We start from the raw sequence: 288,358 nt of genomic DNA, 5'->3' as shown, positions 1-288,358 counted from the left end.
GTCTGACTCTTTGTGACCCCACAGACTGTAACTGCCAGGCCCCTCTGTCTGTGGAATTTTCCAAGTAAGAACACTGGAATGGGTTGCCATTTCCTTCTCCAGGGGATCTTCCCAATCCAGGGATCGAACCTGTGTCTCCTGCGTCTCTTGCATTGGCAGGTAGAGTCTTTACCACTGAGACACCTGGGAAACAATATCAATATTAATGCATCAGAAACTCTGACCCAAGAATTCCACATTAAGGAATCTATTTAAAATATATACAAAAAGTTGTGCACACAGATATTAAGCATAACATTTTATATAATAGTGAAAATTTTTGAACTCTAATCAACAATAGGGAGCCAGTAAAGTTGAAGTGGTTGAATATTATGCTGCCATTAAAAGTGATAGCAATAAAGAGTTTGTCATGAAATGAGAACATGTTTTTGATAAAAATATTATAGAAAAATAACATTTAATTATTTTCTTCAATTTCAATGCATGTGTGCTAAGTCACTTCAGTCCTGATAGACTCTGTGTCACGCTATGGACTGCAGCCTTCCAGGTTCCTCTGTACATGGGATTCTCCAGGCAAGAATACTGGAGTGGGTTGCCATGCCCTCCACCAGCGTATCTCCCCGACCCAGGGATCAAACTCATGTCTCTTACATCTACCTGCATTGGCAGGTGGATTCTTTCCACTAGTGCCACCTGGGAAGCCCCTTTATCCTTATACATTCATTCAAAAAGGATTTGCTGATGGCATGGTATGTGTTGGGCACTCTGCTAAGATCTGGATGCAGTGTCATCCATTTACTTATCCATTCATTGAAAATTGAAAATATGTTTTTTGAAAGTCTCCTAGTCAGGTAATCTGGTAGGAACTAGGAAGCAAAATTGCCTGTAGGTGTGTAAGTAATACCAATGTGGAAAAAAAGGCTGGAAGGAAATTACACCAAGATGTTTATAGTGATTAACTCTTGGAGTGGGATTCTGGGTAATTCTTACTTTATTGTTTACATTGTCCCAATTTTATGCAATGGACATTTGTTGCTCTTGAAATTAAAAAAAAAATGATGAACAGATGAAAATTTAAAATCAGAAGCCAGGCATAGTTATGAACATGAGTTTGCAGAGAACCTAGCATAGGAAAAACTGAGCTCAGAGGCCAACATTGACCTCTGGCTCCAAAACAAGCCCCTGCCCATCTCTACTTCCTTCTGATGTCAATGGTGTTTGCTTTTTCAGTGAAAGGGGTTTACCTGTCCTTCTGTGCCATAACCAGTTTTCTCTTTGAAACATAAAGATCATGTAACTTTTAAACAGATCTGAATTAGGGCCCTAGCTCTGTCACCTAATCATCAGGGGACCTGGAAAAAAATAGTGTTTAAGCTCTCCAGGCCCCTACTTCTTGATCTATAAAATGGGATGATAATAGTTCCTCCTTAGCGGCCCCTGCTGGGTAAGTATGTAAGGCTCCTGGTTCATAATTAAAAGAGAAGTGTAGCATGTGTTTTTTAACCTCCCTTAAGTATCCCCCATCCTCCATCTACTCTGGGAAATGCTAGGAATTCTGAGAAGGTATTCTAAAATGTCTTCAAGAATGATCGACGTGAGAAATATCACAGGAGTTCAGAGAGAGGGCTCAGAGAGGATATACCACGTTCTCTTCAGAGCCAGTGTCCTTCTCCCTGCCTGCCCAGCCAGCTTAACGATGGCTTCCATCTTCCTGGTCTCAAAATCAATCCTTTTGAAACCAGAAAGCAATAGTTTCCCCAGTAATCTGAAGTTACAAGCTGCTGTTTTCTCCTCATTGAGTCAAAGGGCAATGCCAGTGACAAGGGAGTCTGGGAAAGTCATTTTAAACTGAAAACATTGTTACCCTGAACAGAACCCCAGGTTCTGTTTACAAGGAAGAAGCGAAGAGGGTTTTGAGTTGGCAACTGTGTCTGCTGTGATTTAATATCCTTTAACAGGAAAATGGCTGCAGGACTCTGTTCTCAAGAAATAATCCAGAAAGACTTGATGTATAAAAATGTTTATCACTGAATTATTTTTAATAGTAAAAAGTTAAAAAGCAACTTAGTATCCAAACAGAAGAGACTGGTTAATCAAGTTGTAAGGTACATTCACTCAATAAAATATTATGCAGCCACTAAAATTATTCTTAAGAAGACTAGGAGGCAACATGGAAAAATGCTTATGCTCTCATGTTAAGTGAAAAAGCAGAATATCAAGTCACCACATACTTGTGGCTAAAACTATGTAAAATATGTACACACAAGGGAAAACAGTGAAAGGAACTACAAAAAAAATGATAGCCGCCCAAACCAGGTGATGGTGTTGCGTATGGACAATTATTTTCCCTTATTTCAAAATTTTCTGCAATGTTACTCAATTATTTTTTCCAATAAAAAAGTTACCCATCAAAAGTCAAATTATCCAAAAAGCCTAGCAGAGAACAGAATGACATATTTGTCAGACTCTTGAAAGTGTGGTTATTTTCTAAGCTTTGAAGCCAAATAGAAAATTTGCAAAGGAAAAGACACACAAGTCTGATGAAACAAAACATAAACATTCAGCCAAATGCAAGATTTAACCAACACACTTTATTTAGCAAAAGAAAGCATTTTAACAGGACACGCACTATTGGCAATGTTTTGTTGTAACCCAGTGCTAGCTGGCAGGGGAAATTGGCATGACCTTTTGGGAAAAAAACTTGGCAACATATCTTAAGAGCTGTAAATATAAACCACAGGTTTTGGCCTGGCATGACCACCCTGGAGACAGCATGCTGAAGAGACAGTTCTGTAGAAGATAAAGCTACGTGCAGGTAGATGTTCCTTGCCATGTTGTTCATAAATGCAACTCTTGTAAAGCTTCTTGTCAGTGGCTTAGAAGAACATAAGTGATATTTCCTGCAATGTTCTTTAGCCTTATGATATGAAGACAATGCTATAAACTGGAAATATGTTTTGCTATAATGATAGATGTTAAAAAGCAGAGTAGACAGGGCTGTGTGTGTGTGCATCCTTGGTCACTCAGCCCTGTCCGACCCTTTTGTGACCCCATGGACCATGGTCCGCCAGGCTCCCCCATCCATGGACTTTCCCAGGCAAGAATACTGGAGTGGGATGCCATTTCCTCCTCCAGAGGATCTTCTTGACCCAGGGATTGAACTTGAGTCTCCAGTGTCTCCTGCATTGGCAGGTAGATTCTTTACCACTGGGAAGACAGGGCTGCAGAGCCATTTATTCAAGAGGCATCTATTGAGCACCGACTGTGCACTAGATGCTGGGGCCAAGTGCCCAGCTTTGGGAGGGTGAGCGGAAGGGGGAAGTGCGGGGCTTGAGCTAGTCTGGTGTCCAGTCATGCGACTGAGTGCAGGTCAGTATATGTATATGAGGTATGAGGCACTAAGTGCCCAGCTTTGGGAGGGTGAGCGGAATGGGAAAGTGCGGGGCTTGAGCTAGTCTGATGTCCAGTCATGGGACTGAGTGCAGGTCAGTATATGTAATATGAGGTATGAGGCACTAAGTGCCCAGCTTTGGGAGGGTGAGCGGAAGGGGAAAGTGCGGGGCTTGAGCTAGTCGGTGTCCGGTCATGGGACGAGTGCAGATCAGTATATGTATATGAGGTATGAGGCACTGGAATGTGGAGGGTGTGTACGGGGCTGCCTGAGAATGTGCAAGGAAAGATTATGGATGGCTTGTTCTCTCTGGTCAGGTCTTTCTTACAGCTGTTACACTGCTTTTAAAATAGACATTTTAACTTCTGAAATAAAATAATTTTGCTCTTGTACTCCAAGCCCAGAAGACTAAGGGCATGTGTCAGAGTCATTCAAAAGTGTAATTTTCGTCCACAAAGTTGGACATCTAGACAACTAATAGCAAATGTTCCACCACTAACATGTAATCAACCAAAAAAAGACCTGCTGTATGGCATTGGAAACTATACTCAATATCTTGTAATAACCTTTAAGGGGAAAATGTGAAATATATATATATGTATAACTGAATCATTTTGCTGTACAGCTACAATTAACACAAGCTTGTAAATAAAATACTTCAATTCTTAAAAAATTTTTACAAAATAAATGTAGTTAGTGCTGATTAGGATCTATATTTCATATTTTATTTAATTAAATTTTAAGATTGAAACAATATAAAATATTTTCTGATAAAAGCTTTGCTATACTCACTGCATATCATTAACATTAATTAAAACTAATTTTACCTGTTTCCCTTTCCTTTTTTATTATGGCTTCCAAAAGTTGTAAAACTCATACATACTTTTCATTATCTTTCTACTGGGCTGTGCTGTTATTTTGCTAATTATGTTTTATAAGAATCAGTTCTAGTTTGAAGCTTGTCTTTTCTTGTTTCCTGATATCTTTGGATAATCAGAACTTCTCTATCTTTATGGTTTTTAGGTAGGGAGAGCTTTCTTTAAAATGATCCCCAGAATCATAAGCCTTAAAAGAAAAGATTGATAACTGATTTTTATCAAAATTTTACCTTAAATTTTATTCCAAAACTTCCGAATATTTGCCTGTCATGTTGAAGTTCTTAATCTACCTGGGATTCCTTTTATCATGATGTGAGGTAGGGATTCGTTTCTTTATTCCAATATAAATTACCATTTGTTTTAGTCCCATCGATTGACCAGTCCAACTTTTCTTTCACTCAACCTGTCAACCTATTCAGTACCAGGTCTGCTCAATGTGCTAATCTGTTTCTGGTCATCTCTTCTGTTTCTTTGTTCTGTTTGTCTATTCTTGTTCATTCACACCATTGTTTCATTACAGTCATTTAATACTTATAACATCCTCCAAGGTAAATTACCCTGACTTCTAATTCTTCTCCAGGAGGATTTTGCTATTCTTGGCCTTTGTAGCTTTTGTATAAATTTTGAAAATCAACTGTCAAATTTGTTTTTACATAAATAGCAGGGAAAGTCTCTGGAAATTTGATAGAAATGACATTAGATCAATCAGTTTGGAAAGAACTGATGTCTATCAAATATTAAGTCTTCAATGGACATGAATTTGAGCAAACTCCAGGAGATAGTGAAGGACAGGGAGGCCTGACCTGCTGCAGTCCATGGGGTCGCAAAGTGTCAGACACGACTGAGCAACTGAGCAATAACTGCCTCGAAACATACTGTTATGATTTCTGACTTTGTCTTGATCTATTTGGCTTGCCCTGATAGCTAAATTTTTATTGCTGCTGCAAATGATAACCTTTTACTACATTTTCTATTGGCTCATTGTTAATATGTAAATAGAAATGCTATCAAAATATGCATATATTGCTTTTAGATCTAGTTTATTATTCTGCTCAGGTCACAGACTATGTAACTTAAACAAGAGAAATTTATTTTTTCACAGTTCTGGAATCTGAAATCAAAGATCAAAGTACTGCCAGAGATAGTTTCTACAATCCTCTCTCCTTGGATTGTAGACAACTGCCTTCTCACCATGTCCTCAAATTGCCTTTCTTCTGAGCACACATGGAGAAAAATCCCTGGTGCTTTTTTCCCGTCTTAGAAAGACACCAGATTAGTTCTCCACCCTCACGACTTCATTTAACCTTAATTACCTCCTTAAATGATCTAACCCCAAACACTGAGGGTTAGGGCTTCAACTTACGAATGGGGAAGGTGTGATTCAGACTATAACATCTAGAAAACTTGTTAAATCCCCTTATTTGGTCAGATAAATTTGTCCATAGTTTCTTTTAGATTTAGGACAAGAATGTCATCTCTGAATAAGGATACTTCTGTTTCTTCCTTTCCACTGTTTACATTCTTTATTTCTTTTCTTTCTGTTTTGACCAGGACCACCAGCAAAGTATTAAACAGAAACAATGATGGAAAATTTTGTTTTTCTATTGATTATAAAGGGAATGATTTTTAAATTTTACTATTGAGTTTGGTATCGGTTTTGGTAGATACTTTTTTCCAACTTAAGGACATTCCTTTCATAACTGCTAAGAGTTTCTACCATAAATTGAATTTAATCAAGTGCTTTTTCTGGAAATATTGAGGTAATCCCATGGTTTGTTTCCTTCAAGCTGTTAGCATAGTGAATTTTCCTAAGATACTTTCTAATGTTGATTCAGGCTTGCCTATCTGGAAGACATCTGATTTCATCATGATTTGTTTTCTTTCCTTCAACATTTCTGGATCCAATTCATTAATATTTTGTTTAGGATATTTGCATTTCTATTCATGGACGATATTGACCCGTCCCTTTCCAAAACTTAGCAGCTTAAAACAATAAACATTCATTATCTCACAGTTTTTGGAGGTCAGGAATCTGAGCATGGCTGTGGCTTCAGTCTTATCTGAAGGCTCAAGTGAGGAAAATGTGCTTCCAAAGAGATCCTAGTGAACTGGATCCGGAAATTACACTGACCACAAGGAGTGAAAGACCAGGATCAACGGCCCCTCCCTCCACAGAGCGAGTTCACCACCAGCAGGTCCTTCCTTTCCCTCCTCTGCTGCCAGCCACAAAGCAGGGAACCTGGGCTTTAGTGTCCCAGCAGCAACCACTAACTGTATGATTTGGGGGAAATCATTCAAATTCCCTCTCTTTTCTGGGTAGAAAATACCTTTGCCTTTTGAAGAAGCCCTCACTTATGACAGATCAGCCTCAGATCAGGTCTGAAAAGAAAAGGCAGAAGAAAAAGATAACAAAATGACTCTGTCCAAAGAAATGGGCTGGGGGTTTTGTCCCTGAGAAGCAGAGGAGAGAAAGAAGAGGGCTCTTTTAAACGAGAACGATAGTATTCAGGGAACTTCCCTGGTGGTCCGGGGAAGACTTCACACTCCCGATGCAGGAGCCTGGGCTTGATCCCCAGGGAACTAGATCATACATACTGCAACGAAGAGTTTCCATGCTGCAACTAAGACCCTGCATGCCACAGCCAAGACCCAGTGCAGCTGAATAAATAAACAGTTGTTTGTTTGTTTGTTTTTAAGAATAATAGGGTTTAATTTTAAGCTCCTTAGTATATAAACAAATCTGACATTAAAATCTGGCACATACTCAAAAGACCTAGGACTTTGGGTGTATGTGTCTGTGTGTGTGTGTGTCTGTTTGTGTGAGTGTAAACCAAGGAAAGGCCCAGAGGCTCACAAGGGAGCCAGGCACACATACAGAAGAGGAGCAATCTCTAAACTGGGTCACATCAGTCAAGGCAGCAGCTCTGGGCTTGAAGGCAACATGGAAGCATAACCCCCTGAGACCCCCAGAAACCTCGACTCCACACAACATGGAGGGAAGCTTCGAGCCCATTGTTGTGGTTCTTCGGAGGCATGGAGTCCAAGCTGATGTAGCCATCTGGGGGACCTGACAAGGCTTCCTGAAAAAGATGGCTTTCTGATAGCTCTTGTAGCTGGTTCCCTGTTCAGCAGCCTTTCTGCAGTGAAAAGGGAAAGATGCATATCTCTCCACATGTGTGAAGAAGTCCTCTTCTCCCTGAGAAGCAGGACTCGGGACTAGAAACACCCTCGGGAAGAAAGCACAGAGTCTGGAGGGTGAAAAAGCCTTCTAGAAAGTGAAAGTCGCCAGGGAGAAACCAGGTTCCCAACAGCTTTGCACAGCCTGATTCTGGAGTCTTCTCTCCTCTCTTTTGGCTTTGGCAGTCAAGCTGTCCTGGAGTCCCATCTCTCCCATCCTCTGGACAGAGGGAGCCTGGACTGGCAGCCACTGAGTGGGATCAGGATTTCAACGTAAGGCCCATAACAGCCCTGGAAATCCTAGGCTGCTGTCTACAGCAAGGGCAGCCGCGCCATGGTCGAAAGCCTGGGTCTGGCCTCCTCGAGAAGGGCTGATGCAATCGTGGTGGCTGTGAACATTCTTGGAACGTTCTCTGTCAGAGACCTCAATTATGGCTGCTGGGGCTTCGTCTGAAGCCGTTCCAGGAGATGGCCTGCCTCAGTAATTGTCCCCGTTTTATCTCAAGATGCAGATCTGGAGGCTGATCTCCCAGACTTATGAAGTTACAACCAACGCAATGCTTTTTCCATTTGCATAAAGCAAATCTGAAACATATACGTACGGATGTTTTTGTCTTGAACCTGTGAACGTGTACAGATCCCAGCAACTCCAGGAGGACTAAACTCCTGACCATTTTATTAATCCAGTTGGTGCATCCCAGATCATCTGGGGTGGAGGTAGACCTGTTTTGGTGTCTGGCAATTTCATGGGAATGTCTTTCACGGATCATGGTGTGTTTCCCCTGCTCCAGCTTCACACGTTGGTGGATGGTGGCCATCATGGGGGAACAGCCAAATTGTGCCCAAATCATGCCATTACTATGCCTCAGAGTCCTGTGAGCTGGCTTGTCACGTTCACAGTGCTCCCATCCCTGAGACCTCAGTATTTCATCTTCCTGCTGCACAAACTTAAGACAAAAACATGAACACATGCTGCCTGGAAGCAGTGTCATGCAGCCCAGCACTTCCCAATCCTATTCCAAAATTGTGGTTCAGGGGAGGCTGATTAGTGGGCTTCCAAGCAAAATAAAAGGAAAGTATTTATTAAATGCTGGGTTAAAAAATTTTAAGAGTTTGAATCGTTGTTCTGCAGGACGTCTCAGAGCCTTTACTATGCCAAGATGCCGTGTGCGTTTCTAGGAGGGAGATTCAGTGCACAGCGTTTGTCAAACTAAGGACCACAAAGCCCTTTGGTTTCAGGTGTGATGGGCATCGGTTGTTTTTGCTTGCCCAGCATCCTTTCCCTCTTTAAGCAACTGACTTTTGTTTCCATAGTGGTTTGAAGGGGCTGAATCTGAACTTCTGCCATTTCCCTCATCAAAAAAGCAAACAGCTCATTCAGGGCTGGCCCAAAAGAGTCCTTCTTGGAAAGTCTTGCTGGCCCTACTTGTGAAGAAGTCCTCTCTAGTCGGGATTACAGACTTGATAGAATCAGCTAACAATGAGCCTTAAAGCCGAGAGGTACAACATGGTCAGGGTTTTTGGATCAAGCCATGCCTGAAGCCACCTCTTCCACAGACTCAGGATTGGGCTTTGCCCCAAGGAGCAGGAAAAGCCCCGGCTGGTACAGAGAATAACCTACGGGACAGTAGTAATACATATTTCACTTCAGAGAATGTTTATGACATTTCCAGCTACAAGGAACATTGGCCCCCCACTCAAAATGGCTTCACCAATAAAAAACATAGATTTTCTATCCAAACAGAAGCCCCTGTAGGTGGCTCCTGGATTGGTGAATTCAGATGCTTAATGTTGCATCAAGGAACTGATTCATTCTGTTTCCACCCAAGATGGGAGTCCCTTTAGAAGTACACCTTATGCCGGTGCCTAATCTTTCCAAGCCTCAGTTTCCTTGTTTTTTCAGGCCCAAACCTCAAAGTTACCCTTGATTTCCACCCCCTTTCCTTTCCCATCTGCCTCCAACACATCGGTAAACCATTGGAAATATCTGTCTACACTGTCTTCTTCTCACAACTTGTCCAAACCACCCTCATCTCTGCCCTGGAATTTTTTTTTAACAGTTTAAATGAGATGTAATTCACATGTGGGCTTCCCTGGTGGCTCAGACAGTAAAGAATATGCTTACAATGAAGGAGATCCAGGCTCAGTCCCTGGGTCAGGAAGATCCCCTGGAGAAGGGAATGGCTACTCACTCCAATATTCTTGCCTGGAGAATTCCATGGACAGGATTTCTTCTCTTTAAAGCGTATCTTTCAGCAACTTTAGTGCACAAGCATCATCACAATCTAATTTTAGAACATTCTTATCACTCAAAAAAGAAACAGCCGCTCCCCATTCTCCACCACCAGCTTCATGCAACCATTGTTTTCTGTCCCTATAGAGTCCCCTATTCAGAACATTTCATATAAATGGAACCACACAATACAAGGTCTTTTGTGACTGGCTTCTTTCACGGGTTTATCTATATTGTAGCACGTGTCAGCACTTTATTCCTTTTTATTGCCAAATAGTATTCCACTATGTGGATAGACCACAGTTAGTTTATTTATTCATCAGTTGATGGACATTTGGGTTGTTTCTGCTTGTTGACTTATGGAATAAAGCTGCTATGAACATTCATGTACAGGTCTTTGTTTGGATTTATGTTTTTGTTCTCTTGAGTATATACCTAGGAGTGGAACTGCTGGGTTTCATAGTAACTCTTGTTTCACCACTAGAGGAATATCAGATTGTTTTTCAAAGCGGCTGCCCCATTACACAGGCTTCTTAGCAATGCACGAGTGTTTCATTCTAGTGAACGTGAGGAAGTATCCTCACGATGGTTTTGATTCGCATTTCCTAGAGGATTAATGGTGTTGAGCATGTTTTAGTGTGCTTACTGGCTATTTGCATACCTTCTTTGGAGGCATGTCTATGTAAATTCTTGGCCTACTTTTTAATTGAGTTCTTTTTTAATTATTGAGTTATGAGAATTCCTTATATATTCTAGATACAAGACTCTTGCCAAATCTGATTTGCAAATATTGTCTCCCATTCTGTGGGTTGCCTCTTTATTTTCTTATCTTTTGAAGCACAGGTTACTTTAATTTTGATGAGGTTCAATTTATCTGGCTTTTTTCCTTAGGTTGCTTCTGACTTTGACATCATATCTAAGAAAGCTTTGCTTAATCCTAGGTCACAATGATTTATTCTTGTATTTTCTTCTCAAGTTTTATAGTTTTAGCTCTTGCATTTAAGTCTTCAATCTATTTTCAGTTAACTTTTGTATATGGCGTGAGGTGTGGGGCTGACTTTGTGCTTTTGCATGTGGATTTCATGTTGTCCCAGTACTTTTCATTGAAGACACTATTCTTTCCCTCATTGAATTGTTTTGACGTCTTAGTGGACAATCAATTGACTATATATTTGAGAGTTCATTTCTGGACTCTCAATTCTATTCTATTGTTCAATATATCTGCTTTTATGTCAATGCCATACTATAGCTTTGTAATAAGTTTTGAAATTGAGAGGTGTGAGTTTTCCAACTTTGTACTTCTTTTTCAAGATTGTTTTGGCTAATCTGGGTCCCTTAAATTTCAATATGGATTTTAGGATCAACTTACCAATTTGTGAAAAAACACTAGCTGGAATTTTGATAGGATTTGTATGGAATAAATTGATTTATGTAGTGTTGCTATCTTAAGTCTTCTGATCCATGAACGCAGGATGTTTCCCCATTTGTTTGAGTCTTCTTTAATTTTTTAAACAATGCTTTGTGACTTTCAGTGTGTATATTTTACACTTTATATTAGCTTCTCCCTAAGTATTTTCTTCTTTTCGATGCTATTATAAATGGAAAAGTTTTATTAATTTCATTTTTCATGTTATTCACTGCTACCTTGTAGAATTACAGTTGAATTTGTTTATTGATCTTTTATCCTAAAATGTGATTAAATTTGTCAAAGGGTCTTAATGAATTTTCAGAGATTTTCATATACAAGATCATGTCATTTGTAAATACAGATGATTGAATTCTTTCTTTCTAATCTGGATGACTTTTCTTTAACTTTCTTGCATAAATGCCCTGGCTGAATGGTTGATGGGCTTCCCAAGTGATAAAGAATCCACCTGCCAGTGCAGAAGACATGGGCTCAGTGATAAAGAATCCACCTGCCAGTGCAGGAGACGTGTTCATTCCCTGGTCTGGGAAGATCCCCTGGCGAAGGAAATGGCAACCCACTCCAGTAATCTTGTCTGGGAAATCCCACAGACAGAGAAACCTGGCAGGCTACAGTCCATGGGGTTTCAAAAGAGTCAGATACAACTTAGCAACAGAACAACAACAGAAATGATAAACAGAATTGGCAAGAGCAGATATTCTTGTCATATTCCTGATCTTAGGGATGAAATATTTAGTCTTTCACTTATTAAGTATGATATTCGTGATGGGATTTTCATAGATGTTCTTTGTCAGGTTAAGGAAGTCCCTTTCTACTCCTAGTTTGTCGAGAGTTTTTATCATGAGAGAGTATTAGGTTTTGTCCATGTTTTTTCTGTACTTACTGAGATATTTATGTAGGTTTTGTCCTTCATTCTATTGATAAGACAGATTTTGAATGTTGAACCAACCTTGCATTCCTAGGATAAATCCCACAAGGTCATAGTATATAAAACTTTTTATATATTGCTAGATGTGGTTAGCTATTATTTTGTTGAGCATTTTGCATCCATATTTATAAGGGATATTGATCTATAGTTTTCTTGTAATAGCTGTGTTTAGTTTCGTATTAGGCTAATACTGCCCTCCTAGTATTAGTTGGGAAATGTTCACTCCTTTTTTAGAACACTTTGTGAAGAATTGATATCAATTCTTCTTCAAGTGTTTGGTAGAATTCACCAGGTAAACTGATGTTTTCGTTTGTGAGAAGTTTTAAAATTACTGATTCAATCTCATTACCTATTATAGGTCTATTCAGATTTTCTATTTCTTCTTGACTCAGTTTTGATAGAGTGTTTCTTGCAACCTGTCCATTTCACCTAAGCTATCTAGCTTGTTGGCATAGTTATTTATAGAATCCCTTTGTAATTCTTTTTATTTCTGTAAAGGTGGCTGCCATGTCCCTCTTACATTCCTGATTTTAGTAACTATAATCTTTTTTCTTTTTTCTTGATCAGTCTAGCTAAACATTTGTCAGCTTTGTTGATCATTTCAAAGACCCAAGATTTGACTGCATTGATGTTTCTCTGTTCTCTATTTCACTTATTTCCTTTCTACTATTTATTATTTTCTTCCATCTTCTTGTTTTAGGTTTAGTTTGCCTTTTTTCCAGTATCTTAAGATAGAAGTTTAATTTATTGATTTTTAGATCTTTTTTAATATAGACACTTACACCTATACATCTCCATCTAAGAACTATTTTAGCTGCATTCCTATGTTTTAGTATTTTGTATCATTTTCACTAGTCTCAAGGTATTTTCTAGTTTTCCTTGTGATATAGTCTTTGACCCCCTGGTTATTTAGGAATATGTTGTTTAATTTCCACATGTTTATTAATTCCCCTGTTTTCCTTCTGTTATTGATTCTAATGTCATTCCACTGTGGTTGGAGAAGATACTTTGTATTATCCTAACCATTTAAAAAGTTATTGAAGCATGTTTTATGACCTAGCGTATGGTCTAATCTAGAGAATATTCCATGTGCACTGAGAAGAATATATTCTTCTGTTGTTGGGCTTTATGGAAATTTGTTAGATATAGGGATGGGGGAGCCTGGTGGGCTGCCATCTATGGGGTTGCACAGAGTCGGACACAACTGAAGCGATTTAGTAGCAGCAGCAGCAATTGATTTATAATGTTGTTCAAGCCTTTTACTTTCTTGTTGGTCTTTGCTAATGTAGCTTCCACCTTATGAGCAAACTGGTGACTGGGGCCCCAATAATTTTGTCTTACCTCACCTGGGATAGAGCTTCTGCCCTGCAAATGCAGCTAAGTAGAGGAGGAAACCCCCAGAACTCTTAGCCGCTCCTGCCTGGACTAGAACCTTTGCAGCACAGAGCTGGGGAGATGAGAAATGCTAGTGGTCTGTACCTCCTGAGGATATACTGTAGCCTCAACTGAGAGCTAGGGCAAGAAGGATCGATCCTGTGTTCTTGGCTGCACTCACCTAATATAGAGATTCTGTCATTCTAAGCTGGGGAATAGGGAGCTTAGAAATTAATTAATTAGTTAATTAAACTGAGTCAAGAAAAATTAAATGTGCATTAATTTTTTTTAAACACCATCCTTGTAAGAGAAGGGGGACAAAAAGAAGCAAATGTAGAAAAATATGGAAAGCCTGCTGAAAATGTGTTCATTTCCCCAGTACCCCTAGGGAGGAGGGAGTGGATTGTACATCCATTGTGGCAATTTAATAGACTTTCTGAAATAAATGTTTCTTTATTTTTTGTATGCCTTAGAACAATTTGCAGAGATTTTCATGGTTGTGTTTTGTTTTGTTTTTAATTTTCAACAGTTACTGTTATTTCACTAGGGAGAGGATTTGCAGAGCTCTTCACACTACCATTCAAGAAGCCATGTTCTCTCCCATGAATTTTTGCAACCATCTCAAAACTGAGCTCCCCATTTGCACCCCTATTCCCCTACATCTATTTCTACCAACAGCCAGAGAGACTCTCAGAAAGGATAAATTCCTTGCTTATCACTTTCCAAAGCCTTCCCGTCAATTTTAGAATATCGATGACTTCCCAGTTCCAGAATGTTTCAACTACTGTCTATCCTTCCAACCCACAACACATCATCTCTCTCCTCATTCTTGCCATATGAGCTTTCTTTCAGACCTCAGACTATGAAAGACTGTTTCCCACCTCGGGGCTTTGCACTTGCTATTCCTTCTGCCAGGAACATGCTTCCTTCCAATTGTCATATCCTTGGCTGCTTCTTGGTATTCAGTCTCAGCTGAGATGTCATCTCCCCAAAGAAGTGACCATCCATTCTATCAAAATTGCTCTCCATCCACCCAAATCTTCATGTCACTTCTCTCCATCATACTGCCTTGGCCCATTTTCTCCATGGCTCCTCCCGCTCCCCAAACTTGTCTCATTCATATATCTGTCCACTCTCGCATCCCCAGGTTTCCACCAGTAGAGAATCTGAAGCCCTGTCAGCCTGTTTCCCACATTTTCTTCAGTTCTTGGAACAACGCTGGGTACATTGGAGAGGTTTGGCAACCTGGCAAACTTAGCACTGGATTTTATACTCCTTTCAGGTCATTTGACAAATGTGATAGTCAATTATATGCATCAACTTGGCCAAGACATGGTGCCAATTGCTTAGTCAAATATCAGTCTTGATGTTGCTGTGAGGGTATTTTTAAGATGTGATTAATCCTTAAATAAGAAGATTTTGAGTAAAGATTAACTTTTAAATCAGCAGACCTTGAGTATAGCAGATTACCCTCCATAATGTGGGTGGGCCTCATCCAGTCAGCTGAAGACATTAACTACAAAGACAGGTTTCCCGAGGAGGAAGAAGTCTGCTTCTAGTCTGCCTGTGGACTTAAGAATGGCAATATTAACACATGCTGGAATTTCCAGCTTGCTGGCCTGACTTGCAAATTTTGGACTATCAATCACAAGACAATTTCTTAAAATAAATCTCTCAAAAGATATATATATATAAAATACACACACATATAATATATGCATACGATTACATATATTCTATTGCTCTGGAGAATTCGGACTAATATGATAAGAGTCAGTCCTACTTGAGGAAAGGGACTAAAATTCCTTGAAGGCAGGAACCATGACATACCACTTTCTCCATTTCTACATGTCTCCCCAGCACCCAGCATGACACCAAGTGTATAAGCGCTCTTCCATGAGACCTTGATGACTTGACTAATAAATCAACAAATATCTCTGGGTCGCCTTACATTGTAGACCTTTCACAGCTGCACACGAACAGGAAAAAGAAAATCTATCTGTGAACCAGGTTTCCAATCTGTTTCCTTTAAAACCAATGAAGTTTATATTATACAGGAGCCCCTTAAAAAGAGGAGGCTTTATCCCACTGAAATTGAGTCTGTAAACGCAAAACATTAAAAAAAATAATGAATTGGTATTTGATATTCCTATATTTCAATATTGCTTTGATATTCCAATATGAAATTTAAACTGCTGGGGTTTTATGCATTCTTTGTCTTTCCTTTGATTTGGCACAACTTGTTGCTTTGAATATGTTTGCTTTAATCACTGGACCATGGAGCAGGAGGGATGTGTGTCTTGTTTGGGGAGGGGCTGGAGTGGGGGTTGGTGCAGCCATCTGGGCGCAGAAAATGACTGCCTTCTGCAAATCACTGCATCTTCCTGCTGGAACGCGGCTGGTGGGGATTGCCAGGCCCACAGGGAGGGGTGGGCTTCCCTGGCCTTGATCCAAGGGGGACACTTGAACCTCTACCCTACAGTTCAAAGGGAGAACAGCAGAAAGAGCAGCTGCGGCAGGGTCCCTGGCAGGTGTTAAGACCGGGGACAAGATCCTGGGCCATCTGACTGATGGCTGATCTGGAGCACGAGTACGTCCAGTGCCCACTCTCACATTCTCTGTAGGGGGGTGGGGGGAGGTGGGAAGATGGGGGAATTAATCAGGCAGGCTTCGTCTAAAGAGGAGACATGATTTTGATGATTGCGGGATGGCGATGGTGACAGTGTTGATGACGTAAGGATAGCGATGTAGCTACAATGGCCCACAGTTATGAAGCCTTAACTACATGCCAGAGACGGTGCTAAGCTCGTGAGAAGGACCGTCTCATTTTACCTTCAAAACGGTTGTCTCTCTCTGCATTCCCCAAAGCAGACCCTGAGACCAGGACTTGGGCACAGTTGTTTCATTTGGAGGTTGTCCCAGGAAGAGTGAAAAGGAGACAGAGGAGCCGAGCAGGGCAGGAAGGACGTGCTAAAGCATTAGTCACCTTACAGGTACTGGGGCTCCACCTGCATGGGGACGCACCTCTAGGAAATTATGGGACCACCTCAGAATCGTCCCATAGGAGGAAGTGGAGGCTGCTGCATTCATCCCCGGACCCCCACCCCCATTGGCAAAGGGTTTCTCCCAAGGTGAGAACTCCCCTGCAATTCTGAGTTGCAGGAGCCAGCTGGGGACAACCCTCAAGGTGATCTGGAGCCAGAAAAGGCCCTCAAGCAGAACAGCAGAGTGACTGCACCTCTTGAGAAGGAGAACCATCCTCCGGCCGGACGCGGTCCAGCACAGCTCAGGTGAACTTGGAGATGGGCCGAGAAGATCCAGGACTCAGCATCAAAGGATCTGTCACAGCATTTCTTGGAGAAGAATTTTATTAACCACATTTGCCACAGATAAAACTGAGCTTTAAAAAGCGACCAGCTCAGGTCCAAGTTTGTCTGGCTAGAAAAAGTACAGAAAGGGAAATGTATTAGTTGCTCAGTTGTGTCCAACTCTTTGCAACCCCATGGACTGTAGCCCTCCAGGCTCCTCTGTCCTTGCAATTCTCCAGGCAAAAATACTGGAGTGGGTTGCCATTCCCTTCTCCAGGGGATCTTCCCTCATGCCAGTCTGTCAAGCTGCTTGGGGTCCCTCTGAGAGTAACCGGTGCTTAGAAAAGGGGCAGCCAGGCTGTCAGGGTGGCAGGCCTCCAGCCATCTTCTCCCCTTCTAAGATGGGGATAGGGTTCAAACCTTTATTCACCCAGGGATCAAACCTTTATTCACCACCTACTGTGTGTCTGATGTAAAGCTGGCAAACAGATAGGATGAAGACAGTCCGCGTCCCCAAGAGTCTTATGCTGGATGCAAGCAAGCCACCCCCAGTCCTGAGTGACATGGGTCACCTGAAGGTGAGTACAGAAGGAACATGGGGGAGTCCTAACTTGGCAGGTGGGAGCAGGAAGTCCCTGGAAGAGGTGACATATGTGTTAGGGGTGGATTTTGCTGTATACAGTTTATTTATATGTCAAACAGTCTTGTTTATTAAAGAACAATTGAACAAATTTAGAAAATATGGAGCCGCCCTTCCCACCCTCAGTAACCCTACCCCCATCTTAGAAGGGGCGAAGATGGCTGGGGGCCTGCCACCCTGACAGCCTGGCTGCTCCTTTTCTAAGCACCGCTTACTCTCAGAGGGACCCCAAGCAGCTTGACAGACTGGCATGAGGGCAGCTGGCCTGAAGTTGCCCCGAAGAGGGACAGACAAAGGAAGAGTAAGGATTCAGAGCTGGAAGTCCTGATCCCCAAGCCTGGCACCATCGTGTAACCAACCACGTGACCTACTTTTCTTCCCATCAAACCTGACTGCCCAGCAGATCCAGGGCTCTGCAGAAAAGAGCCCTGTGGCCAGGCACCATTCCAAGTCCCCACTGTACCACTCAGGATGCTTCTGGGTGCAGAGGATAGACCTCAACCCAGACTCATTTGGGCAAAAAGAGAGTTGATGGGTGCCTCTAAGGGAGTTCAAGGGTGGTTCCAGTTCTGGGCATAGGCTGCCTGGGAGCCTCATGGTGTCAGAGGAACACAGTCCTCGGTCTGGACTCTGCCCCGCCTCCCCATGTGAGTTCACCCCACACAGCTCTGGATCCTCAGTCTACCAGTGCAGCCAAGGGACAGCCACCTTCTGGAAGGTTCCAGTCCAGGGTTCCCGTTGGCCAAGCTGGGTCCTGTGCCAGAGGGAGGCTGGCCTCTGCTCTGCCTGGCCTGGCTCGCTGGTGGGCTCAGCCTCAGCTGAACCCTGTGCACTGAGATCAGAGAGGAGCAGGTCCCCAGAGAACTTGGGCAGCTGATGCCAACAGGACATACGTGTACAGGGCAGAGAGGGGAAGTGGACGCACAGGCAAAATGCCAGGTGCTGCCCCCCTCACCCTTCCTCAGAGAGGAAAAGAGCAAGAGGTGTCTTCATGGTCTGTGCGTGCGTTTGAAAGGACATGTGTGGGCTTAGTGTGGGGTGGGAGTGAACACCTGGGTAGGGGGCTGCAGACCAGTGATGACGGGTATTTCAGGGCACAGGAGTGGAGAATGAAAGGGGGGAATGGATCTGAGTGTGGCTGCAAGTGCCGGTGGTGGGAGGGGTCTGGCCAGCCAGGAGGACACAGGCAGGTAGTCCTGCCACTCTGCCGCCTTTCCCTAAGGCTTCCAGGTGGCCCCAGGAATGTAGAGCAGTAAGTGGACACCCCAGGCCACCCACATGCCCCCCCATCAGACAATCGGGATGGGCCACGCCACCCAAGGCTGCATCTGGGAAAGACCTGCACCTTGGCCAGCCAAGGGGCTCAAGGACCCCATGCCACCCTGTGTCCTGTGCCCTCATCTCCAGGACAGCGCAGCAGGGAGGGGGCCAGGCCATCACACAACCCATCCCAGAAGAGGGCCCCTGAGAGCAGGCGGCAGAGCGGGATCTCAGCGTCCCCCGCCCAGGACCCCTGGTCCGTCAGTACTGCCACCTTCCTAAGACCAGACCCCTCGCTTTTTCCACTGAGGGTTTCAGCCTCTGCGGGAAAGATCAGCTGAGTCTAGATCCACCCCCAGACTGGAGACTCATCCTTTGCTTTTCTTTAAAGAGCGCCTACCATGCCCTCAAAGTGAAAGTCGCTCAGTCATGTCTGACTCTTTGAGATCCCATGGACCCTCTGTCCATGGAAATCTTCAGGCAATAATACTGGAGTGAGTCACCATCCCTTTCTCCTGGGTGTCTTCCTGACCCAGGAATCGAACCTGGGTCTCCTGCAGTGCAGGCAGATTCTTAACCACTGAGCCAGCAGGGAAGCCGTGTGTGTGTGTGTGTGTGTGTGTGTGTGTGTGTGTGCATGTGCTCAGTCATGTCCAACTTTTTGTGACCCACAAGCCTCCTCTGTCCATGGGATTTTCCTGGCAGCAATACTGGAGTGGGTTGCCATTTCCTTTTCCACATTGGCACAGCAGTAAAGAATCTCCCTGCAATGCAGGGGACCCAGGTTCGATCCCTGGGTCAGAAAGATACCCTGGAGAAGGAAATGGCTATCCACTCCAGTATTCTTGCCAGTAAAATTCCACGGACAGAGGAGCCTGGCGGGCTACATTCCATGGGGTCACAAAGAGTTGGACATGACTGAGCACGCCCACACGCACACCATGCCCTCAGGCTCCCCAAGTGTTTACAGGGCAGAAGAAAAGCCAAACAAACATTCTATAAAAGGAATGTGGCCTGGGCTGGGGCAGGAGTCCCCAAGATGGCTTGGGACAAGTAGTGGGCACTGGTGGGGGGAACGTTCATGCACCCAGGGAGGTGTCTTCGTGTGTGTGTGTGTGTGTGTGTGTGTGTGTGTGTGAGGATGTGCAACAGCAGACGGGGAGTAGGGGGATGCCGGGGTAGTGGTCTCAGGATCATTCCACACCCTCTGCCCCGCTGACCAAGGCTTGGCTTTGACCTTGGCCTTGATCCTAAAGACAAAGAGGAACACAGAGGACAGAGGGGCAAACCTTGTGACTCAGTCAGTTTGTCCTGCCTGGCTCGGCACCAAGTAGGATCTAGAGCACATAAAAAGATGCATAAACTGTAATAGAAAGGCGACGTGAAGAAATCAGCCAAAGGGAAACAGAGCAGGAAGAAGAAGATGAAGCCCAGAGTCAGATCAGAAAAGAACGAGGAGGCTGAGGTCCCTGAGCACTTGGGCTGCGGTGGCTGGCAAGCTGGACCCGCATCTTCCACAGAGCCAAGCTCCGTCAGAAGTCGTGTCACCAGGAACCGCGATATTCAAAACAGATGGAAAGGGGGCTGCTCCGTGTGGGGGAGGGGAGCACTCCGGGGCCGAGCTCCGCCGTCTCCATTCCCACCATCCTCACAGCTGCCCTGAGCCACCCCCTCAGGCCCCCAGGCTCCGGGCCCTACCATCTAGAAACCTCTGCACTGATTGGTTCTGTCTCCTTCGCACTCACAGCAAATCCCCAGGGCTGGAGAAGCCCAAGGTCTGCCTGAGACTGAAGGAAGAGAGAAATGTCTACAGTGGGTGCTCACAGGACATGCTGCCCCAGGCTGATCACAGCATCCTGAGAACACAGAATGGGCTTCTAGGGCTATGTCCCTGTCCTGTGAGGTCTCTGCAGAGCCAGGCACCTCCCCATCCCATGAGAGGGACCTTGTTCTCCACCCATCGAACAGGAACACATAGAGTGACAGCCCAGGACCCAGACCCATGCCGGGCACCGCCACCTCTCTGAGGGCTGTCCTTTGGAAAAGACGAGTGTGTTCAAACCACAGAACTGAGAGCGGGAGGGCCAGCCCACAGCCAGCCACGTTCACAATCAGAACCTCTCATACTGGGTTGTCCAACGCTGCTGAACAAGAGTAGCCCTGGGGACCAGAGACCACCAGGTCACGGGCTTCCACCCACCCTGAAACCCAATGCACGTGGACTAAGAGGGTTTCTCCCTCCAGCATCACTCAGCCTCCCCTTCCACTCTTCATACCCCGTCACCCACGCAAGAGCTCGTGTGCTTGCTGGCCTGGGTGCTGACCTCTCTCTGAGGTCATCTGGACCCCCTGCCCTGTTCACCAAAGCTCAGACATGACTGTCCACTCTCAGGGGCAGGGTGCAAGGGAGTTAGTTCCCTTGGACGGCTCACCCAGCACCAGGCACCTCACTGTTAACACCCACCCTGCAGTGCGCACACACCATTGATGGGAATTCCTCTCCTTGAATGGTTTGCGTTGTCAGAGGGTAAAATCTGATGCGTAGCAAATGACTCTGAGTTCACCAGTAATAACCCCCAGGAGACCACACTGAGGAAGTTATCTGCTACCAAATAATAAAATATCTCCATCTACTCTCAGAAGCTTTGGACGGCCAAGAGAGACCGCCACCGCCGAGGGACTCTGAAAACCTTCAGACAGGATCTGTCTGGCTCGCTGGCCTAATTCACAGTGACTTAATACATCACGGGGAAGGGGGGTGGGGCGGGTCCAGGAAGCCAAGCACAGCCAGATTTCCTCCATATAAAATACCATCAACTGAAAGATTTAACAACAGTTCAGCTGGGGGGGGAGGGGAGGGTGTGAGCATGCACACAGATGCAGGATGTACCTTGACTCCAAAACATGCTGGAAAGTACGAGGGAGGAGAAAGATCACCCACTTCAAATGAAGGCGATACGGTAGATCGCTGCCCCTTAGGACTGCAAAGTCTTTGTTGCCAACCCCTTTCCCTGGGGCATGCTTTTTAGAGCCCGGAAGGCCAGTGGGTAGTATGAATCACACACTCTAAAAGGGAAAGAGAAAATGTTCCAGTATCAATGCCTCCAAGTGTCCCAGGCAGTCCAGTCTGTCCCCCAAGTCCTCTGCACTGCCACTCCCATGCCCCACAGCCACCCAGCGCTGACCACGTGTCCCCAGACAGAAAGACGCTCAAGGAAATTCAAGGAAAGGGAAGAAATTAACAAGACTTTATGGAGCACCTGTCTCACGTCAGGCCCTTGCTGGATGCTGGCGAGACCAGGCTCAACAAGACCCAACCTGTGTCCTCAATGAGGGGAGATGATTATCACTCACTGAGAGGCTGCTGCGTTAGCCACTGGGCCGGGTACTATGCACAGAGCATCCCACTTGGTCTTTGAAACCACTTGGTCCTGCAGATAATGATTATACCCATTTTACTGTTGAGAAAATAAAGGCTGGGTGACACTAAGTCACTTCAAGCCCAGGAAGCCAAAAGAAGATGGAGACAGATGCTGAACTGAGCCACTCTCCCCAGAACTTGTCTGTGCTTTCTACCACCTCAAGCAGCCCTTTTCCATAATCACAAACCCAGAGCTACATTGCTGAGCCCCAGATCATATCAGGCCCCAAGGTACCACCACACATGGATCACATCTCTTCCACCTCCTGACTATCAACCTTCCAATCTCTCCACTCTTAATTTCCACTGCCAAAGGCATAGACCAGGCCACCATGACCTCCCAATAAGTCTCTTGGCTTCTGTGCTCACTGGTCCAGTATGCACACCCCAGCCAGCATGGTCTCTGTGAAACAGCCCATACAACATGTGTCTTCTGTTTAAATGCTCTGCAGGCTTCCCATTGCCATGGAAATAGAATGTCCCACCTTCAAGGACCCACATGATCCAGCCCAACCTGACCTCCACCCCCTGAATCATTCCATCCATTCTTCCAAAATATGCACTTCCTTCCAGCCTCTGAGCCCTGGCACATGCTGTTCCTGGGCCTGGAATGCTATTCCCCTCCATGAACTAACACTTCTTCATCTTGCTGGGAAAGGACTGAAGCATCCATACTGAAGTTCTCTTCTCTCCTAGAACCTGGCTCTTTTCTTTAAAGCCCTCATCAGAAGATATAAGTATCTATTTTCCTGTTTATGTATTAAATATGGTCCCCTCCACTGAGACTCTGAATTGGTTCTCTCTTTCACCATTGAGTTCTTTACATTACACAGAGTCCGTGACAAATAAGTGTGCTGAGTAAATGTGCAAATTCGTCAAAAGGAATAATAATGCCCATCTCCAAGGCACATCCTCCATGGACTGCAACAAAGGAGTGGTGTCATTCCTTGTCACCATGTCTGAAGCAGCCACCACCCACTGGGCAGACTCGACAATCCCGATGGGATTCCGATGAAACAAACCATGCTACATCTATCCCACGGACTACTCCTCCATCATAAAAAAGAACCAGCTTGGATGAATCTCAAGGGCATTGTGCTGAGTGAAGAAAAGCCCATCTCAAAAGGTTACATACCCCATGGCTCCTTGAGTTGACCAAATCATAGAGATGCAGAGTGAGGAGGGGGGAGCATCAGGCATGAGAAAGGTGGGTGTCATTCTCGCAGGGAAGCAGGAGAGAGTTCCTGGAGATGCATCATCTCAATCCTGACCATGGTGGTAGTTACACGAATCTACACATGGGATAAAATGTCATGGAAGATACACAAAAATACATGAAAATAAAGCCACATGAACATGTGTTAAAATGGCAAATAAAAAAAAAAGGGAAATCCAAGCAAAGCCTGGAGTCCACCTCCCTGCATTGCACCAAATCACGTGCTGGCTTTTATAACACATGTGAGTTGTCACCATTGACAGAAGTTGGGAGAAGAGGGTCCACAGGACCTTTTGGGCCTATTTTTGAAACTTCTTGTGAGTCTATAATTATTTCGAAATAAAGAGTGAGAAAAATTTAAATTAAAATTATATAATTTATGGGCCACCCAAGGCTCAGACTCTCCATACCCACCTTCTCCCCCTCCTTCCTTGGGACACCGGTGACATCTGCCTTGGGGGCTACCTCCCAGCCGGGAACATGCAGACAGCCCAGAGCCATGGACCAGGCTCTCACAGGAGGAAAAGACTGGAACCCTGAAGCCTACCCCTCAACGTGGTTGTATAACAAACACGTAAGTCAGGCATCCCAGCCGGTGTCTCCCTTTCGCATCATATTCTGAGGGAGGATCCCAAACTTTTCTGGTGATCTGAGGTCCAGTAAGAGAAAACGCTCTTCTGAGAAGCCCTACCTCTCCCGTCTTGGAAGGAGCTTTTTAGGAGATGGCCACATGCAAACCTCACACTGGAAGCCTCTCTCGTAGACCCATCCTGACAATCGAGGAATGAAAAATCTAACTGAACCATTTTGTCCCAAAGCGTCTATCTGTCAACTGTGTCATAGACCACAGGCAGAAAAGCCACTGGTTTTTGCTAAGGGTGAACCTTTGCCCATGCTGGCTGTGTTAGACCATAAGATAGATGCATATGGAGGCCTACTTGGGTTTGTGACTCAGGGATGAGATGGCGAGTCTGGTTTGAATTTGGTCCAGATTCTGGTGGGGGAAAGTGAAAACACACGTTCCCAGCTTGTGGCCACACAGTAAGCAGAGGCTGTGTCTACGCTAACACAGGGCCGCAGACACAGTGTTGCCTTAACCCTTAGCTAGACTGAGCACTGATGTCTCTACGTCAAATGCTGGCAAAAACCAGGGTCTCTGGGGTGAACCAGCTGCTGAGGTGGCTTGGAATAGAGTGGGCACTGAATGAGGTCTCAGTCATGTCCTAGCCTCCGCTCTGCCCCTAATTTACCATGGGACCCTCTGTGAACCCCTTCCCCTCCCTGGGCCTCAGTTTCCCCATCTTCCAAGTGCCCCAACTTTTCTGAGGCCCTCCTTAGAGCTAAATATTTATCTGCCCCAAGGTTTTTTCAATCTCAGCCCTATGGACACTTTGAGCCAGAACATTCTTTGTTGGGGAAGAAGGGGTTATGGTGAGCATAGGAAGACATTTAGCAGCATCTCTGGCTAGTACCTACTAGATCCCAGGAACACTGCCTCACCTCGCTGCCCCCGCCATGGTGGGATGATCCCAAAACATCCCCAGACATTGTCAAAAGTCCCCTGGGGGTAAAATTGCCATGGGTGGAGAACCACTGCCCTGGACTCACAGACACTCAAATCAAGAAGGAGCAGGGAATCCAGACCCTCACCTGATGGCAGAGGCCATGCAGCTCCTCCATCAGACAGTCTTCCTTCCCACTCAACTCCAACATCCTCTGCACTGGGAGCTCTGAAGCAGGGTGCTTCCCTCCAGGACAACATTCTTCGTTTAAAAGGGCTCTTTGAATTGAACTGCAGCATTCATCGCTATTTAGAACCATCCAGAACCAGTCTGCACCCTCCCTTGTGTTCCAGGCCACTGTCTATTTGAAGAAAACCATAATTTCCCTTCTCGTGTCCAATGCCACACTTGCAGGAGAGCAGGCACATGCAGTGGGAGGACTGAAGTGGAGGAGAATAAGAGGTGAGCCACATCTGGCTCTGGGAAGAAGAACCCCTCCTACCCCCCAGTCTAGAGCCTGACAACCAGCAACAGCAGCTAATAAAGGTCCGTCTAGTCAAGGCTATGGTTTTCCCAGTGGTCATGTATGGATGTGAGAGTTGGACTGTAAAGAAAGCTGAGCACCGAAGAATTGATGCTTTTGAACTGTGGAGTTGGAGAAGACTCTTGAGAGTCCCTTAGACTGCAAGGAGATCCAGCCAGTCCATCCTAAAGGAGATCAGTCCTGGGTGTTCACTGGAAGGACTGATGTTGAAGCTGAAACTCCAATACTTTGGCCACCTGATGCAAAGAGCTGACTCATTGGAAAAGACCCTGATCCTGGGAAAGATTGAAGGCAGGAGGAGAAGGAGACGACAGAGGATGAGATGGTTGGATGGCATCACCAACTTGATGGACATGAGTTTGGGTAAACTCCAGGAGTTGGTAATGGACAGGGAGGCCTGGCATTCTACAGTCCATGGGGTTGCAAAGAGTCAGACATAACTGAGTGACTGAACTGAACTGAATGTGATGGATTTGCTAGGTTAACACCTGACCCCGGCAGGCCACTAACAGCCTCCCTGGGTACAGTGTCCATCATTTCCCCTGCCCTCCACATGGGCCCATGTGAAGCCCTAGAAATGAGAATAAACCAAAATCAGTGTATAAATAGGTACAGTTCTTTCAGGGCTCTCCTCTCTCCCCACAGACCTTTTACTGCATCTAAAATGCCCTGATTTGGGATAGAAATAGTCACAAGCTACCTAGTATGGGTGGCTCGGAAAGTCTTCTACATCGGCAGGAACAAAGCCTTGTTAGCAGGGTTCTCCTTGAGCACTCCCAGCCTGAACTCCGTCCTCTCACCCTGCTCCACCTCTCCCCTTGGCACTCACTGTTTCCTGGCAGGTGGAGCAGGTCATATTTCTGTATCTCATTCCCCCTTCAATGTCAGCTGCATGAGGTGGAGTCTCTGCCTTGTTCACAGCCATCTCCCCAGTAACACAAGCAGACGTGTCATACACTCTTGCTACGTGAATGCAGAGACACGGGGCAAGTCTTCATTGAGAGAAAGGCCAGTGAAGGCGGCCAAGTGAAGATGAAGGATGTAGCCTGAAGCTTAAAGAGCCCAGTGGCTGGCATAGTGTGGACTGGGGTGAGTAGGGTGACATTTAGAACATTAGTGCTTGGGACTTGAGACATGCAGAGGTGGAAGGAGAAGGCACAGAATGCCAGTGTTGGCAGCAAATTTAGAGGCTCCTTATGCAGAGGGGATAATATGTTTGTTAACTACTATGGCAACACAAATCAGGACATGAATTGATGTATAAATACAACTTTGAAAAGCATTTAATATATTTTAATAAATGTATGTGTATATAAAAAACAGATGATATTAATTATAGTAAGAATGGCTCAAAAAATCATTCTAACAATTATTCAATTGATAGTTGATTCTTTTAATTCTTTTATTGAAATATAGTTGATTTATAATGTTGTATTAATTTCTGCTATACAGAAAAGTGATTCAGATATATATATAGTTGGCCATAAAATTTATTTGGGTTTTTCTATAACATCTTGTTGAACTTTTGGGCCAACCCAATAGATTCCATTCTAATATTATTTTCTATTATGATTTCTCATAAAAATGGACACTTGATTTTAACAATTGTTGGGCAATCCCTTGATCTGGCTGTTACGAACTAAATTGTCGACAGGCCCATCCAAGCCATGATTTGACACAGGGAATGCTCCCCTCTTAGTGAGCCCTGGCTACTCTCATGAAATACCCAGGACTGGCTGGTATAAACAACAGACATTTATTTCACACAGCTCTGGAGGCTAGAAGTCCAAGATGCTGGCAGACTTCATTCCTGGTGAGGCCTGTCTTCCTGGCTTGGATGCCCGTGTACATTGTGTGTAGACAGGACCTCTTGGCGTGTGAGCAGAGACAGAGCTCTGGTAACTCTTCTTAAAAGGGCACTAATCCCACCATGGGGGCTCCAACCTCATGAGTACATCTAAACCTGATCACCCCTGAAAGGCCCCACCTCCTAATACCATCACACTGGGGGTTAGAGCTTCAATATACCAATTTGGGAGGACACATTCAGTTTATAACACCCCCAAACTCTCCCAGTGGCCTGTAACATTGAGAGACACTGGGACCCTGGTATCCAGCGGGTGGACACCCATTTGCGTGACAAGATCTGGACATCTGGCCCCATGTGACCCCACCATGTCCCTAACCTCATCCCCATCCTTGTCCCTCATCCCACCTCTGTCTGCATCTGCTGCTCCCCCTGCCCGGGGTCCTCTTCTCCCGAGTGTGTATGTGCATCTTTACACGGGAAACTCATTGAGTTTTCACTCAAGGTTAACTTCCCAGTTAAACTTTCTCTTCCAGTGAGTCAGCTCTTCGCATCAGGTGGACACAAGTTTGAGCCAACTCCAGGAGATAGTGAAGGACAGGGAAGCCCAGTGTTCTGCAGTCCTTAGGGTTGCGAAGAGTCAGACACGACTGAGCAACTGAACGACAACAACAAACTTCCTTTGGCCGCACGTCCTGACACTTTCACATCCTCTGCCTTGCTTTCTCCCTGCACGTGTCCCCAGCTGGCCTTCCACACGATGAGTCAAGAAGGAATGAACCGAGGCTGAGGTCATTCTTTGGGGAGCCAAGTGAGTGCCAGAATGCGGCCCAGGGCCACCACGAGAAAACCACTCACCGAGGACGACTGGGTCCTCCCTCACCAACGTAGAACAGGATTTTAAAAGGGAAGAGGAGGGCAAAGGAAAGGAACTTTCCTGAAGGCCCGGCCTTCCATCATGTCCTTTTCGTTCCTTGTGGAATATTACACAGCTATTAAAAAAGAATGAAATAATGCTATTTGCAGCAACATGGACAGGTCTAGATATTGAGTGAAGTAAGTCAGACAGAGAAGAAGAACTATCCTATGACATCCCTTACAGGCAGAATCTAAAAAGAAGTGATACAAATGAACTTATTTACAAAACAGAAACAGACCCACAGACTTAGAGAGCAAAGTTTGGGGTGGACATGTACATACTGCTATACTTAAAATGCATAACCAGCAGAGTCCAGTTACATAACACAGGGAACTCTGCTCAATGTTATGTGGCAGCCTGGATAGGAGGGCAGTTTGGGGGAGAAGGGATCCGTGTGTATGTATTACTGTACACGGAAAACTGTCACAACATTGTTAATGGGCTATACTCTGATATAAAATTAAAATTTTTTTTAAAAAATTACCTGTGACACAGGTATTTTCAGTCCCACAGTTCGCAGGTGAAATCCCAGACTGGGAGAGTTAAAGCTCAAGGTCACAGTATCATTAAACATAGAGTCTGGACCAAGCCCAGGTCAGCCCAGCTCTGAAACCCAGGTCCTGCCTCTGCACAGCCTCTGCATCGGGGAAGCGATGAACGTGGAGAAGAGAAACCAAAGCTTCTCGATCGCGAAGCCTTCTTCCATCCACGTCCAACCCGGAGATCCAAACAGTCGGTATCACAGAGCCTTCAGAGAGAAGTCTGCGGCAAAGCCCTGGCAGTCTGGAGCCACGAGCTTGCATCCTCCCGTGGAAAGGAGCCCAGGGCCGGCGCCCTGCTCTGTGTTCCTGCCCGTCAAAGCTGTCGACTCCCATCAGGACCGGGCCCCGGACGAACAAAACCCAGGCCCTGCCGTGGGCTGGTTTCAGGTTTCCACAACACAGTAAATCGGAGTGTTTTTATTTCTCCATCTGTAAACATCTCTCCATCTAATACGGTAACTGCTGTTTATACAGAGCTATAAAAACAGAGGTCAGAGCACAATAAGATTATAGTCTTACTTCAATACATCCAATCCATAATAAAATAAAATCTTACAAACGATCCAGAGGACCCGTCGAGGAGTCCTTGAAGAATTAACGTCTGTTGTATGGAAGGGTTCGACTTGGGCATGATATTTTCCACAGCTGTCAGGACCGATTTAAAAGGCAATATCCTTTCTCTGGCATTTGATTTAGACTCTGTTTATACCATGTGGAGGATTGTTAATTCCGCAACATCTGACTCAGGGCTGTTTGATTACCCCGCGCCCACAGCCAAGGAGACGATGCCTGATGCAGTGTGAGGTTGTGCGGCAAGACCAGGGCCCCACTCTCGCCAGGACCCCGATGCTGATGAGGTGTGCCTGGTTGACGGGGGAGGGGTGGGTGGAATCCTGCAGTGCGGAAAATGAGACAGTCTGCTTTCCAGGCCGAGTGACTGGCGGCGAGGGGAGCTTTGGCCTGAGATGGACAGGACACGGCCCCACCATGTGCCGGCCACAAGCTGGGGCCAGGGCATTTGTCACTTGCAGAGTCAGCTTCCCAGGTAGTAAGCGGGGAAACCAGCCTGTACCTTACAAGGCGTGTGCTCAGCCACTAGTCGTGTCCGACTCTTGGAGACCCCACGGACTGCAGCCTGCCAGCTTCCTCTGTCCGTGGCATTTTCCAGGCAAGAATATTGGAGTGGGTTGCCATTTCCTTCTCCAGCATGGTGTGATCGACTGAATTATGTCCCCCAAATTCATATGCTGAAGCCCCAACCACCAGCCCCTCTGAAGGGGGCTGTGTTTGAAGACAGGGCCTTGAAGAGGTGGTTAAGTTAAAATGAGGTCATCCCCGTGGGCCTTCATCCAGTCTGACTGGTGTCTTAAAAGTAGACGACACAGGAAATTCCCTGCTGTTCCAGTGGTTAAGACTCCACGCTTCCATGGCAGGGGCCATGTGTTCGATCCCTGGTCAGGGAACTGAGACCTCACTTGCCACATGACTAGGCCAATAAAAAAAAAAAAGAAAGAAAAGAAGACACAGACATGCATAGGGGAAAGAGCAGGTGAGGACCCAGGAAGACAGGCATCCACAAGCCAAGGAGGCCTCAGAGGAAACCAATCAGCTGCTCTAACAAGTTAGGGCTTTAAAACAGCACACATTTATCATCTTACAATCCTGGAGGTCAGAAGTCCATGATGGGTCTTACAGGGCTCCGACCCAGGAATAAGCAGGGCTGGCTTGTACCCGAGGGTGGGGTTGGGGAGCAGGGAATCCACTGTCTGCCTTTTCCAGCTTCCAGGGACTGCTGATTTCCTTGTCTTTCAGCACCATCCTCCATCTTCAAGACCCGGAAAGGGTAGGTTCTAATCTCTCTCTCTTTCCCTGACTCTACCTCCTTAGGCTAGCATGTGGCTTTCCAGGGACTTTGCTTCTATTTTTGCCCCCTTCACAGTATCTGTCTCCCACTGAGCAGCCCGCACATCACACTTGTGCTATGTAAATTGGATCCTAACAATCAGTACCTGGGGGTCGGGGAGTCTGACTCCGGGACACTGAGATGGCCTCAAGGTGGACAGACAGCCCCTCAGGCTCCAGGTCCTCTGGCCTCCTCTCCTGCCAGTCACCCCTTCTGCCTGTTCCCCTCACACTGGCCCACTCTGTTCCTAGCCCCCCATCCCCCGGAACCTTCTCACCACTCACAGATCCCTGGCTGGATCTCCTTCCTGGGCCATGCTGGATTCCAGGACGCCTCCATGAGAGTCAATTTCAGGTGGCCCAGTCCTAGGCTCTTACTCCTACTGTGACTTCCACTCTTGGGAAGGTGCCTTAGGATTTTTTTAGACAAAAAGAGCCAGTAAGATACACACACGTATTATGTGTATATGTATGTGTGTGTTTAGGTGTTTAGTCGTGTCCAGCTCTTTTGTGACCTTATGGACTGTAGCCCGCCAGGTTCCTCTGTCCATGAGATTTTTCAGGCAAGAATACTGGAGTCGGTTACCATTTCTTTCTCAAGGGTATCTTCCCCATCCAGGGATCGAACCTGCGTCTCTTGCATCTCCTGCAATGGTAGGTGAATTCTTTACCTGTATAGGCTTTTCTGCTGGCGTCCTGGTAAAGAATCCGCCTACTAAATTCAGGAGACGAGAGTTCAATTCCTAGGTTGAGAAGATCCCCTGGAAGAGGAAATGGCAACCCACTCCAATATTCTTGCCTGAAAAATGTCATGGACAGAGGAGCCTGGCAGGCTACAGTCCATGGGGTCACAAAAGAGTCAGACTTGACTTAGTAACTAACAACAAAATACACACATAATTGCAGCTTGCATGATTATGGAGACGAGCAAATCGAGCACATGGAAGATGGGCTAGCAAATTGGAGAATCCAGGAGGATGACGATGCTGTGACTCAAGTCCAGTGGCAGTCTTGTACAGAGTTCCCTCTTCCTGGGGGAAGTCAGTATTCAGTTCTAAGCAGGACTTCAACTGATCGGATGAGTCCCACCCACATTAGGAAGGACAACCTGTTTTACTCAAAGTTCGGCAATTTAAATGTTAATCTCATCCCCGAACACCCTCACAGAAGCATCTAGAATAACGTTTAGCCACATATCTAGACATACAGCCAAGCTGACACGTGGAGTAAGCATCACAGCAGGTAAAAACATCCCTGCAACAAGCAGCTGATCCTCACACAATGCAGCAACTTGAGCTCAGAGTCTGCCCCCAGCATCACCACTCACCAGCTGTGGGACCTTGAACAAGTCAGCTTGTGTGTCTGGGTCATGCCCTGCACTGATGATGGATGAAGGGTGCTGCGCCTTTAATGATGGGTGCAAGAGCCCTGCACCTTGAGGCTGGGACATGGATTGCAGGGGAAGGTGTTAGTAAGGGCTTGTCAGGGTGGCCAGCACACGGGATGCCCAGGAAACACCAGCGCTCAGCAGAAGCAGCACGACCTTATTGGCTGCTGAGCCAAGGGCCTGCCCTCCACCCTCCACTCCCCTGTTCCTCATTTACTGGTCCTCTCTGCATCTGTCTCACTCCTGACCTTTGCTGAGTCATTAGCTCAATCCCCAGCCCTCCTCCTTGGGGGCAGATCCATCACTGTGGCCCATTTGCTTCATCAATCACTAGCTTCTGCTTCAGCCAAGCCCTTTGGACCCCTCCCTGATATCCGACCAAGTGGCCACCAGCACCACCCACCTTGGAGCTGACCCTGTTTCCCCACCACACACATGAACCCAACACATACACACATATAATGCAGACACAGAGGCATGCAAACACACGCATGCGCACATAACCCAACACACACACACATATACATGAATACCCCAGCACACTCACACATGCACACACACACTCACACATGCACACACACATTCCAGGATTGGACAGCTGTCCTGATTTTTGAAAGAAAGCGCTTGGTGTATAAAGTCCCCTTTTATCTCCAGGCTATCATGAGAGTCAGTCACATCCAGCCCTCTTAGAGGGCTGTCATTCTGGACTAAGCAGTTTTAAATATTGTACAGTGTTCAAAAATGTTTACAGAGGCCTCCTCTGTGTCCGGGCCAGTGTGGCATTCTGGGTGTACAGACACAACAGTGAGAGAAGGTGACGTAATTTCTTGGCATTGTGATGTTACTTTCAGGGACAATGTGGCCCAGGGGCAGACAGATGCTTGGCACAGAAAAGGGACCGACGGCCAAGGTACTTTCCTCCACCACAGTGACTGAGTGTAACACGTGTCTCGGGGGCTTGACTGACCCCTCTGAAAGCTTCCACCAGAAGATGTCATGGTCCTGGCCATGAGCTAACCCTTGGACAGGCCCCAGGGCTGTGCCTCCCTCCTTGTTGCCGGAGTGTGGGCTCCACAGCTGGTCTTTGACTGCCCCCGCCCCCAGAGGTGCCTCTCAGCAGAGCCAGAGGTGGGGGCCATCGCTCAGAGGCAGCAGGACCCTAACTCCGCATCATCTATGACCCAGCATCCCTGAGCAGTGAATCTGTACCAGGCCCAGGGACATTGGGATGGATCACGGTGGCCCTGTCCTCAGGGAGGAGATTAGTCAACAAACTCCCTCGGGTTATAGGATGTGATCTTCAAAGCCTCTGTGGCTCTAATAGTCCTGAACACAGGCAATGTTCTGAGCTCTCTCTAGGCTGGCAGCAAGTTGGCATTCATGAAGCTTTTACAGATAATTTCCCTGGTGGCTCAGATGGTAAAGCATCTGCCTACAATGCAGGAGACCCGGGTTCAATCCCTGGGTCGGGAAGATCCCCTGGAGAAGGAAATGGCACCCCACTCCCGTATTCTTGCCTGGAAAGTCCCATGGACGGAGGAACCTGGTAGGCTATAGTCCATGGGGTCGCAAAGAGTTGGAGACGACTAACTTCACTTTCACTTTCATCCTAGAAAACTGCTGGAAACACTAGTGACACAAAGTGTATTGATGGAAGAATCCAGTGTTTGTCCCAGGCATGAATCAGGGCCTCAGGAGTGCACTGTGGTGAGTAAGAACCCAGCCTCTGAGGTCAGACAGGCCTGGAGTCTAATCCTGCTTCTGCTCCTTGCAGGCTGTGTGACCTTAGAGAAGTCACCCAACCTCGCTGGGCTCATGTCCTTCACCTGTGACATGAAACTGATGGCAATCACACTGACCACAGAAAGAGAGGTGAGGATAAAAGCATCACACAAGCACTTACTGGCAAACTAACAGATAAATAGTAAGTGTTTGTTGTTATTATTATTATTGAAATGTGGTCTCAGACACATTTCGCATACGAAGCCCAATCCACTGCAGCCAGCCAGACAAGAGGGCCAAGCAGCACACAGCAGCGTTTTGCCTGTAAAAACATTTTGGTGCAATTTTCTGACCCGCAAAAATATTTTTACAGTGAAAACGCACGTCTGGCGTGGACTGCTTAGTCTCACTGGCTTGTGTAGCTTCTCAGGAAAATAAACAAAAGTGAATTCGCCAACACCAGGGGATGGACTCAAGTCAAACAAACGTGGCCCTCACTGCCCCGGCGAGGCCCCCGCCTGGCCCGGCGGAGCAGCGGAGTCTCAGACCAAATCACCTGACCCAAGAGGCCCCAGACACGGAGCCTCACAGACTGAGGGCGGTTGGGACCTGGGGCAGAGCCCACCTCCGGCTTCTTGGAGGAGGTGACCAGAGAGGCCAGAGAAGGAAGGGGACCGCCCGAGATCACACAGCAAGACGGCATATTTGTTCACTTGTTTGGAGATTTGATGTTACTGAAGACACACAGATTCTTTTCTGTTAATTAATTTATTTTGATTGGCATATAGTTGATTTATAATGTTTTAAGTGTATAGCAAAGTGATTCGGATATATATATATATCTCTTTTCAGATTCTTTTCCATTACAGTTTATAACAGGATATTGAATACAGTTTCCTGTACTATACAGAAGGACCTTGTTATTTATCTATTTTATATATAAAGTAGTGTGTATCTGCTAATCCTGGCTTCCCAGGTGGCACAATGCTAAAGAATCAGCCTGCTAATGCAGGAGATACAAGAGATGCAGGTTTGATCCCTGGGTAGGGAAGATCCCCTGAAGGAGGAAATGGCAACCCAGTCCAGCATCCTTGCTTGGAAAATTCCATGGACAGAGGAGCCTGGCGGGGCCATGAGGTCACAAAGAGTCAGACATGACTGAACACACACACACACACACACACACACACACACACACACACATCTGCTAATCTCCTACTCCCAATTTACCCCTCCCCTTCCATTTCCCCTTTGGTTAACCATAAGTTCGTTTTCTATATTGCTGAGTTCATTTCTGTTTTGCAAATAAGTTCATTTGTACTATTTCTTAGATTCCACATATATGTGATATCATATGGCATTTGTCTCTGTCTTACTTACTTTACTTTGTATGATCATCTCTAGGTCCATCCATGTTGCTGCAAATGGCGTGACTTTTTCTTTTTTATGGCTAAGTAATATTCCATTGTGTATATATACCACATCTTCTTTATCCATTCATCTGTTGATGGGCATTTAGGTTGCTTCTAATGTCCTGGCTATTGAGAATAGAGTTGCTATGAACATAGAAGGCTTCCCTGGTAGCTCAGCTGGTAAAGAATCTGCCTGCAATGCAGGAAATATGGGGTCAGTCCCTGGGTTGGGAAGATCCCCTGGAGGAGGGCATGGCAACCCATTCCAGTATTCTTGCTGGAGAATCCCCAAGGACAGACAAGCCTGGTGGGCTACAGTCCATGGAATTGCAAAGAGTTGGACATGACTGAGCGTCTAAGCAACAGCACAGCACATTAACATAAAGGAGTATGTATGTTTTTGAATTAGTTTTTCACACACCGATTTTTTTTTTAAGGAGGCCATTCCCAGCAGTGTAGGGAAGGGGATGCAGTTTGGGGGAGATGGTCTGATGTGGCCAAGGTCATCATGTCCAGGGCTCACGCTTCCTTCCTTCTCTCTGCTCCTGGGAAGCCTCTGCCCTGCCCTGCCCTGGCTAACTGCTTCCCAATCAACCTACTTTGTCCAGAAAGATGGTGGGAAGGTCAAGAATAAGCACAAGTCTTGACAGAAAACAGAATTTACTAAATGTGTGAGCACAGACATGCTAGCAAACGCCCCATATGCTCCACTTTTGTCCCTTGTAAGATGCCAGGAGAGCAGCACAATGTGAGGCAGGGCCAACATGGGCCAGATCACTGCACAGATCTGTGCAGTGGAATACTACACAGCAAGGAACAAGAGTGAAACACACACACACACACAACTTGCTAAATCTCACAGAAGTCATTGGACTAAAAAAAGGCCAGGCATAAAAGATTGCTCCACTGATGTAAAGTTCAAGAACAGACAAAACTCCTGAGGTGATAGGGGCCAAAACAGTGGTTGCCTCTGGGCTGGGGCAGGCCCTGGGAGGGGACCCTCAGGGGGCCGGAAACATCCTGCATCTGAGTTTGAGTGCTGGTTACCTGGTGGATACAGGTGTAACATGCATCCAATTCAGCCCTGATGGTTCCTGCACTTTAACATGAGTAAATCAGGCCTCAACACAAACAGCTAGAATAAATTGATGGTGACACACCTCTTGCACAGACGTCAGTGGCACGGCTGATGCGCTGAGGGGGAGGAGGCAAACACTACTCCTCTTTTACTTACTGTCTTGATCACTATTTGGAAATCGCATGCTTTTTTCCCATGTAGATTCCTTCATGATTCAGTCATTCATTCATCCACTCAATGACCCTTGGGCTCTGCCAGGGAATGTCATGCCAGCACAGTACAATAGAGCTGGCACTTCTTCCAAATCACTCCAGTGCCAGTGGAGAGGGGTTGCCAGAGGGGAGCCTGCAGTGCTGATGGTACCAGGCAGGGGATGCAGGAGGAAGGCACTCCTGGTACTCACCAGCCCCCAGCAGGTGCACACAGCACGACCCCAGAATCAGCACCGTGACAAGTGCCCAGGGGCAAAGCATGGGGTGCAGGATGCAAAGGTCAGGAAGTCCTAGTATTATCTGGGGCACAGGAAGGCCTGCCAGAGGAAATGGCAACTCAAGGGTGAGATAGCAATTGACCAGAGGAAAAGGGGTGAGGGGAAGGTGCACCAGGCCAAGGACCCAAGTGGACAAAGGCCACATGTGGCAAAGGGGCGAGCTTGGAGCATCGGCAGGTGAGAGGAGACTGATACCTGCCAAGCAAGAAGTGGGAGGAGAGCAGCACAATGTGAGGCAGGGCCAACACGGGCCAGAAGCCCAGGCCCTGTCAAGAATTTGGGTCTTTCTGTGAAGATGGGCCAATAGGCTGGGGTTTTGAGGTTTAAGCAAGAGCCTGACGTGGTAAGAGTTGGAGTTTTTCATCATTCTGCATGCTAGGTGGAAACTGGCTCAGAGGCAGGTCTGCAGGAGACACAAGAACTTTAGGGCCGATAAGAGTCATCCAGGCAAGAAGGAGAGACTGACCATGAGTATGGACAGAGGACAGACCTCCTCCCTTCCTATGAGGTACAGCCCAGGGCTCAGTGACCAGACAGGGTGAAACTCAAGAGAAGGAAGGCTTCTGGGTGATGGACAGGTTTCTACCTGAAGCACTGGGTGGAAACAGTGGAGGAAGACAAGTTTGGGGTCCCCGAAGTCCAGAATGTTCTCATCTCTTCTCAACATCAACCCTTGTGTATCCCAGTTTGGACCAGTCACCCCAGTTGCTGTGGAAAAACGCAGCTGAGCCAAAGGTGCTGGAGAAGCAAGTCCAGCCACCCTAGTACCCTCCCAGCCCCAGACCTGGAGCTTCTGCAACATCATGTGCCTGCGAGTCACTGGGCATTTTGGTCAAATGCAGGTTCTCATTAGGTAGATCTGGGCTGAGCCCAAGAACCTGCAGTCCAGCAGGCCGCTGCTATTGGCCGGTGACCACGCCTAGTGGCAAGGGGTTTGCAGGCCCTGCCCAGCAGAGTGTCAGGCTTGCCGATTCTGCCTGGGAAGACCAGGAGCACAGGAACCACCACCAAAGAGTTTTCCTCTCACCTGTCCCCACCCCCACCGAGACAGACCTTCCCCCTTCTCTCCCCACAACCCCATCCTCAGCTGTCCCCAGGAGTTCCAGCGGGTTGGCACTGACGGGCTCAGGACCGCAGCCTCTTGGCCCCCGGGTGGTACCTGCTGAGTTCCTGCTCAGCTGCTCTGGGAGCCCACGGCCACCACGGGAGTGGACCTGGCCCTGCGGCGGGAAGCCGCGGGCCCTGAGGAGCATCCAGGTAGAGCCAGCTGAGCGGCTCTAAGGTAGAAGGGGAGTGAGCCACGAAGGGACTCAAGCGTCAGTTTCCTAGGGCGGCCGTGACAACGAACCACACACTGGGAGACTTCACTTCGCCGAAATGTCTTCTCTCTCGGTTCTGGAGGCCAGAAGCTTGACACTGAGGTGTGGGCCTTGCCACGCTCTCTCTGAAGCCTCGAGGGAGAAGTCTTTCCTCGCCTCCCCCATCTCCTGGTGGCTCCTGGAAGCCCGTAGTCGTCCTCGGCTTGTGGGAGCTCAACTCCAACGTCGGCTGCCACCTCCACACGGCTCTCTCCTCTCTGTGTCTGTGTGTTTCAGCCCAGCCGTCTCATCAGGACGTCAGTCACAGGACTTAAGGCAGTGTGACCTTGTTCTAACTCAGCTACATCTGCACAGATCCCATCTCCAATGCAGACGTAGAGAACGGACCTGTAGGCACAGCAGGGGAAGGAGAGGATGAGATGAACTGAGAAAGCAGCACTGACTTTCATATACTACTGTCTGCAAAATCGACAGCTGGCGAGAAGCTGCTGGATAACACAGGGAGCCCAGCCTGGTGCTCTGTGACGATCTAGAGGGATGCAATGGGGAGACAGGAGGGAGGGGATACACACACACACACACACACACACACATATACACACACACACATATACACACACACACATATATATACACACACATATATACACACATACACATATACACACACACACACATATATATATATACACACACATATATAACTATGACTGATCTATGCTGTTGTACAGCAGAAACCAACACAACATTGTAAAGCAATTACCTTCCAATTAAAAAAACTAAAATATGCTTGGAAAGGAAAAAAACAAAATCCTATCCCCGAATAATGTCACACTGAGGTCACAGTATCAATACCTGATGGAAGGACTTGCATGCATTTTTGAAGGATCACCATTCAGCCCACATCGGGGGGGACACCCAGAGTGTGTGAGGCCAGGCGGGGGCCAGGGCCCTCCTGGTGCCGCCCAGCCCAGAGGCCCTACCAGCAAGCACATACCCAGCGTGTGAGCACCAGCCTGATGTCTGCCTTCTCTGCAGCCCCTCAGGGCCGCCGCACAGGGAAGTCCTGGCCTGTGAACTCTGCCCCACTGGCTATAAACTGTCTGCTGCTGCTGCTGCTGCTGCTAAGTCGCTTCAGTCATGTCTGCAAGGCTTTAAATAAACAGCCACAGTCCCCAAAGTCTGGTGGCTCGTTGTTCATCGGGGCTTTGGCAGTTGTCAGCAAACTCCACCGCCCCAGACCCTGAAAACTAACCGATGTGCAGAGCCACCCGCAGAGGCCAGTGAGGGGTCGCCCACAGCGGCTGCCCAAACCCAAGCACCTCCCATGGCCCTGCCGGAGCCAAACCAGCCATGGAGACACCACCAAGGAGAGCAGGGACAGCAGATTCTCCTCTAACTCAGCTGACGGTGGCAGGATGAGAACTCTGCACCTCCTTGCCCTGCCGGCCTTGGCTTCCCGGGCAACTCGGGGAGGTCTGGTTACACCCACATGGGGTACCAGCAAAAGGCTTCATCCCTTGGATGGCTAGCGCAGGAATGGGTCCCTCCCTTCTCTGTGACAGAAGGGAGGGGCCTCGGTTTGCCATAGGTAACACAGATTCCCATTACCCTTGTATGCCCGGGCTAGTGGCAGGTCTCAGCAAGGGTCACTCACTGGTGGGCCCTGGGCAAAATTCAGCCCCCCACGTGGGATTAATTGGGACACTGAAGAGTGATTTTTAAGTGTCTTTAGATAGTGGCCAACATTTTAAAGGGGGGAAATTTCATATGGAAATCTGGAATTTTGAGTTTTCCAAAAAAGATCCCACCTGGCCAATTGGAGCCAACATCACCTCCTGGAAAGTCGCTAGCATCCTTCCAGGGCTTCTGCTGGGGTTTCCTTCCAGCAAGCTGAGAAGACAGTGAGATGGATCTTGTGCCTCTATCAAGTGGGAAAGGGAGAGATCAGTCAGAAAGGCAATGTTTCTGCCTGGGCATACAATCCAGAAAGAAAGAAAGCTCTAAGTAGAAAATATATGTGCCCCTCTGTGTTCATAGAAACACTAGTTCAAATAGCCAAGACATGGAAGCAACCTAAATGTCCATCAACAGATGAATGGATAAAGAAGATGTGGTATATGTATCCAATGGACTGCCACTCAGCCGTAAAAAGGAATGAAATAATGCCATTTGCAGTGATATGGATGAACCTAGAGATGGTCACTCTAAGTGAAGTAAGTCAGGCAGAGAAAGACAAATACCATGTGATATCACTTATCTGTGGAATCTAAAATATGATACAGATGAACTTATTTACCAAAGAGAAACAGACTCACAGACATAGAAACAAACTTGCTGTTACTAAAGGGGAAAGTGGGAGGGGCACAGACTACTGTATATAAAATAAACAACAAGGACCTAATGTACAGGGAACTATATTTAATATCTTGTAATAACAATTGCACTCATCTCACACACTAGTAAAGTAATGCTCAAAATTCTCCAAGCCAGGCTTCAGCAATACGTGAACCGTGAACTTCCAGATGTTCAAGTTGGTTTTAGAAAAGGCAGAGGAACCAGAGATCAAATTGCCAATATCTGCTGGATCATCGAAAAAGCAAGGGAGTTCCAGAAAAACATCTATTTCTGCTTTATTGACTATGCCAAAGCCTTTGACTGTGTGGATCACAATAAACTGTGGAAAATTATGAAAGAGATGGGAATACCAGACCACCTGACCTGCCTCTTGAGAAACCTGTATGCAGGTCAAGAAGCAACAGTTAGAACTGGACATGGAACAACAGACTGGTTCCAAATAGGAAAAGGAGTACGTCAAGGCTGTATATTGTCACCCTGCTTATTTAACTTATATGCAGAGTACATCATGAGAAATGCTGGGTTGGAGGAAGCACAAGCTGGAATCAAGATTTCTGGGAGAAATATCAATAACCTCAGATAGGCAGATGACACCACCCTTATGGCAGAAAGTGAAGAGGAACTAAAAAGCCTCTTGATGAAAGTGAAAGAGGAAAGTGAAAAAGTTGGCTTAAAGCTCAACACTCAGAAAACAAAGATCATGGCATCTGGTCCCATCACTTCATGGGAAATAAATGGGGAAACAATGGAAACAGTGTCAGACTTTATTTTGGGGGGCTCCAAAATCACTGCAGATGGTGATTGCAGCCATGAAATTAAAAGACGCTTACTCCTTGGAAGGAAAGCTATGACCAACCTAGATAGCATATTAAAAAGCAGAGACATTACTTTGCCAACAAAGGTCTATCTAGTCAAGGCTATGGTTTTTCCAGTGGTCATGTATGTATGTGAGAGTGGGACTGTGAAGAAAGCTGAGCGCCAAATAATTGATGCTTTTGAACTGTGGCATTGGAGAAGACTCTTGAGAGTCCCTTGGACTGCAAGGAGATCCAACCAGTCCATTCTAAAGGACATCAGTCCTGGGTGTTCATTGGAAGGACTGATGCTGAAGCTGAAACTCCAATACTTTGGCCACCTCATGCGAAGAGTTGACTCATTGGAAAAGACCCTGATGCTGGGAGGGATTGGGGCAGGAGGAGAAGGGGATGACAGAGGATGAGATGGCTGGATGGCATCACCGACTCGATGGACATGAGTTGGATAAACTCCGGGAGTTGGTGATGGACAGGGAGGCCTGGCGTGCTGCGATTCATGGGGTTGCAAAGAGTCGGACACGACTGAGCGACTGAACTGAACTGAGTAATCTATAATGGCAAGGAATTCAAAAAAGAGTATAGAGACATACAAATATGTGTGTACCTGAATCCCTTTGCTGTACACCTAAAACTAACACCATATTGTAAATCAACTATACTTTAATAAGAAAAAAAAAATGCAGTGTTTCCAAGAGTGGTGGGATGGGATGATCGGCAGAGAGGTTTCCTGGACTCGCAGGACCCCTTCTCAGCAGCTGTGGGCACACCCTGAATCCATGTAGAGACCTCCTGGATTACAGCTCACCAGTGCTCTCCCTGACAACAAACTTCCAGATGATTCCACCAAGGGCTCTGGTCAAAGTGGCTGTTTGCCTCCAGGACAGAACATGGGCTCCTGACTCTGTGAAAACCAGAATCCCAGCTCTGCTCTCAGGGACTGTGAGGCCTCTGGTAAGCATGTGAGCTAAGTCTCAGCACTGTTATCTGTAAATAGTACCTACTGTAGGGAAACAGGAGATTGCCAGTGTTTGTCTGTCGCTCAGTCATGTCCAAGTCTTTGCGACACCTTGGACTATATAGCCTGCCAGGCTCCTCTGTCCATGGAATTCTCCAGGCAAGAATACTGGAGTGGGTTACCATGCCCTTCTCCAGGGGATCTTCCCGACCCAGGGATCAAACCCAGCTCTCCTGCATGGCAGGCAGATTCTTTACCATCTGAGCCACCAAGGAAGCCTTTAAATGGGAGATTAAGTGAAGACCACGCATGGAAAACTGGGAGCATGCTAATCGGCAGCTGCATTTATTGTTGTCACAGTGATTTTCTCAATGGTGCTGTTGGTAGGAATAGCTTTGGGGGCGCTGAGGAGATGGCTGGTTCTTCCTGAGTTGACACTGAGGGCCATCCAAGGAGGGCGTCCAGGAGATGGACAGAGAGATGGGTCTGGAAGTGGGAAGGATGCTGGGACTGGGAACGCAGACTTGGGGGAGCCCCTGCCACTGAGAGTAATTACACCCATGAGAGTAGAGACCAGAGAGGGGGCGAGCAGAGCCCAGAGCAGAGGAGCCCCCACATCCAAGGTCAAGCACAGGATGAGCCAGTGTATAGTGTGAATCACACACTCTAAAAGGGAAAGAGAGAATGTTCCAGTATCAATGCCTCCAAGTGTCCCAGGCAGTCCAGTCTGTCCCCCAAGTCAAAAAGGACAGGTGCTAGTTCCTGCTGTACAACAATATGAATCAGCTCTATGTATACATATATCCCCTCCCTCTTGAGCCTCTCACCCAATATCCAATTAAACTATAAATTTTTTAAAAGATAGGATGAAGTGGCTGAGGGCAAAATGTTAGGGTCCCAGAGGCTCCCTGGGGCTGGCATGCATTCTTGCTCTAAGATGACTTATTTTTTTTTATGAAAAATTGTTTAAATTCTGTAGTGCTTTACAGTCTTCAAGAGCTTCACACATATGGTTTCATATATTCCATGTGCTGTGTGTGCTCCGTCACTTAGTCGTGTCCCACTCTTTGCAACCTCATGGCCTGTAGCCTGCCAGGCTCCTCCATCCATGGGATTCTCCCAGCAAGAATACTGGAGTGGGTTGCCATGCCCTCTTCCAGGGGATCTTCCCAACCCAGGGATGGAACCCAGGTCTCCTGCATCGCAGCTGGACTCTTAATAACCCTTTTATTCCCTTACCTCTATTGTGCCCTCCCCCATTCCCTCTCCACTGGTAACCACTAGTTTGCTGTCTGTATTCTAGAGTCTGCTTTTCTGTTTTATTCACTAGTTTGTTATATTTTTTGGATTCCACGTGCAAGTGATCTCATACAGTATTTGTCTTTGTAAGATGACTTTTTTGATTGAAAAGGCGCACAAACAAATTGCATTTCCTTAGTGCTTTGTGGCTCGCAAAGTCCTGCCATAGCCCTGGGCCCATGTGACCCTTGGGCAGGGGCATGCAAGACTGACCCCGAGGCTTCAAAACCTTCCGCAGTTGATGGAGAAACGAACTTGGAGGCACTTCACAGCCTAATTTCTCCTGCCTTCATCCTGGGGGACACTTGGGCCCTTCCCTGGCTCCCTGTGGCTCTGTCTGGCCCTGAGGGCAGCTAATTGGTGCCCTGGGGTTAAGCGCTTTCCCAGAGCCTCTGTCTGCCCCACCTCCCGCCACCTCTCACACCCCTAAACACCAAGCCGGTTGCTTGCACCAAGTGGGGATATTTGTGTGCGTGAGAGCTGATTGGTTTTTGACAAATCCAGCTTGGCCTCTTTTTAGCACCTACTCATCCCCCAGGGGCGGGAAACCTGATATTTTAATGATTTGCTCCAGACCCTTTGAGGGGGTGGGGCAGTGATGGTGGAGGCAGCCCTGGTAGATGTAATTAGCAGGTGAGGACTCGCTGGGCTGGGAAATCAGGTTCTGGCGGCACGCGGTGGCCTGTGCCGCTAACCCAGGTCCCTTCCAGCTGGAACAACTCTCCATCTCCCAGAAGCGCGGTACCCCCTTCCCCATCCAGGGATGGGAGAGACGTTCAGGAGAGGGGACTCTTCTGTGTCAGGACTGCATAAATGTTTCCCCCTCTGTATCTTATTGTTTGGCCCCCACTTGCCTGCTTTCCCTCAACCCTTTTCTTTCTTTCCTAAATGATTGTCCTATATTTGCTGATCCTTTCTTTGGATCACGGAATCCCAGAAGAAGAAAAAGGTGTAAGTTCAACCCCTCTGTTTTATAAATGGAGAAACCGAGTCCCAGTGAGGATAAAGGGCTGACCAAGGCCATACAGAGACTTAATACAATCATTATCGTCACCACTACCATCACCACTACCATCATCCTCACCATTGTCCTCAGCATCACCACCATCATCAACATCATCTTATCATCCATATCACCACCATCAGCAGCTCTTGCAACGCCTCCACCAGCATCACCATGATTCAACATCACCACCACCATCTTCCTCTTCACCTCCGCCACCACCACCACGTCATCTTATCACAGTTTCACCACCATCATCACCATCACTGTCTTTTATTTGTTTATACCCAACATTATTTCAAAAACAATCTAGGGCACTTTAGCTACCACAGTCTTGGGTTTGCAAACTCCTTCCTCGGGGGTCCTCCTTCCCCCATCTTAGCCCCCTCTCTTTCTGCAGGTCTCACACCACCTCTTCCCTCCCCAGCCTCCCTTCCCCACACCAGGAGACGGCTTCTGTCATCCGGGGGCTTCTCTCCTGTTCCCCTGCCTCTTTCCAGTTGTTCCTCATGCAGGCACTTCTTTTCAAATCCCCGTCTGTCTCCACTTCCTTTTGTTTCAGAGATGCTAAAACAGAAGGGTCCTGGAAAAGAAACATATAAAACATGCAGGATGGGGGCTGGGAGTAGAAATGAAGAAAGTGGCCTATGATGTAAAGTGAAAGGGGCCTGGGCAAGCTGCTGCTTCAGCTCTACAGCCAGGTAGGTGGGGATACAGGACGAAATACTTCCCTTCTCTGCACCTTGGGCTCCTCGTTTAGAGAGCGGTCCAAGGGGAGAAAAGGAAGGATTATGCTGGAAGATATGAAAGCCCCATACAGTTCTCACATTGCACTATTCCAAGAGCATGAGAAGGAGGGAGGCGGGAGGGGGGCCCCTAGTCTGGGTGTTCCTTGAAGAGGGCAGAGGAAACGGTCACACAGCCCCCCAGCCTCTAAAATCCAGGCTGCATCTCCACACCCCACTGGGGGATTAGGGTTTCAGCTGCCAGTTCTCCTGACAGGCCATTTTCCTTTTTCTGGATGCCTCTCACTGGGGCCTCCTTACACGGGCCCCAGGGGGCTCATGTACGGAACCGTCAGTGCCCTGGTCTCTGAAGGGACGGGACACCGGCAGGGCCACCCTCCAGGTTGTGCCCTCCTGGGCAAGCTCCTGAGTGCAGACATCTCCAGCTTGCCCTCTTCCTGCCCCCGTTCCTGCCACGTCCTCTTCCCCACCCTCCACCCTCCCTGCCTTGCTCTTTGCAGCCTGACACTTCAAAATGCAAGGTCCAACTTCAGCTGGATTTGGCCAGAAAATACGCATCCATCACAGCCGCGACTTTGGAAGGAGAATGAAACTCACAAACCCTCCTCCAGGAGGCTCCCAGCCGGGAGGAGGGCGGCTCCGCTCCCCTCCCCAGAGTGATGAGCGAAGGGACAGATGACTTCGAGCTGCCCAGGGGCCCCCTTGAGCCCAGGGCAAGGGGCCCAGCCAAGGCCTGAGTTATGCTGGGCAGATCAAGTCTGACAGGCCGGCGCAGCCGCCTTCCCCGAAGCTGCCTAATGAGGCGCTTCCAGTGAACGGCTGCAAGGAGAGGAGGCCAAGGGCATGAGGACATCAGGGGACCAGCTCAGTCCTGGAGCAGTTGACCTCGCCATGCCTCAGTCCGGCAATCCATTGCAGATCAGCCTGGCAGCTCTGAACTGCTCCAGTGTTCATGGCTCCCAAGAGCTGTGCCCTTTCAGAAAAAGGAATGTCAGGTGGCCCCCAAATAAAAGGGGTGCAGTTAAGAGCACCTTGGGGGTGACAGAAAGGGAGGCACAGTCATCCTGCAGATAGAGATGGGATTTCAATAAAAACAGGCACATTTATCGCATACACGCTGTTTCAGGCTCTGTCCTGGGCCCTAGCGGTTCTGTTATGGTACAATCATGGTCACTTTCACGCGGGGAGGTCAGACAGCTGCTAAGTGGCACAATCTGGGTTCGCACCCAACCCTGCCCGAGTCCAAAACTATGCTTCTCCCTGTAATGTCATGTCACTCGCATCTCCGACCACCTGCTCCAACCAACCCACGCATCCCAGCAACATGAGGACCAAGGTCGGGTGGGGCTAAATTCCTTCCCCAGATCATTCAGCAAATGGATGGAGCCAAGTCCCTGCACAGCCCACATGAAAGTGGGTGAAGGAAGAGGAGGGGAAGGAGTAAGGCTGGATCCAGATGGCAGTGGAGATGACCCTGCTGAGGCGCAGGGATGGAGTGGGCGGGGTGGGCAGGGATGGAGCAGGAAGAAGGGAAATGAGGGGGGAACTGTTTGAGGAGAGTTGGACATGATCTGAGCTGTTTTTGTGCAATAATTCTGCCAGTTGCATAGGACAGGGCCAGCAGGAGAGGAAGGCTGAGGATGGGGCTGAGGCTTGGGAATGGTGAGGAAGGTCCAGGTGGGCTCCGGAGGAGGGCTGAGCCTGGAATGGTGGTGGAGGGATGGCAAGGGGAGGCATTTCTCAGGCAGAAGTGAGGACAGGCACAGGGGAAGGTGGCCTGGTGTTTCTGGAGGTGGAGAAAAGCAGGCCCATCAACCCAGCAAAGAAAAGCAGGGGAAAAATGGGTCATCCAGGCAGGGGCTGGGTTCAAAGAAAGCTGGGTAGACATTGGGCGAACCAACCTGGGGCTAAATGTTAGGGCTGGAATGTGGATTTAGGATCCACTCTGCATATTCCACATTCATTCCTCCATTCAGGAAATATGTACTGAAAGCCTCCTGTTTCAGGCTCTGGACTAGACGCAGAGGGAGACAAAGATGACTTTTGGTCGTTACACTGATGAGCTCAGACTCCCCATCACCAGGGATGATGGCTGAGAGTCCTTACTCCCTCCTTCCTCTGAGACAAGCCCCAGGATGCCCTCATCTCAACCCTCTGGCCTCAGTCCAGCTCCAGCACCCCATCCATGCCCTTCATATCCATTATCCCATCTCCATCCTCCCCCATCTCCACCCACCCCCAGCTCTATTCACACTTCATCACCCCCACCTTCATCTACATCCCCCCCTCCATCACCCCCTTCTCCAGCCATCCCTGTCTCCAACACCCCACTTCTCACTACCTCCATCTCCATTTCCCATCTCTAGACACCCTGGTCTCCATCCACCTCCATCTCCCTCATCCTCATCTCCATCCATCCCCCATCCCTACCCACTCCCATCTCTGGCCGCCTCCATCTGCCCCATCACCCTCCACCCCATCTCCATCACCCTGTCCCCAGTCATCCCCCATCTCCAACATCCTCCTCTCTGTTCCAACTCCATCTCCACCCACCTCCATCTCCATACACTTCCATCCTTCAGGTCTGGGTGTGGATTTCTCTTTGCTGGATCTCTATCTGGTTGCCTCTGTGCATCACCTCCCCACCTGGACTGGTGTGACAGAAGCCACCCCCACCACACACACACACACATACACAGGGCCCATTATGCAATAGATGCTCAGCAACCAAATAAAATAATCTTGATTACTATGCTTCTTTGTTAGCTAATAAAGGTCCCCATTGACAAATAACCATTGAACTGTTTCAAGTTGGTTGTTTTTTTTTTTTAAGCAACCTAACTCCCCACATTTGTGGCTGAAGGTAACTCTTTGGGATCAGCTTCTCCATTTTGTTTTCACATTCATTCAACAACAGCAGCCCCCCTGGGTACAGATACAGAGATGAATCTGCCCCCAAGTGGCTCACAGGGGGATCCAGGAATGCAAAGAGTAAGACTGATAACATGTGATAGATGTGTGTGGCAGGCGTACCTAAGGAATGGTTCTACCAAGAGGAGGAATCCAGGAAACCTTCCCGGTGGTGGGCCAGAAAGGGGCTTCCTTGAGAGCTGGGTGGGGCCGGCCAAGTGGAGAGAGGTTTGTTCTGCAGAACAGAAGCTGGGAGATTGAGGCCATAACCCTGGGTATGTATGGGGAGGCTGAAGTGTATGGATTTGCTTGTTTCGGAGGTTTGGAGTATCTGCCAACCTGTTCCTAACGTAAGGACCAAGCTACACAATCAGTCTTATTGGATTCCGGAGCCTTCTAATCACATCATCATTACAAATCAGTTCTTGTGGGCAACATTCCCAGCCCTTAAACTGTCTGGCACTGGTGCCCAATTGACTTCCGGAGTCTGAGCTCTGCCTGGAAAACCTGCTCCCTACCACGACCCCAGAGTCCTGCCAGCGTCCATCCCCCTTCCCAGGAACCACCCCCTGCACTGATTCCACCTCCATCCACCTTCCCCAAAGTCCACCACGCTCTTCTAACTTTGGGACTCCTTTGGTACCTCCCTTGGGGTGTGAATTGTGTTCTGGCTGGTCAGTAGAATATTCAAATATTTCTTCGCCCCTTTGTAGGAGGGAGCACGGCATAATGGATGAAAGGGCAGTCTCTGGAGTCAGAGTACTCCAGCAGGAGGGCAAGAAAGGAGCTGGAAAGCTTCCTGGAGGAGGTGACCAAACTATGTCTTGAAGGGGGAATAGGAGTTTGCAAGACGAAGACAGAGGGAGGAGGAAAGGAAATTCAGTAAGAGAAAGTAGCACAAGCAAAGGGTGGAGGCTGGAGAATTCTAGGCGTATTCGGATACAGGTAAAAGGCTGGATCAGATGAACTGCCCACATAGTATCCAAGAAGGCAGCCGCATCAGAGGCCCCCCCAGCAGATGCTGGCCCTGCGATCACCCCAGTGATCCGGTATCTTTAGCTGTCTCAACCCTCCAAAACACCAAGGCATCTCTTAAGGCGTTTTCTAACTGACCTTACCAGGGAGGAGAGTTCTGGCTGGACCCTCCTTAGCCTCCTCCTCCCCTCCTTTCCCGGGGCTCCAAGTCTGGGATTCTATCAGCCCTCTTTTTTTTTTTTTTTTTTTCATTCATTCACTGATCATTATCCTCCACCCTTCCGACGCTTCAGACAGGCCGTCCATTTAATTTTGTAAAACTAAACAGCATGCTGAGTTCTTTCAGGACGCAATCGGAGTGTGATAGGTTCTGGGGAATGTTTTTCCTGAGCGGTGAAAAATTTAATTTTTTCCCCCAGCATCGAGATGTGTCAAACATAATTTATGCCTGGACATAATTCATCCCTAAAGATAAATATTGAAACCCAAGAGAGGAGAGACGGCTGCAGAATTTCCAGGGGCCGGGGGTAGGCGAGGGGGTCTCCCTTCCTGATCCCACCAGTGGAGGGGTGAAAAAATTGTAAACCAAACGCAAGCAAGTAGCTAACTCCAGGTCTGGTCCTGGTCTCCTTGCACAACTGCTGCAGACTATTTTTTTTTTTTTTACAGGCCTCTTTTGTGTCTGTTGAACTGTTGCTCTGTCTTGCATAAAATCTCTGGCCATAGAAGTCTTCAATTAAAGTCACCTGCTGGTCTTTGTCAGCTGAGCTTGATGCTGTCAAATCAGGCAGAGCTCCTTAAGCCAATACAAGTCATTAAGGAGGAGGTGAATTAGAGATCCGACATGGCGGACAGGAGCCATCCATAATCAATTGATATCTTCCTCCGCTGGAGGCGGGGTCTCGAGGAGCCCCCTCCCCACTGGCCTCATCCGCCGGGGCCTCTACCCCTGGATCTAATTAGGCTGAGGTTCAGCAGGTCCGAGGCTGTGCTGAAAGGCCGTCAGTAGGCGAGCCCATTAATAACTCGCCGGTGCCCTGCCTATTGTAATTGTCAGGCTGCAATTTACAGTAATCCTCCGATGCAAAAGCCTACATCGCCGCAGCTGATTGGAAATTCATACAGCCATTTGAACGAGAAAAACACGAGATGCATGGGTTAAAAGGCCAAAGCATGCAAGTGTGTGTGTTGAGTGACAGACATTTTAGTACTAGCCTGGGACCATATTTTAAAAGGTCACTGAAAACTCTTGGCTTGGGCCCTCTGACAAACAATGTACGTTCCATATATTTATTTGCCATCTCTTTGTTTTTACAGCAAGCAGAATAAATGAGTTAAATGACGTTGTGCGGGCCTGCATATTGTCAGCACAGGTTATAAGTCATTATTAAACTCCATCAAATCAAACCAAACCCGGTCAAGGCAATGAGACTAAAAGTTATTTGCATTCCTTCTGTCATAAAAAATCATATCCCCTTACTCAAGACTTTCGTTTCTTTATTAAATGCAGCCACAAGAGTATTTCAGGTCTGGCAATATAAGCTCAGGGAAGCCTTCTCCGTATAACTCAGTGTAACTGCCTAGACCCGATTCCACTAAAAAGTCCCAGTTGAGCGTATCTGGGCACTCAATCAAGACATACATATTACTTTTAAATAAGATTAGCCTTTATATTTTGCTGCTTAAGTTAAAACTTTTCATGTCATTCTCTACTTTTATGTAAACTCCAACATAATTCTGTTTTAGCAAAATACTTCAAACAAATTAAAAACCTCAAGTCGAGCGTGTCCTTAACAAAAACTTTCTTAATGGCATCGCAGTGTGTTTGCTGACACTAAAACACTTTTAAATAAGATGGATTTTCCCTCCATTTCCCTGCGTTTGTAATTACGGCCGTGCGGAGCTGGGTTGAGATGGCAAAAGCAGCTATCTGGACGCCAAATATGATTTGACCAATAACTTAACCAGTGACCCGCAGCAATTGTGTAGAAATTCGTTTGTCCCTGTCTCCAATTGGGTTCTGCATTAGTTATGAAATAGAAAGTGATGGACTGGGACTATTGGCGGGAGGAGTATTGGGAAGCCAGAGGGTAGGTGGGGGGACATGGGGGGCAAACGTGTCCCATCGAATGCCCCTCGTTTGGCAGATCACAAAGGTTGTTGATCATGGTATCTTTCCAGACTTGATGAATGGCTGAAAGGAGATTAGGGAGTCAAAGTAAAGAACTGGACACTGCAACCATTCCTAATCCAGAAAAGAGGTCATGGTCATTATTATGGGAGTATGAGGATTAGAAAAGCAACTATGCTGAGAAGTGAACTGCAAGCCTTTCAGTGCTCAGTCCAGGCCACTGACCAAACAGAAGGGAACTGAAGATGTGTCCGTGGTGTCTGCATTTTCACATCCATTCAGTGTATTCAGTGGCACCTGCAGCCCAAAGCAGGTAATACTCCTTACCTCTTAACTCTCCCACTAGGCACATCCACTTGCCAAAGGCATGTGGCAAACTGCCTGGGCGCTGCCCACCTTGCCCCCAGATTTCCTACACATTATCTCATTGAGGCCACCAACGATCGTCCAAGACAGGTAGAATTACCATTCCTCTGTGACAGTGATCTAAAGGAAAGGTGTGGGGTCACACCTATGGGGTGGCAGTCAGAATTCTAAGATGCCCGCAGGATTCCCACCCCTTGGTAGGAATACCTTGTGTATTTCTCGTCTTGAGTGTGGACAAGACCAGGGAACACGATGAGACGTCGCTGTTGTGGTCAGGTTATGTTACATGGCAAACGTGCAAGGATTTTGCAGATGTAATTAAGGTCCCTAATCAGTTCACTCTAAGTCAGGTGGATTATCCTAGGTGGGTCACAGCCTTCCCTGAAAAGAAGGACCTAAGTGGGAGAGTTCTGCTGGCCTTGAATATGCAAGCTGCCAGGAACTTGGCATCAGCAAAAAAATGAATGTTGCCAACAACCATGTGAGCCTGGGAGCATCCTGAGCCCAGATAACACCTCGACTGTAGCCTTATGAGACCTGAGCAGAGGACCCACCTAAGCTAGTGCCCAGACTTCTGACCCATGGAAACTGATAACAAATTCATGTTGTCTTGACCCATCAAAGGCATGGTTATTTGCAGCAGTAGAAACCAACATGCCTGGCTAGTAATGAACTCAGGTTCTCCTGTCCACCAACCTGGTAAACTTGCCCCAAGATTCACACTGCGGTCATATTTCAACCCCATATATGTACCCCTTCCTCATATTCACAGTCTATACATCAAATATAAGCTTATTTTGCTCTTATTCAATCATTTTCTCACCCTAAAATATACTCTGAAATATACTAAAATCCACTTCTTGATTTGGCTACTGCTGTGAATATTATCAGGGCTTCCCCAGTGGTTCAGTTCAGTTCAGTTCAGTTCAGTCGCTCAGTCGTGTCTGACTCTTTGCAACCCCATGAACCGCAGCATGCCAGGCCTCCCTGTCCATCACCAACTCCCGGAGTCCACCTAAACCCATGTCCATTGAGTCGATGATGCCATCCAACCACCTCATCCTCTGTCATCCCCTTCTCCTCTGTGGCTCAGATGGTAAAGCATCTGCCTGCAATGCAGGAGACCTAGGTTTGATCCCTGGGTTGGGAAGATCCCCTAGAGAAGGAAATGACAACCCACTCCAGTATTCTTGCCTGGGGAATTCCATGAACAGAGAAGATTAGAGGGCTACAAACTATAGGGTTGCCAAGAGAATATTATCTAAGAGCTTTCTTATAATAAAAAAAAAAAAAGACTACAATGCCTTCTCTTTTTTTCATTTCAAAGGCCTGTGAACAGCAGCATATTTGACACCAATATGAAATTTGCTTGTTAAGCCCATAAAAATTAGTACCTTATGAGAAAAATCATACCTTTAAAAACACCTGACTAAATATTTCATAAATGCAATGCACACCAAATTCCTACCGTAGATTCACTGGATTTACAACCATCAAACTATATTAAACTTACAATATCAAGATTTATCACCTATTAAATGGAGTCTCGTTTTAGTAATATCTCGCATTTGATCCCAAAGGATCTCAAATACCTTCGACCCTTCACCAGGGCACTGTGCCGTAATTCATAACAAGGTAATCAAAACCCTCATTGTAAGGCTGCCGCCGTCACATTCGGGGATTAGCTCACCTATCAAGGAAAAGTAGCCAGAGCTGGGAGAGAAGGCAGCTGCTTTACAGAGCGCAGAAGTGGTACCAAGATGCAGGCCTCAGGGAAAAACCCCGCAGAGAACCACAGATGTAAAGTCAGAGGGTCCAAGCCAGCTTCTGGCTCATTGGTTTTCAAACATTAGTTTTGGCAGTAGGGCCCTTTCTTCCCACGCCCCATTGTAAGAAAGCTCAGTAAACAGACCAGATACTATTGCAACGGGTCCGCCTTCTGCAGGGCACAGGGGAGACCCTGTTTCTACTCCTGTGGCCCCTCACCTTGGCTACGCTTTGCAATCATCTGGGCAACATGTTTTTTAAAACACAGATGCCTGGGCCTCACCACAGACATTCTGATTTCAGTGATGCTAACTCAGATTCACTGGTGTGGCTGAACCCCCCCAGTGTGTGAGGAACCCGAGGAACCCAAGACTCTGTGAGATTTGCTTAAGGAAACACAGGTTTAAAGCTACAAGGCAGAAAAATATAGCCTGCTCTCAGTATGTTTGCAAGGATGTCATTATCTACATTGACACTGTAAATCTAGGTTAAAATGTGTGAGTTAATTTTGAAGATTTATAGTGATCTCTTCCCTGAAATGGCCATATAACATGACCCACGTCTCAGGAGGCTCCCTGGATCAATCATGCAGAAGAATTACATGGTCTGTTAAGGAGCCTCGAAGGTCAGTGGAACCATGTCAGTAGACAGTGAGACACTCTGTGAGAAACTTCTGCTCATCCCTCAAAACTCAGCTCAAGTGTCATCCCCTTCCATAAATGTTCCATTAATTCTCCAGTTTTCTTCCTTGGTGTCCTGGCCAGCCCTTTATCGCAGGCATCACTGGATTGAAACTCTTTGGTTATACACAATTTTCCCCACCATAATTTGAGCCCTGAATGTAGGGTCTGTGTTTTATTTTCAAGGACGGCAGCAGCATTTCTGCACACCCTTGTGTTGTGTGTGTGAGTCATTCGGTCGTGTCCAGCTCTTTGCGACCCCAGGGACTGTAGCCCGCCAGGCTCCCCTGTCCATCGGATTCTCCAGGCAAGAATACTGGAGTGGATAGCCATTCCCTTCTCCAGGGGACCTTCCCAATCCAGGGATTGAACCTGAGTCTCTTGTGCTGCAGGTATATTCTCTACCATCTGAGTCACCAGGGAAGCCCCTCTGTGTATCTTTACCCATCTGGAAATCTTTACCTACCCTTGTTTGAAACACAGGGACAGTGCTTAGAACAGTAAGCACTCACTAAACGTTATTGATCATTGTAATCTGTGGCCACACCACTCCACCTGTTTCCAAAACTATCAGGTTGCTTTAAGATCTGTTTCCCCTCCCACTCCCATTACATTCCACTGGAATGTAAGCTTCTGTGAATGTGAGACCTAAATGACTCCCAATCCCACTGACTCTAGGAGCCCAGACAGGGTTGACCATAGTGGATGGTGAAGTGACATTTGTGGATGAATGCGTAGCTGATGAGTCCAGTGAAAGAACAAGATCATGACCCTGGCTTCTAGGAATCCATGGTCTTGACCAGCCATGACTCAGATCTCTATGACTTCTGCATTCACAAGTTCAAGTTCTGTGGCTTTGACTATTATCAGCCGCTAGACCCTCTGCCAACTCCTTTAGCGTATAGAGAGGAGGGAGAGGCTGTGGGAGGTTAATGACTTGGCCGAGGTGCAGGCTCCCTGGTATAGGCTGACTGGCTTCTTGCAGCATCCTTGGTACAGGAGGGTTAAAGCTACATTGCCCTGGGGGCGTGTCTGGGACTCAGGAATTCCAGATGCCTCGAAACACTCAGACCACTAGCTTACAGGACCTCCTCTTTGTCAACAAACTTGGTTTTAGTGAGCTTTAGTTCTGGAAAGCCTCGATTTTCTATTTATAAACATAACCTCAAGTTGGAATTCTAGCTTGTTAAGAGAACTGATTCAGCCCTTTATTCCAAAATAGGTAAATACAAGTAAAAATAACTAACCACTAAACAAAAGCCAAAGTGGCCTCACGGCTCTTTAAAGAACATAAAGCTCAAACACACTTTCCCATAAAAGCAACTTGTGTCCCACTGTGTCTGCCCACATTCGAGCCTGGGCTCGGGATGGGGGGGCCCCAGAGAGCATGATGCCTGTTTGGGGGAGAGCACGGCTGGCTGTCGCCTTGCTTGTCTTCATGGAACAGCGTGTGGATTGTGGCTGGACCCATTTAACAGGCCGGCCCACTGGGACCTTGCAGCCAAACCAGCACAAGGTTCAAAGCTGTGATTCAGTGGTGCTACCTGTCTTCTCAAGAACCACCTTCCCCACCTAGGTCAGCTCCTCATGGAATATTTAGTAGCTGCTTTAAGACGTATATTCTGGACCGAGGAGTATGGATATGCTTGTCACAACCCATCCTATTCCCAAGATCCATGGTAACGACTGTAGAGATGTCTTAACAGGACAGGATGGAGTGTGAGGGGAACCAGGGCAGAGGGAAATGAGAAACTGCTAATACAAACACAGGGTTTTATTCCCAGAAAGTTAACTACCCGTTGGTTTGGCTGCGGCCTGTCTTCCCCACTGGCATGAGACTGCCTATGAGAAGGACTTCGCATGCCTGCTGCTCTGCCCCAAGTGCCTAGAAAGTGCCATGAACAGATGGTGCCCCATGAATATTTCCGTGAACACGAGACCCTCAGATCAGATCAGTCGCTCAGTCGTGTCCGACCCTCAGGCCTGCTGCAAATCTGGCTCTTAGCTGCCAAACGGTCAACTCAATGGACATGATGAGTTTAAACAAACTCTGGGAGTTGATGATGGACAGGGAGGCCAGGCGTGCTGCAGTCCATGGGGTCACAAAGAGGCAGACATGACTGAGCAACTGAACAAAGCACAAAGGGAAGGAAAAGCAGTTGCAAGCCTGATCTTCAGGAAAAAGCATAGGCTCTCTCAGCCATTTCTAGACAGGGTTTTCAGGTCTACGTGAAGCAGCTGTGTCCCACTGGCCAGGAGACACACACTCCACCCAACGCGACGACACGATGTTCAGGAGGACCAGGTCCTGTTCCCCTCAGCAAGACGCGGGACAAGGCAGGGATCCTCCCCGCTCTCCACTCTGCTGCCCCGTCACCCCCAGCCCCTCCCGACCCTGCTCATCAGCTGTCTCCTGGAGAATCAGCACCTGCAAACAGAGGATACAGAGCACGGAGCTGAGATGAGCACTGAGGCTCTCCAGTGGCCAGTGTACCTAGGATTCAGTCCTTTCATTCCAGAGGCTCACAGATGGTGAGAGGTCGGGGGCGATGGGGTGAGCTGTGCTGTGAGAAGGGTAGGGGTCTGTGGTGGACACCCAGGCTGGGGAGGGGGGTGCTGGGTATGGGAAGTTATGTCACAGCGGGCTGGGGGCTAGCTCTGTCTGCAAGGAAGGGCAGCAGTGAATGAGGAAAGAGGTGGAGGAGGGCCAGAATTGGTCTTAGGCAGAGTCAGCAGCACACAAAGGTCCGTCTAGTCAAAGCTATGGTTTTTACAGTAATGTATGGATGTGAGGGTTGGACCATAATAAGGCTAAGCACTGAAGAACTGATGCTTATAAACTGGTGTTGGAGAAGACTCGAGAGTCCCTTGGACAGCAAGGAGATCAAGCCAGTGCATTCTAAAGGAAATCAGTCCTGAATATTCATTGGAAGGACTGATGCTGAAGCTCTAATAATTGGTCACCTGATACGAAGAACTGACTCACTAGAAAAGACCCTGATGCTGGGAAAGATTGAAGGCAGAGGAAGGGGACAACAGAGGATGAGATGGTTGGATGGCATCACCGACTCGATGGACATGAATTTGAGCAAACTCCAGGAGATGGTGAAGGACAGGAAAGCCTGGCGTGCTGCAGTCCATGGGGTCGCAAAGAGTCAGCCACGACTCAGCAACTGGACAACAGCAGAGCACACAGAACGGCCTCCCTGCGGATGGGATTATCGGGAAGTCAAGGTCTGTTGTGCTGGGACGGCCAAGGTGCAGACCTCGGGAGGAGGAGAACGTCCTGGAGTGTGTCCTGCTCTGGAACTGTCAGTAAACAAGCTCTGAACCAGAAAACACATCTAATGGGACTTGACTTTGTGACTGCAATAGCAAGTCACGTGTACCCAGGGCCACGGGACTCACCTATGACTGGGAGCCAAAGAGACCCAGCGATCAGAACTCTTAGTGTCCCTTCTGGTGCAGCAACCGCAGGGGCTGCTTGTCACCTTCATGTGACAGACCACAGGTGGGGCACCATCAGAGTGCCCTGGCACTCTGGGCACCCTCAGAGATGTGGTTCACCAAAGCTCACGGGTCCTTGGCAGGGCAAGTCTTCATGTGTGTTGCTCAGCATGCTGGCATCTAAGATTTACTGTGAAGGTTATCTGTGTGTGGTCTGATAAGTTTGGGAAACACAGCCCTCTCTAGGAGAGGCCAAAGGCACTTCAGCTTAATAAAGGACCTGAGAAGTCCTGCAAAGAACACTGTTTGTGTTTAACCCATACATCCCCAAACTTAATTATGGAACCTTTTTTTTTTTTTTTTGCCATATCATCCCTGGAATTTACTTTAAGTCTTGAACTCAAGGGTCGAGTCAGGCACTGAGTGGAATGCAGGGATGGTTGAAAGGCAATGCTCAGAAGAGCAACACCCAACATTAGTAAGCAACTCACCAAAAATTATCCTCCAAAATTGTTAGAAAAAAATTCTAATTCCCTGGTGGCTCAGTCAGTAAAGAATCCCCAGTGCGGGAGACCTGGGTTTGATCCCTGGGTTGGGAAGACCCCCTGGAGGCGGTCATGGCAACCCACTTCAGTATTCTTCCCTGGAGAATCCCCATGGACAGAGGAGCCTGGCGGGCTACAGTCCATGGGGTCGGAAAGAGTCGGACACGACAGTGACTAAGCACACACGGCTCAAGTACTGCTTCATCCTCTGAAAGCTTCTTAGCGAGCTCTGAGGTTATGCACACACCACCCACCACACCCAGTCCCCCAAGCACGGACAGCTGGGAGGAGGTCCCCAAGCTCGGGAAAGATCCTGTTCACTCTGCAGGGCACAAATCCCATCATGGGCCACGCTTCTGTTGCGAGGCTGTGTGTGTGTGTGTGTGTGTGTGTGTGTGCATGCACAGAGAACACACACTCTGGACTGAAGTCCAGCTTCAGTCACATTTTGGTTCTGTTATAAGGACACCTTACGGCATAACGGGAGAGCCTTTACTGAAGGAAAAGTGCTTTCTTTTCAAAATACAGTGAATGCAAAAGCAGGAGGGGAAAAAAGCAAGACGTTGAAATAAACGCCTGCTACTTGTTGGACCAGGAAGAGCGTTACTTAAAACTAGGAACCAACGGCTTCTCCTACCAAGACTACTGACTTTGTGCACAGACCCAGAATGGGCGCTGGGCATGTCCCTAGTCTTTCAGACTAAAGTGAGTTGGGTAATAGGGTAATGGTAGGTTTTAGCCCTGGCTCTCTAACAAAGACCATGAATCTTCTTCTCAGGAGCTACTAGGGTTACATACAAAACGAAGAAACAAATCCTGCAGTTGGCGCCCGTGCTGGTTATGAGTCACCAACCATGGTTATGGGTTTCTCCTCAAATGGGAAAACCCTGTGACATCCACATACATTCACGCATTTCCATCTTTATCTTAGAGGAGCCACATAAGTTAGAGAATTACTGAATGGTAGTTAAACACTCTTTTTTAAGTAAACAGGTGTTCAAGGTCTTACTGCGACCTCAGGCAAGTAATTTCCCTTCTCTGTGCCTCGTTCTTCCCATCTGCAAAATGAGGGTTACAGCAACAGTGAGCATCTGCGGCTTTAGGATGTGCGGGACACCGTGCCCAGCGTTCTACATCAACTCTCACTGAATCCCAATGTCCCTTCCTCATGGAAAAGGCTAGGACGTGAGGCTCAGAGTGCTTTAATAACTTGCCCGAAGTCACACAGTGCTGGAAACCAGACATTCTGACTCGTGTTCTCCACGTGAATGTCTATGCCCTACTTCTCTCCAGAAGCAGCCGTTTCTGTAATCATGGTGAGGAATAAACAGCATAAAATGTGTGCAACATTTAGTACGGATCAGGCACCTAGTACATGTTCAATAAATCTTAGCTAGTATAGGTCTGAGAGCCCTAATCTGAAATCCCGGAGGCCAATGTACCTTGCAATTTAGAATTTTTCAGGAGAATTTTCAAGGGAGCAAAAAGACAATGCACAGAATGCAAAGATGTATTTGTAAATTATAAACTTGATAGAGGTTTAATATCTAAAATACATAAAGAACTCCTTAAAACTCAACAACAAAAAACAACCCAATTCAAAAATGGGCAAAGGGCTTGAAGAGGCAGGCCTCCAAAGACACACACAAGGGCAAAAAGCTCAGAGCTACAGTAAGAAGCGCCTCACAGTCACCGGGCAACTATGACCGAAAACAGAAATAAAAGCCCGAGTTGGTGAGGATGTGAAGAAACTGGACCCTTGCATGCTGGTGGTGAGCACGCAACATGGTGCAGTGCTGTGGAAACAGGATGGCAGCTTCTCAGAAAAGCACACAGAATTAGCGTGAGCGAGCATTTCCACTCCTGGATACACACGCTAAGGCACTGAAAGGTGTTCAAAGAGGTATGTGTACACCAGTGTTCACGGCAGCAATGACCACGATAACCAAAAAGCGGAAGCAACCCAAACGCCCAGCGGCAGACAAACGGGTCAATGAAATCTGCTCTATTCTGCTGTTGTTCAGTCGTGAAGTGTGTCCAGCTCTTTGCGACCTGCAGGCCACCAGGCTCCTCTGTCCGTGGGACTTCCCAGGCAAGAACACTGGGGTAGGTGGCCATTTGCTTCTCCAAGGGGTCTTTCTAGGCCAAGGATCGAACCCACATCTCCTGCACTGGCAGGCGGATTCTTTACTCCTGAGCCACCTTGGAAGCCGTGCTCTACAAACATACAAAGAAATGGTACTCAGGCCTAAAAACAAGGAAATGCGACACACGTTACAACATAGCTGGCCCTTGATAAACAAGCCAGATGCTGCAGGACAAATGTTGCCTGGTTCCACCTATATGTAAGTACCTACAACAGCTGGACTCAGAGACAGCAAGTATTGATGTAATAGAACGGGTGGATACCAAGACTGGGGTAAGGAAGGGGTGGGAGTTAGTGTTTAATAGGGACAGGGTTCAGATTTGGGATGAAGAAAAGTTCTGGAACCAGGTTCTGATGGTTGCAGAACAATGTGAATGTGAATGTACTCAGTGTCAGTATATTCTAAACTTAATGGCTCTATGGTGAGTTTTATGTGTAATTTGCCACAGAAAGAAAAAAAGAAAACCAACAAGATCTACAAGTTGTTCCCACATGGCCTTACACACAGGTCAGGGATGCTCCTGGCTGCCTGTCTGCCGTGAAGGCACCCCTTGCTCCTGGTGTCTCTGCAGGGGTCACAACTCGGTCCCCACCCCAGGGGGCTATGACCAGCATCTGCCTTTCCACCCAACACCTATATTATACACTCATGGATCCACAAAAAGGAAAAGTTCACTTCTATCTGGATCCTTTCCACGCACACCACAACCTGTACCCTGACCTACCTGGCCTGCCCGTGTCCCCTCTTGCAGCCATGGGAGGGGCCGGCCAGGGGGAGGGAGAGGGCTGTGGTGTCAGGCGTGGTCTTCAACACACAGTGGATTCGGGGCAGGAAGACCGACGTGGGTAAGCACACAACGCTGAGCAAAAGTCCTCAAGAGGAAAACACATATTGGAAGACAGCACGGAGATTCCTTAAGAAACTAGGAATAAAACTACCATATGATCCACCAAGCCCACTACTAGGCAAAAACCCTGAGAAAACCAAAATTGAAAAAGACACAGGTACCCCAATGTTCACTGCAGCACTATTTACAACAGCTAGGACACGGAAGCAACCTAGCTGTCTATCGACAGACGAATGGATAAAGAAGCTGTGGTACATATGTACCATGGAATATTACTCAGCCATAAAAAGGAACACATTTGAGTCAGTTGTAATAAGGTGGATGAACCGAGAGCCTATTACACAGAAAAACAAATATCACATAGTAATGCATATTATTTGGAATCTAGAAAGATGGTACTGATGAACCGATTGGCAGGGCAGCAGTGGAGATGCAGACACAAAGAACAGACTTATGGACACAGGGGCGGGGGGAGGAAGGAGAGGGTGGGATGGATGGAGAGAGTACCATGGGACCATATACACTGCCATCTGTAAAACATGTCAATGGGAATTTGCTGTACGACTCGGGGAACTCAAACGGGGGCTCTGTGACACCCTAAGGGGGTGGGATGGGGTGGGCGGTAGGTTCAAGAGGGAGGGGACGCATACATACACCTACGGCTGATTCATGTGGATGTATGGCAGAAGCCAACACAGTATTATAAAGCCATCATCCTTCAATTAAAAATAAATAAAATTTTCAAAAAACACGTACTTTTTCTCCTTCAGTTTAGAGAAGTCAGAGGGAGAGAAAAGGAAGAGATTAATTTAAACCCTTGTAAAAGAAAATGGAATTTTTTTTTTTCTCATTTTAAGAAACTTCTACTTGTCATCTTGTTCCTCCAGCCAAGTCATTCCTTTTAGTGCTTGGTTTACTGAGTTACGAAAAGGTTAGGTCAAAGCCTGAAATAACAGAATTCTTTCTTAACCGATAATATACTGAAAGTGCCTCCTAAAAATCTAGAAGCTTGAACATTTTGTCCACTTTACTTCAGAATAACTAAATTTACTTAAGGAATGTGTCAAACGTGTCATAAATAATCCAGGACCTGGAACCCATCAGTCAATGTGGCAGAATTTCAGAAAATCACACTGGCATTATTTAAGTCTGAAAAGAACAAGGCAAAGTGTTAGCTGATAACGCTCCCAGCAGGTGACATAGAACTCTACCAGCCTATGAAGTAGAACTTGGTGAACAACATTTTATCCTTTTAAAGGACACATTTTCGGGTGACCATGGAATCAAAACATTTTAAAGATAATTTCTGCTACAACTATCTAGGTGCTATCATCCACTCAAAATGAATCAAAACAAGAAAATAAAAAGTCAAAAGGGCACAAAGCGAACAGACCATAACTTTATTGGAGATTTACTTGGCTACAATTACAAAAAAAAGAGACAAAAACAAAAACGACTAAAGGTAATCGTGACCCTTAAGGTGCAGACTGCGAACTTCTGCAGATGATTCCTGTATGAACGGATCACATCACGTTCCTTAAAAACAGCTGCAGCATGTGATGCTAAGTGTTTTATTGTCAATCAAATTATACATGTTAGTCTTACTTGATTTTAGTCATGTTTCTTTCGTTCTATTTACAGCAGAAAAGCCAGAAATTTCACTTTCTGTTCACCTTTGCATTTTTGCTACGTAACCTGCTGCTGCAGTGAATTCTGAGTGCATCTAGAAAATTTAAATGGTGGGTGATGTCCAAATAAAAATGGACTAGAGGGGGAAAAAAAACAAAAACACAATGATTAAAATATATTTACAAGTTAGTTTCAAAACATCATTTTCACCTCTAGTGGAAAATACAATAGTCTCAATGCAAATTCCCTAGGTATTGCTACTGGCAAATTCCAACAACTTTTAAAATCATTTCAATATTCTTGGTCTTAAACATATCTTAAAAACTTCTCATGTACAATATAAAATAAAGAAATTTATTTGGAAATAATTAAGTTCCTGAAAAGCAATCAGTGGTTGAAAAAATATACCTATTTAAATGTAATTAAAATAACCATATAGGTAATAAGCAAGACATGAGTTTCAGTTCCGTAGCGAACACAAACTGGTTCAGGGCGCTAACAGAACTTCAGATGCTGTTTCAAATGAAGATATCAAGGTCTCAGTTTGGTGGCTTAAATGTTGTGTAAAAGGATTAGATACCCTAACAGAGCAAGATAGAAAGTTTTAAATCAACGGGGCCTGAAGACTGATCTGAGGTGGGTCTGCATCTCGATCAGTCTCTGCACTCTGCAGTCACCGGCCAATGTCAGGTGATGACTCCAAGAGCCGACTGCTGTGTGAATAATTGTACTTATGAACTGAACCGACAGACCAGAGTAGCCTCCAGTCTCTTGCTATTTAGGCAGGGTAGTTTGAATCTTTCTGAGGGCAAGCTATTATTAAGAGAGGAAAAATACTAGCATTTTAAAAGATAATTTACAGGAGTGTTAGAGGTCGTTCTAAATTTAATCATTTCACATAACGTAAAAGAGAAAAGAAAAAGTTAACAAACATCTTTAAAACATAATTAAGAGTTCAGTTAACAAATCTTTGTCATACTTTCACAAACAGTAAAAATGCCACAGACAAAAATGACCTATTTAAGTTGTGCAAGTATATGACACATTGCAGGCATTATAATTATTTTTTTTTCAAATTCGGTTTATCAAAACAGCAGCGAGGCCAAACCACATTTTTTCCTCTCGGTTAAGCGTATTTTCCTTGAAATGAGGTAAAGCATGGTACCAAGTGCAATGCTTATCTGTGCTACATGAACAGAACAGAGGGGAAAAGCTATTACAAAACGCAGCATAGTCAGGACTGCTGAAAGTATTATTTAAAAAAAAAAATCAAAAACCATTTACAATGAAGGTTCATGCCAACTAACCTCCACACAATCATCGTAAGGAATTTCTGCAGTTGCTTTTCAAAACGTGCCTGCCCAGTCCTTCCCGCGTGTGCTGGCCGTACAACCACACCGCCCACCAGGGGGGCTTCCAGATCACACCGGGTCTCACGTGGCAATCACAGGAACAAAAGGATGACAGACAAGGTGGTCGAGTGGGGCGACAGAGAGCAATTTTTTTTTTTTTTGTCCCTTAATTAAATGGATGCAAAACATTTCAGTAAGCTAAACTGGGGGGAAGTTTACAGCATTAAAAAATCAGCAGCACAAAAGCATTCATAACCATTTCGTATGTCTACATCAGAGTTTTGACTTTTCAACTTGGGAACCAGGGGATCAGAGATTGGTTCAAAGTGTGAGTCACAAACTAAAATCAGCTACTGTCCTCCAACCAAAAGGAAAAAAAAAAAAAAAAGCAATAGCTAAAGTCTGCTGTTGATAAAACATTTTGAATGATAGCAGGAAATTTGAACCCCTGAGACTGTGTGACCTAATCTTATCCAAGTCTGAACTTTTTAGTATTAACAAAAAATACTCTTCTTAAGGTTACAAAATATATTGAGGCATTTTTCTCCCAACGGGGATTGTAACTGTGGAACAATCTGATTTTGGTGCCAGGAGCCAGAGGACGCCTCAACACTGGGATTAGTGCATTAGACACAGCGCAAGGCCCTGAGCTCCTGGCAGCAGGTAGTTTATAATTATCAAGAGATTTGTGATACAGCTTTATCACGAATCACCCTCACAAGGAAAATTCATATCCAGCCTGACACATTTACAGTTATGTAATTCAAGAAGCGCCTGGTTTTACATTGTCAGGAGATCTTACATGGAGGTGTCTTTAAAAAAAAAATCAAATAGAAATCAAAGGTTCCAAATCAGAATTAAATTTTTAAAAAACATGTCCATCCAAATAAATTTGCTCTAAAGCTCGTTTAGTAACTGAGATCTCAGTGGAAGTTTAAGGTTGGAGACGACAAATCACGTGGGAGAAGCTGAATGCTCCCTTCACTCGGGTCTCCTTAGAAAGCGGAGCGGACAGGTTTCTGGGTACACGCGTGCAGAGGTGTTTCTCTGGGGGTGGGTGGCGCAGATAAAGCGAGAAGTACAGTATTCGACTGCAATTCAAAATATCAATGCAGCATTATATGAGGCGTCACGTTCAGAATGATGTGCTGGAAATTACGAGACACCTCTGCTCAGCTTTCTTGAATTTCAAGCATAATTAAGGGGCAATTGCAGCAAAACTCTACTGGTACGTTGGTGGGAGTGCAAGACTGACCCACAGCTTTTAAAAAGGTAAATTAAGAGGTATTATAGTTACAGTGCAAAAAAAAAAAAATTAAAATTTCAAGCATAATACATAAACGTAGCACCAAATGGGGAGGGGAAACATGCATGCAAAAGAAAAGAACTGAGGTATTTAAGTGAAGAGTGCCTACAAGTCTAATTAAAGAAACTTAGGCAAACGCCTAAAAGTGTCTTTTTTTCTTCCTTTTCCAAAGATGGAAACAATGAGCTAGTTTACCTAAATTTTTAATGGCCTAAATCACAGACATATCAAAATTACGGCAGTTTATCGCAAACGTTAAACTTTGACGGCATGGACAGCACAGCTTTGGTAGGTGACGTCTGCATGCAGCACTGTGAAAAGCACAGTAGGAAACGTGTGAGAAGACTCAGGGTAAGGAGCTCTGCTCTGCTTCTTTAAGTAAGTGATCAATCCATTATAAGATCTGCAGCATATCTTAGGTGTGATATGTATAAAGTTTATTTTGTTAGAGCAACAGCCTACAGGGCAAGGTTTATTTGCCACAGACAATTTCCATCCGTGGAACTACCTAGCTGGAGGTTTCTAGTAAAAGTGGGGTATTTAGCCAAAGATGATTTTTATGATGTATCTTTTAAAAAATCCATAGGTTACACATTCTGGTTTTGAAAATGTCTTCAGTACACCTGACAGAAATTCTCATATAATCCTGTCATTAGTTAGGTTACAGCTATACTAGTGAGTCGTTAAGTATCACGCTGTCTCGAGGTCTAATGCGTAATAGACAGAATGAAGGGAATGTGAACAGTTTGTTCCAGAAAGATCAGAAGTGAAAGAATATCCACAAGGATTTTACTTTTAAGGCAAGAACCTCTTTTATGCAAGATAGCATGGCATGAGAAAACTTGGATGTGATCTGCCAACACGCCGGCCCATGCTGATCAACAGTCTGTCCCTTACTAGTAAGTGCAACAGCGACCGGGAAGCATCGTCTTATGCGACACAATGTGGAAAGGAGAGACAGCACCAGCACACTCCTCTCTCAAACTGCATCCCTCTGCTCGGCTTATCGACGCCGCGGGGCGGGCTCTGCCACGCACGCTGATGGCTGCCCAGAGCTCTCAACAGAACCCGTTGTGGGGTGGGGGGTGCTGTTTCAGGTTTAAGCTCCTTGGACTCCTAACTCTAAGCAAAACCGACAGAAATTAAACTAAAATGAAACAAGACAAAAACTGTCAAGAATCACTTTGAACACTTGCGAAAATGTCATCAGTAAAGCACTCTCGTGATTTAAACAAAGCAGAAGTGAGGAAAGAAGACAAGAAAGATTGTGTTTGCGCAAAAAACTAAAACTACGGTTAGTTCCAAAATTTTTATACATAGATTAAATGTTTTATTCTGTAATCTATCTTGTTATCAAACAAACTTTACGTTCTGCCTTCAACTCGTTCCACTCACTATCAGTTTTAAATCATCCTTTTCAACTTAAATATTTTCCACCTTAATTCTGCTTTCCTTTTTTTTTTTTTTTTTTTTTTTAATTTAAAAAGGGGTTTTCAGCTATTGGGAACCTGAGGTTGATTAGCTTTGAGGCTTCGCAGGGCTCTTCTTGCTGCTGCAGACTTGGCAATCCTGTAACTTCGGCCAACGCCTTTGAACTTCCCCTTCCCGACCACTTCCACGGTGACTCTGACCTTGCCATCGTAGGTTCTCTCAGCTGGGCTGCAAAAGAGCCAAGCAGCTCAAATGAGAAGTCAGACGTATTTATTGTTATTGTCAATCAGCACTGAGTACGTACTCTCAGGCTGACACCACACAGAGGAAATGAGCATTCTGACAGCCGCCCACTGCCAACAGATGGTGCTGCCACTTTCTTCTCACTTCCCAGGAGCAAAAAGAGCCAGTCAGGCTGCAAATGGCAACCGCAGGACAGCACGTCCCAGGGTGAGTATTTCTTCAAAACCGTGAGTTTATGGCATCTCTGAGGACTTTTCTCCTTGTTTTTCAGTGAGTTAACGCTCTTTCATGCACACTTACGCTTACCTGAATTTGGCAGTTTCTGGTTCCATTTCAAGCAATTCTCGCACAGGGGAACGGGGCACATTTGCAGAAAATTTTTCTGTAATCAAAATGAAAGAATAATGTGCTTAATATGCTTGTTTTGTTTTGTTTTGTTTTAAGTTGCTTTTAATTGTGATCCTGCTTCTTTCAAAGGGGAGCCAACCGTACCGATCAGCGGCCGCATCATGGGATAGTACACCTGCCAGACCGTCTCCAGCGACATCCCACTGTCCATGTAAATGGCGCCCGCGAGTGACTCGAAAATATCCCCCATGGCCTTTGGAACTTCAATATCCTCTTCCTTCTCTTCATCCTCCTCGGATCGCCTAAGCTATTATAGTGAGAAAAGAAAACTCGTAAGCAGAAAGGCCTCTTTGAAAGGCAGTCTACAGAGATGTCTTCTTTTCTCGGATGTGACTCCTACTATCTCTTTAACAAGGGTAACACCACCAAACATTTATGACAGGCCAACTACACATTATGTAATAGGCTCTTCATAAAAGTTGCTGTTGTGTCTGACTCAGAGACCCCATGGCCTATAGCACGCCAGGCTCCTCTGTCCTCCACTAGCTCCCAGAGTTTCCTCAAATTCATATCCATTGTGTCCGTTATGCCATCTAACCATCTCATCCTCTGCCACCCCTTCTCCTTTTGCCTTCAGTTTTTCCCAGCATCAGGGTTTCTCCCAATGAGTCCAAACATTACCTTATCTTAAAAAGTTTTTCACTTAAGAAAAAAAAAGCTCTTCTCTATTTAGTATTCTGTATTCAACAAGGGAAAAAAGATTACTTTCAAATAAGACCAAAGACAACACTAACACAAACTGTAATAGTCAACAGATTTATGAAAAAAAATTTCAAATTCACGCACAATCACAGAACTGAATGCTGAAACAGCTCTCCCCGCCGGCAGCTCAGCCAGGAGCCAGCAGAATCCTCATCCATGCAGTGTGAGCAAGGGTGCACACTGCTGCGGGGAGGGTAAACCGCCACTTTTTGACAGGGAAATTCTACTTGGAAGATATTTTCCTCCCAGCTCTCCTTTCATTAAACCGCTTAATAAATCATTCTGACAGAGAACCTGACACATAGTAGGTATTCAAATTAATAGAATAAAAATTTACATATGTAGCAAATGCCTTTTAAAAGTTCCTAATTCTTTGATGTGGCAATTCCATCTCCAGGAGTTCATCTTAAGAGGGCAGCTGGATATTTAAGTATATTTATCACATACATGTTTATTAAAACCCTACCTAAAAATACATTAACAATCCAGCAAGGAAGGAGCTGTTTGGACACATTACACTTCAGCCATATATTCGCTAGCATGTAGCCTACTAAAAGTCATAATCCCAATTAATAATGATTGGAGAAAGTCACCCACAGTATATTAAGTAAAAAACAGGGTATGCGTGATAGAATTTCTTTTCGTATGTTACCTAAGTTTATGTTTATATACGTTAGCAACAAAACATCACAAAATGATAATTTTGGTTATTTTATAAAATAAAAATTACTTGTGAAAGAGAAATAAAAAGAAGAGGGGAGAGCCATTTCTAAATGGATTGCTTAGCCACACAAAATTCTATACAGTGGATTTATAATGCCGACTACTGGAAAAACAAGACAACTTATTGTAGTGGATGGGAATTTTAAAACTTACCAAGTTTATAAGCATCTACTTGTGGTTCAGACGGAAAAGCATCTGCGTGCAACGTGGGAGACCCAGGTTCAATCCCTGGGTTGGGAAGATCCCCTGGAGAAGGAAACGGCAACCCACTCCAGTACTCTTGCCTGGAAAATCCCATGGACGAAGGAGCCTGGTAGGCTACAGTCCACGGGGTCGCAAAGAGTCGAACATGACTGAGCGACCTCACTTTCTTTTTTTCACTAAGTTTAATTCTCTTCTTTTACAAAGGAGGAAACTGAGGCCCAGAAAGGTGAAGAGACTTTCTTAAGATCAAACAGTAAGTTAGAGAAGCCAGACCATGACATTCCCCATCACTTTTTCGTAACTTCCATACATATGTTTAAACAAACAAAGGGCAGGAAAAGAATGAACAAAAACTAGCAAAAGCCAGTATGTCCAACTGTCATCGAAAGGTTTTTTTTTTACCAAGGACCTTAGTTCTCCAAGGAGGGAATTGAACCTGTGCCCCCTTCATTGGAAGCTCAGAGTCTTAACCACTGAATCACCAGAGAAGTCAAAAGATAACTTTAGTTTTAGCTAATTCCTCAACTTCTAAGCTTATGTATTTCTACAGGAGGAGACTAGAAGCAACCCTGAATGTATCTGAGGTGGCTGTGACTCCTGGTCTCGCTGCTGGCTGTACTCCGCCTCAGGCCCCTAATCTCGGAAGAGTGTGCCAGGAGGAAGAGGGCAGGAAGGGAGCCAGCTATGCCCCTCCTTCAGCACACCCGCCACCCCATTCACCGCCTGACCTCTGCCCTGTGGCTCCACCTCCAAACCCAGGCTCCCCACTTCTCTCATAGGACGCCAAGGAAGGGCACTCCTCCTTAACAAAGTCTGTGTAACTAACAACAGGGAGGTACATAGTCAAGAAAGAAGAATTACAGTGGCTACCCGAGTTACGAATGGATTCCCTGAGCTCTCGTAAGAAATCTATGGAAAGAACAAAGGAGTCGGAATGAGAAGAAGAAATGAGAGTACTCTCCTGGGTACCCAGGTATGTGGATGGATGTTAGTGAAGAATCAGAGGCTGGAAAGATCTCAGCAAAATCTTTTCTTACAAAACTTCAAAACAGGTCACACACACACACACACACACACACACACACACACACACGAGAATTAGCTCCATCACCAAAAGGACCTTTGGCTGAACCTACAATAGACGTCTCTCAGATTCCAATCCTTAGAATTTTAGAAGTTTGCTTTTTAAATGAGATTTCCCCATTTCAAGTGAAGCAGGATGTACATTCGTGATGCTTACCTGAGATAGAGCAAATATTTCTGATCTATTTTAAACAGAGAGAAAGGACAGAATCCCCCATGCCTAGCTCTCACTAAGGTTAAAGCTTTTTGGGGGACCGGTGGGGGGAAGGGTGGGCTGCACCTCTCTGGTGTACCTGAATACCGGAAGCCCACATTGGGGGGCAGGGGGCGCGGTGCACCTCTCTGGCGTGCCTGAATACCGGAAGCCCACACTGGGGGGCAGGGGGCGCGGTGCACCTCTCTGGCATGCCTGAATACAGGAAGCCCACACTGGGAGGCAGGGGGTGCGGTGCACCTCTCTGGCGTGCCTGAATACCGGAAGCCCACACTGGGGGGCAGGGGGCGCGGTGCACCTCTCTGGCGTGCCTGAATACCGGAAGCCCACATTGGGGGGCAGGGGGCGCAGTGCACCTCTCTGGCATGCCTGAATACCGGAAGCCCACATTGGGGGCAGGGGGCGCAGTGCACCTCTCTGGCATGCCTGAATACAGGAAGCCCACATTGGGGGGCAGGGGGTGCGGTGCACCTCTCTGGCGTGCCTGAATACCGGAAGCCCACATTGGGGGGCAGGGAGCGCGGTGCACCTCTCTGGCAAGCCTGAATAGTGGAAGCCCACACTGGGCAGCAGGGGGTGCGGTGCACCTCTCTGGCGTGCCTGAATACCGGAAGCCCACATTGGGGGGCAGGGGGCGCGGTGCACCTCTCTGGCGTGCCTGAATACCGGAGGCTCACATTGGGGGGCAGGGGGCGCGGTGCACCTCACTGGCGTGCCTGAATACCAGAAGCCCACATCAAGGACTGGGGATGAAGCTGCTGGAAGCCCTGGCTCCTTCTCCTCACCAGAATGACCACAGTACCTGTGGCCAAGTTTAAAAGGGCTGCCTGAAGACTATGACCCACGTAGGTTTCCTGGAGAATGCAGAGCGTGCTGAGGACCACAACCCTGGCCTTCAGCCAGCTCTTTGGATGGCTGTGTTGAGAAGCCTAGTTGGAAGGCTTATTTTAAACACTGAACTCAACGTATCTTAAAACAGCACTAACCTCAGAATCCATTCCTTGCATTTCGTTCTTCTCGAGCTGAAACTGCACGAAATCATCAATGACGTGGAAGAGCTCGGGAGAAACGGCCTTAAAGTACTTGTGGTAGTCATACTTCACAGCCAACGACGCGAAGATGGTGTTGTTGACCAGAGCAGAGCGCAGGTCAGTCAGGACCCCTGGGGAGTGCTGCCGTGGGTCTTCATAAAGGTGCTTAGTTATGAGGTAGTCCAAAATTGCATCTCCCAGGAATTCTAAGCGCTGGTAACAATCTGAAGGAAGATTCAAAGGGAAACCATGAGCACCAGCAAAACCACCGACATGATTCCAAATAATAACTCAGTTAAAGGATGGATTCCCCCAAGACCCACTGAAAAGACCTTTATTGAGGAGGGGGTTCCATTTACACATATATTCTTAAATGACAGAATTAGTGAATGACATCCTACTGAAGCTTCTGGAAATTAAATTCTAATGGCAAATTAAGCACATTTCTGATACATAAATTGGGGTCATAAAACCCTTAAGTTGCCAAAAGACTAACACTCTTTAAGAAAAAGGCATTTCCCAAGTGACATCATTTCACTGAGCCTTTTCCTATGGCTCTCTGCTGGCCAGGTAGGTGCTGGGGCATCATTCTAAAGCCTCCATCAAGATCGGCATCTCGCAACGGCAGACCTGCACAGGTCCCCTCCCCACGCTCCGCTACCACCACTGGGCACTGTGCACTCACACTCTGGAAAGTGTGGGAGTGGTACATGCCTCACCACTCCTGGGTTCCATTTGTTACATAAGATAACACTTGGTACAAGAAGACCTTCTGCTCAAACTGAATGAAAAATGGTGACTTTGACACAAATCAAGAAGGAGAATAGCAGGGGCAAGCAGAGACCTTAGGCTAAAAATGATCAATGTCAAAATGTGAGACCTTATCGACACTAACCAACACTTCTATTTTCTCACACTGATTTAAAAGGAGCCGTTCAACTGTAGAAACCCAGGTGGGAACAGATTAAGGGTGAGCGGCCCCCTCATCCCCAGTGAGCTCAGAAGCAAGGGCTGAGACAGAATAGAACCCAGGGCTCCTTCCAGTAGAGTGCGGTAGAAAACCAGGCCTCATTTCTTCTCCACAAAGAAAAACAGGTTTCAGTTTCACCAGTGTTTCTAGTCTAGAGCCAGATAATTTTTCACTTTTGGTTTTACATTCTTCTGATCATCTTAACCTACACTGTTTTTCTTATACAAATGTTATACTCAGCTTTGGTTTTCTGAATTCAAGAGCTTATGACTCTGACATAGAGAAAAAAAATAAAACACAACTACAGACTCTCGCTGTTTCACAACCTGAAGCTGGTTTTGGTTTTAGGCGCTTATTCTCTCTTCTAATCGAATGGACTGGGAGTCGATTAAATAAAGGAGAGAAAGAAACATGGAGCTTACTGCAAAGCAGGTGACGGGAAAAACAGAGCAAGGGCGATGAAACCTTCCTGTGATAAGAGTTTCTTTTAATCGATTCCTCTTTAGACTTTAAAAGACCCTAAGAGAGGGGCCTTTTTGTTCAGGAAGAACAATAAAAAGACATGGAGACACATCGAGGATATAGGAGTAAATTATTTAAGAACCTGAAGCAGCAGCGAGTGGACACCATAAAGGTGCTGCGGTGGATAAAACGGCAAAAACACATCACAACACTAAGGCTCGAATCTAATTATGCTGCACAGAAAATGACACGAGTTGCTAAGACAGCTCTGCTCCCAACTATCAAAGTTTAGGAACAGTGTAGCGCCCAGAAAGGTGAGGGGGAAAAAAAGGACCGCTTTCATTTGCCTGCGCTTCCTCCCCCCACCGTGCATATTAAGCTCTAAGTCTGTACATACACAGATTATTCTCTTTACATTATTTTACGGGTCGATCCAATTAACACCAGGTCTCATTTTCAGAGCAGCAAGCTGTGGTCTGGGGCTCCTTACCCGTGATCGTATTGTAGTGGTAGGAGGCGTGTGTAAAAGCCTGTAGAAGGTAAGCCTTATTCTTGAATCTGTAGTTGATTTTCTTTTCGAAATTTTCAAAACCCGAGATCAGGTGACGCAGTGTCCTGTCTGCGTCGGGGTGATCAAACATACACCTCGGGGGGATCTTCAAACACCCATACTCCAAGTCTTTCAACACAGAGGCTCGGTAGCCGGCTCCAGAGGCGGCCGCACGGCTCCCTGAAAGGTTCTTTTGTTGGCTGGTGAAATTCTCCCTGGTCGGGCACATGGCCTTTTCCCGATCAGTCCTTTTAATTACCGGGAGCACCTTCAGCCCCAGCGAACAGAGGAAAAGCTGAGCAGCCCTCTCACCACAGCTGGTTAAATAGCAGCCCAGCAGGGCTTCCACACAGTCGGCTATGCTTTTGTCAGCAATGCACTGCTCGGTGTGCAGGTCGTAAGAGATGGACTGCTTCCCTGTGTCCACACCACAGTTTTCTTCTGATGGATTCCAGAACCCCACCACAAAGTCATCCTCTTCAACGGCTTTGCTCGGATCCAGATAGCACATCGCATCCCACGAGCTGTAGTCGAAATCCTCAAAATCGGATGAGAATGGCAGACTACCAAGGGAGGACTTTTTGGGCATTTTCCACTCGTATGCAGAATCGGTGGCGGAAAAAGGAGAAAGTGAGATTTTCTTGACGAAAGCCCCTGACCCCATCAGCATGTTATCTATGAACTTGATGTGCTCCTGATCGTATTCCAGGAAGTCGTCCTCGTCGTCCGCATCCTCCTTGGGAGCTCTCCACATCAGGTCCTCCTCCTCCTCTTCCTCCTCCTCAAAGTCATCGTCCAGTTTGCCATTAGCCAACATGCAGTCTTTTGTCTGGAAGAGGGGGAATGGGGAAGGAGGGGAGACATAGCTGCTGTTTTTAAAAGGGTTTGAGACTCAATAAAAGCAAGGGTTATGGATAATTTCAAATGACAACCACAAATACTAAAAGGCAACTTTCAAATCACGGCCATTTGTTTTCAATTAACATAAAATAAGTTATTTAATCATATAAACAAAGTTAAACATGTTCTTTGAATGTTCGTTTTCTAAGTTATAAAATGACCTTAGATTTATCTAGTATGAAGCTTTAAGTTAAGGATTTTATACATGGATATGAAGTTTAAAATTAAGGCTCACAAGGCAAAACTTCAGCTAAGAATTATAACTCTGGCAAGATACACAATGAAAGCTCTCATATGCCGATCACAGAGCTCTTCGATTTTGTGTGACAGTTTTAAAAAAAATTTTTAAAGATTTTCAAATTAACAAAATTAAATTCCAGGTGTAGAAAAAGCATAACTTCTGCAATTCAGTAAGAGTATAATACATAAATAGATAAAATTATTTTCTTTATAACATTAAAATGTACAGTGGGGCTTCATGATGAAGGTTTTGTCCCTACTGCCACTTCAAATCCAAGCACATTTGCTACAATGTAAAACCAAACTGCCTTGCTTGGAAACTAAAAGTGATCACCATGAAGCTATGAATTTGAGAAATTATGCTTTTCCCTTCAGGGTAACAGATTATAGCATAACTGACAAAAATAGAAGACAATTTAGACTAACATGAAACACAACAATCCCATTTCTGTCAGAAGGTCTTTGCTAATTCCAGTTTCTCTGGCCAAAGCTTATTTGTGAGTGACAATCTTAATAATGGGCCAGGATTCAGTAACCATGGAACTTTTCTGCAATGCTAGAAAGATACCAAATTTCTGTTGTGCAATGAAAAAAAAAAATAAAATAAACAAGACTTTACTTGGGGAGAAAGGCAGGAGGGTGTGCTTCAATTCTGATAGTGACAACTTTGCAGAGTATTATGGCAAAAAGGTTTTTAAGCTTTCTGTGGAGCATTTTTTTCAAGAGAGATACAAACAGTGCATTTGTCTGAAAAGAAATAAGTGCAATGAACCAAGCCATGTATCTACAACTATCTCTTTATATTTTTTGATTAAAAAGTTTACGATTTCTTTTCAAGAATAAGGAAGAACACCAAAAAAAAAAAAAAAAAAGCTATAATGGTGGATACCTCTAGGGACTATTACCTAATAAAAACCTTATACTTTCCCAGAGTAACATGAGATGTTTTTGACTATCTGGTCCGTAAGGGGGTGGGGGGGGGGGGGAGGCTAAATTTTGATTTTAAAAAAAGACAATATTTTCATTTAAAAAAATATTTATGTATCTTTAGTAAAATGCTACCATAACCAAAAATTGGCAAAGTGCAAAAAAGGCTGGAGTTTTTATCAACAAATAAGCTGTGTGATCTTGTGCAAAGTTCTTTAATGCCTCTGGGTTTCAGTTTTTCTATCTGCAAAACAGTGGGATTCTACCTTACTAAATGGTTTCCAGGAGCACTTCCAGCTCCTTAAGAACAAACAAAAACAAAAAAACACTAGCAAGAAACTCTTTGCTCTCACAGTTCAAGTTCACTTTCCACCTAAACTATTCCCACCTCTGGCATCTGTACACAAAGCTTTCATGTAAACCTACTTGCTGAGCAGCGAAGCAGGCAGAATAGGAGTAGATTAAGCATAAGTTTCCCAATATCATCTAACAGTCTGTTTCGAGATGCAGAAATTATTAAATAAAAACATAAACAGTATTTTAATGCAATCTAAAAATCAAAGTACCAGGCCATTTGAAATGCTAAGGAAAATAAATAAGAACTTTATGTTGTATCTTTAAAAAAGAAATTTTTTTTAATTAAAAGGACATGCTAATATCACCTTTATGCTAAAAAAAAAGTTTTTAAAGCACCAATGATACTATGAAACTATTTATAAGGCAGGATAAGTGTTTCTGGAATTTTTGTCATAGACATGCAAGATTTTCTCTGAAGTTCTCAAAATCATACATACTTTCCTCTAAGCTTCTATTCCTAAATTAAATAACATATATAATTTTTCTAACCCAACTTGCATTAAAATACTCAATGCTCTGCCAGGTAGTCAAATACTGCACAAGTATAAAAACATTCTCAGTGAACAGGTTAAAAAATCAAAACAGGGTCACCAAGCATGCTACCTGGAAATACTTAAAAACAGATTATCTAGGGCATACATGTCAGAAAGAAGATGAGAGGAAAAAAAAACACATGTAGAAAACAAAACTTGTGAAAGAAACGGTATTCTCATTGCTGATCTGAAGTAGAGATGAAATAACAATTAACCAGTTCATCATTAATGCAAAATAAATGTCTGAAAAATGACACGGCTGGCAAGATGGCCTCCCAGCCAACCGCCCTGGACGGCGGGCTTCCACAGCTCCGGGCTCCCAGGCCCTGCGAGCTGCCCTCTGGTGGCCTTCCAGACGAGACGAAACACAGCAGCAGCAGCTAACGTTTGCAGGCTGCTTTTAAGTTGTTGGCAAGATTTAAACTATTTCCAGGAAACTACAACCTTTACGTATTTTTATTTTTTTAAGGTCACAAGAGGAGAAATAGTCCTGAGGAGGCCCTGAGCTGCAAAAGCAAGATTTTACTGAAATCATTTCACAGACAAATTGGAGATTATAGGCTACTGATTTCACTGAACAGAGCTAAGGATCTATGATAAATCGCAATATGTCATATTTAAGTGAAATGTCACAGAGTTAAGCCCTTTTTTTTTTTGAATCACAACACCAGATACTCTTTTGCCTTTGGCAAGCGAAGATAATAGAAACTGTTCTCTATCACAGTTACAACACTGTTCTAAATTCAATGAAAAGAAATTAATTTACTATATAGAATTTCTCCTCGATTATAAACACACTGGGGAAAAGAAACAAAAAATTAATAGAACAAGATTCTGCCCCTTCACCAGAAAATAAATCCACCCAGTTACAAAAAACTTACCATTTCATCTTTTTCCCATTTCTCTGTGTTACTTTTGTCTTGGTTTACTACGTAACCAGGAGGAAGCCAATTCACAGGGGGGTCAAATATGGACACCACCATGCGGCTGGGCAGCCCCTTCTTTTTTCCAAGCCGATACAGATTACAGTTGCTGACCTGCAGCAGAAAAAAATTTATGCAACACTTATCCATAAATGATCGCTGTGGAAACTCATATAAGACATGAATGTAATTTTTAGCTAAAGATTCTTCATATTCCATAACTAGTCATCAGTTACACAGACTGAACAGTTTTTCTACCTATTCATGATAGGAAATATTAAATTCTCATGTAATCTGAAGATATAAAATTCAAACTGCTGATTGGAGCTATCAAAATAGGAAATAATCAAAATCCACCAAGTCCAAAATGTCCCAATATTCTCAATGAAATAAAAGGCGAAGTACCATAAACTCTAGCTATAAAATAAAACCAGCACTGAACTGAACTAAAGTAATTTTTTAAGTTCCTTGAACCTAAACTATAAATATGATTTCAACTACAATGCTTTTCCAAATATCATTCTTTTGTTTTGGATGGCATTTCAAGATATTTCAACTATTTTAAAACAGAACAAAGGTAATAAAGAGAAATTCCATGTTTACTGACATCAATAAACCAGCTTTACTGTCTTCCCTCTGGTCCATTTTTTCTAAAGCCTTCATCTCCTCCATAATCTACTCAAATCGCTGTGTCTCTGCCTAGCTTTTACTTGAACACCAAGGTCTAGAACTGTCGATCTCATTTTCCAAAAACAGGGCTTTTTATTAAGCACTTCATGAGTCCCTTTCCCCCATGTAACTCAATACCCCTGAACAAGCACCCATGCTGGAAAGGCACTGGTTGGGATGTGAGACAGAGAAGTGGTCCCTGAAGCCTGCGGGATTGGGGGGGAAGCCCCCCACGAGGCTCACTCTGGGCCGAAGGGCTTTCCGACGCTGCCCGCATGGCGTAAGCAGACTCTGGTTTCCCTCTCCACTCCGTGGGACCACAGCATCGCAGATGCCAACGAGAGGATAAAGCGCAATAGGCACTTGGATGGAATTTACAAAGTCAGCGGAAATGGTCCTTAGAAAGGAGGAGGTACAAAGAGCTCAGAGAGGGCCCACGGGAGGTACAAGGTGGGGCGGGCCGAGTTCACATGGAGGCATGAGGCGAGCAGCAGAGTAGCAGCAGCAGGTGTATGCAGGCCCGGGAAAGACAGCTGGGGAGGCCGCCTGGCCGCGGCACAGCTGGGGCGGGCACGCCGAAAGGGCCTTCAGTACCCCACTGCACGAGTGACAATGATCTCTGCAGCAAGTAAGGAGTCGGAACTTTCTGAGCAGCAGGATGGAAGAACTTTCAAAACAGAAAATGACCTCTTTCCTACCTAAGAGGATGAAGTTACTTTCTACTCATTCTCAACCTCTGCAACCACCCCAGGGAAATCTCGTTTGCTCTCAATTAGCACTCTTACAAAGACGATTCCCCCAGACCACATCTAAGTCCTACATTCTTAATTACCTGAACATTCCACCGCCAAGTCTGTGAAATAGAAAGCCCTAAACTTCACTTTGATTCTGACACTCCTGCCTCCCCCAGCACTGGCCCCTTAGAGCCTGGCTGCCCTGGGGGTTACTCCTGCAGCAAGCACCCTCTTTACTTAAGGAGGCTGCAGGGAAGAGTGTGGAAGGCTTGGACTCCAGCCTCAGCCACGCTCCTGACCATCCCAGACCAGCCAGGTGAACTGCACCAGCCGACAAAACTCTCTAGGCAAGAGTCTGCTCATCTGCAGGATGGGGCCGTGTTACCATCGACCTCTCAGGGGTTCGCTGAGAAGACCGGATGGAGAACGTCTGCGGCCGCTCAGTGCAGTGCCAAGTGTCACGGACAACAGCAGGGGGAGGGCGGTGTAATGGTCAAGAGCAAGGTCTCTAAAGCTGGACTGTCTAGGCCATGCCACGTATTTCCACAGTTTTGACTGCTGCCATGGTTTATTCACCGAGTGCTGACACGCTCTGCCATCTGTTCCCTGTTTACACACTATTAACGCACGTCCTTCCATTAACGCCTTCCCTGATCACAAGTGATAGTCCTTCCTTCCAAGTGCTCAGCAGCTTTGTGTGTTATATGCCAAACAGGTACCTGGCGCCTTGTGATCCCTCTCTCATCATCATTTAAATGTTTATCCTCATTACTTTTCTTCTCTGAATCTTAATTCCACACTACATTTAGTGTCACTCCTGTGCGGGGTTTCCCTGGTGGCTCAGCTGGTAAACAATCTGCCTACAATGCAAGAGACCCAGGTTCGATTCCTGGGTCGGGAAGATCCCCTGGAGAAGGGAATGGCAACCCGCTCCAGTATTCTTTCCTGGAGAATCCCAGGGACAGAGGAGCCTGGCGGGCCACAGCCCGTGCGGTGGCACAGAGTGGGACACAGCTGGGGACTTGCACTTTCCTTTTCCCGTGCACGTGCTCGGAGGCCCCCCGCTGCCCAGTCGGCTGTGGCGGCCCCTGCAGCAGGACTCTGCTAGTCCTCTGGATCACAGATGCTGGAAGCCACCCTGAGTAATTCCTCTAACTGCGCAGGGGTTCGGAGAAGGCAATGGCACCCCACTCCAGTACTCTTGCCTGGAGAATCCCATGGACGGAGGAGCCTGGTAGGCTGCCATCCATGGGGTCGCTAAGAGTTGGACACAACTGAGCGACTTCACTTTCACTTTTCACTTTCATGGACTGGAGAAGGAAATGGCAACCCACTCCAGTGTTCTTGCCTGGAGAATCCCAGGGACGGGGGAGCCTGATGGGCTGCCGTCTATGGGGTTGCACAGAGTCGGACACAGCCAAAGCGACCTAGCAGCAGCAGCGCAAGGGTTAAAGGACAGTTCCTTACCTTTTTGCTTCTCATGTAGGAAAGGCGGCCCTCGTGCGCATCGGGGTAAGTGCAGAAGAGATACGTGGTGATGGCGTGCTTGAGGAAGGAGTCGCCAAGCATCTCGAGCCGCTCCAGGTTAAATCCATCGCTAGCGTTCGAAAGGGTCAAAGCCTGAAGAATGAGCCCAGGGTTGGGGCCAAGCGTCCTCGAGGAGTACCCAGGAGAAGGGCTCTGCTCAGAAGCCGTCCTGTCCGGGGGCGCCTCCCCAGTCTCTGTAGTACCAGGCACGGCGGCCGTCACGGGACTTCCATCTGAGGTAGATGTGTTAGCATTTCCATCAAGGTATTTATTACTCAGTAGAGTACATTCATCGCTGGGCTTGGGCTGGTTCTCGTAATTGTATAAATTCTGAATGGGATATGAGGTAGTTGGTTGTACAGGTATTTCCTGCTTATAGTAATTCAGATGGTTTCCTTGGCAAAAGTCTCTGTTAGCTAAATCGTAACTGCCATTGGCAAGACTTTTATTGTAAGAAAGACCATTAATTGCTGTCAGATCTGTTGAAACTTCAATTTGGAGCTTACCAGGTGACTCGCTGAACAACGTTCTGCAGTTCACAGACATTTGGTCATGATTTTCTAGAGGGGAGGTTCTATTAGCACCTTGATGTGCAGCATTTTCAGGGACGACAATTGTGCTGTGCTTACAGTAATTCTCATTTTCAGCTGAAGAGGAGTTAGCAATTGAGATGAAAGATTTGCTGTCGATAGATTTTTTCCACCCAAAGTCTAAGTTAGGGTATCTGCAAAGACATTTTTTATAACTTTTCATCAGACCCTTCAAAGAGGCTAGTGCAATCTGAGTAAAAGTTAAATAAACATCAGTATAAATATATTCCTACCTTAGAAGAGAAATAAGGTTCCGAGGCAGACATCAGCACTACTGGGAATTCTTCACAACATAAACCACACAGTGGGACATGGTTCCCAACCCTGCAGCTCTGGGTGGGGCGGAGTTCATGAAGCCTCGGGTCAGCCTAGCAGACCCAGGGCCACAGACTGCATGCGCTGGGACTCCAGGCCAGCGGGGTGACTAGCTGGGGAATTTCGAGTAATTGACTCAATGTCTCTGTACCTTAGCTACCATCCCTGGAAGAGGAACCAATAATTCCTACCTCATAGGACTGTCCTAAAGATGAAACCATCTAACATAAGCTATAGCGCTTAAACCAGTGTTTGACACTGTAGTAAGTGATTGGTACTATTTAACAAGTTCCTCAGTTCCTGAAGCAACTTGCTCTTGCCAACTGGATAAGCAAAATAAATCTGAGTCATTAAACCAGTAATTTCCTTAGAATGCAGAGACTTGACTAGTGAGAAGAGAACAACTGAAGACGCACACTGAGGCAACTGCTCTTTAACACATATTTGATTTATAAAAGAGGAAGAGCCTTAAAATGTCAGCCCTGGGACAAACAACTCTTTTCATTTTTACTTGAACTGCCACCACTGAAAAGGGAACCATTGGTTTTGACCTTAGGCTCTCCTCTCCCTCTGAGCATCAGCAAACGATGACTCAATATATAGACGTTCACTTAGGAGTCAAATGATGCAACTATTTCAGGTATTAAATAGATATCCACATTTTCTTTCCAATCTTTTAAAAAATTATTTTACATAAAATTAAAATGTGAACCAAAGTCAGTGCTTTTTGCAAACGGGATTTCATGAGCCGTGTTCTTTCTGACCCGCAGCACAGGCATACCTAAAATCCACAGGAAGTGATCTGACTCCCACACCAGCATCGCTGGCTGTCTGGGCTCTGAGCTCCTCTGCAGTCAGAAGGCAGTGAAGGCGGTAAAGTATGCTGGGGAGACAAACGGCTTTTCTCCACAGTGATGCTGGAATTGGATGTATAGCACAGAGTTCTGGAACCAGTATCTGTGAGTGAGCAAAACATGTGGATAAGTGTAAATTGTGGAGAGGTAAATATAAAGCAAGCACACAAGAGAATAAAAATAAAACTTAAAAATCAATTTCACTGATGAATAAAGACAAAAATCAGAAACACTAGCAAAATCTTATTTTAGAAATGTTTTAAAAACTAACCCTTTAAGGAAAACAGGATTTATCCTAGAATTTCATGACAGAATGGCTATCAGCGGACCAAGCATAAAGGCCAAACCGCTCATGCTTACCAAAAAGACATTCATCGTGCTGACGTTTGACAGAAACAACAAAATTCTGTAAAGCAACTACCGTTCAATAAAAAAATTAATTAATTAAAAAAAAAGACATTCAAATGAAGCCAATATGCCACATTAATTAAAGCAAAACAAAACCTAAGTGTCCGGCAACTTCCCAAAAACTCCTAAGTCACTCAATTCACTTGGTAACATAAAATTCAAGCGTCTTTCAAAACACTAAGCTATGCTGGTGACAGTGAACGCGCTACCTGTTTATTCTGCAGGCTTTCCCACTTGGCTTTCCTCTTCTCGGCACTGCTCAGAGGAAGAGCTTTCCCCTTCTGATTCAAATGACGAGGTGTCAAAAGATTAAGTCTAGAAAAATTTCAAAATAATCTTATCAAACAGACAAAAGCAAGTTCACTCTTGACAGTGGCTCTACGACTTCAGGGCAGCTCACTGGAAGAGCTCATTCAAACTGCAGACCCCTGGACCAGACTCTGGGCAACTGTGTGTGCCAAGGACCTCCTGAGTTCAGGGTCTACATACCGGTGGGCCGCGGGGACCACAAACCTCCACATCTGCCTACTGACCTGGGGAAACTGGCACAGGTACAATCCGAGTGCCGTCTCTGGAGTGCCTTACCGTGAAGACGTGTGGTCCACGTCCAGCAGCGGCTGGTTGAGATTGGTCAGGTCAAGGTTATACTTTGTTTTGTAATACTCCGCAAACGTTTCATACTCAGGGGAAGGAAATTTACTCAGGGGGGTAAGATCAGTGTACACGTCAGCGACATAAAATCGATGAGGCTGATCAAAATTGCGGTATCTAAAAAAGAAAAACAGTTTCAGTGACTTTATGGTTTAAATCAACTATTCTCAAAACACAAGCTGTTTGTAATACAGAAATGCAAATTATGATTTTAAAGTAAAAGTTCAAAAGGTTAAAAAAATATAACAGCAATGACACTTCAACTCTAACTAATACATTTCAAGTGAATTTAAGCCAAGAGAAACTACATTTACATCAAGTAAAAACCTGACTCTCCATTCTCTCCTATTCTAAATATCTCATCTTTATTCTAAATATCTATACTTTGATAACACATGAAAGCCAAGTGGCTCCTTTTGTCATTGTTCAGTTGCTAAGTCGTGTCTGATTCTTCGAGACCCCATGAGGTGCAGCACCTGTTCATCACTACCTCCCAGAATTTGCTCAGAATCATGTCCATTGAGTGGGTGATGCTATCTAACCATCTCATATTCTGCCATTCCCTTCTCCTGTCGCTTTCAGTCTTTCCCAGCATCAGGCACTTTTCCGAAGAGTGTGCTCTTCACATCAAATGGCCAAAATACTGGAGCTTAAATGGCTCCTTTAAATATCTCTAATTTAATCAATATAAACAGTATAGAAAACTTTCAATATCCAAGCAACCAAGTAAATAGTTTATATATTACTAACGCTAAACATGAAAGATTCTTGCCCCACAAAACGTATGTTACTGCACCATTTCTGATATTGATAGGCTGGTGTTAACTAACATTTAAAACATGGCACTGAGGTACAAAGTGAAAACAGAAAAAACAAAAACAGAACAAAATCCAAAGACAACTGCAGCCAGTATTTTAATTCTTTAAAAAGTGTGATATTTAATCTTAATGCTCAAAAACTTTATGCCCTAAATTTTTACCAAAAAGATGGCACTAGTGGTAAAGAACCTGCCTGCAAATGCAGGAGACATAAGAGGCTCGGGTTCAATCCCTGGGTCCGGAAGAGTCCCTGGAAAAGGGCATGGCAACCCACTCCAGTATTCTTGGCTAGAGAACCCCACTGACAGAGGAGCCTGACGGGCTACGGTCCATAGTGTCACAGAGCATCAGACACGACTAACGTGACTTAGCACACATACAACAAAGCATTGTAATTAACTATTTTCATTGTGCTAAATAACACTATGCCTTTCAACAACTTTAATAAACTGTTATTTATAATCAAATTCTTTAAGACTTTGGGGATTAAAAGGATGGAGGTTTTACAAAGAAAGCCTATCAACATCATTTAGATGAGCTGAGCTTCACAAAGTAGAATCCTTTCACCAACAGCACTTCAGGCTTTGTTTTTATGTAAGTAAACTGGGGAGCACAGGCCTGCCACTAAGAGATACCTAAATTTTCTACTGGCCATGGCGATGCCAGGGTCACAGCCCACCATGTGCCCCATGTGCCCAGAGGGAACCTTCAAAAGCAAAGTGTCACCTCCACTTTGATTTCCACTTAACACCTTACCTTGGAATGATAACTGCATCTTGGTAATCTTCTAATTTGAAAACAAAGGGAGTTTCTTTTGAATACTTTGTGCTGGGAATGCCTATGCGAGCTTCAGATTTCTCGATATCTTCCATGAATTTAAAGTCAATGTCCAAAGTGCTGGAGTCATTAACTTAGGGAAGAAAAAGATCTTTAAGCTTGTTAAAATGTCATAACACGGGTAAGACCCTCCCTCAAGCTCTACCTTCATTCCATGTGCCTAGTTCAGAGTTATCAAAGAGATTTCTGTACTATATTCAGTTAAGCTCATTGTTAAGCAACACTTTCGTTTTTTAGCTACTATACAGACAACGCTTTAGAGTCTGGGTCCTTCTTACCAACATTAAGAGGTAGAACGCAGTAGGCTGAGTCCGCGTCTGTGGGTTTAAATTCTAGTGCAGGTTTTTCAAGCCGAAGAATATGTGAGAATATATACTGGTGAAGCCTTGTGATCAACTCAAGCATTTGCAGAGATAACGTGAAGCCGGACTTCTTCAACTCAATAGATATGGTCACCTCTCCAGAGCGCGTATACACAGGAAAGTGTGGGATCTTCAGAGAAAGAAAAATAAAGCCCAAGGTTAGCCAAGATTTCAGTCCATTATAAATAGATAACTTCAGAAGAGGAATGATGCTTTCTATCAGGGGAACAGAAGAGACACTTCCAAGTGTAAAATAGTGACCATTTTGAGGTAACAAAAGACAGTTACTTTTAAAGTCACTTTTCCTTTTAAAAAAAAACAAAGACAGTCCAACATAAAAGGCCACTATGAAACGTCCACCTGAGGTATGGGCTTGGCTGTCAGTATTCCAAAGCATCTTGTGGTGTCCTCAGGGGGGTAGAGCTTCCGCCTTCTGAAGTTGAGCTCATCAGGTAAAGGTGTCGTCAGGACCATTCCGATCACGTACAGGTAACAGGGCTGACCGGGCCTGGGGTAGCTCTCCCTCAAACATTCTGGAATCTGGGAGTGGAAAGAAAAATGTAAGCAACAAGTGCCAGCGTATTCACCTCTTTTCCAGATGTTGGCAAGAAAATAAATTTATTTCCTGGCTTTACTAAAAGCTGATGAGAGAAAACTAAGACCCAAGGCAGGAGACCTCCTCATTTACTTAACCTCACTGGAGAAGTATACAAAACCATCAAACACCGCAGGGTCTTTTAACACAATACTATTCCTTTGATGTGGGCTTCCGTGATGGCTCAATAGTAAAGAATCCGCCTACCAATGCAGGAGACATAGGTTCAATCCCTGGGTCAGAAAGATCCCCTGAAGAAGGAAATGGCTACCCACTCCAGTATTCTTGCCTGGGAAATCCCACGGACAGAGGAGCCTGGTGGGTTAAAGTCCATGGGTTGCAAAAGAGTTGGAACACAACTTAGCAACTAAGCAGCAACATTTTATTTGATCTATTTCTTTTGACTAGAGAACAAAGGTTTTCTTCCCTGGGTTTCTGAGTCTTTACTCACTGTTGAATGTCAGAAAATAAAAGTAGCCAAGTTTTTTAAAATCCTACATAATCCTGAAGCTCAGATAACCTTTAGTAACACTGTCACATACCATATCATCTTCCAGACTTTTCTGGAATAAATGTATACATTCCAGAATAAATGCACATAAATATATACACATACATATTTTTCATTACAAATGGAACCACAAAACAAAGGTATCACTGATTTTTAGCTCCGGTTACTACAATGAGAATATCTTTCAGGGTCAATACAAGTTAGTATTATTTTTAATGGCTGTCTGATTAAAGGAGTAAACTATGATTTAAACTAAACTAAGTTTCTAAACTTCTAATATTCACACAACCCCACCCAATAGTCTACAGTTTCCAAGGCTCAATAATATAAACAATTACATCTATAGTTAAAAGGTGTGGAAATGCTGGCTAAGAGATATAGTTACTAGAATGCACCTAATAATTACACAGGATCCAAAGCAGTACTATGCTTCTCAAAACACTTATTAGTGGTAACATTTGTCACATGAAACTAGCCCAAGAACCTCTAGGGTAATGTTAGAATAGGAAAACTGGATATGAGAAAATAAGCAGTTCAGAAAATCGGATAACTTAATTCCTGATTTTTGAAAAAGTGACATGATTTTGAATCTTGAAAATGCTTAGCTGGGTGCAAACTTTTTCTAAAAAAAAGTAAAAACTCAATAAAACTGCAAAAAAATAAATAAAAAGAATCATATTTAAGCTAAGATCAAAGTACATAGCAAATTTCTGCTTTTGTCTGGGGGTTTAATAAGGTAAAAATATTGACTAATATTTTAAAAATAAGTACTCCAGCCCCGCATGGTTACAGCTAGAAAACCACAGATCCAGCTAGACAGGACATGTTGGAAAAGCTGACTATGACCCGTCAGGCCACACCCTGACTCCCGACAAGTCTCTGGGCTCACACCTGCCGTGCGCCCCTCACCCTGTACGGGCACATGCCTGTTTTAGCATACATACCCTTGAGGTCTTAGTCCCCAGTGTAAGGTAGACCGAGGACCTGGCCACTAAAGTGAATGAAACAAAGAATGTCTCTTTAAATGACATTAACTCATTCTGGATAGAATGTGACAAACACAAGAATCCTTTTGAGAAGAAAAACAAAAGTGATGTCTGAAGTGAGAAAGAGCACACTCTGTACATGTGACAGCGAAGGGGCTGCTGTGAGAGGAGCTGTGAACGAGGCCGGGAGACGAGCTGAGACCCACGGGGTGGGCTGCATTGCACAGGTTTGGGAAGCCAAGCAAAGGAATCTGGGCCTGGTACAGCAAGCAACAGAAAGTCAGAAAGGCTAGATTTGTATTTGGTTCTAACCAATACTAACTGCTTTTGGGTAGCACTGTCTTCGTTTTGTGGAACCTGGTCTTCCTGGAACACTGGTCTCTTCTTCATCGTGTAAATCCAGCTCTTCCTCGTATTTAACAGTCTCCTTCCCAACTGGCATCAAATGGTCATCCAGTTCGCCTAAGAAATGTAAAGAGAAGGAACGTGATTTTGTAGTAAAATGCTCAATCCTGATTCTGCCTAATTAATCAGTGGATCATCCAGAGCAGCTCTGTGCTGGGAAACAACTGGACAAATCACAAAAACTAAAGCATCTGTGCTTTTAACAACAGAAGAGTAATCACGTGTGATAACTGAAAGCAAAGTCGATTGTGAGGTTCATATATTCAGTATGATGAGGATTATAAATTCTGTTTTAAGACTCAAAAAACAAAAACATGTAAACAGGAAAACAGTATCAGATCATCCTTTTATGAATGCCACCGGAAAACAAGTCCACCCATTTTTAGAAAAACTTTCATCTGTACATAAATACAGACTAATTTGAGAAATCGATACATTACAACACAAAACATAAATGTTCACGATTCAACAGTCAGACGACCTTATTACATTTATATATTTAAAAGGAGTTAGAAATGAGAGCAAATAAATTATAGCTGCTCAGCTGTGAAAAACAGAGCTCCTCCATCTTACAGGGTCTTCAAGTTACATCACACTTACATCTATCCTCCCCGAAGCACACCAAAAGCAAGGCGTTCACAGCCCGCAAAGCCCTGGAGACCCATACAGCCCTTGAGGTGCTTTTGTTATACAATGTTTTTAACTTTATTTTTATTTACATGTGCTTTTCACACACTCTTACCAATTTTGTGCAGTTTTTCACAGCAAATGAGAGCCACGACTCTTTCAGCCAATCGAATGCAGCTCATTGGGGGACCCTGGAAGTAACAAAAAAAAAACATGTCCACAGTATATGCATGGAGCTGGAGTATCAGCGCATAAAACACAGATGAAACCTCTGCTCTAGTATCTTTAAAGCTGTAATTTACCAAAGTTCTTCATTATGAAAAACATCAGCCAGTTTTAAAAGATACTAGTGTCTATATTTGAAAGTCATCTGTCAAAATCCTGCCCAGTAAAACCTACACCAGTTATCATAAGTTTACAATCTTGATGAATTTAAATTTCAGTAAGAATTTAATATATCAGGATTGAGACCAAGGACAGCAATTGTATAAAGGTATATTTTTCTAATCAACAACAAAATCACTAGAACAGCCCAACTGTATTTAATGAATTCTCTGTCACTATAAGGATCTAAAGCCACAAGTGAATGATGCCGCCAGAAATGTTCATAGTAAAAGACTTTAGAGGAATCTTCAGAGGTCGTCTAGCCTAATTTGGAGAGTCTACAAATTACATATATATAGTCTATTGAAGACTCGAACACGTAGTTGACTACAAAAGAGATTTTAAAATGTACTTTTTAAAGGAGATTTAAAGCCAAATTTACCTATAACTTGCACAGCCTTAGAGAAGCTGAAAACAAATCCATAAATGACATTAACTTTAAGGCACAATCATTTCTTTTTCTAAACTTACAACAATGGAGGCTCGAAGAGGTGAGTTAATTGGCAGATAAAGAGTTGAATAAAATGTACCATCAGGCAACTCTCGGGTTCTACATTTAGGAGCCAGATGAGTAAATGGATCACTTGGTAATCTAGCACAGTATCTGTGGGGGGAAAAAAAAAAGAAATGGTAACACTGAGTCTACAACTAAGAAACAGAAGGAAAAAATCTGATATTCACATTCTACAGTTTGATTTTTTATGTTCCTCTTTCCCTCTACTGGATAGGTATTTATATGCATGGTTTCAGCATCACTGTTTCAAACTTTCAATAAGATGGACTAGTATGTTTATATATATATATATATATATATATATATATATAAAACTTTGAGATGACGTTCTGTATCTGTGCTGTTCAACAGAGAAGCCACTGAGCTCTTGAACTGTGGCAAGGGCAGCTAAGAAACTAAACTTTTTACTTTAATTTTTATTAAAATTGATACTTGAGCATCAATAGCCATATAGGTCTAGTGCTGTGACTGGACAGTGCAGAAAGTATTGCTCAGAATCCATTAAGGGAACAAACCGCCGTTTGTTCCTTAATGATCACCAACAATTACGGGGGCCTGTGCAAGGCAGGCATCAGCAGTGGGCTTGGTGTTCACCCAAGGAGGGCAGGAGAACAACTGGGCCGCCCCACAACAGCACAAGGAACGCGGGCAGGAAGCCGGCCCTGAGGGAGCTTAGCCCGAGCAGGGAGGGGGCCGGGACAGGAAGCCAACCTGGTGGGGAAGAGGATGCATACAAGGAGGGCAGTGGAATGGGCCGCGACGCTGCAAGGCCCGGACCTGCAAAACGAGGGCTCCTGAACACGGGGGCAGCCCCCGGAGGAGGGAGACCGCTACGTATGGGGAGCCTGAACAGTAATGTATCTGACGACAAGGGGAATTGAGATTTCTCACTATTAAACAAGCCAGCCAGGGAGAAAGATGGAAAAGGGGACAGCAAGAACAAACCCTCTGGAGTCACAGTCAAACTGGAGCTAACCACAGACAGGCAGTCAGATACAGGTATAACACACGTGAAAAGGCATGGACGTATTTTCTAGCTCCATTTGCCAAACAGCCTGGTAGCAATTATACTCCAGAGGCAATGAACATACCTTGGTTTCTAAACACAACTCAACCTCCACTAAAAGGAGCCAGGACCTTCTGGAGAAATAGCCAACATCTAGCCTGAGGGCAGGGAAACTGTGAGTCTAAAACATCTTGTGTGCCTTAAAATACAGAACTGTCCAAAGAATAGTGGTGACGTGTTAAAAAGACACTGAATTTACACCGAAGGGGTCCTCAGCAGCCAAATTTTACACAAGTTTCACATCAAAATAAACAAGAAACGAGAGTAAAAGACTAAAAATGACTGAACCAAACAGGAGTCCATTAGTTCACACTGGATAAAAAAATAAAAGGAACAAATAAACAGAGAAAAGAGAAAGCTCTTTCTCATGGTAAAATGACAACTAATAAACGCAGAAAGAATTCAGGAGTCAGAGAATCCCCATTTGGAAGACATCACAGAAATAATCAATCCAGGCAAGAAATATCAATGGGTGAAAACTGAGGAGAGGGATGAATTTTATATAATCTCAGAATGTCTCCCCATGAAATACTCACGAATTACGGAGGGGAAAAGGCAACCGTGCAGGAGAGAAAGCTGGCCGACTCGCGCAAGTGATGACAGTCGCCGCCGTCACCAGAGGACAAACCGACACGGGGTGACCCGGTCAGATGCAAGGAATCCAGCATCGCCTGGGTGACGTGCTGGCCAAAAACGCACAACCGGGGTCCAGTCATGAGAAAGTACCCAATAAACCCACACTGAGGGGCAGACGACACAGTGACTGGCCTGCCATCCTGAAAACGTTCAAGGCCATTCGAGCCCAAGAAGGACTGAAGAAAGCTGCCAGGATGAAGCAGACCAGACAGACGAGGAAAACAAGAGCGCCCCATGGCCCTGCGCTGGACCCGTGCCCTCCAGAAAACGTTCTTGGGAAACCTGAATGGTCTTCTCTGGGTGTTCTTTGCAGTATTCTTGAAACATTTTAAAGCATCCTTGCAATATTTTAAAGTTTAAAACTGTTCCCAAATAAACAGTTAAAAAGAAACACTTACATTTTCTGCTCCTCGATTTTGCCTCTGCATGAAATTTATCCTGATATGTAATCTAGCTATGCATCTGCTTTCCTTAGTTCTTAAAAATGTTATCACCAAATCAGGACAAAGTATGGATAAAATGGCATATACTTAAAAAAAAAAAAAAAAGTTAACGTATCAAGTCTCCGGTTTCTGCTAAAGGAAAATTCAATGGCCGCCAACGCTTGACACAAAATAAGTTTTAAGATTTAGAAAAGAACAGTGAGCGTTGCAAAATTAATTTCAATCCAATTAAAAGATGTATGCATTCATTAGGTCAGCCTTAACAATGAGAAGGGAAACATTTATTTCTGCACAATACTAGAAATATTTATTTCTGCACAATACTAGTTTTGCATTCTGACCAAAAAAACAATGAACAGAAAAAAGCAACTTCTTTTTCTGTCACTGAGGCATCACAGGCCATAAACGGCGAGATTGGTTATTGCTTGCAGATGGTGAACAACACAATCCTTATAGAGTCAGACCGAAATCTCACGTTTCTCACAGGTTGTCTACCACGTAGCCCGCGGCCGTACCTGTTGACATGCCCAATGGCTGTGTTGATCGTGACACGGGGACCGTCCTCAGGCCTCAGCACGTACGGTGGGAAAACATCGTCGTCATCCACCACGGGCTCCGTGTCGGCCTCCCCGGTATCAACCGACTTGGAACATTTGTTTCGCAAGATCTGAGCAGTTTCAGAACAGAATTTATGAGAACAAATGCCTTTCCTGCCACTAGCTGTCTGCCTCTGAACCTAAGAAAAAGCTCTCTTGACACGAAATCTCTCTCTCTCCTAAACACATACCTCAATACTCCAGAGCCACCTGCTGCAGACAGTTTTTCCCAACGCATCCTTCCCAGCTCCAGTCACACGGAGACGTTCCCATACAGGGAACAAGACACTGAACTGCACCTACCAGCAGCACACAAGTGATCACCAGCCTTACAGGAGTATCTGGGCTGTGTCATCACTCTCAAACCAGTCTCCAACTCAGTCAACGAGGACGACACCGTGCACGTGAACAGTGTACTTCCTAATCTTCCCCAGTAACCTATATGACCATTTTCACTGCCATTTTACTGTAAAATACTGCTGGCTCTGTGCAATTACTCTCAACTGTCTAATAATCTACCCACTGCACACCTCTGTTGAGACTATTCTCTGAAGATACAACTGTTTTTATTATTTCTATATGCACAGGAATAACTTATAGATAACATGTACATCTTACCTTTTCAATAGCTTTGTATGTTTTAAGGTCTTCTTCAAAACTCTTTATTTTATCTGTGTCTGCTAACATTACATAATTAGAGATGGGTGCCCTCGCTCTTCCCTTCGACTGAACGTAGGATCGATACTCTGTGGGCAGATCGAAACGAACCACCAAGTTGCATTTCGGTATGTCGACACCCTCCTCCACAATACTTGTTGCAATAAGCAGGTTGGTTTCATGTGCTCGAAATTTCCTAAGTACCTGAAAAAAATCCACCAAGAAAAGGAATTCTAACAAAGTTTCCAAAGAAAAGAGCACAGTTAAATGAAGGGACAGCTGTCATTTGTGACAGTACTCTGAGCACTCGTAATCCAGGCCAGGCTAAAAACAATGAGTATCACACAAAATTCGAGACGCCATGAACATCCGGGCCAAGAAACTCTGATTCAAAGACATTTTCAGCTGAACATGACTTGAAAAAATCAAAATGCCTTTCTACTGTAGAGAAGCACCCATGGACAAATCACAGTCTTCCGGCTAAAGACACTGGCTTCTTTAATAACCACCAGAGTGACCAAATGAATTCACTTCTGAAATCCTGTTGATATTCTGTGCCTCCCTATGGGACCTATGTCTGTGCACCTATGCCAACATCCCTCCAAAGATGTCAAAACTGTTGTCACTAAAATCCCTAAATCACTTGGAATTAAAAACTACAAGCAAAGCATCACTTATTTTCTGACATCTTGGGACATACTTAATTTAAGGGATCAGAAATGATTTTTTTTTTAAGTGAAAAGTTTTTTTCATAGTAGATTTAAGGTAACATCATTTCCCAATTCACCGTAAGTTAAATAAGAAATTAAGCTGGGTTTTAGACTGATCTGTCAAGACTCTGGCTACTGAACTCCCCAAACTTGGAGTATTATCAAAGAAAAATGACTTCAACATGAATTATTCTGCTACTTTTAACTTAAACAACAAATTTTACATAAAAAGTTTTTATTTGCAAGCCAGGAACACTATGTTAGGTTTTTATCATCTTTACAGTGCTACTTCCTATATCAAATCTTGAATAAAAAGCATGAAAAAAAATTAAAGCAAAAATCTTTAAAATATATTGTTGTTTTTAAAATAGTCAACCAAGGTAGGACTTTGAATAGCAAACAAAACACATTCTAGGAAAAAGATTTCAGTTTGTTGCTTCAGAATCGTAACAAGTCAGCAAGAGTTATATTTACATGAGCTGTCTTCTATGAAACGTAGCTGTGTATCCTCAGCCCCATAAAGGAAAATAAAATGGCCGATGGCAATTAAGACACAAAATTGATTTACCAGACAGGTATTCTAATTCTACACATGAGAATCATCGTTCGGCTACCTCAAGGGAAATGGTGAGTCTCTGTTTACGAGTACTCTATAGCACCAAAAAAATGCAGAGGAACTATAGAGAGAGGGGGTTCCTATGGGCAGAGTTTATATATGTTCTGAAAACTGTTACTGTAAAATTATTTTCACTTAGCTTACCTCTTCCTGCTTTCTGAATTCTGCTTCCATCTGTTTGTTCCGAGGCTGATTCTTTCCGATGCCATGTCCAGTTATAAAATTGCTGCTGATGTAAGCCAGCTCTGGATCTTGTTTGCCAGCTTCCTTTATCAATCTAAGAAAATTATACACATTTGGAAGTTAAGCACTGCTGAGGGAAAAAAAATTTAAACTTTTGTTTGTAAGGTCTCTCTTAAAATGGAAATACAGGAGTTTTTTTTGCCAACATACCTAACAAACTAGTCTTGGTATTTCTCCCCCCTCTAGCTTAAAAAGAAATCACCGTCGCTCTTCTCTGTGTCAATCTGTGCACCAAATACTCAGAACACCAAAGACAGGGTTGATTTACACGACACGGGTGAACAAAATGGTCACAGTCCCTCAAACTTTCTAATTTGGCAGTAATGACCGTCACAGAAACATGGCCTGGGAAGTGACAGCGCTCGGCAGAGAGAAACATGGACTCTTCATGTGTTCTGGCTTTAGGCCAAGCCTTATAATGAAAAAGCCACACACACTCTATCTCCAAAACATGCTTCCCTAAGCGCACGCACAACTTGCCGCAGTGGTCATGCCCCTGTCTCTATGACCAAGCTTACGGAGAGTTAAGTACCAAACACCCCAAGGGAAACTTCATTCTCCTCTCTTTCCGTGTAGTAAGAGTCCTAGCTGCACGTGCAAAGAAAGAAGCATGTCATTTCTGTTCAATTTACCCCAGTGCCCTGTCCCTCTGGAAGGAGGGCTCCAGGGCAAGGAAAGCCTCCATCCACTGATTAGCATCTCCATTCCCAACACTTCATGGCCCTGCGGATGGCCACTGACCACAGTTCTGCATGAAAGGCCACTGAGCTTCTGCCCTGCAAGGCTGACAGAGCTTGCCTCCCTGCAAGGCTGAGATAACTCCCCTCCCATCCGGGCAGGAACTAGGATAGGCTCTTGAGCTCGTTCCCCTTCCTACCTGCTCCTCTCTATCAACCCAGAAAGCTTGTCCCTGAAAGCGGGCCCTCGGCTACAAAATGAAAAAGAGCTACGGGACAGGCTCACGTTACATGGGTGCAGAAGGTTAACAGTTAGTGTTGCCATTACAGCTATTTTGGAAATACCCACATTGGAAAACTCAGCACACAGGATAAATGGTTCCACACCTGACCTAAGTGATCCCATATGGTTCCTCTGAAGTCATACAATGTAGCACAAATTCCTAATAGAAAATTGCATTTTTAAGTCAAACCATTCTTTTTTTTTTTTTTTTTTTTTTAATAAGTACATGAAACAGACTAATATCAAAGCCCTGGGAAAAACCTTGAATGGCCATCTAGAATATCTTCCTGCCTCCAAATCAGTAAAACACTGGCATGCCTAGGTTAGTTTGAGAATCTGCTCTACAGTTCAAGTACCTAAAATGTTCAAAGTCAGAAAGTTTTTTAATATGTTCAAAGATTTGTTATTATGAACTTATGATGTCAGTAACAGAAAACAGTGTTACACACAAACTGCATGCCCCAACATCTAAAATATGAAATCAATTATTGTAGAAATAATATGTACTTCCAAACTTCAGTTTATGTAAACAAGCAATTTGAACAAAACAGAGGTTTAAAAATGCGTTTCCAGTTACTCCTAATTAGGCAGAGAATGTATCTTCATTTGCCTAAAATAATAAATCTGGTAGACTTCAACTAGCTGAGAATTGGAAGCACCAAGAGTACTTTTATTTCTCCTTAATGAGACTCTCATCAGGACTGCAGGTAACGGAAGAAACAATGAGCACATTCAAAGACAAAGTCCCTTGTAAGCAGCAATTAAATGCTACATACCTATGCTCACAATGTTTAAAAAGCAAAAATTTCTCTATCAGATATGTTTAAGGAATCCCTACAGACAAGCTACGGGCTTCCAGAAAAACAAACCAAAGTCTACTGTTGTCAGGGCACTTGTATTAATAAGGACTACACTATCTGCCCTGAGATTTCACGGTACCACAGAACTGCCAGGATAGAATCTCGTTCTTTTAATTTTACACTGAGTTTATGTGAGTTGTTCCAAAAGCAAGCTGTCTGATAAAGAATGCTGTTCTCTAGTGCAGCAAACACTCACTGCTGCTGCTGCTGCTGCTGCTAAGTCGCTTCAGTCGTGTCCGACTCTGTGCGACCTCATGGACAGCAGCTCACTAGAGCTCCTCAAACAATCTCTAGCAAGGAAGTGATTTTTTTTTCCTGTTTTCAAATTCACCTGAAACCAGTATTTTTGTAAAATTCCATGAAAATTAACTACTAAGAAAACATAACTTAAAAAGTATTAAAATTCAATGGCCAACTGTATAATATTCAGCAGACATAAAAATGTACGAGTTTATAAATACAATCATATTCAGCAGACATAATTTACTCTAAAAACTAAAAGAGCTGGTGCTTACCCTCCACCCCTGTACCTTCCTCACCGTGGCCGGCACAGGCTCACCCTGTGCATGTACACAGCCTCCCCGAGCACAATGTCAGGTGGTAAGACTGCAGTGTTTGTATACAGTGTCTCTCACTAACGACTCAGTAAGAAAGGGAGGTATTATTATTATCTTATAGATGAAGATGTTGAGGCTCTAAAAAGTGAAATAACTTGCACAGAATATATACCTAAAAAGTAAGTGAAGATAAAAAGAACCAGGGCCCCTCGGAGAAATGGCTGATTCCATGGCTGAAGCATTCTTCTACCAGAAAGTCAGGCAGGGTTCAAAAATCAGAAGGATCGGGGCATGTCAAAAGGACACAGGCACTAACCTCCAACAGCCCCCAGTGGCCCAGGGTGGAATAACTTTTACAGAAAACTAACCCAGCATCAGATCATAACCAAGGTATAAAATAAACAAACACAAGTTCACAGTGATAAACGAACATGAGTCAACAAATATAAACAGATAAATAGGATAAAAGAGACATGTTTCCCTTACAGAAGAATTTCAGTAACACACATAGAGAAGCCCCTCTCCAGGCATGAAGCTGAATTCCTCTCTCCCCAAGATAAACTAGCTTCAGTGACCTGCTTCCAAAGAATCAAGTAAGAAATAAGAAAAATAATAACTTCACAGTGGAGGAAATGGGCAAGTGCAATCATAATCACGTGAAGAAGTTTAACATTACCCACGATGGTCTGTGTCGAGACCACGAATCCCCCTAAGATAAAGCAACGAGAAGGGCACCTCATATCCGCAGCCTTCTTTCAAATGCTAAAACCCAGTCTAATCCTGAGAAAAACATCAGACAAATTTAAACTGAGGGGCAGTCCACAAAATACCTGTCCTCCTCACATCAAGGTCATCGAAAACAAGGAAAGAACAAGAAGCCGTAAGAGACCAAAGGAGATTAGGGAAATAAAACTAAATGAACTCTGGTACACCTTGGATTAAAAAGAAGACATTAATGGGAAAACTGGGGAAATCCAATAGAGTCTAGAAGTTAGTTAATAGTAATACACCAACGTTAGTTTCTTGGTTGCAACAAACGTACCCTGATACGGTAAGATGTTACTGACATAAGACATGGGGGAAACCCAGAATGCGTAAGGGGAACTCAGTACATCCCTGCAACTTTTCTGTAAAGACAAAGCTACTGGAAAAACAAAGGGGTGGAGGGATGGGGGATAGAGAGAAGACATCAACCCAGGTTTGTTCAATGCCAAAGTCACACAATACTCATAAATCACACAGTGAAAAGAGCTCTAGACTTGGAGAGTGGAAGTCACTTTCTGCCACTTGATCCTTGAGTTATTTCAGGAGTTCTGCGAAATGCCAGGCTGGATAAAGCACAAGCTGGAATCCAGACTGCTGGGAGACATATCATCTATGATAGAGTAAAAACATCTATCTTCTTCCCTCATGGAGTGTTCTGAAATTTTAAAACTATATAAAAGTACCAGACATGAACAATGGACTGGTTCCAAACTGGGAAAGGAGTACATCAAGGCTCTACACTGTCACCCTGTTTATTTAACTTATATGCAGAGTACATCCGGAGAAGGCAATGGCACCCCACTCCAGTACTCTTGCCTGAAAAATCCCGTGGCGGAGGAGCCTGGTAGGCTGCAGTCCATGGCGTCGCTAAGAGTCAGACATGACTGACTGACTTCACTTTCACTTTCATCCATTGGAGAAGGAAATGGCAACCCACTCCAGTGTTCTTGCCTAGAGAATCCCAGGGACGGGGGAGCCTGGTGGGCTGCCGTCTATGGGGTCGCACAGAGTCAGACACAACTGAGGTGACTTAACAGTAGCAGCAGCAGCAAAGTACATCATGCGAAATGCCAGGCTGGTTAAAGCACAAGCTGGAATCCAGATTGCTGGGAGAAATATCAATAACCTCAGATACGCAGATGACACCACCCTTATGGCAGAAAGCAAAGAGGAACTAAAAAGCCTCCTGATGAAAGTGAAAGAGGAGACTGAAAAAGCTGGTTTAAAATTCAACATTCAAAAACTAAGACCATGGCATCTGGTCCCATCACTTCATGGCAAATAGGGAAAAAAGGAAACAGTGACAGACTTTATTTTCTTGGGCTCCAGAATCACTGAAAATGGTGACTGCAGCCATGAAATTTAAAAGATGCTTGTTCCTTGGAAGAAAAGCTATGACCAACCTAGATAGCATATTAAAAAGCAGAGACATCACTTTGCTGACAAGGTCTGTATAGTCAAAGCTGTGGTTTTTCCAGAAGTCAGGTATATGGATATGAGAGTTGGACCATAAAGAAAGCTGAGTGCCAAAGAACTGATGTTTTTGAACCACAATGTTGGAGAAGACTCTTGAGAGTCCCTTGGACTGCAAGGATATCAAACCTGTCAGGCCTAAAGGAAATCAGCCCTGAATATTCATTAGAAGGACTGATGCTGAAGCTGAAACTCCAATACTCTGGCTACCTGATACAAAGAACTGACTCCCTGGAAAAGACCCTGATGCTGGGAAAGATTGGAGGCAGGAGGAGAAGTGGATGACAGAGGATGAGATGGTTGGATGGCATCACCGACTCAATGGACATGAGTTTGAGCAAGCTCCGGGAGTTGGTGATGGACAGGGAGGCCTGGTATGCTGCAGTCCATGGGGTTGCAAAGAGTCAGACACGACTGAGCAACTGAACTGACTGACTGATACAAAAGGTAAATTATAGACGATAAAGCCTTAAGTATATAAGGCAAAAGAAAAACTGTAAACCCAAGACTGTACACATACAACAGAAGTAGCTATTTTTTATTTTTCTGATTAGGAGAGTAGAAAACCACCCATGTATTACAATAGCTTCTACTCCCGTGAAACTGTTTGCTGAAGAATGGTTTTTCCTCCCATTAAATTGATGGAAGGAAAGAATCTGGATTTCAGGAAGTTTTTCTAAGCTTATTAAAAAGCTTACTGGAACAAGACCTCTATTGTACATTTAATTAGCTGCCCATAAAGTAAACCCTCAAACCACTCCTGATTCATCATCCAACACTAAATTCCAGGCACACTTTATGAAAGTTGATCGCAATTAATCTGATCCTCAAAGTCAACAGGAAGTAACACTGATTTCTGATAAACCTTTTCAGGCTAATATTCCTTCAGTGAAAACTGGCACATCTTCATACTTACAAACACACGTACAAAAGAGGAAAAAAGGAAGAAAATGAACCCCCAGTCCTCTCCAAGCCCCAGAAAATGTACTTAATTCTTAACCTATCCTGTGTGGGGCAGGGAGTCCGTCTAGAACTCAGCTTAGAACTGTGCCAACATTAAACTTTTCTGACCCCAAAAATGCCTTTCCCCCATTCTAAAAAATAACCTGAGTAGTCCTGCACTCCCTGGACTGTCGCCTGGCAGTCTTCCCACTGTAAAGCTCTGGTTGTTAGCGTTCTGTGATACCCAAGGGCATGATGATTATACAAAGAAGTGGAAACGAGGAGGCAGAATATCAGGATTCTTGAATGGTCTCTGCCACTGGCTGGCAATTTAACTCAGAGCAAATCACTTATCCTCCAGACGCTTTCCTCCTTTTTTTTTTGCTTATAAGAGTAAGAGTAAGTGGGTTGGATTAGTCAGTGAAGTTCCTTTCCAATCTTAAACTTCTGATTTCAATGTAATTCACTACCTAAAATTATTCTACTTCATATCCATCATCAGGATCAGGCCCAATGACTATGAAAACTTCCAGACTGAAAACCGCCAGACGACGACCCCAGAGTCCAATTTCTCGTTACTCAAGTACATTCTCAAGTCAGAAGCAGTTCTTTTTTTTTTTTAAACCCCAAATTACCTCAGGAAACAAAGTTTAATTTCTCCTCAGAGATCAATACTTGCAGAAAAGGTTCTTAGGGATCAACTTTGGCCAATTAATAGATCTTGTAGAAACAAGTAGTTTGAAGTACTAAATAAGGACTCTTTTTGGCCCTTACAAATAATAGAGCAACCATCCACAAATCAAAAGAAATATACATTAAGTGACCACGTGACGCAAATTTGAAGTGAAGCTCCTTGGTTGGGTCTATATTCAGGAAAAATACACTTCTACTGAAGAAGGAGGTAGGGTGGAAATTTACAACCTAATTGGCATTCACTGCCACCTTTGCCAGTATTCTCTGAATTCCTCCCTAACATTTTTATTATCTTCTGATTCAGAAAATTTTAATATGTAGTCTATGAACCAATTCAAATTTCAAACCCAGCTGTTAATGCTTTTCACTGCAAATGTGCAAACTTGAATAGGCATTTGTTAAGAAAAAAAGCTAACACAGAAAAACTAGCCACAGCAATATCCTGATACAATTTATCCTAAGATCACCTGAAGGAGAAAGCGTGGTGTGAAATGCTCAAAACCACGCCTAACACATCATGTGTGTGCACTCAGTCATGTCCCACTGTTTGCAACCCTGTGGACTGTGGCCCACCAGGCTCCCCCGTCCCTGGGATTCTCCAGGCAAGAACACTGGAGTGGGTTGCCATTTCCTTCTCCAATGCATGAAAGTGAAAAGTCAAAGTGAAGTCGCTCAGTCGTGTCCTACCCTCAGCGACCCCATGGACTGCAGCCCACCAGGCTCCTCCATCCATGGGATTTTCCAGGCAAGAGTACTGGAGTGGGGTGCAATCGCTTTCTCCGAACACACCATAGTAACAGGTTAATAAATATCTGAACTAAATCTAACAACTGAATACTGAACAAGGAAGGTTTACTTTAATGTCAACTTAATTTTTCTGTACTTGCACTCGATTTCAGATGGATTAGAAAAGATTAGCATCCTTTAGGAACAAAACCTCAGTCAAGCGATTGTATATATAAACATCCTGCTGATCCCAGGATAGCGTTACATGTTGAGTTCTGACGATGGTGCCAAGTGAAGGACGCTTCCCTAAGCTTCTGCCCAGCTCTTCAAGCTATTACAAGGTCTCACTTCACAGAACAACAAAAAGCTGCCTGTTCTACTACAGGGGAAAAAATGTTAATCTCAGAGAGTTACCTGTTTAAGACCACGGCTGTGTATCTTCTTTCCACAAAAATAATTCCACACAAAATATTGGTAAATGGAGAAGGAAAATTTGTCTCTGGCTTTTCTTTCTCTTCAATCTCTTCATCTTCCTCGTCATCCTCAGAATCGCTCCAGGACACGTAATTATCCTGGTTCCTATTATTATACCACTCCACGCTTTCAAACTGCTGCCGCTCATACGGTTTGTATTTGCGTAAGATCTCGAGCAGCTTTATTACTTTAGGAGTGACAAACTTCAGGTCAAGCGAGGCAGGGGAGAAGTGCTCTTCACACAGGGCGTGGATTTTCCGTAGGAAAGTGTCTGTGAACAACAGAAACTTCCGGTGCAGCTCCTCTTGCTCATGTTTGATGTGTTTCTGCAGCTCTCTGACCATCATTCCAGCTACTTTATCGGCACACCAGGGTCCCAGGACAACCAGGACCGCACGGCAGTCTGAGAGTATCTACAAAAAAAGGTAAAGACTCCAATGCGAAACAATACTCCTGCAGTATCTTCACGGGGAGTCCAACTGGGATTTCAGTTGTCTTCAATCTGCCCCTTGAAAATAAACTTACCCCACTAATATCAACACTGGGGTTCATTCCTTAAAAGGTTAGGGAGAGGGGTCAGCAGTCTTTCCAAGCTCTACTTTTTCATACACATGCCCAGAACCACCCTTCTGTTTTCCCCAGTGAAAATAATCAAATGACAGAAATTAAAAGAGGCAACTGTATACAGTTAATAAAGCAACCTCAGAGCTGTGGTCAGAAGTACAACTAAGTCATTTACTTCCAGGTAAATACACAAGAACTACATAGCAGAATATATAAATGTGTGTGCATATGCGGCAGAGTATGTCATTTTATTTTAGGTATCAAAGAAAAGCAAGATGATTTTCCTTGAACTGTATCTGTGCCCCAGAGTGCCACAACTTACAACCCTAGCTCAGACTGGAATGTAAACCCACAGTGAGGCTGTAACTGCCAGTTCTGCAGGCAAATGAAAGACCCACTGGGTTGAACATGGACTTAATGAGAAGACAGTTGCTGAACAGAGTCTGGGCATTGCTGCTCCAGAGAAAATTAGCAAGAGAGAATTAAGGATTCGATTCAACACGGTAGTAACATTCACAGCTGGCTAGGACAACTGACAAATTGTCCTGGGACAATGGTTCTCAAATTTTAAAGGCAACAGGATTGACTGAAGGGCTTCCAATCTTAGACAGCTGGCTCCCACCCCAGAGCTTCAGATTCAGCAGGTCAAGGGTGGGGCCTCTCATGTGCATGTCAAGCAAGTTCCAGAGGGAAGCTGATGCTTCTCGTCCAGGGTCCACACTTTGAGGACCACTGTCCTAAGGAATCGCTTCTCAAAGCTACCCTACTCGGAGATGATGGGCTCCTGTCCAGTTACATACAAAGAAACAACAGAAGAATTCTTTCAGCTCAGGGTTTGATCAGGAACTAACTCATCTGACTAAGAAAAAAAAACTGGGACTCACTTCTTATATTCAAACAATCATGACACCTCCTTAAACCAGGGAGGTCTCCACTTAATAGAAATGTCGGTCAGGTAACACTAAACTCAACCCAATATGATACACTCAATGAAAAATGTCCAAAGATACAAGAAGGTAAGGCCTTAAACGAAAATGTATATAAAACAGCCTCATTAAAAGAAAATTCATTTCAACATTAAAAATGTATCAACGCCTTTTATTATACTCTCTGTACTTACTTCATATAGGCTTACCTGTTTAGAAATTAAAGTAGAATCTCTTTCTTTTGAATGTACAGATATGTTACAGTCATTGATAAAATTAAGTGCTTCTTCTAACTCCATCAGCAGTCTTTCATAAAGCCCACTTCTGTCAGTAAATGGTCCACAGTCTACCACAATCTCACATGGCTGAGAAGTATATCTTTAACATCAGAAACAGAAGTTGTCAAAACCACAATAAATTCACTACAGCATTACCATCCATTATATATCCAAGCCAAAAAAGAAACTCCCTCTTTTCAGCTGTGTAACTACTTGGAGGAACACGCAGGCTCACAACAAGCCTTCCTCAAGTTGTACCCACTTCTACCTGTACTATATTTGCCAGCTAAGTGTCAATAAATGCATAAGGCTAACAGTCAAAAGAATTCTGTTGTTTCATTGTTAATCACAGGTTTTTCATTTTGATTTTTAGGTTTAGACTTTCACCTTTTGCCCCCTAAGGCATCACCCAGAATGAGAAAATTTGTCAAAATAGACAAGAAACTCAACAATGATTACTTCTCAGACCCAGAAATAGGGAAGGCAGGAGGAGATCATAAGGAGGAAGTATTATCATTAAACGTATCCATTTCCAAACTACTTGAAACATTTAGCATTTGCAAATGTCAACCTTCTTGGTTTTTAAATAAATCTTTTAATTTATTTTTAACTGGAGGATAACTGCTCTACAATACTGTGTTGACCTCCGCCACACAGCAACAGGCATCAGACACAAGCACACTCGTGCCCTCCCTCCTGAGCCTGCCCGCCAGCCCCAGGCTGTCACAGAGCGGTGGGCGGAGCTCCGCGTGCCACAGCGCTGCGCCGCCGCCTCTGCGCGATGTGCGCCTCTGCGCGGCGATGTGCGCCTCTGCGCGGCGATGTGCGCCTCTGCGCGGCGATGTGCGCCTCTGCGCGGCGATGTGCGTGCTGCAGTGCTGCGCGCCCAGCTCCCACCCCCCTTCCCACACCGTACACGGTCTGCTCTCTCTATGTTCTCCGTCGGAGCCGCTATTCTTGCTCTGCAGACAGGTTCATCAGTAATCATTTTTCTAGATTCCATATGTATGTGTTAATATATGGTATTTGCTTTTCTCTTTCTGACTTACTTCACTCTGTATTATCAGGCTCTAGGTTCATCCACCTCACTAGAACTGACTCAAATGTGTTCCTTTTTAGGGTTGAGTCATATTTTAACATGCCCTCTTAAGGAAAACTCCCCCACATTTCAATCAATCACAACAGTATCATTCCTTGGATCTTTCATGCCTTTCATAATATGACAACAACACACACAATCCTAAAAGCATATATAATAATTAAGGAAAATAAATATATTTTAAAATGATAGTGTTCATTATTCCCAACTACAATTTATAAGTGAGATTTTGAGAGCTAAGTAATGCCAAACGCAATAGAATATCTATCAGTTTTTTACCTAAACACCTTAAAGGTCATCAGATTTGTATTTCATATCACATCTAACTTCCATGAATCTAAATGTTAACTTTTCTTCTCATTTAACAAAGAGAACTCTTTCCAAATTCCTACCAAGTGACAGGTGTTTTCATGTCAATGTAACTGATCACCCAAGAGTCCCCTGAAGCCACTGGTAATGCCATTTTTTAGGCTCAGGGACAATTAATGACACACTTGAAGTCACACATTAGTGGAGCCAGTCCTCAAAACCCATGTGTGATTTAACTTCACAATCTGAGAAATAAGTCTTCTCTAGTGTAACTGTTTCAAGAACCACTACTTGGTAATCATTAACCTTGTTAAAGGCTGTACCTAACAAGGATATAAGGATAATTTAATATGAACTGAATTAGTCATTGTAATTTAAAAACCTAACTTATAAAGGCTCCCTTCTAACAACTTAGATTACAAAGGCTGTGTTATATGTTTCAATGAAACTCAAAATAGCAACCTCCTCAAAGAGACAAACCTAGAAACAGGTCAGAAATTCACACCCATTTTCAAAATCAGAGGGTGCTTCCCATTATTTTCAATCAGACCGTAAAATACTGAATTCTGTAAATAAATTAATGTTCTTTCAAACCATCATGTGGGATGTTTGGGTCAGAACAAAAAAATGCACACACTGACAGAAAAGGACACAGATCTCCTACTGAGTTCCCAGCCCTCATCAACATGAGCAGACAGGCTGGGACCACGTGTATCCAACATTCCCTCTTAAGGGTGAAACACCACCATCTGTTACACTTTCTGGAAACAAGGCTCAATTCCTGCATCTGAAGATGACTGTCCTGATAAGGAATTCTTAGGTCTTCCAAGGGAGTATGGAACCAAAGGCCTAAAACCACCCTAGCAGGTTTCACTGAAGCCTAGTTAGTCCTAAGTGCTTACCTGTCTAAGACCACCAAGTCAGTTGCAGTTTCAGCATTACTCTTAAGAATTTTCTCCAGTTTCTGAATCTTTTCTTCCAATTCCTCTGGATCACATTTCCCATTTAAAATGGAAGCAGTTAGTCCCAAAATACGAGGACATGATGGACAATTTTCACAAAGCTAATGTAACAAAAGATACTGACAGTAAGGAATTCATTTTGCAAGGCCCCAACCAAAGAGACAGCATCCTGATTAAACATGTCAAAAAGACCTAACAAATACCAAAATGGTCACTTACGGAATTTACTGTAGCTTACTTAAAAGATCAATTTATCAAAAAGGAACATTTAAATATGCTATGATAAACTATGCAATACACTTATGATAGATCACATAATTTACTGATTTTTATTGTTTAAACTTTTATTATAGATTTAGAAGTTATAAATGTACTAATACTATAAATTACAGATTTAAATGAACATTAGTTTAATATTCAGTCACTCATTCCTACACTGAAACCAAGTTCCCAAAAGTGGTAACTAATATTGCTTTTGGTATATAAAAACATTGCTTTTACTCAGGAATCTGACCTGCATTATTAACACTGATAAAATCTAAAAACTTACCTTCATAATTTCTCGGTAGGGGTGGTCTAGGATTGCAAGATGACACTCATCAAACACCAAAAGGTTAATGTCTGACAGTGATAAGTAACCATTTTTCAAAACATTCAAGGCGACATAGCAAGTCATAACGAGAACCTAAAATAAAACTGCTATCAGTATACAAACAAGCCATTCACCTGCCTGGATATACTTCTATGAAATCAGATTAGGGAACTACTGTATTTTAGGTGAGGATTAAGAAAGTCATCATTAAAAATCACAACAACAAAAAAATTACAACAAAAATCTCAATGTATGGAAGCTCATACTTGAGAATCAAGATGTAAAACAAGGAAAACATGGAAAGAGACAAGAAAAAAAATACTGATAATGGAGACCAAGTTTTTATGATAAATCTACTCAATCCACTTCAGGTTTTCAGCTTCCTCATAATTTGATTGATGAGACCTGTCAGTTTTATCAGATCACAAAATAATTCACACAGTTTTTTCCTGTCAAATTTACAAGGTTTTCTGGAAGAAGACACGGACTCCTTAGTTTTTTTAATGGCTTATCATTCTGTGGATTTTAAATGAGTTATTAAGAGAGCTTAACTAAAAGACGCTTACTCCTTGGAAAAAAAGTTATGACCAATCTAGATAGCATATTCAAAAGCAGAGACATTATTTTGCCAACAAAGGTCCATCTAGTCAAGGCTATGGTTTTTCCAGTGGTCATGTATGGATGTGAGAGTTGGACTGTGAAGAAAGCTGAGCGCCAAAGAATTGATGCTTTTGAACTGTGGTGTTGGAGAAGACTCTTGAGAGTCCCTTGGACTGCAAGGAGATCCAACCAGTCCATTCTGAAGGAGATCAGCCCTGGGATTTCTTTGGAAGGAATGATGCTAAAGCTGAAACTCCAATACTTTGGCCACCTCATGTGAAGAGCTGACTCATTGGAAAAGACTCTGATGCTGGGAGGGATTGGGGGCAGGAGGAGAAGGGGACAACAGAGGATGAGATGGCTGGATGGCATCACTGACTCGATGGAAATGTGTCTGAGTGAACTCTGGGAGTTGGTGATGGACAGGGAAGCCTGGCGTGCTGCAATTCATGGGGTCGCAAAGAGTCAGACACGACTGAGCGACTGAACTGAACTGACTGAACCCAATATGTAAGACATACTAGCAGACCAGGGACTGCTTGAGGTCAGTTAGGAAACATCTCTTAACCATTTCAGATTCACCAACACGTGAAAGGCCCTCAGCACGAGCTGGTGACATGGAAACGTCTAGGTTACAGGAAGTGACAGTCACTCAGTCGCGTCTGACTCTCTGCGACCCCATGGACTATACACAGTCCGTGGCATTCTCCGGGCCAGAACACTGGAGTGGGTAACCTTTTCCTTCTCTACGGGATCTTCCCAACCGAGGGATCAAACCCAGGTCTCCCTCATTGCAGGCAGATTCTTTACCAGCTGAGCCACAAGGGAAGCTAAGTTACAGGAAGTCTCCATCAAAAATACTAAGATCTCAACCAAGAAATGTCAAGGCATTTAACTCAAGAGTAAACTTTCTGAAAGCAAGTTATCTGCAAGATGGAAACAGATCATAAGAATTTGCATTTTCAAACAAAAAATCATACTGTAAAGCTGTTTCTTTTCTATTCAGTAACAGCAACACAAAGGACTAGGTTATTTGGATTTAGGATGAGATTATAGTAAGAAAATGCATGAGGACTAGTTTCTAGGCTGACTAAGTACAGGAAAGTAGAGTCTTCAAACCTAATTCACGTAATGAGGGCTTCAGGTCATCTTATAAATCAAGGACTTGTACAGATTTATTAAGTGAAATTTCTTCATTTATGAGTCTTACCTGATGTTTAGTAAACTCTAGGTTCCATTTCTCTTTTGTCCAAGATGCACTTACTTCTAAGTTTGAGTATTCCCCGACCTTGAGATCTGAGTGAGTTCTGACAGCTGACACTTGTTGAGCAACCTGGTTTGCTGATTACAAATACAATATTCCATGTAAATGCAAGAACTCTTCCCTAAATGGCTCTCTGGACGACTACTGATTAAACAGCTAAGGGAAATCCTTATTATTATATATTATATCTAACCACCAATTTTTTACATAGCCAACTTAAAATCATACTTTCACAGTTATCTCCAAAATATGCTTCTTATACTCACCACCCTGCCTCTCTGTCACTCACTTTACAAAGTCTTAGATCACCTTCCTTCTTTAAGGTGCCTTTCCCCAATCTAAGAACACAATTTCTAGGCTAGAAAGGCAACTACTATCCACCCCTCCTGCTTTCTTCAATAAAATCAGATTGTATCACCAAGAAGTAACACAGACTGATATGCATTTAAAGCACATGAGAACATCACATGCTGAAACAATCTAAAAAGAAAAGAAAAAAAGGAGAGGAGTGACATGGTTATGTTAGTACTTGAGCTGTTTATATTCACATTTTATACTTTTTATTTTAATACATAACCCCAAACACATAAAAACCTATACTTTAAACTCTTACTGAATATCTAACTTTCAAAAAGCCTCTGACTTTCTTTCTACAACTGGTATAGCAAAATCATAAATCAAAAAGTTACCTATAATCAAGCTCCTTATGATACATTTTGTGAAACTGAAACATTAAAAACAAAATAACTAACTACTGAGATCAGATTATATTCCAAAAGGAATCCTTCAAAAGAAATGCAGAGCCAGAATTAAATGCAGTTCCATTTAAGAAGAAAGCTAACGTTTAACATCTATGAAATAGGATGACTATCATTTAAGAGAAATACTATTTAAAGTTAACAAGTAAGACAGAATGATATTCTGCTTCAACAAGCACATTATTCATCAACCTCTCTATACTTTCAAGACTTTAACTTTATACCCCAAGAGCAAATCTGCTTAACCATAAGATCTCATCCAATTTCCTCCATGCAATTTGATAAAATAGTGCTTTATTACCAGAGTTGACCAAGAACACCGTCCTTTTGCCATTTCTGTTGAAGTCTCCCCTGATCTGATAGGACAGCTCTTTAGTGAGTAGTACTGCAATAAACGTCTTCCCTGAGCCAGTGTTTAAACAGACTATGGTATTATGATCCAGAGCTGCTTCAAGCAGTTCAACCTAGAAATACAGTGGGGGAAAAAGATTACACACTTATCTAAGTACAGAATTTTAAAAACTGGATTTTGTTTCAATTCAGAAAATTCCACTGTTTTCTAAAATCTTCCTCCAATAAATTTGCCCTTTCAAAAAGCTTACCTTCTACATGTTTATTTAATAATAATAATCAGAGGCATTAAAATGCAGGTTACACATAGCCATGCTGTATAAATGTGCTGAAATGGCATTTACAATTTCTTTAAAAATCATTTTCACAGGAACAGAAACTTTTCTAGAATGATATGAACAACTGAAACACTATAACTTAATGGAAAATAAGTGGTTATTTAAAATTCATTTGCAAAGTCAAAGTAAAGAAGAAAATTAATGATTTTACTACTGCTTATTATACTGATCTACTCTTATTTACCACTTTAGACCAACTGTAATATACTGTTTCTTTAAAAAAAAAAAAAAAGACTATAACCATAGTTCTGACAGTCCATGTTTGTTCAAACCAATCTCGATTCCTACCCAGATCATGAGGACAGACACACCCAAATAGATACTCAGGAACAGTGAGGTTTTTACAGGGTAAAAAAGATAAGAAATTTCATCAATAAAACTATCAAATCAATTACCCAGCAGATGTTAGGAAAGAAAATGACTATTAAGAACAAAAGTATTTGGAATGAGAAAATTAATCAGAAGAGGAAAGCTTAAAAAGGTAAAGGAGTTTTATAGAAGTTGTGTCAACTGTATGCAAATTTATTCCATTTTAGTGAAAATGCTCCAGTATTAGTGTTCTCATTAGTACCTGATATTTTCTTGGCGTATAAATGTTATCATGAATTGCTTCTTGTTGCCATGGAAGTCCAAAGAAAGGACCCATTGGTGAGGAAGCAGGGGTCATGAGCTGCAGGCCTGCCATGCTGAGGGGTTGCAAAGCAGGGCTTTTCATTCATCCAGTGTCTCTTTCATTGCATTTTTGTTCTAGCACAGCTTACTACAAAAGGGAAAAAGAATACCATTACACAACCATGCAGGGTTAAAAACAAAAGAAAGCACAGAAACAAGAGAAACATCAGAATATCGTTCCTATAGGCCTTTTCAAATTCTTCCTGTAATTGTTTTAGCTTTTTCTTGATCTAAGAGGATCTGTTTTAAAAGTCAAGCATTCTACACTCGCCAACCCAGCAATTCTATACCCAGAAACCTGCCTGAAAGGATTAGGCAGATGCACAAAGATGTAAACACATGAATATTTATTGTCATATTATTACTTAAGAACAAGAAATAACCTTAAAATGAATTAATAAAAAATTATCTAAGTAAATTATGGTCTAGTCTTAAAGTGGAAAACTTTAAATCCATTAGGATAATACAGATCTATATTTACTGACATAGAACCATGTCCATAAAATACCTTTAAAAGAAAATTTGTATACTATGATGCTCTTTAAAATAAATATGTTTATATACAAAACATGTAAATATATATGTAAATATATTTCAAACATCTGTAAATTCTATGATGCTATTATTGATAAAATAATGAGAAAACTGTATGAAAGGCATTTCATACCACGTACACACAAGAAGGAGTCAAATGCCACCAACATTTGGTCATTTTATCAAAGGACCATAAACAGAGAAGAAGGTTATTTTTCTTAACTGACACCCTATCACAATTGCACAGCTGACTATTTACATAAGTATCTTTAAAATCATGCATATCCTAGATAAATTAAAACAAGGCAACACCATTTTGTGAAATAAGAGCTACTTCATGGTATCTAAGCACTCTTCTATATTTCACATATTCTTCCCCAAAGATAAATTTGATTATGTGAAAGGATAAAACAGAAATTCAGGCTTTGTAAAACTCCTAACCTGCAGATAAAGGGTTAGGGTTCAAATCTCTATGAGAAAGCCCACCGGCGCAGGACTGACTTGCCCGTAGAAGGGAATTTCCCCTTGTGCTGCTTTGCAGTGTTCACTGTTATTACTCTATGAAACTGGAAAGAAAGAATCCCCAGTCTTTGTTCCTTGACAACAAAAACTTTGAATCTCCTGACCTGTTAAATTTATAACCATGGCACAACACAGTGACTTAACTGTTGTGTCTAATCCACCAAGAAGCCTCGAGAGTACAGTCTCTTGTATGCATAGGCTTAACACCAAAATTTTGATTTCAGAGCTTAATTCAGCTGACAAGAATTCAACATCCAGTTAATACAAGTAGCACCTCCAGTAAATGGCCGCAGGGCCTCAGGCCTCAGCAAGGCGGTGTGTTCGTGGACCAGAGAGCACGACCATTCTCAGTATCCCTCTCAGAGGAAGAAGGCAAGCAGAGTGTTCCAGAGTACACTATGAAAAACTATCAAGTCCTTCTTTTGCCGGGGTCAAACAGAACTACATTTTCCACGAGAAATAATGTGCTCATTCTCTACTGAACCGAAGTCCCAACAGCCTTTCCTCCTACCTCTTCTATACTCAGCACTCACTTCTCTCAATTCTGCAGGCCTACAGGATAAACAGTCTCGGGTTGATCAGTCAAGCTTCCTACTCAAGCCGGGGGCAGAGAACCTGAAGTGGAAGGCTATTTTACCTAACAGCCTGAGACCCGGAAGGTCATGCTGAAGGCCCAAGGCTGAGACCTGCAGGCACTTCCCACATGGCTACCCATTCTTGGGGTATCTCCACACGGTGCTCCTTATCCGCAGGTTCCACTTCCACAGGTCAATCTATCCTTGGCTGGATGAATCCACGGATGCAGAGGCTCAACTGTACTATGCAAGGGACATGAGCACCCGGGGATTTGGGCATCAGAGGGTCCTGGAACCACTCACCACGGGCAGCGAGGGACAAGTGTACTTCTTCACTACTCTAGGCCGCTCACTGGTACGACTGTTTAAGCCTGATGCTTCACTTCCCACCCAGCCCAAATGTTAATCCAAGATCAAATAAATAAATGGTGGAGGGATCAGGAAAAAAGCCCAAATCCTGCTGGTGGATGGAAATTCTCAAAGGAGAAAAGAGGGCAACTATGTAAATCCTCAAACACACCTCCTCCACCTCCAGGAACCCTCCTTCTTACCACTCTCACCGTTTCTTCTGATGTAGACAACATTAGTGGTAATGATAGAGCCAGAAAAGTCTAAAACATAAATGAATGTTCTATTTTTAGAACAGTGTTAAAAAACCTATTTATAAATACTTAAAAATTTATTATAGACTATATAAAAGTTAGAGAAGGCAATGGCACCCCACTCCAGGACTCTTGCCTGGAAAATCCCATGGACAGAGGAGCCTGGTAGGCTGCAGTCCATGGGGTCGCTGAGAGTCGGACACAACTGAGAGACTTCACTTTGACTTTTCACTTTCATGCATTGGAGAAGGAAAAAGCAACCCACTCCAGTATTATTGCCTAGAGAATCCCAGGGATGGGGGAGCCTGGTGGGCTGCCGTCTACGGGGTCGCACAGGGTCGGACACGCTTCAGTCTAAAAAATAAAATCTATTTTTAGAATAGGCTTAGAATAGTCTAAAAAATACAACGATGCTCTATTTTTTTAAGGGCACATGATATTCTTCAAAATTATCAGTATCATAAAATACATAGAAAAACTAAAAATGTTCCCAATTAAAGAAGACTGTGGAAACATGACAACTACACGCAGTAACTGACCTCAAACTAGATCCTCTCCTGTTATAGAACAAAGGCTACAAGGGCCATTATCGAGTCCAGCGATAAGGCTGCAGACAACGCACCGTTACACTCACTGAGATGAGCACTGCGCCATGCGTGTGGAGGGGAGCACCCTTATTCTTGGCAAGTCCACAGTGACGTATTCAGGAGTAAAAGGGCCATAATGCAGGCAACTTATTCTCAAATGGCTCAGAACCAGAAACTACACATAGAAATAGAGAGTGGATGTGACTGATAAAGCAAATGCAGCAAAACAGGTAAAGCATGTAGTCTTTGTCCTAGTCTTATTCTTTTCTGTAAGTTTGAAATTTCTTCCAAATAAAGAGTTTTAAAAAGTAAATAGTTAAATATGACCCATGAGACCAGCATCTCCTTGAGTATAGGAGCTGTACCTCTCACATATACCACCTACCAAACCAAACCACGCCCCAGACGTAACAAACAAACAACACAGGCTTGTAGGGTGAAGACGCCACCTAGGTGCATGACAGACACCTTCACACGGCGTCTCTTTCCCCTTCATCGGTTATGTCACGTTGCACATATTCTAAGAGACACATACGGACACGGCTCATTCTTGACTGGCACACACGTTCCATGTGAACAGGACGTGTGTCTCATTCTCTGCAGCTCTTAAATTTCCGTACGTGTGTCATATATATACATCTAAATAAAAACGTGATGAACTCAATCAGAGATTCATGAATGTCCACACAATAGCATACACAAGGGAAGCACAGACAGCTTAAAAGAGATTCTACAGTACTTGGTTTGGAAATGCACACCCACCCGACTCCTACTCACCCTGAAGGGCAGATACAGGAGAGAAAATCTGCAAGGAAATGGAGAACAGGAATTGAACCCTCCCATTACATTCCCATTAGGTCACAATATTTAAACTAATTTTCATTCACTTCGCACAATGACTGGCCCCAGTAATATACTATCTATTTGGGGAAAGCAAACCCAACACTGAAAACTCAACAAGTAATCCAATAACGTGAAAACTCAAAAAGCCTATGATTTTGCCAATTTTTACTTTCTTTGGCATGTTTAAATAGATTTTTATTTTCCCTCTCTCTTAACTTGGCCTTAACGAAAAGCTCTGAATCCCTACTGGTAAGTAAAAGTTCTAGAGTTTCATAGATTAACTGCCTCAGCAGAGCCAACAGGATAATCCACGTGACTATTTTCCGATCACAGATTTTAACAATTAACACTCATCAAAGTGGTAAGCCTTTCATAGTTTTGGATGAGTCGTTTAGAAACAACTTAGTAAGACACATGAATAAACTCTCTTCCTTTTTCCACATAGGATAAAGCCCAGATTTACCGTCTTAATGTTTGAGATCTCTGTGTTGCTGTTGTCTGAACTGCATTTTGACATTGTGATAGCAGTTTATTGGAAAATCACAGCATACCCAAGCTTCTGCTCTAAAAATAAAGGCAAAAATAGCCAAGTTTAAGATTCTTGCACTTAAACTGAATATAAACACATCTACAAGAAAGTTCCATTGATATGAAAAGTTGAATAAAAGGCCATTATTTTGTATTAAACTTTAAAACAAAAGACATCTGGGTTATTTTAGGATACTAAGTCTTATTCTAAAACAAAGAACAAGAGAATGAGCTGTAACAACAGCATGCCTGATTTCCAGAGATCAGGGGCAGGGAGGAGGTGGGGTTATACAAAAGTTCAAGGAAAGATCTTAAAATGAATACAACGAAATCAAAGTACATAAAATTCTAAAGAGAATGACTAGGAAAATGGAATAAATAAATAAATAAATAAATGTGTGTGTGCGCGCGCGCGTGTGCACACAGCTGTTCAGTCATGTCTGACTCTCTGCAACCCCATGGACTGCAGCCCAGATGTGTTATTTCCTAAATTCATATACACAAGAGAAGTACAGAAGGTCACCAGAAGAGGTACTTGTCTGAGTAATCCAAATCAGCTGGTGGTAAGTCTTCAGCACATGTATGAAGTCTTATCAGCAATTTAAATTTCTCAAAGAAAATTTAAAACATGATCTTAAAGAGCAATTAATCTAACTATAAAGTTTCATTAAATTCATGTATGAATAAAAGAATTCAGGAAGACAGTTCAAGAATGTTAATACTGTGGAGAAATTTAAAGTTAAGGGTGGTCCCAAATAATCCTAAGAGACTAGATATCAAATAAGAAGCATAAAGCAATGACGTGAAAAGCTTAATTCAATTAACAAATGTTGATTTTCCTAGATCTGGTACCAGATTTAATTTATGCTCCTTAAGTTCAACGCCTCTATTACCACAGGGTCAGGAAAAAATGAATTGGCAGCGGTCTCTTCTCACTTATTTGCATCTGGTCTAGTCTATAGCAGTTTAAAGGACATTCACGTAGAGGTTAAACTTTCTCATTTCATACATAAATTGGTTTTGCTAATAAGTTAATAAAGCAGAATGGGGGAACCTTAACACTACTTTAGTATTTACATATTTACCTCAAAATGCTGATTCTAAGTTCTTTCAGTTTCCAAGTCTGTATTAATTCATACCCTAGGTAACCTAAAAGCAATCAGAGAGAATATTTTAGAACATACAACTCATTTTTAAAAAACAACTTTAAGAAATTTCCTACTTGACAAGATTTTCATAATTTACTTATCTGAATAAGATCTCTGATAAAAACATTTCTTGTATTTATTTATTGGGAGTCAAGAACACAGTATATGTATGAAAGAGTTGCCCTTTAAAATTAGTATTTATGATGTTCTATTACGATTGAAAAATTTTTAAAGCTGTTAGCACAATCCAATCAGATATATAAGGGAGAATTTCTGGAAGTAAATTACATTTTCCCCCAGTAAAATCTTGACTTTAAAAACATTTAAAGACTACGCTAAGTCCATATCGTGCTCTCATGAGCTTATAACCCCTCTTCTAAGGAGCCAGTTTATGTTTTCTAAAACTGCCTCATGCTTTGACTTTTAATTCCCTTCTACACTGCCACCTAATATGACGCAAATTCAAAACACCAACTTGGCCTGATATGTCGCACTAGACATCTTCTCAAGTGATATTCACCTCTATTCTAGAAACACCAAAATAATAAGCTGACAACCCTTGAAAATTCAATGCAACTACACTATTGCAAAATTACTGTTGAGTTATCCAAATTACTTCCCTAAACAATTCTGTATAAAGAGACATTAGGAAGTTAACATGCCAAGCACAGTGATAATTTATTTTATTTTCATACTACACAGCTAATAGGTCAAGTTTTCTAATTTTAATTGATGATCATGATTTAAATTACCGGAAAAAAAAAAAAAAAGTGTTTGATAGGGCTCTTTAAGATAACTCTGCAAAAGACACACCACAGACCACAGGCTCAGTCAAGTTCCAGTATAAACCAACAAATTTAATCTAATTAGCATCTAAATCCCGTATATGGCTGTATCCTTTCAGACAAAGGCTGTAACAATGGCTAAACCCTCCTAGTCTTAAATCAAAGGCATCTAGAGCTTCCTGCTGCATATTTTCAAAACTGGTAACAGAAAACCTCCAACTCATTCATTTTATTATGTATCAGAGTCTGATACTACTAACTTGACGAATATCAGTGTCCCAATTTCATCTCTATATGAAGTCCAAAACGCGCAACCACCATGAAGTCCCAGAGTGAACAAAAGAAAACACACACACAGTATCGATACTGTGACATTAAGACACTGTTGAAAGTGCTTCTGGAAGCTAACATATAAAACTAAAAATGTCTTGACGAGCTTTTAGTCCCTACTGACAACTATGCTATGGAGATCCAAGACATTAATTTTAACTCCAACCAAGCCTAAATGCTAAAAGCATCCCTGGCTATGAATATAAAATAACAGGTTTAGAATACAGGTTGATCATATAAGCACAGATTAAAAATAAGTGGCTTAATTTTCCCATTTCAAAACAAAGGGGAAGGCATCCCTCCCCCTTCCCTCTTTTTCAGAACTCTTTTCAGTCCTTGTCGGCTGTACTTGAATCTTTCTAAAAGCTAAGTAAGCCTCTAGCCAGTCTCACTTCTCAGGAATGTTTCCTTAAGATATGTAATCACCAAGAAAGATATGCCCCATCTCCCAGTTTCCCAGGATGGCCTAATTTGTCAACCGACTCCAAATTGCAAAACCTGCCTCCAGTCGTAAAGATACAAGAGAATTGGAAATTTTATCTTGAAAACACGAACGTAAAGTGTTGTAACCACTTAGCTATACAAGAGATTAAGACTTCTATCTTTGCGATCTCTTTAGTGGATAGCCTAGATACACATCACATTCTGGTTTAATGCTTACTCAATAAAATTGTTTCCTCCCCTTCTACGTTTTTGGAGAGATTTTCTGGTTGGGAAGAGGTCATTTTTAATTATATTTTCCCAGCATCAGCTTAAAAAAAAAAAAAAGTTCAACTCTCAAGCGGTATACATGATAAATAACAAAACCCCTTTCTTAAAATTTAAAACCGTAAAGAAATCCTAAACTATGCTGCCTTATGGCACTGGAGAGAACGGTTTTCAAAATGAAAAGTTGGCAAACACCTCCTCTTATCCCTAAAAAGGAATCTGCACACAGGGAGGATCCAAAGTGTTTACAAACAACTCCCACCAACCTCCCTTTTCGAAATTAAAGTTAGAGGAGAAAGAGAGTCAGCTGTTTTAAGCTAAGTCATAAGTAAAGGCAATGAGCTCCCCTCTTAATACTTTGGGGCATACAGTCACTCCCTCCTCACGGAGGCCCTCTGATAAGGCAGGACACTGGGTAAGGCCTCTGGGGATGTAGAAGGCAGTGTTTTCTAAGAATATTTTATTAAAATCATCTGAATGCTAGCAGATGACCATCTGTGTCAGGAAGACCAAGGCCCATCCAACTCCACCACCTCTCTCTAAGTTTGTTTCCCTCCTATAAAAGAGAACACTTGATTAGTATGAGGATTAAGAAATTGAATGCATATTAACCTTGGTAGAGAAAAAGTGCTTACCCAGAAATGCAGATGACACCACCCTTATGGCAGAAAGCAATGAGGAACTAAAGGGCCTCTTGATGAAAGTCAAAGAGGAGAGGGAAAAACTGACTTAAAACTCAACATTCGAAAAACAAAGATGATGGCATCTGGTCCCATCACTTCAGGGCAAATAGATGGGGAAACAGTGGAAACAGTGTCAGACTTTATTTTTTGGGGGCTCCAAAATCACTGCAGATGGTGACTGCAGACATGAAATTAAAAGACGCTTGCTCCTTGGAAGAAAAGCTATGACGAACCTAGACAGCATGTTAAAAAGCAGAGACGTTACTTTGCCAACAAAGGTCCATCTAAGTCAAGGCTGTGGTTTTTCCAGTAGTCATGTATGGATGTGCGAGTTGGACTATAAAGAACGGTGAGCGCCAAAGAATTGATGCTTTTGAACTGTGGTGTTGGAGAAGACTCTTGAGGGTCCCTTGGACTGGAAGGAGATCCAACCAGTCAATCCTAAAGGAAATCAGCCCTGAATATTTATTGGAAGGACTGATGCTGAGGCTGAAGCTCCAATACTTTGGCCACCTCATGAGAAGAGTTGACTCATTGGAAAAGACCCTGACGCTGGGAAAGATTGAAGGCAGGAGAAAAAGGGGACAACAGGATGCTACAGTTGGATGGCATCACCGACTCAATAGACATGAGTTTGAGCAAGCTCCAGGAGTTGGTGATGGACAAGGAGGCCTGGCATGCTGCAGTCCATGGGTTCACAAAGAGTCGGACACGACTGAGCGAATGAACTGAAAGAAGCCACACTCCCATCTCTTATCTATAACCATTGTTTTCATAGAACTCTTAAGACTTTAAGGAACTCCTTTAAGAACCTAAAATGTTTTATTAATCTTAAGATTCAATATAAAAACAGCATTCTCAAAGTTGAAGAACTATACAAGATTTTATACAGTATTTTTAATCAGATGAACTTGAAAAACCACTAACTCCAAACTACTAGTCACTATGAACTTACAATAAAATGAAAATCAATTTAAATCGCAAAGCATGGTATATAATGTAAAATAAAATTAAACAGCTTTCTGCCCGATCTCTTTAAAAGCAAAAACCAAAAAATACTATGTGCTCCTTCTGTTTGGCTCCCCAAACTTCACTGAAAACATTAGTTAACTGTTTTTGAGGCAATGAAATGGTTCACATGCTTGGGCAAGTAATCATTCTCACCATTACCATCCAGTAGACAAGCTTGGAAAATATAAAACGCAAGAAAAGAGAAAACAAAAAGATAGGAAATATCCAAAATACCCATGATACATGAAATAAAGATTTCAAGGATTTACCAACCATTATTTGGTGAATACAGATTATGAAAAGACTACGGTCAAATCAAAGACTGAGAGACCAAAGAGAAAAAAGGACAATAATTTCAAGAATTTAAACACTGTAATTTTTAGTCTTAGGTAAATACACAGCACAACAGGAATATTTCTATTTTCACTTTTGTCATAACTATCATTATTAATTAGAAAGCCTTGCATATTTAATCTAGCCTGCAACATTACACAAGCTACATTCAGATATGCTTCCTCGGCATTATCATTTATAAGAACAAAAAGTGCCCCTCCCACCTTTCCGAAAAACGACATGTCTAACAACAAATAAGGGAGTGCTCTGGTAAACCACAGATGGCTCACTTTACATGGTGCGCTTCAACTGAGCTATTAAAATGATGACAGTCTGTAATAAATAAAAATGCTTATGTTATGGGATTCAATGAAAAAAAAAATTTTTATTTACAGGAAGATCTGGTTGTGTCTTCAAGTTAAAAACTAAAGAAAAGAAGAAAGGGAAGAAGGGAGGAACAGAGGAAAAGAAAATTCCCCCCAAAACTGAGCATGGGATTACTAACGTAAGTCATTTCTTCTTCCTTAAGGCTCTTCTGTATTTTAAAATTCCCTACGATTCGGACACTTTATTACATTTAGAATTAAACAAAGTTTTAAAGTGAGAATGAAGACAATAAACATATATGACTCTGTCTTAAGTACTGGCGAGGAGGACTCCGTTCTTAAGCCACTGAATGTGGTTGAAGATTTACCCCCGTTTCTATAACTGACACCACAAATTCACCAGCTTTCCTTTCCTGCACTACTCGATGAACCAAACAAATTCCTGCATTTCTCTAAAATCTGTAACATAAACATATTATGTTTACATTTCAATGTAATTATGCCTAAAATTAAATTTGTCCAAAATTGAAGTTGAATACAGGTCAAATATCATTTTAACAAATTCCATCCACCAAAATCTCCATATAGAAAGTAACCCTAGGCTGCCAGCCAATGGCGCACTTACTTGGAATACGTCTTAAAAAGACAACATTCCAACACATCAAAAGGGCACAGATACCCACCTCTGCCCTTCAACTCACCTATAATGACCTTTCCTCTGCAATTTTGTTTTCAGAGAGGTGAACATTTAATACATCACTAACTTGCAAGGTGAGTTTTTAGGTTAATATTTGCTTTGAAGTTTCTGTACTTCACTCAATAAAAAACAAGTGCTAGAATGTTAGGCAATCTTTCCTCTTACCACGTTAGAATGTCCAGGAGGAAAAAAAGGGTCACAGTTCTGACAGGTTGCTTTAAGACACTACACAAAGCGAAGATTTCATTAGTAAAAGAGAGGTCAGTTCTGAGACAAAAGGAGCCTAAGAAACTGCTAAGGGTAACAAATGCTTACTCAGTGTTGAGTCAGGAAGCAAATGTGTTCAAGTTTCGGGTGAGAGGCAAAGCCCTCATCATAGCCATGTGCAACCACGCATGCGCTCTGCTTTCCCCGTGACTCCACCACGGGTGCACCACACTCCCCAAGGACGAGTCTCTATTTCCGGAGCCCCAAGCCCTCCGCCCCACCCCTAAACTTTCCCTAATAACCCCCATCATTCCGCTCTCCTCTTCCAGCACAGTGGGGGCTCCCTACAGCACCCAAATCAGGGCTTCATTACATATGCTCCACATTAGATGTTATTGCCATTGCTCCTTCCCCCCAAAATTCTAAGACCTTTGAAAGGAAAGATAATCTCATACTCGACTAACATAGAGGAAACCTGGCAATGTCCATAAAAATATTTTCATTCATTAATTCTATGTTGAAAATGAATCTTATTGATCTAAACCTAAATTAACCTGCATCTTTTTGTGACCAAATAGAAAATTCAGTTTAGACACTTCCTACTTTTAAAAGATTTTAAACAACCCAGATGATTCCAACAAGTTTAATACCCCTACTCTTGCCCCCTCCCCCAACAAAGAATACTTCAGGGCTGACCTGAAACTATCAAAGCAAGAGATGCATCAATTCATGCAATGATAATTTTGACATCATCCAACTATATCCATTCTCCCACCCTAGCCCTTTTCATGTAACTCCCAACCTATAAAATTCTCATGGATGTTTCATTTTAGAATTTATTTTATTAGGTTTAAAATTCAGACAAAACTATTTAATGTCAACCAATAAATGTAGGGAAAAAATGACAGAAAAATCACCACTTTTAACCATCACATTAGTAATTAAGACAAGAATCACTGTTGCTGTGCAGTCACTATGTCATGTCTGACTCTTTGAGACCCCATGGACTGCAGCAAGCCAGACTCTTGTGTCTTCCACTATCTCCTGGAGTTTGCTCAAATTTACAACCATTGAGTGAGTGATGCTAACTAACCATCTCAGCCTCTGCCACCCCCTTCTCATTTGCCTTCGATCTTTCCCAGTATCAGGGTCTTTTCCAATGAGTCAGCTCTTCATCTCAGGTGGCCAAGGTATTAGAGATTCAGCTTCACCAAGTTCTTCCAATGAATATTCAGGGTTGATTTCCTTTGGGATTGACCAGTTTGATCTCCTTGCAGTCCAAGGAACTCTCAAGAGTCTTCTCCAGCACCACAATTTGAAATCATCAATTCTTTGGCACTCAGCCTTCTTTATGGTCCAACTCTTACATCCGTACAAAGCTACTGCAAAAACCACTGCCTTCCACTTTTTCTCCTTCTATTTGCCATGAAGTAATGGAACCAAAGCCTCTTGATGAAAGTCAAAGAGGAGAGTGAAAAAGTTGGCTTAAAACTCAACATCCAAAAAACAAAGATCATGGCATCTGGGCCCATCATTTCATGGCAAATAGATGGGCAAGCAATGGAAACAGTGACAGACTTTATTTTCTTGGGCTCCAAAATCACTGAGGTGGTGACTGCAGCCACAAAGTTAAAAGACGCTTGCTCCTTGGAAGAAAAGTTATGACTAACCTAGACAGCATATTAAAAAGCAGAGACACTACTTTGCCAACAAAGCTCCGTCTAGTCAAAGCTATGGTTTTCCAGTAGTCATGCATGGATGTGAAAGTTGGACCATAAAGAAAGCTGAGTGCTCAAGAATTGATGCTTTTGAACTATAGTGTTGGAGAAGACTCTTGAGAGTCCCGTGGACTGTAAGAAGATCCAACCAGTCCATCCTAAAGGAAATCAGTCCTGAATATTCATTGGAAGGACCGATGCTGAAGCTGAAACTCCAATACTTTGGCCACCTGATGCAAAGAACTGACTCATCTGAAAAAAGACCCTGATGTTGGGAAAGACTGAAAGCTAGAGGAGAAGGGGACAACAGAGGATGAGATGGTTGGATGGCATCACCGACTCAATGGACATGAGTTTGAGTAAACTCCGGGAGGTGGTGATGGACAGGGAGGCCTGGTATGCTGCAGTCCATGGGGTTGCAAAGAGTCAGACTTGGTGACTGAACTGAACTGATGTGACCAGATGAGCTTATCTAAGTATTTTTATTGTTGAGTTTCAAGCCTGCTTTTTCCCTCTCCTCTTTCACCCTCATCAAGAGGTTCTTTAATTCCTCTTCACTTTCTGCCATTACAGTGGTATCATCTGCATATCTGAGGTTATTTATATTTTCCCTGGCAATCTTAATTCCAGCTTGTGATTCATCCAGCCTGGCATTCTGCATGATTACTCTGCATATAAGTTAAATAAGCAGGGTGACAACATACAGTCTTTTCATTAAGAATCATTAAAGGATGACAAATCTATTGGGTGAAAGTTTCAAAGTCTCTCTGTATATACTACCTACTAATTCAAATGAAAAAGCAAGAGAGTTCCAGAAAAACATCTATTTCTGCTTTATTGACTATGCCAAAGCCTTTGACTGTGTGGATCACAATAAACTGTGGAAAATTCTGAAAGAGATGGGAATACCAGACCACCTGATCTGCCTCTTGAGAAACCTATATGCAGGTCAGGAAGCAACAGTTAGAACTGGACATGGAACAACAGACTGGTTCCATTGGAAAAGGAGTACGTCAAGGCTGTATATTGTCACCCTGCTTATTTAACTTATATGCAGAGTACATCATGAGAAACGCTGGGCTGGAGGAAGCACAAGCTGGAATCAAGATTGCCAGGAGATATATCAATAACCTCAGATATGTAGATGACACCACCCTTATGGCAGAAAGTAAAGAAGAACTAAAGAGCCTCTTGATGAAAGTGAAAGTGGAGAGTGAAAACGTTGGCTTAAAGCTCAACATTCAGAAAACTAAGATCATAGCATCCAGTCCCATCACTTCATGGCAAATAGATGGGGAAACAGTGGACACAGTGTCAGACTTTATCTTTCTGGGCTCCAAAATCACTGCAGATGGTGACTGCAGCCATGAAATTAAAAGACTCTTGCTCCTTGGAAGGAAAGTTATGACCAACCTAGACAGCATATTAAAAAACAGAGACATTACTTTATCAACAAAGGTCCATCTAGTCAAAGCTATGGTTTTTCCAGTGGTCCTGTATGGATGTGAGAGTTGGACTATAAGGAAGGCTGAGCACCAAAGAACTGATGCTTTTGAACTGTGGTCTTGGAGAAGACTCTTGAGAGTCCCTTGGACTACAAGGAGATCCAACCAGTCCATCCTAAAGGAAATCAGTCCTGAATATTCATTGGAAGGACTGATGCTGAAGCTGAAACTCCAATACTTTGGCCACCTGATGCAAAGAGCTGACTCATTTGAAAAGACCCTGATGCTGGGAAAAATTGAGGGCAGGAGGAGAAGGGGACAACAGAGGATGAGATGGCTGCATGGCATCACCGACTCAATGGACATGGGTTTGGGTGGACCACAGGAGTTGGTGATGGACAGGGAGGTCTGGCGTGCTGTGGTTCATGGGGTCACAAAGAGTCGGACATGACTGAGCGACTGAACTGAACTGAATTCAAATGAAAAACTGTTATTTTTACACTGGAAAAGTGAAAGTGTTAGTCACTCAGTCATGTCTGAGTCTTTGTGATCCCACACACTATGGACCCCCAGGCCCCTCTGTCCATGGAATTCTCTAGCCATTCCCTTCTCCAGGGGATCTTCCTGACACAGGGATCAAATCCAGGTCTCCAGCACTGCAGGCAGATTCTTTACCATCTGAGCCACCAGGGAAGGTGGCTAGAAGACATGGTAAAAATGAGGGGGGTTTGTTCACTGCTGCTTGGATGCTTAAACCTGACAAATAATACCTCCTTAACTCAAGGGACAAAGTTAACACCACCAATATTGGGACAAGCTGACAATACGTGCCTCCTAATGTGACGAACTGAGAAAAGAAGTATCATTTGTCAGAAGTGCAAAACCTGAATGTAATCCTGAGGAAACATGAAAACAAAATCTGAGGCTCATTTTACATAGCAGCTGGCTTGTGCTCTTCAAAAATATCACTATCACACACACACACACACACAAAAAAAAAACTGAGAAACTATTCCAGATTAAAAGAGAAAAGAGACAGGACAACTGAACACAATGTACGTTCCTGTACCGGGTCTTGTTATCAGGGAAAGGAAACTGCTACAGCGGACGTTCGGGGGATGAAGGAGGATCAGAAGATGCCAGCTCTGAATGTGCCAATCTGGCACTAAGGCAACAGAGAGACGGCAGACACAAGTGGGACTCTCTGTCCCCTCCGCCCCCGCCTAAGATGATAGCTACTAGCAAACACAGGCAACAATAGGGTATTCTTTATACGACTCCTACAACTCATAGATTTGAAAACTATTTTAAAACATACAAAAACAAAACTCTGCTAAATACTGACCTGTATATTTGACTACTAGAAGAACACAGGAAAACAGAACACGTCTGATTTTATCTCAGAACAGTATAAAAAGTAGTATTCAGTCTTCCCCACTTAAGAACACAAGCAAAACTCTCATCGTACCTTCTGACCCTTAAATTATTTGTTCACTCATTCAACAAATATTTATTAAGCAAAACATCCCTAACGCAGACTTGTATCCTATAGGATATGAGAACCTGAGTTGAGTTTTGAAGAACGTGCGGGAAGGGCACTGCTCGGGGAGAAGCCCACACAGGCATCGTAGGGACCAGCGGACAGCATGCGTAGAAGCACCTGAACAGGCGAGGGGACGGGCGGAAGGACAAGCCGTGTGGCACAGTGTGCGGCCCACAGGGGAATGGCAAGACCATCACACGTGAGCAGGAGCGAGAGCAGGAAGGGCCTTATACGCAGCTCTACAGGGTCAGAAGCTCATCCCGTGAGCCTTTTGAGTCTCACTACACAGCAAGGGTTGTCACCGACTTAATCTCGGCCTGAGCCTCTATCAAGGCCCGCTGACAAGAACATCTAAACACAAGGCAAGAGACTCCTCGCTTGCCTCTTTCCTTTAGAGGGGACACTCCTTCTCCTGGCTGCAATCACTGCCTTTACACATACTGGTTTGCCTGGAACCATCCCTGCTGGAGCACTGCAATCCCTTATCCCAGGAACCACCCACCCACTCACTCTAAACACAGAAGAACCACGGCATCAGTCACCCCATCTCCAGCGCCAATTCACTATCCCTGCCTGCCTGCACTTGGAGATCCTCACTTGGCTCTCAATGGAGCCTTCCCCAAAATTCCTTAAGTACAATTGATCTAAAAAGAAAGCTGAAGATCTGCTACTGCTAAATACAATTTTTTAAAAAAACAAAACACCACCACCCAACAGACACACGCGATTTCCCTTACAGGAATTCCAGAGATGTTTCAAGAAAGAAACGCAGCATCAGAATAAATGCAGTCTCCTAAGGGGCTTCCCTGGTGGCTCAGTGGTAGAGTCCGCCTGCCAATGAAGGAGACGCAAGAGACGTGCGTTCGATCCCTGGGCTGCGATGATCCTCTGGAGAAGGGAATGGCAACCCACTCCAGGATTCTTGCCTGGGAAATATTAATACCGTGGACAGAGAGGCCTGGCGGGCTATAGTCCATGCGGCCACAGAGTCGGACATGACTGAGCACGCACACACACGCAAGGTAAGAACTTTTATTTCACCCAATTATGTTGCAATTAAACCCAATATACATCATATTACAGGAAAAATCCAGATAAGACAGGAAAGGAAGTAGGCTCCGAAGACAGGGTGGTGAATGAACCCATCTGTTAGCTCTAAGACTGCAGGTAAATAACTCCTGTCTCACTGAGTCTCATTTCTATAACAGGACCAACACAGATGGCAACCCCTTGGCTCACTCCTTCTCCCCTGCTTAATTCACAACACAAACATTTAATTATTAGCTAAGTCAACGATGCCAATTATATTTAAAAAAAAAAAACAGGTAAGATGTTTCGTGTGGAAAAACAAACTGCACATACTGGGAGAGGCGGTGAGAGACTGCAGGAGCCACACTAGAGAAGGCTCTCTGAGCCCTCTCACCCTCCCTGGAGGTCAATCAAGAGCAAGCTACAGGGTTTACAAATCTTGGGACTACAGAGAATGGGAAGAAGAGCAAGAACCGAAACTACAACTGCTCTCATCTTTCAGGATTTTTGTTCTCCTCTTTAAAAAAAAAACAGGCAGTTACCCACCCTGGACCAAAGGGCAAAACCAGCAGCTACCGTATCCACAAGCTCGTGTTTATAATCCTATACTGTTTGAACACGAGCAAAGCTGCGAGGACACCCAATAAGGACCTGCTTACATGCGACTGCAAAGATAAAAGTCCGGCATCTCCAAGGGATCCCCTCAGTAAACTGCCTGAATGGCAAGCAGACGATGTGACTGACACACGGTTATCCACCACTAAGAGCAGAAGATGGATCTGTCAGGTAGGGGAAACGTGATGAATCAAACCAGGACAGCGAGACAGCTCAAAGCCTTCAGTGGAGCCCCTCTGCGCTTAGGATAACATCTAAAACCCTTGCTGTGGCGACCTGCCCCTCCCTCTCCCCCACCGGGCCAGGCTAGCTCCCCCAGCTCCCGCTGGTCACAGACTCAGACCCTCCGTCAAGCTCCTTCCCAGCTCAGAGCCTTCACACACACCATCCCCTGCTATCCGCTCCCCAATCTTCAGTCTGGTGTCACAAAGTCAACAGCTTCAGTTAAAACACAGTTAAAAAACTTTTTCGGTACTCAGTATAGACAACACAGGTAAGCGTTTTGCTACAGCATTTGCTGCTAAGACAAGACAGACTTCATACATGCATACGTGTTTAAATGTGTGATGCTAAAGAGGCCTTAGGAAATGCAACACACATAATCCCTATATCCAGAACCAATCCAAGTTCCAGGCACAAGCACGATCTTCTTGAACAAATGAAGAAAGGCCAGCACAATGAGAAGCCCATGCACGTTAACTAGAGTAGCCCACACAGCAATGAAGACCCAGCACAGCCAAAAATTAATTAAATTTAAAAACAATAAAATAGACAATACTGACGTATCACATGATTAAATGCTGTAACTTGATGATGCAATAGAGAATGACTCACATTTAAACTCTTAAGTAAAAAAAAAAAAAACTGAACATATAAGTCTTACCATATAATTTCCATGATAGAAAGTTAAAAATAAGGAAAAATAATTAAGTCAGAATGATGTTTGCTCTTTTTTGGAAGAGGCTGGTGAGGGGAGAGGGAAGTGCCTGAGAGGGGGCATTTAGAAACCTTACAAAATAAAATATAAAACAAAACCTTATAAAATACGGGTCATACGTGTCTTCATCTGGGCACTGGTTACAAGCATGTTCACTTTGTGTGTCCTTGTGACTTATGTGCTTTCCTGTGTAGCAACTGAAAGTGATTTCACTTAAAGTTAATTTTAAAGGAGAAGTAAACAATCCTCAATACAATGTGTAAAAAATTCTTCATTTACCATGGTAAGTACAGTATCAGAGTAAAGAAGGAAAATGAGAAAATTCACTTTTATTAAGTATTTACAGTCTATCATCTGGTCTAACCCACAAAGCAACACTAAAACAAGAATTATCTCCACTTTACAAGGATTTGAAATAACTTGCCCAAGGCTATTTGACTAATAAATAGGAGAGGTGGGATTCTACTTAGAATTTGGTTGACTCCAAACTTTTATTTTCACAATATACAAAACACCATGGTCTCAAAGGAAGTGTCAGTTTACACTGACTTACCAATCAAAATATCTATGTGGATATGTTTCTTTTGATCTCTCCAGGGGGTTGAAAGAGAATGGACCCAATTTAAGATTAACAGATGCCCAATGAATATTTTATTTTTAACTGAATCTGCACAAACACAGATAAGTAAATATTGTTTTAATTGTAAAGCTGTAACAACTTAAATCAGCCCTGTCCTGTCGATGGATAGTTCTCCTGGCCTTTCTAGTCTAGGAACATAGGTACTCCATAAATACACACTAACAGACTGTATCTCACCATTTTTTTCAGTATCTTTATCACATTTAGCTGAAGACTAAACATGATTTACTCCTTGATACAAACACTACCTAATGACTTCTTTCTCCAGTGGAATAAATAAGTGCTACTTTAAGAGAGATGAGTAACATAAAGGGGGTTCAGACATAGTGAAATAATTAGACAAATAAATATTATGGAAACTGCAATGTACTATGTAACTTTTTCACCACTCAGGACAGACAACACAGGTAAGCATTTTGCCAGAGCATTTGCTGCTAAGGCAAGACAGATTTCACACATGCATATATGTGTTTAAGTGTATGCCTGCTAATGAGGCCTTAGGAAAATTATTTATTTCCCTACTCCTGGCCAAAATATGGACCCAACTCATATGTAAAAAGCTACCCCGAATTCTCCTAATGTTCAGCAACAAAAAAGGTAGAGATTTATAAAGATTGATTATAAATAATAATAGTATTCTTCATCAGAACTCCGTCATATGTCAATGAAAACTATTTTTTAACAAATTATCCCCAAAAGAAAGCACCCTCTAACAATGCTTCATTGCACATATTTTACTGAAGAAGAGCTGGAAACTGAAGTCCATATATTACATAAGCAATAAAGAATTACTCTTTTTAAGTACTAATAGCATTTGAAAATTATAGCTTGCCTTAACTCCAGTAGAATATACACACTGCATTTAAATGTCTAATTTAGATTATTCTATTATTTGTTCATATATCAACAAAATTATGCATTTTCCACCAAACACCAAAATTATGTTTGATCTAACACAAATAAATTACCTGAGTTTATTATATGTGATAGGTACATATAAAGATTTTTAAATTAGGGCTTCTTTTTTCTTTTTAATGTTCAGCTATACAATATACAAGTCTATGGACAAAGCCAGGTAATCCCAGTATTGTGTTATATGCAAAATTTAATAAGCTTTCAAAATTAAAATACAAGAGTGCCTATCAAATATTTTTCCTCATTCATAGTATCAGAGGCCTCTCAGTGGGCTGCTTGCTCTTCATCATAAGGATCAGATCAAAAGTTAAACAGCTCCTATCAGATTCTCATTCATTAATAATCATTTACTAAGCTGTACCTCTCATACAGTTCACGGCAAGAATGCTGGCAGGAGGAAAAGGGGATGACAGAGGATGAGATGGTTGGATGGCATCACCAAATCATGGATATGAGTTTAAGCAAGCTCCGGGAGATGGTGAAGGACAGGGAAGCCTGGTGGGCTACAGTCTATGGGGTCACAAAGAGTCGGACACGACTGAGCGACTGAACAACAACAAAGCTTTACTAGACGCAGAGATAAAAGATGTAAAGACTCAATTCTCTCTGAAAGATTTTGCCATCCTAAGGCAATATCCGATCTGATCTACTTTCCAAGCTTTACTTCCTGGGGTTTTAACCTTAAGTTTCCCGCTCAGAACATCTCATGATTCCACCACTACTTTCTTACGGTCGCTACATACGACCTCCACGCTTCTTAACAAATGCAGCCTCTCCTTTCCAGGTCTCACATTTAATCTAGATTCAGCTTGAAGCGGAGAAGTCTCTGAATTACATGAGTGCTTCAAAGATTACCAACCACAAGACTTTGGAGACTTACAAATGTTCTCAGTTTAAAAGTAAGAAAACAAAACTAAGTATAGAAAGGCCAGGGCGACCTGCCCTTAAAGACACATCTAGTTATTCAGAAGTAAAGCCAAACTAGAACACGGGTTTCCTAACCACTCATTATTTTACACTGTTCATTCATTCCACTGATCATGTCTGCCTCAGTTTTCTGGAATTGTGTTGTTCCTTGGTTAACCAACTACTTCTCTTTATTTGTGTAGATATAGTTTAAATCGGCATCCATGGATGGGGTCCCACAGGGGTCCCTGTACCTCCTATAAATGTACATAAAATTCTGAATATGCACATGTACACTTTTTCTGGGGATAAGATTCGTATCTTTTGTCAAATCAGGAATCTCCAAAGAATAAGACCCACAGGGCTATATCAAGTACATATGACATATATAAAAAGTTTATGCTGCTTCAAAATACAGATTCAAGGATAATGCACTTATTCGTACATAATAGAGGAATGATGGTTATATAGGAAAGTTAGCAATATTTAAGGCTCTGTTATGCTTGGTATCACTACTACAGGGACCCAACTAAGCTGAACCATCTGATCCACTACAGACAAGCCTCACATAGAATGAAGTGAAAGTCACTCAGTCTTATCCAACTCTTTGTGACCCCATGAACTACAGTCCATGGAATTCTCCAGGCCAGAATACTGGAGTGGGTAGCCTTTCCATTCTCCAGGGGATCTTCCCAACCCAGGGATCAAACCTAGGTCTCCCACATTGCAGGCAGACTCTTTACCAGCTGAGCCACAGGGAAGCCCTCACATAGAAGACTTACCTGTGAAATACTGCTCTCAAGCCCTTTTTCTTTTTCATCTTCCATTATAAAACTAAACATACATCTCAATATTCAAAAATTTGGGGAGAAATCACAACATAATCAAATCACATTAAGAACAGATTTCCTCTAATGTACATATTTGAAGCAATATCAGCTAAATTTTATGCTAGTTGTGGGCTAGAACTGGGCTAAAGGTTTAAGAAACTCAATTTTTCCTTACAACCTCAAGAAATAGGTACTACTATCAAGACCGGACTTCAGATGAGGGAGCTGACTCAGAAAGACCACCAGACACCCTGTGCTCCTCATGGATAAACTGAAGGAAGCAGAATTTGAACCCCTCTGACACCAAAGACTTGCTCTTAAACATTCTTATAATGCTTTGATAAAATATTAATATATTTAATTTTGCAAAAGGAAAATAGCTGAAAATACAACTAATAGGAGCTACTCTTGAGTGACGGCCAAGCAGCGGGACAGGCACGAGGAGATACCCCTTAAAACTCCAGCTCATCATGTTAAACTTACCCTCTCAAAAAAGTCTCTGCCACTGCCTTTCTCTTTCCCTTCAAACAGGATTACTGACCTAAGTCCTTAATCAAAGAACCTTTCTACATTATGTCAAAGATCAGCTCTTAAACTGAGATCCTTCTCTCATTATCTGAGCTCTTTAAACACTTTATTTTAAAATTCTGGTTCGCTGACATGTTCTAATCCTCAAGAGAATTTCCAAATGTGTTTTCTAAATTCCTACTTTATTGCACACATTGAGCTGTCACCTAAAACAGAACCACCACGACAACTATCAGGGTTAGCCAGCTTCAGCAATAAGAAAGCCTACAACACCAGGAAAACTCCCAATTTAATAGCGATTTTTTTCTATGAAATTCTTAATTCTCTCTGTCCATAATGCTTCCATACACCTAATCATGTGTCCTTACTTGAAGAACCAGGCAGCATGATCTGTCCAAAATCAGAACAGTAATGATATAAGCAATATTACTTTACATAGAACTGTTAGCTTCTAAGTCTTTTAAAAACTAATATAAAATAAACTAAGTTATTCACTCGGCAAATCTGAGCACCTTGTTTATGTCAGCACCGTTCTGTTCTACCCTTACTATCCTTACAATTCTATTTGTTTAAAAGGATAGTACATTTAACAGAGCATGACACTTAATGTTACCATGAGCTTGAAAAATCAGAATACTAAGGCCAAAATTCAAGTCTTCCATGTCTTGAATCTAGTAACACTTACTGACATCTTCAGACAAATTTTCTTGGGGCATCTTCTTAGTTATCTACTTAAAATGGATAGCAGCCTTGCATACTTAAAAAGAACCACCAATTCAGTGACGATTTTAGGGAAAATAGGAAACCAATTTGTACTCAAAATTTTTTTAAAAAATTAAAAAAAGTTTTCTTACATGACTGAAAATTTCAATTTCATCAGTTCAGTTCAGTCGCTCAGTCGTGTCTGACTCTTTGCGACCCCATGAATCGCAGCAGGCCAGGCCTCCCTGTCCATCACCAACTCCCGGAGTTCACCCAGACTCACGTCCATCGAGTCAGTGATGCCATCCAGCCATCTCATCCTCTGTCGTCCCCTTCTCCTCCTGCCCCCAATCCCTCCCAGCATCAGAGTCTTTTCCAATGAGTCAACTCTTCGCATGAGGTGGCCAAAGTACTGGAGTTTCAGCTTTAGCATCAGTCCTTCCAAAGAAATCCCAGGGCTTTATCTCCTTCAGAATGGACTGGTTGGATCTCCTTGCAGTCCAAGGGACTCTCAAGAGTCTTCTCCAACACCACAGTTCAAAAGCATCGATTCTTCAGCACTCAGCCTTCTTCACAGTCCAACTCTCACATCCATACGTGACCACAGGAAAAACCATAGCCTTGACTAGACAAACCTTTGTTGGCAAAGAAATGTCTCTGCTTTTGAATATGCTATCTAGGTTGGTCATAACTTTCCTTCCAAGAAGTAAGCTTCTTTTAATTTCATGGCTGCAGTCACCATCTGCAGTGATTTTGGAGCCCAAAAAAATAAAGTCTGACACTGTTTCCCCATCTATTTCCCATGAAGTGGTGGGACCAGATGCCATGATCTTCGTTTTCTGAATGTTGAGCTTTAAGCCAACTTTTTCGCTCTCCACTTTCACTTTCATCAAGAGGCTTTTGAGTTCCTCTTCACTTTCTGCCATAAGGGTGGTGTCATCTGCATAGCTGAAGTTACTGATATTTCTCCCAGCAATCTTGATTCCAGCTTGTGTTTCTTCCAGTCCAGCGTTTCTCATGATGTACTCTGCATATAAGTTAAATAAGCAGGGTGACAATAAACAGCCTTGACGTACTCCTTTTCCAATTTGGAACCAGTCTGTTGTTCCATGTCCAGTTCTAACTGTTGCTTCCTGACCTACATATAGATTTCTCAAAAGGCAGATCAGGTGGTCTGGTATTCCCACCTCTTTCAGAATTTTCCACAGTTTATTGTGATCCACATAGTCAAAGGCTCTGGCATAGTCAATAAAGCAGAAATAGATGTTTTTCTGGAACTCTCTTGCTTTTTCCATGATCCAGCAGATGTTGGCTATTTGATCTCTGGTTCCTCTGCCTTTTCTAAAACCAGCTTGAACATCAGAAGTTCACAGTTCACATATTGCTGAAGCCTGGCTTGGAGAATTTTGAGCATTATTTTACTAGCGTGTGAGATGAGTGCAATTGTGCGATAGTTTGAGCATTCTTTGGCATTGCCTTTCTTTGGGATTGGAATGAAAACTGACCTTTGCCAGTCCTGTGGCCACTGCTGAGTTTTCCAAATTTGCTGGCATATTGAGTGCAGCACTTTCACAGCATCATCTTTCAGGATTTGAAAGAGCTCAACTGGAACCTCAAAAATAAGGCTTTTCTCTCTGTATTCATTCAGAGAGTATATACCCCCACACAAGCAATCCTACTTTTTAGACCAACACACATTCCCAAAGACTGGCAGACAGAATCCTGAAAATCCTGACTGCTTATATGATCCGGAAAAGAGTACATTTGTGAATGAATTATTATTCAGCATTTGTCAAAAGCCTGAACGACACAACTGACATACTAGGGATATCGTCTGAAAGATAAATTAACTAAACTCTAGTGAATCAAATCACCAGAATGTCTATATCTACATTACTAAGGCTTTTCCATTATGCCTGAGGCCTTTATCCAGTTTCTCGAAAATGGCATGTGAGAAATATTTCTCCATCATTTGTAAAATGTAAAACGTTTTCTCTACATATTGTTAATGTCATTTTACATAAGAATTCAGATGCGTATTCATCATACAAGAGAAAAGTTTGCTTTTTCCTGCTTAACTCGTATACTTCCTTTCATTAATCAATATCAACTATAATTAGTCCTGCTTCCTCTTTTTCTTTGGTTAATATTTAAAAAACGAAAACCTTTAGTGACATGCAGACACTAATTATCCTTGTCCTAAGCTTCTCTTCTAATTCTCTCCAGCTCCCTCCACACCCTACCCCTCCTTCAACCTTCACCATTATTTTCACTGTCCTCTCAAACATCTATTATAAGACCACCTCAAATCCTTTCTCATAGTAGGCAAATAATAAAGCACATACACCCATCGGGCTTTGAAAATGAGCTGAAAACTGGAATATCCAAAATGCAGAGCACAAGGACAAGTCACTCAGCTCCAACTTAATATTTATGCAAGTTAAACATGGACCTGAGCAGTACCTTCCTTTGCCATCCAACAGAGCTCCATGATGGACCAACTGAATGAATGCAGTTACCTGCCAAATGCTGATAGGAACTGAGATCATAAAATTAGTAAATCCTGGGTTTCAAGAAAATTCAAGTCTTCTATTAATAAACAGTTCCTATTTGTAATACAGTATAACCATCTGAACAACCCTGAGAAAACTCGGCAGTAAGTTCTGAGTCAAACGTGTTGATGATCAAGAAACAACTGGACCGCTTCTGGGGAGATACTCCAAAGAAGTAGAAGCTGGGGTTCCAACAGGTATTTGTTCACCTTTGTACAAATATGTTTCGTTATTTTCGCTATTTGTTCATAGGAGCATTGCTCACAAGGCCAAAAGATACAAACACCCCAAGAGTCCATGGGGGGATTAATGGATAAGCAGACACATACCTACATATCCGTGAGCAGGAAATACATAGAGACATAAAAGAAAATGGTGGTTGCCTGGGCCTGGGAGGAGGGTGGAATGGGGAGTTAGTGTTTAATGGGTACAGAGTTTCAGTTGAGGAAGATGAGAAAGTTCTGGAGATGGACTGGTGGTGATGGGAGCAAAACAATGTGAATGTACTTAATGCCACAGATCTGTACCATCAAAAGTGGTTAAAACGGTATGTTTTGTTGTATTTTATGACAAAAAAAAAAGGGAAAGAATCTTACTCAGATAATCAAAGGCCCCATGAACATTTAAGACAAGAGTTTCATTCTTTTAACAAGTACTAATTAAGGGCTTACCTGCAACTTATGCAGGTTGTTCCCCTAAAATTCACTTGGAACAGCAATATAATGTTGGGAAAAGGGCCCATATGCAAAGATTCAGAAATCAAGCCATGACTCAGCGCTAGCCTTGCCACTTCCAGATTCACAGCTCTGAGTCTTAGCTTCCTTGCATGTACACACAATAAGACAATATTAAATCTGTCTCAGGGTCACAGTGTGGATTAAATAAGAACATAGATAAAAGAACCTGAAATATCTTGGCATATATTACCAGGAACTTCTTATTAATAAATGTTTCCCTTTGCTCTTTAGCCACAAGTAATGACCACAGGATGCTAAGGTCACAAGTGAGAGAATGTCAAAGAAATACCTACTTTCTCAAACGAAACAAGCATCTCATACATGAGACAGTGGCAGGGTATAAATCTCTCAAGGTCAAAAAGTTACCCTTCCTCAAAGGTAGCACTACACTAAAAGTACAACCCACCATACACTGCCACAAAATCACTATCAAATAAAAATCATTTGAGCCACATCAAAATCAAATGTTTTCTAAAACCAAGCCAATAAAATTCAGAAATGGCAAAACCACCACACTTGAGAACTCATTCCCAGTGCCACAGGTATAACACAGTAGACAGAACTTAACCTTTCATGATGAGATGACAGCATAGAAGGTAAAGCAAACCCTTATTATAATAATTGCAGGAAATGAAGGTCTCCCCAAATTAAATGTGTACATCTTTTCTTAAAACAGCATTTTGATGCCCTGAATAAATCCATACAATGTTCACAGTGATCATATTAAAAGCACTCTTTGTAGTGTTTCTAATCTATAGTATTACAAAATATGTCCCACAATGAAAATTTGAAAAATTATATGTAAGTATACACAGCATATATTACATGTAATATGATTTGCCACAGAGAGCTACTAACAAGTTTTGCAAAATAAACTGATTAGGCCCACCTAGTTCCCAAAGATATGAATACTAAAATTACTATTCACTAGCACCCTTATTCAGAATCTGTACCATCATCCATCCTCTAATAAATTATTGGAGCCCTTGGCTAAAATGGGTATTTTTATTTAGAAAATTTAATGTTTATACCAATATATTTTCAATGTAATTAACCTTTACTAAGACACATTCTATATATATTTTTTTCTTTTCTTTCCCCCCGAGTTACTTAATTTCTAATCTGTGCCCTTTTCCATTCACTGAGTCTGCTGCACTTGAAAACCAAGCAACAGGAAGAGAACTGAACATCAGGATTGTGAAGATTCAGAAAAATCCAAGGGGCTTCCCTGGTGGCTCAGAGATAAAGAATCTGCCTGCAATGCAGGAGACCAAGGTTCGCTCCCTGGGTTGGGAAGACACCCTGGAGGAGGGCATGGCAACCCGCTCCAGTACTCTTGCCTGGAGAATCCCATGGACAGAGAGAGAAGCCTGACAGGCTACATACAATCCATAGGGTCGCACAAGAGTTGGACGTGACTGTAGCGAGTAAGCAGCAGCAGCAGCAAAATCCAAAGCACCAAAAAAGCAAAGACTTCAAATTAAAACTCTTTCATCAGCTGAATATTTGTAAATATAGTCACCTCAATACTTAAATCTGATCATCTGGGTAAATAAGGTGTCCCTGTAAGCATGACTTTCTCCACAAAAGCATGGACTGAACACTCTATAGTAAATACTCCCTCACTCATCTGTCTTTGCAAATCTTCAGGCCATTAAAAAGACACATTAAATGGTCTGCTAGCTCTACACTGCGGGCAAAGCCCTGGAGGAACTCAGCTTTTCTGCAAAGTCTACCCCCACCCCACCCCACCCCCCAAAAAAATCTGCAGTGCTAACTTAAAACATACACTGATTTGCCAAGGATTGAAAAACCCTTTGCGAAAGCCTCGCTTTGCAAGGGTCCAGGGGCGTGCTGGCACCAAAAAAAAAAAAAAAAAATCGGAGAGGAGGGGCGAAAACATGGCCTCGGCCACCCGCCCCCTGGGGACCCAGAGAGCTGGTCACCTGCCAATAGACACGAACAATCCTCGCCCGGGCGCGCCCCCGAAGGCTCGCGCTTTCCTGCCAGCGCAGGAGGGCCCGGCCTGCCTTCCCTCCCGGCCCCCTCGAAGGTGTCCACCCAGGAGGCCAGCGCCGGCCACCGCGCAGCCTCCCGGGGATGCTCCCGAGACGCGGCGGCGGCGGACCCCACGCCACTCGGGTGCGCGCAGCCGGACCTGTCAAAGCCCAGCTCTCCGCGGGCCGGGGGTGGGTGGGTGGGTGAGCGGCGAGGACCCCCCCGCGCGCTCCACTCCGGGTGCGGAGGCGGCAGCGTGCCCACCCGGTGCTCAGGCGACCCCGCGCACAAAGTCCCCGGGAAGCGCCGAGTCAGGACGCACGCCAGCGAGTCGGGGCTGCGCCGAGCCCGGCGGCGCGGGGACCCGCCCCGCCCAGGACCTTGCGAGGAGGCCGCGCCATATGCCCCGCGCCGGTCTCCCCACCGGAGTCCGGAGCCCACGCGGGCCTCGGCGGCGCGCGGAGACGCTCCCCGCTCCGCCCCCCACTCCCGGGACACAAAAGCGGCTCCGCGGCGGGGGAAGCCCCCCTCACCTGCAGCACGGGGCGCCGCGGGCCTTCGAGAACCATCGGACCCCCGCTCCGGCGCGCGCGTCACAGCCCAGGCCTCCCGGTGCCGCCCGGCGCCGCCGCCGCCGCCGCCATGTCCTCCCGCTCGCCGTCGCCTCGTCCCCGCTGTCAGGTCACTCCATCCAACCTGGGGCCTGGAGCAGCCCGCGCCGCGCCGCGCCTCCGAGCCTCGACCCCTCCCGCCGGCGCCTGCGGAGACTGCGCAGCGCCCGGCTCGCTCGCGGCCCGCGCACGGCCCCGCGGCAACGGCGCACGGGGGCTTGGAGAATCTCCCCGGCGCCCGCGCCCCCGCTCTCCCCCGCTCGCCCCGCGCCGGCATGAGAGCGAGCCTGTGATTGGACAGCGCGCGGCGGTGAAAGGTTAATCCCGGCCCCCCAGCCACTCAGGAGCCGGGAGACAGTGGACGCGAGCGGCAGAGGCCACTGGCGGTGTTTGCGGCCCGGAGGAGCCGGGGTTGGACGCGGACGTTCAGCGGGCCCGCGCGGAGGCCAGGCACCTTCGCCGCCCGCCCGGTGCCTGCACGCCCGGCCTGCGGACGCTCGCTTGGCTCGGCGAGAATTCTGCTGGCGCTCAGAATTCGTCCGCCTTCATGGTTGCCCCTTCTGGCACGGACCGCCCCCTAAACGTGGCCCTTCGCCTTGGCCGTTAATTGTTCTCCCGAGAGCTCGGCGCTCTTTTTCACCGCCCCATCCCCTTTTTAAAGGACCGTCCCACTCGCCTGCATTTCCCCAGGGTTAGTGGTCCAGGGCCCTCCGTATTAGGGAAGACAATTAACCCCACCTCCTTCCCCCAACCCACTCCATCCCCAACCCGGAACTAGGATGACCAGAAAATGAGATGAGGGCAGCGGCCCCACTTATGTAAATAGTTTATTTGAATAGATCGGAAACTTGCACCTTATCTTGTAGCTGTGAATTAATATGGAGGTCCAGTAAGTGACTGGCTAAAAGAAAATCGCATTAGTTTATTCCAAAATATGCATGTCTTCCAGATGGCTCACCTGATAGACGAGTTTACTCCAAAAGAGGTAGCATAACCGCAACCATGCTTCTGCTAAGAGCACATAGCACCTACCGCGTGCTAGACATGTCTAGGGCTGCGCTGATGCAAAGAGGGCTGTCGACCATTTAAAATAAGGCTAGTGTTGATTGGGGGTTTCCCTGGTGGCTCAGACGGTAAACAATCTGCCTGCAATTTGGGAGACCGGGGTTCGATCCCTGAATTGGGAAGATCCCCCTGGAGAAGGGCATGGCAACCCGCTAGTATTCTTGCCTAGAGAATCCCCGTAGACAGAGGGGCCTGGCAGGCTACATACAGTCCATGGGGTCACAGGAGTCGAACACGGCTGAGCGACTAAGCACAGCACAGTCTTAACTAGATAGGAGACCTGAAAATCAGATGTATATTTTCCTTACCAAAAAATAATATGAAACCACACTATTATTTGTTATATTCATTACACGTTAAAGCGATAATGTTTTTGACATACTGGGATAAATAGTGGGTTTTTTTTTTTTTAATTTGAATTCTAGGAAGTATTTAATGTCTTTTGTGGCTAGCATTATGTTGCTATTGGACGGGCTGTTATAAGCTTTGATTTTCACGTGGATCCTGTAAAGCAGATGCTGTTGCTTGCCCTCCATTTTATAATAACAGAGGACAGAAATTCATAACCTCTAGCAAGTAAGCTGCTAATAAGTGAACAACTTAGATTTGAACCCTGGGGATCTGGCTTCAGGGCGGGTACTACAGTGCTCACATTTTGATCGTTATATATACTGTCAGTTGGCAAGATGTTTCACATAAACATAGAATGTTCATGGGCAAAATTAGGAAGTAGAACACTCTTTGTCAGGTCTCCATAGAAATAATTTTCTTATATGTATCAAGCATTTATATTGCACTATAGGCAGAAGGCCTCCCCAGGTTGCTCAGTAAAGCCTTTTTGGAGATGATCCTTTGTAAGAAGAATGGCATCTCTGGGTGGAGATAGGCACTGGGGTTCACTAACAGTGGAAATTTGTGGGCAGGTAAAATTTTCATTCTCTCCTATTGTCCTCTCAGTCTGTCAAGACTAGCTGAGCTTCTCCTTCACCAGGTTTGTCTGATTTTCATCAGGTTTTTTTTTTTTTTTTAACTTTTAAAAAGAGTATTACATATATGGTTCATTCATTAGAAAGCATAAACAGGTATACAGTAAAAAGACTCTCCCACACCTGTCCCCATGCTCCAGACAGGTAAGCACTGTTCCTTGCACATTCTCCCAGATTATTTTTTTTATACAGTAGAAGCCAAGACATTCCTCATTTACAAAAATGATAGTGTGCCATACACATTAACTCTACCTTGCTTTTTGTAACAATATATCAAGAATATATGTCTATAGCAATAGATACAGAACTCCTTGCTATTTTTTTCAAATCTCCATAACATTTTATTGCAGGGATGTGCACATAATTTAACCAGTTCTCTATTGATGGACATTTAGACTTCCAGTCTTTTGTAATTGAACACTGATCCATTTATAATTGATTGAGTATATGGGATAAGGTATGAAGGTTCAATGCACGATACTGGATGCTTGGGGCTAGTGCACTGGGACGACCCAGAGGGTTGGTATGGAGAGGGAGGAGGGTTCAGGATGGGGAACACATGTATACCTGTGGCGGATTCATTTTGATATTTGGCAAAACTAATACAATTTTGTAAAGTTTAAAAATAAAAAAAATTTTAAAAAAGAAAATATGATATAAAAAAAAATACTTTTTTTCCCAGATGGCTACAGAGTTTGCCATTTATCAGCCATTTGCTGAAGAGTTCACTTCTAGATTCTGTGTTCTGTTCCATTGGTCTATCTATTCATGCTCCAATTGCTGGTTTGTTTTAAATCTGGAGACATAAAATCTTACAAGGGATCGTGTTTCACACTTTGTTTGCATCACTAGAAATCTCAGAGCTAATATTTGAGCCCACAGTAAGCAATAGTATAGTACCATGTGGTATGCATTTTCTGTGGGCTAATTTTTTATTTTCCCTTTGCCCTGATTATTTCCACAATTTGTTTCATATTCTGTAGAACAAGCCAGGATATAAATATACCTTTGTTTAAGATTCTATGTTTGCATGTAAAGAAACCAACCTGTAATAGTTTAAAAGGGGGAGAATTTATCAGAAGGATACAGGAACTTGTCACAAAAGCCCAGAGCAGGCATTCAGCTATATCTTAGCAAAAGACTAGATCCAGGAGTTGGAAAGCTTTCAAGGACCCAGAAGTTACTCTCTGTGTGTTTATTCTGTGGTTAATTTTCTGTGTCTCTGTCTCATCTGTGCATCTCACTCTCCTGACTGATCTCCCTGCTTTTCCATCTTCATAGGAGAATATAGGCACCCCTATATTCAGCTAGGAAGTCAGCTCAGAGTCGGGATCAGAGCCCAGCAAGGAAGGTGGGTGAATCGGTCCTGCAAAGTCAGGTGACTTATCATGTACGAGAGGACTTCCCAAAGGAATACAATGTAAAGGATGAGGGGAGCCAGATTTCTCACTGTTGGAGAAGGGGATTAAGATACAGAAAGGGGAATAGCAAGAAAGCTTGACAGGTTGGATCGGAATTGGAAGTACTGATGTGAATTCAAAGTTTTCAATATATAGACATAAGTTCAGTTCAGTTTAGTCGCTCAGTCGTGTCTGACTCTTTGTGACCCCAAGGACTGCAGCACACCAGGCCTCCCTGGGAGATACTGGAAAGACAGGGAAGCCTGGCATGCTGCAGTTCGTGGGGTCACAAACAGTCAGTCATAACTTAGCTGACTGAACAACAAATGCTCAGCTCAGTCACTCAGTCATATCCTACTTTTTCAGACCCCACAGACTGCAGCACGCCAGGCTTCCTGGTCCATCACCAACTCCTGGAGCCTACTCAAACTCATGTCCATTGAGTCAGTGATGCCATCCAACCATTTCATTTTCTGTCGTCCCCTTCTCTTCCTGCCTTCAATCTTTCCCAGTAACAGAGTCTTTTCAAATGAGTCAGTTCTTCACATCAGGTGGCCCGAAGTATTGGAGCTTCAGCTTCAGCATCAGTCCTTCAAATGACTAGTCAGGACTGATTTCCTTTAGAATTGACTGATTTGATCTCCTTTTGCAGTCCAAGTGACTCTCAAAAGTCTTCTCCAACACCAGAGTTCAAGAGCATTACTTCTTCAGCACTCAGCTTTCTTTATAGTCCAACTCTCACATCCATACATGATACTGGAAAAACCATAGCTTTGGCTAGATGGACCTTTGTTGGCAAAGTAATGTCTCTGCTTTTGAATATGCTGTCTAGGTTGGTCATAACTTTCCTTCCAAGGAGTAAGCGTTTTTTAATTTCATGGCTGCAGTCACCATCTGCAGTGATAAAGTCTGCCACTGTTTCCACTGTTTCTCCATCTATTTGCCATGAAGTGATGGGACCGGATGCCATGATCTTAGTTTTCTGAATGTTGAGCATTAAGCTAACTTTTTCATTCTCCTCTTTCACTTTCATCAAGAGGCTCTTTAGTTCTTCACTTTCTGCCATAAGGGTGGTGTCATCTGCATATCTGAGGTTATTGATATTTCTCCCGGCAATCTTGATTCCAGCTTGTGCTTCTTCCAGCCCAGCATTTCTCATGATGTACTCTGCATATAAGTTAAATAAGCAGGATGACAATATGCAGCCTTGACATATTCCTTTTCCTATTTGGAACCAGTCAGTTGTTCCATATCCAGTTCTAACTGTTGCTTCCTGACCTGCATACAGATTTCTCGTGAGGCAGGTCAGGTGATCTGGTATTAACCCATCTCTTTCAGGATTTTCCACAGTTTATTGTGATCCACATAGTCAAAGGCTTAAGCAGAAATCAATATTTTTCTGGAGCTCTCTTGCTTTTTCGATGATCCAGCAGATGTTGGCAATTTGATCTCTGGTTCCTCTGCCTTTTCTAAAACCAGCATGGATATCTGGAAGTTCACGGTTCATGTATTGTTGAAGCCTGGCTTGGAGAATTTTGAGCATCACTTGACTAGCATGTGAGATGAGTGCAATTGTGCGGTAGTGTGAGCATTCTTTGGCATTGCCTTTCTTTGGGATTGGAATGAAAACTGACCTTTTCCAGTCCTGTGGCCACTGCTGAGTTTTCCAAATTTGCTGGCATATTGAGTGCAGCACTTTCACAGCATCCTTTTTTAGGATTTGAAATAGCTCAACTGGAATTCCATCACCTCCACTAGCTTTGTTCGTAGTGATGCTTTCTAAGGCCCACTTGACTTCACATTCCAGGATGTCTGGCTCTAGGTCAGTGATCACACCATCGTGATTATCTGAGTCATGAAGATCTTTTTTGTGTAGGTCTTCTGTGTATTCTTGCCACCTCTTCTTAATATCTTCTGCTTCTGTTAGGTCCATACAGTTTCTGTCCTTTATTGTGCCCACCTTTGCATAAAATGTTCCCTTGCTATCTCTAATTATCTTGAAGAGATTTCTAGTCTTTCCCATTGTACTGTTTTCTGTAGGAGAAGGAGGTATGCAAATATATCATCGACTTAAAACCTCAAAGTGTAAGATTTCTAGAACAAACCATGGGAGAAAATCTTTGTAACACTGGGTTAAGTCAAGGTTTGTTTGAGACGAAAAAAAAAAAAAACTATGAACCAGGAAATCTTTTAAATTGATAAATTAGACTCCCTAATTTAAAAATTGATCATTTAAATTTCTGCCCTTTGGAAGACATTGGTAAGAAAATGAAAGACAAGCACATCCTGGGAAAGATGTTTCTGAATATGTATCTGATAAATTATTTGCATGCAGCATATATAAAGAATTCTTACAACTCAATAATGAATACAACCCAACTAAAAAAATGGGCAAAATGTTTGAACATAAGCATTACCTGTGGAAATATACAGATAGCAAAAACATAAAAAGGGTCTCAACATCATTAGTCCTTAGAAAAATGCAGGTTAAAACTACACTGCATACCTACTAGAATGGCTTAAAAAAAAAAAATAGCCTTGTGGCTAAAAAGACTGACTAATGCGTAATATCCAACTGCTGGCTGACCGTGTGGACTGCAGCCTGCCAGGCTCCTCTGGTCATAGAATTTTCCAGGCAAAAACACTAGAGTAGGTTGCCATTTCCTCCTCCAGGGGTTCTTCCCAACCTACAGCTCGAACCCACATCTCCTGTGTCTATGAGAATACAGGACAATTATTAAAGGAAGTCTCATACACTACTGATGGAAATGCAAATAACCACTGTGGAAGACAGTATGGCAGTTTCTTATAAAGTTAAATATATGCTTTCCATATAACTTGGGAATCTCATTCCTAGCTGTTTACCTTAAAGAAATGAAAAACAAATGTCCACGTAAAGACTTCTGTGTGAATGTTTATAGCAACCTTTTTCACAGTAGCCAAAAACTGGAAATGACCCAAATGCCTCTCAGTTGGTGAATAAGGAAACAGATTGTGCTTCATCCAGAGAATGAAATACTATGCAACAATAAAAAGGGAAAGCGCTACTGATGCACGCAACAGCACTGTTCAATCTCAAAAGAATTACGCCAAGTAAAAGAAGCCAGACAAAAGGTTACATCCTGTAGAATCCCGTTTATGTGACATTCTGGAAAAGGCAAAACTAGAGGGAAAGAAATGAAATCTGTGGTTGATGGGGGCAAAAGATGAGGAGGAGGGAATTGACCACCAAAAGACACCAGGAAACTGGAATAGTGGTAGCCAGGTAAAGAATAGGGAGCAGTCCAGGTAGAAGGAACAGTATACCCGAAACCTAGAGGCAAAGAAGTATGGCCCATTCAAGGATCTGAAAGTCCAGTACTGACCCAAACAGAGAGCCAGAGATGAGAGAGAGAAAAATGGTGCCAGGACGCTAAAGGGTGTGTGTATTATTTAAGGATTTACTGCTTTATAGAAACTGTAGAAAAGTTTTTGAATCAAAGGTGATATGATCAGATTTAAATTTTTTTTAAAATGTTAATTGAAGGATAATTGTTCTACAATGTTACGTTGGTTTCTGCCGTACAACAACATGAATCAGCCATAACTATACACGTGTCCCCTCCCTCTTGAGCTTCCCTCCCGCCACCCCAGACTCACATTTTATAAGTTAATTTCCCCGAGTGTAGGAAATGTAGAAAAGCACAACTGAAGTGTTTGTTCACAATAGTGTAAGAGATGTGGTGGCTTTGACGAGGTTAGGCTTCGTGGGAGTGAGGTGAAGCTGAATTAGAGATATTTGGAAGGTAAAATGTGAGTGTTTTATTCTCCATTTTATTCTCCATTGTGGTTTCAAAGTAACCAAGACTCTATTGTCTAGAAAGTTGAAGGTGCAGTTAGGATAACACACTGCCAGGCAGCAGAGCTTTTCCGCCTCACCAGAGAGCTTTGTTAACTGTGATTAACAGTCTTTGTCACAGGGTTAAACTTTTATTGTTGTTATTTTGCTTTGTTTTTAACAAAATACTTAAAACAGCAAAACACAAATCTTAACCTACTCAAACAGCATCTTCAGCTAGAATAAAACAGAAAAAATATACTGGTTGGGCACCTTCAATATCTTTTTCATTGTCCCAGATCATAGTTATATCATGCCTCTCTTTTGACTTCAGTGAAATTAACTAAATATTTCTTGTCATCTTTTTTGTGGGGAGTTGGCATTTACTTCAGTGATGTCTTTTGCCTTCACATCAGTATTGAATCCCTGAGGACTGTTTTAATTTACAGCTAAAGAACGTTGACCTTCAGAGTATGCAATCTTTTACCAGAAGTTATCTACAACCACTTTCTGCTTTTCCCAGTACCCGGAATAATTCTCCTATAGAGTTTCAGTATCTTTTCAATCCCACAGGGAAAAATAAAACAACAGAAAGATTACAGCATGTGGTACTCATATCAGTGTCACAATATTGGGTTGACTTTCCCCACCAACTGGAATAAAACAGTTTTCCTATATCTCAGCTTCCGCTCTTTTTCATTTGGAAACATGTAATCTTAATTTATATTGAATTATTACTTAGTAAACCACATTCATGCAGTGTTAGTACTTCTGATAAATGATTTTCTAAAGGACCTTAGAATTACAAAACCAAGTTTGCCCAGATTTATTTTTAATGTGGTTAAACAGAACTACAGATTTTAAAATTGATTTTTAGTAACTTTATCATTCATCCTCTCTTCCAAACCATTTTCTTAGACAAATTAAATTTACTATGGTTTTTCCTCTTAGTTCTCATTCTCACAGATTTTCTTCCATGCAGTTCTCTGACATCTTCCCCATATGACATGAGCAAAGCAAATCAGAATAAAAATGCTACCAGGGTAGCTCCCTGCTGTGATCTGAACATTTGTGTCCCCCAAAATTTGTACGTTGAAATCCAAGTTGCTGGTATTTAGGAGGTGGACTTTTGGGGGTTATTAGGTCATGAGGGCGGAGTCCTCATGAACAATATTAGTGCCTTTATAAAAGGAGACCGGGGAAGCCTCCTCTAGCGGCTCAGTGGTAAAGAATCCACCTGCAAGGTAGTACACCAATTCAATCCCTGGGTCGGGAAGATCCCCTGGAGGAGTGTATGGCAACCCTCTCCAGTATTCTTGCCTGGAGAATCCCATGGACAGAGTTGCCTGGCACGCTACAGTCCATAGGGTCACAATGAGTCAGATGTGACTGAAGTGACTTGGCGTGCACACAGAGCACATGTAAACTGGAGTCAGAGAGATTCCCGGGATCCAAAAGACGTTGACAGGCCTGGGCTTGATCCAAGAGGACTTAATCAGTTACAGGATGGGGCCCAGTATCTGATGAGGTTCTCAGACAGCATCATGACCTCACATAATTTTCTAGATTGATTAGGATCTAACTGATAAGTGAGGATATTTGGATAATAGTTTGGGGCTCCAGGAAATGAGATAGAAAAGGCTGAGCAAAGTATTCAAGTTCTAGCCCAGTCGGCAGGATTCAGGGCTGTTTTTGAACCTTTGCTTAGAGAACCAGGAGACAAACCAAGAACTTGGGCAGAGGCCCAGAACCATAGACTGGGAGCAAACAAGGCTGGAATCTGGAGGAAATTTTCAAATTAGTGATCCAACAAGGACTGTTGACAAGCCATCCAGCTTAGAGCATCTCCAGTTACCCCAGGGCAGGCAGGTCTCCTAGCATCCAGTTCCCAGCTCCCCCAGGGCCCTGCCTTGCAGCTGTAGGGAAGGAAGAATAATGTTCTTTTTACTTTCTGAGTTCTTGGCTGACACCCTTGTACTAAAAGGCAGATTAGCAAGAGAAAAACAGTTAAAATGTGCAACACGCGTCATGTGGGAGACGATTAAACCAAAAGTAACTCAGACTGTGATTTAGAATTCCAGAGATTCGACAACTTCGATAAAAAATAATTTGTAGAGAAATGACTGGACAAAGGAGAGCAGCTTCAGGCTCCCAAGGAAGGCAAACTTGGAAGGTGGGAAAGTAAATACATGGGAGGAAAGAAGGGGACTGAGGTTCATTTGCAGATTCCTCTGGTGCTATCTCTGTGCTGATAAGAAGGTCTTCTTTCCTCCTCATCCGGGGAGGGTACCTTTCACACTGGAGATTTATCTCCTTTTAGGAAGCAAGAAGAGGGTCAAAGTGTCCTAGTTTTTGCTGTTTCTCACATGCCTTTAATTCAAAATAATCAATTTGCCAAAGTGGCCTATTTAGGGGGGACACATTCTGGTTTCCTTCTCAGTGTACGTGTCTTCCCCAGAGCCTGGCTTCTTCGGGACCCAGTGGTCAGCAGTCCCTGGCATCCTGCACCCACCATCTTCCACTGGGGGTTTTATAGTGCCTCCAGGAGGAGCCACTCCAACAGCAGCTTACCCAAGCATCTAGCAGATGAATTCCCAGCGTGACACCGCAGCAACTGCTCGGCCATTCAGGAAGCCTGCCCTGTCCTCTGACAATTTCCAGATATCAGCTCTCAGCCTTTTTTTTTTTTTTATCTGCAGTTCCTGTGTTCTTTAGCATCTCTTCTTACTCATCAATCTCTCATGACACCAAAGCCTGCTTCATTTAATAATTCTTTATATTAAAATTTCCCTTTCAGATTTCTCTGTGCTTTCTGTTTCTTCAGGCTTCCCTGGTGACTCACAGTAAAGAATCTGCCTGCAATGGGGGAGACCTGGGTTCTATCCTTGGGTTGGCAAGGTCCCCGGGAGAAGGGCACAGCAACCCACTCCAGTATTCTTGCCTGGAGAATCCCATGGACAGAGGAGCCTGGCGGGCTACAGTCCATGGGGTGGCAAAGAGTCTGTTTCTTCATTGAACCATAATTAACACAGAGTACCGATCACAAAGCCTGAGCATCTACTGCGATGGGGCATGTAACCGGCACTGTTAATGCTACTCAGTCTCCATTCTCTTCTTCTATTGGATGCGGGGGCAGTGTTTAAACTAGGCTCATAGACCCCCAAAAGGCTTTGAATAGAATTCAGGGTGTCCATGCATCAGGTTGAGGAAAAAAATCACATCTTTGTCTTGACTGCCCTCTAACTGAAATTCAGCATTTCCTTCAATCGTGAATGTAAGTGATGGTCATAGTAGGATTCATACTGTATGTAACTTTGTTACCAGAAGGAATCACAGATATTTTTATATCACATTATGATGGCAGAGACCTTGAAATTTTGCTTATGCTCATCTTAACTTTGGAGTTATAGTAGTGATTAGACCAGCTGCTATATTTGTTATTCTTGCAATAATAATCATGGTTGCAACTATTTTTACAATTATTTATTTAAGATTTATTTCCTTATTTTATTTTTGGCTCTGCTGGGTCTTCTTTGCTGCACGCGGACTTCCTCCAGTTGCAGAGAACAGGGGCTACTCTTGTTGTAGAGCACAGGTTCTAGGCACGTGGGCTTCTGCAGTTGTGATGCTTAGGCGTAGTTGTCCCACGGCATCTTCCTGGAGCGGGTACCAAACCCATGTCCCCTGCAATGGCAGGTGGATCTTAACCACTGGACCCACGAAGCCCCCACAATTATTTTTAATTATTTTAAACTTTTTAAATTAAAACTTTTGTTTGAGAATTCTGTGAAGCAGTTTCATCAGATGGACAAAGGTGTCGATTGCATGGGAAAGGTTAAGAACTCCTCCTCTAGACTGATAGAAATTTTAGGGAGGCTAAAATCTTCACTTCCCAGCATTGCTGGAAGCCACTTGTGGCCATGTGATCAGGTTTTGATTCATGAGATGTGAACAGAAATAATGTGTGCAACTTCTTGGTTATGCCTTAAGGCAGGGGTCCCCAGTCTCCAGGATCTAACGCCTGGTGATCTGAGAGGGAACTGATGTAATGATAATTTTAAAAAACTGCACAATAAATTGAATAGTCCCAAAGCCATCCCCCCTGCCCCAGTCTGTGGAAAAACTGTTTTCCAAGAAACCGGTCCATGGTGCCAAAAAGGTCAGGGACCACTGCCTTAAGGTTCAGACCTTAAGGCGTGAACCTTATACACACCTCCTCTTTTGTCCCTTTTTGGGACTGGAATCAGGTGGGGCATACAGTGGTGTGGGACCAGATCTGTCATTTTTTCAATGAGATGATAGAAGCTGAGCATTGACGGTGACAGAACTTCAAGATGGAAAAAACCTGGAATCTCAAAATACAGGATATTGGAGCCAGCAGTAAGAGCCTAAACATACCCTTGTGTACTGTTTGTATCACTGGCATTTCGGGTTTTGTTCTGGTAGAAGAATCAATATCCCAGTACAAAAAGTCTGTGAAGTCTGCAGAAAATCTGAGCAATATTGGGCAATGAATCCAAATTATTTGGGCTGAAACCTGCCCTCCTTGATGAATCTCACTATGGAGATGGGGTATGTGGGTGGCTTTACTTGAGCTACTTCTGGGTGGCCAGCTGACTGGCCTTTGTTCACTGTAGAGTCGAGTCCACCGTGTCTAAGCATCTGTCAAGGATTCATTCTACTCCTCCCTTTGGCTGGTCATTTGACCAATTTCAAAGATGATACACATTACACTTAATCCAAAAGAAGGGTTTTTTTTTAAGATTTAATTTTTTAAATTGTTCCAATCATCCATCCATACATTTATTTATTCCCTCTTCAACAAAGGTCTTTGGAGCGCTGGCCATATTCTAATGTTCTCCTAAAGACTGGGGACACAATGGCAAGTAAGTTCTAGGGTTTCACCTTGGGAAGTTCTCAGTCCAGTGTGAGGGCAGGAGATGAAGGCAGACTAGATGGAGTTAATTCCCCAATGCTTTGCAGTTGCTTTATGGGGCAACACTGAATAGACTAAGATACAAAAGCTCTGATTTAAGGTTTAATAATCTTACACACAATAAAACCAATGATCTCTGTGATTCTATGGGTTGTATTTTGTTCTATATTAGGAAGCCCAATTATGTAACTTTCCTACAGAATAGCTATGAAGATCAGTATCTGAAAAAAATCAACAAGAGATGACGTAGTATTTGAGATAAATAAGAATAGTAATAATAGTGGCAATAACCACAGATTTCACGCAGAGAACACTTTTTATGTGTCACTTACTGTTTCAACAGGGGGATCTTAATCAGATGCCTGGCCACTCTGCTGAATGTCCTGTCCTGTTTGTCACCCAAGTCCAGTCCATGGCCCAGTGCCACCCATTTCCGAGGTGAACTTGAACTCCCTCCAAGATTCTGTTTTGTCCTTCTCATACGCCCCTGCCCTGGTTCTGATTCTCTGTTTCTCTTCTGAACTCCTTACAGTAGCTTCCTAACCAGCATCTCTGACCTCTAGTCTTAACTGGCTACAATCTACCCTCTGCTTTGCGTCCAGATGACTGTTTCCTCGTCTCTGCCTTGTTCGACGCTCTCAATGCTCCCCAGTGTTTGTACACTTTTCAGCCTGGAGTTCAAGGTCCTGGAGAAGCTGGTCCCTACTTAAGTTCTCAGTCCTTCTTGCCCCACCGTCTTACTAAGTTTCAGCCAAGAAGCCGACCCTATTTCCTGTTTCAACGCACGATGAAATTTCACTCCTCTGTACAGTAGTTCATGCTGTTCCTCTTGCCCGAAATGCCCTTCCTCTCTTCCTGTGCACTTTGAAAGCCTCCTGTTCTTCAGTGTCTGTCTCAACTGTCTCCTCCTTTGTGAGGTCACCCCATTCTGAGACCTAAAGCCAACTCTGCTCAACCCCTATCCCTGAAACAGACTGAAGATCTTCCTTCTCCCTCCCTTTAAGGCACATCGAATATACTTTTATTCTAGCACTTATTACAGGTTACAGGGAATTTCTTCTTACTCTACTAGACAGTGGTTGCTTGGGTGTTCTCTCAGTTCAGAGCGTGCTGTCTGGTCCATGCTGGGCATAACTGCTGTGAATGAGTGACCTGACCCCACGTGCAACAATCACCTCTGACCATGTCCTTTTGTTACCCTCAAATGCTGGTCAGCCAGGGGTAAGTGAGAATATCATGACCTTACCTTACCCTCACCCCTGGACTGCCATTTCCCTCCCATCTCTCCAACACTTTCCAAAAATCCTTTCCCCTCTCAAGGGTCATTTTGTTTCATCCCATCCAGATGACTGTGGCTTGAGGGAAAGCAGTGTAGCTCCTTTTATATGCTCAAACCTCAGCCTTTCTTGGGTAGCACAGGCTCAATAGGTCACCAAATGTCAGCTGGGGCTGGAGGCTGCCTGAATGCTGTTCCACTGTTCAGTGTTCCTGAGGGCTGCATCCTCCTGTTCATTATATCACTCAGAGTCCTGCAAAATGCTCCGAGCATGACATCACTTACAAAACTCCTAAATCCATCATGAAAACAACCTAAGATCCATCAAGTACAAAACTCAGGGATATCCAATTCAAAGTATTTACAGTAGATGGAGCTATATATTTCCACTGTGATCTACTCTGTATTTCATATATCATGTGAAATTATTAACATTTCAGCAGCTGTCAGTTCTTTTTGATTAAGTAAATTAAAAGCCATGGGATTCACTTTGCCCTCTTTATCCTTGCTACCTAAAAACTGGTTTAAAATGTTATTCAAGAGTTTCCCTGAAAATGGTACTATGATTTAAAGTAATCGGAACAAGTAATAGACATTATTAAATGCCAGAGATAAACCTTAATTCCTAAGCTATGGACTTGGGTAATCATAATGTGTCAGTGTAGGTTCATTAGCTGTAGCAAATGCACCACTGGTAAAGGATGCATGCAGTAGCAAGGAAGGCTGGGAAATCATCTTTGCTAGGAGGCGACATGCTGAGCTAAATATCTGCAACAGATAGTAAGGTACTGCTAGTATCCTGCCACAATATGATGCTTTAGAACTTTTTATTATGGAAATTTTCAAGCATATATAATTGTATAATGAATTTCAATGTACCCATCAAACATCTCCAACCATTAGCAACATTAGCCGTCCTTGCTTCATACTGCTCACTTCCCCACAGCCTGCACTTCCCGCCACCCCTCGCTGGTTTAAAAACAAACAAAAAAAAAATTGTGGTAAAATACAGTCTGTGGTATCTGCCGGGGATTGGTTCTAGGACGCCCATGGATACAAAAATTCACTGGTATAAATTCCCTGGTATAAATGGTGTAGTGCAGTGGTCCTTTGTATCCATGGATTCTGCATCTGTGGATTCAACCAACCCCAGATGGAATTCAGCCTACATTTGGTTCCGTCTGCAGATACAGAAGGCCAACTGTGCACATACATAAAAGCTGGGTTATTTTTAGCATGACATCTTATCCATAAATACTTCACAATGCTCTCTGATGCTGACTTTTTAAAATCTAATTATCTGCCATTTTTATACAGAACAATACTAATAGTTTGTAAATATCACCTAATTTCCAGTCGATAGTAAAATTTCCCCTGTGGCTCAGTGGTAAAGAATCCACCTGAAATGTAGGAGACAAGGAGAGGTGGGTTCTATCCTGGGTCGGGAAGATCTCCTGGAGGAGGAAATGGCAACCCACTCCAGTAATCTTTCCCACAAAATCCCATGGATAGGTCCTACTATAGGACCCTGTAGTCTGGCAGACTACAGTCCATGGCGTTGCAAAGAGCCAGACACAAATGAGAAACTAAATAACAATAACAACAACAATATCCAAAAAATACCCACAGGCTTTTTATAGTTGTTCATTCAAATAGAGTCCAAACTCCATACACTGCATTTGGGTGTTATATCTTATGTCTCCTTTATTCTGTAACTTCTCTCCAAAACCTGCTTTTTTAAATGCCATCAATTTTTTAAAGAGACTAGGTCATTTCTCCTGAGTAGTAATATGCCACAATAGATTTTTAACTTCTGTTGAAATAGGTCCTCAGGAATCATTCTTTAAAATAAACTTCTAGAATTTTCTGGTTAAAGGGCATGAGTGTCTATCTGTATGGCCTTTGCTCACTACTGACAAGTAGAAGTGTTTCTCCAGTACCCACCTAACCACCACTGGTTAGGTATTATCCTGGCACATTCCTCAGAGCCTGGTGAGCACCAGGGCATATTGGAAGTTGTATGCTAGTTTAGCAAGTGTGAAAAAGTACCTTTATTTACATTCTGTTCATTTACTGTGCTTAAAGTAGTATTAAATACTTGTAACTTACATCTCTTTGGTTGCCATTTCCACCCGGATATTTATTTACAATTCATGCTTTCTCCTATGTGGCTCCATCGTTTAGATTGTCTAAGCCTCTAATGCTGAACCCCTCTAACCTCTCTAGGTAATTCTGTAATAACTCCTGTTAGAATCATGGCCGTCCCTTGTCTTTTTTGTAATTAAACTTTTTTAAAAATTAGTAAACTTTATTTTGTAGTGCAGGTCTTGGGTTAAGGAAATACTGAGGGACAAGTACAAAGAGTTCCCATATACCCTACTTTCTTCCACAGTTTCCCCTGTTATTGACATCTTGCTTCCATTTGTTACAGTCCAGGAACCATAGTTTATATTAGGTTCGCTCTTTGTGTTGTATAATTCAGAGGGTCTTGATAAATGTATGTTGTCAGATATTCACCATTACAGTATTGTGCAGAATAATTTCACTGCCCTAAAAATCCCATATTCCCTCTATTCATCCCTCCCACCCTTCCCCATGAACCCTAGCAACCACTGATATTTTTACTGTCTCCGTAGTTTTGCCTTTTTCAGAATGTCAAATAGTAGTTGGAATCATACAGTGTGTGGCCTATTTACTCTGGCATCTTTCACTTAGCAATATGCATTTAAGAATCCTCCCTATATTTTCATGACTTGATAGCTCATTTCTTCCCTATTTGGTCATACCTCTTGGTTTGTGGGATCTTGGAATCTTAGTTCCTCAACTGGTGATTGAACTCAGGCTCTCAGCAGTGAAAGTGCAGAGTCCTAACTACTGGACCACCAGGGAATTCCCACTCATGTCTATATATTGCTAAATAATATTCCATTGACTAGATGTGCCACAGTTCCTTCATCCATTCACCTCTCGAAGGACATCTTGGTTGCTTCCAAGTTTTGGCAATTATGAATAAGGCTGCTATAAGCATTCATGAACAGGTGCTTTTTTTTTTTTTTTTTTTGGTGAACATGAGTTTTCAGCTCACTTGGGTAAGTACCAAGAAGCATGATTTTGGGATCTTATGGTAAGACTATGTTTAATTTTGTAAGAGACTGCCACACAGTCTTTCAAAGTGGCTGCACTATTTTGCATTCCCACCAGAACAAATGAGCATTCCCGTTGCTCCACATCCTTGCCAGCGTTTGGTGATGTCAGCATTCTGGATCTCAACCACTCTAAAAGGTATATATGGTATCTCATGTTGTTCTAATTTGCAATTCACTATGACATATGATGTTGAGCATCTTTTCATGTGCTTATTTGCCATCTATACATCTTCATTTGTGGGGTCCATTCTGATCTTTTTTTTTTTAGTTTCAATTGAGTTTTTTTCTTACTAAATATGAAAAGTTCTTTGTATATTTTGCATACAAATCCTTTATCAGATATGTTTTTCAAACATTTCCCCCCCGGTCTATGGCTTGTCTTCATTCTCTTAATGTCTTTTACAGTTAAACTTTTATTTTGAGATAATTATAGGTTCACATGCAGTTGTAAGATGTAATACAGAGAGGTCCCTTGTACCCTTAACTCAGTTTCTCCCAATGGTAACATCCTGCACACCTGTGGTGCAGGATCACAACCAGGATATTAGCATTGACATGTTAAGATACAAAAAATTTCAGTCACTGCAAGGGTCCCTTATGTTACGGATCCATCATCTTTTGAATGGTCTTTCTACACCTAGGGAAATTCCTGCCTTTGGAGTCCTGCCTCCCACTATAAAAATGAGAACTCAAATTGAAGCTAGTACATGGGCACATCCATGTAAAATTGACTTGGAAATGGGCAAAGTGAGAAAACAGGCTCTTGTGTTGCTGGCTTGGTGGTGATGGGGCTATCTGGCTTTGAGAGAGGCAGCTGTGGTGGGGGCTTGCAAAGCTGAGGTCTTGGTGTTGAACAGGCAGTGAGGGAGATGAGGAGAGGGAAGAGAAAGGAGAGGAGAGAAGAGGGACAAGGTGGGCCCTTGTGCCTTTCCCCAGGACTTGGTGGGACAGGACCCCCATAGGATTTTCTCATCGGATTTGGGTATTGTTCACCAAGCTTTAGCCTCCCGAATCTGGTTCTCTACCTTTCCCAACAATTCTATGAACAAGTCCATGTCCTTTTATTTACTTATTTAGTTTACTTTGGAAGAGTTTATAGCTAATTATACAAATGGAATAAACAAACAGCACCGTTTCTGCCCCCTACCCAGCATTATTAACTACTCTGTCCCTATCATCTTCATTAACTTATTTCTTCTTAATCATCCAGAATAAATCTCTCTTGCTTTGAACTAAGACTCTTGACTGATCAATTTACTTAAGACTCAGGTTTCCTTGGACTCCAAGAGACAGGTGAACTTTTTAGCACTTGTATTTATAGGAGTTTTGCTACAAAAATGTCTGTGGAAACCAAAATAATGCAAGTGTCCATCTGAGACTGGGTACCAGATTATTTATATTAATATTAGTGAGGTTAACCAATGAGACAGGCAGCAGAGGAAAATAGCCAGGATACAAAAGATGCTGAATTTAGAATAAGCTTCAACAAGAAAATCTCTCAGCCCCAGCCCTTCCTCTGAGACAACCATTAAGATGTATGTTGAGCTATAGTGGAAAGTTAGATTTTAGGGACAGAGACATGAGGATTAAAATTTAGATTTTGTTAGCAGTTTCCTGTGTGCCACCTTGGATGAGGTACTTGATATTTCTCAGCCTCCATTTGTTTCTTTGTCTATAAAATGGAAATGATAATAAGTTACCTCCCAGGTTATTATTGTGAAGGTTGAAGGAGAAAATGAACATAAAGGATCTGACAAACTTTCTGGTTTATAATAGATACTTAGGGACTTTCTTGGTGAGCCAGTGGTTAAGACTTTGCCTTCCAATGCAGGCGACATGGGTTCAATTCCTCCTTGGGGAACTAGGGTTCCACAATACTGTGGGATGAGGTAAAAAAAAAAAAATTTTTTTTAATTGAGCAGCAGAAGACCAAAAATTCTAAAGAAAAATCAGACATAAACAGACAAAAGTTTTTTTTTTCCCCTGAAAGATATATATATGTATGTATATATATAATAGATATTTAACTAATGGTCATTTTTATCAGCTGTTCCATTGGGAAAATAACAAGCTAAATCCACTTCCCAAGATGCAGAAGAAGAGGCTGGAAAAGATAGGACTGGCTGCCTCCCCAGGATTCATTCTTCCCTTTTTAACAACAGATTTTTCTTTCTCATGGGGCAGCAAAATTCCTAGCTACAGAACTACATTTCCCAACCTCCCTTGCAGCACGGGGCTTCCTGTTTCACAGTGTTGGTCAATGGTTCTTACATGAACGTCTATGGAACTATTTTATATCCTCTGTGTAGTTTTCTTCTACCTTCCTAGCACAGGAATGTGAGGCTAGGGCTGCAGAGGCCATCTCATGACCTCTGCTAAGAGACCTTAGAGACCATGCTAAGACGACAGAACAGAAGATGGGAAAAATCTGAGCCTTTGGTGGCATCATGGAGCCACTATACCTTGGGACCACCTGCTTCAATGTCCGGTGTGAAAAACGAGCCCTGGAAGGTGAAAGCATCAGAGTTCTGTAACATGCAGCTGAATGTAATCCCTAACTGATGTGAAGACCACACCTATCGGGCCGTGGACCCAATGAATTAGCTCCTAGTATTCAAGAAGGCAATGGCAAGCCACTCCAGTACTCTTGCCTGGAAAGTCCCATGGATGGAGGAGCCTGGTGGGCTGCAGTCCATGGGGTCGCTACGGGTCGGGCGCGACTGAGCGACTTCACTTTCACTTTTCACTTTCACACAATGGAGAAGGCAATGGCAACCCACTCCCGTGTTCTTGCCTGGAGAGTCCCGGGGACGGCAGAGCCTGGTGGGCTGCCATCTATGGGGTCGCACAGAGTCGGACACGACTGAAGCGACTTAGCAGCAGCAGTCATCTTGAAGAAGAGCTTCCCTGTAACTCAAATGGTAAAGAATCTACCTGTGATGCAGGAGACCCAGGTTCAATCCCCTGGAGAAGGGAATGGCAACCCACTCCAGTATTCTTGCCTGGAGAATTCCACGGACAGAGGAACCCTGCAGGCTGCAGTCCATGGGGTCACAAAGAGTCGGACATGACCGAGCAACTAACACTACTACTACTAATGACCTTGAAACATGAGTGACAGAATGTACTAGGGGAGGGCAGCCTAGATTTTTATCCTACTTATCACATAGATGGTAAAAGTGAAAGATACCATTTTTGGATAGATTTAGAAAAACTAAATATTTTCCCATAGCGTCTATGAAATGGTCTGTCTCTGGTTACAGATTTCATTGGTCCCTGGAGTGCAATGCCAGCTACCGTTTCACCTGCTGTACACAGGACGTATTGGAATTTGACTCCCTTCCCAACTGGTGTCCAGGGAATCCCTGAGTGTTTAAGAGGAGGGGAGAAACCTGATTTGGTCGTGTCTGGTGCGTTGACGATGCTGGAGGATGCAGGCTTACTGAAGCCAGGCATTCACCTGGGTCCCAAGGGTGACAGTTGGGACAAAATCTCCCACATCTCTGATAACCACAGGCCCTGGACAGTGTCTTGCCCTGGCAGGTGTAATTCTTCTAGTGGTGGACAAGCCTGCTTGCCAGACCTGAATTCAGTGGAGGCTCAGAACCAAACCCAGTAAGGCTTGTTGGGATGAAACTGCCATGAGTCTTTCGTCATCCATTTCCGGCAGTGGATGGGCAGCTCTGGGCAGCCCTGCTGGGGCTGGGCTGGTTCTGACGGCCACTTCAAGTGTGTGATCCAGTGGGGCTGCCTCTCCTCCCACCTCCTCATCAACTCAGATGACCTTTCTCAGTCCAGCTGTATCAGTCAAATAAGAAATACCACATACCTTTATGAAACTTGGTGAGATACCCGCAAAACAAAATTAGACCACATATCTGTGAGGACGTTATACTCCTTGCAAGGAAATGGAAAATTATTAGAAAATAAACCAGTCAGCTGTGACCCAGAAGTTTAGATAAGCAGTGCCTATTAATGAAAAATTACTGTGGTTGCCTTAAGACAAGGATGATCATTTCCTTTTAGAAAGTTGGAGCTGCAGTTGGGTTCAGGCAATGCTGCTCAGGGGTTCGTCTCTGGCTTCTTGTAGGTCCCTGAGCCTCAAAGAAGTAAATTCATCTTTGAGGGATGTTACAGGACAATTTTATGTCTATTACATTTGATTATAAAAAATTAGGGGAAATCCCCTGGTGGTCCAATGGTTAAGACTCTGGGCTTTCACTGCCAAGAGCCCGAGTTCAATCCCTGGTGGGGAACTAAGACCCCAAAAGCCACATGGCTCGGCAAAAAAAAAAAAAAAATCATGACTTGTATTATTCATGTCATTTTTAATATCATTTCTGAGGTACTTAATGTGTAATGTATTTTACAAAACTCGGTCTATGAGAAACTAGAAATAAATACATTTTTTTAAAAAGGTCCTTCATCCAGATAGCTTGGGAAAGCCTAGAGTTTCTCCCCATAGATTCTGATTTAGGGAACTCTGCTCAGATGGGCAGGGCTCCTGTCCACACTCCTACCCAATCTCCATCTGCAAGTGCACATTCCTACAAGGGGTGTCATCTGGGACCCTCCCAGAGTCTCCAGAGACTGAGCTAATACTTCGTAGTGAGTAATTTCCCATAAAATGGCACCTATGTGATCAAACCAGTCAATCCTAAAGGAAGTCAACCCTGAATGGTCATTGGAAGGACTGATGCTGAAGCTGAAGCTCTAATACTTTGGCCACCTGATGCAAAGAGCCAACTCATTGGAAAAGACCCTTATGCTGGGAAAGAATAAAGGCAGGAGGAGAAGGGGACAACAGAGGATGAGATGGTTAGATAGCATCACCCACTCAATGGACATGAGTTTGAGCAAACCCTGGAAGATGGTGAAGGACAGAGGAGCCTGGTGTGCTGCAGTCCACGGCATCGCAGAGTTGGACACAACTTAGTGACTGCACAGCAACGTGATTTGATCTTTTGGTGACACTTGGCCCAGGCTTGGTTGTCAGGTTGGGCTGGATATGGGCAGTTTCTTCATTGAACAGTCTTGTACAGAAGGCCTATCTCCCCACCCCTGAATAGACAATCAATCAACAGGAATGAGATTAAATACTACACTCAGACTTTAGGTTTGTGTGTGTGTGTGTGTGTGTGTGGTTACTACAGATGGGCTGCTATAACCCCGTAGGACTGACCTAACACAAGGATTTTGTCGGCAGAGGCGCATGAAGGGTAATTAATTCTGCCCCTTCATGCCAAATCTCAGTGGTTGGGACATCGCTGCCCAGGGCCAGAGAGAGCTGTAGTCTAGAAATGCTGCTCCATTTAGAACATTCGAGGCTGTCGGAACATCACGAGGATTACGGCAATGGCACCAAAGAGTCTGCTGATGATAAATACTGGGTAGGAGCGGGCCGAATTCTAAAAGAAATCAATAATTGAACCTTTAGGATTCTGTTGTTTAAGAGAGGAAGGAAGGAGGATGCTCTCCTGATAAAACAATGAACATTTATTTAGGGTTATTTCTTGGGTATTTTCACAGACAGTAGGTCATCTCAGGCCTCACATTGGGGTAGTTATTATTTCTATTTCACATTTGAAGGAACTGAGGCCTGGGAGAGTTGAGACTTGCTTAGGGTCCCTGGGAGAGGTGACCCCTGATTCAGCGTGCCCAGGGAAGCTCCCCTATTGTTTTCTTCCCCACGGCAGGCAGGACGTGGGTCTCAGATCAGAATGGGTGATTGCTCTCTCCCCCTGAGCCTCTGTGAGCTCTGTCTGGGAGCAGCCGTGGACCCTGTGCCCCAGTCCACGTTCTCTTGGGGGGGGGGGGCGCGTCACTTTCTCTCAAGGGTCCCTTTCAGGGCCACAGAAGGCAGGCTGATATGATGGGGAAAGTCTGGTGGCCCCAGGTTCTTATTCTAACTCTGCTGGGCAGCACGTGAAGGAACTCATTTTCCCCACATTCATTTTTTCCTGCCTCCTCTTACGTGGCCACCTCCCCATGGGATGTTTTGAGAGTTTTATGATCATTCAGTGAGGCCCTAGTCCAGCACCTGGGCGAGAGCTCAAGAAATGGTAGCTGGACTCCATAAGCATTGCTCGCCTCTCCAGCTCCTCCGCGAGCCGTTTCCGAGGATGGATTTGATCTCAATCCTGTCTTTAGCAGTGATGCTGAGCCCCCATGAAACCCAGTCGGCCCTCTGTACAAGACTGTTTAATGAAGAAACTGCCCACATCTGGCCCAATCTGACCACCAGGACTGGGCCAGGTGTCACCGACGCTGCTAGTTGCCCGTTCCAACCTACAGTCTCTTCCTGTTGGCAATTAACTGAGCAGAGCATTCAGCCGAAGGACCCGCTTCCTGCCTCCCTGGCAGCTGAACAATGGGATGAAAGCTGACGTGCTGTGTGATTCTTCCGGGAAGTCTTATAGGAGGGGGCAGCCCAGTTCTCCTCTCCTTCCATTCTGCCACAGAGGACACGGATGCATGCTCTGGATGGACAGATGCCATCGTGGACCATGCAGACGAGTTCAGTGGTTTGGGTACGACGCAGCTAAAAGAACACTCGGGGCAGCAGGAGCAGCTGAAGCTGCAAAACCAACCCGGATCAATGGCCTCTCTCAAGAGAGACAAGACTAAAACCCTCCATCGTGTTTAAGCCATTGTTTTTTGTGGGTTTTCTGTCAGAGGCAGCTGAAACCCAAGCTAAATGTTAAGGCAATCCTGGAAAGAAAAATGTCACCCCCATCTTTCTTTGAGTGCTAAATGGTATCACCACCTTGTCCAAATGAAAACGCAAGCCCCCAGGTTCAAAAGTGATTGCACGCAGCTGGTTTTAGGCTTCAGCGATCCAAGTGCCTGGTCTCCCTTGCTATCATGTTACCCCCCCGCCCCCTTTTTAATGTGGTTCAGATAGTTTGATGTGTTTCCACCCTGTTTCTCCATTCAAGCAGGAGCAGCCTCCACACATGTCAAGGAAGGTTTCTTCTGTGTTGAAAAGATTAAACACATGAAGAAACAGGGGGAGAGGAGGGAAGGGAAGGACAGAGGGACCGGCTTGAGGGAGCAGCCTCCTGATGCACTGGGGACCTGGGCTCCCAAAACCCATCAGAGATTCCCAAGCCTCCAATGTGATGCAGCAGCAGAGCAGCTAAGGGCTATGGGGGCTGGGCCATCCCAGGGTTGGCACACTTGGGCAAGGAGAGGGCAAGGAGACATGTACCCACCATCTCAGCTTAGTGTGCTCATTCCACTCCAAACCTCCTCCCCCCACGACTCCCCCATCTCAGCCCAGAGCGCCTCCACCCTTCCCGCTGCTCGGATCAAAACTTAGAGCCTTTCTTTTTTACCAAAAAGAAAAATATATATATTATTTGGCTGTGCAGGGTCTTAGCTGTGGCATATGGGATCTAGTTCCCCAACCAGGGATAGAACCCAGGCCCCTGCATTGGGAGCGCAGAGTCTTAGCCACTGAACCACCAGGGAAGTCCCCTAGAGCTTTTCTAGATCCCCTCTTTCTCTCACACCCTATATCCAATCCATAAGCAAACCCAGGGAGTCTGCTCTGATAATACAGACAGAGCTCATCACCGCTCATCACTCCCAGGGCCCGCATCTCGGTCTGCACCATCATCCTCTTTCCTGCATTGTCGCAATGGCCTCCTAGCTGGCCTCTGGGTTCTCCCCTTGCTCCCAAGTCTATTCCCATCATGGCGGCCAGGGTGAGTCTGGCTCAACATGTGCTCAGAATCCTCCAGGAAGTCCAGGTCACTCAGGGTGAAGGCCAAAGTCCTTAAACACCCAGCACGGCCCTACCAGCCCCGCCCCGGTGAACTCCTCTCCTGCTTCTCTCCCACCTCCATCACCTGTGCTTAGCCACGCCAGGCTCTTGGGTGTCCCCTGAAAACACCAGCCATGACCCACCACGGTGCCTTAGCACCTGCTTTTCCCTTCGCTTGGAAAGCTCTTTCCGTTATTCAAGCAAGTTGTCCTTGCATCTTCTGCAAGTCTTTGGTCTAATGTCTCCCTCTCAACGAGGCTTCCCTGACTATTAACACTGTATCACCTCCCCATCTACCTCCAAACCGATGCTCCTGACCTGATCTTTCTTGCATCACATCTTGATAGGTATCTGACATGCTATATACTTTACCTATTTTGTTTATGTCTGTCTCCCCTGCTAGAACATAAGCTCTGTGAGTACGACAACTTTGGTTTCATTTATTACTCTATTCTCAGCGACCACAATAGTGCCTGATGCTAGGTAGGTGTGTGATAGATACCTGCTGTATCACCTCTGATTTGCTTTTCCTCCTTCCTTGCTTCACTCTTGCTGTCCTGGGATCGCACCACTCCCCAGTGATACATAAGCACGTGAGGTTTAACTCGGGCTCTGTTTTCTGAGGGACCTAGGCTATTACTACAGTAACTTGGTACAGATGACACGGTTGGTAAGAGACAGACCCAGGATTCAAGCCTAGGCAACCAGCCTGACTCCAGAATCACAGGGCCACCACCGCTCCCACAGGAAGTACCATCACCACTACGGCTGTAGTTCCTTCTTAGAGCTGCACCTGCAAAGGCGCAAGGCAAGTTAATGGTTTAAAAAAAAAGATGGATTTCTTACAATCTCTATGGTTCTATAGTCAGTTGGCTTCATTTTTACCCTGGCAACAGCTCTCTCTGTCGGGATGAAGGAAAGACAGTGTCATTTCTCGTTGGGAAAGGCACGGATACACATGGAAATGAGAATGATCAATGAGCTGGTTGATTCATGAGATTTATACTCAAAATTTTTCTTAAGAATACATGGAATTTTACAAGACCATTCATCATAGCACCAAGCCTAATACTCCTTAATAGAAAACAGTCAAATAACAAATACTCCAGTTAATTTCCCACAGGTATAAATTATGCAAATAATCATTTATATCTTCATTTACAATAATTAATAAATAAGAGTGCACGTTCATACAATTTTTTTACAAAGATACCTTTTTTTTTACAAAGCTACAGCTATGTATAGACTAAATAGACAAAATAATTCTTGTACTACAAAATAACATTTCACTTTTTTCCAATAGTTCTTAGACCTCTCAGTAAAAATATTCAGACATTATCAATTAAGTCCTGCCATGATATTAAAAGAAACAGTAGCAGTGAATCTATTAAACATACTACAGACCTTGAAAAAATAAACCTATCATCACTCAATACTATACACTTTCAACAACTCCTGTGTCCAGGTTTACTAATTGGTCCCGACCTTGCACCTGCTCCACGGCAGGGACCGACCATCTTTCTGTATTTACTCTTTGTCTTTGGCTGATGTTACCAGCATCAATGTAAGTGACGCCAGCAGCTAATTTAGGGTGCAATTCAAGGGCAAAGGGTCTCTGTTTCATGCTACCCGTTCCCCGAGTGCCACACCCACCCCAGGGACATTCTACACAAACGTGCCAGTCTTTGGCTTCAAGGATCCAATGCTAGAATGCAACCAGCCTCTGATTCAAGTGGAATTTCTGTGCCTGGACAGAGGAGCCTGGTGGGCCACCATCCACGGGGTTGCAGAGAGTCGGACACAACCGAGTGGCTAACACTATGCGTGTCGATGCTCAGAGGGGCTGGGGGAATAGAGGAGAATAGAAAGGTCCAGGTGTTTACATCTGTGTATTCCTGCGGCTGAACTTGTGAATTGCAACGAATCTGAGAAAACTGCTGCATCAGATGCTGATTTAATTTAAGGAGACCAGTTTAGTTCTGGGAGCCCAGGAAGCAGATCTCTCACGTTCTACAAGCTTCCACCCCCACACCTTCCACAGACAGACTACCTTTTATTCCACCAAACCCTTTCCGAAGGCACCTTTCTAAATACTGAAGCCGGAAGCCCTGCTCTAAGCTTTGGAATTCACTTACAAATGCAGAGGCACATTTATTCTAAGCAAATAGGCTACTTACTGAGATGTTTAAAAAAAAACGAACTTGCTAACCTTTGGATTTTTAAACCTAGGATGAACTTCTAAAAAGAGGTCTTCAAACTTCCAACCCAGAAAGGTAAATGAATTATTCAAGGTGCCACAACAGGCGGGCCCGAGCTAGGACCTGCGTTCCTAACAGCCAGGCCAGTGCCGTCCTACTCTGGAACGCTGTCAACTCTCTAGGTTACAGACACTCTTAAGAGTTTCCTTTTAAAAAGTGTTTCAACCAGGCGTGTTGTGGCTATCCTCACAGCAAAGTCTACTGACTTCTGGTGGGGCTAAGAGAAGTGGGAACTATCGCAAATGGTGGTAAAACAAAAAAAAAACAACCTATCAAAAGACACTTTTCTATTTGTTTTTGCAACAATGCAAAACCCACAACTTTTTAAAGGCAGAACAAAGGGGGAAAATGGTGATTCCTATCTCACAGACCAACCTGTTGTCTTCCTCCCAGGAATTCAAGTTCTCCTTCTTATTTTAATTGTGTTCTGCCCAGGACAATGAAATTTGCTTTTCAAAGGAGGGGGCCTCTCTTCCACTCTGAAAAGCATGTTAGAAGAACTGAGTGAAGAGCTGGGGGTGGTTAATTAAAGTCTCTCACTCTCGAATGTTAAGACACTGAGTTTATGCTGCTGATGGGAAGCGTATGTATACCTGTGGCGGATTCGTTTTGATGTTTGGCAAAACTAATACAGTGTTTCAGGTTTAAAAATAAAATAAAATTAAAAAAATATATATCTTTTCTAATGAAATTTACCAAAGTCCCAGAAGAAAAATAAATAAATAAAAGCAGTCATTTTAGTTATAAATTTGCAACCTGAGGGTAAAACTTGAATTTGGGGTGTCCTCAGTTATTAAAATTTTTTTAAACTTATTTTTAATTGAAGTATAATTGATGTACAATGTTACTCAGCCACTTTTACAAACTGAGGATGAAGGAAATATTTAAGCAGTGTTGATGTGGAAAGTGAAAGTGTTAATCACTCAGTTGTGTCCAGCACTTGGCAACCCCATGGACTGTAGCCCACCAGGCTCCTCTGTCCATGGGACTCTCCAGGCAAGAATACTGGAGTGGGTTGCCATGCCCTCCTCCAGGGGATCTTCCTGACCCAGGGACAGAACCTGGGTCTCCCGCATTGCAGGTGGATTCTTTACCACCAAGTCACCAAGGAAGGGTCAAAGTGTGCAGAAACCTAGAAAGGGGAAGAACACAAGGTGGGGGGTTACAAGTGACAGATAAAGTTCACCACCTGCCCAGCTCTGAGGTCCTCACCCACTCTTGCCAACTAGACTGAAGTCAGTAACAATCAGAATCACCTTGGGGCAAAGCTTATTTTCTAAGCAGTGAAGTCTAGGGTGGAAATCAGCATTTGGAAGGAAGTCCCATATTTGCGGTTCTGCCACCTGCCAGCTCTATGATCTTGTTATTTTTCCTTCTTGTGTTTTAGCTTCCTCTAAAGCTAAAAGCACCACCTCCTGGGGTGAAAGAACCACCTCCTGTGATTGTTAAGGGTCCAGTGAGTTCATGGGTAGACTTCCTCTTATAAAAGGTATGAGTTAGGTTTGAGACAGAGCAGCTGGCAAGAGGGAGGTGGGTTGGAAAGAAGCTGGGAAAAGCTATGGTAACTGAATATAATGAAAGGAGGTCTAGTCAAAGCTTGAGGGACAGGCAGGCAAGGAGCTGCTGAGCAGCATACAATGTTGTAATGAGCTCATGAGGAAGCTATTAATATTTTTGGCCGCACGTGGAACTTTCCCAAGACTCGAACCTGTGTCCCCTGCGGTGGAAGCATGGAGTCTTAACTACTAGACCACTGCGCAAGTCCACAAGGAAACTATCATTCACTCAACAAACACGTGCTGAGTATCTACTCTGCACAGAAGATGGTCAGAGAGGTTATTTGCCCAAGGTCATCCAGGTACCTAGAGACAGAGCTGGAACTGGAACCTAAATCTGGGTGATTCCCAAACCTGCCCTCCTCCCCATCCCATAAAACCTCCTTGGGAAGGAAGTGACTATAAAATGAGTGGGCGGGCGGCTTCAGTTAGAGAGATTTCTGCCAAATGAAAGTTGGCCTTGACATCTAAGTGTCAGGGATTTTAAAGTTACCGGTGGGATCAGGGCCAGACTGTTGTGTATTTAACACCATGTGGTCAAACAGCATAAAACACTGGCTGTCTTCTTCCCACAGATGAGGATGCTTTTTGGCTTGTTGGTGCTATAGCCCTGGGCTAGAGGTGACTGCTTGTCGGATGGGTTTTCATCAAGTTTCTCAGAACAAATTATAAACATCTAAGTTGATCTTCCCTGTGCAGGAGGACTTGGCCATTTCAGAAAAATCAGAGGGGTTCCGGAACTCTGCTGACCCTTGGGAAGTAGGGGCTCAGAGTCTCCAGGCCTTTGCCCCTTCCCAAGCTGGCAGAGCCCACGAGAGTGGAGGACGGTGAAGACCTGCGGGTCACGTTGGAGCTCTCACATATCAGAGAACGGAAGGCTAGGGCTCACCTGGAGCCTGGGGCCACAGCATCTGCATGCTCGCCATGGAAATGGAAAATTCTGGATGCAAAACAGTCCCGGCTCTGCCTGCATCAGGTTCACTTCCCTTGGCTGACTGTTTTTCCTCAACGAGATGCCCGACAAGAGACAGCGCAAAAAGAGATCCGTGGGATTTCATGTCCAGCAAAGAAGCCACATCTCATTTCTTGGCTCCCTGACGCTGGCTAACCGTTAAGGCAAACTCTGCAGCCATTTCCAGCAAATGAGCGTGTTATCACTCATGCTGGCTCTCAGCCTTCAGCCGCTCAGCCCAGGTCCTGGCCCTCATCCTGAGCTCAGCCCCGCTCAGCAGCTGGACGGACCGGATGAAGAGTCAGCCGTTCAGTGGGGGCTCCGGGCACTAAATCTGCCCCCAAAGGTGGGTTCAGCAGAGATGATGCAATGTCGGGGCGAGAGAAATAACACCTCTGGACTCGAAGGGCATCACAGGCTCTTGTTTCCTGGCCAAGGCATCACCAAGAAGGTTCTGAAGAGCCATGCTGGCTTGAAACTTGCACACAGCCCACCTCGGGGACTTCAGGACGTCAATGGAGATGGCTGGGGAGGTCTCCAAGCAGAAAGGAGAGAGAGGCCACATCTGCGAGCTGCAGTGGCATTCTGAAGAGTTAAGAAAAGCCAAGGTCACGTGAAAGAGAGTGCGTCACAGGACTGCCCTTCAATGACATGACCATGGAGACAGAAGAGTTCTTAACAAGGAAGCCACCATGAATTCTGGTATTCAGGAGATACAGTCTTTCCTTGTTTCCTCGGGCTTGTGTCTGAGATCAGCTCCTGGATGTTCTGAGTCCTCGATGGGAAAGGAGGTGCAAGTGGGCTTCAGGGACTGGAGGCTGGAGGTTTGCAGAAAACTCATTTGGGTGTCAAGATGTCCCTCCTGAGGGCACTAAGCAACATTGGGACTAGTCATTTCTCCTTCCTGATCCTCACCTTTCTCATTTCTTAAATGAGGCACTGTGATCCCTACGTGATCCCTAAGGCTAGCAAACAATCTACAATTTATGGAGATCGGCTATACAGGGAGACAGCCTCCAAATCTTCTGCCTTCTATGAGATCAACCCTCACACAGAGCATGTTAGCACTGCACAGGGATGAGAGGAAAGCTGGGGAGAATTCTGCTGAATCCCAAGAAGGGAGAAGCAGCCTGTGTCCGGAGTGGTTGTCTAAGGGGCAGGGAAGATAGTACTCCATTCTCAGTCCTGGTGGGAACCCATCTCCCCACAGAGTCCTGGCTTGACCAGGAAAAACTGCCCACCCAGTTCCAAACAGCCACCCAGTAGAGGGGGCAGCCGTATTGTTCACTGGCCGACACCAGTGTGGGCTACTGGTTTTCCAATGAAGCAAGGCAAGGGAAACGTAAAAAGTGCATGACTCCATGGAGCTTGGGGGCAGCGGGAGCTCTAAGATGGTTGTGTGGGGGCAGGAGGTGAAAGAGGCAGGAAGGAGAACCCCTATCTGCACTGTGGCATCGAGGGGAGCACGGTGTGTTCCCTCCCCAACACCCCCAACCTGGCCCAGTGCAAACTGAAGGCGCTTGAAGACCACTGGCTCAGCAGGACTCAGGGCAAGTTCACAAGCGTGTCCACATAGCAGCGAGCTTGCCTAACCAGCAGGGAGAGAGCACACGGGGGACTGCATAGAGAGGGCCCATGTGTTCGAGATGGTGACCTGAGCACGTGGGCTCATGTCTTCCCTGGTGAGAGCCCACAGAAACAAGAGCAAAGGAATGGAAGTGATGGCATCATGAAGACAGAATGATAGAGAGGAGGTGACAGCAGGTGAGAGATGCCAACCCATTTATGGCAGGGGCCGAGTGGAGGCAGACGGGCAGAGTCAAGGAATCCCAATACCTCGTATGTGCAGAGGAGAGGTGCGGTACTGAGCTGCAGCCGCTCCTTGGGGGAAGCAGAGGAGGTCCAACCTGGGGACACCAGGCACAGTGCGGCGGGACCGATTCACTGTGTCTACATACTGATGGTGATGAGATGCCTGCTCAGAGGTCAGGATGCGGGCACTCAGGTGTGCGCCGGCATGTCTGGGTACGGCCCTACAGTCTGTGCATTGCACAAAGAGGCAAGGCTAAGGGGAAACTGGGAATTAACTCTAGCCCTAGCTCTGTTCCTCAAGCCTTTCCCTGGAGAAAGAGGCAAACGATGTGCCTGCCAGTTTGGCCACATGCCCACAGGTGGCTTCTGCCCCAGAGGGGCACCTATCTTGAAGTTATCCACTCAGAGGGAATGCCCTTTTGAAACTGCACGAGGGCTCTGCATAGGCTAGTAGCAGCCCTGTGTATGCTCAGAGAGAAGTGGAAATATCTCTAAAGAAACACAATGAGAAAAGACCTGCATAAGACCTCCTGATATGTGTGGTCCTCCCCTGAAGAGTTCAGGTGCCCACCTGGTGACCCTACAGGAAAATCCACGAGTTGACAGAGTTTCCAATCCATTTTTTGAAATATCACTCTTACACAAGAACAGATCCACAGGATCACTAGATATCACAAGAAAATGTGTAACATGAAAGCCAGAGACTGAGACTAACCAAAAGAAAGGGAACTTAGAGGAAATAAAAGCAAAACAGCAGAAAAGAAGTACCTCAAAACCCCACTATCATGAACATCCAGAGAGATAAGTTCTGCAGCCAAGAAACAAGAACAGGACCCTATAAAACAGAAACAAGAGAAGAGCCACAAAATGTCTTGGAAGTTAAAAACCATTCACCAGGAACACTGAGAAGATAAAGTTAACTGTCTTTGCAAGCAGATAAAAAATTAAGACATGAGAAATAGAAAAAACAATATTAGAGGATTAGCCTGGGAGGTCCAACATTGGAACAACAGGTGGTCCAGAAAGAAAAAATGTGAACAATTACAAGAAAACTTAAGAAATTTCCCATGAGAGCCCAGAATGAGGTACACCATCAAGGGCACACCATCACTGGGACTGTTCAGAACACCAAGAATGAAGGGATCTGAAATGTTTCCTGGGAAGGTGGAGAAACCCAGATCACAGCTAAAGGCCTGGGAATCAGAATGACATTAAGAATCTCAACAACCACGTTGGAGGTGGGAGTGGTGGGAGGGTATTATTTTCCACCCACAATTCTATATCCAGCTACCCCTGGGTAAGGGCAGAATAAGGACGTTTTAAGTTATGCAAAATCTCAAAATATTTACTTCCCATGTTCTTTTCTCAGGAAGTTACTAAGGAAGGTATCACACCAAAATCATCATCATCATCATCATCAAGGAGAAAAAATTTGACGAGAAAAGACAAGCAACTATAGTACACCACTTGGTTCAGAAGTAAACAGACCTCATAGGCTCACGATGAAGAGAGATGTACCAAACAACAAAATCTAACCATGCTGGAAAAACAAAGTGGGGTTAGGCTAAGAGCAAGATCCTTCTCGACCATAGTAGCAAGCCAGTAGGTATCTTGCTATTCTAAAAATAAAAAGAAATATAAACATGTTATATAGAAATGCAAAGGTAAATATTAGAAGAAATAGGAAGAGTTGAAAGGGTTACTTTCAGGAAGCAAGACACAGGAGATTGCTAGTTTCCATTAAAAGCCTTCTTGTATTTGTTTCTTTTAAAACTATGAATATGTATTACTTGGATAAGAATTAAAAATAAATTCTTAAAAAAAACAAAAACCATGGGGTGGTTTGTCCTGCTGGCTTCTTACTCACCTTCTATAACTGACTTCATTCACACAAGCCTATCCTCAAGTGAGAATCTTTGTTCTTAAAAAAAAAAAAAATCAGTTTGCTGCCAACTTGAACTAAAGACTTTCAGGCATCTTGCCAGTAGATGGTTTTAAACAATATTACACTTTGTAATGGGTGAGAGAGAAAACCTGCAGACTTTTCTGAACAAGGTCTAGATCCTTAAAATGAAACGATTAATGCTTGGGTCTGCTCTTCCTTGGCTCTTCAAGCATCTAATTTAGGTGAGGACTGCTTGATGTCCAGAGTTATAAAATATTACACACATAATCTTTAGTATCTGTACCTTTGAGCGTTCATTGATGCTAGGGAGCTCATTAATTAGCTCATTTTCCATGGGACACTTGGCCCTCTAGATGGAATTGCTCCAAGCTCCCAACAGCTTTCAGCTTGGACGGCTTAGATTCGTTCATGGAGAGAAGGCAGGCTATAACTAGAGTGGGATAGAAGTCAGGTTTTGGCTGTCATCAACTCAAATGTGCTAGGTAAATTCTTTTGGCCATGCTGGAATTCTGTAAACTGGAGACCCACTGCTTGAAATAAGCAAGCCCTTGGCTTGCAGAGAGAGAAGCATGATTCTTGGAGTAAGAACAACACTGGTGTGTCAGCTGACAGGCTGTTAGAGCCGTGAAGGATATTCCAGAAGGAACGGGTGACAAGCCTGGAAGTGAACAAAACTTTGTGGGAAAAATACGAGAAAAAAACAAAGGTTGGTCGTTGACCTAAGAATTTTGGTTTTGTTTTAAATGAGGACATTCTTATCTATTCATTTTATTATTTTATTTTTTTCAGGACATCCTTGGGCCCAAGAGAAGTTCCCTAAGAGAGGGGACAGCTCCGGGGAGGACATCGGGTGGCCTGGGTACACTTGCAAGTCTGCTACTGGTTGGCTGTGCGATCTTGGTCAAACGGCTCTGCCTCTCCAGGTTCAGCAGCGAAGATGCTGTCTGAACGGCCCTCTAGACCTCGTAGTCTGTGGGTTTATAAGTCTCACTCGATATGCTTTCTGAGCAGGGGCGGACAAGGGGAGGAGGAAGCGATACCCAGGGAGGCAGGGCCTGTGTCTTGAAAGGAAGCAGGGAGCCCAGGGTAGAAGGAAGACAGAAGACCAAAGGGCGGCTGGATGCCCTTCCTCTATCACCTGCCAGTTCTGGCTACTTCTCAAGATGCCTTCTGGAAACCTTCCTCCTTTTCAAGAAACCCATTATAACGGACCACAAAGGACGGCGGTGCAGAGACTCGCACTGTGCGGCAGTGTGCACACAGGTGCTCTTGGAGCAGGAACCTGCTGGGCTACTACCTGCTCTACCACCAACCAGAGCTCATTCTCAGCCAGGTCACCTCTGCCCTCCTCCTGGGGCTCTGGGAGGTTCTTGGTGTTTACAGTGCTCTGCAGGGCCTTGGGTACCAGCCTTGGGTACCGGCCTTAGGAGCCACGGATGGAAGCTGGAGGTGGGGGGGTGCGGGTGCGGGACTGCCCAGACAAAGCAAGAGGGATCCCAGGCCTTGCCCGAGTCAGCCAAAGCTCTGCTTTTCATGTTTCGACTAGACCACCCCCTGAGAATCCTCTTGAAAAGAGGATTCCATGGGTGGAAAAGGTTTGAAAAATCACAGCTTTATCTCAATTCAGTCAGTGCAAAAGCAAAATGAAAATGCATCCCCTCCCTAGAAAAACACCCTAGTGTGAACAAGTGTGCACTGCAGCTCACAACTCAGCCTTTACTTTCTGTGAATTTTGCTGACTGTGGACGCACTTTCCTGGGGCCGGCAGTTTTGTGCTGTTCTTTGGATAACCCCTCTCCCGCCCCGCAAAGACCACGACCAACCACCAGACCACCACAGGGCCCCCAGCGCCTTCACCCAAATGCCCTTCTTGGAGGAAAGTGGGGCAGTTTTCTTCCCATAGGGGCTCTCCCTGGGGTATCCATCCCTTTTTTCATCAGGAGGTAACAAACTCAAGTCCATCTGGGACCTTAAAAGCCGAGCAAGCTAAGAATCAGTGCTTGTGCTCAGTCGATGAGTTGTGTCCAGCTCTTTGCGACCCCAGGGACTGTAGCCCGCCAGGCCCCTCTGTCCATGGGATTCTCCGGGCAAGAATACTGGAGTGGGCTGCCATTTCCTTCTCCAGGGGATCTTCCCGACTCAGGGATCAAACCCGCATCTCTTGTGTCTCCGGCACTGGCAGGCAGATTCTTTACCACTGAGCCACCTGGGAAGCCCCATAAGTCTCAGCCATGAAGCTTAATAGTATTACCTGGCAGAACAAGGCACACAAACAAACCCCACCCAAGGATCCGGCCACACACCTGAGTGTTATGTTCACAGCCTAAGAGAAAAGCATGCTTAGGACTTACAATAAAAGAAAACGAAAGGAAACATGAAAAAAAAATAGTGGGGAAGGGTTGGGGGGGGTCTAAGTTTTCCTTGGAGGTCTTCCACTATCTGCAGAAGCGCCCCGTCCAGAATAGGCAAGAAGAGGAAGGAAGGAGAATGCCCACCCCACGGCCAGGGTCCTGTCTCTTTTATTACGCAGACGCACGCATCAGAGTCTGTTGACGTCCAGCTGGGGGAAGAGCAGCAGGCAGTAAACCAGGAGCCAGAGGAAGAGGATAAAGTACATCACGTCCGGCTGCTGGACCAGCTGTGTCAGCGAGTCGCTCTGGGCGCTGTGGATCTCCTGCAGCCTGGCTTTGCCCGAGTGGTTGGCCTTCCTGCAGGACGGAGACACATCAAAGCAGTCACAAGTGGGGTTCCATCACCCAGGGGACCCCCGCTCCCTCCCTGTCCTCCAGCCTCACTGCCCAACTGGAGAGCCAAGGGCTTCCCAGCGAGGGGCAGACCCAGGTGGAGGGTGGGGTCCTGGGACGCTCTGAGCTTTCAGACCCTCTCAGTTCATCTCCACGACACCAAGACAAAAGAGCTGTTAGCCCCATTCTGCAGATGGGCCTGCTGAACCTCGTGGGGTGGGTGGAGGGTGGCTTTCTCCAGCCCACACAATGACTTTTGTGACAGAGCCGGGACCCGGGCCAGCTCTGCCCCCTCCTCCAGGATGTGTCCCGTTATACAGCAGTGCCCTGAACGCAGAGTTAGAGGCTGACAGCTCTCTTTTATGCTCCCAGGAACAGAGGGGCTTCCTAAGGAATCTAAGGAGAGAAATGAGGCGTTCCCTGCCAACCAATCATTTAAAAACAGCCATTAGCAACAAAAAGATACATTTCTCTACCATCTAGTTTTTATTCTTGGCTTCGGAATCTAACCTTGAAAATGATTACCAGGTTCCATATTGGTGAGAGGTATCTTTCTTATTTTCTTTTTTAAGAGAAGAGAGTAGATATATAATTTTAAGAGAGTATATATATATATATATTTAATATCTATTTTTATTTATCTGGCTGCACCAGGTCTTCGTTGCAGCATGTGGAATCTCTGTTGTGGCAAGCGGGATCTAGTCCCCTGACCAGGGACTGAACCCGGGACTCTCTGTGTTGGAAGCATTGAGTCTTAGCCACTCACTCTCCAGGCAAGTCCCTCTTCTCTTATTTTTATCTTATTTTAACAGAAAGTGAAAGTGAAAGTCGCTCAGTCGTGTCCGACTCTTTGCGACCCCATGGACTGTATGGAATTATCCAGGCCAGAATACTGGAATGGGTAGCCTTTCCCTTCTCCAGGGGATCTTCCGAACCCAGGCCTCCTGCACTGCAGGCGGATTCTTTACCAGCTGAGCCACCAGGGAAGCCCAAAAATACTGGAGTGGGTAGCCTATCCCTTCTCCAGGGGATCTTCCCAACCTAGGGATCGAACCCAGGTTTCCCACATTGCAGGTGGATTCTTTGTCAACTGAGCTATTAGGGAAGCCCTGCTGCTGCTGCTGCTGCTGCTGCTAAGTCACTTCAGTCGTGTCCGACTCTGTGCAACCCCATAGATGGCAGCCCAGCAGGCTCCGCCATCCCTGGGATTCTCCAGGCGAGAACACTGGAGTGGGTGCCGTTTCCTTCTCCAAGGGAAGCCCTAAGGTAGCACTAAACTGACGCTTTACTGTTGCCTGGTGGAGGGAGTCTAGAAAGGGGCTGTGCGGTGGTGACAGAAAAGGCTCAGAAGACACTATCTGATCGCAGTCGGGGCTGGGGGTCTCTGCTTGCAGCTGCATTTATAGAACCTGTGTGTAAGCTCCTCGGGGTCAATCTGGGGCACGTGACAGAGTATGAGAAGCAAAAATCACCTCTTCCCTGAATCAGCTCCTGATATAGCAAGAAGCCAGGCCAAGAGGGGATTAAACCTTTGCCCTGGTCTGGAAACTGAGTGATTCCCACACAGATAAGGGGCAGAATTTCTTTCTTCTTCTTCAAACTGTTTTTAGAGAAATTTTAAACTACTTTTTTTTTTATTGCATAGGTAATAAATGCTCAAAAGCATGGAAAATGCGACGGCATTTCTCAACCTTGAGGGTTCAATTTTCAAAGACTCTATCTCATAAAAGCTAAAAGTACTATTTTCCTATGAGGATGTCAAGCCCAGTGGAAAATGTGAATTAATATTTCCATTTTACGGCCGGAGAGGGAAACAAATCTTGCCTCTTTTTTTTTTTAAGAACCGGAGAGGTAGACGTCTAAAGATCACACTCCTGGCTGTTGGGAAATTTTCAGAGTCTTTCCGTTTGAATAATCTAAGTCCTTCCAGGCTTCCCTGGTGGCTCAGAAGGTAAAGAATCTGCCTGTAATGCAGGAGACCCGGGTTTGATCTCTGGGTCAGGAAGAGCCCCTGGAGAAGGGAATGGCAACCCACTCCGGTATTCTCGCCTGGAGAACCCCATGAGCAGAGGAACCTGGCAGGCTACAGTCCATGGGCTCACAAACAGTTGGACACAACTGAGTGACTGACATTTTCAAGTCCTTCCAAGCCAATTCAAATCCACAGCAAATACAATAAATAAATAAAATTAAGTGATTCAATAACTTTAACAGGGATAGGGACATCTCAGGATTGTCAGAGTTTCAGATTTGTCTGTCTGCCTATGTTCTAAACGGGCGGTGTGACAACCATTCGACACTCAGTCTGGGCCATCTAGTTCTCCGACAGTAAGAAATACTTTCATAGACATCCTGGCATGTTTCCACTCCCTCTTCATGTCTGCTCTGATGCCATAAAACTGTAAAATCAGCTCAGTGAGCTTCTGAGTATTGTACCTGTGGTGTGACACAGAAGGAACACGGTTGTCAGGGGCTACAGAATTTTAAAAAGCACACACAGTATCCCATCCCTACCTCCTCTGCCTGGCTCTGTTCAGAGGGCCAGCTGATGCCACTGCATTATCTCAATGAAGTCTCACACCCAGGTCTCATGACCCAGACCTGCCTTTAAACCAAGTCATTTTTTTCTGAACCGTGCCCTGCTTGTCAACCTGGATTCATATCTACGTTGCCCTCCCACTCACAGTCAATTTCCATTCACTTTCTCTGGAACAGGTATTTTCTTGCATGTTTCTAGACTATTAATATTATTATCCAACAAAGCCCTAGTTGGAGAATAGCCACCCCCAGAAGGTAGACTGTGTGATTAAAGAAAAAAAAAATCCCTTAAACCCTACTGAGCCTGGAGTCCAGCCACCCACCTGGTTAACATTCGGTTTCTTCTGTCATCCACATCCGCTGCGTTCCTCAACTGAACATAGCTAAAATGATCCTACAGTGAAATTTATAAACAAAACCCCCGCAACCCAATTAGTAAAGATGAAATCTCTGAAACAGAAAATAAGATGATTTTAAATATACAAAGTCGAGCATGCCATGCTTTTCTCAATCTTGCAAACATCTAGTTCCACAATAAAACTAGTATGTAATGATCTACACATTATTCCCATGGGTGGACGGAAGAGGCCCCACCCCCCACAAATGGGGCAAGCTATGGATCCCCGGGCTTTTTGGGGCCCAACACATGCAGAGCTAAGCGGTTGTGAAGACAAAGGGAACCCTCTGCTTAGGCTGCATCTCTGTCTTTGAAGGTGATCTTTCTGGATGTGTGTGCAGGGGTGGGGTGGGAGGTCTTGGGTACGATTGTTATAACAAAGAGGCCTTTGGGCTTTAAAATCATCACTTTATTTACATCCCCTAATGCCCAAACTGGACATCTGATTGGACTGTGCTTAATGACAAGGTTTCAATTTGCTTGTCTTCTATCCAAAAGCATAGCTGTTGCACGTCAGTAATTTCAAAGCTCTGGGCTGGGGGGAAGGAAGGAGGGAAAGGAATTGATTAGCAGGGGCCGGATGCAAGAAGAAGAAATTCACATACTAACCGATTCCAAAGACCTATTAGTATGTCGTCGAATGTAAATGCTGGAGTCACTGTGACTCGTCCTGAAAAATAAACACATGTTTTGAATTGATGCCACCAAGAACTCATTGCCCCCTTCCCGAGGCTGCCACATGTGGATTTAGGCAAGCTCTGACTTAAGACCTAGTGATGGAAATGAGACCCATTATCCAGTATGCGTGCTTAAAAACAGCAGGATGATATGAAAGAGACACACTGAGCCTTCATTGACAAGAAAAAAAAAAAAAGTGAGAGATAATTTCAAATAGAAAGCAGACCACATATTCTTAAAAATCATAGGGTTTCAGAGCAGGAGGAAGATTTCTTTTTCCAAACATCCCCCAATCGTCAGACTCACCAGAGGTTGTCTGCAAGCTAAAGTGAGACCTGGACTGGGTCCTGGGACCTGGACTCCCTCTGCAGTGCTCCGTGCACGATGCTGAGGATTCCTGGGTCTGGACCACCTCGTTTCCTTTCATACAAGAGGTGGCGGATTTTCTAGCTATATCTGTCAGGCTGATGTGGGAAGTATCTCTGATCTTCTAATGAAGCTGCTTCAGTACAGTTAGAACTGGACATGGAACAACAGACTGGTTCCAAATAGGGAAAGGAGTACGTCAGTGCTACATATTGTCACCCTGCTTATTTAACTTATATGCAGAGTACATCATGAAAAATGCTGGGCTGGAGGAAGCACAAGCTGGAAACAAGACTGCCGGGAGAAATATCAGTAACTTCAGATATGCAGATAACACCACTCTATGGTTCACTTAGGGCTAAGGGAAAAAAGACACCCAGCCAGAGGTCTTGGTTCTCATCCCGGCTGATTGACCATAGTCAATTAACCGTAGTTGATTAACCGTAGTCAAATAGTTATACCTCTGATCAGTTTTCCTCATCTGTGAAATGGATCATCATTCCCACTCCATCTGCTTCTTGGAGCTGTCAGGGATACTAGCATTCCGTAGGTCAAAGGGGTCCTGTCTCGCTGCTCAACAGAAGAATGAGGTATTGGATGTGGACTGGCCTGATATAGAGACCATCACATCAGTTTTCTCAAGGCAGACCTACTATATGGCATTGTGGGGTCCAGGGAAGAGTTTATTCCCATTATTGTCAGCCTTGCTATTACCGCTCATGGCTGTCCTCTCAATATTATCAAGCTCTTCCCTTTCTGCGGGTGGCACGTTTCCAGCTAACAGGTTTTGAGCACCTACTATGTCCCAGGTGCAGGGCTAGGCCTAGGGAAACTTCAGTCTTCATCCTCAATTCAAAGTCTGTGTTAGTTTTTCCTGGCTGGTATCACAGCACAGAAATGAAACAAAATGCACCAACAGGAAAAGAAAAAAACACAAAGAACCCGCTCCTCCAGGAGCCCACATTGAACTGAGAGAGCACGCCCACTCCTTATCATTCCCTACCTCCTGCCCCCTACAAAGAACTTTTATTCCTTGAATGCGGAATGCAAGCCAGGTGCTGCGCTAAACAATAGGACCATACTGGTCCTACCTGGCTGGAGCTGGCTGACAATCTAGGGGGAGAGTAGATGATAAATGCGTCCTTCCACATATTATTATAGAAATGACTGCTTTGATCAATGCTGTGAAGAAAGAGAATAGAAGCTAAGAGAACATATAAAGGATCAAAAATAGCCTGGAGGAATCCAAGAGGGCTGCCTGGAGGAAGTGGTAGTGGAGCTGAGACTCAAGGGAGCAAGACAGGAGACAGGCAAGGGACAGAGAATCCTGAAAGGTGAAGGAGATTGGCTGGGGGCATTCCAGGACCTCAACTAAGGCCAGGGTGCTTGGTGCGCTGGGGATGGAGAAGAGGGTGACGGAGGGTGGACAGAGATGAGGCCATGAGGGGTCCTGCAGGCTCTGGGTGAACGGCCTTTCTGCCTAGACCAACGGGGAGCCACAGGGGTGACCGACTGCCAGGAAAACACCCTGTATCGTCCCTGCGCAGAGAGAGAGATGCCCAGGGCTACGTTCCTTTCCTAAGCCTCAGCCAGGCAATGACCTCCCTGATCAGTGATCTGGAGTCAGGCTTGGGGCGGCGGGGGGGGGGCGGGGGGGCAGGGGGCAGGTGAGATGGCCCTGAGCACAGGACGGGCATCAGGGTCCAAGTTCCTTCATGCGCATGAGCGCCCCTCCACGTTATCTGATGACATTAGGCATCTAGCTTCCACCTTGGCTAAAATGCTGCATCACAGTTACAGCTTTGCTTAAGTGAGATGGGATGGAGGAGCTGAGAGATCAGAGTAAAACCTTTGCACGAAAAGGTCAGCCCGGCCTCATGCTCACAGACACTGAAATATCGGTTTACTTTTCTCTATCCCTCCCCCAGTCCCATCTCCATGGGGTGGGTTTTGCTGGTCCTTCTGATGAACAGGTATGAACCCAAGGTGCTTGCTTCCTCCCCACCCCCATGCTCCCCTGTTTATCCTCCCGGCCCCTCCCATTCCATGAATGCTTCCTGAGATGCCTACTATGTGCCAGTTGTTGCTCAGGCTGTTTGTCCCACCTGGAACATCTCTCTCCCTCTCCCAAATGCAAGTCCTGCTCATCCCTTGATGCTGAATTCAAATGATCTCTCAGCACCTAGGCTGCCCTGACCCACTCTGGCCCCTCTGAGGTCTCATCATAAATCCCTACTTGCCTCTCACACCCAAGGTGCCCACCCAGTCCCAGCAGGATAGATGGAACACTCCCTGTCTCCTTCCAGCTGGGGGCTCCTGGAGGGCAGAGCTGTGGCCGGCGTCTTCCAGAGTCCCCAAGTCTAGCGGGCTCCATCACACATACATGACGGCTCAAAGACTGCTAAGGCCTGATCTGCTTAGGGAGAAGGGGGGCAGTCTGGCATCTGACTAGTGGCCCCTCCCGAGTTGGGGTGGAGTAGATGATAGCCCTGGACCACCTGCCCGGGAGTGCTCATCTGCATTTAGAGCAGGGTCAAGTCCAGCCGCACAGGAGACACAGACGTCTGCTGGCCAGTCACGGCCAAGGGCAGGAAGAAGGACTTAGAGTCATAGGCTAAGTTGGCAGCTGCCTCCCATTGTGCCTTGTGTCTCCTCCCCTGGGCTCCCACCTGCTCTTTGTCCCCCAAAACCCAACATGGGAGCCAGGTGGCGGAGAGGTGGGAAGCAGAGCATTGGACACCCCCACCCCCTGGCTCTCCCTGTAAGGGCTTCAAGACCCCCTCACTCCCGCAATGATTATCTCAATCATTTCCCTCTGTGGCCAGCATGGCTCACCCAGCACGTGAGCAATGTGGGGTCACAGAAGGAGCAAGGACTTCTGACAGGTCTGGGTCCAAGACCCCCAGCTCTGGCATCTTCTAAGCTGAGAGGTACCCCCAAGCTTCCTAATGATGCACAGTCACACCTGCCTGCCTATCGGGGTGCCCACGAGAATTGATGAACCAATGTAAGGGAAATGCCTGAATACACAAGGGCTGGTACAAGCTGATGGTAAATGTGATGATGAGTGATGATGGGGAGAGACCCCAGGGTCTTCTGACATTCAGCAGTTAAACATTTTTCCTGGGAATAATCCGGACCATCCAGCGGCCTCGGAGTGACAGAGCAGATGTGTGCTACAGACTTCCTAGCAGTTTAAGTTCATTATCCTCTCTGCCTCCTCTTCCCCTCGGGTAAATCGACCATCATTACTGCCTTGGAAACCAAACTCACGGGTGAAGCTGTCATATTAAAGTCCAGCTTCCATGCAACAGCGATAAGTGGTTCCCTCCACGCATATGCAATACATCCCTTCCGATTCTGTAAGATGCTCCTAAACAGCTAAGTTTGGTCTCTACCTACACTGACTGGTAGTTATCATGGACTAAGGGTGGCAGGGTCAAGTCTATTACCTCCCATCCCCACCCCTACCTATGGTTCAGCCATCTCTCTGCTTTCTGCCCATTTCCACCCAGAGCTGCTGGGGGTGAGAAGAGAAGGTGAGGTGCAGTTCCTCCTGGTTTTGTGGGGAGGTCCTAGGGGAGCCCGTGTGGAGGAGCTCTTTGTCTGAATCTGTTTCCCTTGTTGTCCAGCCCTGCCCCCACATCCCCATCCAATCAGAAACCGGAAATGGGATGAGATTAGAGAGTAGCTCCCCAGGCAGGGGCTCTGGGGCGAGAAGATGTTAATAAAATACCTGGAAAGGACTTTGTGGTCACCGGTGTCTTCTTCCAGGTCATCTGAGGAGCGAACAGTTCCGGGTGCTACAAATATTGAGCTTTCTACTTGGTCCACATGTTTCCTTTTCTCCTTTTTTTTACTGCTGATCGATTCTTCCATTACCTTTTCCTCTAAGGGGCTGGCTAAGTTTTCCGAGTTTGGGGATTCCTGGGACTGAAGGACAAGACAACCAAATACAAGTCAGCATTTTATGCCGCGACGTGGAGTGCGTGACACCACCCAGCAGCAACCTGCTCCACCTTCACTTCAAGGCCCAGCTAAGGTGCCCCCTCCAATCCTGCCACTCCCATGGGTTCCTTCCAGCACAGCCCGGTGTGGAGGAGAAGCCCGCCAGAATTCCTGCTCCCTGTATAGAGTTCCAAATGCTCCAGACTGATGGATCAAAACAGCATGGGTTTTCCAGTCAGTAAGACCTGGTTTCAAATCTTGGCTAAGTCAGTTCTCTGACCTTGAGTAGCTGACTCGATCCCTTTGATCCTCAGTTTCTCTGTCTGTCAAATGCGTATAATAATTATCAGCTTCTGATAAAGTGCTTATACCACTGTGGTTCCTATAAATGATGTCCCCCACAGCGGGCAATGGTTAGACCCTTCACACAACTATCATCTACTTAAAGAGAAGAATGGCTACTGGAGGCCATGTGAGCAAGGGTTGTAAAGGTGGCCCCTGTGTTTGAGGAGATGAGTCTTCACTGTGCTTTTAGCCAAAGGTGGATGGCAGCGCAACCTCCATTGCATTTACGTAATAAGGAAGATTCTTTGACCGTCAACCCCACCAAGCTCTCTCACATGAAATTAAGAAGCGTGGGAATTGTTGGCGATACCTCTCAAGAATTCTGACAGGGGCTGGAAAAACTTGCTCAACAGGTATTCTAATAAGAGGATCAGAGTGGCCAGACCCCTGCGGCCCAGGAGAACAAAGCTCCCTGCAGATATTAAACCCACTCTCAGCAAGCTGAAATGCCAGTTCCTCCATCATCAGTGAACAAATGCTACCTTTCTGAAAGGTGAGATAAGGAGAGGACTGATTTTCTTAAAGACTAGAAGCCAGAACTTGGCATTTTCTAGTCCATTTAGAAGATAGTTTTTTTCTTTTCTTTTCTAAGGAAGGCCGGGTATGGGAGAAATTCTCCATCCATGTCGTCTTCTTTGTCAGGAAACAAGACTCCCAGACCTCACCTGTCATCCTGGGCCTCACCGCTTCCCCTCCCCTGGCCCTGCTCACTCACTGGGATCAAGGCCTGGCTACATACCCTTGGGAGCCAATTACAAGGTGTGTTTGGAAGGAGTGGGCACCTGCTGGTTGGTCCGGTGAGCACCGGAGGAAGCAGCCCAGTGATGAGCGATGCGGGCGGATGCCCACCCCGAACCCAGAAATGCAAGCTCGCCCCAAGCTCTCCTGCAGCTCAGGGTAAAACAGATGCAAACCTAGATCTCCCGAAGCCCTTCCCAGTCCAGGGCTCTTCCAACCTTGTCCCAAACCATCTGTCCACATGCTGGCCACATACACAGGTGCAAAGCCTGCCTTTGACTGAAGTGCCTCATCTACGCGTCCACAATCAGTCACTGGGGGAGGAGACTGAGGCGCTCATTAGTCATTTTCCAACCTTTTTTTTTTTTTTTTTAATTTTCTTGGCCATGCAGCAAGGCTGTGGGATCTTAGTTCCCCGACCAGGGACTGAACACACACCCTTTGCACTGGAAGCTCAGATTCTTAACCACTGGACCGCCAGGGAAGTCCCCTCATTAGCCATTTTAAGTCACACAGAGGGGCAGAGAGGCAACTCAGGCCCTCTCCTCACCACCCACTTGGTCCCCTTTCTTTTGCCCGAAAAGAAATTTTCAGCCTCTAACGGTTCAGAGAATCATCCCAGTTGCTGTTGTCATCCCCAACCTGGGGACCCTGAGACCTACTGAGGGGCATTTCCTACCCTGCAGGATTTTTGGGGTCTCCCACAGGACAAGCCTGCTCTGACAGACAGCAGATGGCCGGGGAGGGGCAGGAAGGCAGGACTCGGCTCCTTTCCCTAAGGCAGAACAGTGGCAGGCAGGTCGCTGGCACCTATGAGCCACCCAGCCCTCTCCTCCAGCCAAAGCCAGAGAGTGGGTGCTCGGCCCCAAAGAACTGGTCAGGCCATGCTTGGCTTCTACGCCGTCAGGGCCAGAGAACCCTACTCCACCCCCAGCACTCAGGCAGGGGCTTTCCTCCACTGTCTGGAGTTGGCAAAGCCACAAATGATGCTATCACTTCTGGCCCATCTAAACCCTAAATGTCTGGTTTTTAAAAATTAATTCATTCATCGATTTGGCTGCTCCGGGCCTTAGTTGTGGAACGCGAGATCTTTAGTTGCACCGTACGAACTTTTAGCTGTGGCATGTGGGATCTAGTTCCCTGACCAGGGATGGAAACTGGGCCCCTTGCACTGGGAGCTTGGAGTTCCAGCCACTGGACCACCAGGAGAGTCCCCTAAATGTCTTCTGTATGCGCGCGTGCTCAGTCACTTCAGTGGTGTTCAACTCTGTGCGACCCTATGGACTATAGCCCACCAGGCTCTTCTCTGTCCATGGGATTCTCCAGGCAAGAATACTGGGGTGAGTTGCGTGTCCTCCTCCAGGAGATCTTCCTGAGCCAGGGATTGAACCCGGGTCTCCTGCATTGCAGGCAGGTTCTTTGCCGCTGAGCCAACAGGGAAACCCCCTAAACGTGTTTTAAGGTTACTCAGATTCCCTTTCCGCAGCCTCCCCGGAGGGCAAGGCTTCCTTGTTCCTCCGAGCACCTCTGGGCCCTCACTGGATCCTGTCTTGACTCTCCATCAGCTCAGGGTTTAATTTACCTGTCCTTACAGGACACCCCAAACTGCCATTCAGTGTACATTGACAGCAGCTTTGCAGGCCCTGTCGGGCTGGCCTCTGGAGCCCAGAGATGAATACACAAATGCTCCCTCTTTACTGGGAGAGAAAATCACGACCCATGAGACTCGAAAAGAGTCCGACATGACTGAGCAGCTGAGCATGCAAACACACACAGACACACACACACACAAACAGGTGGTAGGCAAAGGCCTCCAGATAGGGGAGCAACTTCAGCAAAGCCTGGAGGCAAAGGAGCGTCTGGGAGGCGGGGAAGAGGCAGCCGTGTCTGGAGGGGCAGGCGGGGAAGGGGACCCTACACCCTCTCACCGCTCACTCTGGGGGCCCCTCTAGAGCTGCTGGGCCAGGTGAAGGCAGACTCGAGGTGGCAGACAGCGTGTGCCTGGCTGCTCCAGCTCAGACGTGCGTGTCCCTCCCTGGCCTTGTTTATACAACCCACTTCTAACAGCAGGAGCCAAACTATCGTGCCAAACAGATAACAGGCCTTGAAACATCAAGGCTGGGGTCCAGTGTGAGGTCTGGCTTGGTTTTCCCAGCTGCTGGAGGAGAACGGGCTGCAGTTGACTCAGTGCAGGAGAGGCGGAGCTGTGATCACTAATGAAAATGATTTCTGCTATCGCTACGCTGGGACTCCCCCACTGCCACCAAGCATGACCTCAGCTTATTTCCCAGGCAGCCTGTGGGCAGGGCCAGGACTACGGGGAGGCCAGCAAGGTGTCCAGGGTGCCAAACTGGACCAGTGTCCCTCTCAGGCGCTCACCTAGCCCTTTGCCTGAGCCTGGAGTGAATTTCGCCCTAAATTCTGGACCTGGGATGCCTGTGCGGGAAGCTGCATTTCTCTGTTTTATGCAGGAAGAAGGGGAGTTTAGGTGAAGGAAATGGCAACCCACTCCAGTATTCTTGCCTGGAGAATCCCATGGACAAAGGAGCCTGGCGGGCTACGGTCCATAGTGTCACACTTGGTCAGACCCGACTGAAGCAACTTAGCACGCACACACAAGGGGATTTGGGGAGAAGCACAGAATTCCCCACGCAGGGTTCCCAACTCCATAGTCACATACCTGATGGCCCTGCACGGGGACGCTGTCTTTGGCCTCCCTTTGCTGGTGGTCCTCAGGCGAGGGTTGGGGAGAGGGTTCCGAGGCGGGACTGGCATCCTCTGCAGTGCTGGCCTGGGGGAGGTCCTCGCCCAGCCCGGAGAAGTTGAAGCTGCTGTGGGAGGCCTCGGCCTCCTCGGGCTCATCCTCCCTGGCCCCCAGGTCCAGCAGATAGCCCTCCGGTTCTTCCAGGTCCATCTCTTCGTTTTTCAAATCCTCCGAGCCTTCCGCGTAAGCCTCCAAAACCGCCGCCAGGGGCACCTCGTAATGCGGGTAGTAGAAAAGGTCATGGGGGATGACGGAAATCTTGGAGAGCGGGGGAGACGGCTTAAAGTCCAGGCCCTCCTCGCTGGGGCTGCGGAGGGTCTCCAAGCTGACGCTGCTGCTTGGCGGGTTGGAAGGCAATTCTCCCCCGAGCCCCCGGAGGCACTCGGCTTCCCCTTCCTCCTCGCCCCGACGGCGGCGTCGGAAGGACTTGCGCTTGGCTTTCTCATACACCTCTGGCTTTTTATCCACCAGGGCCTCCTCGGGGGCCAAAGAATAGCCTTGGTCTTGGTCTCCAGGGTCCTTGTGAGGGTCGGGTTGGTCGAGCTTCACTGGAGCCTCATCCGAATCTGTCTTCTTGTGGGCGGATTTCCCTCTCCGTTTGCCCAACCTCTCGGGGTGATCCTCCGGCAGCTCCTCCTCTGCAGGTTTTTTCTCATGAGGCGAAGGAACCTCGTTGAAAGCCTGGCTGGTAGAGGCAAAATCGATGAGGTCGCTGTTAAACTTTGAGGCTTTTAATGGTATGGCTTCAAAATAGTCTTCTTTATCCATCACTTCTACCATCAGCAGCTTCACCTTGATCTCCAAGGCATTGGCCATAACGGTGTTCTCTCCCGGGGGTGAGGGAAGATGGCCTTCGTCCCCAGGGCTGGATGCCCTCTCCAATGCCCCATTCCAGGGGGGAGAGGTCCAGGAAGTCGGAGGATGACTGATCTCACCATCCACTGAGGACATGTCGCCAGGGACCTCGTCCGAGGCTGCTTCCAGGATCTCCGGTGCCTCCCGTTTCGGTGTTTCTTCAGCAGTGTCAGCCGCCAAGACCTGTTCATCCTGCTTGGACGACTCCTTGGTCTCTCCGGGGCTCCCTTCGAAGTGCAGGTCTGCACTGTAGAAAGGGTCCTGACTGCAGGAGGCATCCTTGTAGGTGTCGGCCTCAAAGTGCACCGTCTTCTTGATTGGCAGAGAGTTGGACCTCCGGTTGTCCTTTCGGGATGATAGGATGGAAGATTCTGGAGCGGGTTCACTGGTGCTGTTGAGCTTCCCAGGGATCCCTTGGAGAACCTGCTCGATGATCTGGTTCATGAACTCGGAGGAGCTGTCCACCAGCTCCTGGCTGGAAACGCCACCCAGCCAGGGCTCCTTCGCGTCCTCAGGCTTGTCACAGACGAAGACTTTGGAGGGAGGCGGGTGGCTGGCCTCATGGTTGATGGTGTAGGCTCGCTCCCCGTCCTCGGTCAGAAGGAAAACAGCGCTCTCTTGTTCTGAAGGGGTTTCTTTGATGCGAACGAAGGTGGATTCGATAGGGGCTTCTTTGTCAGAATCCACAAAATCCTCCTACCAAGAAACACAGGGCACCATGAAATTATCAGTGTCTAAGTGCCACGTAGAGTGCCCTCTCAAAACACAAAAACAAACCAGCAAGAGCACTTCAGAATGAATGGAAGTGTTGTAGATGGGCAAATGACTGTTGTTCCTGCTGAAATGTGAAAACATCAGGTACGTTAAAGAGAAGGTCATTTTCAAAGCTATGACTGCAAAGACATCTCAATGAACTGAACTCTGGAGAAGAATGGGCCCTTTCTAAGCGAGGAGATTATCAGCAACCTCATACCTGTGGGCCACTGCCTAGTCTGGGTACGGACTGAGAAGTGAACCCACCTAAGATAAGGAAAGAGCAGCTAAATCTGTACTGATTGTTGGGCTGGTGTGAGAGATTGAATCCAGAAGGGCCTCAAACACAAAAAACCACTTCTCTTCATATACTAGTTTTCCCACACAGGGACTCCTGATAAGCATGGTGCGGCTGAACTATTTACAGAAGCCAAGACACAGAAGCAACCTAAGTGTCCACAGACAAATGAATGGATAAAGAAGATGTGGTACATCTATACAATGGAATACTACTCAGCCATAGAAACAAATGACATAACGCTAATTTGCAGCAACATGAATGGACCTAGACATTATCATATTAAGCAAAGGCAGAGAAAGACAAATACCATGTGATACCACTTATATGTGTAATCTCAAATGTTACATAAATGGACTTATTTACAAATCAGAAACAGACCCACAGCCACAGAAAACAAACTCGTGGTTTCCAAAGAGGAAAGTGGGGGAGGGATAAATTAGGAATTTAGCATTAGCAGATACGAACTACTATATATAAAATAGATAAGCAACAGGATCTACTTTATGGCACTTAATATAGGGAAGTATAGTATCTTGTAATAAACCATAATGGCAAAGAATTTAAAGAATATGTATGTACAGAGATCCATATACATATATAACTGAATCACTTTGCCATATAGCAGAAACTAACACAACATTGTAAGGCAATTATATTTCAATTTAAAAAAAAGATGCAGCTGAGAGCAGGGCTGAAAGTAGAGAGCAATCTTGGTGGTTCTGCAGTGCTTGGCTCCCAATGTACTGGTGGGGAGAGTGGATTGGTCTCATTCTAAAACTAGTTGAAATCAGAGAGCTGAAATTAAATAAAACTGCAACAGAGTCCTTATCAAGTTCTGAGAAGGTCAAAATGGTCAGCTCCTGGTCATAGGTCCTTGTTTGGGAAAGGGTTACATTCTCTGGGGGTGGGGGAAATATCATGTACCTCATCACATATCAGATATGGCATAAAATTAAAATTACCTAGCACCCTGATTTTTTTTTCTTAATACAACCAGTGTTTCACTCTCTGTCCTTTTCAACTGAAGTAGGACATTTCATTCATACATTTCAGTATAGTCATTCATTTCCAGCTGTACATAGGATGAGGACAGATCTGATCCATGAACATGTCTTAAATAAGTGGGTTGCTGTATTTTAGGATTATAAACATTTTTCATTATTGGAAAGTGTAATGAGGACCTTCTGCAGAATCGTTTAGAACCCAAACCACCACGACACAATTTTTATAGTGTCTGTATATTTGTGATGCAAGGTCTTGTAAAGGTTTTTACTGAAAACCACTATTAACCAGTTTCTCTTACTGACAATAAATTATTAATAAAATTTAAAAAAAGATACAAAGAAGCAAACAAAGAGATCCATAATCAAGAGAAACATTAGTCATTAGAAGCAGACCCAAAGATAACCCAGGGTTAGAATTAGCATAAAGACCATAAAACAACTGTTTAACCTACACCTCAAGAAACACAAAGGTCATTCTTCAGGCTAAAAGGAAACAATCACAGATGAAAGCCTGGATCTGGAATAGGGGAATGAGAAGTACTTAAAAACGGTAAATGTATAACTGATATAAAAGACGATCTTAAAAGTTTACTTAAGAAGTCTCCTGCTTACAGTAAAAATAATAACAAACCATGACAAATTAACGTATACAGAAGCAAAGCAAATGACAATAATAGCAAAAGGAAGGGAGAAGAAAAGTGAGTGGGATCAAACAGCTGCATATTCAAAAATATATAAAATACATACCTATTTAAAATTGTACAATGAGGGACTTCTCTGGGGATCCAGAGGTTAAGAATCTGCCTTGCAAAGCAGGGGATGTGAGTTCAATCCCTGGTCAGGCAGCTAGGATCCCACAGGCTGAGGGGCAACTAAGCGTGCAAGCCACAGCTCCCGAACCCGTGTGCTCTGGAGCCCGTGTGCCACAACTACCGAGGCTGCGCATCACCACTAGAGTCCATGCAGCACAAACGATCCCCCGTGATGCAGGGAAGATCCGGATGCAGCCAAATTAAAAAATAAAAGTTACCTAATAGTAATCCAAGGTAGACTGAGGTATGTTCAAGATGAGTATTATAATCCCTAGGAAAACTACTAAAAAGATAAAACAAACAGATGTGGCTAAAAAGCCAACAGAGGAGATAAAATGGAAACCAAAAAACAATTGAGCAATCCAAAAAAAACGAGAAAGGAAGAACAAAGCAGCATAAAACAGACAGGACCAGTGGAAAACAACAATAAGATGGTAGATTACATCTATGCAAACGGGCAAAAAATACACTAATAAGGTGACACGCTAATAATTCTTGTCAAAATGGATAAAAAACAAGACCTAACACTAAGGTATTTTTACAAGAAACATGCTTTAAATATAAGCACACGTACACTGAAAGGAGAAAGATATTAATAGAAAATGATAAATCATACAAATACTAACTTATGATAGTTCCTATATTCCTATCAAATTTACTCCATGATGAAATAAAACAAAAATAAAATGATGACCTCAAAGAGAAACAACAGTCCTTAATGTATATGCATTTATGGCATAGCTTCCACACACACAAAGCAAAATCTGACAGAACTAAGAACAATAAAGTCACAATCATAAGTCAGAGATTTTTAACTTTTCTCCCTCACACTCACTGATAGGAAAAGAAAAAAAAAATGGGCACCTCTCTAGAGTATTAGAACAGCATATTAACCAACTCAACCTAATTGACTACTGATGCTTTCACTGTACAACACACATTTTTTCAAATGCATATGGTACATTTACCCAAATAAACCATATGTCAGGGCATAAAGCCAGGCACAGTGTCTGGCACACGACCAGGGCTTAATGAATATTTATTAAAGTGTACTACAGTTAGCCGAATTATTAAACTTAAAAAAACAACGGTTCGACAGGAGTCTAGATCAGCTGGGATGCCTCATCTGTATCCCCTAGGGATGCAAACAGACTGTTCTGAGGGGATGCCCTGTGCTGTGTGGGTCAGGGGGACTTTCCCCATGTGTTCTATCTTGCTTGACCCCTCCTTCCCCAGCCCCAGTCTCTGACCCCAGCACTTGGGAGATTCCAGTGTCAGATTTGCTGAATCCAAGCTATGACCTTGACTCACACATACACCATAAATTTTAGTTGATTTCAAACTCTGCCTAGGTTGAAGAGCTCAGGGCTAATAAAAGCCCCAGTCCCTAGTATTTCCAAATTTCATAATGAAGATTAAAGAACGACATTAATATCACCATTTTCTGAGCATCAACTGTTGTGCCAACAGGACTTTACATGTCTATTTACTCTTCACATAACCCTGAAAATGTGGGTCATATTTCCATTTTACAGATGGCATCTCATACAGACAGGTATCAGAGAGATTACCTAAACAGCTCAAGGCCACAAAGCTTCAAGTGGCAGAGCTAACATTCCAGCCCATGGAATGCCTGCTTCTAACGCACCCTGGAAAGTGATCTGTGGTCCAGAAACAGATGGGAAACACGCACATAGGAAGCCTGGAAAGGATCCAGCCTGGCTCTTCTGAGTTGTGCAAAATGGGGTCTCAGTTTTACCCATATGTTGTAAGGAATCTAAATGCCTGAGCTTTGGAACCACAGAGAACTGAGATCAAACCCCAGCTCTGCGCTTGGCAGCTGGGCAACCCTGGAGAGGTCTTTAAGCCTCTTTGAGCATCCGTTTTCTCTTCTACAAAATGAAAATCATGATACAGAGTCAAGTGGGATTGCAGGGCTGGCAGTCAGCCCAGAGACACACAGGATGCCGACCTGACAAGCCTCCGGCTAAAAGCGCAGCCTGTCCCTCCTGTGAGTGTTAGTTCTGTACGATTTTTTTTTTTTTTTTTTGGCGGGGCGGAGGGGAGTCTAGTATTTCTAACTACTTGAAACAATAATGTGTTTGTTGACTTGTCACCTGTTTTCTCTATTAGAACAAAGCTACACAAGGTCAGGGACCTCATCCATCTCATTTACTGTTAAGCTTCCCTGAGCCAGCCATGGGTGTTCCAATGAAGTAATTTTCCAATAAAGTCAATAAAGGACTGTTGTTACTGTTGTGATAATTACTACTATAATCCTAGGCTTGTGGATGGGTTGGCTGGAGGTTCAACAGAGTCTTGACAACTTCTAAAAGGTCTGATTCTGCTCCAAAAAATCAGTCACCAAGTATGCTCAGATTCTAAAAATTAAAAACGTGTGCTTGGTCATTGACTTTAAAATTTTTCACACTCTGATAAAATCTGGTAGACTGCTAAAATATCCCATCTGACATCTAGAAAATCAAATAGCTGATTCATATAACAAGTGGGCATCTTAAAAGTTTGGGATGGGGAGAGGTTTGTGAGAGGTGTGCCTGACTTTCCATTCTGCTTTTTAACGGTGCACACGTTAGCTATGATTTTGAAATGAAAATGTGGCAAGGCACATGAGATCGAGATTCAGTTATTACAGTAGCCACACAGCTCAGACACCAGCTTCATCTCATGGTCAGAACTCATCATCTCATGATGGAAATGTACAGTTTCTGAATTATAGGTAAGGAAAACAGACATACGGCTTCCAACTCCGGGAAATGTTCTAGAAACTGAGCCACGTAAGTCACGATGGACTGCTCATCTGGTGTGTCAACCATGATGTCTGTTAAGAGAAACAGGGGAATTAGAAGGACGTGTAAAACACAGGTTTTATTTTATTTATTTTTATATTTTTAAAAATTTTTAAATTTTTTCCAGCTTTATCAAGGTATAATTGACAAATGAAAATTGTATATATTTAAGGCATACAACATGATAGTCTGACATACATAGACATTGAGAAATGACTCTCACAATTAAGTTAATTTACACATCCATCATCTCACACAGTTACTTTATTTTGATGTGCTAAGAAAACTTAAGATCTATTCTTTTAGCAAATTTCTAGTAGACAATACAGTGTTATTAACTATAGTTACTATATTGTATGTTAGACTTCTCCAGAACTTACAAGAGTTTGTACATTTCTCTACTTTTTCCACTGTCAACCCCCAGCTCCTGGTAACCATCATCATACTCTCTGGTTCTACGAGTTTGACTTTTTTAGGTTCCACATATAAGTGAGATCATGTATTTTTCTGTGATTGGCCTATTTCAGCACAATGTCCTCCAGGTTCATTCGTGTTGTTACAAATGACAGAATTTTCTTCTTTCCATGGCTGAGTGATATCTCATTGTATATCCATGGCATTTTCCTTATCTATTCATCCACTGATGGACACTTAGGTTGTTACTATGCTTTAGCTACTGTGAATAATGCTGCAATGAACACTAGTGTGCAGATATTTCTTCAAGACTGCAATTTCGTTTCCTTTGGTTTTATTTTTTTTGTTTTGGGGGTTTTCTGGGGTCTTTTTTGCTGCACTGTGCAGCTTATGGGATTTATTTCCCTGACCAGGGATTGAACTCTGGTCCACAGCAGGGAAAGCACCAAGTCTTAACCATTGGACCACCAGGGAATTCACAAGCTTGCCGGGAGCCGGCGAGAGACATTCCACTCGTGACAAAGGTCATGAGGAAGGGGGCTCGGCATACGCAAAGGCGGGATCGAGCCTCGGGAGTGCCCCCGGATATTCTCAAGCATCTACCCCCCAAAAACCAGAGTCTGCCTACTTTATTGCTTTGTGCTCTCACCTCTGACTTTACTGGGGGCTGTCCCCCACCACCATCTCACTCTCTCTGTCAAAGAGTTAACTTACAGCTCCAATTAATAAAGTTCCTGGGCAATTAGGAGTGTTTAAATCCAAACCCCTCAGATGGCTCTCTAACTCGCCTGACAAGTTTACCCGGACACCTACAGCTATGCATACGATTGTTTACAGTCTCCCAGCCTCCAGAGGCACGGGAAGCTTAAGATATTCAAATAGCTTAGAGCCTCTCAGAGAATTAGAAACTATCAGAATAAAGCTAGTAAAAGATTTCATTGATGAGCCAATGTTTGTTGCCAAGTTTTCACATCCCCTGAATTGTATCCTTGAATGTGCATTAATTAATATAGTTGGTATGTAGAAAAAATAAGTAGTGGCCTTGGTGTTAGTAACTTTAGACCCTTAAGGTAGTAAATTCTTTCCTTTGTAAACCCATTACACATCCACCCTATAGGAACGTAATCTTATCTTCGGAAGATGGCGCCAAACCTTAAAATAATTACTCTTAGAGAAAATAAGTCTTTGTTGATAAGTCCTTGTCAAGAGTCATAAAATGTTAATAGGCCTCTGGCCAGAAGATGATGTAAATCACCTAAACCATTTGTATACGATAAATCTGCAGGAAAGAAACCCTGGTTTTTGATAAGCATCAAAGACTGCTGATTTTGCATCCCCTATTGTCCTCTATGTGTAACTTAGGGTATAAAAGCCCCTGTTGAAAATAAAGCTATGGGCCTTGCTCACCAACGCTTGGTCTCCCCATGTCATTCTTCCCTTTAACTTCCAGCTGAGTGTCCATCTGGAGCGTGGATGTCCTCTGCGACCATTTATTTGCCTGGGCTTCTAAGACCCACTCGAGAAGGTGTCTAAGGTGGGGCACCTTCCGCTATTCGAGAGGGCGCCTGCGGCCTCCGTGGTCAGAGCTAACCTGGTGTCACGGGTTATATTGATTTTCCGCGTAAACCAAGCCACTCAGCTTCTTTTCTCCACTGAATTTTCCTACTGAGCTATCCTCATTCTATTCCTCTTTATTATATCTAATTAACATTTGAATAGGCCGCCTAGCCGTCTCTCCTTCGAAGACCCTGGATCAGCCGGGGCTGGACCCCGGCACAAGCTTGTTTCCTTTAAATTTAATTTCCTTTGAATATATGTTCAGTAGAAGGTTTGCCAATAGTTTGGCCACCTGATGCAAACAGCCTACTCACTGGAAAAGGCCCTGATGCTGGGGAAGATTGAGGGGAGGAGGAGAAGGGGGTGACAGAGGAAGAGATGGTTGGATAGTCATGTTCATGACTCAATGGATATGAACTTGGGCAAACTCTGGGAGACAGCGAGGGACAGGGAAGCCTGGCATGCTGCAGTCAATGGGGTTGCAAAGAGTCAGACATGACTGAGTGACTGAACAACAACAGAGAGTTTGCTGGATCACACAATTGTCTTTTTTTTATTTTTTGAGGGCTCTCCATGAAGTTTTCCATAAGAGCTGAACCAGTTCACATTCCCACAACAAGAACAGAGTTTTCACATGGGATCTTGGGATGCTTGATGGTGAAGGATCCCACAGACAGGGAGGTTTTTTCTCTTTATTTCACGTCAGGAAATTTAAGCCCTTTAAGTGAAGGGGGATGATTTGAGTAGTAAAGCCTCACACTTGGCTGATGAGCAGAGAAGCTGGGATGGAGAATCCAAGACTCCTTGCACCCAAGATTCTGTTATTCCCTGCTGGCTAAGTCCCTCCCTGTGAGCGGCCAGTTCACGGCCCATCCCATCAGAGAGTCTGTTGAGCTGAGACCCTTACACACTGCTGGAGAAAATCCTAAGCAAGCCTGACCCACGTGCAATATGATTTGATAGAGATAACCAGGTGCCTTAAAAAGGTGTGTACTTTCTAGCTGCATCATTCCACAGATGAGACGTGGTCCTGGAGGAAATAATCTGAGATGCACACTGAACTTTATCTAATAAGATGTTCACTGCAGCATTACATACAAGACTACGGAGAAGGCACCCCACTCCAGTACTCTTGCCTGGAAAATCCCATGGACAGAGGAGCCTGGTGGGCTGCCGTCCATGGTGTCGCACAGAGTCGGACACGACTGAAGCGACTTAGCAGCATACAAGACCATTCCAAAACAACCTGAACATCTACCAGTGGTAAAGAGTTAAGTACACTTTGGTATGCCCACTAGACGGACCATTATGCAGCCAATAAAAACATACTGAAGACATCCTAGCAGCATGCAAAATATTTACATCACAATTATAATGTTTAGGTTAAAAAAAGGAAGATACATGTTATGTGGTACCCTGGATGGGAGGGGAGTTTGGGGGAGAATGGATACATGTATATGTATGGCTGAGTCCCTTTACTGTGTGCAGCTGAAACTATCACAATATTATTTGTTAATTATTTGCTGCTGCTGCTGCTGCTAAGTCGCTTCAGTCGTGTCCGACCCTGTGCGACCCCATAGACGGCAGCCTACCAGGCTCCCCCGTCCCTGGGATTTTCCAGGCAAGAACACTGGAGTGGGGTGCCATTTCCTTCTCCAATGCATGAAAGTGGAAAGTGAAAGTGATCTGCGTAGCTACCAACCAAGTTCACAGCCTGCAGTCCCCTGTGCTTCTTTCCATTGCTACCCATTTTGCTGTTTAATTGTCAAGACGTCTCATATCATTTTGATTTTTTTATGTTCCACCTCTACTACTTTCTTTTGTATTAAACAAGCATTTCTACTTTTTAAAAAAAAAAAAAAGTTTTTTTTAAAAAAAACCTTTATTTTGTACTGGTTAATTATTTGCTAACCAGTACAAAATAAAGGTTTTTTTTAAAAAAAACTTTAAAAAAAAAAAAAAGTAGAAATGCTTGTTTAATACAAAAGAAAGTAGTAGAGGTGGAACATAAAAAAATCAAAATGATATGAGACGTCTTGACAATTAAACAGCAAAATGGGTAGCAATGGAAAGAAGCACAGGGGGCTGCAGGCTGTGAACTTGGTTGGTAGCTACACAGATGTTCACATGTGATTATCAGAGAATCACAAAAATGCATGTTTGTTTCATGCATTTTTCTACATGTGTGTTATATTTCACAATAAAAGAAAAGTTCTAAAAGCCTTAAAAAAAAAACAAAAAAGGAAGAGACAAAGTCATACATACACTGAATGATCCCAATTATGTTAAAAAATTGTATTGAGATATAAGGAAAAACATTGGGGAAATGATGTCAATGGCAGGAATATAGGAGATATAAAAATGACTTCGTTAGATGTTTCTGTATTCTCCAGAATTTCCATGTGGACAGAAGGCATTACAGGTTAAAAATAAGTTATGAGGAAAGAGAGGACCACGGCTACCTTCTGGCTCCAGGAGCCTGGGGATGTGAAGGGCATCGTGAGCGATGCTGAAAGCCTTCTCCAGATTCTCCCGCATGGAGTCTTCCAGCGCCTGCTTCATGTCCACCAGGCTGGGGTCGATGGCCTTGATCACAGCCAGGAAAGCCAGCCCGCTCCGCCAGCTGCCTGCAAAGTCCTGCACCGCCACGCCATACCTGAAGGGAAAGCAGCAGCCACAGGGCAGGTGGGTAATCAGACTCAGGGATGCCTCGCTGGCCTCCGAGTGGGGCTGGGAGCTGCTGACCTGGCGAGGACTAGATGCCCCGGGCCCTGAGTATCAGGACAGCCGCACTGACCCATCCGTGTTTCCATTTCCGGACAAACCAAACAGGAAGGTTATGTCGCACAAGGAGACATAACAGGAACTTGAGTTCCCCTCCCAGATACATAAATCCTTCGTTTAACACATGATTCCGTTTATCAGTGATCTTTGAAATGCAGCAAACACAGGTGTGTTGTGTCATAAAATAGAGCCAGAAAGTTCATGTTCACACCTCGGCTGCCCCTGTGCTTCCAGCGCTGTGGCCTTGGGCAGATCACGTACCTTCTTAGACTCAAACGTATAAAACAGAGCTGTCATGGGGAAGGATTAGGTTGAACCCGCCCCCAGAGCGGCCATACCACGTGGACCATGTGTGATGTAGGTGCCCCACAGAAGCCACTCAGTAAGTGCTAGCTAATGTCATAATTAGTAGAAATAAAATTACAACTTTAAAAATAACAAGGAGAGGTCATCCTGTATTAATTTCCTTTAGACTCCATCCCTCGAGAGCCCCTCTTCCTGCTGCCAATTTCCCTACTGGGGTCACTGAACGCTCTTAAAAAAAAACACAAATATCTTTTTATTTAGACGTGTATGGAGAGTCATAAGAAGTTGCCAAAGCAGTACAAAGAGCCCTTGGTACACATCATCTGCTTCCCTCAACACAGGGTCTTAAGTTACAGGCGAGTGTCATCAGAACCAGGCACGGATGTGGGTCCAGGGCCACGAGCCACAGACGAGCCAGGGCTATAAGCCACGTGCTAGTGTTTCTTTGGTTTCACTGTCACAGGTGTGGCAGAAGCGCCAGGACACTCTGTCTCAAGCACCCATTCCTGTGACCGCTACCACAGTGGTCATACAGACTGTCTCCCCTGAAATACCCTTCCTCTCCGTTACAGTCACCCTAACTCCTGGCATGAGCTCACTTTTGATTTATTTTAAAACAACATTTAATGGTTGTTCACATTAATCAACTCTATCATGTTCAACCCCTTAATCAAAACCCCCAAGATCTAACCTCCCTCCCATCTTTTATTTTTCCTGCCACCTTTTATTTCCATATACTGGGAAGATGGGATCTGGTGCTAAGTGCTTATGAAGTGCTGGTACTCTGCTTTCACAGAGTTTATTTCATTTAACCCTAACTATCCCATAAGGGGGTGAATAGTAAGTCACCATCTTATAGGTGCAGCTTAGAGAGGAAACTGATGTACCATGTCTTCCCAATCTGGCAGGGATTAAACACAAGTCCAGGGATTTGGTTCCAGTTCACCTGTCTCAGTGTCGGGAGGGCCAGACCTGACTCTGATAGGTTGCAGCCTTGATTGCTACTTGCTTTTAAGTAGGTACAGACCCTGAAAGATACCTAGAAGCTTAATAATAAGCGTGCTAAGTTGCTTCAGTCGTGTCCAACTCTTTGTGACCCCATGAACTGTAGCCCGCCAGGCTCCTCTGTCTGTGGGATTCTCTATGCACTGGAGTGGGTTGCCATGCCCTCCTCCAAGGGATCTTCCTGAGCCAGGGATCGAACCGGCATCTCTTATGGTCTTCTGCACTGAAAGGTGGGTTCTTTACCACTAGCACCACCTGGGAAACCCATAATAATAAACATGTCCATGTTACTAGGATCCAAGGACCAACCCCACTTAGGGATTTAAAGTGGTGAAGGCCCCTTGGATTTCTATCCAAATTCTCTCATCAGATTTCTGCAAACCAAACACTGGGCAAATACAGTTTTGTGTGCAGACACAGAAAGGACAGAATTCCCTGTTCTGAGAGTTTACGTGAAGCGCCAGGCACATAATGGACACAGAACTGAATACACGGTGATGCCCCCTTCCTCTGCCCTCCTCCCTCTGCCTGGTAGCAGCGTGGGGTGCTGGGGAGCAGGGCATGGGGCTTACTTCCTCGTTTTCCTCTGCACCCAGGCCAACAGCGTCCTGATGGCTTTCCTCTGGTCTTTCACCGAGATTGCCACGCTCCTCTCTGCAGTGGGTGTGGGTGGGAAGGAGGAGTCTGAGTCTGTGCCCCCCGAGCCGGGTGACAGGCTGGAGGATGGAGAGTTTCTGCTGAGGTTGCCCGTGAGTTCTTTAATCTGGAAGGGAAATGACGTTTCAGACCCAGGAGGCAGACCCAGCATGGGCTCTCTTGGACCCCGGCTGGAGGGATCAGCTCACGCAGAACTGATTACTCCTTCCTGAGGGTCGTGTGTCAGTACTCATGATGGCCAGGCTGTTCCGTGTGGCTTGTGCTGCATGCAAGGATGCTTAGCAGGGAGAATCATCTCTTCCTGGAGTCTGTCTAGCTCTGGGCAGAAGCTGCTCTTGAGGGCCTCCTGACCTGGCTCCACCTCTGTGTACATCATTTTTACTCTTGGGAGGGCCATTAAATAGTGAGCCATAATTTTCTCTTTCAAAAGAGGGGGATTTTAGAAGATGAACTGTCAGCTTACTCCCTCCTATTCAGGGAAAGAACTTGAGCACAACTCGAAGTAACCCCTTTACATTCCAGCCCCAGACCCTGTCTTTCTTCTATAAAATCTGCATTTTCAGACAGATGCTGAGGCTGTGAAGGCTGCAAGGCCTCCCTGTTACACATGCCTCTTCCTAGAGCTGTCTTTGTAGAGGCTTTCTAACCGTCTCTTATGAACACTTGTCATGTTAGGAGAGTAACTCTACCTAGTTCAATTTTTGGCTGGAAGTATTTCCCTGGCTCTTGGAACCCTTTAGAAGAAAACTACTTTTCCAAGTAAATATTTAACTCTTCAAGTCCCAAGAGAAGAACAGAGCTCACATCACTTTTAGAATCACAGGGACTCAAAATCTTTAGCAACCAAGATTCCTCTGGTTCTTTTCTAGGAAAGAGAAAAGGCAAAATCTGTCAGAAACGAAATCTGACTGTCTCCCACGATCCGGGCCCCACTCCTGTATTGGCAGAGATGACTGATGTATGTTATGGGAAAAAAGTGATTTTACCTGGAAGAAGAGGATTATGTTCCAAATCAGCCCAAGAACCAAAGAGGGGTTGCCATCTGCTATTTCTGCCGCATCAATGCTAACCAGCTTTACCTGGAGAGAAGCAATGTATGAGCTTAAAGATGGGGTCCAGGTAGGTTGCAACACATCATTTCCTGATGCCCTTGTGGGCCTGTTTCTCTTTCTCACCTGTGCTGTTTGGTGATGCCACAGGCCACCTCTCGGGGACCCCAACATGCAAAAGCGTACATAAATGTGTCTAATAAACAGTACACAGTACTTCCCATTATCAGACACTATTCTCAGAGTATTAGCTCTGTTTATTTTCACAACAACCTCACAACACAGATTCTTCTATTATCTCTGTATTTCAGGTGAAGAAATTCCAGAGAGGTCAATGGAAAGTGCCCAGAACACACAGCTAGTAAGAGAGACATCTTTTTCCAAGAACAGATGGCACATGCCCAGGGTCTGTCTGCATGCTACACTAACACCACCAAACTTCCAGATTTAACATGTCTTTGGACAGACACAGATTACTGACATCAACGATCTGGCCATGATGGCTAAGACAGTTCAGTTCAGTTGTTCAACTGTGTCTGACTCTTTGTGACCCCATGGACTGCAGCACGCCAGGTTTCCCTGTCCATCACCACCTCCCGGAGCTTGCTCAAAATTATGTCCATTGAGTCAGTAATACCATCCAACCATCTCGTCCTCTGTCATCCCCTTCTCTTCCTGCCTTCAATCTTGCCCAGCATCAGGATCTTTTCCAATGAGTCAGTTCTTCGCATCAGGTGGCCCAAGTATTGAAGCTTCAGCTTCAGCATCAGTCCTTCCAATGAATATTCAGGGCTGATTTCCTTTAAGATTGACTGGTTTGATCTCCTTGCAGTCCAAGGACTCTCAAGAGTCTTCTCCAACACCACAGTTCAAAAGCATCAATTCTTTGGTGCTCAGCTTTCTTTATGGTCCAACTCTGACAGGGAAGTTGGAGTTGGTGATGGACAGGGAAGCCTGGCATGCTGCAGTCCATGGGGTCGCAAAGAGCTGGACATAACTGAGCGACTAAACTGAACTGAACCAATTCACCCATTTAAAGCGCACAATTCCATGGTTTTTTAGCGTTACCATAATTTTAGTGCATTTTCATCACCTCAAAAAGAAATCTTGTACCTTTTAACTGTCACCTATCTAATCTCCCAGTTCCTCTCAACCTTGAGCAAACACTCATCTGTCTTCCGACTTGAGAGATTTCCCTGTGCCGGACGTATCACAGGAATGTTTTAGAAGAAGTGGTCCTTTTGGTCTGGCATCTTTCATAATGTTTTCAAGTTTCATCCACACTGAGGCTTGTATCAACACTCCATTCTTTCTCATGGTGGAATAATATTCCACTGCACAGGCAGACCATACTTGATTCATCCCTTTGTCTGTGGATGGGCATCCGGGTTGCTCCCACCTTTGGGCTATTATGAATGATGGTGCTGTGAACTGGGCCCTGCCCTTTGGTCACCACCATCTGAACCGCCTCCTAGGTCGGGTCTTTCCCCACAATATGGGAAGCAGAGCCCACCTCCCTCTTCAAAAAGCCAAAAGCGCTTTTCTTTGCACTTGGCAGCCAGGACATGGGCGAGGATGCAGGCTTATCAGCCCAGGCCTTTCAACTTGAATGAGTGATGCTGAGAGTTCCTTCCAGGGGCTGAGGGAGTGGGGCCAGAGGGAGAGGGTAGTGGCAGCCGTGCCCACGTGGGTCCTTGTGTTCAGAGGGGGCGGGGCTCTGCAGTGGTCCTGGCATTTAGCAGTCTTGGGCTCCATCCCTGATTCCCTGGGCTTTGAAGTCATCCTGTGACTTCTTGGCATGCTTTCAATACATTCCTTTGCTGCTTAAATCAGCCCAGATTAGATCCCCTTATGACCCAGGAGCGCCAAACGAATAGCACTTTGTGATGACGTTCTACTGTACATGCCGACGTGTCAGGCGAGCTGAGGGCTTTTCACCCAGAGTAACTGATGAAACTTAATGAAAGGGGAACTTCGGAAATTTTAGCTCTCTGGGGCCATTCCCTCCCATTTTTGAAGGACACGAAGCAGAGTTCAAAACACACAAAAAGGGCTAATTTAAGTCTGGAAAGTTCTATCAAAGAGGACAGAATTACGTGATTTTCCTCTGGCTCAGTCAGCCCCCTTCTCTTCCTTGCTTCTGCCATAGTCTGAGTGCTAAGATCAAGTTTTACACCTTGACATGCTCACTGTACTCTTTTTAAAATTAGAGGGTAATTGCTTTACCATATCGTGATGGTTTCTGCCATACATCAACCTGAATCCGCCATAGGTATACACATGCTCCTTCCCTCTTGAACCACGCCCCCACCTCCCGCCCCATCCCACCCCTCTAGGAGTCACAGAGCACTGGCTTTTCACTGTACTCTTATGCCCCAAAGTGAAAAGGAAAATGTCAACTAAATTCTGAACATCTGAGAGCCACTCAGCATTTCCGCCCTTCCCACGCCCAGACATCCACAGTTTTCATCCTGATGGAGCTGGAGGGGCGGGTGGGCAGGGAATCAGGGACTGCATCCCGCCTGATGGATTAGCTGTATCTCAACTGATGGAGCTCCTTTAACATTTCAACTTGTTCCATCTGACTGTCTTAGCAGGGACCCCTTTGCCCGCGTCTCTTGTGACCAGCACTAGACTTCAAATCATGTCTTTTTTGTCTCAGGGAAGGCTCTGTGAACAAGATGTGTTTCAGATACTTACATTGCTATCTTCCAAAAACTTAAGTGCTTTCGCTATGTTGTTTAACCGAAAAATACGATGGGATGAGGATTTGTACTCGTGCAGCTGTAACACAAAGCAGAACAACACAAGCAGTTAAGCCCAGACAGGCACTCGGGTCCCAGCGGTGCCATTGGACGCGCTTGCCTTTTTCTTTACCTTTTTCACATGAATCTCAAGAGAAGGACGGGGCTCACAGCAGAGCCCGCGTGGACCACATCCAAACCCATGCAGGGGCCCTGGACACACAACCGTAGTCTCAGGGGTCCCCAAGGGTCGCCTTATTTATGGTTTCTGGGACCAAACTCACTTGAGTTGGTGCGGGAGGGGAACCCGGGGGTTAAACAGGGGGCAGATTTGTCAAATTTCCCTCTCTGACCCAGCTCCTGGCTTTTGATAGCCCTCCCTCCCCCAGAGACCATCGGTGACATGCTCTCCTCTCTGCGCTGATGCTGTTTGTCAAGGCAGAGAGCGCCAGCCGGGAGCGTCACCCGCAGCTGCTAAATCATCCGGCAAACCCTCCCTGGCGGCCACAGATGTTTCTGTTTTCTGGCCAAGGGCTTGGTGGACATGTGTCCCATGTCAGAGAGACAGAGGGAGAGAGAGATGGAGACAGAGAGAGAAATACAGAGAGACAGAGACACCAAGAAAGAGACAGACACAGAGAAACCCAAAGAGGAAAAGAGAAAGGAGCTTGCAGAAGCAAAAACTCTGACAGTGCTTGCGGCACACGCTAGGAGCACCGGCAGAGGAAACTCACCCTGAAACGGAAGCCCACCCCTGCCCCTTTGGGTGAGTGCTTCACACTAACAGGAAAGCCAGTGGGTATCCCTTGCACACGGTATGAACTGCCAGGTGATCTCACCGGTGAGGTCTTGGCTGTTCTGGGCTGGACTCCCGGATCAAACACTCCCAACACAGCCTCCCTTCCCACCGAGGCTATAGCGGCTCCCAGTCAGTGCCCAGGCAACAAAGTGGGAGCCTGGGCTGCTGGCAACACAGAACCAAGGACTTGAATATGCTTTTTCAGGAAGCCTTTTGAGGACTACGCTGCCAGCCCACAGTGAGATCTGTCAAGAAACCAAGTACTCTTTCTACCACAGTGGGTCTGCCCTTCATGAGAATTCATTCATGTCACTTGCTACAGCCCCCTTGGGGGTGGCTACTGGGAAAAGAAAGGCAAGAAAGAGGTGAGGGGTTGTGTAAGACTCCAGCTGCCTTAGAGCTGAGCACTGAAGTCGGAACTCTTGACTTTAAACCCAGAGTTAAGAGCAAACCCAGAGAGGTCTGCATGGGCTGAGCTGTGGTTTGGTAGCGCTGGGGCCCTACAGAGACACCTTCATATCAGCCACACTGGGTCACGTAGGCCAATCAAACACTGGACTCTAGAGCCCGTTTCTCAAGATTGACACCTCTGGTACACTAGCCAGATCATTGGAACGCCAACCGCCCCCCCCACCCCCCCGCTCCGCAAAAAAGGAATATCTGGCAGTGCCTGGGGACATTTTTGGTTGTCACACCGGCGGTGCTACTGGTATCCAGTGGATAGAGAGCAAGGATGCTGTCACACATCCGGCAATGACCAGGTCAGCCAATGCAGGGGACACAGTTTCAATCCCTGGTCCGGGAGGATTCCACATGCCTCGGAGCAACTAAGTCCATGCCCCACAGCCACTGTGCCCGTGCTCTAGAACCCATGAGCTGGAACTACTGAAGCCCATGTGCCCTAGAGCCTGTGCTCCACAGTAGAAGAAGCCACCGCAATCAGAAGCCTGAGCACCGCAACTAGAGAAAGCCTGCGTGCAGCAACGAGGACTCAGTGCAGTCAACTAAATAAATGGATAAAAAATAAAACAAAACAAAATGCCAACAGTGCCGAAGCTGTTAACACTGCACGGTGAATCGAGGCGAGAGGACTGACTTGCACACATCAGACAAGGCAACGTGGAGCGCTTTGTCAAAGATCCAAATTGGAATGAACCTCAAGACCAGCTGGTTCAATTCAGTTTCAGCCATATTCACAAGAAGGTTCTAGAATTCTGTGTATCTAGCTTTAGTCGCGGGGTGAATTTATAGAATCTGGTTGATAAGATGTCTTGCTCATCCGTATTCCTGAATCTTAGCTCTCATTCTCATTAACTGAATGTCTGGCCAGCTAAACACTCTTGATCCAGTTAAAATCTTCAGCTTTGGACTCACAGAAAACATGGGACGTTTATTTACTTGCTAAGGTATATTTGCTTAGTTATACATGATTCTATCAGTCTTAGTCACTGAAAAAGGAATGCTGCCCTCCCAAGTTTCCCGTCATAGGAACTTATGGATGGCCAGATATATGTACAGACATAGAGAACGGTATGGAAAAGAACTACGGGCAGTGTTTTCCTTTAATTTTTACCTCTTCCCAACCCTTCTGGAACATACGTACCAGATTCCGCCCAGACAGGACTTCTAACAAAGCCATTAGGATTTTGCCATCTTGTATATCGACGAATAAATCTTTAACTTCTAGAGGTGGGTTGCACTGCGGAAGAGGGGAAAAGAAAGTAGCCGATCAGTGATCTGAAGAAAAAACCTACAACATCCAGCGCTGCCTACGGGCATCCGAGGAGGTAGTAACCCTCTCTCCCTGGAGATGGCGCTGCATAGGCAGGGGTTGTGCTGGGGAGCCCCCGAGGAGGCTCCGGGTGGAAAAAGCCAGAGGCTCACTGCTTTCCTCTCTGACCTGGGGAGGTCTGAGGGACACCGCGTCCTGTCCACCCAGAGCTTGGCTAGGTGTGGCCTGGAGTCCGTGGGGCCAGCAGGAACCTGTTGGTCAGCTGTCCCAGCACAGGGCTATGCAAACATTGCTCCCCGCACCCTAGGCTTCAGCACACCAGCTTCAGGGACCCCTACTGGGGGGAGGGGGTTCCAAAAGGAGACTAATCCACTACATTTCTCTGCCATCCGCTCTTATTGGCTTTTATTTAGAGTTCCAGGTAAGAACTCTATGCTTACAGAAAGGCTTCTGTTGACTAAACAAACTTGATAAAAATTTTAATGCAGGATGGTTAGGACTTACTGAATCTTGGGGGCCAAGGGCCAGGAACCTGCATTTTTAATTACCACCTCCGTCCCGCCCCACTAGCATGAATGGAGCTCCCCTGGTGACTTAGTGGTAAAGAATCCACCTGCAATGCAAGAGACGCAGGTTCAATCCCCGGGTTGGGAAGATCCCTGGAGGAGGAAATGGCAACCCACTCCAGTATTCTTGCCTGGGAAATCCCATGGACAGAGGAGTCTGGCGGGCATCAGTCCACGGGGTCATGGAGTGTTGGACACAACTTAGCAACTAAACAACAGCAACAACCAGCATGGATTCTATTTACTTTTTGGTACTGGAATCTTTGGAAACATTATAACATTTCAGCTGGGTACTCACTCTCTCCGCTTTTGGGTACAAGGAAGGAGGGGGGTTCCCACTGGAGACGGGATTAATGGGGTGGGGGCAGGGGGTGGCTGCTATCACCAGCCAGAGAGCCAGGGAACTCTCGGAGCTGTGGCCTGGGCACCCTTTCTTCGGGGAACTCCCACCCCGTGAAAGCCTCGGAGGGCCTGTGTTTTCTTTTTCTATTCAGGAAGGTGGCATTTCCTGGCCTCTTATGCAAGCCCTCCACCCACACCCCTAGGTAGTCAAAACGGGAATTCCACCCGCAGGTGCACAGAAGAGGGTTCTGCTTCAAGGGCAAGTGTGACTTTGAACCCAGAGGCAAATTATTTCTTTGCAAACTCCCCGCTGCTCCTCAGGAACATTCCACAAGGAGCACCAGGGCATCAGGTTACCAAGACTCATAGGGGAACGTTATTCCTGCTAACGCGGGGCAGAAACGGCACAAGACCCGAACAAAAACAGCCCCTGATAGATGGACTCACAGCATTTCCAGTTACCAGCCCCAGCCGTGGCCAAGCCATGCCTTGGAGCTGAACCAGGAGGGTCATTCCCACTAACTGTCTGTAAGAGCCCCCAGCCCAGCAGCGGCAAGCGGGGCCTTGGCTGGCAGCCATCCGCGTGATGGCAGGAGGAGAAATTGAACCCACTCCAGTGAAAACACTCCTCGGGGTTCCAGACGTTCTGTGGGCTTCATGAGATTGGTATGGCCAAGTAAACAGCACCCCCAGGGGTTTCTTCATGATCTAACTCCTTCGGTAAATTAAGGATTTTTTCCAGAAGCCAGAGAGTCCGTAAATATTTCTGACAGCCTTCAAATTGCAGCTAAGCCCACTTCCCCAAGGAGTTCCTCGGTTTCCTTTACATGAAAGGTTGTTCTTGAAAGTCTCAAGGTTGGAAACACGGCTGTGAATTTTGCCCTGTGTGTTAGGCTTCAGTTTCAAGTACTGTCTGATTTATCTTCAGAGTGGGTGCTACCCACCTGCCCTGAAACAGGGGCAGAAGCGTGGCCGGAGAGAAAATTCTGGATGTGATCAAGGCTAACAGAGATTTGTTTGAGGGTTGAGTTGGTGCATGAGCATTTGCTCTATTACCCTCCATGCTTTTCTGTATTTATTTTTTTAATTTATAAAAGGGAAGAAAGAAAGAAATACGTCCTGGCTAAGCTCTGTCCACCAGGAGGAATTTCCAGTTACCCTGACACACATCAGGCATTAATTTAGGAGTTCGGGGAACTCAAGTTTTGGGAACAGTTTTCCTTTTTTTCCAAAAATAACACTTCACTTTATGAGCTCTGCCGAAAATGCACCAATAGTCAAAACAACGGGCAAATGATTTACAATGCTTCATCCATGATGTAGAGAGTTTTTGCCCTGGAGCTTTGAGAAACCTCCTGGGCTGAGTGGAGCCCATTCTACAGGTGGGGAGCAGAAGTGTGGGTGGTCAGGCAGCTACTGGGGAAATATTATAGGCCTAAAGCTCACACTACGTGAATTAGAATGTCGGTCAAGAGCGCCACTTCCTAAAACGCCACATTTATTTTCTCTGCTTTCTAATCATTTTAGTGATTTTCCTCTATGAACCTTTCTTTGGGGCGAACTCTTAAGGGCAATCAATATTACTCCTGTGCCTTTTAAGAGGAGAAAAAAGAAGAAATGTCACTGAAGAGGAATCCTTGAGTACCACCACCAGCTTTGAAACACAGGAGACTACTGGTTGGGTTTATTGGGAGAACCAGATCGTGGAATTTAAGATGCGAAGTGAGTAAAATGAATCCTCATAAATCAACTTTCTTGTAAAAGAAAAAGAATCCCTCCTTCCCCAGCGCTGGGGCAATTTAGAATGTTCTCCCCCCGGAGGCTAAGCTCGTGGTGAGGAGGGTTTGGATTTCTATGCCTCTGAACGCTTCATTTATCCATTTCACATCCTACCCCTTCTCCGCTGCCCATCCTTCTGTCTGGTTCAGATGCTTTTGTTTTAGGGTTTGTGTGCCTGAGAGGCTGGCAGACAAAATGCAGTTGGACCCCGCTTGGCCAGAGAATGTTAGCAAAAAAAATGGGGGCTGCCCAGGAAGAAGAGGGGCTACCAAATTGAATATCCAAGGGAAGCCAAAGGAAGAGCTTTCTTCTCCAAGAGTTGTGGGATTACAGGGACGCAATTCAATGTCTCCAGCCTTCTGAACACCATGGGGGTGGGAGGTGAGGAAGGCTGTCTTGAGGATTAGAGGAGCTGAGTGCCCTATGCACCAAAACGAGCAGATGACACTGTCGATCGTGTTGAACCTTATGTGATGAACCAGGCAATCTGGCTTGGTTAAAAACTGTCAGGAGTTCTTGCTTAAATCAACCCAAATACCTATAGATGGCTCTTAATGAGAGCCTCCCCGACCTCTCCAGACTAGAAGCCAAGATCCCCCCTCAATCCCATGTTTGGGTTATTCAACAATGAATGCTTCCTAACTTCTGCTCATCAATTCCCCTTTAAAGATGGACCCTCTCCTTCCCCAGCTAGGCTGATAACCTCACAAGGCCAGAACCTCATGTCTTACATGTCTTTGTGTTCCAAGTGTGCGTGCGTGCGTGCTAAGTTGCTTCAGTCATGTCCGACTCTTTGTGACCCTATTGACTGTAGCCTGCCAGGCTCTGCCAGCCTTCTCTATCCAAGGGATTGTTCCCAGCAGTGAACTTGATTCTCGCAATGAGAACGCACTCAACAAACGTTTAAATGAATGACTGAAAAACACCAACACAACGAGAACAAAGAGCATCCCCCTCCCCTCCTCACTGCTCTGCTGAACTGTGCACCCAGTTATGGAGGCATCGATCACTTAACAACCCAAGCGCCCTGCTTACCTTCTCCAGATGGAGATTTATCCATCGAGTAAAAGTCCGCTTCTGCACATTCTCCCTCTCAACTGAAAATAAAGAGATGCCATTAGCTGGGTGAAAAGAAATACATGCAAAATCCTGCCCTCCTCTTCCCAAGGGGGAGAGTCTACGGAATCTCTGCAGGATGGAGAGCCCGGAAGTCCCATAGGTATGGAAACCTTCCCGGAATGCAGTTGGCAAGGTGTTGGCAGCACCTAGAATCCATTTTCTCCAGCCCAACCCCGAGCACCTTGAACAGATTAAAAACACCCACAAATTCAGAGACATAGAACAAATGATCGGCACAAGCTAACATGAGCGCTGGGGCGTTTGACTCTCCAGCACAAGCACTGGTGGGAAGATATAAATTTAAAGCACCGGCTGATGGTGCCGCACACCTTCTAGGCGGCAGAAATGGGTTAGAAGGGCAGGGATGGAGGAGAGGAGGGGAGGTCAGGGACTAGGAACTGGGAGGGGGCTCGGCAATGTGTGGCGCAAAGAATTTGACAGTCCTGGCTTGGACTCTCAGCCCGGTCACCCCCAGCTTTGTGTTCTTGGGCCAGTCACCTATCCCCATATCTGATCTGCCCCCTGAAGATAAGGCCAGCTCGCCACCAGGCTGCCCTGAGACTGACCTGTGACCCCTCAGATGAAGCTCCACACAGTTCCTGGCACAGTGGCTGTTCCTTTTTTTTTTTTTTCTTTGCAGCTATTATTTTTAGAGCCAGGGAATATTTTGCACCCTTCCCTCTCCACTCCTGGGGCAGGGGAGTTCTGCGCAGCCCCAGTGAGGTGCGAGGGCACCAACTAGACACAGATCTCTCCTCCCGGGGGACAGCATTCCCCCCCTCCCCAAATAGGTTTCAAGGAAAGATCTTTCCTTTTCAAGGGTTATTACCATCTGTTGGCCCAGAACTAATTGTGTCCTGGACACTTTGTTTCCAATAATCTTTAAATCTGACACCATCACCTTGCGAAGTAGAAATGGGTATCTTAGAGATACACACGATGGGGCTCAGAGAAGTACCCTGATTTGCCTTGGGCATCAGTTGGACAGAGACCGAGCCAAGAATCTGTCTATCCACCCCTCATCAGCCAGCACCTAGAACTGGAAGACTTGGGTTTGAATTCCAACGCTTCCAAAAACTACGAAAAGGCATCTGCAGTGGTGATGACGACGATTATAAAAAATATATACTGTGCACTTGCTACATGGCAGGTACACAGCTATGCACTTTACACAGATTCACTGACTTAATCCTTCCTACAACCCTCTCAGGGAGGGACTATAATACCTTCAAGGTGGGAAAACCTGGGCACTTGCCCAGCATCACGCAATAAGTAAGGGTATTGCTCCTATTTTACAGATGAAGAAACCAAGGATCAGAGAACGAATAGGCCACAAAATTGGGACTTGGAACTAGAGTCGGTGCTTTTCCCATTCTCTCTCAGGTTCTGTGGCATCAGCCAGCTTGATGCCCCGGGACCTGGAGGAAGTTTCCGTGACCAGCGGTGGTACCTGTGCCTCAGTCTGGGTCTGGGAGCCCCGTGGACCGTGGCAGCAGCCCCCGCTGCTGAAGCTGCTACGTCTCTCAGGAAGCTTCCTGGAAACGTCGGAGCCAGATGACTCCTAAATTACTAAGTTCTGGATTTCAACATATTGGAAGAACACATCACATGTGCTTAAAACCATTTCACATTTCTTTAGCAATAAGAAAATGAGAGGCAATTTATCTCCTGGCGGAGAGAAAAAAAAGGCTACGGTTTTCTCTAACGACTGTGTTTCTTTTTTTCCTCCCAGCCTCATTATTAGGTAGATAGTGGTGCCCATAAATCAAATTTTAATATTGTGCCTTTCAATCTTTTTAACTGAAGAGCCAGCAGACAGTAATTATACACATAACTGCTTCTCTCCCATGTTCCTTCTTTTCTGTAAGGGAAGGTCACTGGCTAGCAGGCATCAGGTTGAAAGATCTCCTTCCAGCAAACTGTGTTTTGTGGTGGAGAGAGGAGGGAGAAAGGAAAAGAAGCTGATGGCAATGAGGCAGGAAGGGCCATGAGTTACAGAGCCTCAGAACTTTCCAGAATACGGGAGAGCTTTCTGCCGCTGCAGGTTTTCCCATAGTGTGGGTCTCCCATAGTTTTGTGTCTGTCTCGCCGTGGATGAACATGGGCGGTTTCCGGTTTTTCACTGTGTGGAGCAGGGCTGTAGCCAGCACCGGGCACAAGCACCCTGGTATGTGAGTCTCTGTGCACAAATGTGTGAATATATTCCTTATGCTTGACGACTCCAAGTGCAACTGCTGGGTCTTAGTAGTAGGCACATTTAAAAATTTAATAGCTACTTCCAAATGGCCCTCCCAAAAGGCTGCCCCAGTTTATACCTTCACCCCCACCTGTCTTTAAACAAGTTTATGGGGACTGTAAAGTATTTACACACACATTCAAACACTCAGGCTGGTTTCTCCATATGGCTTCAGAGAGAGCAAAGTCTGTCTCCTGAAACAGAAGTGCATTCAGTGAAAGCCTAAGAGAACCAGGCGTAGGCTGTTAGTTTAACTGCGCGGAAGGGTGAAAATGAGGAAGTGGGTGTCTGTTAGTCTATATATACGGCTCTTCATTCTGCCTGCCCACCCACCTATCTGTCCATCCATTCACCCACGCACCCATCAGTTGGTCTGTCCGTACATCCCTCCATCCACCCACCCACCCACCCACCAGGCCAGCCAGCCAGCCATCCTCTCATCCATCTATTCATCCAGCCAGCCAGCCTCCCAGCTGATACTTATTCAGTGATTACTACTTGCTGGGAACCATGCCCAACCCTGTGGGCAAAATCACAGATGAAGAATTAAGCATTCATGGAATCTGCACTCCAAGAATTACAGCCAAGGAGGAGAGAAAACAACGGGTGCCGCAAGGCACATAAGCAAGAAAAAATGAATTAGAAATTTCACGGGCTGACGGGTTTGGAGGAGGTAATTTCAGACTCCATGGGGGACTCCTCTGGGGGCCCTAAGAGGATCCCCCATAGAAGTGGGACACGGAGGGGATCCTGAAAGGCAAAGACAGCATCTTAGCCCCACCCCAATCCACAGCCAACCTCTGGGTGGCTTCACTCCAGTTCCAGCCGAGGCCCGGAACAAATGCGGGCACAAATCAACTTTCAGAGCAAAGTGGAGTCACAGGACAGCACTGTGATGACGGAAGACACCAGGGGACCAAGAAACGCAGTCACAAATAGCAAACGGTCCCGACCCGAAACAGGGCACGGAGACCATATTTTCTGTACCTGAAACCAGGACACGCCACTCGGTACACGGGAGACGGAGTGCAAGAACTGAGCCTGCCCCAGAAGGCCCACCTGAGAGCCACACACCCTCAGACCATTCGCTGTGTGACCTTGGGCAAGGTCAGAACTTTCTGAGCACCTCTGTCTCAGCTTCCCCTCTGCAGGATGGGGACAACCATGCCTCCCTCACAGGGATGCCCTGAAGACCAAATGGGGTCTGCCTGCAGGGCGCCCCCAGCAGCTGTTCCAGAAGGGCCACGGCCCTCCCCCCACCGCATGCCCTTGAGGTATTTCGTCTGGTGTCTGGACACAGAGATCTGACGCCCTTTCAGGGCCTTCTCCATTTCCAAGTACCCACCCCCATCCCATAGGCTTTTTCTCCTTCTGGCTTGCCAAGACTCTATAAACTTTATATAGTTTCCATAAATCCAACGGCCCCTTTTTTCCACGGCACCTATCACGTTGTAAAGGTGTAGGAAACCATTTCTCAAGAAGGGTCTGGCCTTCTCGAGGAGCGTTTGTGGGGCCCGGTGTGGGTTTACTGGACAGCAACAGAGTCGTAACAGCACTGTAAAATCACCATCTCGGTTCTGCCTGGCCGGCCAGGGTGCCCGTACGCAGAGCAGGGCGGAGGGGCAGGGTGGGGCTCCAGAGACAGGGACAGGAGGGGCAGCTCAGCCTTCTCTCTCAAGCCCACCGTCCCAAATTCCCAGGCATGACTTTGGCCCCGGCTTTGCCAAGGACGGGCCATTTGAAAACAGGGGGTGTGACATTCCTTCCTTCTCGATGGCAGGCTCAGGAGTTGGACGCCACAGAAAGAGGGATGCAGGCTCTGGGAATTAAAACAGACTCATTCACACTTGCGGCCTTCTTGCCGTAGGTCCACATTTCCCCCAATTCTACTTCCCACACAGTAAATATTTCCTCTATAATAGTCTGCTCTTCCCTGCCCATGGGAAAGACCTGATGACTTTATCTGTTGAGGAAAATCATATGCCCATTATAAAAAAAAATTAAAACAATATAGGAAAGCACAGAGAAACAGATCTCAAACCTCTTGAAATCTCATTACACCCAGGGATCACCACTATGGACTTTTTAATGACCATTCTTAGAACTACACAGACACACACATACACACATGCTCAGTTAATCCACATGGGTGCTCTTGTACACAATTGCAACGCGATCACCTAAAGACTCAGTATTTGTCAAAGCACGGCTCAGGGATCCCTAATATCAAGAGCTTCTGATATCAAGAGCATGTGAGAGTCAACGTGCTAATCCCTGGGCCTGAGCCAAGACCTACTGGGTCACACTCTCTGGGCCTGGGGCCTGGGCATCTGAATTGAATCAGCTCGGGGGCGATGACAGGACACAGCTGGAGAAGTGGGGCCTCCTGGGAAGAGGCAAGGGACACAATTCCTTGATCATCTTGGGGCAGAGTAGAGACAGCAATGGGACATTTCCTGCGGAGGAGAAGGAGCCGGCATTCTGGAGCCAGGCCCACGGGCACCACCCCAGACTCTGACATGGAGACATGTATAGGGGCTCGCGGGCTGGCCCTGATCGTTAAGTGCAATAAAGTTTACAACAGCAGCAGCAACGAGAGTCCTTTTCTGCTTTGTCAAAAATGCTCTTTCTGATGACGTTTTAAGTTGCTAATTTCATACAGCTGCTCTGATACGCCTGAGCGATGAACTGGAGCTCACCTAGGAGGGCCGCAGACCGGAATCCCACAGGGGAGGCTGATCCTTTGATGCCCATCCCAAGGGGGCGGCTGGGGGCCTTGTTTGCAGCTTCAAGAGCGCTGCCCGGGTGGGAGGAGGGAGGCGGCTAGGATGGGCGAGCTGTGGCCGCATCTCCAGGAGCTCAGAGCCCTCGCCCAGGGCCGGGCACAGCACGTGTGCTGAACAAATGCAGCTGTGGGTGTTACTGCTCACCTCTGACAAGCTGCTGAACTCTTCCGAAGTTGAGTTTCTTTTCTGTACAATAGAGACTATGCCACCACCACTCCCCTTACCCTGACCAAACAAAATGATGATGCGAGTGTGTGTGTGTGTGTGTGTGTGTGTGTGTTCTGGGAACACAGAGGAGTTCAGTGGACACATACGCGGACCCCACAGGCAGCTTTCTACAAGATGGAGAGTGGCTGCCCTTGTGACAGGTGGTGGCCCTCTGTCCCCAGAGTGGAAAGGTCACTGAGGGCCCCACTCAACCCTCTCTGTCCAGCAGGCTGGGGCAGGCAAGGCAGCTGGAGGCCCTGAGCTTTTCAAGCTTACTCCTGTTGGATTGGAGGCCAGTGGGCAGGACCCTGGCATGCATCCATCGGCTCCCATACCCCAGGCCTTGTTTGCTACAAAGCCCAGGTCTGTCCAGAGGGCCATCTCAGTTCCAGGGGAAGTCACAGCCCCACTGGTGACAGTCTCGAGGGGTTCCTCCGATAGTAGACAGGTCCAGAAACCTCTTGTCCAACCTCAAAGGAGTGACATCCTAAGACACTTTCATTCACTATCCCGTTTTGGTCTGAGCTGACTTCCTCCACTGGGTGGGAAACCCACTCTCCTTGCCAAATATCCTTCTTTTTCTCCATGGCTCAGACCCCTTCTCATTCTAAGGAACCATCCCTGCCCACCCCCACGCCCCCACCACCACCTTGGCTCCCTTCAGTTGTGTCAATTCTCTCCATCAGCTGGGGATCTTAAACCTGGAATTCGGACACATCCCTCTCTCTCAGCTGGACTGCCACCAGACTACACAAGGGCACCCGCTGCCCCACGGACAGCACACAGAGAAGGCAGCTCTCGGGGGCCCCGGCCTGCCCCCCTGCCCAGCAAGGACCCCCGGGAGCCCCTGGCCGCCCCTAGAAGGGGCACCCCCCCCCAACCAACTGTGGTTTCGCTCCTTCCCCTGTCTTTCAACACCTCCCAGAAACACAACCTCATTACATGGCCCCATGCTGGTTCACTTGAGAAATAAAACTCAGAAACAAATTAAACGGCAATTTCTTTTCAAACAGCAGAGGAGCCAGGCTTCAGGAATACCAGGCCAGCAGCCTTCGGTTCCGACTCCTGGGGGCCACTTCCCCCATCGGCTCTGGCGGTGGTAAAGCCAAGGCCTCCATGTGGTTTGCCCCGCCAGCGGTGATTTTGCATTTAATTTCCTTTGTTTTTCCTCCCTCAATGTTTGCTCTGACCCAGGTCCCTTTTATCGAGACTTTGGTAATAAAATGCAAAACCCTCCTTGGGACCACAGGCCGAGGAAGCCTGCAACTTCTACCAAACAGTATGCAGGGGGTGGCCGGCTGAGTGGGTGGGGGCCCCCTCACTGTCTCTCTGGCTCCTCCATTGCCTTTGTCCCTGGGGCAGCCAGGGGTGCTCCGATGGGCATCGGGGCCAAGAGCAACTCCTGGCTCCAGCTGGCGCAAAACGGTGGTCTCCCCAGTTTGTGCCCGGAGAGACTCCCAGTAAAACTGCCAAGCTCATTCGAACCAGGGACTTAAATCCAATTCTCTCACAGGTCCCAGAGGCCACCAATTAACATACCACGTCCTGCCCTGCCATGCCCCTGCTTCTCAGCTGCTCTAAAACACATAACCCAGGGCTCCAAAGAGCTAGTCCCAATTACACACCAAATTAAGTTTTAAGCTATATGTGTGTGTGTATATATATATATATACAGGACTGGTGCCTGTAACTGAAATTAAAAAAAAAAACTAAACCCACTCTAGCTTTTTCTGTGAGTGATTCTGTCTAACCTCAGTGCTCAACCTTGGTCCACCTTGATTTACGATAGATGACGACAGCCCATCATAAAAACCAAGCTTGGGAAAAAGGATTTTAACACCCACCCAGATGGGCAGACCAGGTGACACGACCAAGCCAGGCAGACTGCCCGGACACATCCAGCTGAAACGGAGATGGAGGTTTAAGTGGTATCCGACACCTTAGATTGTTTACACACTACACACCTATCCAGGAAGCAAAAGGGTTGATGCTTACACCCAACCATGGAAAATAAGAATGCAGACCCCATCCTCACGGGCTTCCTTTGCCAGAGCCCACAAAGAAAGCTGGAGAGAGAGAGAGGGGAAGAGGTTAAGGAAGGGAACAAAGAGGGAACCATATTCCTTTCCCATTCTACGGAGACGGTGATTCCTTGGGACCTGAACTCGCCCCTGTGGCTAACATTTCTGCAGCCTCTGCAGCCTCTTCCAAGTACAGTGAGACACTCTGCATCCATTACTGAATTCTCACAGCAACCTTGACAGGCAAGTAATGGTGCTTTCAGTGTAGATGGGGAAACTGAGTCTCGGAGAAGGGGAAATGACCTGCCCCAGATCTTGAGGGCACAGCTGAGGAAGAGGCTAGCCTGGTGGCATGAGCCAGCACCCTCTCTATGGCACCTCTCTGGGCTGGCGGATCCCCTTCCAAGCAAACATCTTGTTGAAGAATCTTCAGGAAGCATCTGTTTCAAACCCGGGTGAGCTCCACAGCAGAATACAGGCTGACCTAGTGCTTTGCTCCCAAACTGAGTTTAATGGGCTCAGTGGCAAAGGATCCGCCTGCAATGCAGGAGCCGCAGGAGACTCGGGTTTGATCCCTGGAAGATCCCCTGGAGGAGGGCATGGCAACCCACTCCAGTATTCTTGCCTGGAAAATCCCATGGACGGAGAAGCCTGGTAGGCTGCAGTCCATAGGGTTGCAAAGAGTCAGACATGATTGAAGCAACTTAGCAATAAGAATTAGCTTAACCTCTTGGGTTCAGCTATTTTTAGAAAAAGGAGACTAAAATGCTCATACACATGACCTTGACTTGTATTTTGAAGCACACCTGTCTTTAATAAAGTCCCACACTCACCCTTCAAATGCCAATGTTTTTACGTCCATGCAAAAGCCAATCATCTGAACTGGCCTCTAGAATTCAGGGTGATTCTCTAGAATTAGGGTGACCAGATATCTTAGTTTGCCCTGGACTGAGGGAGATCCAGAGACCCAGGATGAACAGCGCTAAGACTGGGAAAGTCCAAGGCAAACCAGGAGGAGGGGGTCATTCCAGGCAGTAGACATGGTGTTGTATTTGGACAGCAGGGCGGGAGGGACAGCTGCTGGGAGGGGCAGAAGGCCCTGGGAGCCACATGGGAGGCAGAGACAGTGTAACGCAAGGCGATTAACATTTGCTTTAAATGCCAGGGACAGGGGCTTCCCTGGTGGCACAGTGGATAAGAATCTACTTGCCAATGCATGGGACACGGTCTCAATCCCTGATTGGGAAAGATCCCACATGCACTGGAGCAACTAAGCCTATATTCCACAACTGCGGAGAAGGAAACAGCAGCCCACTCCAGTATTCTTGCCTAGAGAATCCTGTGGACGGAGGAACCTGGTGGGCTGGTGTCCATAGGCTTGCAGAGAGTTGGATACTACTGAAGCGACTTAGCGTGCATGCATGCATTGGAGGAGGAAATGGCAACCCACTCCAGTGTTCTTGCCTGGAGAATCCCAGGGACAGAGAAGCCTGGTGGGCTGCCGTCTATAGGGTCGCACAGAGTCGGACACGACTGAAGCGACTTAGCAGCAGCAGCCACAACCATATTCCATAATTCAACCTGTGCTCTAGAGCCTGGGAGCCACAACTCTGGAGCCCATGTGCCACAACTACTGAAGCCCACGTGCCCTGGAGCCCATGTTCTGCAGCAAGAGAAACCACTGCACGGAGAAGCCTGTGTACTAGAGAAAAACCCAGCACTGCCAAAAAAAATGCCAGGGATGGAACAAACCCTGAAATTCCCATTTACAGCTTCACCTGCCAATGAAAACTGATACTGGCTTGAATTTAAATTCCTACCCTGAGCAGAAGAGGTAACATTGGAAATGAAATAGAGAAAGACAAGAGGTGTCAACTCCTCCTGGAGCTGGAAGTGTCCCCAACACTTCACGTTAATTATTAGCCTGAGAGTCGAGAGGCTGCCAAGGTGACAAATATGAATGCTTCACACACCACGGGCTCCTTTTTGAAATGCATGTGCTTGAAAACAGACAAAAGTTATCTACATATACAAACCATCTAAAGAGTGCATGCTTGAGTGTGTATACACACACACATACCTCAAGGTAATTTGGATCACTCTCAACCTTCTTCAGGGACTTGTAGTTCCCAGGGTCACTGGAGGAATTTTGGCATCACATGGTCTCCCTTATGCCACAGCCATGATGGTCCAGCGCTCCAGGACTGCACTCTGACACTGAGGTCAAGGTCAGATCACTGCCACTGGGTAGAAACCCTGTGGAGTGGCAAATTCCAGTTCTGTAATCTGACAAACGGCTTCCCTGGTGGTTTGGACAGTCAAGAATCTGCCTGCAATGCGGGAGACCCAGATGCAATTCCTGGGTCAGGAAGATTCCCTGGAGAAGGGAATGGCAGCCCACTCCAGTATTCTTGCCTGGGAAATCCCATGGACAGAGGAGCCTGGCAGGCCACAGTCCATGAGGTTGCAAAGAGTCAGACACAACTGAGCAACTAACATTTTCCCTTTCACTAATCTTACAAAACCCCACTGAGACTGAACTCCTGATGCTCAATCCTGGCTACACAGGACAATCACCTGGGGATCTGGATGCCTGGGCTCTACTCCAGACTAACTGAATCAGAATCCCTGGGGGTGGGCCCAGGCATCTGCATTTTTAAAGCTCCCAAGGCGATCATGATGCTGAGCCAAGGCTGAGAACCATTGCTCCCTGCCAGAAGTTGGCAAATTTTTCTTGTCAAGGGCCAGATAGTAAATGTTTTAGACTTTTCAGGCCATATGGTCTTCAGCAACTAGTCGGCTCTGCGGTGGTGCTGGAAACGAGCCAAGGTGATATACAAATGGTCATGGCTGTGTTCCAATAAAACTTTATTTATAAGAACAGCCGGTGGGCTGCAGCTTGCCAAGCCATGCTTGAGACTTCACAAGCCTCTGCAAGATTTGCCTGATTTAAGCAGCCATTCTAGACCTTGCTGGTGGCCATACCCCTCATGTGCGTGAGTGCTCAGTCACTCAGTCGTGTCCGACTCTGCAACTGTAGCCCATCAGTCTACTCTGTCCATGGGATTCTCCAGGCAAGAATACTGGAGTGGGTTGCCATATCCTCCTCCAGGGGATCTTCCTGACCCGGGGATCAAACCCACGTCTCCTGTGTCTCCTGGTATTGGCAGGCAGATTCTTTACCACTGAGGCACCTAGGAAGCCCATACCCTTCACAGCCCAACTTTTAAGTCAGTTTTGGGCTTCAGGAGCAGGGAGTTCTTTGCATTCTGTTTACTGTTAAAATGGCTTTTCTGGTGGCTCAGATTCAGGTAAAGGATCTGCCTGCAATGTAGGAAATCTGGGTTCAATTCCTGAGTCAGGAAAATCCCCTGGAGAAGAAAATGGCAACCCACTCCAGTATTCTTGCCTGGGAAATCCCATAGAAGAAGAGCCTGGCAGGTTACGTTTCATGGAGTCACTAAGACGTGGACATGACTAAGTGACTAACACTTTTACTTTACTGTCATAAGAAAAAGCAAACAGCACTGGCAGTGTGGAAGGGACGGAAAATGGATGGGAAATAAAAGCAGTTACAAAAAACAAACGAGTATTTGGTCCCTATACGTCAGAGAAAGCCACGTGGATTTTCTTCTCCCACCACCAAAACCAACAAGGAAAATCACATGTGGGGCAACCAGACTCTAAAGTCATGCTTGCTCTTATTTTCCTTCTTCAACAGCTGGCCTTTTACAAATCAGGTTCTATCACCTTGCCTCTCCCTCTTCTGCTGCTGCTGCTAAGTCGCTTCAGTCGTGTCCGACTCTGTGCGACCCCAGAGACGCAGCCCACCAGGCTCCCCCGTCCCTGGGATTCTCCAGGCAAGAACACTGGAGTGGGTTGCCATTTCCTTCTCCAATGCATGAAAGTGAAAAGTGAAAGTGAAAGTGAAGTCGCTCTGTCATGTCCGACTCTTACTGACCCCATGGACTGCAGCCTACCAGGCTCCTCCGTCCATGGGATTTTCCAGGCAAGAGTACTGGAGTGGGGTGCCATTGCCTTCTCCCTCCTCATCTCCTGCTAAATATCCATTTTGTCTGAAGAATCCAAGGGAGCAAGCATGGAGCAGAAAAACAACTCTACACAATCATTTTTTTCTTCTTCTTTTGTAAAGTTTAAATGGGAACAGGTTTAAAGAAATCAGTAGGCTTAAACGATAACAGGTTTAAAGAAATCAAACAGAGCTACCTGTAGGTAAAATTTCTTAGTAGACTAAATTTTGTCCAAGGTGAACAATCCCCCACCCACCCATTTCTTAACATCACAAGGAACCCAGAATTATTTTGCCCATCAGCAAGCTTGGCAGCCCATGTTCTGCATAGAGAGGCCATTAAATACCAAGAATAGGACTTCCCTAGTGGTCCAGTGGTTAATCCACCTGCAGGGGACACAGGTTCTATCCCTGGTCCGGGAAGATTCTACATGCCAAGGAGCAACCAAGCCCAACCAACCAACCAAGCTCAGTCATAACTACTGAGCCCATGAGCTGCAGCTACTGAGCCTGTGCCCTAAAGCCTGTGCTATGTAACAAGAGAAGTCCCGGCAGTGAGAAGCCTGTACACCACAACTACAGAGTAGCTACTCACCACAGCTAGAAAAAGCGCCTGCCGCAACGAAGACCCAGGGCGCCCAAAATTAAAACAAATAAGTAAAATTAAAAAAAAAAAAACACCACGAGCAGCTTCTCATTCAATCTTGCCATCGAGGCAGTTATCCAGCATCTACTTGAATGCCTCTCAAGACGAGACACTCAGTACCTCTCCAAGATCTGGCTTCCACAATCCCACAGCTTGTCTTATGGAAAAGGGGAAAGCTCAGTGGGTACGAGTGAGGAGCTAGAGGATCTCAGGCTTTGGTCTGGTGTCAGGAAGCGAGGCCATCAGAGCTCACCAACCATGGGACAGGACACCTAGAGAGGCCAGACACTCCCAGTTCTTCAAATCCTAACGTTTGAGAGAAAAACTAAAAACACACAGATATTCTGAGATTCTGGCCAGGAAGCCCTGGTAAATGTATTTTCAGGCTCTTGGAAAATCTGATGAGCTGGAGGAAAGTTTTGCCACCTTGCCTGAAAACTACTGTGATCCCTCCAACCAGATACGCCATGAAGACCAGTCCTTGGCACTGGCTGCTTAGTGGGTGAATTTTTATTTGAAAACGAATTTGTACATTTATGCAGGAGAGGAAAACACTCTAATCTGCTAAAAGAGGGGCCGTGTCCTATCACTAACAGATTTTGAACAGGTTGTTATACAAAGGGGCAGGCGCCACAGCAAATATTCAGGGTTTCCTCTTCAGTGGGGCGGGGGCGACGGACAGGACTCTCATAACCAGTTCACTTCTCCACTTTTCTGTCGGTAAATTCTTCCTTACACCCTAAAAATCAGGGAGTTAAGTTTGGCTGCTTGAGAGTCCCTTAGACTGCAAGGAAATCCAACCAGTCCAACCAAAAAGGAAATCAGTCCTGGGTGTTCACTGGAAGGACTGATGCTGAAGCTTAAACTCCAATACTTTGGCCACCTGATGTGAAGAGCCGACTCGTTTGAAAAGACACTGATTCTGGGAAAGATTGAAGGCAGGAGGAGAAGGGGGCGACAGAGGATGAGATGGTTAGATGGCATCACCGACTCAATGGACATGAGTTTGGGTAAACTCTGGGAGTTGGTGATGGACAGGGAGGCCTGGCTTGCCGCAGTTCATGGGGTCGCAAAGAGTCAGACACGACTGAGCGACTGAACTGAACTGAATTTTGGCTGCACTGGATCTTTGTCGCCGCATGTCAGCTTTCTCCAGTTATGGTGCTTGGGTTCCTCGTTGAGGTGGCTTCTCTTGTTGCAGAGCATGGGCTTCAGGCTGGGCAGACTTCAGTTGCAGCTTGAGGGCTCTAGAGCTCAGGCTCCATAGTTGTGGTGCACAGGCTTAGCTGCTACATGCCCTGTGGAGCTTTCCCAGACCAGGGATCGAACTCATGTCCCCTGCATTGGCAGGTGGATTCTTAGCCGCTAGACCACCAGGGAAGCCCTATTCCTTAAACGTGAAGGCCAAGTTTAACAAATGAGTGGAACTGTGGCCTGCATATCTGGATATTAACTTTCCCCTGGGCTTCAATTTTCACAAAAATATTGCAGTTGTCCTCAGTATCTTCAAGGAATTGATTCCAGGCCCCCAGTGCATAAGAAAATTCATGGATGGTCAAGTCCTTTATATAAAACACTGCAGAATTTGTAGATAATCTAAACACACCCTCCCATATACTTTAAATCATCTCTAAATTACCTATAAGACCTAATGTAAATACTATGTAAATAGTTGCCCCCGTGGCAAACTCAAGTTTTGCTTTTTGAAACTTTCTGGAAAATTTTTCAGAATATTTTTAATCTAAATCCACAGATGCAGGACGTGTAAATACTGAGGGCCAGCTGAATTTGATACAGATTCTTCTGTTTATAAACTTTTAAACTTTATTTTGTGGCTTGTATAAACTACCTTACATGTTTTTGCTCAAGAAAGCAGAATATAATAAATGAATGGACAGACACGTGAACGAGCGAATTCATAAGTAAATAGAGTGGTTGCTACGTGATTGCTACCCTCCTCACCCCACCCATGCCTGGTGTATAAGTAGAGATGCTTCTTGAAAGAATGAATGAATGAATAAATGAATGAGTGAATCAGTCCATCAGTGGAAAACCCACCTACTAGTCTGCTCATTACATCTGGCCTCTGAAACTACCAGGCTCATCCTGACACAGCCTGGATCACTCACTTCTCAGCTGTGACCTCTCCAATCTGTCCGTCTCACCTCACCAGTGCGGCTCTAGGAACAAAAACTAGGTCATCTCCTTTTTCATACCTGCCATTCCTGCTCACAGTATGGCCAGGTCGTTGACATAAGCTACAGTCTCCTGGTGCAATCTATGGGATGGCACTCTGAAAGCCTGGATAAAGATACCCAGGAGTCAGTATGGGAACGAGCTCAGGCATGTGCTGGCCCAAGGAACTTGTGACCATTCGTCTCTGATGGGACAAGTTACCATGGCTCATTAGTGAGAGCTGGATTCTGATTTCTCCCGGGTTCAGGTATCAAGAGGACCAGCTTGACTGCAAAAGGGCCACCACCTGCGCACAGCAGTCAAGAGCCACATCTAGCCCAGGTTAAGCACCTCCGCACTTAGCTTAAATGAATGGCCAATCAGGATGCTGCATCTAAGAATGTTTTCAAATAAAAACAACAATGATGATGACAAGATCCTGCAGCTAACTGCCACTCAGGAAGAAAAGGGACATTCTGCCGCATGACACTGCTGTATGAACTCATCTTCCTAACCCTTAAAAATTTCTGGTGTCTACCTTTTATTACTGAAACTGCTACCTTTTCCAGGCTATGTACCCCGAACTTTGCATCCCCTATCTCTTTTCTCTGACCTGTGACCCTAAGGACAGGTACCGTCATTGTAGAAGGCACTCCAGAGTGCTCTGCAGGGCACCCCCTGATATGAAGATGCCCCTCCCTGGTCGTCAGTCTAGGTGGTAAAGGCAGGGGCACCCTAGAAGCCAACAACACAGCTACTGGAGCAGGGTTGGGCCCGCGCTCCTTCTTAGGAATCAGAATGGGTCTGACTGCCATCTGATTGGCCCCCTGAATGCAGCAAATGGCATGGGGGCCAGTCACTGCCACTTGGACTGGAGAGCTGACAGAGCAATCGGGAAGAAAGAGAGACAGAGAGATGAGAGATGGGTAGCCCTGCTACACACACGCTGGCCTCTGGATTCGGTGGGACTCCTGCACTTATTTCTCAAAGCAAACACAGCGTTTTAGCTTAATTAAGCTCTCATGGGTTTCTGTTGATCGCAATGAAAGCATCCCCCTTAATTTCTTCAACAAGCAAACTACAAATTCAAAGAGAGAGATGAAGGAACAACTAGATGAAGCAAAGCTTAAGGGATACCCACTGATTACGGTGTGTGGCCTTTATTCAGATCCTGATTCAAATAAATAGCTTCAAAGATAAAATAATTGTATTCTGAAAGTTCAAACACATAGCTAAGATAAATTCTTAAAAGATTATAAAAATGCCAAAATTAGGGCAAGAAGAAATATAGAATTTAAATAAACCAACAGGTATTAAAGGCCTTCCCTGACAGTCCACTGCTTAAGACTTCACCTCCCATGCAGGGGGTGCAGGTTTAATCCCTGGTCAGGAAGCTAAGATCCCACACGACTAGCAGCCAAAAAACACAAAACAGAAGCAATAGTGTAACCAATTCAATAAAGAATTTAAAAATGGTCCACATCAACAAAATATTTTTTTTAAATGTTTAAAAATAAAATCAACAACAACCAGTCCTTAACTCAAACATTCCCGAATCCCACTTTCAGTTCAGTTCAGTCGCTCAGTCGTGTCCTACTCTTTGCAACCCCATGAACTGCAGCACGCCAGGCCTGCCTATCCATCACCAACTGCCAGAGTCTACCCAAACCCATGTCCATTGAGTTGGCGATGTCATTCAACCATCTCATCCTCTGTTGTCCCCTTCTCCTCCTGCCCTCAATCTTTCCCACCATCAGGGTCTTTTCAAACAAGTCAGCTCTTTGCATCAGGTGGCCAAAGTATTGGAGTTTCAGCTTCAACATCAGTCCTTCCAATGAACACCCAGGACTGATCTCCTTCAGAATGGACTGGTTGGATCTCCTTGCAGTCCAAGGGACTCTCAAGAGCCTTCTCCAACACCACAGTTCAAAAGCATAATTCTTTGGCGCTCAGGCTTCTTCACAGTCCAACTCTCACATCCATACATGACCACTGGAAAAACCATAGCCTTGACTAGACGGACCTTTGTTGGCAAAGTAATGTTTCTGCTTTTTAATATGCTGTCTAGGTTGGTCATAACTTTCCTTCCAAGGAGTAAGCATCTTTTAATTTCATGGCTGCAATCACCATCTGCAGTGATTCTGGAGCCCCCAAAAATAAAGTCAGCCACTGTTTCCACTGTTTCTCCATCTATTTGCCATGAAGTGATGGGATCAGATGCCATGATCTTCGTTTTCTGAATGTTGAGCTTTAAGCCAACGTTTTCACTCTCCTCTTTCACTTTCATCAAGAGGCTCTTTAGTTCTTCTTCACTTTCTGCCATGAGGGTGGTGTCATCTGCATATCTGAGGTTATTGATATTTCTCGCAGCAATCTTGATTCCAGCTTGTGCTTCCTCCAGCCCAGCGTTTCTCATGATGTACTCTGCATAGAAGTTAAATAAGCAGGGTGACAGTATACAGCCTTGATTTACTCCTTTTCCTATTTGGAACCAGTCTGTTTTTTTGTTGTTCCATGTCCAGTTCTAACTGGTGCTTCCTGACCTGCATACAGGTTTATCAAGAGGCAGGTCAGGTGGTCTGGTATTTCCATCTCCTTCAGAATTTTCCACAGTTTATTGTGATCCACATAGTCAAAGGCTTTGTTGATGCACTAACTGAGTCAGGGATGAAACTGGTCAGTAACAGAGCCAGTTTTCACACCCAGGTCTGGCCCCAGAGCCTGTGTCCCACCCAGCACACTGGGCACACTGCCTCTGAGCTCAGCCTTGACCAGGACACCAGCCAGCACCGCCACTCCCAGACTTCACAGCAAACCAGGACAGAACTCATTAGCAGAACTATTCTAAGTCCTTCCAATTTAGGTCACTAACTCCTGCTGTGCCGGGGGCCGCCTTGGCGGCTTCCTCTGCACAGGGACGCCTACTTTCTGAGGCTGTGCTATTAGCGGTTCATATATTTTATCAGTTTTCCCACGTTAGACCACAGCTTCTGCCAGAGAAGAACCCTATCTTCAAAGCCTAAAACCTATCAAAGAGTTTCCCTGGAGAAGTAAGCCTGGAAGCGGAGACAGCTGGGGAAGGAGACTACGAATATTATTACAAGGTCGTTCTGTATATTTAATTTTTAAAATGATGTGCATACATGGGATAGACATTTTCAGCTTTACTTTAAAAATTTTGCTATGCACCCAACTCTGGGGATAGCACAATCTTTTTTCATCTTTTGTCCCTAATATCATTGGGAGAAATGTTTACCAATGTCCTACCTAACAAAAGAGGGTTCTGTTTGTAAAATGAATAGACGCCTATAACAGGGAAAAAAATTAGAAAATACAATAGAAAGAAAAAAAAAAACGCCATGGATTTAGTTATTCCAGGGCAAGCTTATTTCCTTTTATTCTTCCTCTATGCATTTTTTAATTTTGCTTGCTTGCTTTAACATAATGCTGACCATGTTATATTTACAATGTGGTATTCTGTGGGGCGGGCACTTGCAGTTTGCCTGCCCAATGCCTTTTCTGACCTTTCCTGAACGTCAGTAGTAGAAGGTGTCATTTTTATTATTACCAGTAGGCTTGCTCCTTCTCCATCACTGCGTATTGGCTGTGTTGGGAGAGAGGGCAAACAGCTTGTCTTTTAGTTTACAGGTATAAGGATCCAGACAGACACAGTCAAACCTGATGGGTAACTGGCACAGCTCTTCATGACCCTGGATTTTGGCTCAGTTGGTAAAGAATCTGTCTGCAATGTGGGAGACCTGGGTTCGATCCCTGGGTTGGGAAGATCCCTTAGAGAAGGGAACAGGAACCCACCCCAGTATTCTGGCCTGGACAATTTCATGAACTGTATAGTCCATGGGGTTGCAAAGAGTTGGACACAACTGAGTGACTTCCACTCACTTCAGATAGGGTGAAACTTTCTGGCTTTTCCTTGGGAATGCTCTGATAAGGAATATTTACATGAGTCCTGAGATAGAAATCAGGTATGCATGGATGGCGGGAAGCCAACGGGGTGGAAAGCAGCAGGCATGGCTAGTCACCACCGCAATACTCATCCTTCCCTTCTTCTCAACTAACAGAATCCTAATCTTGAGCCAGCAATCTGCCTCCTTTAAAAATGATCATTTCCCAGTGCCCCTTGCAGTCCAGGAGAGTTATGTGACAAAGCTTGGCCAATGAAGTGGAAGAGAAAGTTAGGAGGTGGGCTTTCCAGGAGTGCTCTGTAAAAAGGAGCAGAGAGGGCTGGAGTTTACTTTTCTTTAGTCCTCCGGTTTCCAGTCATGAAGCTGTGACGCTGAAAAACATAATAGCCACTGCTCAGAGTGACTGAGCAGTGAATAGAAGCAGCTGGTTCCTTGATGCCTCTGCTGGGTCCCAGAAATGGCTCCAAGCTGCTTATCTCCAGGCTTCACTGTATGAGATAAATAAATCCTATTTGATGAAATCACTCTAAGTTGGTTTTTTGTTACTTGCAGCTCAATGCAATCTTAACTGACACAATATACACCCTCTTGTATGATATGATAAATCCAACATAAACTCTTCAACACTTATGCGACTATATCCCTATGGTTGGACAGTGAGGCTAGTTCCAATTTTTTTTGGCTGCTAAAAATATTTCAGTAATAAGCACATCTATGCATAAGCACCTGTGGGTCCTCACATGTCTATAGCACTGTACAACCTGCAAAACTCTTTCACATCCATTCTCTCATGAAGCCAGAGACAAGTGATTCAAGACAAGAAGCCAGAGACAAGTGATTCAAGACAAGAAGCCAGAGACAAGTGATTCAAGACAAGAAGCCAGAGACAAGTGATTAAAGACAGGATGGCTCAGGGGCAAGTTACAGGCACCAGAATTCCCATGATGTCTTCTCTCTCCTTTATGTTTCCCTCAGCATCTAAGTTTTGTTCAAAGAGCCATCCAACTTCGCTCAATAGTGGCTGCTGAGTCCAAGTGAGAAATGAGAAACAAGTACAAACTGTGAAGAGCTAGGGGCATGTTGTCCAGGTTCTAAAACCCTGCAGATTAACCCTACTGGAGGTCACCCTGTGAAGCCAGGAAGTCTGTCTCTAACTGCAGGGTGCAAAGAACCAATGACCACGACAGATTAAGCCATACAGGTGGCTCAGGAATATTGTATATTGCTTGGGGCCTCTGAACAACACTAAGGGGTGGGACAAAAAAACCAGAGATGATAACCAATGTTTGCATGTCGGGTGGGCTGGAGGAGTAGCAGGCTGCGGGCAGGGGGGCTGGGGAGGTATTAGAAAAGGTGGCAAAGACTGTGAGATCTTGAAAAGGCATTAGGAGAGGGCTGGTTCTTAAAAACACAGGAAATCTGCTCCAGGGACCACCTGGAACCATCACCCCCTCTAACCTCGAGCTTTCCTGAGGCACTTTTTATTTCCCATGTGGTACACGCATTTGGCGTCTGAACATAGCCGTCCTGTGTGGTGGGGCCGGTGGGGGAGGGGGAAGTACTGAAGAGCCAAAGACAACGTCCGTCTTCGTTCTTAGATGATGATCATAAAACCACCACCTGCCATCTTGCATTTGGAAAAAGCTTGGCACCTCTGCCCTTGATGTCAGTTTTGTGAACGAGGTCCAATCACTCTGGCTGTAAAGTGAATCCCTGTATCCTCAAGGACCAGCCCTATAAAAGCAGAGGTGTAGTAAAAGAGACTCATCTCCCAATCAAGTGGTCTTTGCACTTTTTACAACACATTTGTTCCCTACATATCCAATCCAGAATGTCTTCAACTTTATATAATAGATCTCATTTATTGCAGAATAAGGACTCGACACCCTGGCAATAAAATTACAAAGATCCTCTCTTACCCTCGACTGTGAGAACCAGGGCCCTAAGAGTATTATGTTCTGGACTCTGCACTGGCCACCTGTGAGGTGTGAGCATTGTGAATGCTAATATCTCCATTTTACAAATGAGGAAACTGAGGCTCAGAGAGGTGGGGGAATTCTGTGTTCAGGGTCACACAGGAAGGGGAAAAAAAGGACTTTTAAATGTCTTAAGCTAATGCACTCTGATTTCTAGAGCAAGGGGTGTCACAGAGAAAATTGCTGGCTCCTTGTTGGGGAGAGGTCGCCTCCTCCATCCTTCCAATTGCTTCTTTCATAAAAGGAGCAGTTGGAACTCTTCGGGGCCTGGAGGTTTTCCGAGACATTCCTTTTGTTTTGCTTATTCTCAAAAGCGGCAGGCCACGTTCTAAATGCAGGTCCAAGGACTGGGGCCAGACCACAGGGTCTTCATGCAGAGAAGAGTTTCTGTCCTCGGCCCCTGCCGAGGGGAAGGATTAGCAGGCAAAGTCCAACTTGATTGAAAAATAACTTCCCTCCCGGCCGCTTTATGGCTTCGCACCCCTTCCTCTCGGCTCTGGCTGAGTCTGGCCCCAAGACTGCTGGACTCAGGGTGGTCCTTCCTTCTCCAAGGGACCGGAAATTACTAAAGGAGCACCGGAGGGCTGCTGAGCGGACCACATGAAGTCGGGCAGCAACTTCCTCATGTTTTTTTTTTTTTTTTAAAGTTTTAAGACGAAGGCAGTGAACATGCAGGGCCCGAGGCATTCTGGTTCCACCATGTACCAGCTCCGCACTGCTGAGCAAGGTGCCCCTCCCCTCACGGGTCCCATCTGCAAAGCAGGGGGCAGTCCCCAACACCGTGGGGTTGGCATGAGGAAGCAGTGAGAGCAGGCATTTACAGAACACTTAGAACTTGACACATGGCAGTGATGCTGATGGTACAGCCCAGCCCTGGGACAGGGTGAGCCCTTTTACATCCATCAGGTCAGCCAAAGCCTGACAAAGGCAGCTTCTCTGGTGGCTCAGATGGTAAAGCATCCGCCTGCAGTGCAGGAGACCTGGGTTCGATCTCTGAGTCAGGAAGATCCCCTGGAGAAGGAAATGGCAACCCACTCCAGTATTCTTGCCTGGAGAATCCCATGGACAGAGGAGCCTGGCGGGCTACAGTCCACAGGGTCCCAAAGAGTCGGACACGACTGAGCGACTTTCACTAGAACTTGACAGGTGGCAGTGACGGCAGATGGGACAGCCCAGCCCTGGGACAGGGTGAGCACGTCTACATCCATCAGGTCAGTCAAAGCCAGCTCCTGCCATCACTTCTGAGAAGCACAGAAATCTGGCTTTGGCCAAAGACAGGTCTGGCCTTTGCCCTTGGCTTCTGGGAGGTGACCTGTGCCATTCAGCGGGAATGTCTTTGTTTAGGCTGGGGCTGACTACGCCAGAGAGACCACTAGTGTGACCTGGGATGGGGGCTGTGGGTCAGACAGTACCAGTGGGCCTGGAGACTGAGTGCAACCACGTGGGCCATCCATCAATCTATCAATCAATTGATCATGCCGATGAACCAAGCCCCAGTAAAAGCTCCGGGCACTGAAGCTGCCATGAGCTCCCCTAGTGGGTGACGTCTGTGTGTATTGCTGCACACCAGCGCCAGGAGGGGGATGTGAGTGGAACCACTTTCATGTGAGTTCTGTGTTTTCCTAAGACATGATCAAACCTGAGGGTGGTCTGAGAACCCCTCCAACTTGCAGTTAGCAACAGAGATAAGGGTGCTCTCCAGGCAACTTCCCCAACACCACCCCTCCTGAGTTTCATGTCCTCTGGGACCTCCAACCACCCAAACTGGAAACAACGAAGTAGAGGGCGTTTCAGATACAATCTCATGGGCACCTCAGTTTCCACATCTGTAAAATGGGACCCACAGCACCTACCTTTCCAGGTTGTGAGTTGCCCAGGGTCTCACAGTGTGGGAGCAAGAAGAATCCAGGCTTCAACTCCATGGCCCGAGCCCTCTGCACTGGGCCACCCTACCTCTCAGGGGCAGAGGTCAGCGTGGGGATGAGCCAGGCCCACCTTCAGAAGGAGGTCCCACACATATGGAAAATGCCGGTTTCTACACTTTTTTTTTTTTAATCACGACTACAATCGTGGGTCAAGTCTCACCTACATGCTGGGAGATGTAGGACAGTGTCACCTGACTTGCCTGGTCCAGTCACGATCACGAGTCTGTTAACACAGCTGCCCAGGCCCAGGCTCTGATGGACAGGACCCAGATGGCAATGAAGGAGCCTGGGATCTGCACATGGAACATCCCCGCTGCAGGCTGACGCTCTCACAGGGGCAGATTTGAGAACTGCTGTCGAGACACTGGGCAGGTCTCAAGTTCTGGGTCTTAGTTTTTCCATCTACACAATGGGGATGATGGTAACAGCTGCCCTTTCCCACCTGTGGAAGAGCTGTGAGGATGCCATGCTTGGGCAGCCCTGGCACTGAGTCCCGGGAGCCACAGCCACACCCAAAGAGGAGCGGCCTATAGCACATACCGTGCAGCGGGACAGACGGTTCCGCTACAAGGCTTGTTAGAAACACAACTCAGTCCCAGTGCAGTGCACGTGCTAGGGGACAATCTGAGCACAATCTGAATTCTGCATTTGCTGATGTACAATTTTGTCTTTGAGAAACGCTGGATGTATAGAGAAAGCTACAACCAGTTCATCGGAGCCAAATAGAGCCACGTACAACTACACAACACACACACACACACGTTCTTGTGTGCATACTTCAAACATCTACCAGCCCCCTTGGGCCACCAAGTGTATCATGAGCCATGCCGATCACCTCTAACGCTACAACCTGCAATGGGCTGGCTTGGGTCCCCCCACAAAATTCATATATTCAAGTCCTAACCCCCCCATAACTCCACATGTGACCATATTTGGAGACGGGGTCCTTCAAGAGGTGATTAAGTTAAAAGGAGGCCAGAAGGGGGGACCCTGATCCAATCTGACTGGTGTCCTAAGAACAGGAGGTTTGGACACAGAGACAAGGGGAGCGTGTGCACAGGGCGAGACCCTGTGAGGACACGGCGAGAAGACGGCCATCCGAGCAGCAGGAGGAAGAGGCCTCACCGGACACCCAATCTGCCTGCACCCTGACCTCAGACTTCCGGCCTCCAGAACCGTAAGAAACAAATCCCTGTTGTTTATAAGTCCCCCAGCCTCTGGCATTTTGCTCCAGCAGCCCAGACATGCCTCTAGTCCTATTTTCCCTCGTTTTTATTTTCTTATTAGTTGGAGACTTTTAGGAGTACTTATGTGTTTTAGTGGTTTTTCTGGTGTATCTTTTAAAAAATTAATTTTTATTGGAGTATATTCGCTTTACAATGTCGCGTTAGTTTCTACTGTACAGCAAAATACACAACTAATGAGAACCTATTGTGTAGCACAGAGAACTCTTCCTAAGGCACTGTGGTGATCTAAATGGGAAGAAGCCCAAAACAGAGGGGATGAATGTATAGTATGGCTGATTCTTTTAGTGTTTTTTTAAACTAAAGTATATTTGATTTACAATGTCATGTTACTTGCTGCTATACAGCAAAGTGACTCAGTTATACATATATATATACATTGTTTTTTTACATTCTTTTCCATTATGGTTTATCTCAGGATATTGAATATAGTTCCCTGGGCTATGCATTAGGACATTGTTGTTCAGGAGTACATATGTTACAGCAGAACTAATTGTACTATTCTCTGCACTTCACCTAAATGACTTATTTTAACCTCAAGTCTTTTAATCCCATGAGGCAAGTAAGTGAAAGTCGCTCAGTCGTGTCCAGCTCTTTGCGACCCCATGGATTATACAAGTCCATGGAGTTCTCTAGGCCAGAATACTGGAGTGGGTAGCCTTTCCCTTCTCCAGGGGATCTTCCCAACCCAGGGATCGAACCCAGGTCTCCTGCCTTGCAGGCAGATTCTTTACCAGCTGAGCCACCAGGGAAGCCTGAGGCAAACACTACAACTCTCCCCATTTTACAAATAAGAAAACTGAGGCACAGAGAGAGTAAGTAAGTTGCCTTCAGTCACACAGCTGACAAGTGGCAGAACTGCAATCTGGGCCCCGAGGTCAGGCTCCAGAGCCCAGGTTCTGGACCAAGGGACGTATAGTGGTTACACAGATGGACTTCAGGGGAGCGAGGCCCCCAGACCTTCCTTCCCGCAGACACTCTCCACTGAGTCCCCACCACCCGCTCCTCCACACCAGTCAGGAAGGTCCTCACGGAGCCCCCACAACATATTAAACCAAATCTGACTGACAAAAGAGCACAGCCTGGTTCATGAGTGCTTAGCGGGAAGGAGCTCTCTCCTAGTGTGGTCAGCCACAGCGAATCTTGTCTGAGGAAATGGCAACCAGGGTCTTTGTGATTCAGCAGAGTACTGCCAGGCTTCATGCTTAGAAAACATTTTCTTGATGAGTTCGGTGACTCCCTCAGAAAGACCCAGAGCACACCTCACCTGCCATGCTCCCAGGCGGGCATGTGGCATGTGGTGGAATGTATCCAGTGAGGACCCAACACCTCTCTTCCCATGCATCTCATTTAAATGTCACTCACTCACGACACTGAAATGAGCAGGTGGCTCCTGGCTAGACGTTCCTTCACGTATTCATTTCAGAACAAAACCGAACAACGCGCTGGACGCATAACGGGCATCTGTGTCGACAGGAGGGAAACCAGACGGGGCTTGGCCAGCACCCCACCAAGCACACAGGCACAGGAAAAACTCAACGCCAGGAGAAGGGCTCTCGCGCTGGAGGCAGCATGCACTCAGAAACTTCCCAGGTAGGAGTGGAGCCGAAGCAGGAACTTGGAGGTCCAAGGTCAGCTGAAAGGGAAGGGGGAGGAGGGGCCTTCCCTGCAGGAGGACAGAGGAGACTGGAGCCTGACTCATAACAAAGGGTAGGTTCTGAGACCCGTCGGCCCCCAGCTCCTTGGCAGGGGGAAGCGGGGCAAAAACGGGGACGGTGGGCTTCCCTGGCGGCTCAGTGGTGGAGAACTCGCCTGCCAGTGCAGGAGACAGGGGTTCCATCCCTGGTCCAAGAAGATCCCACGTGCAGCAGAGCAACTAAGCCTGTGCACCTCAACTACTGAGCTTGTGCTCTAGAGCCCGGGAACAGCACCTACGGAGGCCCCACTCCGCAACAAGAGAAGTCACAGCCAGGAGAAGCCCTCACAGCACAACGAGAGAGCAGCCCCCGCGGCCGCAACTGGAGAAAAGCCCGCACAGCAAAGAAGATCCAGCGCAGTCAATAAACAATAAATAAAATTATTTTACAAAGTGGGGGGAGGGTGGGCTTGGGGAGAGAGCCATGAATGCCCCTCAGGGGGTTCCTTTGGACTAAATACACAACAAGGCCATTATTCCTGTGCATTTCCTTGAATTAGAACATGCGCTCTTTCATTCTGGGTTGCAGAATGCCAATTAGAATCTGAGAAGTAAACCAAGGCAGAGGCAAGAGGAAAACGGATGATTTATACTTTGTTCACCCAATGAAACAATTGTCGGGACCTGCTGCCAGCTGTGTCTAGACGAGGAGCTATTTGTTACCGCTTTTATTCGCTTTTCCCTCTCTATCTTACTCAAGTAATAGATTCTAAGTCATTCTCTTGGTGGCGAAGGATGCCAACTATAAATAAGGCATCCATTCATTGACAAAGACCCAGCAGGAGCCACTGAAAATGTTTTGCTAATAGAGTAACTATGTGCTTAAGTGTTTAAAATATTGGCACACACCTCATTAATTCAAATTACTCTCTTCCAATTCACTAGCATTACTTCATGAGCGGGTGAGGGAGAAAAGAGCTAACATTTCTGGAGTCGGGCAGTCGGCTGAGTCCTCACCATCATCTTGTTTAATTTTCTCAACGATGGTGCCTTCAAACTCTGTCTTTAGGAGACTGCCCCCTCGCTCCCCCTGCCCCTGCCACATGGCCATAAGGGCTGTGGAGCCACCTTGTTCTGACCCTCTCTGGTCACAGTTTTTGAGTTGGCCAAAGAGTTGGTCAGTTCAGTTCAGTCATTCAGTCGTGTCTGACTCTTTGTGACCCCATGAATCGCAGCACGCCAGGCCTCCCTGTCCATCACCAACTCCCGGAGTTCACTCAAAGTCACGTCCATTGCGTCAGTGATGCCATCCAGCCACCTCATCCTCTGTCGGCCCCTTCTCCTCCTGCCCCCAATCCCTCCCAACACCAGAGTCTTTTCCAATGAGTCAACTCTTCGCATGAGGTGACCAAAGTACTGGAGTTTCAGCTTTAGCATCAGTCCTTCCAAAGAACACCCAGGACTGATCTCCTTTAGAACGGACTGGTTGGATCTCCTTGCAGTCCAAGGGACTATCAAGAGTCTTCTCCAACACCACAGTTTAAAAGCATCAATTCTTCGGCGCTCAGCCTTCTTCACAGTCCAACTCTCACATCCATACATGACCACTGGAAAAACCATAGCCTTGACTAGACGGACCTTTATTAGCAAAGTAATGTCTCTGCTTTTCAATATGCTATCTAGGTTGGTCATAACTTTCCTTTCAAGAAGTAAGTGTCATTAGGGTGGGTCCAAACCCAAGAGGACTGGGGTCCTTAGACACACATGGGGAAGACCACGTGAAGACACAGGGAGAAGACGGCCGTCCACACCCAAGGAACAGATCCAGCCCTCAGGGATCTCAGGAGGAACCAACCCTGATCTTGGACTTGGCCTCCAGAGCGGTGAGCAAATACGTTTCTGCTGTTAAAGCACCAACCTGTGGTACTGTATTAGGCAACACTAACAAACTAACAGACGCTCTGAGATCCATCCTGCCCACCTGTGCAATGACTGAAGTAATACCGGTGGCCCTGGCGTGTGGGGCATGTCGTGGTAAGAATTATAAAGCCGGCACACAGCAGTCATGCTGCGGGTGTGCCTTCAGCTGTAGCTGTGTCTCCTGTTCTAACAGTCACACTGCCCCAAGAGCTGCAGAAGATCCTCCCTCCTTTGCTAGAACTCCAAGGAAGCCTGGTGCTTCCCTTGACAACCGTGTTCCGACAGGAGGAGCCACGTTCCCATCTTTCCTGAACAGAAGGCTCTAAGATAAAGGGCTAGGGGGAAGCCAGCCTGGTCTCTATGTCTGTGGGATGAGGAAGATTCTGGGGATAGGCTCATGCCCAGAGAAGAGGGAAGGAAGCACGCATGGTTCACTAGATGCTCGCAAAGAGTCTCCTGTGGAGGGAAGGCGTGATGTCAAGCGTGGCATGGGGCATGCCTGTGCAGCTGATCTTGACAAGTGCTGACGGGAGCCTCCAGCCAAGGGACCTGGAATGAAAACCCGAGAGACAAAAAAGACAGTGCTGGGAGGAAACACGTCTGGGCAGACAGGGAGCATGTGGGGCCTGGCCCCGAGCACCAGGTAACAGAGCATCTCACGTGTGCATGTGTGTGTGTACTATGCGTGTGTGTGGTGTGTGGGGGTGGTGTGTGTAGTTTGTATGTATTTGTGCATGGTGTGTGGGTGTGGTGTAGGGGCACATGTGTTTGTATGGGGGTATGATGTGCGTAAGGGGTGTGCAGTGTGTACAAGTATGCAGTGTGTGGTACGTGTGAGGTGTGTGTGTACAGGTGTGTGTTGGGTATGTGATATGTGTGGGTGTTTGTGTAGAGCATGTGTGTTTGTATAGGATGTGTGTGGTATGTAGTGGGGGAGTGGTAATGTGTGTGTGGTGTGCGGGAGTATGACGCGTGCTGTGTGTGCAGTACATGTGTGGCATGTGTGGAGAGGATATGCCACGTGTGGGTGTTTTGTGTATCTGGTTGTGTAATACATGTGGTGTGCCTGTATGTGTGTATATGCAGTGTGTGTGGCATGCTGGCTGTGTACAGGTAGTGTAGGGTATGTGATGTGTGTGGATGTTTGTGTCCAGTGTGTGTGTTTGTATATGATGTGTGTGTAGTATGTGTGTGGGGGGTGGTAATGTGTCTGGGTGGTGTGTGCAGTATGTATGTATTTGTGTGTATGGTTTATGTATTAATAGTACATGTAGGGTGTCTGTGTGGTGTGTGTTTGTGTCTGTGAGTGTATATGTATGTGTGTGTGTGTGTGTGAGTGTGTATGCTTGTGTGTGTCTATGATGTCTGTGTCTGTGACTGTGTATGTATGTGTCTGTGTCTATGGTGTGTGTCAGTGTGTGTGTGTGTCTGTGGTATGTGTGTCTATCTGTGAGTGTGTATGTCTGTGTGTGTGTCCGTGATGTGTGTCTGTGTGTGTACGCATGTGTGTGTGTCTGAGTCTGTGAGTGTGTATGTGTGTGTGTGTCTGTGTATGCATGTGTGTGTGTGTCTGTGGTGTGTGTGTCTGTGTCTGAGTGTGTATGCATGTGTGTGTGTCTGTGGTGTGTGTCGTGTCTGAGTGTGTATGTATGTGTGTGTGTCTGTGGTATGTGTGTCTGTGAGTGTGTATGCATGTGTGTGTGTCTGTGGTATGTGTGTCTGTGGTGTGTGTGTCTATGAGTGTGTATGCATGTGTGTGTGTCTGTGGTATGTGTGTCTGTGGTGTGTGTCTGTGAGTGTGTATGCATGTGTGTGTGTCTGTGGTATGTGTGTCTGTGGTGTGTGTGTCTGTGAGTGTGTATGCATGTGTGTGTGTCTGTGGTATGTGTGTCTGTGGTGTGTGTGTCTGTGGTGTGTGTCGTGTCTGAGTGTGTATGTATGTGTGTGTGTCTGTGGTGTGTGTGTCTATGAGTGTGTATGCATGTGTGTGTGTCTGTGGTATGTCTGTGTATGCATGTATGTGTGTGTGTCTGTGGTATGTGTGTCTGCATATACATGTGTGTGTGTCTGTGGTGTGTGTGCCTGTGTCTGAGTGTGTATGCATGTGTGTGTGTCTGTGTCTGTGAGTGTGTCTGCATTTGTGTGTGTCTGTGGTGTGTGTGTCTATGAGTGTGTCTGCATTTGTGTGTGTCTGTGGAATGTGTGTCTGTATCTGTGTATGCATGTGTGTGTGTCTGTGGTGTGTGTGTGTCTGTGTAGTCTGTGAGTATGTATGTGTGTGTGTCTGTGATGTGTGTGTCTGTGTCTGTGTGTATGCATGTGAGTGTGTCTGTGGTGTGTGTGTGAGTCTGTGAGTATGTATGTGTGTGTGTCTGTGTATGCATGTGTGTGTGTCTGTGGTGTGTGTGTCTGTGAGTGTGTATGCATGTGTGTGTGTGTGGTGTGTGTGTGTCGGGTGTGTGTGCAGGTGTGTTCAGGGGTCACTGCTGGACCCAGAAGCACAGACACAGGCCCATGGGGCTGGGAAAGGAGCTGGACCCGGAGAGCTCCTCCTGGGGCAGGACGGAGGGAGGCGACCCTGTGTGGCTGTGACGCAGGCCCAGGCTGGGAGCTCGGACGCTGGGCGTCCCCCGGCTGTCTGCACCCGGGCTTGACTTCAGAGCAGGGAGGGAGCACAGTGTGGGCCAGCCCGGGGGCTGCCAGAGCGTGTCCTTCGCAGGACCTGGGAGCCGCGGTTCCCACGGAGCTGCTGGGAGCAGACAGAAAGGCACGATCTTGACCTGTTTGAGGATCTGGTTTAGGCCCCGCTGGTGGGGCTGCAGAAGGAGTTGACGTGTCTGCATCTCGCCCTCCTGGGCCTGAGCTCCCTGAGGGCCCCGGCACTGACCCAGAGGACAGGGCCTCTGTCCTCTGACCCACTGACCAGCACAGGGCAGACACCCGTTCCAAATTACATGTGTGTGCTGCTGCGAGAATGGAGGATGAAAGCGTCACATTTAACCACAACCCTCTGAGTGCTTGACCTCCCAGTGGCCCTTCCTAATGCAGGACTCCTCAGCATGCAGACCCAAGGCCGTGGGGGCCTGGCTCCCCACCTGTCCCCTCCTCTCCTCTCTCTCTCTCTCTCTCCCCTCGCTGCCCCCTAACATGCCTGCTCACCTGCCTCTGGGCCTTTGCACATATGGGTTTTGCACTGCTCGGAACACCCTTCCTGCCCTCCTCCACCCACTCATCAAATTCCCCTGGCCCGCCCTGCCCACCGTAGAATGGGGGAGCCTCGTCTCTGCTCCCCACGATTGCAGCACCCAGGCCTCTGTGTCCTGTGACTCTCTCATCATCACTGCCTCCCATGGGTGCCTGGCATTCAGTGCACACATCACTCCTTCCTTCCTTCAGTCAACCTTGCATTTATTTGTCCATAAAAATCCAACACGCAAATCAAACTAATCAATCAAATATTTGCAGAAAGAATCAAACACACAGTACTATGAGTAGAGTCCAAAGAGTTATAACAGACGCAGTGCCAGCTTTTAAGGAGTTCATGGCATTGTCACTCAGTAAGATAAACGTGGGGAAAATGACTAATATCTTGCAGTCGATGTCGCATGTCAAATCCACGGTAAATGTAATACATATTGTATTACATTTGGGCAAGATGGGGTCAGAAAAGGATCTTTGGAGGCTGGAGAGACCATGGGAGGCTTCCTGGAAGAGGTGACTACATTAGATCTTGAGTGATGATGTGATTAGGCTTATTCCTATTGATCAAAGGCAATATAGTTGATTCTCATTATTCACAATAGTTCCATTCTAGAAAGTCACCACAAACACTGAATTAGCAAAAGTTGAATTACTCCTCCTATGGGAAACATGAGTTTGGGTTCCTATTCATGGACACATTTTTTGTCAACTGATCAACAGATACATTGTTTTATGTGTGTTTCTGTCTAAAGACCCTATAGTTAATATATATCACTGACTCATTAACATCGATCAAGCCTGAACCAAGCTTATCTAATGTATGTACTTTTTCTGTAGGGCACATCACAGCCTTCCTGAACTTTAGTGCTGTGTGCAGGGGCCATTTTAAATAGCAAGATTACCAAGAAAAAGCAGAAAAATGCTAAAAGCATGGCACTAACAAGACCTTGAAAGAACACTTGTGGACAGTAAGAGACGTGAAACAAGAAGACAGCCATCACTTTGTTCCGTCTCAGCTGGAACTCGTGAGCTAGATACTCAAATCTTCCGTCACTCTGATGTGTCTGCAAATGACTGCATAAGAACTGATTTGGGGATCACAAATAACATGTATGATTAGGCGAGCTGCAAATACAGAATCCGCAGATAAAGAGCACGGACTGTACCCAATAGCATCCCCTTTCACTGTGAACCACTGAACCATCTTTTACTCTCTACAGTCTGAGAGTCACCAGGGTCTTGAGACCTGCGCAGTGGGACACCGCAAAGCACATCACTGCTGTTGGGCAGGGTGGCTCGTCCACCCCGGCCATCCAAGGCTGATGGCAGGTATGCTGGCTCCTTCACCCCCCAGGGGACACAACCTACAGCCCATCTCCCACCCGCAGCAAGAACCTGGAAGCCATCAGCGTCCCCTCACTGCTTGGGCCTCTGAAAGCAACCATCAACTGCGTTCTGATAGGCAATGAATCCTGACAATTTGCAGGGAGCTCCCTTTCTCAGATGCCTTTCCTGGGAACTCCTCCTCCGAGCCGTAGCTCGGCTCAGGGCGCAGGAGAGGATGGCAGGCACCGGGGCCGGGCCAGTGTCCTCATCTGCATTCCCGATCATCCTGAGAAATCAAGCTGAACTCTCCACGTGTCTCCCCACCTCGAGCGGGGCGCCAGCCATCGAGTGTCATCACTTGTTCAAAAGCATTAAAGCCACTCTCAGAGCCAACTCTGGAGGCTCTGTTGACCATTTTCTCAGGGTCTGTATCAGCCCTGTGGTTGACCCAGTTTTCAGCCTGGCTACCAAACATCTATCTAGCCTTTCCCCAGCTGTTCTGCTCACTGGACAGGTCACCGTATTTCCCTCCACAAAAGACAAATATATTCCGGTGATAATAGGACAGCTCAGCAAGCTATGACCTGAAAAATGATCTAGAACAAGCAGAGAATCAGCCAAGAGACATCCACTTGGCATTTATTACATGGCTTGTAAAAATAGAAAACGATCTCTCAGGCTCTTGCTGTGTGCCAGGCAGGCCCTGTGCTACAGGTTTCAGAGATATGATCTGATCCAACCTCACTAGGTTCCAGGTAGGGGCTGTTTTCTAGATTTTCTCATCATTTTCTGGAGGAGGAAGTCGGACTTAGGAAGTCAGGGGATGTGACCCAGGCCACATGGCTGGTCCTTCTGGGAGGTGGGATGCATACCTAGGGATCATCTCCACAGTCATCTCGTGGGGTTGCCATGAGAACTGAATGAGCAAGTGTCTGGGAAGAATAAAGACAAATGGCTGGCACAGCAGACACCCAGTAAGAAGGTTGTCACCCTCACCAGTACAGCCTTAGACTCTCCAAGTCCAGACTGAATATCACCACCCCTAAAGGGGCCTTCTGAAAAGAAACCTGTTACTAACCAAGCTCCAGCCAGACAGGGGCCAGCTTTGTGCTTGGTTTTGAAGGCAATGGCATCCCACTCCAGTACTCTTGCCTGGAAAATCCCATGGATGGAGGAGCCTGGTGGGCTGCAGTCCATGGGGTCGCTGGGAGTCAGACACAACTGAGCGACTTCCCTTTCACTTTTCAGTTTCATGCATTGGAGAAGGAAATGGCAACCCACTGCAGTGTTCTTGCCTGGAGAATCCCAGGGATGGGGGACCCTCGTGGGCTGCCGTCTCTGGGGTCGCACAGAGTTGGACATGAAGTGACTAAGCAGCAACACCTTACTTAATTGATCCTTTTCCCCAGCCTGGTGCCCAATGGTGGGCAGACTGTGAGCTGGGAGGCCAGACCTGGTGGGCTCCACTCCTCACTAAGTGGCTGTACAGCCTTGGGCCAGTCCCCTAAATACCCTGTCTTTAAACTTGGGGAGAATCATGAATCCACCATCCTCAGTTAAAGAAGTGGTTCAATAAGTGGCCGGTATTTTTACAAGATCACAGAGTCTCAGAGAGGTTACAGTTGCATTCTTAGAATATTCGGGAGGCAAGATTCACAGCCAAGGCTCCCAGTGTCAATGCACTTCAGCAGGTCAGCTCACCACCTCTGTGAGCATGTTTGTAATAAACCTGGTGTGATGGTAAATTTTATGTGTCAACTTGACTGTGCCATGTACCCAGATATTTAGTCAAACATCATTCTGGATGTTTCTGTGAAGGCTTGTTTTTTGGGAATGAGATTAACATTTAAATCAATAGACTTTGAGTAAAACAGATTGCCCTCCATAAGGTGGGTGGGCCTCACCCAATCAGTTGAAGGGTGGGCTAGAACAGAAACTGACCTCCCCTGAGTAAGAAGGAATTCTGCCAACAGATGGCCTTTGGACTTGAGCTGAGACTCTTCTGCATGTCTCCAGCCTGATGGAGATTTTGGACTTGCCAGCCTCCATAAGCCAATTCTTTAAAATAAATCTGTGTATACACATGGGATTCCCAGGTGGTGTGAGAGGTAAAGAACCTAGGTGCCAATGCAGGAGACATAACAGATAGGTTTGATCCCTAGGTCAGGAAGAATCTCTTGAAGAAAGGCATGGCAACCCACTCTAGTATTCTTGCCTGGAGAATCCCATGGACAGAGGAGCCTGGTGGGCTACAGTCCATGGGGTCACAAAGAGCTGGACACGACTGAAGGGACAGCACAAGTACGTGCAACCTGTGGGTTCCATTTCCCTAGAGGACCCTCACTGAAACATACTGGGCTGAGCTGTGGCCCCTGCGAGTGTGGGTAAGAGGAGAAAGTCACTACCTGCAAATCAGACCTCCTGCCTGCAGCCATCTGCCACTGCTCCTACCATATCAGTTTCTCATTTTTTGCTCCCAGTGAATCATATGTCAAGCAGCTGGCTGGGATCAGAAGGAACAAGGCATTCTTTTCATGCTCAGACACAGCCCTGTGGAATACTGGCCTTCCAGTAGCCTGAAGCAGATAGAGGGAAGGAGGGCCTCCCGGTGACATTCTCCAGCCTTGAGGAAAAAGAACACTCTGGTTGAATGAACTTAAGTTTGAATGTAATCAGATTCTCTCTATAGCAACAGTCTCACAACACAATCCTCTTGGCAGCTGCGAGCCATCTCCCGGTGAAACCCAGCTCACATGCAGGCCAGAGGAGAAGCCACCATCTGGGCCTGAGACAGCAGGATCGTGTGGGACGGAGGGTCAGAGCTGCTCCTTGGCTTCAGACCTGAATGAAGCGGAGGAAGTGAGCAGCTCTACTGTCTTTTGATTTCGGGGTTCACAGGTGTTCATATAAACATATGCTTCCCCAATTCCCAGATCTCCTGAAAGTAGTCAGATGGCCTGACCCACGGCAGAACTGAAAGGTCTTCATCCCAGCCTGTGATTCGTGATAAAGCCTATAGTACTTTGGGTTCATATAGTGCCTTTCAACTCAGCACACGGTCTGTACTCATAGTCCCATCGGACAATGACGTGGCCTCTTGACTCCCAGGCTCCCCTCCTGCAGCCCTAAGCCCAGCTGCCTGCCCACCAAGCTTCAGGCTCCCGCCTCAAAGTGTGAAGACACTCCTGGGAGGTGACTGCATCCTCTGACCCCTGCATTTAGCTGGGGTCATATGAAGAGGTCTAGTCAATGGATGGGGTGGAAGTGTCCATGTCACTTTCTGGCTTGGTCTTCCACCCTGTCATGTACTCCTACCCCAGCTCTCCCATCCCATCTACTGGCTGGAGGGCTGTATGACTTGGCATGAGTGAGAAATTAACTTCTGCTCCATGAAACCACTGTGATGCACGTGCTTATCTGCTAGAGCAGCTCACATTCCCCTAACACAGGTTCCTATTTTATGAAGAAGAAAACAAAACCTAAGGAGGAGGATGACTTGGGCAGGGTCAAACAGCCAGCCAGGAGGGCCAAGCCCAGGACTCAGGCCATCAGTGGGGACCCTCCCTCAGCAAAGTACCACATCTCTTTGCCAAACCACAGTCCAGTCAAATGCTATCTTTATTGACCATCTCTCTATCATTGACACCTAACTCAGTGTTTCCCTGGTAAGTCAATGAAAAATAATTAATTCCCCCTTATACTTGCCAAATAATCACTTTTTTTCTTTAAGACACAATTTACATACTATATTCCTATTTAAAGTACAGGTCTGCAGGTTTTAGTATATGTGCAGAGTTGTGTAAATGTAGCCACAATCTAATTTCAGAATACCTGCTTCAAAAGAAATCCCATACTCATTAGAAATCATTCTATACTCCCCACACCTCCCTTCCTTGGTTAGTGGTAAAGAATCCGCCTGTCAATACAGGAGATGTAAGTTTGACCCCTGGGTCAGGAAGATCCTCTGGAGAAGGAAATGGCAACCCACTCCAGTATTCTTGCCTGGGAAATCCTACAGACAGAGGAGGCTAGCATACTACATTCCATGGGGTTGCAAAAGAGTCGGACAAAACTTAGCAACTAAACAACAACTGCTGCTGCTGCTGCTAAGTCGCTTCAGTCGTGTCCGACTCTGTGCAACCCCAGAGACGGCAGCCCACCAGGCTCCCCCGTCCCTGGGATTCTCCAGGCAAGAACACTGGAGTGGGTTGCCATTTCCTTCTCCAATGCATGAAAGTTAAGAGTGAAAGTGAATTTGCTCAGTCGTGTCCAACTCTTAGCAAAACAACAGCTAATACTACTAAACTCTCCACCTTCCTCTCCAGCCTCAGGCAAACTTTAATCTACTTTCTACCTCCCATAACTTGAGACATTTCACATAAATGGAGTCAGATTATGTGGTCTTTTGTGACTTGCTTCTTTTGCTTAGTATAATGTTTTTGAGGTTCATTCATGTTACAACATGAATCAGGGCCTCATTCCTTTTTATTGCTGAATAATATTCCATAGTACAGATATACAGCATTTCATTTATCCATTCCATGTTGATGGACAGTTGAGTTGTTTCCAATTTTTGAATAATTCTGCAATGCTGCTATGAACATCCGTGTACAAGTTTCTGTGTGGATGGATGTTTTCATTTATCTTGGAAATACAGCTATGAGTGGAATTGCTCGATTATATAGTAACTGATATTTTGAGGGATTGCCAGAATGCTTTCTAAAGCAGCTGCACCATCCCCTACATTCACATAGCAGCATATGAAGGTTCTAGTTTCTCCACGTTCTTGTCAACACTTGTTATTGTCTGTCTTACGGGTTTAAGCCATCTAGTGCTTGTGAAGCGGTATTTCACTGCACTTTCTATTTCATTTCCCTAAGGACTAATGACGTCTATTCCAATTCTTTGCTCATTTTTAATTGGGTTGTTTGTCATTTTACTATTGAGACACAAGTGGACATTTTGATGCAAGTCCCTTATCAGATATGTTGTTGCTGTTGTTTAGTTGCTGAATTGTGTCTGACTCTTTTGAGACCCTGTGGACAGCAGCCCACCAGGCTACTCTGTCTATGGGATTTCCCAGGCAAGAATACTGGAGTGGGTTGCTATCTCCTCCTCCAGGGGATCTTCCTGACACAGGGTTTGAACCCACATCTCCTGCATTGGCAGGCAAATTCTTTACCGCTGAGCCTTGGCTCATTACTAAATACACAAGAGTCCACGAACTACAAGAGCATTCAAGAAAGGCTCCGAAAGGCTCAGTGGTGTTTGGGATGGATCAGTAACAATGACACTCGGTGCATCTGTACACTCACGGCTGCATCCAGGGAATTTAATAATTTTGACTATCAGCCTGGGACAGGATGGATAACTGTGAGTGGACATTTGACCTGCGGTTCTACAAACGCCGCCTCTGTTCTCACCTACCTGGTCTCCACTCTGACTACACACCTTAGGTCAACAATAATACCAACAGCTACAAAGCTCTGTTTGCCAGAGCCAGCCTGACAATCAGTGACTGCGTAGCCCTTTCAAAGACTTTCTACGGAGCCATCTTCCATCCAGTCCAGCTTGCACTCAGACTCTCACTCTGAACCCCGCTCAGCTAACCAATCTTGAACCTTTCCCCTACTTTGGCTGATAAATAAAAAACAAATTCTTTGCCCATATGGTTTGAGAATTGTTTTACTTCTTTTTCTTCCTGTGTGTGTTTGTGGCAGAGAAAGACAAGGAAGAGTTTTGCCCTGTTATCTTCATAGGTTCATGACCTGGGCTCTGGCTTAGCGATCGGTTTCACTCCATCCATGACTGCAGTCTTTCTATTTCCCAGTTATTACCATTTCTCATCCCTGCATTTGCAGTGTAGTCCCCGCCCCCTGCTTTTGGCTCGAGCTTGCTTCCTCCTGGAAATGCTTAGCTCTCAGAGCTCTGCACAGCCCCAGTCCCCTCTCCCTCCTCTGGTCTTTTTCTCCCCATTGCTCTGCTTGGAAACGCCTGTTTTTTTTCTCTCCTCCCTGCCCGCCCATCAGACCCACACTGCACTAACCATACCTTTTAAGCTTCCCAAGGCTACGTGGCATCTGGGACACTGAAATCAGCCGATATTTTAATTGCCAGCCCTGCCCATGCTTGGCAGGCATGGACCATGATTAGCCGTCATCATGCCATCACATGGTCACCAAACATACCCCCTGGGGAGCTGCCTGCATCTCTGTTCAGCAGCGGCTGCCACATGCCATTTCCTGTTGGTTCCTAGACACCAGGGCACATGGCCCTGGTCACTGGTTAGGAGGGAAGCGTGTCCTGAGCCCCAGGGAGCTGGTCCCAGCATGCTGCCTCAGAAGGACGCCTCCAAACCTGTGACTACTGGTGGAGAAGCCCCTGACTGGGTGTGTCTCACAATATTTTTATAAGACCATCACTTATTCATTCAGCAAACAATTACTGACCCCTCCTATGGGCCAGACAGTGCTCCAGGCCCTGGGGAAACAGCATAGGTGGGTATCTTGCAAATGATGCCAACTAAAGCCCCAGATGCGTGACAGCTGCACGTCTGATATGGAGAGGTTAACAACCAAGGGGATAAATACACAAAATGTCTAGTCCGTTAGCAGGGTCTAAGGGCCAAAGAGAAAAATAAAACACAAAAGGGGAAGGGAGAAGGAGTCTGTGAGTGAAATAGATGAAAAGTGGTAGTATTTTAATTCTCCCAATTAAAATTTCAATCAGTAGTCCTCACTCTGGCACAATTCTGACCCCAGGGGACATTTGGCAATTCCTAGTTTTTGATCATCACAACTCGGAGGAGGGTGCCACAGGCATCTGGCAGGCAGAGACCAGGGAGGCTGTTAAACCTCCTCTAATGCACAGTACGGCCCCTCATGGCGTAGAGTGATCCGTTCCAAGATATCCCTAGTGCTGAGTTCCAGAAACCCTGGCTAGGGAAGGCTTATCGGAAAGGTGACATCTCAGTTCAGACCTGAGGGCAACAGAGGGTAGCAAATGTATATGATCACACACACACCCACATGCATACACACACATCGGTGCACATGGATTCTGACACAGGTTGGGCATGTAGTATCTTTTCGGTGAGATTCATCACTGTTATCCCTGTATCAAGGTCAGTACCACGGACACCTGGGGGATGTTGAGGACACAGGGAAATAAAGGCAGGACAAGAAGGCGCTTGTTGAGGGAGGTGGAGGGACGGATGGAAGCAGAGGGAAGCAGTTCAGCCAATGCCAGGGAGCTCGCGCCGGGGGCCGGGCTGTGGCTGGAGGGGCAGGGAAGGAGGTCAGTGGGGCTGGAGTGGACTGACCCCTCTAAACCCTTCCAGAATGTCCAAACCTCACAGAGACCCAGATGCAGAGAACAAACTTACAGATAACAAGGCAGGGAAGGGAGGAGTGGGATGAACTGGGAGGTTGGAACTGACAGATATACTCTCCTACATAGAAAACAGGTAACTAATGAGAACGTACTCTACAGCACAGGGAACTCTCAATGCTCTGTAGTGACCTAAATGGGAAGGAAATCCAGAGGGGATATTGGAACATGCAGAGCTGATTCACTTTGCTGTACAGCAGAAACCAACACAACGGTGTAAAGCATCTATACTCCAATAACAATAACAATAATAATAATAATGAAAAGGATTCTCACATCTCTGCCTTAAAGCACCACTAATTAGAAGAGACCTGGAAGATAGAGCAACCAGGTGCAATGGGAGCCCCTGTTTGGATCCCAACTTGAACAACAATGGCAGAAAGCAAAACCAAAGCCATGCACGGAGACAATTAGGGAAATCTCAGTGTTGGTGGTATCGATGATATTAAACGGATTTTGTTTGACTTGTCAGGTGTGATGATGTTGCCATCGCTATGGTTTAAAAATGTTTCTTTTGGAGTTCTCGACTAAAACATCTGTGGATAAAATGATCTGAGGTCTGGGATTTGCTTCAAAACAATCAGGGCCAGTGGGGGAGGTGGGCTCGGGGCACAGGGTGACGCACGGGAGGTCGCAGCTGGATTAGTGCTGAAGCTGCAAAGGGCGAAGGGTGCACTGTCCTAGTCTTTCTACTTTGGTGAATGCTTGAAATACTCTATAATCACATTTTCTAAAATTAATAGAAGTTAAAATATATGGTGGGCTTCCCAGGTGGTGCCAGTGGTAAAGAAACTGCCTGCCAATTCAGGAGACGTAAGAGACTTCAGAGAAAAGGTTTGGGGAATCAATTTCATCATCCCCTCCCAGTAGGCAGACGTGGGTGCGGGAGCCTATCCCAGGGTCCTGAACTGGTACTTCCTGGTGCCGTGAGCACAGGGAGAGAAGGAGGGAGGGTCTTGTCACGTGCCCCTGCTGCCAGGACCCCCCTTCACTAATTTCCTGGTTGAGTGAGGCCTTAATAAGAGGCTGGCATTTTGGATAGACCATCTCAAGGTGCTCTCAGAATAAAATGGAGCTTGTATGTGCCAAGAAGCCTTTGCCAAGGACCCACTCCCAGTCCCAGGCCACCAAGAGCATCTTACAGATGGAGACCTGGTCCAGGCCAAAGATGAAGAATCAAGCTTAGATGTCAGACTTCTGATTAACTGACATGCTGGAGATGCAAACAAGTGAGGATCAGAAGTCTTAGATGCGAGTTCATGTCCCACCTGCAACCTTACTGAATCATTTCAAAGAACAGCATTTAGAGAGGTCATCAGGACAAAGCTATCCCAAGTCACACAAGTCCTAGATAACCAAAGCTTATCTTCTGACGATCCGAACTCCTCTTGATGGAAATTTTGGTGAGTTCAGTAACTTTCCTTCTGGTGTTTCAAATAGAAAGTAGCAGTCACTTTGGTTCAGCAGTTCAGGGCAGTGCTTAGAGATTTGTTGGGCTAGTCAAGAGCAGAAGAGAAACAGGAAATGAAAACATGAAATGGGAAGATGAGTGCAAAGCACAGAGAATCAGGTGGGGGTCAGGGACTCCCTCAAATCCAGACTAATCAATCTATGAGGAATCTTTCATTCATTCGACAAACCATGAATATTAACTCTGTGCCCAGCACTGTGTTAAACACAAGAACTCACAGGATGAAAACTCAGCATCCCTGCCCTCCAGAAGCTCATGGTCTAAAAGCAAGGAAGTCCAAGCTACCGTCTCGGGCAGCAGTAAGCTCCTCATTCCCTTGACTTGGGGAAAATCAAGGAAGGTTCCCAGAAGAGGTGATGTCTGGAGAAGCTAAGCTTTAAAGGCTACATAGGTGCTCTCCCAGACAGTGCTCTGGGTCAGTCTGAAACTGCCAGCATCAGGAGACCTCTGGATGCAGGAATCTCTTGGCCTTGCAAAGGCAAAGCAGTCTCTCTGCTCAGAGATGCTGCATTAAGCCCCGGGGAAATCAGTGGCAGGTATTTCATGCTCACAAACAAGGAAACTACTACATAGGACCAGAATTAAGTCTATACTGGGAAACACTTCTGAGACTTCTTGGAATCTGCTATGATGGCATATGTTGGCTTGAAATGAAAATGGCCCTATTCAAAGCCATTCTTAGCTGAAATCTTCCTATCTGGACACTTGGAAGCAGGTTTTAGAAATTTTGACTTTCAACTCTCGACAGTGGTTTGTGACAACACAATGTTTTCTTGCACAGAGATGGGCTACTCCAACACTGGGAGATGGAAGGAGAGAGGGGAGCGGGTGTGTGTGTGTTTCTCCATCCCTTGATCCACCAGAGAACTCTCCACTTTTGTCTGCGATGGGCCACACCCTTTGGACGTGGTTGTGTGTCTCTGGTCAAGGGTAGTAATTTTCCTCAGAGCGGCAGCTGCATGAGGAGGTGAGAATGTGAATTGGGTTCTGAAGGATGAACAGGAGTTCACCAGCCACAGTAGCCAGAGAAGAGAATGACCAGGGACCAGTGTGTACAAAACACCTGAGCAGTTTGGTTTTGCAGGAGCAGAGGATGGGCAGAAGGCAAGTGCCGGATGTTGGATGGTCTTTGTTGCACTAAGATCTGGACCTCAACACAACTATGGCAGATGGCCAAATCAGAGTTAAGAGCACCACTCTGGTGGCCTATGGAGGGGAGGCTGGGATGGGAAGCAAGAACAAGTCGAGAAGTCATTAAGGAAGCTGTCTCGGTCCAGGCCAAAGTGATGGGAGCTTGGACAAGAGCAGAAACTGGTCACATTTTAAGCAGCTTCTCAGGCCACGTCCCCCAGGGCTATTGCACTTTGCTTCCATGACCTTCCCACAATCCCAGTACCCGCCTTAGCCGGTCCTTGCACCTCCCCTCTGACACTCCTCTCCTGCAAATCTGCAGAAGCAGTGAGAAGTGATTCTGATGAGCTGACTGTGCAAATCAGCACAATCCTGTGGATCTGAGCATCACGTCTGTGTCTACATTAATAAATAAAAACCTGTCCACCCACGTCGGTCCTCTGCCCACAAACCCTGCGTCTGATAGCAGCGTCTCTCCTAGCTCAGCCCTGTGGTCAGTCTCCACCGAAGCCCAGTGCCTCACACAGACCAGAGGGCCAGGTTGCGGGGCCTGCCTCAACCTGCCTGGCCTCCTCAGCACAGGTCTGGGGCCCCGGGAATCTCAGGGGAGCCGGATGAATCAGCCGGCAGTAATTGGATCCATAATTTCCAATGATTCCAAGAGTGAGAGGAGGGTCTGTGAGTTTCCCTTCCTGTAGTGCTGGGGTTGCCAACCCTGCTGGGCCCCATGCCCAGGGCCTCTGATTTAGCAGCCTGGGGTGGGGCCTGATAATCAACATTTCTAATCCATCCCCAGGTGATGATGAAGCTGGCACCCAGAAATCACACTTTAAGAACCTCTGCTCCAGGAGCTTAGCATGTAAGATTTCCATGAACCAAACCTTCAACAAGACTCGGGCGCTGGAGAAGTTCTGGGATTCTGGGTCTTTGGTGGGATCCCATAGCTCACCACTCACGACCAAAACCACCCAATATCTTTTATCTCTACATCCTCCTGTGTTTTGAGGGGACAGAAGGATTCCTGGCCAGCTCTCTGCAGTTTCCCTTCTCAATCAACCCCAAAACAATTAGTGAACATCAAGATTCTGTGTGCATGCTTAAATGCCACTTACCAGTTTACAAAAGCATTTCCTGACCATTAGCTGGTAGGTTCTTTCAGTGTGTCTCTGACTCAAGTCAGGTTTGATGCCAACTTTGCAGCTGAGGAAACAGCCTCAGGAAGGTAGTGACTAGCCTAAGATCTCACAGCTGAAGAACAGAGGGGCCTCAGAGAGGTCTCTGGCCTCGGCCTCTAAACCCTGTAGGAGTTCAATATCACCATAGCAACATCCCCCCATAAGTCCTGTATTCAAAGGCCTCACTCACACCAGATCCCCCACTTGGAGAGGACTAACCTGGGCAGCTATAGCCCAGACTGGCCACAGGTATGGCCTGTCCAGTCCTGGTGGAAAGGGAGCCCATGGAGGGCCCTGAATGAAGGCTGGGGATCAGAGGAGGCGTCTCAAAAGAGGTAAGATGAAGGGAAGTGAGGCCAAATGAGATGGCAGGGCTGCAAAGAACAGTGCTCTAGGCAGAGGGAATAGGAGACGCAGAGGATGAGAGACAAGAGAGCGACTAAAACTTGAGCAGCCGGACCACCGGTTCTCCCAGGTGACTAAGGGCGAGTCAAAGAGACAGGTGGATTCTGCACTTGGGGGTCTCATGAGGAACACGGTGGAGTCTGGGCTCATCTTATCCATCGCAGGCAGGAGTGTGAGTGAGGACTCTTTCGAAAGCTGTTTGGACACCTCTACAAAAATGAAACACGTCAAACCTTTCAATTTAGCAAGTCCACCTCTGAGTATAACCCAGAACAGGTGCTGAAGTCCACCAAAAGGCATGCCCTAGAAATGTTCCTAATCACAGTATTTGTAGAGCCCCACACCAGAAACAACCTAACTGTCCATCCACAAGGAAAAAGGAAAACGGTGCTGCTTTAACACAAAGAGATATTATACAGCCATGAAAAAGAACGACTGCTGCCTTCAACCTGAATGAGTCTCACAGACACAGATCAAGCAGAAGCCACAACACATGTACACAAAGAATGCAGGCTGCATGATTCCATTTATATAAAGTTCAAGAACAAGGACTGCTCGTCATGGTGAAAGGAATCAGAACAGAGGTTACTGCTGGAGGCCGGTGTTTACAGGGAAGGGGCACAGGGGGTTAGCTCCTGGGGTTCTACAAGTTCCCTTCCTGTGATTCTGAAGAGTAGTTGCATAGATGATGCACTTGTTAAAATTCACCAATTTGTAAGCTAAAAGTTGGGCTTCCCAAGTGGCAAGGTGGTAAAGAATCCGCCTGCCCATGCAGAAGACACAAGAGACACAGGTTCAATCCCTGGGTCAGGAAGATCCCCTGGAGGAGGAAATGGCAACCCACTCCAGTATTCTTGACTGGAAAATTCCACATACAGAGGAGCCTGGTGGGCTACTGTCCATGGAGTCGCAAAAGAGTCAGACACAACTGAGCGACTGAGCACACACAAGTGGAAGATTTGGGCAATCTGTACATCATACTGTACACATATCACACTTGATAAAAGAGACCTACTGAGTGATATTCTTACTGTATCTATATTACACCTTGACTTTTTCCCTTACCAATAGGAGAAATTATGGAGAGAATGGCACAGAGTTAAAGTCAGAGGGATGGATTTCTGCAGCGGTCAGACCCACGCATGGTTATTTAGAATCCTGACATGCAACCCTTGGGGCTTCCCAGGTGACTCAGTGGTAAAGAATCCACCTGTCAAGCAGGAGACATGGGTTCAATCCATGGGTTGGGAAGATCCCCTGGAGAAGGAAATGGCAACCCACTCCAGAATTCTTGCCTGGGAAATTCTATAGACAGAGGAGCCGGGTGGGTTCCAGTCCATGGGGTAGCAAACAGTCGGATATGACTTAGCAATTAAACCACACCACAGCTGGTGTGCAATGCTGCGTTATTTCCCAGTGTGAAGCAGAGTGATTCAGTTATGTGCACATATATACATATGTCTACATATACATATATATTTATATTCTTTTTCAGATTCTTTCCCATTAGAGGTTATTACAAGATACTGAGTAGACTCCCCTGTGCTATACAGTAGGTCCTTGCTGTTGACCTATTTTATATATAGCAGTGTTAACTATTAATTCCTAACTCTTACTTGATCTCTTCCCCTATCCCATCTCCACTAAATGAAGGATCTGGATGTGGAGAGATCCTGGATTTTCTGGATAGGCCCAGTGGAATCACAAAGGTCCTTATGAGAGAGGGGCAGAGAAGGATTTGACCCAGAAGACAGAAGAGAAAGCCATTAACAGAGCCAGAGTCAGCAACAGAAGACGAGACCCTGCTGGCTGTGAGGCTGGAGGAAGGGGCCACGAGCCAGGGAACCCAGGTGGTCTCTAGAAGCAAGAAAAGGCAAAAAGACAGATTTTCTCCTGGAGTCTCTGGAAGGAATACCGTTCTGCTGGTCCCTGGAAGTGAGACCACATCACCTCCAGAACCATCAGATAATAAAGCTATGTTCTCTGCTATTATATATCAACGTGTACATGTAGAATCTAGAAAAATGATATAGATGAGCTTATTTGATAAAGAGACATAGAGAACAAACATATGGACACGACAAGGGGAAGCGGGGCAGGGGTTGGGATGAACTGGGAGACTGAGTATAAAACAGATATCGATAACTAATGATAACCTACTGGACAGCACAGGAAACCCTACCCAAGGCCCAGCTGAGCTTTTGTGCTCTGCTCAGTCATGTCCAACTCTTTGCAACCCCACGGACTATAGCCCACCAAGCTCCTCTATGTGATTTTCCAGGCAAGAGTACTGCAGTGGGTTGCCATGTCCTACTCCAGGGGATCTTCCCGACCCAGGGACTGAACGCGCGTCTCCTGCATCTCCTGCATTGGCAGATTCATCACCACTGTGCCCCTTGGAAGCCCAGACACAGTGCTCTATGGTGACCCAAATGGAAAGGAAATCCAAAAAGAGAGGGGATATATGTAAACGTAGAGCTGGTTCACTTTGCTGTACAGCAGAAACTAACAGAACACTGCAGAGCAACTAGACTAAAATAAAAATTAATGAAAAAATAAAGCTGTGTTCTTTGAAACCAGGAAGTGTGGCAATTTGAGACAGCATCCACAGGAAACTCACAAGCCTCCTTATGATGCTGTGAGGAGCTGAATGTCAGATCAGCTTTGCTGTTCTCTGAATTTCTCAACCCTAGTTGTGGGAGGTCCCTAGAGGCCCAGAGGGACTTGGGCTTCCAATGTGGGGAACGTGGGTTCAATCCCTGATTGAATGCCTTGCAGACAAAAAACCCAAAACATAAAACAGAAACATCGTGGTAACAGATTCAATAAAGACTTTAAAAATGATCCACATTAAAACAAACAAAAAAAACATTTAAAACAAAACAAAAACCCACACCAGTTGTATGAAGGGAGTATACAGAGGACATTGAAAGAGCAGAGCTTGAAGGTAGACCTTGTAAGATCCCGCTTCTGTCCTTCCTCAGCTGGGTGAGAGGACAAGCTAACCTCTCTGAGTCTCACCTATAAAATGGGTGTTGTGTTATTCTCTATCTGCTTCGTTTTGTCTGTATTGCTCAGATTCCAAGAGTTCATTGGCAGTTGAGGGTGAGGGTGGGGTGGGCTGGGTGGTGGTTCTCAGTACAGGGCCAATAAGTCTTAGCAGTCCAGGAATAATGATGCACAAAAGCCAGGATATGAGAGGACGTGCGTGCATCCCACGTGGTTGCAGAACAGGTCCCAGGAAAACATGGCTGGAAAGGGCCCAGTTCTCTGAAATGGTCATTGTGTTAGTTTCATTATTATTAACAGCCTCCGAGCTATCTGCTAGGCTCCGGCCTGACCAAGCTGTTGTGTCGAACTCTTCATTTCCAAAAGAACAGGAACAACTGAAAAAGAAACCACCTTGGAACGGGTTTTAGCTGGCTGGAGCGGAACCGGGGATGTTTCCGTGTCCCTGGTTACTGATGACAACATCCACGCACCGAGCGGCAGGCGTGGTGCCTCCAGACTGCCTGGGACTTGGCTCGCCCTCCAGGAAACCACCTGTTGGGACCGCCACGTTCAATGGGAGCCCAGCTGCCTAGCAATGCTCTGTAAACAGATGCCTCCTCCCGCCCACGCCAATCTGCATCCTCCTGTTCCCACAGCTCCTGCCCTGCTGGGAGCTAATACCTCTGGCTGCAGAGTGCCGATGCCAACAGAACAAAACACACACACACACACACGGAAACCAGATACCCTCATCCTGCCTGAAAATGTCCCTGGCCAGAGTGTCTGCCTCTCATCCCAGAGGTTCCTGGTTACAGGCATGGTCAGGATGGTCACTTTTGCAAATAAACATCAACCCCCCAGAATCCTGGTGAAGGGAAGATGAGATTGGTCCTTGCAAAGGCATCAAGGGAATGTAGAGCAGTATCGCCCTCCTGAAAAGTAATCAGGTCTTGCATTATCCGAAGCACCAGAAAGAAATTCCTAAATCCAGCGACCCAATATGTTTGCACCTCTTTAATTGTCCTAAAGATCATCAGAAACCAGGAGAACGAATGAATGGGCATAGAACTTCATCACAGCAGGATATATCAAAAACAGGGAAAAGCTGGAGGAGCCCTAAATGGTACACAGTGGTTTAAAAAGTCATAGGGAGAAGTCTTATGCAGCCACAGAAATGGTGTTTATCCAGCTTTTAAGATGTGGGAAAATTCTGAGCTCCTAACACAAAATGAAAAGGAGCAGGGTTCAACATTGTGTATGTGCATGCTAAATCACTTCAGTCGTGTCTGACTATCTGTCGACCCTATGGGCCATAGCCTGCCAGGCCCCTCTGTCCATGGGATTCTCCAGGCAAGAATACTGGAGGGGGATGCCATGCCCTCTTCCAGGGCATCTTCCTGACTCAGGGATTGAACCCACATCTCTTGCATTAGCAGAAGGGTTCATAAGCACACAAAATTGTGTACAGGATTGACCAAATAACGACGATAAGCATTTATTAAGCACTCACTGTGTGCCTTACTATGAGAATCCCGAAGACAGAGGAGCCTGGCAGGCTGCAGTCCATAGGGTCGCAGAGTCAGACATGGCAGAAGCAACTTAGCACTACTGTGTGTCTGGCACTGGGCTGGGGCTTGACATGTATTTATATGACATCATTTAGCCTCACTGCAAGCCATCGAGGAAGGTTCCACCTTAGGCCCGTTGCACAGACTAAGGGACTGAGACATGGAGAGAAACCTCTAGTTCAATTATTCCTCGGCCTGTAGGTGACGACTCTGTAACCAGTATGCAGGTCCAAGTGACTGTATGTTAAACCATATATCCTCAAACCATCAATACCTTTATGGGGGGAAAAGCCAGAAAAGCAGATGTATTGAAATATTAATTGCAGTCATTTCTGCATGGTGCCATTTGAAATGATTTTTATCTTCTTTATACTTTGGGTATTTTCCAAATTTTATACAGCGGACATGTGCTACTTTTAAACCTAGAAACTCTGCTATTTTTAAAGGCCTCCAGAGATGTCATAATGTCCCCTAGAATGGCTTAAATAACAACGACACAAAGACCAGTAATGAGAGATCTGCCCTCCCAGGACTGACTCCCCTTGCCCCCACCTTGGAACAGGCAAAAGCCATACTGTCTTACCCATTGATTTTCCTTCCCAGGAGATGCCCTTGACTTTGAAGACCTTCAAGTCAAAAGCCTGACAACAGCGCTTCCCTTCCACACTCCGGAGGCAGAGGGGAGCCCTCTGGCTTTACCTGCTCTCCCGGTTCCCAGGCCAGGGATGGAGGTCGGGGGGTGGGGGAGGCGAGGGAGGGGGAGGACTCCATTTGCAACCCCCACCCTGCAAAAACACCAGCTTTCCCAGGAGCCAGGATTTGCTGGGAGCGAGAGAAAAATCATGGAGGATTAGCACAGACAAGCTTGGGAGGGCAAGATAAGGCTCGGAAGGTCAGGCCTGTGAGATCACAGGATGGATGCTTATGGGGGCATGGGGACCGGAGGCTCTGAGTCTGTGCCTCTCCAAGGTCACAGCAAATTCAATCCCAGCACACCCAACCAGCCATCAGAGGTGATCAGACGGAGGCACCTAAGTACCAGGAAGAAGAAGTCTACAAGTGACACAGAGCAGAAGGAAATTTTACACGTAGCCTTCCCTGGTGGCTCAGATGGTAAAGAATCTGCCTGCAATCCAGGAGATCCAGGTCCAATCCCTGGGTGGGAAAGACCCCCTGGAGAAGGGAATGGTAACCCACTCCAGTATTCATGCCTGGAAAATCCCATGGACAGAGGAGCTGGGCGGGCCACAGTCCATGGGGTCGCAAAAGAGTCAGACATGACTGAGCAACTAACACTTTTCATTTTTTTTCATGACTGTGAGAACAAATAAAAATGTATTTGGGAAAGGATTAGAAATGAAAAAAAAAATTTTTAATGACACTAATTATATCAGGGTGAATGGGCCTGAATGTACTTTCCTTGCCACCCCCCGCCCCCCAAGCTTTCCCTAATTTATTTTGAAATCAAATCAAATAAACAGATATTTTTTGAAACTCCTGGGAAGTCTGCCAGGCTCCGGTCTGTACCGCTCCCTTTGGACCATGCCCAGGAGAGGTTTGAAACTGGCTCTGTGTCAGGGGCAGCAGGGAAGGGCAGAACCATGCTGGTGCACCGCCCCCAGGAAGCCCTCTCTGGTTCATGAAATGAAAAAGACATTCATGGCAACAACACATCCCCAGGCGGAGTTGTCCCTGCAAGAGAATGACAGCCTGGGCTCCTTCCTGCCCACACTGGGGCCATGAGACAAACCTGCGATCTCTAGAAACCAGGCCTGGACTTCCACGTGGTAAGGAAGAAGGCAGCATAAAGAAAGGAAGAGGGAAAAAAACAAATCCCTCCCACTTGTCTCACACTTAATGCTGCAGCCAAAGCTCGCTGAATGCCAGCAGGGAGGGTGCCAGGCCCCTGCCTGGCTGAGGGTGGGTGTGGGCTGCCGATGGAGGAAGTGGGAGAGGTCCACACCCACACGGAGAACAGACCAATGGGATGCGGGGCTGGGGAGGTGGGGCTCGAGGCATGAAGTCTGGCCCTGAAGAGCTGCCCTACCACCCCAGGCAACTCCCCCACCCACCCACTCACTACACCCCAAGCAGCCAGGACTGCAGGGTAGCCCGCCTGCTGAAGGACCTGCAATGAATAGGGAGGACGCATTCTCCCATCTAGAGGTATTTACTAAGCATCTACTATGTGTCAGCCACTGAATGAGGCCACAGTGATGAGCAAGATGCCTGGGTCCTGCTTGCCAAGGGAAGACAGACATTAGTCTGGAAAACAGAGCCAGCCATAGAATCACAAAGAGGGATTGTTGCAAGGATGAATGAAGAAGGTTAGGCTCTAAGAGATGGAACCCAGGGTCCCTCAGGAAGGAGGTGGGCTGGGGTGCTTGTCGGGCATGCACCTGCATGTAGTTGGTGCTCAGGGACCCACACCCACTGGCATCTGGGTGGAAGGATCAGGTGGAGCAGAAAGACCTGGGAGACAGACCCACATCCACAATCTGGCTCCCTCCCTCGCCTGGTCCTTCCCAGCAGCTCCATACTGGACAAGTGACTCTTGGTCTTGAATAACGTGCAGAAAAGTACACATGTTAAAGCACTAGGTTGAGGATCAGGATTAGGTCGCTGTGGTGTGGGGTTTCCCCAGGCAATGCCCTCCCTACCCCCTCTCCCCAGTTCATGCCCATCTGGAAGACTGACCCTCCTCAGACTGCAGCATTGGGCACCCCTGTCCTCCAGCCACCTGTTGGAAGGACCGGGTGGGGATGGAGAGGGGTCTGATGATTCAGTCTCCGGCACTCATGGGCTCCCCTGTGGCTCAGATGGTAAAGAATCGGCCTGCAATGCAGGAGACCTGGGTTTGATCCATGGATTGGGACGGTCCCCTGGAGAAGGGAATGGCAACCCATCCAGTATTCTTGCCTGGAAAATCCCATGGACAGAAGAGCCTGGTGGGCCACAGTCCATGGGGTCACAAAGAATCGAATATGACTGAGCAACTTTCACTTCACTTCTTCTCATGCCAGGGCTTCATTCATTCACCTTGACCCACAGTTCCTCACCAGTCTGTAAAGGGTGCTTTGTGGGGCGGTGGTGGGGGGGGTCTCCACAGGGATCCCCTCTCCTTGAGTCCCCAGGGCTGCACCTCCTTGCCTGGGCCCTTCTCTCACCCCCACCCTGTGAACAGCCCTTTAGCAAACCCTGCAGACTCTCCCCTGTGAGTTTCCTGCTGGGCTCCCGGCTGATAAGGCCTCAGGATAAGCTCAAGGCATTTGAGTGCTCTTGACAGGGTGGAGGACATTGTCCCTCCGGAAAATGTGTTCAGGCTGCCACGCCCACAAGCTGGCTAATCCCAGAGGTTGGTAGCCGGAAAGAGTGAGAGGCTGCGGGAAAAAAAACCAGTTCAGAGGTCAACGCTTGCAGGCACTCAACAAACACCCCAGGCATTGTGCCAAGTGCTAAAGATAGCAGCGTAAGAGACAGCTTTTCCTCCTGGGGAATGGCCCAGCTGAGGGGACAGATGTGTAAACAGGTGACTGGTGTGCACAGAATAAGTGATGAGAGCCGAAGGCAGCAAAGAGCGGAACTGCCAGTCTGTACGGCTCTGATGTCAGGAGGGGCCTCTCGGAGACACTGGGTTCGGCCTCTTTAGATGTATAGAAGTTTGCTGGCTAAAGGAGCACATAGGGCAGAGGGGAAAACACGAGCAAAGACAAGGACATAAGACAGAGTTCTCATATTGACCAAAGGACCAGGTCACTCCACGTGACAGCTGGCCAGGACAGAAGAGCCATACAAACCAATCCTACCCCAGGACCTTTGCACTTGCAGCTTCCTCTGCCCAGAGTACTTTTCACTCCATCTTTGCAGAGTTGCTGCTGGTCATCACTCACCTCCTCAGAGGCTTCCCCTGACTGCAAAGAGTCTCCTGTATGGGCTTCCTCTGGCTGCTGTAAATCAACACCAACGCAGCGACACAAAACCACAAAAATTCATCTCAAGAGTTCTAGAGGTCAAACCCTGAAAGGGGTCTCACTGAACCAAAATCAAGGCGCTGTTAGGTCTGGAGGTTCTAGGGGAAAACCAATTTTCCTTCTCCAGCTTTGAGAGGCCACCCACATTCCCTGGCTTGCGGTCTTCTTCCCTCTTCAAAGCCGGCAACAGCTGGTCAAGTCCTTCTCAAGCTGCCTCTCTCTGACTCTGACCTCTCGCCGCCCTCTTTCACTTGGAGGGACCCTTGTGATTACAATGAGCCCACTCAGATAATCTGGGATAATCTCCCACCTCAAGATCCTTCACTTAATCACATTTGCAAAGGCCTTTTTGTCCTGGGAAATACACATCTGCACGTTCCAGGAGTTAGAACGTGGGCCTCTCTGGGGACCAAAATTCTGGCTCCCACATCTCCTCCTTCCCCACCCATCACCCTCCTTCCCTAAAGCATCTTGATTTTCCGCCAGGCACTTCTTTTTTTAAAATAAGTTGTTTATTTTTGGCTGCCCTGGGTCTTTGTTGCTACATGAGGGCTTTCTCTAGTTGCAGCGAGCAGGGCCTCCGCTCTAGTTGCGGGGCACGAGCTTCTCACTGCAGTGACTTCTCTTGTTGCAAAGCATGGGTTCTAGGCATGCGGGGTTCAGTAGTTGCAGCACACAGGCTCGGGAGTTGTGGCTCACAGGCTAAGCTGCTCTGCAGGCTGTGGGATCTTCCCAGGCCAGGGATCGAACCCGTGTGACCTGCACTGGCGGGCAGATTCTTATCCACTGTACCACCAGGGAAGTCCCCGCCAGGCACTTTTAACATCCAGATTTTGATTGCTTGTGCGCTTGTGTACGGCTCATCTCCCCCACTAGGTTGTGAAGCTCCAGGGGAGTGGAGTCTAGCCTGTCTTGCCCACCTCGTGTTCCCAGCACCGAAAACAGTGTCTGGCACGAGGAGATGCTCAAACCAAGATGCGCTGGGAGGAGAGAGGGGGGCGGGCAAGTGAGGCCCACCTGTCAGCCAAGCCCTGGCAAGCCTCCCACCCTGTCCCCGCCCCGGGACGCAGCGGTTTCCAAAGCCTGGCTCTTGACTTCAGGTAGGTCACAGGCACTGAGTCTGCAAAGCTTCCTCACGGAGCCACCAAAGTTCACCATCTAGAAAGAGCAGTTACAGGAGGGCCAGTGGAGGAGGGTTCACGGTGAGGCGGCGGGTGCCAAGGACAAGGTGGCAACGGGCCTAACAGAAGGGGGAGAAGAAGGGGGACAGGGATCCCAAGCGTGGGGCTGGGAGGCCAGAGACCTGGACATCTGGAGACACAGGAGGAGTGGCCCACTCTGGACCCAAGGAAACGGGCACTGTGGATCCTGACATGTCAGGGGGCTTGTCCACAGAGCAGACCCCCAGTTGGGTGCAGAGGAGGCCACAGAGCAGGTAAGGGCCACGGCCAGGTGGGTCCAGATGAGGACAGGCCCCTGCCAAGAAGTACCAGGTGCCTCCTGAGGGCCTATGTCCTGCCTTCTCACCCAGGCTTAGTGTAGGGCCCAGGATATGGGGGGGAATACATCAGAAGCTCAGATGGGCCACACAGCCAGCAAGTGGTGGGGCTGGGATGCACGTGACCCAGTAAACAGTGTGGACGACACGCCTCCACACGCAGGAATCATGAAGACCAGCAGCTCAGTGGGAGATGGAGTGATCGCCATGACCTCATCTAGCCCACCCCAATGGCACACCCCCTCACTCCATCACTGCCACCTTCCCCCTCTGCCTGGGATGCCCTCCACCCTCCACCTACACCACCTCTCTACTCGGCTGCTTTCAAGGGGGACATTGATCTTGGGGGCCCCATGTAACGCACCTGCTCACCCTGCCCCACTGTCCTGCCCTGCTGTGCAGTCTGTCCCGGCACAAAGCCGTGGGCACCCACGACACACTTCGGGACCCCAATCCCACATTGGCCTGAGCGCAAATGCCCCACCGTTCACTGGCCATGTGACTTCACCCAAGTCCCTGAGCCTTTCAGTGCTTCCGGCTTCGCCTCTGCCCAACGGGGACGTCAAGAGCACCCTTGTGCAGAACGCCCGCTACAGGGTAGGCTAGCGGGGACACTAGCATGTAGTAGCCTGGCCCCCAGGGCCTATCGGAGTTCACTGCTGGGTAAATCTGGCTGGATGACCGGCTCTGGTAACGACAAAGCGTCTCCCCTCTTTATGCTGTTCTCCGCTGCGCCCTTTCAGCCCAGAAGTTAATAACCAGAGACCATCCACAGAAAACACAGTGGGAATAATAAAACTGGTTACCACGGGGAAACGTGTCCCAAGGATTATATATACATTGTCTTGTTTCATTTCCAAAACGAGCAAGTGAGGTAGCAGTTACGTGCTCATTTTATGGGTGGAAAAACTGAGACCTCAAGAGTTTAGAGATTGGTTCAATGCCCCACAACAGAGACACAGCAAAACTGAGAGTTGTGGTAGAGACTATTGGTTGCTCCCCACCTCAAATATCCCTTCTCTCTTTCTTCCATAAAAATAGACTGCCTGTTCTTAAGTGGGCACCACAGACTATTTCCCAGACTCCCTTGCACTGAATCATAACCATGTGACCACATGCTGGCCAATGAGATGAAAGCAGAAATGCCAAGAGGCAGTTTCTTGAAACTTCTACTAACAAAGAGCTAGAATCTACTCCTTGACCCTTCTTTATTGTCCCTTCCTCCATCCTGCTGCCTAAAACACTAATGCGATGGCTGGAGCTCTAGCAGCCATCTTGGACTGTGAGGTCAAAGCTACACAGGAAGATGGCAGTGGAATGGGCTGGAGGGAGCCTGGGTCACTAAGATATTTGTGGAAGATAGTTGCCTAACAGCTTTGGACTGCCCTCAAAGAAACAAATATCTGTTTACAACACTGTTATCTGGGTTTGTCAGTAACTTACAGCCAAGCCTAATCAAGGCAGATCCAGAGTCACCCCCAGGTCTGTCTCTCTCTGAGGCACAGAAAGCAAAGGCAGGCCAGCTAATGTACTCCCAGGGAGGGCTCTGGGCTTGGTGCCTGTGGGGCCCAGAGTGGAAAGGTGCTGTCAGAATCCTACCTGTGTTCCTCCCTGCGGGTCTCACTTTACTAGATGTGAAAGAAGTCTGTAAAGTCTCGTTTACAAGGTACATCTATGCCTGGGGCTCAGTGGGGTTCTGTGGTTTTTACAAGAAAGAGATTTCAAAGATCAGCCCAGAAAGTGCTTACTTACACCAGTGGTCACAGGACCATAAAAGACCACTCTTCTGCCATCCTGAATAAATGAACATACCAGAATCAAGGGGAAAAAAAAAGACTGATACAGAGATTATCAGCTTGTCAGTGGTTTTTCACTCTTTGTCTCTTTTGGGAGTCAGATTCATTGACGTACAATTTACATATAGTAAAATTTACCCTCTCGTGTACACTGTTGTAAGTTTCAGTGAATAAAATCATGGAACCGGCACATTCAAGATATAGACTATTCTATCAACCCACCCCCCCACAAAGCTCCTCTGTGCCCCGCAGTAGCCAATCTTCTTCCCCTGTTCTTGGCCCCTGGTAAACACAGGGCCATTTAAAAATTCTGATTTGGAGATCCAGGTGTCACACATGCAGGAACTTTTTCTTTCTCAGCATTGTTCCACTGTTCACCAACTGAGGCACTTTTGTATCATGTCCAGTTTTTGGCTCTTGGGATTAAAGCAGCTATAAATATTTCCATAGAGTTTCCCAAGTGGTATTAGTGGTAAAGAACCTGCCTGCCCGTGCAGGAAACGCAAGAGATGTGGGTTTGATCCCTGAGTCAGGAAGATCCCCTGGTGAAGGAAATGGCAACTCATTCCAGTATTCTTGCCTGGAGAATCCCATGGACAGAGGAGCCTGGTGGGCTACAGTCCATGGGGTCGCAAAGAGTCGGGCACAACTGAGCACACACATACACTCACATGTATTCCTCAAGGTGGGAAATTGCTGGGTGAAACAGCAAAAAGTGTATGTTTCGCTTTATAAGAAACGACCAGGATTCCTCAGTCCAGTGGTTGAGAATCCACTTGCAATGCTGGGGACTTGGGTTCCATCCCTCGTCTGGAAACCAAGATCCCACGTGCCTCGGAGCAACTAAGCCTGAGCACTGCAACTACTAAGCCCACGCCAGAAGTAGAGTGTCTGTGCTGCAACGAGAGATCCTGTGTCCCACAACTAAGACCCAATGCATCTAAATAAATAAATAAAATATGAAACAACAACAACAAAAAAGAAACAACTGAACTTTGCCAAAGCAGCTGTGCCATTTTGCATTCCCACCAGCAGGGGAGGAGCAGTCCAGCTGCTCCACGGCCAGGACAGCCCTTGCAGGGAGAGGACCATGGTCCAGGCATAGCAGTCTAGACAGTCCTTCCAACTGCAAGGTCAATTACCGCCCAGACTCAGCCCACCTGACCACCCCTGCCGCACCTGCTTCCCAACTGGTTCCTGCCTGCAGCACCCCCTCTCCTCTCCCACTTCTCCCCAAGTTTTGTGCCCCAGTGAACCACAAAGCACCTCGGGGAGCCTCGTTCTCTCTTGTGTTTAGGGACAGAAAGATCTATCTGCCTGGGGGGAGCTGATGGATTCAGCTTGTCCCGTCCCAGGTCACCCTTCCCTGCCTGACAAGGGCTCCCCTTTTAGCCACCACAACCTTCTCTTGTGCCATCTACCACTCTTGGAGACCAACTGCATCGAGAAGATGAGAGACTGTTCAAGGGGCCACAGAGTCACCAGCCCAGGGACCCCAGGGAGGAAGGGGTCAGTCGTGCAAAAAGATGGTAACCTTAGTGACAGGAATGTGACTCCCCCGCAACGTGTCTGACTCTTTGCAACCCTATGGACTGTAGCCCACCAGGCTCCTCTCACCATCAAGGTTAACAAAGAGCTGCACCACGTTTGACCCGGTCATCGTTTTTCAGGGGCCCTATTCTGAGAATGGGCTTCCCCAGTGGCTCAGCAGTAATGGATCCACCTGCAGTGCAGGAGAAGCAGGAGACCCAGGTTCGATCCCTGGGTCATGAAGATCCCCTGGAGGAGGGCATGGCAATCCACTCCAGTATTTTTGCCTGGAGAAGCCCACAGACAGAGGAGCCTGGAGGGCTACAGTTCATAGGGTCGCAAAGAGTCGGACACGACTGAAGCAACTGAGCATGCATCCTGAGAATACATCACCCAAAGTGGAGATCCCTGCAGAGAACAAGATGCTCAAGAAGGCAACTCTGCTTGGAGCGCAGCCTCACGCCTCGCAGGACGGAGCTGGTTCAAGAAGCACAGCCTGGGTGCTCGATGGGACGTGGTGTGTCTATTCTCTGGGCACTGCTGGACCAGCCCACCGAGGCGGCTCAAACCAGACTCTCCTGCAAAGGGCTCGTGTCTGATGGAGGAGGGGAGAAGTCACAGCAGAGTGACAAGGAAGGGACAAAAGCTGAGATATGATGCCAAGGACAGAGGGGGCCTCACCCAGCACGGGGCACCAGGGAGGCCACCCAACAGCATGGAAGAAGGCACTGGATCAGACACGACAAGGAGCAGAAAAAAGCAGGACTCAAACGGGTAACTGATACAAGTGAGGAAAACACAAACTCATATGAAAAAGACCAGAAGGGGTCACACAAAACTAACAGCAGCAGGTGTGACAGGACAGTGGCCCCAAAATGTGATTGCCTGACTTTGACAACCCTATGAAACCAAAAACAGTCATTGCCATAGATGATAACACAGCAGATTCATGCCACTGGGGTGTGCCAAGTGCTTTGCATACATTGTCAGTAAATCAGGACTTGGTTTCCTCTAGGTACTTGGGGGAACAGAGCCCAGGAGGTCAGGTGGCTCATCCTGCAGCCCACGGCTTTGGTGGCACATGAGGGCTGTTTCATACAGCACAGTCCCCTTTCCCATACCTGCCCCCTCATCACCACCATCTATGCCCACCAGAACTGCCCCACCAGCACCCTAATGACCCATTTTAACTCTTTAACCCCGGAGCTTCTAGATCTGAGCCCATGAAGACCAAGGAGATGGACCAGTGTTGGGATCTACGGCCTCTGGAGACAGAATTCTGGGTGGGTACTTGACCCATTTGCTCAGAGGACTCTGAATTTCCGGCATCAGATGCAAAGTCAAGTCGAGACTCCAACCCACATCCTGGCCTCCAGGGCACAGGGTGGGGCAACACTCCACTCCCGACTCCTGGCCAGCAGTCCAGCAGGGCGGGAGGCTCGTTTGACTCTGCCTCATCCCATCACCAACAAATTTGCTAGAGAAATGAACACCAGTGATGGCGGGGACAATGCCAAGCGCAACTAGTCTCTGTTTCGAGGGTGACAAACGTCAGCTGCAGACTGTGAGTGGTGGTGGGTGTGTGCAGAGCTCCTACTAGGTGTGGGGCTTTACAGACATTGTTTTATCAGAACAACCCTGTGAGGAGGACAAGATCCACTTCCACTTGATGGATGAGGCATTTGAGACTCAGAAAGGTGAAACAACCTGTCCAGGGCGGCAGATGCTACTGGAGCAGGTAAATTTCTTTCCCGCAATAGAGTCAGAAGTCAGGCAGGAGTCAAGGGTAAGAGCCCCCACTTGGAGAGTCAACCACAGAATAAGGAAGTCAAAGGGGGCTTGGGGCTCAAAGACCCCACACAGGAAGAAGAGCGATACAAGCCCCAGAGTATGCACATTTAAGCATGAAAAGGCCCTCCAGAATCATAGTCTAACCCAGCCCTGCCAAGTCAAGATATAAGGCAAGCCACATGTGTGAAGTTACAGTTTTTAGTAGCCATGTTGTAGAAAGTCCCATGAAACAGGCAAAATTCATTTTAATAATATACTTTTAACCTACTATATCCAAAGTATCTTCATCTCAACATGAAAACAAAATATTGTCAAACTACTCATGTTTCATATTTCTCCAAAAGTCTTCAAATTTTACACTCACACCACATCTCAATCGGACACGCGCTTGTAGGCACAGGTGACTGGTGGCTACCATAACGGGTAGTGCAAATCTCACCCCTCAGTTTACACTGAGGATACTAAGGTCCACAGAGGCGGCTGAATGAGGCCAGAGCCACATGCTTGTTAATTGCAGTGCCCGACGCAATCTTGGGATGAGTATGGCTTAGACCAAAGAGCACAGGTTTTAGAGCAAGAAATACCTGAAGCCAAATTCTGATCCGACTGCTCTCCAGCTATGCGACCATGAACCTCACACTTGACCTCTCTGAGCCTCAATTTCCTACATGAAAAATGAGGTAATTCCCCTCCTCATACAGTGGCAATGAGAATTAAACATAAAATACCCAACAGAGTTCTTGGCACACTGTAGGCATTCAATATGGGGACATGATGGTTATACAGATGGTGAATACACTGCCTTCATCATCTACATTTTCATCATCCCCAACCCAGAAAAACAACGCTTGAAGGGAGCAGCCTCTCCTGTCTTAGCAGGGGCAGATCCGCCTGACCTAGGACAGTTCAGGAAAAGGAAATGAGCGAGATGGGCATGGGAAGAGAGGACATGCCCACAGGACACCAGAACCACAGTGCCTGCTGTGCCCAAGGCACCCCAACTCCAGGGACTAGAGCCAACTCATGTTCTGCCAATGGCAGGGAGCCCGTCTTCAGATTTGAGCCTATTTGTCAATTTCTTTTCTTTTCGCTACACTGTGCAGCATGTAGGATCTTAGTTCCCTGACCAGGGCTCGAACCTGTGCCCATACAGTGGAAACTCGAATTCTTAACCACTGGACCGCCAGGGAAGTCCCAGAGCTGAGCCTATTTGCATGCAAGCAAATCACAGACCTTTTGGCCCCTGTGATGATGGCACAGTGCCCCAGTCTACTGCTTCGCTGAATGGAAAAAGTCCAGGAGCTCTGCCTCAACTCCAAAGACATGCCCACCTTCGCCCAGCGCTCTGTGCATTAGGTGTTCCAGATCGAATACAGCCCCCAAGGCCACCTCCGGCCCCTCCAGTCGGTAAAGCCGTGTCCACGAGCCACGCGCCTGCCTGCCTCAGCCTCTGGGTGATATGTCTCCTCTGCCTGGAATGTCCCTCTCCCCTTCCATCTGGCTAATTCCCACTTATCCTTCTCACATCAACTTAAAACGTCACCTTGTCTGAAAGCCCTTCACAGCACCCGCCGCAGGCTTCCCTTGCTGGACGCTTTCGTAGCTGTCCACTATGACAGTCGTCATTATATCCTGGTGGGACCCTGGGGACTGACTCCCTGCCATGGGCCAGAGATGAGGGCCGTCTCTCCCTGGCACCTGGGAGAGCACCTGGCATCAAGCAGATACTCAACAAATACCTGTTGCAAATTGTTGTGGCATGAAGTTCACTTAGGAACCAGAAGAATTCTGGTTGGTTTGATTTGGCGAGAAGAGGCAGTATTTTGGAAAACAAATGGAAGTTGCAGCATCTGCACCCGAGGCATTAAGCCATTTTCCGTGAATAGTCCAAAGGGTCGTGCATTGTTGCATCACTTTGCTGGACACTTCCAAGAACTGGAGAGCACTCTGGTTATAATGGACACAATTCACAGAACAACTATTACATCAACTTTTGATTTTCCAAGAGCCTCAAAGCTGGGGTGTCCTATCAAAGAGTCTTTTGAGTGAGGGGCACACGTAGTCACCATAGCTCCTCTGTGTCCGAGAGTGGAGATGGCTCTTTAGAAAAACACAACATTCCCCTTTTCGTCTGCATACATGGTGCCCTGTTAGTTCTCAAATGGGTGGTAACACTCCCCCAAGTTCAGTTCAGTTCAGTCGCTTAGTCATGTCCAACTCTTTGAGACCTCATGGACTGCAGCACGCCAGGCTTCCCTGTCCATCACCAACTCCCGGAGCTTGCTTAAACTCATGTCCATTGAGTTGGTGATGCCACCCACCCATCTCATCCTCTGTCGGCCCCTTCTCCTCCTGCCCCCAATCTTTCCCAGCATAATGAGTTAGTTCTTCACATCAGGTGGCCACAGTATGGGAGTTCCAGCTTCAGCATCAGTTCTTCCACAACAAATATTCAGGACTGATTTCCTTTAGGATTGACTGGTTTGATCTCCTTGAAGTCCAAGGGACCCTCAAGAGTCTTCTCCAACACCACAGTTCAAAAGCATCAATTCCCCCAAGTAGAAGGAGATTTTGATCATCACATGATTGGCATTTTGTGGATACAACCAAGGATGCTAAATCTCCTGTAACAGGTGGAACATCCCACCCAAGAAAGACCATCTGCTCCAAAACCCAACGGCATCCCCCCAATACCTACACATTGTACAATTCTGGCCACAAGCCAGCCCAGACCATGTCTCCAGGTGACATGGCAGCAAGGGGAAAAATGAGTCCAAAAATCACTTCATTTTTCATGAGGATCCACTAACACCTTCTGGACCCTTTTCCGACCCAGGCTGGACCAGTCTCCTTCTGAACACTCTGGCACACTCCTGCCTCTGCACCTTGGCTTGTACCAACCCTCTCCCTCACCACCTAACTATCTGTCGTGCCCACCCAACACATGGTCCTGCTATGTGGCACCTTGCTGGATGGCTTGGCCCCCCTCATCCTGCCCATCTCCAAGGGATTCCAGCCTCCAGCTAGACAACTCACTTAGTGCTTGCCAACTGCCCCGTGGTCTCCACAATGTAATCACCCAGTACAGACACCAAATCTGACCTCATAATACTAAGTGATGGATTCATTCGTGGTTGTTCAGTTGAACCCCTACCAAAACATCGACCACCATACCAACACAACTCCTCTTTTTCTTGAAATAAAGAAGGAAACATTTATTCAAAGGTCCTGGTTAGTGGCAGGCACTCAGCATTCACAACTTCTTTGAATCCTCCAAACAACCCTGGGAGGGCCTTCCTGCGATCAAAGTGATATTACAGGTGAAAGAGATCAAAAAGTGAAGGCTACAAAGCGAAGGAACTAAAATTCAAGTTCACTCCTGGCTTCCAACACCTCATTCTGCCATGACCAGACAGGCTCTTCTTTCTCTGGTTTTGTTCATATTTATCAAATGTGCTTACTTGATAAGGGTTGCAGGACAAAGAGGCATCATTTCAGGGGTCCTGGGGGGTCATGTACTGCTTTGGTCTTTACTGGACTCTCCAAAGAATGTTTCTCCTGTGCTCCTTCTCCAGCATAATCCGACCCGCTCACAAATCTAGACAATCAAGTCAAGTCAGCCTGGCAGTGTCTGATGGAGGCTCAGGCAGGATAATCTTTAATCATGCCATGAAGAATAGCTTAACTTTCAAAGCCTGGCCCCAGCCAATTCTCCCCCAGGTGGCCTGTGGCTTTGGGCTTGGGAAGGTTTTATAAAAGCAGGCAGGGTTCCAACATCAAACAATGTAGAAACCAAACAACCTGTTCCTTCAGCAGTTTGGTTTTTCTCTTCCAAGGAACCAAGGCAACTCGTGGGCAGCAGAGGCAGCTGCTTTAAAACAAAAACAGCAAAACAAGCACATAAAGGTTAGCACAGGGAGTCCAATTAAAACCCCACCTGCCAAGGTGAGAGGAGTTTTCAGCCCACTGATCAGGGTGCTGATGCCTGGGGGGACCTCGGTGGCAAGTTCAAGCGAGAAAGTCCTTCCGCCTGAACAGATGCAGCCCGTGCAGACCCCTGACTCCCTTGGGGCCCCAGCCCCAGGTATCCATTGTGTGTGGCTGGGAAAACAGCCATCAGGTGACTGTTTCACACCGCCTCCCCCCGCTTGCCCCCCATACCGTGACTTCCCTGAGGTCACCTGTTAATGAGTATTCAGCAATGGGCTCTGGAAAACAGTCAAAAGGGAAGAGAACATCGCCAAGCAAGCATCTTCATGCTTGGAATCTTCAAGGCTAAAGTGAATGCAGCACCTGCCTGCCAGTTTCCTCTGAGGCTGTCCTGAGACTCTTGGAAAAGTGAGGGAGTGCCTTCTTGGAAAAAGAGGACAGACAGAACGTGGACTCTGATTCATGTTCATCTGGAAATGCTATAAAACCTAGAGTACAGGGATCTTGCCTGGTGGATGTATTGCATACAGAGAACAGAAATCCTCCAGGATGGAAAGGACAGAAAGGGACACAGTGACAAATTCTGTAGAGCAGGGAAAAGACCAACCTCTGATACCTGATTTACCAAATTCAAGAAATCAAAGGGCAGGGGTGGTGGTGAACTGGGAGACTGGCATTGACATATATACGCTACTATGTATAAAACAGGTAACTAATGAGAACCTACTGTACAGCACAGGGAACTCTACTGAGTGCTCTGCGATGACCTAAATGGAAGGAAATCAAAAAAAGAGGATGTGTTTGTACAGCTGACTCAGTCTGCTGCACAGCAGAAGCTAATACAACGTTGTAAAGCAACTGGACTCCGATAAAAAATTTTTACAAAATCAAATGACAGTAAGAAGGGACAAAAACCAAGTCCATGTACAAGACGGACATCTCAAAGGCTCAGAAAAGAGTACTGACAGGTACCTCTGGAAATAGGCTGGGGTTAAAGAATGCAAAAAGAGGATGAAAGGAAAGAACCAGGTGTGCCCTGGTATCTCCTCCCCACATCTAGCTGGGTGACTGTCCCTCCTCCACCAGGCATAAGACTGGAAGTTTATTCTCTAAAAAGAGAAAGAGAGGCCTCAATGCAAATTGTACTCAAAACAGGCAGATTAAATGATTTTACACTTATTGGATGCAGAGGACCACCCTGTCCTAAGCCTTCTTCCTCCTTTCAGCTCCCAGACCTCCAGCCCTTACCCCCAGCAGTCCGATTTTGACCCTCCAGACAGGAGACTGCAAGACCCTTCCATGAGGAGTCTGCTCAGACAGAAGGAAAGACTTAAGCATAGTGGCATTGGGTTCCCCACGACACAACCCACAGGGCACCCATCAGAGGAGTTCTGGTCAGGGAGCCCTGCCCCCTGTGCTCAGAGGACACTTTTTAGTCCCCAACTCTTAAATTGGAGAAGCCAACCAAGGACTGTGAATGAGTCAGCTAAAGAAAGAACTTTCTAAAGTGAAAGCTCCAGATCAAACAAACACAGTAAACAGAGGGAGAGGCAGAAAGAACACACACATGTCAGCACATCCAGTGTGCGTGGGCAGCTCTCAACCCTTCACCTCTGGTCATTCTTGTAATCACCATAGCTCTTGAGACAGATACCAGGCTGATTATTCTCATTTTACAAATGAGGCATTTGAAGAATGACGAGGTTAAACAACTTGCCCGAAGTCACAAAGCAAAGAGGAGGCAGAGGTGGGATTTAAACCAGGCCGTGTGGCTCTATGCTCTCAACCACTGCCTTTCAAAGCATCATCCCAGCCACCACGGTCCATCGTTAAAATTCTCTGTGCGAAAGAGAAGGTGCTGAACTCCTCCTAAGAATAAGAAAGAACTCTAGCAAATTAAAAATGTGATAGATTAAAATGTGGAGCATTAAATTGATGCAGTCTCCCAGAAAGGAGAGCAAAAAGCAAAAGAGATGGAAAACAGAAAACGATAAGAAAATTGGAAGATTCGTCCAGGAGGACCAATATCCAAATAAAAGAAGTTCCAGCAGGTTAGAGAAAACCAAGGAGCAGAAACCACAATAGAATTCCAGAAAATGTTCTAGAACTGAAAGACATAATTCCAGATGGAAGGATCTCATAGGAGCTCAGCATGACAGATGAAAAGAGGCCAGCATCAGGGCAAGTGACCGGGAAGTCTCAGGGAACTGCGGACTAAAAGAGGATTCTATCAACTTTCAGGGAGAACAAAAACAGGCCACACCATGAATCAAAAAACTGCAACCCTGGAAGCCAGAAGACAGTGGGGCAAGGTTTTCAATAATCGGAAGGAAAATTATTTCCAACCTTGAATTTGATGCCCAGCTAATCTAGCAAATCAAGAATTAGAGGAGCATAAACCCAATTTCCTCACATGCAAATTCTCAGAAAATTCACCCCTCTGATCACTCTTTCTCAGGAAGGATGTGCTCCTACATTCAAGGGACAAAGCCATAGAGGCAGACAGGAAATGGTAGATCTGACCCAGGACAGAAGGGAGCCACAGGTGATGGTGACAGAGGCCTCCGGTGACAGCCAGGTCCCAGGTGTGGGGAAATGAGCCCAGACTGGGGACAGGTCAGAGGATCCTGAAGTGCTGAAGAAGAGGAAACAGAGAATTTACCTGCTGCATCCAAATGACGTGAGGGACTGTCGAGAACACTAACCCAGTCTGAGGATAATTTAAACACATACACCAACAACACCAGGCAACTCCAGGAAATCAGAAAGCAGAGCAGGAAAGGTGACTATAGTTTACTCACAACAAAGCTCTGAACTGCACCAGCCTAGTAGGATCACTGTTAACTTCAATCATCCATCTTACCAAAATTATGATGCCAATATATCGGGAAGTGAGGAGGACAGGAAAGATCTGTGGTTAAAAGAGGTAAAAAGGAGACTTACCTCCTTCCTTTCCATAATATGAAATCAGAGCCTAGAACCAAAATATCAAGATGAAGGAATAAATGCATGTTATTTACAGATATGGAAGAAAAGAGCAAAACCATCAGCTGGGAGAATTTGTGAGTGACTGCCTCTAGGAAAAGCGACAAGGGGACACCACCTGTTTTGCATATAAACCTTGGAGAACACTACAGTCTCAGATGCCTTGCAAAGGGAAAGGGATTAACAGACATGGATGAAGACGGGTGACATCACTGAGTGTTCTCACAGCTAAGAGAAGTTGGGATTATCCCCCTTTCACCAAAAAGATATTGTCAGGTCCAGACATCTACAGCTAAGCAATTTTAAAAGGTGGCTGAAGCCTAAACCTTAGTTTTGCCAGATCCCAGAATCTATACTTTCCTTCTGAGTCTTCATTTATATATTCAACCAATATGAACTGAGCATACATACACTGAGCCTGGGACAGAGGTGAGGCCCTGGGATAGAGTAGTGGATGAGCCAGTTCTCAGGGCCTGAACCACTGAGCCTTCGGGTCTACCAGGGCAAACCAACAGTCAACAAGCCACAACTAATAACAAACTCAAGCCCAGCAGTGCCCACCCTGGGTGGTCACAGTTTATCAAGGGTAACGCTCGTCTGGTTCCTGGCCTTCTCCTCTGCCAGCCCACCATCGGTCCCACAGCATCATGGCACCGCGTCCTCCCCAACCCCCCTGCACAGGTGAGCCATCAAATGCCACACCCTCGCGCTTGCCCACAACACTTCAGGAACTCAACAGGCTGTCACCCAGGCCTGCCAACCCGCTGCCACCCAGGTCCAAGGCCTTCGGCTTTGATTTGGAAGGTATCATGTTTTGTTTTGTTTTAGATTGGAGTCAAGCTCAAAGGCCAGACCAGTTCTCCAAGGGAGAGCTGCACACACAGTCCCCTGTGTACATCGAGGGAGATGCATAACCTTGCGCAGACTGGCCTCAGCGGGTACCGGTAAGTATGCAGGGCCAGTGTAAGGCCCAGACACCAGAGTGGGGAGGGTCAGTCACTCAGTCATGTCCAACTCTTTGTGACCTCATGGACTGCAGCACACCAGGCTTCCCTGTCCTTTACTATCTCCCAGAGTCGGCTCAAATTCATGTCACTGGCTGCGGGACAGGGCAAAGTAGCCAAACTTCTCTAGGCCTCAGTGACCACACCTGTAGAGTGGGGATACACCACTAACCTCAGAGGGTTCCCACTGTGCTTTATAATCTGCCATGGCCACAATACAGCGCAGGGAGAGGCTGACAGGTTGGTTTCCCATGGCTGCCTCTAGCCGCTTCAGCCATAATTCAAAGTTATAGGGATTTCATCTTGTCAACCTCTGAAAGGGGATCCTTGTCCCAGCTCTTCTCAGAGCTGCCCCTGGGAATCACTAGTCAGGAACCATCAGTTGGGAATTCAGACTTGACTTTGTCACAGTGTGAGGAGCCTGGTATGTACGTGACTTACAAAACAGCTGAGTCACTGAGCCCACTCTGATAAGAAGCAGAACCCAAGGCTGGCTGACGGCTGGCCAAACAGCCTTTAGCCTGGCCCAGTTTTCTTCCTGGGTTCCAAATCAACTGCCCTCTCCACAGCCAGCCTTGGGCCAGGGCTCACCAAGTCTTCCCCCTTCCCCCAAATCCAAGTCCCATCAGTCTCCCCTATTAACATCCCCTCCCCTCAACTTACTCCATCTTCGCAGACCTGGTTCTGTTTCTTGGTTCTACCACTTACTAGCTCAGTAGAGCTTGGCATTCGTGATGTTCTTGCTCAGCCTTAGTTTGGGGATGATAGCTAATAATGCCCACCACACGGGTTATTTGGAGGATGAGGTTCAGGGTCCAGAAAGGGGTCGACCCTCCATCCCTACACTCCCCATAATCACATCAAAGCCCCATGTATCCCTGACTTGACTGATTTTTATACAGCCTGTACTCTACATTATACATTTTTACAACATCGATGCCCAAAATCATCCTTAGTCACTCAAGCCGGGTCTCAGCTAAATCAGCCTGACAAGGACGGGAACAGGCTACAGCATAGGGGAGCCTTTGAGCTGCCCTGCCATCTTCACTGTCCCGCATGTTTGGGGAATTCCTGGAATATCCGATTGCAATTCCTCCTTGTTTTATAAACAAAAGCAGGAATAGAAAAAAATCAAAGTGTCATTATCAGTGAGCGCTACTGGTTCCATAAACTTAACCGTGGAGCCGATGGAACCAGAGCAAAGACGGTTATGGGGTGACCTTCAAGTAAGCAGAGAGGGGACGTTCAGGGACATAAATGAGACAACAGAAATACAGCATGTCATTCGACCATGCTTAAACAGTGAAGAGTGATTGGGGCTTTCCTTCCCTTCTCTGGGAATTTAGGTTCCTCATAATTGTATGTTTATGTTTGAACTTTTAACGCTCGATGTAACGTTGCCAAAAATCATGAACTGCATATAAGCCAATCCTCTAATGATGCGCTCAGGTTTTCTAAATAGACTTTGATATTTCCCATGAAATAGAAGAGTGTTTATCCAGAATATCCGAGACTTGACTCACTCGGGGTTATCAGCATTTCCGGAGTTCGTGTATTATCTCAACTCTAAAGGAACACAAGGATTAGAACGGAGACAGTATGGCTGTCCAAGCATGTTGAATCGCAGGGTCCACATAACAAGGGGTACCTAGAGGCTGCTGTGACGTCACCCTTTCCTGCCTCACCACGCACGTCGCCAGAGCCACGGAGCACCGTTCCCCGGTCATTCACAGCCCTGCGTGTATCTCAGATCACACCACTACTGCACGTGGACCTCTGAGCCAAGTCTCTGTAGGCCTAGGCAGGCCCCTCTCTCCTGTCCCCTCAAGTCCTGCTCTGCTGCCCTTAGCCAGGCAGCCCACCCACCAGATTCCACAGCCAAGTGGGGCCAGCCTTGTGACTAGAGCCCAGGCCTCTGCTCTCCTGACTCAGGCTCAGCACCACCACCCTGGGTGTCTATCACACTCCCCTGGAAACGAAAGGGTATTCCAGGTGTGCACATGTTCCCCAGGATCGTCTCTTCCAGGAAAAAGGAGAAGGCTTGATAAGCCACCTGTAATTCATTCATGTGTCAGTTTCCTGTTGCTGCTGTGACCTATTACCACACACACAGAGGATTAAAACAACACAATTGTATTATCTGAAAGTTCTGGAGTCAGGGGTCCACAACGGGTGTGACAGAGTAACATCAAAGTTGTCAGCAGGACTGTGTTCCTCCTGGAGACCCTAAAGGAGAATCCTTTTCCTTCTCGCTCCAGCTCCCAGAGGCTGCCTGCACTCCATGGCTCATGGCTCCTTCCAGCAATGGCATCACTATGGCCTCTGCTTCCATCCACACATCTCCTCTCCAACCCTCCTGCTTCCCTCTTACAAGGATGCTTGTGATTAGGGGAACCCACCCGGGTAACCCGTGATCATCCCAAGATCCTGTATTTAATCATATCTTCAAAGTCCCTTTTACCAAGTAAGGGAACACAGTCCCTGGTTCCGGCGATATGTTTGGGGGCCATCATTCAGCCAATAGCAGTGAGGCAAACAGTTCTGCAATTGAGAGCTGGCGGGACAAAGATGCATGCGCTCCTCTGGGGACCTACTCAGGGCTGGGTGGCCGGGAGTCCAGGGGAGGTGGCTGTGAATTCCTCCCTAGGCGGGCGCAGGCAGGGTGCTGCCCTAGATATAGCCACGGTCATTCTCTGCAGAAGGAGACATGCAAACAAAGATACAGGGATGAGAAAGGAGTGACTTGTGGGAGAAACAGGACCCAGCTATTCTGGATGCAGCTGGTTGATTCCAGCAAACACAGAAGTGAGGGTGCCCAGAGGACACGGTAGGGTTTCTGCCCGAGGGCAAAAAGTTTTGGTAGAGGACTGACTTGGCGAGAGAGAGACAGAGACAGAGAGAGCCAGACCTCCGGATCACAGGGCTGAAGTGGGACCAGAGAAGCTAGAAGCAAGAAAACAGTGGTCCTGGCAACTGACTAGGAAGATGTTTGCAAAAGCAGGCAAGAGAGGCAAAAAAAGGGGTAGACAAAGATGTTTGAGGGTCAGGACTGACGGCTGTGGGAGGTGAGAGAGGGCCCCATCTGAGAGTCCAGTTATTTCACCACCAAACTCTCAGGTCACCTCCACGCCCCCTCCCTACCCCCTGCCCCAGTTCCCAGCAAGGAGGCCACAGAAAGCTGCTTTTTAAGTATGTCATACCAATGAAGATTAAAAATAGTTTAAAAGAGATATAAAAAGGGATATAAATACTGCAAAGGCTCCTGCCTACATGGAGTGCACCCCCCTAGGAGGGGTAAGCAGGGTGGGGCATGACATCGAGCCCTAATGCCTTCCAGTTAGACACCCCCAAGTTCTGCAGGAGCAGAAGGTCCCATTGGTTGACACCAGAACGATTCCAAGGCTTCTACAAAATTCCCTAAATCCTCCCTGGCTTTTCCTGGTCCTCAGAGCTCTGGACTATAACCTCCAAGCAGCAGTGGATCCTGGTGCTCAGGAAGGGCAAGGGGAATGCAGCTGAATGGGCCACCTCTGGGGTCCACCCCCTACACTGCACCGCCCCCCACCCGACCCTGCCTGCAACCCCACCAGAGAGGCCTCTCCTGCCCCCACCACACTCCCCTACCCCACGGTCCCACACTGTCCGCCTCTGGGACCACAGACATTTTCAGGCCCACATCCTTAAGGCTGGATCAGGCCTCCCCTGGCCCCTTACTCCTGGTAGCACCCACCTTAGCATCCTCAGTCCTAAAGTGCTCATCTTAGCCTCAAGATGCCCTTGTCCACGGTGTCCTAAGTATCCATCCACCCCTCCATCCCAGCTCCCACATTCCAGGGCGGACTCAACAACGATTATTTAAACAAACGGCTAGGCTTCCAGGGGGAATTCCATTTCTAAAGCGGGCACAGAACCCACCCCAGGCACGTGTCAACCTTCTGCAAATAAGGCTGGGCCGCGTACATGCAACAACCCTTCACAAGCATCTCTGACTTGTCAGGTGACCTGGGTCTGGGTTGAGAAAACAAAAGGACCCCACCACCCAACAGGAAGGTCTCCGGATTCCCATACTCCGAAGGGGCCAGAGAGTAACCATTTTGGGTTTTGTGGGTCTCTGCTGTCACAGCTTCTCAGTTGTCACTGTGATACACTCGAATGGGCAGAGCTGTATTCCAATAAAACTTGATTCCCCCCAAACAGGCAGCAGGCTGCATCCAGCCTTCAGATCATAGTTCACTAATCCCTGCCCTGATATGAAAAAAAAAAAAAAAAAATTAATGAAAGAAAAGCAGACTACTCAGGGAAAAACTGTGAAAGATTCTTTAAAACCACCCTTTGTGATTTTTGATGCTGCCTCTAATTCCTTCTGTGACTGAGACAATCCACCACTGTTTAAAAAAATAAGAGGTGCGGGGACGGGGTGGGGGGAGTAAGAAAAGATTTCTAATGGTTCAACCACTAAAAAGACAATTACTTTCTTCTTCTCTCTTCCCCTCTGAGGCAGGGCAGGCGTGACCTCTGGCTGGTCAGACAGGACTCTGCCCACTGTCTCAGCTGTTTCGGTCAAAAATTAAATGTCAGAATGTTCCCCGGCTCCGGGAGGGCAGTTAATGTAACCTGGGCCTCTTGGGCAAAGGGCTGGCTCCCCAGAACGCTGGATCTGCTCAGAAGCCTCCCCTCAACCCCGGGACTGCTCTGATGGAGTCAAGGCCAATCACTAACAAGGGATTCTGTGAGAAAGCTCTTTCGGGGTCGCCATCTGGATGGAGGGCTTCTGTCTCACTGAGGACCAACCCTTTCGGTGATGGGCTTCTGCTCCACATGGTCTGGAACATTCCTCAGTACAAATGCCCATGTGTAGGGCACGGACCATGCATGAGCCGGTCCCTGAACTTCCCCCAGGTCAACCCTCAACTCTGCCCAGCTGGTTCAGAGTACATGTCCCAGACCTTTCCTGGGATCACCCTAAGAACCACGATTAAGCAGCCCAAGAATAAACCAAGAAGGTGCCTTATTTATCCACGTGCTCTTTTCTAACAGAGCTCATGACCTGCGACCTCTTCTACATGGGACCCTTAATGGGAGTGAGTCTCCCGCTCCTGACAGCAAGAAGAATTCAGGAGCGCAGCCAGCTGTGCTCAGCGGTGCCAAGAGCTTCAGGATGGCCGCCCACCCATGTGTGCCAGGGGCTGGAACCAGGATGGCTTTACGTGGGGATGCTCTGTCCAGGGGGCTTCCCTGGTGGCTCAATGGTAAAGAACCCGCCTGCAATGCAGGAGACACAGGAGACTTGGGTGCGATTTCTGGGTGGAGAAGATCCCCTGGAGGAGGGCATGGCAACCCACTCCAGTATTCCTGCCTGGAGAATCCCATGGACAGAGGAACCTAGCAGGCTATAGTCCATAGGGTCGCACAGAGTCAGACACGACTGAAGCAACTTGGCACGCACACCCGCTCTGTCCAGGGCCCACCCCTCCCTGCACCACCTTTGGGGCCCCATGTGAGCCCCTGACAGTCCTACCCTCTCCTTCAGCAGATGAGGAGACTAAGGCATAGGGAGGGGGAAGAGATTTCCCAGGATCCCCCAGCAAGCGAGCGGGCAAAGCCAGGACCCAGACCCGGGCCTGCAGCCGCCCTGTCCTGGCTGTGGCTTCCCCAGCTGCACCTGCTCCACCTGGAAAGGCTGTTCGAGAAGAATCCGCACCCGGAGGGAGGCAGACAGCCAGGGCTGGAACACAGCCTTTCGTGGGCAAAATCCAGAGTTAACTCAAAGCCAGCAGCATGACTCCAGCTGGGGGGCCGAAAGCCATGTTCTACACACTGACTCATCCTTTAGAACCAAGCATACAGCCCTGGGGGCAGAGCCTTAATGGGCAGCAAGTTTCTGGAGGATGCAAAGCATCTGAATTTGATTTACTTGGTGGTTTTTTTGTAGACAAACCTCCAGCACGCTTGCTGCACCCTCTGAGAGCTGAGGAAGGCAGAAGCAGAAGAGATTCCCTGTCTGTTCTTTGGCTTCTCTGGGTGCTACCAGCTTTGACTGTGGCGTTATTTCCTGATCCCATGGCTGTCTGCGCAAGAGGTCTTTGTTGTTGAGTCGCTCAGTCTTATCCGACTCGCTGCTACCCCACGGACTGCAGCACACCAGGCTTTTCTGTCCCTCACTATCTCCCAGAGCTGGCTCAAACTCATGTCCACGGAATCGATGATGTCATCCAACCATCTCGTTCTCTGTCGTCCCCTTCTCCTCCTGCCCTCGGGAGGGTGCCAGGTGCGAGGAGCAGGAGGGGAGGCTGATGTGGCATCCTGAACCAGACCCCACAGGGCCTCATCCACCAGGGAAAGGACTTGGACTTGACCTTGTAAACCAGCGCAGCCTGACCTTTTCCACACCTCAACACTCATGGATAAGGAAGCTTATCCTAGGTGGACAGAAGCTGCCCTGTGCCCTCAGGTTGGCCATGGAGACCCACTGAAAGCATTAGCAGGGACATGTGTTGGTGGCCGGGTGGTGGGTGACTTGAAGGAGGTCACTATGGAGTCTGGGCTGCTGTGAGGAGGGCCTGGGCATGGGCCAACGGGAGGAGAGGAGGAAGCAGGTATAAAGGCCAGGGCCGATCTTCCTGAGCACACAGGCACAGTCCTGCCCCTGAGCGTGCCTTCAGGCAATCCTGGGCCACTTTCCTGCCTTCCGTGTTGCGTAATACAATAGAATTCGTGCAGTCAAGTTACTGCTATGCCCTCAAGGTCTGGGTTCTCAGGTGGCACTAGTGGTAAAGAACTCACTTGCCAATGCAGGAGACTTAAGAGACATGGGTTCAATCTCTGGGTCGGATTGCCTGGAGGAGGGCCTGGCAACTCACTGCAGTACTCTTGCCTGGAGAACCCCATGGACAGAGGAGCCTGGCGGGCTACAGTCCATGGGGTCGCAGAGAGTTGGACACGACTGAAGTGACTTAGCACACACACTCAAGGTCTGGTTTCAGTGCCGACTCCCCCCAGAGGCCCTCCCGGCTCCCCACCCTGAGGCTACCAGCTGCTTCACCCAGGCGGCCTCTGCCCAAGATTTACAGAGCCACTGAGGACGGGAAACGTGGCTTAGTCTGACCTGCGTTCAAATCTCAGCCCCACTTACGAGCCCATGACCTTGGGGGCAAGTCATTCAAGCTCTCCACTTCCCAAACAGCCTCCAAGGCTTGTGGAAAGAGTTCTAAAGAGCGGTTTGTGCCTTGCCTGGCACGCAGGCTGCTCAAAGTTGAGTGGACTGTCGCCACCTCTGTTTGGCAGTCAATTCCAAGTGTCCCGAGACACAGTTTGTTTTGCTAACCCTGGGTGATACTGCTCTCCGATAAATCCTGGCTGAGAGAGACACTGAAACAAGGCGGGGATGCTGCTTAGGGAACCCCAGTTAGCAGGGCCCAGTTGGCAGTGCTGGACACCCCTACCTAGCAGGCTCCCCTAGAGATGCAGTGAGGAAGGCTTACATATGCCCGCTGCCGCGCTGCGTACATGCTCAGTCGTGCCCAACTCTCTGCAACCCCATGGACTGTAGCCCGCCAGACTGCTCTGTCCATGGGATTTTTCCAGGCAAGGATACTGGAGTGGGTTGCCATTTCCTACTCCAGCAGATCTTCCCAATCCAGGGATGGAACCCGCAACTCTCACGTCTCCTGCATTGGCAGGCAGATTCTTCACCTCTGCACCCCCTAGGAAGCCCAGCCCTACTTAACTCCATCCATCTCCAACTCTGGGTGCCAGGTCTTAGCCAGGTCGCTCAGGAACAATGAGGTCAAGCTTCACAGCATTAAACCTAACAGGCGCCCGTGTAACAGGAGATGGTCCCACACTGAATGGATGACTTTGCTGCCAGAAGCAGAAAACTGGAGTCCCAGTCTGGCTGAGTGCCATGATGGTGTTACACTCCTTCAAAGCAGGGACAGGAACCAACTCCGCACTCCCTGGTGTCTGCATGACGCAATCCTCTTGGCATATGTTTACTAAACTCAACAGGAAAAGGGCTGTGAATCTTGGGGGTGGAGGAGGCTCCGTATATAAACAGGGGCGTCTTCCAAATCCTGGCCTGACACCAGCCTTGGACCAACAGTCAGGGGACCCCGGAACTGGTCCAGCATTCAGCTGGACCCTGAGGCTAAGTCCAAAAGGGGGAAGTCAGGGCAGCCTTGTCATCGGAAGGGCACCCAGCCCGCGGCTGCCCGAAGCCAGGCTGAACACCAAGGCGCAGACCTGAACCAGCCACCTCCAACCTCCACTCCACCCCACACGGCTCCCAGGAAGTGGGGGCCACCAGGTGGCAGCTGCCCACATCCTGCAATTCCATGTTCTCCCCTCTGAAAAGGTCAACAGCTTGGGCCGCCCCCGTTTCCTTGCGATGGACCCTGTGGGGGTGACACGGGCAGCTTCTCGCCCAGATGGACCTCTGTGCTCTTGGCCAGAGAGGTCTTCATGTGCAGACACTTTTAGGAGCCCACGGATGCGAGCACATAGAAAGGACTTCACGTGTCAGGTACAGGGAGTTGTCGCGGCCCTCCTGAGAGAGGCCATGCTTCCTGCCCTGCCCACCCCGACCTCCAGAGACAGGTCGGGAACTCTTCATTCCAGCATTCCAGGGGGGATGGTCTGGTGACATTACAATCATATTTGCATGGATTCCAGAATTCCACAGTTCAAGGCCATAGAGAAAATCTTGTTGGAGGCTGAGGATCCGCCTCGGTCCCCGTGACGCAGATCTGTGAAATGCCACTGTACCCAGCATCCCATCACCACGACAACTGCTGCCCACCTGTGCTCGAAGGAAGCACAGAGTTTGGAAAACAACCCTTCTGCCTGGACTCCTGCCTCCCTGGACTAGTACCGAGTTCAGATGATCGAGGCCCCCGCCCACGGCCTACATGTCACCCAGACACGTCCAGGGCCAGCCGACACCCACCAGCTGGTTTGGGCAGATGCTCTAAGCACGGTGAAGGCAGCCTTCCAGACCTGACCCTTTGGCTGGACTTCCTGAGCACCAGAGAGACGAGGAGAGAAAATGGCCTTTTAGCATCTTCAAGAGATGGGGATGCCAAGGGAAAGATGGAGAGAGACAAGACAGATTCCTGTCCCCACCTCCTCTCCCAGCCTCTTCTCAGCGATGCTGGTTAGAGCCACACAGCTATCGGCCAGCAACTCCACAGCGCCCCCCAGGACTCACAGCTCCAACCCTCCAGGACAGCCTGAACTGCAAACAGCCCAAAGGGGCCTCACTGAAGAACATACCAACACACTGTGGTACATCCATACAGTGGATGAGTCCTTGGCAAAAACAAGGAAGTACGTTCTGCCTGATCTCGGGCTAGGAGCGCAACTGACACAGCGAGATGCTGGGCACTGGGGACTTTTAGCAGGTAATGTAAGGGTTCCCCAGCTGTGTTGTTAGGATGTTTGCAAAACCCTGCAGATTTACTAAAAATCACTGAATTATAAACTTAGGTTGAATTTTATGATATGTAAATCATACTTCAGTGAAGTAGTTTTTTAAAAAACTTTAAAAAAGGAACTACTGATACAAGCAAGAAGGTGATAAGGACCAATATAATGCGGAACCAAAAAAAGGGCCATTTCAAAAGAGTACATACACTGTACTATTCAATTTTGTAAGAAATTCTAGAGGCAAAACTATAGCAATAAAGATTAAAATAGTAGCTGCTTTATTGAGGTGGGGTGGTGGGAAGGGAGACAAAACATCCATCTGAGTACTAGAAAATTTCTACATCATGATCTTAGTAATGGTTCTACATGTGTATCCACCCATAAAAATACGTTGGGCTTGTCCTTGAGATTAATGCATATTTTATATACACATAATAAACATAAATAACACACACAACATTAAAATTTGTTTTTTTAAAACAGCAAAGCCCATTGACGCTCAAACTGTAATTGGCAATTGAGTAGAAGCGAGGGCAGTTTACTGGGAGCTGAGAGAGGAGAGTCCACTCGGTGAGCTCCTACTCAACCCTCAAGACCCATTTCAAATTGCCCCCATTCAGCAAAGCCCTCTCTCACTGTTCCAAGTGTAACTAGCTGCTCATATTGTTGAACATCCCTTCACAAGCTGATATCCTTCACACTGAGAGTTGAGGAGTGCAGGGAACAGTTGCACCAAGATTTGGTTAGTCTGTGCTTATTAAACACCCACTGATTGCCTCACACACACACCCCCTGACAGCCCAAACTAGATGCCATCTCAGCAAAAGATACTAACGCTCACCCCAAAAACAGGATGTCTGTTCTCAGGCAACGGGACCCGGATGTGAGACATCGAAAAAGATGATTTTCAGTATCTCCAGCTCAGTCCTCCTTGTTTTACACCAATCACAGCAGAAAAGGTTCAGGGGAGCCCAGAACAAACTCGATTTCCAGTGTCCAGTGCGCAGGGCTCCCTTCCTCCCCACTTCAAGTCACCTCTGCATACACTGTCCCTGCCCAGCCTAGGGGTGAACAGACCATGTGGCCCCCCAGGAAATATTCTACCAAGTGTAATGTTTAATTAAACTTTACTGCCTGGGCACCCCTTTCAAGACTGCACCCCGCCCACTTGGAATGAGAGGGGGGACTCACCACCCCCCGCATTACTTCTCTATCCAGGCCTCCCAGCTCTCTCTGAGTCACCCCCTAACCATGGAATCTCTAGAAATCCAAGCCTGAAGAGGAAGCTGCTGGGGTCTATATGAGTGAAGAGAGCCCAGAGGTGGAACTTGGTCCAGTTCTGCAGAGTCCGTATATGAAAAGAGAGAGGCTGGAAGTACACCTCCACAAAAAGCAGCTTTCTTTGGATGTGTGGTGGATGCGTGGGTTACCAGGAGACTGTAGGTGAAGTTTTCCCTTTAAATATGTTTGTGCTTTCTAAGTTTCCACAATTGACAGACTCCTCGGGAAGATAAAGACACTTCATCTGTGGCGGGAGACAGCCCCCCACCCCCAGCCCAGGTCAGACCTGCTAGCTCCCAAGCTTCTCTTTCACCTTGTCCCAAGATACACACAGGTCCCAGCGTCCCGTGCCACGGGCGGCCCTCGCCCTTATCCTACCCCCAGCCCGCAGCTCCCCGAACAAAGCGGCCTCTTGACCCCGCGCCTCTGACCTCCTTCTCCTCGTCCATAGCGAGGCACCGCCCCCCATTCAATTCCCCTAGCCCTGGAGGTACTTAGGAACTGTGTGCAAACACACACACACACACACACGCACACGCAAACGCACTTTCTCCTCCCCTCCCTGACCTGGGCCACCACCCCCAAGAGCCCAAGTACAAACTTCTCCAAACTCACAACTATGGCTGGAGGGGGAGTCTTGACGTCCCCTCCACAAAGCAAATGGGATGCCCCCCGCCACACACACACACACACACACACACACGTGTGCCACCCCACTCCCGGGTCACTGTTCATCTGGCCCGGGGGCGGCAATGCCCGGGTTTGAGGGCGGGTGTCTCGCGGCCACCCTCCCCACCCCACCCCCACCCTCCTCCGCCAGGGCCCCCAGTAAGTGACAGGACGGGGACAGGACCGGGCTGGGGCCGGCGCGGGTCGGTGCTCGGTCGGTGGGGGTGGGGAGCGGCTCCCGGGGCTCCGGGCTCCCCCCGATCGGCGCCCCTCTCCGAGGAGGCGGGGGCGCTTTACCTTGCAGGTTCTGGACTCGGATGTCGCTGATCTGTCCGATGAGCTCCTCGCGCTGGAACCAGTCCCATTCCTGCGCAGCCATGAAGCGCGGGCGGGAGGGCCGGGGCGCCGGGGCCGGGCGCGGGCGGCGGGCGCGGAGAGCCGGGCAGGCGGGCGTGCGAGCGGCACGCACCCGGCGAGGGCGCCGCGGAGCCGGAGGAGCGCGGGCGGGGCGCGGGCGGGGCGCGGGCGAGCGCGCGGCGGGCCGCCCCCGCCGCGGGCTGGCAGCGGGCGGGCGCGGGGCGGCGGGTGCGGGGCGCCTGGCTAGCGCTCACTCCCCCATCCGGGGGCGGGGGCCCCGGGGGCCGAGGGAAGGGGCGGGGCGGGGCGGGGAGGGAGGCTGGACTCCGGCCGGTTTCTTTCCTTTTTTTTTTCCGGGGTGTTTGTGGCTGGGATTGTGTGGTTGCAAAAGGGTTGGTGATGAGGCGCAGGGTCCCGGCCCCCAGATTGTGATGTCTCAGGGGGCGGTGAGTCGGGTGACGCCACCCCGCGGGTCGCTGATACGCCCTCCACCCTGACTCCCAGCGCCTCCCCCAACCCCGCTCCCGTCCCACCTAGGACTCTGACAGGCACACCCTTGTACCCCAGGCCCCCTGCCCCCGCTCAATTCGAGGAGGCAGCCCCCGACGGAGTGGGGCGCCCCAAGCCGTGCCCATCCGTCCCTGGGACACTCGGGCACCGGCCAAGGCCTGGGAAGAGGGCCAGCGAGTGAGCAGATGGAGTCGGGGGGTTCTCTCTCCAGATTTCTTTTCTGGGTTTGGATATTGGGAACCTGTCCCGCGGGGATCCAGTACAGAGGTGACCCCAGATTCTAGGGAGAAGGGAGAAGCCGGCGACACAAGGGGAGCTGGGGTACTCTTGGCGTCTGGGGCACCTCAGTCTCCAAGTGACCCTCTCTGGGGCTTTACTGAAAACCAAAGAATGAGTGTGGACCTTTCCGTGGTGGGTGTGTGTGTTTCTTCACTGTTTCTTTTGAGTCTTGAGAGTTCCAGGATCTTATTTGGGGCTCACAACTCATACCTTAGGCAGAATTCTTTATTGGCTTTTCAAACTCAGAAAAGAAAAAAGAGGCACTGGAGTCCTGGAATTTGCCAAAGGCTGAAGCAAGAGTTAGAGACGTGAGGTCCCTGCCCCCAGCTCAGTACTCTGACCCTTTCCAGAAAACAAACAACAGACACACAGAGAAAGAGGGGAGGAGAATGGCGTACATATGAGATATTCCAAGAGAGGAAAAAAAACAGGCAGGGCTCAGTGAATATTTATACATATGGGCCATGTTCATCATTGCCACATTCATGTGGTTGAAATACTAGAAACCTCCGTGGGCTACTCCCTAATTAAGAAATAACAATGAAGCCCCCACCGATGCACAGACCCTATGCCCTTGAGGCAGGGCCCTCAGGTAGATTCCTGGGAATGGTGGCCAGCCAGCAAACACGGAAATGAGACAATTACAAACAGAAGTGAGCTCCAGGAAAAAAAAAAATCCACCCAGGCTAAACAACTGGGATGCAGACAGGGGTCAGGGAGGTCTCCGAGGACTGAATTGGATCTGAGCCTAAAACATGAAAGGAGCCAGCTTCGGGGGCAGGAGGTCAGTGGAGGCAGTCCCGGGGCACAGCCAGAGAAGGACGTGGCTGCCCGCATGCGCTACCACTCCCGTGGGGGGACTTTATCTGGAAGATGAATGAGAAGCTAACTGTCCGGGTCCACAGTTCTAGCTTGCTTTCTCTTTCTCCTAGTTCTCCATTTGCCAAGTTCCCCGCCACGAGCATATAGTTTTACAATCAGACAGAAAACCAATAAGTTCTTTTTTAACCTCTCAAGGCCCTTCCCAGGAGTTCCCAGCCTGCCCTGGCTCTCCTCCTCTGAGGGTCTAGAAGC

At 46.1% G+C, this 288,358-nt stretch overlaps 2 protein-coding genes across 11 annotated transcripts; both read right to left on the bottom strand.

Moving 5' to 3' along the window:
* Positions 1-62,252: 62,252 nt before the first annotated feature.
* Positions 62,253-138,152, bottom strand: DICER1 (dicer 1, ribonuclease III). 6 transcript variants are annotated; one of them, XM_025271298.3, is made up of 30 exons: positions 138,020-138,152; positions 115,249-115,312; positions 114,099-114,199; positions 113,570-113,597; positions 109,872-110,060; positions 108,913-109,075; positions 107,800-107,930; positions 105,948-106,082; positions 105,338-105,498; positions 102,959-103,127; positions 101,200-101,672; positions 93,711-93,843; positions 92,202-92,444; positions 91,503-91,654; positions 88,800-88,932; positions 88,060-88,135; positions 87,235-87,374; positions 85,181-85,360; positions 84,737-84,950; positions 84,378-84,531; positions 82,738-82,920; positions 82,362-82,467; positions 81,672-81,847; positions 79,926-80,709; positions 77,014-77,169; positions 73,116-74,004; positions 71,149-71,417; positions 67,321-67,483; positions 67,135-67,210; positions 62,253-66,813 (listed from the first exon to the last, which is right to left on the bottom strand). In XM_025271298.3, exons 5-30 carry the CDS (start codon positions 110,013-110,015, stop codon positions 66,648-66,650), a joined length of 5,769 nt encoding a protein of 1,922 aa, XP_025127083.1. In that variant the 5' UTR covers positions 110,016-110,060; positions 113,570-113,597; positions 114,099-114,199; positions 115,249-115,312; positions 138,020-138,152; the 3' UTR covers positions 62,253-66,647. The 6 variants fall into 6 exon arrangements, with proteins under 6 accessions (XP_025127083.1, XP_025127082.1, XP_044788768.1 ...); XM_025271297.3 differs by lacking the exon at positions 113,570-113,597; XM_044932833.2 differs by lacking the exons at positions 109,872-110,060; positions 113,570-113,597.
* Positions 138,153-163,474: 25,322 nt separating this feature from the next.
* CLMN (calmin) lies at positions 163,475-286,622 on the bottom strand. 5 transcript variants are annotated; one of them, XM_044932829.1, is made up of 14 exons: positions 286,436-286,621; positions 208,795-208,856; positions 204,944-205,039; positions 202,498-202,581; positions 199,735-199,827; positions 198,664-198,854; positions 196,459-196,652; positions 191,975-192,057; positions 185,410-187,044; positions 181,435-181,631; positions 177,264-177,324; positions 176,581-176,651; positions 173,471-173,683; positions 163,475-165,881 (listed from the first exon to the last, which is right to left on the bottom strand). In XM_044932829.1, the coding sequence occupies exons 1-13, from the start codon at positions 286,515-286,517 to the stop codon at positions 173,515-173,517; spliced, it is 3,018 nt and encodes a 1,005-aa protein (XP_044788764.1). In that variant the 5' UTR covers positions 286,518-286,621; the 3' UTR covers positions 163,475-165,881; positions 173,471-173,514. The 5 variants fall into 5 exon arrangements, with proteins under 5 accessions (XP_044788764.1, XP_044788765.1, XP_025127238.2 ...); XM_044932830.1 differs by having other exon boundaries at positions 173,512-173,683; XM_025271453.2 differs by having other exon boundaries at positions 163,475-173,683.
* Positions 286,623-288,358: the final 1,736 nt, after the last annotated feature.

The sequence above is a fragment of the Bubalus bubalis genome, chromosome 20, assembly GCF_019923935.1.
Source record: "Bubalus bubalis isolate 160015118507 breed Murrah chromosome 20, NDDB_SH_1, whole genome shotgun sequence".
Lineage (NCBI taxonomy): Eukaryota > Metazoa > Chordata > Mammalia > Artiodactyla > Bovidae > Bubalus > Bubalus bubalis.
The sequence above is the reverse complement of the archived record's forward strand: the minus strand, read 5'-3'. Positions and strand labels throughout refer to the sequence as shown.

Excerpts from the sequence above, each read along its gene's own strand:
- CLMN (XM_025271453.2), bottom strand. The coding sequence starts at position 286,517 with ATGGCTGCGCAGGAATGGGACTGGTTCCAGCGCGAGGAGCTCATCGGA. Across the intron at positions 208,857-286,435 it reads CCGAGTCCAGAACCTGCAAG|TTGAGAGGGAGAATGTGCAG; the intron begins GTAAAGCGCCCC and ends CTTTATTTTCAG. Across the intron at positions 187,045-191,974 it reads ATTTCCCGGAGTTGGAAGCC|GAGGATTTTGTGGATTCTGA; the intron begins GTATGTCTGTTT and ends GTTTCTTGGTAG.
- DICER1 (XM_025271298.3), bottom strand. The coding sequence starts at position 110,015 with ATGAAAAGCCCTGCTTTGCAACCCCTCAGCATGGCAGGCCTGCAGCTC. Across the intron at positions 106,083-107,799 it reads TAGAGTTTACTAAACATCAG|GTTCTCGTTATGACTTGCTA; the intron begins GTAAGACTCATA and ends GTTTTATTTTAG. Across the intron at positions 82,468-82,737 it reads GTGGACCACACGTCTTCACG|ACTTAATCTTTTGACACCTC; the intron begins GTAAGGCACTCC and ends AAATTTTTCTAG.